The sequence below is a fragment of the Ambystoma mexicanum genome, chromosome 1p, assembly GCF_040938575.1.
Source record: "Ambystoma mexicanum isolate Mex_15411 chromosome 1p, UKY_AmexF1_1, whole genome shotgun sequence".
Classification (NCBI taxonomy): domain Eukaryota; kingdom Metazoa; phylum Chordata; class Amphibia; order Caudata; family Ambystomatidae; genus Ambystoma; species Ambystoma mexicanum.
The window spans coordinates 196,910,099-197,198,456 of record NC_090921.1 but is presented as its reverse complement, the minus strand read 5'-3'; the positions used below and the strand labels follow the sequence as shown (position 1 = coordinate 197,198,456).

At 45.2% G+C, this 288,358-nt stretch overlaps 2 protein-coding genes across 2 annotated transcripts in view; both read left to right on the top strand.

Moving 5' to 3' along the window:
- Positions 1–109,270, top strand: part of LOC138466255 (extracellular calcium-sensing receptor-like) — a 154,210-nt gene extending 44,940 nt beyond the window's left edge. The window contains exons 2-6 of the mRNA XM_069607228.1: positions 23,058–23,349; positions 51,440–52,270; positions 89,015–89,242; positions 89,519–89,642; positions 108,351–109,270. Of these exons, the coding sequence (XP_069463329.1) occupies positions 23,058–23,349; positions 51,440–52,270; positions 89,015–89,242; positions 89,519–89,642; positions 108,351–109,270 (2,395 nt within the window). The remainder of the gene's footprint in view (positions 1–23,057; positions 23,350–51,439; positions 52,271–89,014; positions 89,243–89,518; positions 89,643–108,350) is intronic.
- Positions 109,271–138,447: 29,177 nt separating this feature from the next.
- Positions 138,448–276,440, top strand: LOC138466089 (extracellular calcium-sensing receptor-like). The gene is made up of 10 exons (XM_069607227.1): positions 138,448–138,623; positions 153,406–153,697; positions 206,610–207,440; positions 212,808–213,035; positions 244,717–244,840; positions 244,920–245,844; positions 274,190–274,235; positions 274,410–274,437; positions 274,527–274,549; positions 276,213–276,440. The coding sequence occupies exons 1-10, from the start codon at positions 138,448–138,450 to the stop codon at positions 276,438–276,440; spliced, it is 2,901 nt and encodes a 966-aa protein (XP_069463328.1).
- The last annotated feature ends 11,918 nt before the right edge of the window (positions 276,441–288,358 follow it).

Sequence of the window (288,358 nt, the reverse complement as noted above, 5' to 3'; positions counted from 1 at the left end):
CGACCTAACGAGATGCGATACCTTGGCAGCGCTGCACGATCCGATCCTTGGACGATAGTCGTGTGGTCTGACACGGCATCTTGACGAGGGTCATTTTGAGGCGGGCAGATTTGTCGAAACCACCAAACACAAGGTAAAATTCGTTAGGTAAGTTCTTTGGTAAACCGTACGGTCCTCCTTAGGTTTGGTCAGGTGTAGTCGTGACCCGGCTCTTAATTTAACCCTAACAATTTGAATTTGGCGTATTGTATCTGCAGACACAATTACTGACCAGGTAACACCAATTTTTTGTGAAATGGCTGGGAAATTGTCTAGCTGCTTTAGGGCTCTGTTCCGCATGTGTATTGGGATATCTTTCTCTTCCTGACCTAGCTACCAAAATCAGCAACATTTTCATTTTTACTGATAGGACAATCAACCAACCACCCATGATTAGCACCAGGACAGCCAAACCCACTATTGAGCGTTCCCCCCAGGTTCCCCAATTAAATCTTTCCACTTCTATTATCCCCAGATTACTAACTGTAATATTGTTTTTTCTCAGATTCATTTTTATAACATGTTTTTCTTTGTGATTCAATAAAAACTCCACATCCGGATCTATTGGAAAAGTGTCCCTTTGAAAAAAATTGATATTTTCTACTTGGCTTTCCCAAATATCGTTTGTTACATGAAACAATGTTAACCCTCCAATTGACACAATTGTATCCTTTGGAACCTGTAAATAAAAAAACATTATATTTCACCTGTTTAACCACGTATGTTCCATGGTTCAAATGTACTACTGTCATGTTCTTTAAGCAGGTGCTGACCAACCATTTACCTCTGACCATCTTAGCCTGTGCCAGTTCTTCACTCCCCATATTGCTAATAATCACCTCACATCCTTCTGATATACTTGGGTCAGATTTCAAACCACAAATAGCATCTGTGGCATCAGGAACAAACGGCTTACCTGGACACATATAATTTTGTTCTTTAAATTTAACACATGTTTCCAAATTTGGTATTAAATAAACTTCAGGCTCCCATGACTGAAATGCCACCACTTCTGGAGTCTTAATCTTAATAAATTTGTCCTCTTGCCAAAATCCCACGTTGTGTACACACTTCGTTTGATAAATAAGTTCAGGAGCTACATATGGTATGCATAGTAGAAATCCAATTTCCAACCTTTCCAGGTCCACATATAATGGCATCGCATTACCCATTTCAAATGCAATTTTTACCTGTACCACATCAATTTCCCTCCTGGTCAATCTTTCTATCATTTGATGAACAATATCCTGTGAAACAAAATACAAGGGGATATGTCCTTGAATCAATTGTGAAACTGCAGTTTGAACTTCTCTCATATAATTCGTTAATAGTCTATCAACAGGACTCATTATGTTCAATATTTAATTTAAAGTTCTGTCATGCTTAATAATTAGCTTAGTCGCCCGTTGCATCACATCCGCTTGTTCATTTAGAATGATTGCAGTTTCATTTATGAATCTTACTTGTTCATCCAGTCCCCCTCTAATTCCATCTAATGTCTTTTGTATTATTTCTAGGTCAATACTCAGTTGTTGCGCTTTAGTACTCAGTGTTCCTACCAAAATAGCATTGGCTGTTGATATTGTGGTACCTATTATGGCTCCAACTATAGACATTACCAATGATATCACGAGCATCACCGCACCTCTCTTTCCTCTCCTCTTCTTAATGCCTGCTGAATTCACAAATGTTTTCTCCAATTGCATCAATATATCTCTTATTGACTGCTTAGCGTCCTCTTTTCTTATTTCCAGCCACTCTTTAGTCTGTTCAATTTTAATTCCGGTATTGTTCAAATGTTTTTCAATCAAAATCTCAGGATTCAATGGTATGTAGATATTTTGGAAAATCATCCTTCTATCACTCATGATGAATCCTGGTGCCTCTTCCACCGCGATACCAGATGCTGGTCCAGGTTCAATGACAACGTGTGCTTCTGAATTCTTGAAGATCCCCCCAAATATCATCATCATTAAACATATTGTTGGTGTCATCTTCAATGCTGATCGCTTTGCAGCCTTGGTCTTCGCCCCCCCTCGGGGCTTTCCCGGAATCCATCCACGTGGGCTCCAGGACTCCATCGTCTCCCGTGACCTCCGGTATAAATAGTTAATGTTCTAAACCAAAATAGAAAAGAAACAGATTAAGTATATAGCACAATACTAACTTCACCCTTTTGCCAAAAATAAAAAAAAAACATATTTTTTTTTTCTGAAATTAAACACAGGTTAAAAAGAAAATAAGCATACATGAAACAACATTTTAAATTCAATGCATTTTCATTCTGCATACCAATCCCATAAGCTTCCATTATATATTTTATTTATTTATTTATTTATTTATTTATGTATTTATTTATTTATTTATTTATCTATTTATTTTTTTACACTTTATATATATTTACATATATTACAGTGTTTATGTGCCATTATAATAATCAACTTTTTAACTTCTCTGTCACTGCCTCCTGACTGTACACATTTATTTTATCTTTTTGTGTTCAAGGGACTTTCTGTTGTATTGTGTGCATCAGTGGGCAGCAGCCCCAGGGCTTTCTGTTTCTACATGCTCAAGCTGCCTGATCTCGTGTCTGGGATGGCATGGCTTGATCTGATTTACATGGACAAACTGCTCTATCGCCGTTTCAGCTTCATTCTTCAAAATTTTATAAACTACAGGAGAGATCTTATCTATAATTCGAAATGCCCCTGCCAGGCTGCTAGAAATTTAGAATTTTTCTGTTTACTTTTTCCAAAATGAAACTTGTACACCTGATCCCCTACACTGTATTCTCTCACTGATGTTCTTTTATCATAGTATGTCTTAGCACTGTCAGCAGCCCTTTCCAGATTTCTCTGAACAAAAGCAAATGCATGTTGCAAATGCTTCCTCAGTTCATCAATGTACTCATGAACTGTGGATGCACTCACAAGTGTCTGCTCATGCGTTCTGTATAGCAGGTGTTGTGGTAACACCATTTTCCTACCTGTTAGGACTTCATGTGGACTAATACCTGTTGCTTTGGCAGGAGTTGATCTGATTGCCATAAAAACCAACGGTAAACGTAAATCCCAGCTGGAACTTGCTTCTGCCACAAATTTCTTTAATATGTCCACAACAGACCTATTGATCCGTTCAACTCCACCTGAAGAGGCTCCCCGATATGCGATATGTAGTTTCCTTTTCACACCCAGTATTTGCCATACCTTACTCATTAGAGTACTTGTGAAATGACTTTCTCTGTCTGACTCAATTCTTTGTGGCAACCCAAACCTTGAGAACACATGGTTCACCAGCAATGTGGCTGCTGTTTGCGCACTACAATCTGGTGCAGGAATACATTCAATCCACTTCGACATCAAACATATCACACTCAAAATGTAACGGTTTCCTTTGCTCGACCTTTTTAAAGGGCCTACATAATCTATTTGCAAATCTGACCTTGGAAGAGTTAGGCCTCTTTTCATCAATGGGGCTCTATGCATTGGTGAAGCAGGTTTAAATTGGGCGCATACTAGACATCCTCTAGTATATAATTCCACATCTTGGGACATATGTGGCCAGTAAGCATAATCTTTTAGTATTTCCAATGTTTTTTGTGAACCTCTGTGGCCTGCAGTTATTGCATCATGTGCATGTTGTAGCATTAGCCTTCTGAATGAAAGGGTTACCACCCACTGTATCTGTCCTGTTATGGACTCTCTAATCATGAGTCCATCATGTAATCTAATTCGTGTTTTGTTCTTTAATAACACCCTCAACTCTTCTTTTCCCACACAATCATTTTCTGTGAAAGGGTTTTGTTCAGGATCTATCAAATGATTATAATAGATTCCCAAAATTCGAACATTCTTTTGTGCCTCAATCAAATCTTGGTCTGGCGTGTCATGGCCCCATTGTACCACTGGTTGATCTACCTCCTTTGGTGCTTTAGAACGTGTCACTGCATCAATTTGTATTTCACCCAGTAAATCATCAATAGGTAGCAATTCTCCAATCACAGCCCCAATTTTAGCCAGGTGGTCTGCCTTATCATTTCCCTCCTTATCCTCTCCTGGTGTTTTTAAATGCCCACGAATTTTTCTCCAGTATATTGTCAAATCATTTTCTGACACCAATTTGGCTATGGCTTGTATCATTTTTCCATGTTTCAGTGGCTTTTTGTTGTATGTAACCATGCCTCTCGCTTTCCAGCCAGGTAAATACTCAACAAAGCTATTTCGTGCATAGTCAGAATCAGTCACCAGGAAAATTTCACTGAATTTATTATCAATTGCAGTAGCAATTGCTTTATAAATGGCCGCCAATTCCGCCATTTGACTGCTTCTAGCTCCAATCCTCATCCCTACACTGGGGACGCCTTCACATTTCAACCAGACATTCCCTATTCCTGACACTAATTGTTTATTACTGTCATTTTCAATGTGAAAAGCACAACCATCCACATATGCAGTTGGCAGATCCTTGCATGTTTTTTCATCAAAAGCTTTGTGTGGTGATTGTTCAAATTCCTGCAAACTAGGTTCCACTTCCATTTCGTTTGATACTTGTTCAGCTGCACAGTCATGTAAGTCAGCTAACCCTTGAGCAATTGGGCTCTTTTTATTTTGTCCATATCTCACTTCTACAGGAAAACCTTGTAATGCCAGCGTCCATGAAGTGATTCTGGACTGCGCTAGATTACCTGACCTAATTCCTTTACTCTCTAAAAACTGCAAAGGTTGATGATTTGTTTCAATAATCACCTTTTCTCCCTGAACAATAGGGCGGATATGTTGTAGCGCCCACACAGTGGTTAATAGGGCCTTTTCACATTCATTGAATTTCATTTCAACTTGGGAAAATGCTTTACTTGCATATGCAATGGTTTTGTGATTCACATCATGTTTTTGTGATAACACTGCTGACATACAATGTTCAGAGAACCCTATTTCTACAAAGAAATCCCTACCCTTTATGGGATATGCTAAACATGGTGCCTTTACAAGACATTCCTTCAGTTTAGCCACTGCCTCAGACTGCTCTTTTTCCCATTTCCAGGGTGTATTCAGTTTAAGCAGTTTAGTCAATGGTTGAGTAATTTCAGCATAGTTTTCAATGAACTTTCTGTTATAGCCTGTCATCCCTAATAAACTTTTTACCTCTTTCACATTTTTAGGGATCTTTAGTTTTTGTATGGCCTCTATTTTCTTCTTTTGTGGATTTAGCCCATGTTCAGTCACTTCATGGCCTAGAAAGTTCACTTTTTTCTTGCACCATTGTGCTTTTTGTAAAGACACTTTGGCGCCTGCTTTCTGCAATTGGCCAAGCACATGTCTTATTTCATCAAAATGGCTTTTCAGGCTTTCATTTCTTATCAGGACATCATCCACATAAACTTTGGTTCCTCTTTCCGCTGCATCTGGCATGGCCTTTCTCAAAAATATGCCAAATTCACTCCCACTATTGATGTACCCGAACGGAGCTCTAAGCCAGGCGTATTGAGTCCTGTCAAATGTAAAGGAAAATAAATTCTGTATCTCCTCTGCCAATGGCACGCACCAATATCCAGAGGTGAGATCTAATGTGGTAAACACTTTTGAACCATGTACCTGAGATAGGCCCTGATCAATGAATGGCAGTGGCCATCTGGATACTGGCACTCTTTTATTTAACTCCCTCAAGTCTGCACATAGCCGCCATTGACCATTTGGCTTTAACACACCTAAAATAGGTGTATTGGATGTGCTATGAATGGGCCTGATGATTCCCCGAGCTTCCAAATTCTTTATAATCTCTGCTAATGATTCTAAACATGCCAGCGCTAGTCTATACTGGCGTACAAATACTGGACTTCTGCTACACCCTTCTGGTAGTGTGGCCACATATAAATCAGTTAAACCGCAATCATAAGCATCTTTTGCAAATACATCCTTAATCTCCATAAATATCTCCCTCAGATTGTTTCTATCCTCATCGCTGTTGCATGCATCCGCTAAGGAGATCTGCTCTTCTACCATTTTGGAAAATTCTGGAAAATCTTCTGGTAAGGGAATCTCGGCGCTTTCCTCTAACTGTTTGGCTGTGTCTTTTTGTAAAACTGCCACTTTTAAATATTTTGGCATATCAGCTTCCACTTCAATGGGCTGATTTTCTGTTTCATTTTCATTTAAATTAAATGTTATGCAATCCTCTTGATGGCAGCACACTGTCTCATTTGAATCATAAGGATACACAGAATTAGTTTTAAATATTCCTTTGGGCTGAGAGTCCAGGTGTCAACTCACCCTTGGCATCTACATACTTTTCAGGGATATTTCCAATCACCATGTTATTTAAATCTGCCGTATAATGTTATTTTTGTATGGCCATTCCTAATGGGAAGTTTTCCTCTAAATGAATATCCTGACAACCTTTATTATTTACCATAATTTTTACAGGCCCTTCACCAATATCTACCAATGGAATGTATTCATAATCCAGGCCTTGCTGTTTTATGGATTCATTCAGGCATACAAATGCATCAGAGACTTTCATCTGCTGTCCATTTTTGCATTTCAGTGTTATTGCAAACTGTTTTGTAAATGCAGGAATAATAGTATCTTTCCTCATTTGTAATTCGATTGCATAAGGAACCAGTTGTGCACAATGATAAGCCCTTCTTTTGTCTTCAAATTCAGGTGCCGGCCCACCTAGGCGTGACCATATTTTTTGATTAAGGAAATCTAACACCATACACATTCTGTGCATGATGTCATTGCCCATGTAAAAGTCATTTTGTGCTCCACTCACTATCCATACATTATGGTAAATTGTTTTCTGCCCAATGCTAATTTTAAGCATGCATCTGCCTGCAATTCGGTTTTCAAAGTCTGGACTGTCCAACCCAGAAACATATTGGTTTTTAATCCTAAATTTCGGGATGTCCCGCCTCTCCATTATTTTTTGCAACAATTTCTCATTAATGAAGCTCCTCTCCTGTTCAAGCGCTAAAGTGGCTTTTATTGTTTTAAAACAGTCATTTATACCAACATGAACCCATGGTTGCTCATCTTCCATGTGTATTTCAGCAAGAGTGGTAATGTGTTTTTCTGAATCTGTTTTAGGAGCAATATTCTGTTTGATTGTTTTCTCTTTTAAATAAAAACGTAATGTGTGCTCATCTATGGCAGTCTGCCAATTTTTCCTTGGGTCCAAGTATATTTGTACAGTTAGTCTTTCATTGTCGCTCTGCATTTTGTCTTGACACATTAATATAACAGTGACACTAGGTATGCAACTATTCTGGAGATATACCTCCACAGGATCATTTGTTTTGGCAACGGTGTGACATTCATTTATGTTGCTGTTTTGTGATTTTAGTTTCTTAGGTCTCAATGGTTTCTTGGTTAAGGACCACAGCACTCCATTCCCCCCATCTATGAGAGGAGACAATCTTTTCAGGCAATCTGTCCCCATCAGAAATGGAATTTCATAAATAGATGTGATCAATACCTCTTGTTTCATTCTGTGCTTTCCTATTTTTATGTCAACCTCAGTTACACCTATGATGGGCACCTCCTCCCCATTAAAGTTATGCACTGGACCTTGATTTTCCTTCACTGTGATCTGATTCTGTGGGGGTCTCCCTTCATTGATACTCTTTACCAGCTCCTTGGACATAATTGTGGCCTGTGCGCCAGTGTCAATCATAGCAAATGTTTGGCATTTTTCTTCTACAGTGATGGGTGCATAATATCTGTCCTCAACTTCCTCTAATACACATAAAAAGTGTGAATTCTTACTGATTTCAGGGCTCACCTTTCTCAGGCCTTTTTCACTTTTGGCTAAGCACATTGGTAAATGGAAAGACATTTTTCCCTCCTTTTTACCCATTTCTGCGCGAGAGACTTTATTCATTTCTCCATGATCAGAGGTTTTTTGGAGTGTGGCCACTGTTCGCCCATCCATCTGGGTATCATCAGGGACCACATTACAACCTTCCAACTGAACATGTGTAACAACTTCATTTAGTAATTTGTCATTATTTAATTCTGTGCATTTGTGATCATTTAGTGTGGTACCAGCCCTTTCAGCCGCTTCAAAAATACTTGGCTCAAAGAATTCTTCAGGTGATTGATTCATACCCTCCTTTTGAGTATTCCCTTTTTCTGTCTGTGTTTGTTCACCATTTTGACTGTCCAGGGATGGAGCTATAGCATCCCCACTTACTCCCTGTTCACTAGTATTACCCATGCATGAGTAATTTTTCTTAAATCTGTCCCTTTGTTCTTTTGGAATTTCAGGTGTTTCTTTTTCATTTGCACAAACCTTCAATGTTTGATTTAGCTCTAGGTTAAACCGTACCTCTTTTTTAGAAGTGTTTGCGCGTTCTGTCACATGTTCATTCACTGGCGTTTCCACTTTTAAATCATTAGACATCTCAGAGTCATTATGCGAAATTACATCAGGGCAATCTGTCTTTTTGGCACCGCAGGTATCATGAGTACTTAGTCACTTTTCAGACGCCCCCCGGTCATTGCTATGGCCATCAGCCCCCTCCTTGGATGGCTGTTTTTGCGCTGTATAGAGCTTTCCTATTTGCTCAGCTAACATTTTCACTTGGGCCTCAAGGCACTGGAACCTTTCCATCTCTCTAGAATCCTCTTTCTGTGGCGTAGGTCGATATTGGTTGTTTTTCCCCCTGATTGGATCTATTCTGATACCTCTCAGGTGATTGATGTCTGTTGGGATGGTTTCTGAACTCTTGATTCATTTGTGGAGGGGAGCGGGGTGCACCCATCCTTTGATTATAGTCCCCTGGTGGGGAATCATTGTACTTACGTGGATTGTAGTTCATGTTCTGCCTCATGTCCTGTCTCTCAGATTGTGGGTACTGGCCCCTATGTTGATTCCCATTATCAGTAAACCGATCCACATATCGGGGTCTATCCTGATTACCATATATCATGGTGTTGGGATCAAATCTGCTCTGTGTCCCCAATGTCTGGTAAGGACCATCATTTCTTTGATCTTGATTTTGTCTCTGGTTATTGCTCACACCTGACATATCAGGCCGATATCCTGCCCGGGGTCTGTCCCCTAAATACCTAGGGCTGATGTAGCTCTCCCTATTACTAGGATCATGTGATTGGAACATTGTGACAGGAAAGGGCAATCTTTGTTGATTACCCCTTTGTTCAGGTGTCACATTATTTTTACCTGGGCTTTGAGCAGACTCAAGGGACATTTTGGCTGACCTGATTTCCATTACTGTGGCTGAGGGTTCTTTAGATTTAGGTCTAGTATCTTTCATTTTATCACTTTCTCTACTCTGACAATAGAGTACCTCATATAGTTTTGTGCTTTGATGTACAATCTATTCAAGGTACTTATCACGGTCAAATTCACGGACCAATTGGGATATGATGTCTTTCTGTAGCCCATAGAAGTATGCAGTTTTAAACTCATTGGAATTTGTGTCAAAAGATACATCAAAGCGAGAAAATGCTCTTTTTAAGTCCTGTAAAAATTGGCGAGGGGATGTATTAGGCCCAGCAGTGATTGTGTAAGTGACTTTCTTTGCCTCCTGCAATGACTGAAAAGGAGAAAAATGACACCTAATTTCTTTTTCAAACTCCACCCATGTCATATTCTGCTGTTCATTTAATCCCCTTATGATGCTGGCCGTCGGGGCATCTAAAGTTAAATGAAAATATTGTCTGTACTGTTCCTTAGGTATCTGGAGTGCTTTAAAAATGTCATGAACCGCTTCTAAGTGATCCTCAATGCAGCATTCACCTCCCTTTCTAAATGGTTTGATCAGGGCTTTAATGGATTTCATTATTTTTATGGGGCTACTTGTTGCAATGCATGGAATTGCACTACTTTGTGATCCAATCCTGGTTTCAGGTGTATGGGATTGGTGGCTGCCCCCAATGGGAGTATCAAATCCCCCAAGGGCGCTGCAACCAAGTTCAGTCACCGGCCCAGTCACTGGAGCACTAGCTCTTTGGGCAGAACTAGAATTCACCTCCACTCCATTCAATGTAGTACCCTGCCGCCTCTCCTGGGACCTGGGAATGCACATTTGTTGTTCTAAGTCTTTGCACTTTTTAAGGAGCCTGCGTGCTTCATTTTGCAGATAGTTGTTTTCATCACTCATTTTATTTATTACTGTAGTGATAAACAGTACCCGCACCTCCCTGGGATCCAGCCCTTTGTGCAAAGTAAATCACTCCTAATTACCTTCCCACACAAATAAGGTTTAAGAAGCACGATGAACTCAGTCTGGAAAAAAGCCAATCACACAGAATATGATGCTTGCATTTATTATCTACAATGACTAATGAAAACTAAGCAGCAATTTATAATAATGTGGAAATAGAGAGTGCAAGCTATATAATGCCAATTATCAATCACAGATGAATATGCAATTATTTGGTCTTACGCTCCTAATGAAATGTAGATGAAGATACGATCTGATCACATCCAGGACCCTCGCCGCTATCTGGTGCCCGGCACTCCTCAGCAGAGGAGGGGAGGACTGGCCAAGCCCCCACAGTCCTACACCAGAGCAGGGATGTGATGTTAGGAGCCTCGGCCCTGATAGCGCACAGCTGGTCGTCCAGGCACTGTCCTTGATACGCACGTCTTTCCAACAGTCCAGGATGAGTCCCCCCTCCCTGGTCCAAGTATAGTTCTCTTATTAGGAGCTGCACGTCAATCATCATGACGTGTCAGCTCTTCGAGAAGCTTCTAGGCTCTTCCCTCCTGGCAGTAAACATGTTTTTTGCTTGGAAAGTTACAAGACTGGAAACAGCCAGTCTTGGCTCCCAGGCTTCGGGCACTGTTTCTTTGCATTCTTGTCTTATCAGTGCACCTGACTTGCAGAGCGAAGACGGGCAAAGCAATGCCTGGCTCCCACGAACTGCATGGAGCCTCTTGCTAAAGCACGATGTTTTATGTCTTCAAAAAAGGCCTTTGCAATTAACCCCTTGCAAGCATGCAGGCTCACCCAGTTTGAGAGTCCTGGTTGATGTCAGCATTTTCCTCCACGCTTCGAATAGGCTCTAATACACACAAGATAGCTCAGTGGGTTAGTGCAAATGCAGGTTACTGCAAGCGCCTAGCAGCTTATCACTACATTCCACCCCTTTCGAAGTGAGGCCTGAAAATGCTGACTCAGTTCCATGATCTGGAAGCATGCACAGTGTGCTGTAGGCCAATTAAGCGTTTCTCTAGCGCAGACATTCTAGTATAAAGGAAAGACATTCTGCGCAAGAGTCCAATGAAGACGATAAGTATGAATATTAGGGAAATCAGCAACCACAGCAATGGGTGCAGTATTATATTAAGCAGTTTAGTGGAGGAGGGAGACCATCCAGTGAATATATCCCACCAGTGGTGAGTAGTAACAGATTGCAGATGGTCAGCAGTTTTGATTAATTGGTTTCTGTCTATTATTAGCTTGTACTCTGCAGAAATAACTGAGGTAGCTAGCGTCTGGAAATCTTTCCAAGCAGTTTGAGCAAATTGTCTAATAGCTTGAAGCCGGGCAGTAATCACTCCATAGGATAGAGTCCAGTTAAGCAAATGCGTGAGCTCAGCATGCAGAGTAGTGTGAGACCACTGGGTTAGAGAATATAGGGTATGAGTAACAATGTCTAGGATAGTCACAACTTGATCTACACAAAATACTTGAGGATTCCCTAATAACCTATAATTGTTAATAAGCAAGGAATGATTAGTAACTACGCAAGCTGTATGCTGATCTATCTGAAAGATGTCAGTCCCATTTATGTGGTATTGCATCCAGGTGCACTCCCCTGCTACGGGATGTATACATGGGTCCGGAACCCTCCCAGTTAGGGGACACACCCACCCCTGATCCCAGGGCATGCAGGTGTGACTGTGGATGGTGTAGTTTTGGCTGTCTAACCATTCCCCTCGTATTTGCGGAACCCACCAGGAATCATTGATTTTCATAGGCAGTACTATAAAAGGGCACCATATTTCTAGAGCATAAGCGGTCCTACTCACTTGCATTAACGCATGGCAGGTGTTATTCATGCAATCAAAAGCAAGCGGCTTAATCCATATGTCTGCTGGTAACTGTAGCTCTGTGTGCCAGTGGGTTGAAGATAGTCGCCCCCATTCGGAGCGGAAAGCTAACACCTGCTGATTTAGCAAAGTTTGCCATAAAATACATCGTGTGTCTTTAGCAGTTTTGTTGACCTGTCCTATGGCAGAGAAAATGTCTTCATAGCTGAAATTCTGCCACTTCCAATGGTTGCCAATACTTGTAGCAGTGTTGCGCAGGGTAGGACTTATCAATGGGCCCCACTGAGCCAGAAGTTTTATAGCGCCGCTGGCATCAGAACCCATAGTGGCTAACTTGTTGCGCACAGTTTCTATGTCAAAAGCATTTAAAGCCCCCGTTCCCACTCCCGCTGCACCCGCAATCAAGGAATCTAAACCCCTAGCTACGCGCAATTTGGTGATGGGCCATAGAAATTGACTCCATTTATAGCAGCTTGGTAGTACTAAGGAGACATTGCCCCGTGACAAGTCTATGTCTAAGTGTACCTCTGAAATAATGGAAGCGTGCATCACATGTCTGCAATTTAAATGTTGTCTTACTATTGGAAAATCTAGCAGTTTTACCAACTCCTCTTTGTGAGATTTGAAAAACACCATCCTCCAAGTGGGATGCCTACCAAGTACAATATTGGTTTTTGATACAAACACCATACTACCATCTGGTATAGGCTGTTTCAACGTACAATTATATGAAGAACATGTGGCTAAGTTATAGTCCAGAAAATCTTGGCGAGTACACTCGTTGCAGTTCTTGGGACAAAAGAAACATGAAACATCAAACAAATTATTTGATCCATTCACTGAAACTTCTGGACCTAAAATCTCGTAGGCGCCAGTCATATGAGTTAGTGATAAAAGGTGTCCAACAATGTGCCAATCTAGAACTCTTGCAGTTCCATGTGGATACTCATTTGTAACACTTTTCTCACAGGTTACGGTGCGGTTGTAGTTATCACGCAGGACTGGAGCATCAGGTGTAGTGCATGCGATTCTCAGAGTCCATGTAGTGTCTTGCAATAACCCACTCTTTACAGAGAAAGCGTTGGTTTGGCAGGCCAGGAGCACCCACAGCAAGGCAAGTCCCATCCCCTTCATACTGCTCTACGTTCGTGGTGTGAGCCTAGTAGCGGGAATATAAACAGGCACATCAGAATTATGCAAAAGTACAACATAAGTACTTCCAACACCTTGACTTAACACTTCCCCAGCCTCAGGCTTTTTGTTAGGATGGTGCACCCACACCTTTTTTCCTGTGCTACCGAAGCCTCCTTCCCCCCTCAATGTAGTGTCTGGAGATTGCTTGCTTTCTACTACTAGGGGGACAACTGCTTGTTCACAAATCAATTGTGCAATTCGGTCATATTTGGTTAATGGTACTGCAGATGCACCAGCATTATGTAAAAGTACCGAAACAGTCCCTCTATAATCAGGATCAATCACACCTCCTAATATGTCAATGCCTTGTTTTGCCAGGCTGGATCGTGCAGCAATGCGTCCATAAGTGCCAGCCGGCAATTTGATGCCAATACCCAGCGAGATGGATTTGGTTTGCCCCGCCGGTATAACACCATCTTCACAGGTAGATAGATCAAGTCCAATGCTGCCTGCAGTGGCTTGTACAGGCAGCTTAGCTTCTTTGTCAGTTTTCCACACAACAAGAGTCTTTGTAGATTCCACTTTCTCACTTGTCAGTCTCACAAAGGGTGTCTGGCGATTTCCCAGTGGACGATTGTTCAGTTCAAACAGTGCATGTGCCAGATGTTTGGACCACCCCTTGAGAGTGTGAGTCTTAGTCAGCTTCTTTATTTGTTGCTTGAGCAGCCCATTGCTACGTTCCACCAGAGCAGAGGATTCTGGGTATCGGCTGATGTGCAGTGTCCACTTTATGCCTTGCTCTAGTGCCCAGTCTTGCACATTGTGTCCAGCAAAATGGCTGCCTTGGTCTGATTGGATTTCATCCGGGATGCCATAGTGTCTGATGAGGTATTCCATGCCTTGCAAGGTAGCCCTTTGATCTGCATGGGCGGCTGGATAAGCTAATAACAGTCCAGAGTATGTGTCTACCATGGTCAACACATAATGCTTTCCATTCTCGGGCGGTAAAGGGCCAATGTAGTCAACTTGCCATACGCTAGCAGCTCTTTCACCTCTTCTCAAAGGGCCTTGTGGCTTCCTCTCCAGAGGGTAGTGCTTCACTTCACTGCACACGGAACATTGGGAGGCAGCTTGTCTGGCTTGATCCATGGTAATGGGCAATTGTCTCTTTTTTGCCCATTGATAAGTTCCTGTTTGCCCTAGATGCCCTGAGGTTTGGTGTGCCCAATCCGCCATCCCTTGCAGCACCTCAGCTTCTTGCGGTGTTGTCACTGGGCGAATCTTTGCCATTTGATCCACTTCATTGTTGAACAGGGCAGCCAGTGAGGTGTCAGGGGGCATGTGTGCATCGACATGCCCAATGCAGATTTTGCACCTCTCACCTTTGCACCACATCTCTTCCCAGATGTCTGGCCCTCCCCAGATCGGCGTGTTCTTGATTTGCCAACCATCTCTTCTCCATGCCGGTGCCCAATGTGTCAGGCCTTGATATGTGGCCCAACTGTCTGTGTATATGTATGCAGTCTCTGTTTCCTTCACCTGTTCAATCACGGAGGCCACTGCTTGCAGTTCAGCATACTGACTTGATCCTCCCACACCTTCTCTCATTAGCAGTGTTTCTCGATGGGGCTGGAATGCGACAGCTTGCCAGTGTCTTTGCCCTTTATCATACTTTGCCGTGCCGTCCGTGAACCATGCAGACTTTTGTTCTTCTTCTGTCAATGTATCATAGGCTGGTGCGACTTTGAAGGGAGATTCTGGCAACGCCACATGGGTGTTTGGTTCAGGCATCGCATCCAGATCTACTGCCTCCAGCATTTGTTCTTGCAGTCTGGAAACCCCTGTGCGGCCAGCTTTCGCACGTTGCTGTAAATACCATTTCCATTTGACATGAGTGGCGTCTTGTGCTCTGCCACTTTTCCCATTTGCAGCAGTGTCACGCACCCAGCCCATGATTGGAATTTCTGTGCAAATTGTCACCGGTTGCTCGCCTGTGATTCTTTCAGTTTCAACTAGAGCCCAGTACACTGCAGCAACTTGTTTCTCAAGAGGAGTGTATCTTGTCATAGGATCTGTGAGTTTCCTTGACCAGAACCCCTGTGGCACTCTTTTATGTCCTTGCTTTTGCCACAAGCTCCACACAGCCACGTCATTGTAGACAAGAATTTCCAATTCAAAAGGATCAGTTTTTGTCAGGGGCCCCAGCGTGATGTAATTTTGCAATGCATCTTTAGCCTGTTGGAAGGAAGTCTGTTGCTCTAGGCCCCATGTAAAGTCATGTTTCTTTCTGGTGACTTTGTAAATGGGTTTCAGTATCAGGCTTAAATGAGGTATGTGATTTCTCCAAAACCCCATTAACCCAATGAATCTTTGTGCCTCTTTTTTATCTGCTGGTGGAGCCATCTGCTGAACCATATCAATTACCGGGTCGGGAATTTTCTTAACTGACCCAGACCAGATTGCACCTAGAAATTTCACCTCTTGAGCAGGCCCCTGTACCTTTTTGGGATTTATGGCCCACCCCCGATTTTGCATGTGTGTGATCAACTTTTCAGCAGCATTTTCTACATGTTCTTTCTCAACACTAGTCAGCATGATGTCATCAATGTAATGAGCAATAAATACATTATCCAATTGCACCATCTTTAAGTCTCTGGCAATCAATCCATGACACAGAGTGGGACTATGCACATACCCCTGGGGCAATTTAGTAAAGGTAAATTGTCTGTCTCCCCAAGTGATAGCAAATTGGTCTTGTGATTCAGTGTCAATATCAATGGAGAAAAATGCATTGGCCAGGTCAAGGACCACATGCCATTCACCCACTTCTCTCGTAAGGTTTTCAATCAGGGTAATGATGTCTGGCACCGCCGTAGCTAAGGGCGGCACCTTCTTGTTCAAAATGCGGTAATCAATTGTCAGACGCCATGCCCCATCCGGGCGGCGGACAGGCCAGATCGGCGAGTTGAATGGACTGACTGCCGGCCTCATTATGCCAGCTTTCACCAATGACTCAATAGTTTCACCAATCTCTTTATGTCCTCCTGGCAACCGGTACTGTTTCACACACACTGGGTCAGCAGGAGGAGGTAAATGCAAGGGGGACCATTTGGCATGCCCAACCACAACAGGGTTAACAACTCTCACATGGATTTTCCGATTGCCAAAAACAAATTCGCCTAAATCTGTAGTCACACTTTTGCCCAACAACACATCCATGCCAAGGATGTACTCTGGTATATCTGCAATCAAAACATTTGCTGTGAAAGGCAATCCCTCACCGATTGACATTTTTACATTAAAGGCTTTTGCAACAGTTTCTGCTCCCCCATAACCATTGACCAAAACTCTGGGACCAGACAATTTACTGGGATTGCCATTCAGAATGGTTACCTCAGCTCCTGTGTCTAATAGAGCCAAAACATGTTTTACTTTCTCATCCAAGTACAAGGTAAGTGGCACAAAAGGGCGTCTGTCTCTGGGGCTAGTTCTCTTTATTAACCGTACCTCAAAGACAGAGCCAGCCCTTCAATCAAAAATGGGGTCTGGGACCTCCCACTTGTTCTTTGCCAAATCAGGGTAACCCTTTGCTCGCACTTTGGGCTTTAACACCTCCTCTTCAGAGGGTGCAGAGGGCTTAGTTTTTTCCCGTCCCTGTCTTTTAATTTTTTTCCATTTCTCAAGCAGCTCAGATGTGGGTTTACCATCTATCTCATCTCTTGGAATTCCTGCCTTTAGCAGGTCCACCCACATTTGTTTGCGTGTGATCTCAACAGTATCAGCTTTCTCTTTATACTTTACATTTTTACCACGCTTTTTTTCTGAATCATTGTTTGCAGCCACTAGACGTGCTGCTTTGCGTACATCCAGCCCTTCTAGTTGCCCTAACAGAAGTGCCACTTCACCAATGGCTTTGCCCTGCGCTGGACCCAGCAATGAAAGCAATGCGCCCTTCATGTGACTCGGTGCATTTCTTAACAAACGTGCGCGCATGCCAGCTGTAAACAACTCCATGTCAGGCCCTGCAAAATTTGCACTGTACAGTGCACACTGCAAACCCATCTCTCTAAGCTGGTTTGTTGCTTCAGTTAGTGACTGCCAACAGCCCCAACTCTCTTCCATATCCATTGGACTCCCATACAGATTCATTAGGGCAGTCTGAAGCCAATTAAACAAGGAATGAGAACCTTGCTGTCCGAGCGCACCGCGCACTATCTGTCCCAACATCACATTAGTAGTGAGTGAACCCATCTTTAACAGTTCCTCTGGGGTTAAGAAGATACTATCGGCACCCGTGTCCCAGATGCGAAGGAACCAAGTCAAAAGTGCTTCACCTAGCTTCTGTCTAAATAACTTAGCAATCTCTAAAAGCTCTGTCTGTGTATAATCACGGACAATCCTTGTATTTTGAATATTTGCACCGCCAGCTTGGCCCTTTGATTTGTTAGTGATTAATGGCCGTGCTGGATAAACACATTTCTCTGGAACACATTCCAGCTCTTCTCCATCAGACCAATTTAATTCAGCAAGTCTAATCTCAACAGACTCATTCCAGTCATGTGCTTGCTCAGTTTCACTATCACTGACTTCACCCGACCATAAATTTGGGTCCCAGTTATCTTTCCTAATTAGCGCGCGAATCCTTATCTTTGATGGATTGCCCCGCTGCTGTCTGCGCTTGTGCGTGGCTACACGCACAGCTAAAGAGGCACACCTGTCCTCCATCTGATCAGCCCGTTTAACGGACGATTCAAGGGTCTCTCTCATAATAATTTGTTGCTCTTGGAGCAGGGATATCTCGTCTGTTAATTTACTAATTTTAGCATCTTTAAGCAATTCATTCTCATGCACCTTTCTGAGCGCCTGCAGGAATAACCAGCCTATATTTCCTGCTGCCTTGAGCTCCTTTCTGCATTTCTCAAGCGGTAAACTCTCCAAGCACTTACTAATTACCGCCGGGGAAACATCATTTTCAAGCATGTCCCATGCCATCGGTGCCGAGTACCGATGCAAAATATCTGCCACACCCGACCAAGCATTTGATGCCGGCCATCCTGGAATGTGACAGAGTGCACTATCTTCCCCATTGCATTCATCTTTTGTATTTCTTTTCCAGAAGGGCATCGTGCTCGAAAACCCAAACTCACAGCGCCAAATGTAGTGATAAACAGTACCCGCACCTCCCTGGGATCCAGCCCTTTGTGCAAAGTAAATCACTCCTAATTACCTTCCCACACAAATAAGGTTTAAGAAGCACGATGAACTCAGTCTGGAAAAAAGCCAATCACACAGAATATGATGCTTGCATTTATTATCTACAATGACTAATGAAAACTAAGCAGCAATTTATAATAATGTGGAAATAGAGAGTGCAAGCTATATAATGCCAATTATCAATCACAGATGAATATGCAATTATTTGGTCTTACGCTCCTAATGAAATGTAGATGAAGATACGATCTGATCACATCCAGGACCCTCGCCGCTATCTGGTGCCCGGCACTCCTCAGCAGAGGAGGGGAGGACTGGCCAAGCCCCCACAGTCCTACACCAGAGCAGGGATGTGATGTTAGGAGCCTCGGCCCTGATAGCGCACAGCTGGTCGTCCAGGCACTGTCCTTGATACGCACGTCTTTCCAACAGTCCAGGATGAGTCCCCCCTCCCTGGTCCAAGTATAGTTCTCTTATTAGGAGCTGCACGTCAATCATCATGACGTGTCAGCTCTTCGAGAAGCTTCTAGGCTCTTCCCTCCTGGCAGTAAACATGTTTTTTGCTTGGAAAGTTACAAGACTGGAAACAGCCAGTCTTGGCTCCCAGGCTTCGGGCACTGTTTCTTTGCATTCTTGTCTTATCAGTGCACCTGACTTGCAGAGCGAAGACGGGCAAAGCAATGCCTGGCTCCCACGAACTGCATGGAGCCTCTTGCTAAAGCACGATGTTTTATGTCTTCAAAAAAGGCCTTTGCAATTAACCCCTTGCAAGCATGCAGGCTCACCCAGTTTGAGAGTCCTGGTTGATGTCAGCATTTTCCTCCACGCTTCGAATAGGCTCTAATACACACAAGATAGCTCAGTGGGTTAGTGCAAATGCAGGTTACTGCAAGCGCCTAGCAGCTTATCACTACAATTACCTCCTGCATGTCGCACATTTGCATTTGGCATTCATTGAATTCTTTGTTTCTCTTGTCTTTTTCTTGAATCATTTTAACCATTTCTTGCTCTGCACCTTGGAGATCACTTTCTTTTTCAAAATGTTCTTTTTGTAAAATCTGCATTTCTGAAACAATCTCACATTTATCCTGTGTAATGTGGTCCACTAAGGCTTTTAAGTATACCAATTCTTGCTCACTATCCTCAAATTGTTTCTTGCTTTTGGACAACTGAGCATCAAAATCTCTGCATTTTAATTGCATGTCTTTCTGGCATACATCCAATTCTGCTCTTAACATTTCCTGATTTTTACTTGCCCCATCTAATTCAGTCTTTAACCTGTTAATTAGCTCGGTATCATTTTCCTGCATTCGCAGGGACCTATTCAAAATAAACCATATTTTGGTGCATAGCCGTATTAAACAGTCTTTCTCTGCACTTTTATCGGCTGCACTCAATAATCTTGTAAGGCAGACCTGAATTATGCTGCCTTCTGCAAAAATATTGTCTAGTTTTTCTTTCTGCACCTCACCCTGAATGCGGTTATGCCATTCTAAGGTACTGTTCGACGACCACGTCCCATGTGCAAACAACTTTGCCTCTAAATATTGCACTAGGTCTGAGAATGTGGTTTCCCTTTGTGACATTCTGAAATTCGTTTTTAGTAACACACTGCTGTTATGAAATGGGTTCCCTTTAATGTACAGATGGCAGTGTGAGACACACTTGCCACGCCCAGTAGGTGCTCTGTGATCATTTTCCCGGCCTTCAACGCACCATAAGTATGTTGGGTATTTTGTGTAGATTTGGGGCCTGGCAGTATTTTCTTACTGCCGAAAATAATTTATCAACAATCACTCCTTGTATCAGATTGAGTTATGTATAATAATAATACAGTGGATATGCATTATTTCAGTACACAGACATGCGTGGTTGGTATGCGTGGTTGGTGGTATTTTTGCTGAGCATAATTCCTTTGTTTTATTTGTGGCCCCAATATCCAGACCCCCTTATTTTTGTTTAGATTTTTCGTGTAATCACTAGAGAGACCTCAGGCTTGCATTTCAGGAACACCACATTTTCATTTTTAGTGTGCCACCATGGGCAATTCTCACTGAATTATCTACAACAATGAGCTACATGTGGTATTTTTCACTAACTTATATACGGTAGTGAACTCTGTCCCAGGCCTCCCTTTCTGCCAACTCATAGACCTCCGGCAGACTACAACACACACAGTTAGTTATAATTGCTCATACTGAATGACATTGTGCGCACACCTGCAGCCAAATCTTATTTTTAGCTATCTTAAAAATGACAATTGCACTGTCTAAACATCTCCCCACATCATCAGCACTGTATTGGTAAATGCACAAAGGAAAGAGAAAATAAAACACACCACCCGTCTGCTTTCAGATATTTTTGTGTATTATAAAAGTTTTATTTAAACACGATCTCACTCTTTTACAGAAATAAATGAAATAGCACTGTAACAGAATTATTTGTGATACACTGAGAAGAGAGTGGCGGGGAACAAGAATTCAATTTGCAACATTAAACATGTGGGTAAAGCACAGGAATCTCCTTTCCCACACTGACAGAATATTTTCGCACACACTCAGCCCCCACACTTCAGCAAGATAATTACCAGGCTTATTCAGCATGTAACTTCTTTGGCTGGTCGCCTTCTGGAGGGGTTCACCCAGCAAGCACAAGCATTTGCTGTCACTCAAACTGGGACTTGTTGACTGGAAATCCCAGTCTCTGCAACCAAATTGAATCTGCTTTAGGAATCAGGCATCCCCAGCTATCAACCCAGTCCTTCTTCGAGCTGTGTCAAGATGTCTCTCCCCAGCTTCTTCCTCGAGATTATACAAGAAAACTCTGGTTACCTCCTACCAAAGGATCCTAACCAATAAAATTCTATCATGCCCTAACCACCCTCTGCACACAATGGCTTGGCTTATACAGTTGCAACTGTAACCAAACTGATTTCCTGCTTATTCGAGGTCTTTGCTTCCTGCAGTTACTGTGGACAGAGCGCAGATAGAAGCAAAAAAAAAAAATCTGAATGTGCGTTTAAATGACTTTCAGAGCCTGTCATTTTCCATTCATTTTGCACTGGAGAACACATTATGTTATTAATGAGTTAGCGTGTTAGTTTTTTGTTAATGAGGTTAGTTCATTAATCCTCAAATGTGTCTCCTGCAACAGAGGAATTTCAGGTAAAAATAGTGCGCATTTTGAATGTACAAATGTGTGCTTTTAACTGTGAAAAAAAAAATGATTTGCATTTTATATGTAAAAATCGTTTTTGACTGAATAACCTGCCCTCACTTATATGTCCATGTTACACTGGCAACACATAGCTTGAAACAATTGCATCATAGCAATGCACCAAACCCATGCAGTGGTACTGCATAAAAAAAAAAAAAACCTGCTACACATTGATCCTGTGCAGTAGTGCTGTACTCTGTGCTGTACTCTGTGTTGTAACACGCTAAATAACCTTACAGGCCAATGTGAGATAACATGCACACTAGGCACCAGTCTCTGCATGCAGACTTGTAGCGCCCATTCCTCTTGGGTGAAAGACACATCTTTGCAACACTTTCAAGAACAATGAATAAACAGTGTGGCGGATGGGTGGGCAAACTGTTCTTATGGGAGCTCGAGCATGACTGGAGATTTCTGTGACCTTGTGGATTTGGGCCTGGTGTATGTAGTGCCCCATTTGCCACGCAAGCCTTCTATTCTACCTAGGATTATTAGTATCAATGCAAAATATTGATGCCAACTGCACCTTGGACCACACCATGTAGCAAAACTGTGATTGATTTTATTAGGTAATTGGTTATATTGACATGTGGTCCTGCTGGCCGGGGAGACACCCCACTCACTTTCCCCCCTGACTCCTGGCTCCTCACAGTGCCTCAAATGCATCTCGCCTTACTTTAAAGCACCTGGGGGGCTGGACTGCCCCCTTCACAGCATTAGCATCCCTAAAGAAAGGATACTCAGTGGGCGTTACAGATTGTGATGGTTTCAAGCGTCAGCCATCATACCTTTGAGAGCATTGGAACAATATACCCACTTTTAACGACTCAAAATGCTAGTGTGGAAAAACTGATGATGGTTGAGCTTCTGAAATTGGTGACAGCAGTAGCTCATCTTTTTGTTGTGCAATATGGAAAAGTATAGTTTTACCAGTTTCAGCAACTTTAATTGCAAGCATTTTAAGTCCCCCGGTGTCCCACCGTTATTACCGGGATATTACTGGTGGAGGAGATGCTGGTAACTCCCCATTATATGGAGTCCCATAGGACTCTATGGGTTCGGGATTCCACAATCACAGGCACCGGTAATACCATTGCTGGTGATTGCGACAAATGTCTGCCGGTTGTTCACAGCCCCTACCAGCAGACTTGGATTTTGCCTGTTCGGATAGGTGTCAATACATTTTGTTACCAGAACTTTATTTCCAGACCGCCAATACTCATAATGAGAACTATGTTGTAGGAAACTCCTCTCCTCCCAGTTATTTCAGCATCAGTAAGTCATATGAAATCCGGTATTTTCTGCCTTTTTTGCCTTGGACTATCTACTAAGATTCCTCATGTGCCCACACATTTGTAATATTTGCTGACAGAACACGTAGACTATATGTTCCTTATCAGCCACGTCAACTGGTGATCTTTCAGTGTACATTGCAGGTTAATTCTGGAAAATTACCAGTGGCTCCAGGCCATGATGTTTGCAATGGACGAGATCAATGGGAACCCAGACCTCCTACCCAACATCACCCTGGGTGTACAAATCTATGACTCATGCCGCATGCCTCAGCGGGCACTAGAAGGAACTCTTTGGCTACTCAGCGGACACCAGAAGCCTGTTCTGAACTATGATTGCTGGAGCACTCGCCCACCTGCAGCCATCATTGGAGACTCTACATCAACACGTGCAATACTCATGGCACACATTTTGGGCCTGTACAGATATCCCCAGGTAAGAAAATCTAAAAGTCATTGAAAAGCAATTGAGAGTCAGGAGTTCAGAGCGAATTGTACCGGCTGAATGGGTGTGTGAAATACATTTTTGCTAGAATTCACAGTTTGGCGGTTTTCAAAATTGATTAATTATGTTTTTCACACACCCTAAAAAACTTGAGGAAACATGATTTGCACAATATTTCACCAACAAAACAATTTACAGAAAAAGTTGATCTCAAATGAGTTTTGACAGTAACTAAATGTAAAACTCATAATTCTTTACTTGGAATTGTACTTTTATTGGAAAACTCCAGAAAATGTTTGTAATATAATACTTGAGTTTTCAATTCTTCTAGAAAAATTCGGCAGATACATTTCGCTGCAGATTTGATCTCTGTTCCACTTGCAACACCTATCATTACGAGTGTGGAGGTCCGGAATATGGGTGCCGTTCGCACCGTACCGGCACGCATTTCTGGACAAATACATTACAAACCTGTGGGTGGGGGCTGAAGCGCCCGGCAGGTCAGACCTGCCGGGCACCACAGCACCCACCCGCAGGGTTTTCACGGAAGCACAGACACTGATAGCAACGTGCTGGTGCTTCCGTCTCCCCACTCCTATGGAGTCCTATGGGGCACCATGGGAATGGGGATTAACATTTACTATCGTCTGACCTCCTGAACCACCAGGACTTGTAATGTCCTGGTGGCACCGGGATGTCAGGCGCCAGTTAAGTGTTGTGAGTCCAGCAGCAACCTGCTGGAAGCACTGGCAGGGTTACCGCTAGACCCGTAATTAGGCCCTTTTACTCTGATTGTGCGCTCAGAAAACCTCAAAACCTATGTAGAATTCTGCAAAACGGTGAAAGTGTTTTCTTCGAAATTGGCCAAAAGAACGTTTGCACTACTTTGTATGTTTCTAGCCAGCAGGCAGCTTACTCTGTTACCTCGAACTGAGCGTCCTGTGCTTTGTACATGTGAATGAATCTTGTATAGTTGTGCCCTCAAAGTGCCCCTTCTATTTCTGAAGGAAGTCTGCACCGCTTTTTAATGTAAGATGCCTGTTCTGTCTTTCACTGATACTTTCACTGGTGCACAATATATTGCACCTGTTGTAGGGCACACATTTGAGCTACAGTCAGGCATTTCTTTTATGATATTTGTGTAATGTGTATTTTATTAGCACATTACCTGAAATAGAACACACAGTCAGTCGATTTGTATTTCCCAAAACTTAATTTGTTTTGGGAAAGGTTGCTGATGAAATCCACTTCCTGCCATCCAGTGGGATGACTGGGTTCAGAATACCTCACCAAGCCGGTGGATGAGGGGCCAGCATTTGGTATGGGGATCCTCTGGTTGCCAGTTCTGATTTCATGTTGTATGGCATGGCACAATCACATGTGGCATGAATTCCTATTCTCCGGTGTGGATCAGACAGAAAACCCCCAAAGCAACAAGATCCTCCCCATGGCATGCACCAGCCACAGAAGATTTCACTCATAGACTCTGGAACTGTGTTATTCTGGAGTGCTCACATGGGTGTATTTGGTGCTATCCCTTTAAGTGGGGGAGTCCCTGAACCTGAGAAGACCAAGCATCATGGTAGGAATAGTGTGCATATCAGGAACAGTAAACATGTGTTTCAGGGTACATAACATTCACACAGAGACAGCACAAATGAAGAAAATGCAACTCTAAAATGGCGGTCATGTTTTTTAAAGGATTGGTCTGCAATTAGAGATCCTCATTAAGACCAGGTAAATCTGTAAACATCATCCAATCACAAACCCTCTCCCATTTATCTTCACAGAACAGAACCTCTCAGATTGACCAGCGAAATGGAAGTGTGCACAGGGCTTTATAAATGTGAAATCCCAGCCAGGCAGTGTGGGTTGGCTGCAAGAGTTTGGAGGAGGTTGGAAAACAAAGAGGGAGTTTGGAGGAAATATAATAATGTTGAGTGGGTTCGAAAAAGAGGAAGGAGTGCGTAGGAGGCGGTGAGAAAAGTGGTTGAGTTAAAATTCAACAGAGTAGGAGCTTGTTTGGATTCATCAGGAGGACATTGATATGATATGATATGATATCATATCATATGATATAATTAATTGATAAGGTATTACCCAATTTGACCATGGCTGATTTGATCGTGGTCGATTTAATCACATTTTTGGGTGACCATTTGTGCCCCAAATATATGTGGGGGTGGGGTTAGGGTAATACTTAATATGGGGGAGCTAGAGGGGGGTGCAGGGATCTCTCCCACATATATTTGAGGCAAAAACTAGCAAAAAGGAAAAAAGAATGTGATCAATTCCACCACAACCCACACAGATCCATTTATAACGTGCCTGTACACAAGTGTTTCTAGGTTTGACAAGACAAGGGAGGGAAGAGGGAGGACAAGACAAACGATTTTACTAGGCCTTGTGTCATTCAGATCGTTTAAGTGTGAGAATGAGGAGTGCAAAGGGAAAGGGGGAGAGAGCAAAGGAGAGGGAAGGGGAAACAGGGCAACATTGCTCTGAGTAAGTGCAACCAAGGCAGCGCGGGTCTGGGTAAGTTCCAGGAGGCAAGGGATTGTAGATGTTACAGTTACAGACCCTAATTGCATGGTACTCCTGGAGGCAGTGCAGGGGAGACTAATCAAGAAAGAGCCTAGTACCCAGTGAGACTCTAAGAGTAGCCAAGCAACCAGTCGGTGCAGCAGACAGGTAGGTCATGAAGGTCAGCAGGGTAGGGAGAGAGAGAAAGCAGAGGAGAAAAGGAAAGCTTTGACCTGCTTCCGGAACTTCAGGTGGTCCAGCTCAAGTTTGAGAGGGGCAGGTAGGCCAATCCAGAGTGAGGTACCTGTGGAGGAGAGAGATCTATCCACCGCCCGCCCCATTCTCTACCTGGAGAAGCATCAGACCCTTAGCAAGTTAGGGGTATCTGAGCAATGGACTCGAGAAGGAAGGTATTTAGGAAGAGAGTGTTGGATGTAGTGGGGGCCCTGGCCTCAGAAAGCCTTATGAACAATACAAAGGGTCTTGAACTTGATCCTTGCAGCCAGATGGAGTCAGTGGAATGATTTCAGGGCTGGAGAGATACAGTCCCTGGGCCTTAGGCCAAGGATAAGGCTTGGATTCCTGTTCTGGATTTGCTGCAGAGGACGGAGTGTAGCAGAAGGCAGATGGAGAAAGAGGCTGTTGTGGTAGTCCAGCCTAGAGAGAACAAGGGCTCTGGAGACAGTGAGCTTCTGGGGAAAGGTGAAGAAGGGGAGAGTACCATTGAGGAGGTGGAGTTGGTAGTGGGACTTCTTGGCGACCTCTGAGATGTGAGGAGAGAAGGAGAGAGTGGAGTCGAAGATGACACCAAGGTTTTTCGCATCGCAGGAATGCAAGGGTAGAGCTCTGAAGCCAGACTGATGGTCATGGAGACAACCAATAGATTCGATGTGGAGAGTAAGCTGGCAGATGGCCAGCTTTTCCAGGAGTTTGCCCAAGAAAGGGGTGATAGAGATCAGGCAATAGTAATCCAAACAGGTAGGACCGGCAGATGGCTTTTTGAGGAGGATGTGCACAAGAGAGTGCTTGCAGAGGGGAAAGTTCCAGTGGCGAAAGATTGATTACAAAAATCAGGCAAGGCTGGAGCGAGGGTGTCAATATGGTTCTTGATGGTACTGGAGGAGAAGGGAAGCACCTGTTTGGATGAAACTTTCATAGATCGGACTTTTCTAGTCACGTGTTATCAGAGATAAAGAGGAGAAAGGAGGAGAGGAGGGAGAGTTGGTCAAATTGGGGCAGAGAGAGGAAGATGGAGAGGAAATAGAGGACAGGATATCCAGAGTTTTAGAGGAGATGTTAGAGGCAAGGGCAATACAGAGTGCCTCGGAGGGAACCGGAGAGGTAGAGACTGGAGTGGGACTGGCAAGTACCTTGCATAATTTAAAGAGTTTGACCGTGTTGTTAGAGGCCGCAGCGATGCACGCTTGAATTTGGGCTCCCTTCTTGGACAGAACAGAGCGTCTGTATTGCCTTTGGAGCAGGCGGCAGGCCAGTTGTCAGAGGCCTGCACAAAGTCATCCACTTCCTCTCAGGACGTTTCAGGACGGCAAGGTCGGAGTCATACCAAGATTTGTGATTGGAGGTAGGCTTCAGCCAGATTCTCATGACAGGGGCAAGGGTATCCAGAGTGTTGGAGATAGATTTCTGCAGATTATAGAGGCATGTGTCAGAGTATGAGTCAGCTGCAGGAATAGGAGGAGCAAAGGAAGTACAGGAAAAGGTATCCACTGACACACACTTCATGGGCTGAATGGCCGCAAAGGTAGGTGGCAGTGCTGGGGTAGGCTTTGCCTTAGTGCTGAGGTAGGCTTTTCCTGAGGGATAGAGAGTTTCAGGTGAGAGGAAAGTAGAACGTGGTCAGTCCAAGAGGGAGGAATGGTGAGAGGGTTAGAGAGGGGTATGTCCGTGGAGATGAGTACAGTATATCCAGCAGAGTGTGTCAGACCAGAGGGCAGAATGGAAAGAGAGAGTGTGTCGGAGAGGTTGCGGAAAAGCCCAGTGGCCTGTAGATAGTGGCCACAGTCATAGAGATATGTAAGGTAATATGGCAGTAATTTTAAAAGTAGCCAGTAAAATAAGTGCAGATGGCAGTGATTTCAACAGAAACAGATAAAATGGGTGCAGATGGGAACAGCAGATTAGTGATTACAGGACAGCCCTTTCAGTGGGGTTAGTGTAAATGAGAGTCAAATGGAGATAGCGAATTATGTAGTGCAGGTACAATGCCACATTGAGTCATTATGGCAGTGAACTAGGAATTCAATGGTAAAACAAAATGATTGCAAAAAAGGCAGCAGATTCAAAATGCACTAAGCACATTGCTATCTGTGAAGTCTTGCATTTAAACAAACTAACCCAGATTAATCAACTAACTATTCCCTATGCCCAGTAATTAAGTAGTGTTCCCTTTTAACAATGAAATGCAAAGACTCAGATGGAAAATTCTGCATTTCGTTTTGTTAAAATAAACGTGCTGCAGAAATGAATCGGCTGTTTTTTTTTATATTCAGAAGAGTTAATTGTTCTTGCAGGAAATAAGTTGATTCATGTTCTCATGGGTGATTGGACAGAGAGCTCAACATTCTAGAAGTTGCTGGGGTGAAGGGACAAGTCAGAAAAAAGGCAGGTTTTTAGTTTTGAATGGCAGGCAGTTGGCATAAATACAGGGAGCAGAAAACAGTGGGGGCTCTTCTTGCTGCTGACTGCCGAAAGAAAGGGAGAGAGTGCAGAGGCTATTCTAACCTGGCATTGAAGACTTCCAGGAATCAAAGTGCGTTTTCGGGGGTCTGAAGTGGCTGTGCGCAGCTTGCAACTCTTCATCGCAGATAAACAGGAGTGAGAGAGGGACCATACAGATAAAGGCACAGAAACTTCAGAATCCCATGTAAGTGGCGGTAAAATTGAGGAGAGCGCTGACTGAGAGAGAATTATCTCTGTGGTCAGATAGACAGAAATAGACCATTAGCTTCAACGGAATCATTTTTGGTTTTCTTTCGCACACTGTGAACTAATGGAAAGTAGAAAATTGTTGTGCAATGCATGCTTATATTTTGTCTCTTAGATAACCACGGCAGTGTCGATGCTTTGGTAAGACTCAGTACATGTATTCTTATGAAATTAAATATTCTTGTTTCCTTCTTGTAAATGACATGTTTTCAAAACAATCATACAAAATAGTGAAAACTCAGTTGGTGCAATGATTTCTTTATGTCTCTGGTGATTATTCTTTAGATCAGGGGAGATAATTAGGAAGCTCAAGAGTGCTTACACCAAGGTGGTTAAAAATATTTTCCGCCAGTGGTAGAATAAGAAATGAAATGAGGGAATGGTAAAAGTAAGTCATAAAGCCTGTGTATTTGTGTGAGTGTGTTCAGCTGTGCATGCTTGGAGCCAGACAAAACTGTTCAACATGATAGGTTGATGTTGTATATAAGTCATCAGCACAATATACAGTAATATTTGGTGCCTCTAAATGCATAAGGTCTCGTTATATGCTTACAGTCAAGTCTAAATAGAGAATAATTACAAAGGGGGAAGGTTTGTCAAATCGTATAGGGCTGTGCTATGAATATGCTAAATTTACCGCCAATTTAGCACAACACTAAAATACTGCCAAGTTAGATAATAGCTCTATGACAAAAACCCCTTACAGATACCAGGAGAGATAGAGAACCTGCAGACCAGACATTTCAAAGGAGTAGTAGGCCTGCGTAGGAATAACATAAGCAGGGAGACACTCAGGGAATATCAGAGCTACTCCATCTCTGTGGCGGTTGGTTCTGGGCTTGGAGAGGATGTTGTAGCCATCAGGGCGGACATTGTCAACACTTGTGACAGAGCTGGCTGTGAACCATGTCTTGGTGACAGCAAGCACTTCCTCTTTGAGGAGGTGACAGATGCCAGAGGAGTGATTGACAGAAGGGCGAGAAATAAGAGTAGTGACATGGAGCAGGTTGCCACATTTGAAACACTTCTGGATTGGGGGTGCAGGTTTGAGGTGCACCCTGCAGAAGTGGATGGGGGGCCCGCAAGTGGGCAGGGGTGGAAGAGAGAGGTGTTAGTAGGAATAGCAGGAAAAGGAAGGAAAAGGAAGTTGATAAAACACGGGAGGCATCGATCATATAGGAAGCGATTGGGCTGAGGGCCCTGGAACAAGATGGTACCGTTCAGATAGACATTAACGATGCCCTTGGAGGAGTAGAAGGAGGACAAAAGGGCCTCCCTCCGAGAGCCACCATTAATGGTAGAGGAAGAGATAGGAGAGAGAGCCGAGACCATATGAAGAGTCTATAGGTCTGGTGATGGAACACCAAAGAGGATGTCGGTGAGAGTCTGTCTGCAAGAAGCACTGATGTAGGTATCAGCGATGCGGAGGCCTCAGTTGGAGACCAAGATGTCCCTCTTGAACATATTCCTTCCAGACTTAGCGAGAGGGATAAGATAGGAGGTAGAGTAGCAGTAAGAGAAGATGGGGAGAAATGGAAAGCACCATAGAGGGTGCGAGGAGAGGAGGGAGTGAAACAAGAAAGGAGATGCACAGCCCACATGCCCAACAAAGGAAGCACAAGGGGGGGTTAAACTGGGGGTCATAGCAAGGGATCTTATAGGTGTCACTCATCAGTACACCAGTAACTACAACAGTGCAACAGAAATAACAGTATAAGGGACCTAGACATAGGAGAGAGCCTATTGGGGCACAGATTCACAGATCAACAGTGACACAGTAGAAGGGGATGTAGAAATGGGAGAAAGCCTAAGGGGGCACAGATTCACAGTGCAAGCAGTAGGTGGAGAATATGAGAAGGTGGACAAAGAAGACCCTCATGAGTAGGAAAGGAGATAGAATCAGGAGATGAAAGGAAACATTTACCAGGACGGGGTAGTAAGAGATCAGGAGGAGAGGGTTGGGGGGTTTGTGCTCCCTCCCAAGGTGGTAGCAGCAAGGCCGTAGACAGTCATAAGGGGAAATTCTTGGCCTATGGCAGGTGATATAGGTAATCAAGATCACTGTAGGATGTGGAATGAATATATGGAATAAATGTGAAGTGGAAAATGATCAGAGCAAGAGTCACATGGTGCAGCGAGTAGGAGTAAATACCCTAAGGGAAGGATGACCATGGTGTGACCTCCACAGAGGAAACATTCTGTTGCCTTATTTGTAAAATTGGAAGACGTGGAAAGATACTCCAAAGGATCCCAGGAGAAAATAGCTCAGTGTTGAGGGAATGCTCAAAATAGAGTGGTGAAAAGGTTGGAAGAACCCCTTAAGACTGACTTGGGAATAGAGGGGAAAATCTTTGGAGAAAAGGGCACTGAAGAGTGTGCACAGCCCGCTAACCCCAGTCAGAAGATATCTGATAGTACGGGGAGATTGATTTCATTTCCCTGATTTATGTTACAGTTTCTTACTTATTGCATTGGTCATCATGTGGTAAAACCCCAAACAATGAAAACTCATTCAATGTTTGCTGCTGTCTTGGTCTGTGTTTTTTTTCCCCTCTCAACATCATGACAGGGTATAAATATAACATGTAAATCTGAGCAGACCAGACTAAAGTGTTTTATTTTCACCCTTTCATTAAATGAACTGTAAATGCCTCCTGCCATTGTCGTCCAAGTGCCACTTGGATTTTGCTGATGCAAAAACCAAGTGCTATTCCATTAGGCCGTCTCCACCCACATGAAAATTCAATGCGGGTGATGCTACAGGTGGTTCAATCACATTCTGAAAATAGCACAGGACATCATCTACTGGTGGAAACCATTTATCTGCTAGAAAATGACGATGGACTGCCCCATCCCATTTAAATGAGCATCAATGTAATTCCCAGTATGTAAAAACCTTCTATCCTTTGCTATACCAGAGGCCTGTGCGCTCAAACCAGAAAGTCATGATTTGTTATGCCCCATCTTACTCCCTATTATAGATGGAAATTCCTAACCACTGGGAATTTCTCTGTGAACATTTCTTGAGTAGATTTGGTTTGTGTCATAAAACTGTCAAGTCCCGCCTGCAAGAAAACAAAAGCGACCCCAGACAGCCGTCTGCCTCTCTCTGGGCATCATCAGGGGGTTGCACTTTAAGTCCATATACACATAACGTTCGGAACTCATGCTTGGGGCAACACCTGCCACGTAGGGAGATACAGAACAAAGAAAACAACATGAATGGGCACGCCAACACGTATTGCTTTTATAGGCCAGATAGTAAAACCAATCCTGTAAGGAAAAAGGCTTGGTGCACCTCTTGCAAGGATAGCAAGATGTATTTCTTGTATAGAAAGGAAAGAGAGTGTCAGTGGGGGCATATAATCCCGACTGCCATGTAGCGCACTGGTTAGTTCACAGCAAAAAAACACATTATAAAGGACAATGGACCTCATTACAAGTATGCTGCCAAAAAAAAATCGTAATTACTAGCATGCCAGTGCTTCCGTGTGAATAAACGGTTGCTTCCGTGTCAGCGTGCATGCATATTCTGGCATGTCGAAATGGTTTCACCGGCAAGCCTGTAATACCACCAAACCCCCCCCCCCCAAAAAAAACACACCAGCACCCTCGTTGACAGTGACTCCGAATCCGGCTGCATGCTACCGGGCTCACCAGCACCGTTGTTACCGGTGCCGTTATTACTGTGACCGGAAATAACGTGATCGCCGGAACAGACAATGGACCAGCGGCCATTAACAAAACACAATCCATTGTAATCCTCTGTGCACAGGACAGACACATTCCGAGCACAGATAATCAACAGGAGACATGTCTGCAAGGGTACCTGTAGCACAGAGGCACTAGCCGCGGTTCAGCAAGGCTGAATTAAACATGCTGGCTGGCATCCTAGCCGAGCATGCTGATGAAGTTTGCCGCAGTGACCTACGGCGGCAGGCACAAATGCGCAAGAAGGAAATCTGGGAGGAGGTGGCCCAGAAGGTCACGGCAGTCGGGACAACACCCCGAACAGTCCGGTACTGCCACAGAAGGTGGGATGACCTTCAGCTGAGGGTGCAAAACCTCGTGACAGCACTGCGCACTCAGAGAAAGGGCACGGAAGGCAGCCCTGCATCTCTCATCCACCTGCAGCCATGGGAGGAGACATGCAGCAGAGTACTGCACCTGAAGGCCATTGAGGGAGTAGGTGCAGCAGAGGCTGGAGGTGTGACATCGGATGAGGCTGGTGAGTACCCGTATGCCCAATATCAGATCACACACCTTGTACCCTGTATACAATTGAGTGGGCAAACTTTTGAAGTATGTTGTGCCCAATGCCAATACAGCCCTGCTGGCGCCCTCCACCCCCCTTCAACCTGGTTTAACACATCTGCATAGACCTTGCATCCAAAACACATTCATACACCACTCACAAATCACACAGGCCCCATGTATCGCCCTCACAAGATGCACATGTTGCCACTCAAACACACATCCCTTGACAAAGCACAACCTTTGTTGTCACTGCTGTGCTAGCACATGCCCAAAGTTACGTCAGTGTCAAGCACCTCCACCACCAGCAAATGACCAGCCGCACACATCAATGATACATTTGGGCCACTCTTCCCATCCACCATGGCCCATTCTGCAAAATCATCACCAACGCAGTAAGTGCCATAGGCAGCAGTCCCATGTGTAACACATCCATGTCACAACCAGCCATAACACCATATCATACAGCTTGTGTGGCACACCCATAACACCCACACCGGGAAACAACAGTACACTATGCAACAGCCACTGCACGCTCCATGTTTGCACACCACACGTGCATCCACACAACATCCCCGACACAGGCATGTGTGCACCTGGAGATATGTGTTTTTGTAAAATGACACTTTTTTAGAGTGTACAGTGTGTTACAATCGTGTGGTGTCTGTTTAATTGTAATGTGTGTTGAACTGTTGTTGTAAATTATCCCAATAGGTTTGTGTTATACCCACCATGTGGGTGAAATCTTGGGTCTTGTTGTTTTAGAATTTTTTTAGAAGTGTTTTCGTTTACTTTGCAAATGAATTAAAATTGTGAAATTTATATGAGGTTAGTGTGTCCCAACTCCATTTTGTCAGGACTAATGGTGATAGGATACTACATAGCACCACATCAAGATAGATGAGGAAGTCACTAGATTAGATCATATGAACTTCTTTTCCTTTTTTGCATAAAACACATGGTCTGCCTCTGACCGTGGAGTGAGGTGTTACACAAGTTTTTTTTGCCTTTGTTAAAACAGATGTGTGCACCATGCCATGGCCACCACCATGTGCATGACACAGCATTTCCATCTGAAAGTACTAGCACTTATGTCTGTCTCACGAATCCACACCCATCACTGATGCCCTGCCTTTCTGACCCCCATAGGCACATCATCTGCCAATGAGGCTGAACAGCCTAGTACATCGTGGACCACCAGGCCACGCCACCGATGTACCACCACCATGTCACCAAGACTCAACACCATTCTCTGGCAGATGTGAGATGGCATCAACTCCTGCACCCCAGACACCCCACAACCAGGAGGCACCTGCACCCCAGCCACCCCCGCCAACCAGGAGCACCTGCACCCCAGCCACCCCCCAACCAGGATGCACCTGCACCCCAGCTACCCCCCAAAACAGGAGGCACCTGCACCCCAGCAACCCCCCAATTAGGAGGCACCTGCACTCCAGCCACCCCCCAACCAGGAGCCAACTGCACCCCTTCCGCAAGGGGGTCAACAAGGGGGTCCATATGAGATGGGGATGACAGTGGAGTAGGAAGCGTGGATACAGACCACAGTTATGAGGAGGCTGTGGACTTCAATCCCGTGGGCCTAATGAGCCCCCAACCCCCACCCCAATGCAATGTCAGGGACATGGAAGGGCATCTCGCAAGAATGGAACAAAAGCAGAAATCCCTGGCTTCAATGGTCCAACAGCGCCTGCATGAGGCCCAACTTATGCGGGAGGTACTTCAGGCCAGCTCAAGAAGGAACGCCTGGTCACACGTGTGAGGGAGGGGAACAGTGTAATGTCATCCCTGGTTGAGTCAATTTCCATGTTGGTGCAGGCCCTCATGGACCAAAGGCACCTGACCATGCCACTGCCTCTCTCCACAAGTTCCACAACAGGCAGTTCACAACAGAGCAGCCCAAGGTGTTGCTCTGAGCGGCTGTCTTGGCCTGCAGAAGGCCGCACCCCTGAGCCTAAAAGGGACAGGAAATAGGGCATTGTTTGGATGGTTGTGGGAAGGGACAGTTGGGGTGGGGGTGTGGGTATAGTTGGGGAGGGAGTGTGGGGATGGACAGTAGGATAGGGGTGTGGGTATAGTTGGCAAGGGGTTGTGGGGTGGGACAGTTGGTGTGGGTGGTTGGTATAGTTGGGGATGGGGTGTGGGGAGGGACAGTTGGGGTGGGGGTGTGGGTATAGTTGGGTAGGGGTTGTGGGGAGGGACAGTTGGGTGAGGGTGCAGGTATAGTTGGGGAGGGGGTGTGGGGAGAGATAGTTGGGTGGGATCCTAGAGTGATTTAAGGCTTTTCAAACATGTACATAATTTGTTATCTCACACCATATTTGGTGTTGCAAAAGGAATCATGACTGGACATTGATCTTTCAGTGTGAGTGCATTTATTCATGTACAGTGCCCAGTGCCCAGTGAGCTAGATGTCCTCTGCCATGTATGTGTGTGTAACAGGTGCTCAGAAGTAGTGGTGTATGAGGTCTTCACATGTGACAAGTCCATCCACGCCATCACAGCGCTGTGCAATAGGCAGCTCATCGTCACTGTCGTCCTCAGCATCTGGTGGGTGACTGTCCATGTCGGGGGTAGGGGGATGTTGCGCCTGATGCACTTGCTGTGCAACATGGCACAGGCAAGCACAATTTTCCCAACCTTCTCAGGGCTGTACAATAGTGCTCCACCCGATCTGCTGATGCAGCAGAACTTGGCCTTCAACAAGTCCAATGTCTGTTCTATGGTGCAGCGAGTACGTACATGGGCATGGTTGTATGCCTGCTCGTGGATGTTGTGGGGTTGCCTGACAGGGGTCATTAACCATTGCATCAGGGGATACCCAGCATCACCTGCACAGGGGCAATAGAAAGTGTACATGAGTGTGTGTATTTGTGCTTGTTTTTAAATATATGCGTGCATTTTATGATCCCCAAACTCCCTCCGTTCTGCTGGGTGTTAAATGGAATGTTAGCACTTTAATATCATCTGCCTCGATGTGTATGCGGGGAGACCGGAGTCTTTCCTTTTTTTCTGCACTTCTTGTGGTCACATGGACTGCTCCTGTCGATATTTATGTGAAACCCTCCCCCGCAGCGCAGTGGGCACGCCTTTTGTGTGCCAAAGGGCACTAACGGCAAGCCTTTCTGTGCCCGTCCGGGACCATGCACGGTGGCAGGGCCAGAAACTCTGCCCCTCCGCCTGCGAGCCTGCTATGACCTTGGGCAAGCGGAATGTTATTATCGCGCTAGCCCCTGCAGCAACTTCCTGGCCAACTGGCTTTGGACTTGAGTCTTTTACTACTACATCTACAGAGGTGACTAAGTTGGGTGACCTGAACTGCCTTCTATGCAATGCAAGATCTCTGGTCGCGCATGTGGCAGACTGCTACAATCTACTTTCTGATTTTAAACCTGCCTGTCTGCTGTTTAGTGAAACTTGGCTCACTCCCTCGTCTGGACCAGCCGTAGCAGCCACGCTGCCTGCGCGATATGATATTTTCAGTACTCATCAGATAGCTAGCCATCCTGGTGGTGACATTGCTTTTATATACAAGTCTTCTTTTGTTTCTATGACACTACCTTTACCTCCTCTTTGTAGGTTGGAGGCAATTCTGGTGCGCATGTCTATTTCCACCTCTAACACTATTTATTTTCTTTTAGTTTATCGCCCCCTGGGCTATGATGCTAGATTTGTGGATTATTTTACGGATCTGGTGGCATCTCTCCAGCTTCAATATGGGGACATGATTATTGCTGGGGATTTTAACCTGAAGTGTAATGAGTCCTTAGATAAAATGGCCAATACATGTATTACTGCAATGGAAGTTCTTCTCCTAATGCAGTTTATTACTGCTCCAACCCATATTCTGGGTAACCAGCTTAATTTAGTTTTTGGACAACACAAATCCTTAACTGTCTATGCTCCTATTTGCATTACTTGGTCAGATCACCTTGCTGTATCCTTTAAATTGACTGGTATTGCCTATTCCTCTATTCCTAATAAACCCATAGTTAAGAGGCATAACTGGCATCTGTTGGATACCTCTACGATAGCTGCACGAATTAACTCTAGTTGCAGTGGTTTTCCCTTTGTGGATCTGGATATTCTATCTCAAGGTTTTACTACCACGGCTGATTCACTTGCTCCTTTACTAGAGATCCAAGCTTGTACACAGCCATCTCAACCATGGTTTGGTGAAGATTTAAAAGTTCTCCGCCTTAAATTTGCTGCCTCTCTGTCTATGGCCCCTCAGATTGTGTCAAGCAGGCCACTACCAACTGAAGATTCTTAGGAAGGTCTTCCAATTCATTCCTGTTCATCTATGAGCTCCAGTGGTCTCTGCTTCAGTCTCCAGTAAGATCAACGACTGCAACTCTCTATATCTGGCTCATCCAGATTACCTGCTATGGAGTCTGCAGGTTCTTCAGATCTTGTACGCTCGCCTCGCCACCGGCACCCTTTTCTGTGAGCATATTTCTCCTGTCTTGTGATCTCTTCATTGGCTGCCGGTGACCAAGCGTGTTCATTTTAAATCTTTGTGCCTTGTACATCAGGCATTTTATGGTATCGTTCTGGAGTACCTGCAGCAAAGGTTTCAGCCTTGTGTCCCCACCCGAGCCTTACAATCAGCTGGCTGTTTTATTTTGCCTATGCCCAGGGTCCATCGTACGAGAACTGGCGGCTGCTCTTTTTCGATTCAAGCTGTTCCCTTTTGGAATGCTTTCCCATAACTTTGCATATGGTTTTGGCACATTTGCAACTTAGGAAGGCTCTAAAAATCATGCTGTTTTACGTTCCCTGTGTCTTTCTTTTTCTTTTCCAATTGATTTGTTGGTTCAGCATTAGCAACAAGTTGCTTCCGGGTGTTAGTTGCGCTACGCCTTTCGCAGTGTGTAAATGTAATGTTCATTTCATGTTTGCACAGGCTGTGTAGTGTTCATTTGAGGAGCCAAGCATGCACAAGCAGACATTATTTTGGCTAGCATATGTCAATTTTCGGGTACCAGAACAACACTTTGTTGTTATGCATGTGGGGTGTGTGTTGTGCAGTGGTATTCACATGGGCCATTCACAGACAACATGACCTCTGACCCTTTTTGTACAACTGACACACATGGAATGGATCTAAATGTCATTAATGAGTTACAGAAGAATTCCAGCTATATGGCCATGTATGACGGTACATTTTGTATTTCTATGAGATGCATGTGTGATTGTGTGAATGTGACAGGCAGTGTACCTGTCCAATTTGTGTGCAGCCAAAAGGTGTTTTGTGGGTGGGTGCTTCTGTATTCTCTGGCTGTCCATCATGAGTTGTGGTTTTGCTTGACTGTGTTTGTGCTTGTCATTGTCACTATGGTGTTGTGCATTCTGGTACATGTAGTTATTTAGTTTTTTGCTGTACTGGATAGATGTGGTTATGTATGCACTGGGTATTTTTCATACATGTAGACACGCCTGTCAGGACTTGCACTCTGGCATGCTACTACTGTGTTGTACCTTGAGTAACACCTACACTCTTACACATTTCATGCACTCCCAACACTCAGTGGGGTCATGTCCACTTCAATGTTTGAGATGTACTTGTTTTGCAGTTATTGGTAATGATGTTCCTAGATCTTGTTCTTGATCTGTCTTCCCCTTTTGCAGCCATATCTGGCCTCTGTGCACTTACATGGTGGTTTTGTAATTGTTTCAGGAAATGGCTTTGGGAGTAATGATGGATTGAAGCATGCTGTGTGCACATCCACTAGTCATGGCTGACATACTGGGCCATTATACAACACTGCACATGGCCTTGTAGTTAGACTCACCCAGCAGCCAGGTATGCTATGCTGTTTACTGCCCCCCACCCCCCAATTCACACTGCACATGCCCTTGTAGTTCAACTCACCCAGCAGCCAGGTACGCTGTCGTGCCATGTGCCAAGGTAGCGTGGAGTTCCGCAGCACCATGCAGTTGTGTGTTGAGCCGGGATATCTGGCACAGCAATGGCTGATGAGGTGGTGGGCATCACACACCATATGCACGTTCCGTGAACGAAAGAGCTTCCTGTTGCGGTACACTGCCTCCACTGCGTGCCTGGCCACCAGTTCCCCATGTGTGCAATCCAAGGCACCAATGATGTTAGGCATGCCTGCAAGGGCATGGAACTCTATTTTTGTGACATTTACGTGGTCAGCAGTCCTGGGTAGGCTGACGTGGTCCCGTACATGAAACAGGAGTGCATCAATCACCTGGAATAGCACATAGGAAAGACAGGGTTGCAAAATACCATGCAGCTCACCAACAGTGTGCTTGTATGTGCCTGTGGCTAGAAAGTGTAGCACAGACATTACCTTCAGCAAGGGCAGGATGGCTGTGTGGATATTGAAGATGCTGACCTGGTCGTCATGGATCAGGTCCACTAGTGAGGTGATGGTGTCCCTGTCTAGCCAGTACAGGGTGTGGATCTGCCCTGGGCTAAGGTTGAATGGTGTGGCCATTAAGCAGGGGATTGGTGGCTGCCTGCGGGCTGCTACCTGCTGGACATTGGGGATTTGCTGGGCCATGATAGCGCTCCTTCTCCTCAAGCTCCTCTGCTGCATCCTCTGCCTCATTGTTGCTTCAATTAATAGCTCTGCAGGCATGGCCGCCAGCTCCAGTACTGCTACAGCTACTGCTAACATTGTGATTTTGGAAGGGGTGTGGGGTGTGGGAGTGGTCCCTTTGTGCTGTGGCACAGCCCATTGTGCTGATTCTGTGCACCTGTGGCATGTTTCTACACACCAGAATCCATTTACCGCCTGATCCGCGAGACCAGTGTTTCCGGCATTGTTTTCACATTGTTACCAGCATGTTCATGCCGGTGATTGCGTGCCCATGCACCTCGGAATGTGCACTTACTGGCAACATGCCGGTATCTCAGGAACAGCTGCTGCGTGTCTCCACAGATACCAGGAATGGCGTTGCCCGGTGCGGTGGGTCACTTGCGATGCCAGAGTTACCGGCATCGAAGTTGGACTACGGGAGTCCATAAAAAGTGCCGGTAAGGATATACCAGCAACGCTATTTCCGAACCGGCATACTTGTAATGAGGCTCAATATCTTCACTCAAGATGTAAATAATATACAGTGTTCATTCCCCACCCTCTCTGACTATCCCACATGTACATACCATCTGTTCCCTATAAGACCTCGGCTGATTGGCTGCATTTACTCTATGCCACTCCCCTTTTGGATCCTGTGACTAGGAGTGGCGTGACAAGTGAGAATGTTTTCCTCCCAATGGACACCTCATGTGATGTGCACCTGGTTGTTGAACCTGAGCTCAGTGGATACTCTCAAGGTCAACTTGGCCCTCTGAAAAGGCACATGGGGGAATCCGGTGTGCCTCCTACATGAGCTAGCAGAAGGGAGAGTTAGAAGCGATAACCAAATAGACCCACCCCTGGTCACGTGCAGAGCATGGACCAGGTTAATTGACCAGCCTAGAAACACTGTGATGTATGACCCAAATAGGCCTATATGGGATACACCCTACCTACCGCCAACACAATATGTAAACTTGGCAGCACTCTGATGCGACAAGGGCATATACCAGTTGAGGGATTTATTCGACAAACGTAATTTTATAAGCTGGGAAGATATCAAAGCAACCGTAGGTGATACCCCATTGCAGAAGCTGCAGTACCTCTGATTACGTTTGGCAATAGCAACAGTGTGGGATGGTTTCCCGGAGGTACCCCTTGCACACCCAAGCTTGGGGTATATACTCACACATAGCGGAACAAGGAAGTCAGCCTCGGTACTATATAAGATCACATTATGCACTAGGGAAGTTAAGTCGCCGGATGCTAAAAAAGAATAGGAGGAATATTTGGGAATGTCCCTCACTGACACGCACTGGACACAAATATGCAGGCTAACAAAACAGATATTCTGTAATTCAAGAACCTGCCCAATTCATTACAAAGTAATAAACAGAGCACACCTCACCCCAGCCCGACTCAAGAATATGTAAACTACAGTAACCTGGAGGTGCCCAAGATGTGGCATCGAAGAGGCAGGAATATTTCATATGCTGTGGTCCTGCAGAATGATTAGTGAATATTGGACAGATGTGTGCACAGCTTTGGAAGAAATGCTAGGTCAACCAATAGACTGTAGGCTTTGTGAACAAGATGAATCCAATTAAGCACAAACTGTTAAATATTGACCTATTCCTAGCTAAACAGGGGTTACTACTGCATTGGAAAAGTAAAGACCCTCCTGTGAGGGAGCAATGGATGGGAGCTATGACTTGGGCTAAGGATAATGAAGAGGTATATGTCATGATGCCTGCCCCCGGAAGACCACGACCATATCCAGCAGCCCCGGAAGCAGGCATCATGCCACTTGGAGCATGCCCAAAAGCCCCAGTTAGGGGCTGTTTGGGTGCAGTCCTGGCGCCTATGGCGCCAGGCTCATAAAGATAAAGTCAGTCCTGGCGCCATGGGCGCCAGGCTCATTATTGATAACTTACCTGAAGCAGACCATGCTGCATACTCACCTGAGGCAGACCATGCTGCATGAAGACACAAGCCAAATGAGGCTTAGGAGGAACTATTTTACTGAAGGGACTATTTTGTTACTTGGGTGGGGCTGTGGAAGAATACTTACCTGGATCTTCTTCCAAGGCTATTTAAACCACACGTGCTTCGCGTTATTCTGCTTGCTGCAGCGTAACGCTCACCGTGTTTTCAGTAGCTCCAGTCTCCACCACGCCCGCTTCAGTCCTGGGACTCCTGAAACAAGAAGAAAAGAAGGATAAAGGTTAGAACAGGAGTTTTAACTTTAATCCTTACCTGAATCCTGATCCATTTCGCCACGGAGCTGAAAGACAGAAGTCTTTGAAGCATCCCTTCGCATTCCTACGGCGCCACGCTGAACTCGGTACTTGGCGGTACTTCAGCATTCCATCACGCTCTCTCCATCTCGCGGCCGCCCTCCAACACCTAAGGAGACAAAGACAGCAAGGTGAGCAAGGGGAATCTCTAAGGCTATACAAGCTACCCCCAAGGACTTACCTGATTTACCACGGGGGGTACTCACCTCATCTCGGGTCAGCGCAGTCAACTCTGCTTCATCGCCGTACCCCGGCCCCTAAGGGGAAAACCACAATAGACTTACCTGAATCTTACTAATTGCCATTTGGAAATCTTCGAGTGGATTAATCGGCAACCTGCAAGGAATCGGACAGAGTGAAGATCAGACATTTGAACTCTTATGAACAATTGGACTTTAGAGTCAATACTGGAACTCACCAATTCCTCTACGCCAGTGAAGTAACTGGTCATCAACGCGCCCCTGCGGTCGACGCAGGATGGAGAGCTCATCCTTCCAAACCATCAGGTGAGACTAAGGAAGGGACCTCAAGAGTGATCTGTGGGAAGACAACGGGAGCGGGGAAGGTGGGTTGACACTCAATTCCACGGGTGGTTAATTCCTCTTCTCCTTTGCAGAAGAATATTCCTGCGAGCCAGACAAACTAGGCTGAGCGGGCCAGTCCAGTCAGTCAGTTCGGCGCTACACGTCATGCTGGTGGAAACAACAGCGGCCCAGTTCCGGTCGACGCCCCCGTGGGAACCAGGTGAGCGTAACAGAACGCAAAGCCTACCCACAAATACCCACATGGGCGTCATGGAGACCTCGGAAACTGATCAGTTGGCCCAATTATTAGGGGAATTAAGGGCCGAAGTGCATTCCGCCCGCCAAGAAACCAATGCCCTCAGGAGGGAACTGATAGTGTCAAAAGAACAAACTCATGAGTTGGCCAGACAACTATTACAGAGCAAGGCTGGACAAACACCTCTACCAGGACTTGGGGCAAGTCCAGCTCCTGTACCATCGAGTAACCCGGTGCAGATAAATTTACCTGGAGCTGTTCCTTTGGCTCTGCCTGAACGCTTTGCCGGAGACCCAAAAGGGTTTGCAACATTCATGAATCAATGCCGCTTGCACTTTTTATGTAGACCTGGAGCTTTCCCAAATGATCAGGCCAAGGTAGCCTTTGTACTGTCATATCTCAGCGGCAGTGCGGCGGATTGGTCCATTCCACTAGTTAACCAGGATGACCCGATTCTTCGAGATTTCCAGGGTTTTCGAACAAGCATGGAAAGACTATTCGCCCGACACTCCCGAGGACAGTCTTTGGACAATGAACTTTTATCCCTACGTCAAGGTAACCAGGATCTTTTATCTTAAATTGCAACTTTCAATAGATTAGTAGTGGAAACCGAATGGCCTGAAGCCAAGTGAATCACATTATTCCATCGAGGACTTCGGGGAGAACTCAAAGATGTTTTGGCCCAAATCGTGAACCCGCCTCAAGACTGTGCTGAATATATAGATCTAGTGGTCCAGCTCGATCACAGACTTCAAACCAGGAAGGCTGACCGAACCAAGTTTGAGAACAGGGTGTTGGTTAAAACCCACGTAAGCTCCAAGGGGGTAGATGTCTCAGAACCTATGCAAATCGGGGGGGTTAAAGGACCCTTAACCCAGAAGGAAAGAGATAGTAGACGTCAACTGCAATTATGTTTATATTGTGGAACTACTGGTCATTTTCTTCAGAACTGCCTTGTAAAACCACCCAAGAAAGTTATAGGAGCAGCAGACGAAAACCATGTGAAATCTGACTCGGGAAACGACCATGCCCGGCAAGCGTAGAGGTCCGCTTGCCGAGCTTAAAGAAGGACACTCTGACCTCGCATTTCACCATACCCATGGTCCTTGTAGATCCAGAGCAGCCATCACGCATGCACGCGGTAAAGGCGTACGTAGACAGTGGAGCCATAGGAAATTACTTGGACTGGGAATTGGCTACCAGAATGAATCTATCTCTCACCCGCAAGACCACGGCCGATGTTGTCACCACTGTAGATGGAACGGAAATTGCCTCTGGACCCGTAACTCATTCCACTGCAGAGATGACATTGCTGAGTCAAGATGGGCATCGAGAGGCTATGGTGTTTGACTTAATCAAGGCCCCACAGTTTCAGCTGATACTGGGGATACCTTGGTTGGAAAAACATAATCCCTGTATTGATTGGCGAGAGAAGAGACTAACCTTCCCAAAATGTGCTCACACCTGCTACCCAAGGAAAACTCAAAACTCAGTCCTGGCCCCAGTAATTCCAGTAGCCATACAATTACCTGTTGAATACCAACACTTTCAGGATGTCTTCCAAAAGGAACAGGCAAACACCTTACCACCTCACAGATCGTATGATTGTCAAATAGATCTTGTACCTGGAGCACAACCACCTTGCAGCAGAATCTATGCCCTTACGGAACCCGAAAATCTCCATTTGCGCCAGTACCTAGACCAGTACCTTGCTAATGGCTTCATTCGCCCGTCCAAGTCCCCTGCATCTTCAGCTTTGTTCTTCGTACCGAAAAAGGAAGGCGACCTTAGAACATGTATAGACTGCCGCGCACTGAATCAGATAACCATCAAGAATCGATACCCACTGCCTTTGATCCCAGAACTACTAGACCAGGTGAAGGACGCTTGTATATACACGAAACTAGAGCTTCGGGGGGCATATCATCTGGTACGTGTCAAAGAGGGTGACGAATGGAAGACTGCTTTTCGCACCAAGTACGGACTATTTGAGTACCAGGTGATGCCCTTCGGACTATGCAATGCACCAGCAGCCTTCCAGTTCTTCATGAACGATGTCCTCCGATAGCTTATTGACGTTTGTGTGGTCGTTTACATCGACGACATCTTAGTATACTCTTTATCAGAATCTGAGCATGTAAAACACGTCCGAGCAGTCCTAGAGAAGTTACGCCAGCATAAATTATATGCTAAACTGGAAAAGTGCATCTTCCACACTACGGAAGTGGAATTCCTTGGATTTATTCTGACCCCGAGAGGAATCCGGATGGATACACGAAAAGTGGATGCCATTCTTAATTGGCCTTCGCCAAGTTCAATCAAAGGAGTTCAAAGCATGCTTGGCTTTGCCAATTTCTACCGCAGGTTTATCCCAGACTTCTCGCACATTGTACATCCCATTACGACGCTATTGCAAAAAAACAGACGCTTTGTGTGGACAGAGGAAGCCGAGAACGCCTTCCAAGAGTTAAAAGCTAAATTCACATCTGCTCCCATATTAAGACACCCGCGCCCCGAGCTTCCCTACATAGTGGAAACAGATGCATCCAGTTCAGCCATGGGAGCAGTCCTTTCCCAAAAGGATCCCGAAACTAACCAGCTTCACCCAGTGGCATTTTGGTCAAGAAAATTTTCAGCCCCCGAATTAAACTATGCCATAACCGACAAGGAGCTGCTGGCCACCAAGTCCGCCTTCAAGGCTTGGCGGCACTATCTACTGGGTGCCAGACATACCATCACGGTCATCACCGATCACCGCAACTTACAATACCTAAAGACAGCCAAAGCCCAATCTTCGCGCCAACTCCGTTGGGCATTGTTCTTCGCCTAGTTTCATTTTGTAATAACCTATCGACCAGGTTGTAAGAATGGTAATGCAGAAGCCTTGTACCGGATTGGAATGGGAGAAGCAGAAATAACTTTAGAACCCATACCCATAATTCCGGAACAGAGAATCCTTGGCCTGACATCCATACAGACACTGGAGGACATTCAAAACAAGATCCACCAACTCTTTGATTCCGTTGCCCTACAGGACTGGGCAAAGAAAGGTCCAGAGTACTCTGTCATCGATGATTTACCTTATTACCAAGGCCGGCTATTTTTACAGCAAAAAGAACATTCAGGAACTTGTCATTTCCCATTACCATGACACCTTAATAGAAGGGCATCCGGGTGTTGCAAAAACCGAAGCTAAAATTAGGAAGCAATTTTGGTGGCCCACCTGGCGAAAGGATGTCAAGTCATTTGTCATGTCTTGTGGCATTTGCGCACAAAATAAAGGGCAAAAGAAAAAACCTGATGGATTATTGCAACCATTAGACATACCACCTACCCCTTGGCATACCTTGTCATTAGACTTTATCACGGATTTACCCCCGTACCAAGGTTATAATACCATTCTAGTTATTGTCGATCTTTTTTCTAAAATGGCCCACTTCATTCCTTTAAAAGGGATACCTTCAGCATCAGTCCTGGCCAAGGAATTCCTTGAAAATGTTGTCCGCCTGCATGGCTTTCCTTCGGTGTTAATTTCAGATCGGGGCAGTCAATTCATTTCACATTTTTGGAGGAAATGCTGCCAACTGGCACAAATTGATGTTAGGCTTTCGACCAGTCACCACCCACAGACCGACGGTCAAACGGATGAGGACAAACCAGACTCTTGAACAGTACCTCCGTTGTATGCTACATCAGTCTGAGGGGAATTGGAAAGACATTCTGTGGATCGCAGAGTATGCGTACAATAATTCCGTACACTCAGGAACTGGACAAAGTCCTTTTTTTACCATTTATGGGCACCATCCTCGAACCTCGGATTTGGACTCACCCCAGCATTTAGAGATGCCCGCAGTGGACCATCTCCACGCTGTTATTACACAAGCCTTTAAAGAAGCAACCATCCATTTCCAAAAGGCTAAGGAAAAATACAAAAAGGATGCGGATGAGCACAGAAGTGAAGCTCCTCAATACCAAATAGGGGACCAAGTATGGTTAGCCACTAAGCACTTACCACTCAAGGGGACTCGGACCTTTAACCCCAGGTATTTGGGACCTTTTTCTGTCAAGGCAATTATTAACCCAGTGGCCGTCAAGTTGGACCTACCTGCTCATATGCGAATCCATCCCGTCTTCCACGTGTCTCTTTTGAAGCCAGTGCAACCAGGAACTAGGCTAACCACTCCACCTGAACCTATCCTCATAGACAGGGAGCCTGAGTTCGAAGTCAAGAATATTTTGGACTCGAAAAGAGTGAGATCAAAACTCTTTTACCTAATTGACTGGAAAGGTTATGGTCCGCAGGAAAGGTCTTGGGAACCTAGTGACCACGTGCATGCACCTCGTTTAGTGAAGAGGTTCCATCGGGAATTTCCAGACAAACCACGGCCAAGGGGGAGAACGACTTTAGGAGGGGCCTTGAGGGGGAGTGCTGTCATGATGCCTGCCCCCGGAAGACCAGACCAGGCCCAGCAGCCCCGGAAGCAGGCATCATGCCACTTGGAGCATGCCGAAAAGCCCCAGTTACGGGCTGTTTGGGTGCAGTCCTGGCGCCTATGGCGCCAGGCTCATAAAGATAAAGTCAGTCCTGGCGCCATGGGCGCCAGGCTCATTATTGATAACTTACCTGAAGCAGACCATGCTGCATACTCACCTGAGGCAGACCATGCTGCATGAAGACTCAAGCCAAATGAGGCTTAGGAGGAACTATTTAACTGAAGGGACTATTTTGTTACTTGGGTCGGGCTGTGGAAGAATACTTACCTGGATCTTCTTCCAAGGCTATTTAAACCACGCCCGGACAGCCACACGTGCTTCGCGTTATTCTGCTTGCTGCAGCGTAATGCTCACCGTGTTTTCAGCAGCTCCAATCTTCAGCCACGCCCGCTTCAGTCCTGGGACTCCTGAAACAAGAAGAAAAGAAGGATAAAGGTTAGAACAGGAGTTTTAACGTTAATCCTTACCTGAATCCTGATCCATTTCGCCACGGAGCTGAAAGACAGAAGTCTTTGAAGCATCGCTTCGCATTCCTACGGCGCCGCGCTGAACTCACCTGCTTGGCGGTACTTCAGCATTCCATCACGCTCTCTCCATCTCGCGGCCGCCCTCCGACACCTAAGGAGACAAAGACAGCAAGGTGAGCAAGGGGACTCTCTAAGGCTATACAAGCTACCCCCAAGGATTTACCTGATTTACCACGGGGGGTACTCACCTCATCTCGGGTCGGCGCAGTCAACTCTGCTTCATCGCCGTACCCCAGCCCCTAAGGAGAAAACCACAATAGACTTACCTGAATCTTACCAATTGCCATTTGGAAATCTTGGAGTGGATTAATCGGCAACCTGCAAGGAATCGGACAGAGTGAAGATCAGACATTTGAACTCTTATGAACAATTGGACTTTAGAGTCAATAGTGGAACTCACCAATTCCTCTACGCCAGTGAAGTAACTGGTCATCAACGCGCCCCTGCGGTCGACGCAGGATGGAGAGCTCATCCTTCCAAACCATCAGGTGAGAGTAAGGAGGGGACATCAAGAGTGATCTGTGGGAAGACAACGGGAGTGGGGAAGGTGGGTTGACACTCAATTCCACGGGTGGTTAATTCCTCTTCTCCTTTGCAGTCCAGTCAGTCATCTCGGCACTACACGTCACGCTGGTGGAAACAACAGCGGCCCAGTTCCGGTCGACGCCCCCGTGGGAACCAGGTGAGCGTAACAGTATACCCCGGCCTGCTACAGTGGGCAAGACGACCAAAAGACATCGGGGGCAATTTCAGGCAATACCTATTTGACAAGAGTGTAAGTGAGAATGATCAAGAAGGAACGATATGAAGTATTTATGATACATGTGAAATGCACACGCTATTGTACAACTGTATCATTAGGTAATGTAACCATATGCGGCATCATTTGGAATATCTGTGCAAATTAAAATAAAAGTTTACAAAAAAAAGATCTGGGCCCTCTGAAATGAGAGGTGCTTCTTCTCATTCCAGACACGCAGGTACCCTTGCCATGCCTCCCCGACACAGACCTAGATTTGTTAACATCTATCTGTGCACTTCATAGTATAAATCACTGAACAATAAATACGCTCTGTTTGGTTCAGTTTAGTTTAGTTTAGTTTAGTTTATTTATTTGTACAGCGCACCGAACCCTGGGGTAACTGGGTGCCGAAAACTTGAAAGGTTGTACAGGCATAGATCAAAAATTACATCAGGCAGGAACAGAAATAATAACAATAACTGAGTTTTCAGCTGGGCAGCAACAGCAACAATAAGTGTAAATTGACCAAGGTTACATAGCGGTCAGTAGTAGACAGGGTAAGCTACAATATCGAGTTGCTTGTGTTACAACCGGATATACATGAAAATGAACAGGCACAGTATTTAGGTGCTAGTTTTAGTCAAGTGTTAGCGTCTCTTGCCGAGGATCCCGTTTTTTACTTTAGCTCTAAAGGCCCAGAATGCCGGTTCCATTCTAAGGCTGAGGGGTATGGCATTTCACTGTTTGGTGGCTAGGACATGTAAACTCGCTCCATCAGCTCTTTTTAGATTGAATCTTGGGATGGTTAGGCAGTGCGAGTACAAGGCACTGGTGGGCCTGGCTGATTGGTGTTTGATGAATCTTTCTGCCAGGTACTTGGGGGCAGAGTTTGATAGTCATTTGTGGGTAATGACAAGTGTACGAAGGGAGATTCTGTCCTATACTGGGAGCCAGTGAATATCTTGTCTGAAGCTGGTTATGTAGGTAGATCTAGGGATGCTTAGTGCAAGTATTAAGGCATTGTTTTGAAGGACCTGGAGTTTGTTGAGGTTTCGTTCATAGAAGCCTAGGAAAAGGGTATTGCAATAGTCAATCGTGGACAACACTAGCGCCCTGGCTATCGTGATGCAGCTGTTAGGCGAGTGGAAAGCTTTACAGGCATTAATTAGCTTGTTGGTATAGGCAGTCGTATATGCAATGGCATTCACCTTCTTCTTGAGGGAAAGGATAGAGTCTAGGTAGACCCCCAAAGTTTTGATTTCTTCAGCCACTTTGATTAGATTTCCATCAATAATGATGGATGCATAGCGTTGGTCTAATTTATTTAGGCATATTTGAGATACGACAAGCGAGAGCTCCGTTTTCTCGTCATTGAGGCATAAGCTATGGTCTGCCATTCAAGCCTGGATCTCCAAGTATATGTCATTGATCAATTGGGAGTCATCTTCATAGCACCCTGACAGCATAATGAGAACCTGGATGTCATCAGCGTAGTTCGTATATGTGACACCCAAGTTATCAAGATGGTCGAAGAGGAGCTTAGTGAAGACGTTGTAAAGTGTTGGCGAGACGGACGAGCCTTGTGGAACACCGCAATAGATGGGAATTTGGTCAGCTGAGGAAGAGGGTGCAAAGACCCTAGTAGTGCGATTGGATAGGAAAGATTGTATCCAGATGGAAGCGTTGCTAGAGAAGGCAGCTGCTGTGGACAGGAGATCAGTGAGGATCTGGTGATCGACAAGGTCAAAAGCTGCAAAGAGGTCTAGCAGCAGGAGCATAGCCAGCTTTCCATTGTCCTTAGCCTCGTCCATTTGGATTTTAAGGTCCAAGAGGGCGGTTTCTGTTCCATGTCTTGGCCTAAAACCTGATTCTCTGAGGCCCAAAAGGTTATTGTCCTCCAATTGTTTCTGGATTTGTAGATAGGCCACTCTATCTAGAATCTTTAGGATGTAGGATGTAGGGAACGGTGGAGTGTTAGGATCTATTTTTTTTTTTTTTTAAGAGGGACATGACCCACGCTGTTCCCTGGCTCATCTCCGTCACGGCAATGGCCATCATGGAAAGGGAGAAGGTACTACATTTAGTTCCCTTCTCCCTAATCCAGGACAGCCATCTTGCATTGTAGTTGGTTTCAGGTTGCTAAACAATAAACATGCTGTTTCACAGCTTGGAAAAAAAATGTGTAGCATCCCGGTACAACATGTCAGGATGCTAATAGCAATAAACTCCTCCAGGTGGGGGCTGGCAACTTGGCCCTGGGGCATTATCTGGCCTGGAAAAGCCCCTGCCCATCAGGGTTTATTAGAGACAGATAACATTATATAGTTTCAGAGAAATATTTTGGTATGCAGAATCACTACATTAACATGCATTGTGCGTCACAGGCCACAGTACCTTGCCCCTTCTGCCTGTCAAGGGATTCTGAGACCCCCTTTGCAACTTAGACATTAATAATAATAATAATACTTTTAATGTGATATAGATTGAAGAATTCAAACTTTACACATATTGCTTATACATAATCAGAAAAAGAAAAGTTTTTAAAAATATGCAATTTATACAATTATGTAAGTATAAAAGGAAAAGGAAAAAAAATAAAGTATATCTAAATACATATAACTTTACAATATCCAAAAACTTCCTAATTAAAAACTTTATAATAAAACTTAGACATTAAGGAAGAGTGCTGTGCCACCAGAGCTGCTAATTTGTCTACCTATGCCCACCAGCGATCCCAAACTCTAGCTTAATGCTTTCCTTTTCAGTGAAATTGCGGTCTATGCCTATACCCATTTTCAGTTATTAATGTTGTTCTTGTATCAAATTACATGGTAGCCTATGCATGTGTTTGTGTATGTGTGTGCATGGATGTGCATGCAGGTTGCAGATCGACCTGACTACCTTTGCAATTTTTATAAACATTTATACATTTTTCTTTTTTACTCTAAGATCAGTTATTCTGCATCAAGCCCACTTCTCAGTGACAAGAACCAGTTCCCCTCCTTTTTGCGCACCATTACCAGTGACGACTTTCAGTCCCGTGGTCTGGCCCAGCTGGTGATACACTTTGGTTGGACCTGGGTAGGCCTCCTGGCTGAGGACAATGACTATGGTCAACAAGGTATACAAATCCTGCACGAAGAACTGGTCAAATCTGGGGCCTGTGTTGCCTTCTCAGAGACCATCATCACAAACAGAGCTGACAAGAATGCTTTTGCTATTGCCCAGGTGATCAAAAAGTCAACAGCAAATGCCATTGTCATCTTCTCCACTGACTATAACCTCATCTTTGTGTTGGACGAACTGATAAGGCAGAATGTAACTGGCAAGATCTTGATTGCTAGTGAAGGATGGTCAACATCTACCCTCCTATCCAGAGAAAAGTATTTAGAAATCCTTACTGGTACCATTGGCTTGGAAAGCCACAGTGGAGATATGCCTGGCTTTGAGGGCTACCTAACCAGTTTTCAACCATCAAATTATCCGGACTATATTTTTATTAATGAGTTTTGGGAAGTAACATTTGGATGCAAGTGGCTGGATCCCAAAATGTCACCCAGTTTGCTAGACAACAAGACGGCACCATGCACCGGCCAGGAACATCGTGAAAGTCAAAGTTCTAAAAAGAAAGAGTTCACCAGTGTCAGATTCACGTCCAATATCTACAGTGCCATTTATGCTGTTGCGTTAGCATTACATGATTTGATTTCTTGTCGTCCTGGAGGAGGACCCTTCTATATGGGGACCTGTGCAGACACCATGGATTTCAAACCATGGCAGGTGAGACCACGAAGTTTTGTTATGTCCATTGATGTACTGATTTTCGCACATGATACATGCCCTCATTGGAAGTTTGGTGTTGTCGTAAAAGAATGAATTCCATCAACAACATTTTGTTTTACTGGTGGTGATTACCGCCAGTTTTAACACACAGCCAAATCGCATGCTTGACCTTTGAGTAGAGCATTTACACAAATTTGTAGGAGGTAAATCCTCAAATTTAATGCCAAAAAGTGGCAGTCTTACAGTGGGCAGCATGCCCACTCATGGTAAGTGTACTTAATCCCTAATGCAGTCCAATGGGCTCCAGAATGGGGATTCATGCTGCCATTCAAACACTTGTAACCCCGTAGTTACTCTGGACCGAGTGGGGAAACAGTAGCTGGGTGGGGTGGTATTTCTACAAAATTACTGCAGGAACCCACCTAACTCAGAATGAGGCCATATGAGGCCCATATGATCTTCCATATTAATGACTATTGGGTGTCTACCTAATGGTGTCCCCTTCCGTGATGGACCTTCACATTAAGCTTACGGTATGGTGAAGCGGTTAGAATGTTGGTAGCTGTCAGTTGGGGAAGCACTTCCAAAAAGGATTTGAAAGAAGATGTGCTTACCTTTCATGCCTAAATTAAGAGTTTACACAGGTTGCACATTTAAATACTAGAATCTTAACATTTTTGATGTACATGACTTCTGTGACAAGAAATTGATGTACATATTTGTGGGGGTATCAAGTCAGAATCAGCGTATTTAGACCTTCTGTACAAACATATCTCAGGATAGAGGATTCTGTTTGGCGGCATTATGACCTGTGTAAACCTATTATGGTATTGGAATATCCGGTACCAACTACACAACAGCAATACTTTAAATGACATATTTAGAAAATAAATTACATACACATCTCTGAGAGATGTCCAACTGGAAAAAACCTGTCCTTCATCAAATTTGACAAATTCTGAAAAGGATATTTGAAACAGACTGTTGAGGAATGATTTCGATTCCTGGCTCCCAATTAACATGCATGTTTTTATTTTTATGAGCTTAAACAAGGCCAAAGGGGATGTGAGTGACACAATGCAGGATGCAAACCCGACGTTCTAAGTGTGGCTTGCCTGCTTGGGCAAACATATTATGCGATTATTTGCAAATCTTGTGTCTGGTTTGCCCTCTCTTCCACTCTTCAACTTGTCTAGAAAAGCGGTATTTTCTCCAGAACTGCTCTCATGATATAATATGATATGATAAGGCGTTTATAACGCTCCTGTACACAAGTGTTTCTAGTCGCCACAAGACAAGGAATGGAAGACATAGGGAGGGCAAGACAAACAATCCTAGTAGGCCTTGCATCATTCAGATTGTGAAATCCTGAACTGTGGATAGACAGTCAAGAATGAGAGAGTGAGGAGAGGAGGCGGAGGGAAGCCTGAAAGAGAGCTGAGTGTCATCCCCATAGTGCTGAAAGAGAAGGCGGAGATCAGGTGCGCCAAAGGGGCCAGATAGACATTGAAGAGCCAGGCTGAGAGTATAGAGCCCTGGGGGATACCACATGTGGAGAGAGAGGTGGTGGAGAGAAAGGACCCAAGTTGGAACTGGGAGGGACGGTCAGGAGAAAGGAGGTCACTCACGCCTGATGTGTGATGCCCAGGTTCACACGGAATCAGTTGATCAGGTTGGCATGATTTACTCTACCAAAAGCAGAGGAAAGATCAAGGAGGATGAGAGCAGAGGGAGAGCTGGAGTCGAGGTAAGAGAGCAGATCTCACGGATGTTCAGGAGAGCAGTTGCATGCCTCTGGATGCTCTGAAGCAAGACTGATAGTCATGGTCATGCTGAGACACAGGCTTGGATATGGACCCTCTTCTTGGAGAGAGTCTGTACTGCCTTTGGAGCAGGCGGCAGGCCAGTTTGTCAGATGATGAAACCAAAGCCATCCACTTCCTCGCAGCAACTCATTGTAACGCTCACCTGATTCCCGTAGAGGCGCCGGTCTTACCGTATCTTCAAAGGTGATGTGTAACACACGGCTGGCTCTTTGGGCTGGACCTCTGTGCAATGTATGTCTGACTCGAAGGGTAAGATGTCTTAGGTAAGTGAACGCCGTGCTCTCCATCTGCCTCGGGGCAGGGTGCTGTAACCAGTTTCTTCACTGGATAAGGGGAGCAGGCCTCTTGACTTCAGAGGACTGCTGTCTGTCGTTTACTGCACGAACGGTAAGTTTCGAGTAATTCTAATGTCTTTAAAAGTCTTTAGTAATGATGTCTCTTGTTTTGCAGGGTTCCGGCGATGGCGGATGACGGGCTGAAGTGAGTTGAAGATGGAGCCCGTGTGATGAATAGAAGCGCCAGGAAGCACATAAGTAAGCGCTTGTTGCCTGCTTCACGATGCGCTCTAACTGTCTTTTTATTTTGCAGGTACAAGTTCGGAGCGGCTGCAGGGTGCCGGAATACCCACTGGGTTAGATGTGGAAAGGAGTAATGGCACGTGAGTATTAAAGTTCCCCAATGTCTTTAAACACACCTTGTTTTGTCTTTCAGATGCGGGATGCAGCGCCGAAGGCCTCCGGAGCGTGCGAAGAGTTGGTAAGCTTTTGTCTTTCAGATGCCGGAATGCAGTGCGAAGACCTCAGGAGCGCACGAAGAGTAGGTAAGCCTTTGTCTTTCGGATGCCGGAATGCAGCGCGAGGCGTTGGTGACAGCCAATGGACCAGGTAAGTGAAGCGCTGTCACTGAAGACCGTAATGCTAACCTGTTCTTTCTTGTCTTTATAGGTGTTGCTGAAGACTGGATTCAGGATGGTAAGCCTTTTTCCTTAGGCCCAGGATCAGATGCAGAAGACACGATGAGCGTTCTGCTGCAGAGAATGCAGCATAACACAAAACAAGATTCATCCATCGGGTGTGGTTTAAATAGCCTCCTGTAGTGCTTAGGTGTCTCCTTCCACAGCCACGCCTAGGTAAGAAAAGAGTTCCTGCTTTCCAGAAGAGTTCCAGTGTTCTGAATCTAGGGAGTGGCTCCTGCCCCACCCAACAGGAAAAGTAGTTCCAAACAGAAGAGGATCAGAGGCTCAGCTGGCAGGCAAGTAAGCAGTATGGTCTGCTGCAGGTAAGTCCACCCAAGCATTATGAGCCCGGCGCTTCCAGCGCTGGGACTGGGCATATTTATGAGCCTGGTGCCACTGGCGTCAGGACTGGGTCCAAAAGGTCCCAATTGGGACTGGTTGGCACTCGGAACCTGGGTTATGGATCTGCTTCCAAGGGAGTTGGGAAAACCCTGACCTTTTGGAAGCAGAGATCATGACACTCATCACTTGCGATTCTGGGTGGCAAAGTCATAGTCGTATCAAGAGTTGCACTTGAAGGTAGGCTTCAGACGGATTATCATGACAAAGATATCTAGACTGTTGGAGATAGACGTATGCAGGTTAGAGAGGACTGTTTCAGAGTAGGAAGAGTAGAGAAAGTAGAGGCAAAGGGCTTGCTCTGCGGAGGCATTGTGCGCATCCTTCTCAAGATCAGACTTAAGGCCAGATCATTTATAGATTCTTGATGACAACATAAGATGCTGATGTTATACCGAGCTTCTGGGACAACATTTTGGTGCCTTGTAAATGTGCTTTCAGACAGATTTAAATTGATACTAAGTAATCTACAATGCCCGTAATGCAAAGCAGACGTCAGATATACATGGGACCATGTTTCACTTTGAATATAAAACAAAAAAGAGAAAACAGATGTTTGGTGCTCTGAATCATAGGCATATGGGAAAGCATTTGACTGCATTCAAACTTGGGACATAAAGAATCATTGTTGTAGTAAAAGATGTCCAAAGGAATGGTGGGGTTATTGCTAGTGATATCATTTTTTGAGAAAAAAAGGTTAAAGGAAATGTATTCAGCCTTCAGAAGATAACAGATTTTGAATGTGGTAAAGTCGAACATCAATTGAGAGGAAGATGGTGGGTACATGTTACAAAGAGGAAGTTTATTCAGTATTCTGAAACCTCCTTTGACATTGTCACAACTCATAAGAATCTTGTTACACTTTCTGAGTATGATGGTACAAGCTTTCAGTGGGCCAGAGACAGTTACCAGACTGTTACTCTGTCTTAACATACCCTGTTCCTGTTTACCTTGACATAAAGTACAACCTAAATAGGGACAAGTAACTGTAGCCTGCCAATGCAAACTGTCATGTTGGTGTCAGGAAAGATTTTTCTTTTGCATCTGTTTATGGAACCCCCAACATGTATCCATGGTTTGAACCAGGTTGTTTTGATTCTGTAGGTAAATAAAGGCTTTTAACTTTCCTTCCTTCCTTAACTCATCTCTCTGGGGGCACTGACCAGCCCATATGGTTACCAGTGCAGAGGGACATTGTCCTCTTTGAGAAGAGTGCTGCAGGGGTACGATGTATCCCTTCTTTTCAATTGTAAGACTTTTTGTTCGATTTTTGGATCTGTCCAGGACAAGCTTTTGGCAGCAGACATTTTTCTACAATGTGTTTTGATTGTATAGTTACCGCATCATGTCATTTTAGGTACCATATACTTGAAATGGCCAGGCCACGTACTTTTTGACCTGTGCATTGGACACCTTCTCCTTTAGCCTTCTTCCTGTTTCCTTTGGTCAGGAATTGCCATATATTGTAAGCCCTTTCCTGGACTCTGGATTGAGGTTCCTGGGCAAACTGGTGATGTCTGCATCCAGGCCAGATGTGGATGTTGCATCAGATTTGTCACAATCCACATTTCAGCCAGTGCATGTCTGTTGCTGGACAGATGTGGTGATAAGAGGTTGTTGTCCAGGGTTGAAATACATGGTTCATGCTCTAGTATGAATTTGAGATAAAAGAAGCAGTCCAGCAGCCATTTCTCAGATCGTCATTTGGAGCAAAGATTGCTATACAGAGGAGCAGAAAACCAGCATTGTGGTGACTCCCAACCAAGCCTTGCCTCTCTGCATTGATCTCAAGATCTTAAGATCATTGGTTCCTCAACCACCTGGACTTGGGGGAAAAACCATTCAGAGACACCTACACAAAGATCCTGCCCTGAGAAGCCTTTGGAGGTTGATTTGAATTGATTTAGATTTTGGATATTTCTAACGCGCACCAAACAGAGTAAACTATATACAGGCGAAGGTGTCCTAGAAGCAGCCAGTGTGCGACCAGCTTTTTTCAATGCGACTACCATGCATTTGTTGCCATACCGAGTTGCACCTTGGAACTCTGTAGGTCATCAACTGTGGCCTTAAGCCTGTTTCCCTACAGATGCTACACTCCTACATGGACAAGGTTACTGCTGGGGCCATATCGTTTTCATCACCAAATGTGTGCCTGCCACCTCCTGGCAGATGTGACCTTCACTGTTACCAGTCATGACTTTGTCCTGATGGTCTCCTATCATCAAGGGAACTGTTGTGGCTCTATAGCCAGACAGAGTCCTGATTCCAACAACTTCCTAAACTAGACCAATGAAAGAAGTAAGTGGGCCAATAATTCAGAGAATCAGAGTAAGGGGTGGGAGCCTGCAAACATGCTTCCACTCCTTCTTACGCTATAGGGAATGTATGAGTGTAAAATCTACTCCCGAATGCTTCCTTACCTGGTCATCATTGGCAGAGTTTTGATCAAAGACCCCATGTGGTGTGGGATTGTTAGAGTACCCCCACACTGCTTTACTTACCTTTAAACCGTATTTAGTGCTTTTGAAACATTGGTTTAATGACTCATCAGGCCCGTCTGTTGTCATCATCATCATAATTAGTTTATTCGGATATAGAAAACATCCATCAAACAGACATATGACATAGCATAAAGACATAAACAAAATGTCCCGGGAGGATAGCTCAGCGGCAATGTGCTTGCCTTGTAAACTAGACGACACGAAGCAACACAGGTTCGATCCCTGGGTCCGCGCTTAGAAACCTCTGGGTATTAAGCATGTTATAAATATGCAACTAAGACATATTCCGGAAACAGTGCCTTGAGGCACCCAGGCTATGTGAGCTCTTTAAAAATACAAAAAACAATAAAATAAAAAAATACATACTGAATAAGTTACTCAACTAAACATATTCATAAAACTCGAGAAGTAAACATTAAAACCATACACTGACCAGTTTATAGAATAGAGCATCCTATCCCTGTTAAAACAACTTTGTTCTATACATAGCAGCCTTCAGGTAGGACAAAAGGGCCCATGCCATCAGTTCAGTTCCTGCCATCAGAAGGAACATCATCGCCGGTCTGTACTGTTGTAAATCCATACTTTGTAAAATCTACAATATTGTCTGTTTTCTAATCTCCCGATAGCCTGGGCAAAATAGAATAAAGTGACTCAGATTTTCTTTGGGAGCTCCATACACAGGGCAACTAGGGTCATCTGGATATCCAGGCCAGATCACAGTATTTCCCCTCAACAATAAGCAATCAAATCTTGCCCTAGTGATAAGCCAACTGCGATGCTTTTTCCCATCCCGGACAAGATACGGTTGTAAATTGGGAAACCCGCTTATGAGACTGTGGTAACTATCAGCATGGGTCACCCGTACAACCAAGGCACGTTTTGTGTCAATCCCTCGGGTCGCTGCCTCCTTAAATGTTCTTACTTCTTGCAGCAAGAACACTGCATCAGGAGGAAACTGAGCAGGAACATCACACAGGCACAAAAGATCTTTTACCATCCTCAGCCAGGGTATTTTGGCCCATCTGTCCGTGTTCAGCGCGTTTATTAAAATAAAATGGCATAGAGTTGTGTTTCCCAAAGTCTCAACCATAGCTTACTCGGGGCAGCCCCCCAATCATCCTCCCAAAAAGTTATCCCAAGTTCCCTATGGACCAAGGCACTGGTCTAAGAACCTGGGACCCCCAGAAGATTTTTGAAGAACCAGTTTTCCTTACCCTGTAAATCACCAGGCATGCAATAGCCCGAAAATGCTCCTGCATATTAAGTAGCTGCCTTAATTTGCGAAGGTATAAACCTTGAGAGCTGATTGCATGTGCTGTCCTTTACAACTTACTAAAAAGCAAGATACCCCCCCCCCCAAATATAGGCTCATTTTCAGGGACTGCTTTTTCACATGAGCACTGCCCGATAAGGTCTCTGAAAATCTTACCCCCAAATAATCATATGCGGCTACCCTAGGAATAACTTCCCCACAACAAACTATGGGTCGCATCTTGATGAGCTTTCTTTCCCCATTACAGCCCATCACTGCAGATTTAACAGTATTGATCTTGAGACCCAATCCAGCCATGAAGGAAGCAGAAGCATCAACCAAGATTTGTAGGGCCCTTGGGGTTCTGGCCATGAGCAACATATCATTGGCATATGCTAATACCGGAAAAGGCCTGCTCCCAGACTCAGAAAGTCTGCACCAGTGTTCAACAGGGCCTGCAGTAAGCCATTTATGTACATTGTAAAAAGTATGGGGGAAAGCACACACCCATGCTGAACCCCCAGCCCTACATTATAATACTTAGTACACCTTACCCCAGGTCCAAATCGGACATTGGCTCATTTATCAGTATGTATCTCCTGCAATACCCCCAAGATAGCCTCAGGACAACCCATGGACTCAAGCACAGCCCATCATTTCGACCAATCGACTTTGTCGAAGGCTGTGCTTAAGTCCATAAAGGCGAGATAGACCACCTTGCTCCTGCAAAAAACATGATTGGACACCAGGAGGCACAAATTCAATGCTTGTTCCATTGTTCCTAAACCAAGGAGAAAACCAAACTGAATATCAGTCAAGATCGCCCCTTCTGTGAGCCTGCTCTCAATGTGTCCCAGCAAAACCCAACCAAAAATTTTGAATGATGTGTCCAAAAGAGATATAGGACGATGTGATGTGGGCATGGTTATGTCTCGCTTTTTGAAAATGGGGAAAATTGTCCAAAACTTCCAAGAAGGTGGGTAATGAAATGTCCTGAACTCATACAAGCGTTAAAGGCCAGGGTCAACACTAGAGCCCATAGGTCACTTTCATCCAAGAAGAGGTCAGCCGGAATAGCATCCAGACCTGGGGATTGATTACGTGACTGTGCCCCAATTGCCTTAGCAACCTCTTCCACAGAAAAACATAGTGTTACACCCTGTGCTCCATCTCCTTTTTGGGCTAAACCAGACCCAAAAAGTGTCCCAAAATAGGATACCCAGTCGTTGTCCCCTACAGGGGTGCCCCTCTGACCCTGCTTGTCTTTAACAACTGGATGTCCCTTTACAAATTAATTCTCAGAAGGCTTTAGCATCATTCAGCCTATTGGCCTCCAAGAATGCTTCCCATGCCTGGGCTTCCAACACCGTTTTCCTTCGCTCAACCGTCCTAAGATATTCAGAACGAGCTTGAATGATGTTACATCTGTCCATCATTGGGCATTTTAAGGCATTTAGAAGTGCCAATTTTGCCGACCTACAGTCCCGATCAAACCAGCCCCTCTTCCCACAACTCCCTTTTTGTTTCGGTACCACCAAAAAGCCACCGGTTAGAGCCTCCAAAATAGCCATAAAGAGACCCACCACTTCCCGGGGATCAGCTGAGTTCTCAAGAATTCCCATTATTTCAACATTTAGCCTAGTCAGAATTATCAGGTGCATGCCAGAACCCTGAATTTCCCCCCACTTAATTCTCCTAAGGAACACAGCATCCATTTCTACTTGACATGTTGTACAATTGCTCCCTGCAGCCTACGACATTATTCCCTTGACCGCATGTCATCTCACCCTTCGATTTATAAATCTGCTTTGGCAGCCACATCGCTAGCTCTAGCTCATACAATTCAAATGGAACCTCTGGATTCTCATTTCTGGAACACAGACATGTTATGTTCTTACTGTGTACCGCCCTCCTCGTGTTCACTCCCCTGCTTACACCCAATTTCCCGAATTGATAGAAAATTTGCACTTGCAGTTCCCTCATCTATTGATTATTGGCGATTTCATCCATAAATTCAATTCCCCTAGCACCCTAGCAGCTACTCAATTTTTTGATATTATCAGTGACTATGGCTTTGAGCAATTGGTAGACAGCACCATGCATGTCCTCGGTAATATGTTGGATCTAGTCTTTTCTGCAAAAGTCAGCAACCACTGCATTTCCACCTTTCCCAATTCTCTATCTGGTCTGACCACCTGGTGGTCACATTCCGTGTTCCTACCGAGACTTGCTCTAACCCTCCTGATTCAAGGAACATTTTAAAACGCAGTTGGGATAGGGTTACCAAGGAAGCCATAATTAAAAATATTCAGGGTAGATGTAATACTGCTAACTACGTGGACTTCCCATTCCTAAACCAGACATTTACATCTGTGGCTGACTCTTTGGCCCCAATTAAACTATGTAGGGCCGCTGGTCGACCCTCTGCTCTGAACCCTGGTACAATGAGAATCTGAAAGTATTGCATCTAAATAACACCCGACAGAGAGCAAATGGCAGAGGTTTTATTTGGCGGCAGACATGGCCTGCTTTTCACAAAGTACTAAAATATATCGCCAGGCGATTCGCCTCGCTAGAGCCACTTTCTATACCCAAAAAGTGGTGAGTGCCTTGAATCAGCCCAAGCAACTCTTCACTTTGGATAATTCATTCTCTGTTAAAACTGATATGTGGGCTGGTATAATTCCCACTCAATCTCTCTGTGAAAGTCTCTCTGACTTTTTTTGTAACAAAAGTCAAACATGAAATAATATTTGCATGACTAACTTGGATATAGATTGTCTTCACCAGATGACGTCTCTGGTACCACCTACCAAGCTGTGGTCCATCTTCTCCTCTTTTCCTGTGAGGACATTCTAAGAGCCACTAGACGGCTCAATTCTGCATCACCTTTAGAAGTAACTCCTTTGATGAACCTCCAGGATATCATGTCACAAGATGTTCCTTGGATTTGTGGGGCAGTTAATCTCTCTTGCTCACAAGGAGTTATTCCGGTAGAACTGAAACAATCTTTTGTTATCCCACTTTTTGAAAAATCCCTCACTAGACCCCACTATACTTGTTAATTTGTGCCCTATTTCACTTCTCCCATTCTGTATGAAACTGCTAGAATCTTTTATCTCCCCTCTGCTCAACTCTTTTCTGGAACGTTCTAAATTTCTTGATCCTTTTCAGTATGGATTCCGTCCTGGTCGAGGCACGGAAAGTGTACTTGTCTCAGTACTGGATGATCTTACCCATCTCGGGTGGGGTGGCAGCCCTGATTCTTTTCGACCGGTCAGCGGCCTTGGATCATGCTGTATTGCTTAAGCACCATGGTTTACATCCCTCTTGACGGACAGAGCCATACACTAGCTCTATCTTCTTTTTCCTATCTCCCTACTTTGCTGTCCTGCGGGTTCCCCATGGATCTGCTTTGTCTCTGTCCCTTTTTAACATCTACATTCAGCCTCTTGTTTCGCTCATCCACTCCCACGGCTTCCATTGTAACTCCTGTGCTGATGACACTCAAATCATCGTTCGACTGAACTTGGCCCAGTCGGACACAGCATCTGAGCTTAGGGGTTGCCTGGCAGCAGTAGGTAAATGGATGGGTAGCAACTGGTTGAAAATTAATCTAGACACACTTTATAAAAACCTAAATCAATCCATCAATTCAATCAATCAACATGTTCTTGACTGTTGGCTTTGCCAATATTTGCTTGGTGACTATAATGACTTTGATTCAGTGCAACAGGTACTTACCTAGGACTTTGGCTCTTTCTGAGACATGAGGCATATTAGCTAGGTGGAAAGAACTTAAGTCATAAGGGCATTATACCTATATGACAAGCTGTGGATTGTAATAGCTTTGTATTGGGTCTTCATTCAATATACTGCCTATATTACTGGTTTTGCATTGCTGAAATATGTTAATCAAACAAAACAATCCTTGTATCCAGGGGATGATTCCCTTCCCATAAACTGTTTCAGGTAGAATACTGAAAATAATCAAGTTTAAACAATAGTTGTTTAAGAGTGGTAGACATTTCTCCTTCACAAAACACATCCTTAAGATGTTGAAACCAGTTCCATGTAATAATGTCCCAGCAAAAATGTCTCTTGACAAAAAGTTGCAGTTTTTTGCAGAGACTTTATTACATTGAACATGCAGGGGACAACCTCGCAACCCCCAATTATTATTATTATTATTATTTTTTTAAAAAGGGGAGCTGGGGACATCCGCCATGTTTTCATCAGTATCAGGTAATAATGTCCCCATGCATAATGTCCCCATACATAATGTCAACTTATATATAATGTTGCTAATGGCTTTTCCCGTTGACATTATGTATGGGGACATTATTACCTGATACTGACGAAAACAAGGCTTTTTCCAAACAATGGTGTTTTAAGGATGGCAAAGTATCTCTGGGCAAATAAAACAAATGATGTGTTAACACTTTCTAAGGGTGGATGAGAACATTGTGTTTTCCATATATTGGCTCCCTAAGAATAATAGTAAAGTCTCAATTGATCACCAACTTCTTAAGAATGACAAATCGTACCGTAATGATGGTTTTTATAAGAATGGGAATAAAGTGTATCTTCTACTGAGCAATTTATTAAATAAAGTCTCCTGGTATACTCTCCTGCCAGGAACCCTTTTTCACAACGTCTTTTCTCTTCTCAAACTCTAGATGGGTTTCCTGCCAGGAATCCCCCTCTGGGCTCTGGGCTTAGTGGAGCTTTGGTATACTCTCCTGCCAGGTATCTTTCCTGCAAAGGCTCACTGCCTGATACAGATCTTTTGCTAGGTTTTCTAACAATCTTTCACTTCTATTTCTCTTTAAGTAATGTGTATTCCTTCACTGTTTATATTCTATTGGCTCCAGGTAACACTTGTTCCCACTTCCCCCATATTGGCATCCCTTATATGGAAAATTGCTGAAGTGCTGATTGTTATCTTTATTGTTAGCATTCATTAGCTTATGGCAATACTTTTTTCAATCTTCCCTATATTGACTTATCTTGTATGAAGATTTATACAAATTGTGTCTTTCAATTGATTCATTATAGTCCATTTGCATATGACAACATTTAATCCAGCTTTATCCGTATCAACATCTCATATATGGAGACTGTGTGAATTCAGTTTTGCGATATCACATGTTTGATATTTAAAGTACGTTCCCAATTGTTTGCACACCTGTCGGTAGGTCCCTGGGCTCCCAATACTCTCGGGCAGACTCACCAGTGTTTGCTGGCATGTCTGAACCATGGCTTATTGCTGCAGCAATGTTCCCCGCTTTGTGCACCCTCTCGCGGTTCTCCTGTCGGCTTCTCCATCATGTGCCAGTGGACCTTCTGCTTTTCACCATGACCACATCCTCAACAGCCTCCCCACTGCTGCCGGCTTGTCAACAGTTCTTTGGTTGCTTTGCTTCTCCTGGTATCTTGCCCTCCTGGTGGGAAGCGCCTGCTTTCCTCCACAGAGTTTGCTCGTGTGTGTCTGCCTTCGGTTCTATTTCCATCTCCTTTCTCCTTCACTGCTCTCATGAAAAGGCACACCATTTTTAAATATCCTAAACAGTTGATGGTCATTACAACAACTAGTCTGCACAGTGGTATTTGTTCTGCTCCACATTAACTCCTTTCTCCTCTCCTGTGTCCCAGTACTGAAGGATTTATGGGAGTTGGAGTCCAGGGGAGTTTTGGACCTTTTAAAGCTATTTTATGATCACATCAAAACCAACATTACCAGGAGATTTTAAGTGAGCATTATGTACATATGAAGTGTGAATGGTATCCTGACGAGGGTCTTTAGAAAGAAGGGGTGTTATGGTTTTACCACTGGAAGGATTGGTATAATGACAACATGCCATCAGGAATGTAGGTATTATAGAGTCATCTTCAAAATGAATGGAAGAATGCCACGTCCCTCCCAGTGGGGTCATCACATCTCCCCAACAGCCATCTCTGCCCATGTGATCCTCCCTCACAACACAGGATCAGGTAGCAGGGTCAGGATCAGGTAGCAGGGTCTGGATCAGATAGCAGCTGCCATCCCCTGACTACATGAGAGGAGACTTTAGGCTGGGGTTCAGTGATGACTCCACAGGATTCATCACAATATTCAGAACAATATAACCCTATCCCAATATATAAAACTCTGCCCATGCACCCTGTCCTGGAATGCAGCTCCACTGGTGCACTCCTAGACTAACAACAAGGCCTGATAGTGCAACCTTATTCTGAAAAATACTACATCCCCACCATACGATCTCCACCCTGCATTGAAACCCCTCATGAAACTTCCACCCACACCTTCACCTATCAGGAAATGGAGCCCTACAAAGTGAGAACAACTCTGCCCCAATATAGAGGGCTATCAATGCACCTCTATTCTCAATGGCCAATGTAAAACACCTCTTTCCTGGACTGCATTTATAAACTGTGATCTTCCCCTAAGCTCTACCAGTGCACCCTAATCATAAGCTTCACTTCCCCCCACACACACAGATGCCCATACACCTTTTAAGGTCAAGAGGTCAGTGCTTTCCTTTAATATTTCTGTTGCATTAATATAGGTGACCCTTTCCTGAAGACAATGACCTGCTCTGTACTTCCTGCAGTGTAATACAGAATGACCAGGGATTAGATCCCTAACTGGATGGAACAAAAAAAAAAAAAAAAAAAAACTGAAAATCCCTGAATCCATAGACATCCATCCATGTGCAAGACCATTTAAGCAGCAACCAAAAAAAGTATCATAGTGTAACAACCAACAAGTCAAAGAAGAGGTAGAGTTTCGACATCACTTCCTTCCTGCCAAGATGGTGATTTTATTCTGCCAGCCCATCATCATGCTCCAAAGAAGTGAGTTTAGCGAATTATAAAATAGTAATCTTCCCAGTCACCTATGTATAGGCAGCACTATAAATTAAAGCAAGTGCCTTAGAATGGTTAGGAAACCTGCAATGGTAAAGGTTTGATCAAAGTCACCCTCGCACATTTTAGTCTTCACCACAAACCCGCACAACAGCCTTAACAATCAACTCACTGAATACTGATGTGAGAATGCCCTTGATGGATATTACCGCTGTGATCATACCAGTGCATGCCAACGCCACGCCCAATTTACACACTGCTGAATATTTTGCTAAGTCTTGTCCCCATCATGTTCATTTCTGCTGTGTCATAAACCCAACCTGGTGGGTCTCCTTTTCAGGGAACATTTACCTCTGTAGAACAATACGCATGCAAGCATAGAATGCTATGGTGAAAAGTTGATGGGGGAATGACCCGTTGCGCACCCAAAATGCAAAATAAACAGACAAGGGCAACTGAAAAACTCGCACAACTAAATGTCTGAAAACATCAAGTTCTCCCACCCACTCCAGAACCCTGCTGTCCGCAATGAGGAATTGACTACGAACCTAGCGGACTGGAGGACAGGAAGGAATAGGGCAGAGGCGGGTTTAGCACTCGGATGACGGACAAAGAGCAGAGCGAGCTTGCCCTGCTATCTCCTGGTCTGATACCTTCCCAATCTATTCACACCAGCCACAACACACACCTTCTTCCCTCTTTGATGGCTGTCAGGCACATTGGAATAACAAAGAGCAGTCTTCGCCCTTGCTCACAGGGCCTGGCTAAACATTTGTCAGGGCTCGTGGGGGCTCATTTCAATATGATTGGGCACCCTCCACTTTAATACAGTTGGTGTGGGGGGGGTGGACACAGACTGTGGCACCCTTGGGTTACTTAAATAACAATGTATACAATGGAGTGCACATTATATTGCAGGCAAGCAGTGGAGATAAAACACCAAACAGCTAATGAAAAGTTAGAAATTGCTCTGTCAGCACGGTGCTAACGCAGATGAAACCAGAGTAAAAGAGGTGATAACAGTGCTGGATGCTGGGTGCTATCAAATCCAGTTTGTGTAACCTGTTGCAAAGCGCACATTTAAAGTCTTCATTTAAGGTGATAGCAGCTAGCAAAGGGCAGCCTGTAACATGCATACAAGGCAAAGGGCACATTTGATAATAATATAAATAATAAATATATGCTGTGTAATAGGAAAAATAGGGGGCTTTGCTTCCCCCCTTCCCTCGAGGCTCTTGAACACATACATAGAACAACAAAATGGCAACACTTTGGGAATGTTATGGGCATACAGGGTGTTAGGGAGAATTCTCTGTTTAGGCTGAATTTCCTAACCTAGTGAGTCCCCCAGCAGCTTTGCTGGATTTCTGGAGATTGTTTTTTCCATCCTGCCAAGAGTGAGACGCTTTTCTCCCACTCTTGGACATGTATGTGTGTGTAATTCCTTTTGAAATGTCAATGTGTTCGATGGGCTATGGGGTCTTTTACTCCATAGGGTCTCATATGTTTTTCTATGTGTGTTACACCGCACCCTACGTGCCGTAACACTGGGGCATCCTAGCGGACAGCCACCATAGACTCCATACCCGGGGACTGACTACTGTCTCCCCGGGCATGTAAAGTCCATTGGCTTTACTAGACCTAAATTTACTAACAGGACTAGTACAAACCATCTTATTGTGGACTTACTAGTAGGGGTAATTCGATTACTCCTAGACCTGTTACTCGAGGGGGCACTGTCCCGTCCCCCCTCGTCGAGTTTTGGCTGGTGGCAGTGGAAACTACTTGTTATGTTCAACCCCGAGCATAACCCTATGGGATTCGTCCCATTGTTGGAGATTGATAGTTTTTTTCGTTAATCTCTAACGTACCACCAATCTACTTATCGTAAATAAGTTTATCGGATGGTATTTTCTGCCAGAACTCGGTTTGTAAAATGGCGTCTGTGTTCGTCTCTGTGACTCCTAAACCAAAGGTTGAGCCCTTTGTTTCACTTTTGGCGGGCCTCTGTACAGAGACCCTCCAAAGTGGTGCCATTCTGTCTGGGTTACCTCAGGGGTGTGGGAGGGGGTTTAGGCACCCTGGACCGAGTTGCCTTGCCAACTCAGGTCGCACTCTGGAGTGATTGGCCCAAGTGGTGAGCGTTCCCGCTCACCACATAGCATGTGTTGATTGACAGCTAGGCTGAATGAATGGGGGTTTTCTGCATAAAAGCAGGGCTTTTGGGACTGGATCTTCAGAAGTCGCCACAGGACCTAAGAATCCGACAAGGGTAACGCTGAGCCGACCTGCACGACGACACCTCCGGTGGAGCCCTGCGGAACCGACTCACCACTTCCCGACGACAGAGGAGATCTCCCTGCCGGAGAGTCTCTTCCCCTGGCTGGTGGGAACAACCAGTCCCCTTTGCTTTTTATTCGCCTCAGGACGCAGTGGTCGAATTGCCCGTGCAGAGCACCCCAGCAACCGGATAGCCACTACCTCTGAACCGCGACCAAAAGGTGGTGCCTTGTGATGGAGCACTCCGCGGCTGGTCTCTTCCCTGGTGGTGCACCGGACTTCATTTTCTTCGACGACGAGATCATCTCTACTCTTGGCAAAGGACCGCCGTGCATCCACCACCAGGAACAACTGCCCCCGCCGGAGCTGCCCTCCACAACAAGGTGCCGTGTCCGCCTGGCTTCCCTTTCGATCGGTTCGAGTGAGGTGTCTTAATCCTCTCCGTTCCGTTAGGTCGCCTCCAAGCTTTTCTCATCCTTTGTTCTGAACTGGAGACTTTTTGGGACATCGCGCCTTGCCTCTCTCCGAGTGGGCCTGGCCTCTGAACTTTACGATCTATTGTGATTCTTGCCTTCTTGCCTTGCATTTTATCCGCGTAGGATTGAACTGTGTTGATTTCATGACCTGCCTATCTTTTTCTCTCCCGTCCTAACTAATATTCGAGTGTCATCTGGGTTGAGGTATACACCTCTGTCTGAAAATAAGTGATACCGGTAGAACCTAGAGTTGTCGAAATATTGCTAGGGGGATTGATCGTTTTCGACTTCGTAGAGTAATTGTGTTTGATTTGTTTGCCGTGATTTGCCTTAGTGTTTTTCATAGATGTTCTGTTATAAATAAATGCCTTAATATCTTTACACTAAGCCTTGTTGCGTGTTTGCTTGTCTTGCTGTGAAGAATTGCCCTATTTTGTATACTCCACATTGTTGGGTGTCCTGACCCACGTTTAAGCTATCATTTTGATTGCATTTCTGAGAACTGTGTGTTTTCCTTCCATTTCCTTGCATTGCATAAAGAGGGGGGGAGTGAATAGCCAGAGAAAAGTGATTACATTGTTTGGTTGAAATCATATTGAGTATTTTCTGTACTGCATTCATTGAATATTGCATCCACCTGAGCTTACATAAAGCATTCTGTACCACCTTCTTCTTTTGTTCCTATTCACCTGTGTGCTACCTTATCCATTTCATGTCAACTCCTTATTGATTATAGAGAAGCGTGTTAGTGCCAGATTCTCCGTTGTTAATCTTTATCATATCAGATTAAGTGTGATATTCAATTATTAATTTATTATAAAGTGTGATATATATATATCTATTGTTTAAATTATCAAATAAACCTTTTAACTTGCAAAACAGAACTACTTCTTGGCTCAGTGGGGTCAGGAGGATTCCAAGAGAGGGGTGTTATATAGGGGTAGTCATCCAGAACGCATGAACTGGACATAAAGATATATCAATAAGGGTTTCCATTCAGTATCCCAGACTAGGCATTGACTTAGCTGTAGTGTTGAATTGAATCCTCTTACAAACTGGGGGCTCGTCCGGGATGTTTGGGTTAGAATACCACTTGTGCAGCTTAATACAGTGTGCTAACTGACTGGATACATACATCCGGTCGGATCACCACGCTGCATTACGCTGTGAAGCATTCCTCAAAAGGGACACTCCAAGAAAAGTTCTGTTCTGCAAAAATAAAATACTAACTTCTGTAAGTCAGGACAGAGACCAATCTCTAGAATGACGACCTTGGTAGATATGAAAATAGCCAGAGAGCACTTCTTACATAAACTATTTGTGAGAGGTGAATGGGCTGAGCAGGGCCAGGATGCCTGGTTGCAGGCCATCACGCGACAGGTCACTGAAACAGGGTCAGACTATGGAGAGATCAGGGTCCATTACATGTGGCCCTGAGTGAACTATATATGGCTCCTAAAGCCAAAGAGGAACACAATAAGATTGCCAGGATAGCAGCATACCTGTACCTATATATGGGAGACATGCAGGATAGATGTGCTGAAAGCCAAAATCTGGCAAATAGACAACAGGTGCTGTTAGAGAAGGTCCAATCTGACCTGGTCTCTTCTGAGCAGAGGCTGCAGGGGAGCCAGGAGTCAGAAAATGACAGCAGGCAGTACATCATTAAAATAAAAGAGGATATGGGCATCCTACAACAGGAAAAGACAGCCAGGATACCAGATTTCTGGCCCTGCAGAAGGAGCACCAAGACAGTTTGGACTCCTTACTGCAGAACCAGAAAAAGTTAGAGCAACAGATCAATTTCAACAGGGCATGCGCGGAGCAGGTAGTCACCCTGCAAAGCCAGCTAGATAGAGAGAAAGAGGAGAGCAATAAACTGATTCTGAAAGACCTGGATACCCAGGCAGAGTTTGATCAGGAGCGCCAGAAAGCTGGTGCCTTCCAAAGGCAGAGGGACGACCTGGCGGCACAAATGCAGGCTCTTAGTCAGGAAAGAGACGCCATAGGCCAGGAAGTCTGCCATTTAAAAAGGAAAATGGAAGAAAATCACCTGCCCCTCCAGGGGCTGGGTGACCTCCAAAAAGAAAACCAGAACTTGTTAGAGCACACCAGGAGGGTGGAGGATGCTCTAGCAAGAAAGGAGCAGGCCAATAGGGACACAGCTCAGGAGGTAAACCTCCTGCAGCAAAGACTGGCACAGTTCTCCAGGACCAACCAGGAAGCACAGAGGGAAAATGAGGCTCTCTGCCAGCACAATGAGAGGCTCCAGCAACAGGTAGCGATGCAGGAGAGACTGATAGAGTCCAGTAAGGCCTTAACTGAGGAACTGAAGGCACAAATGCAGGCTCTTGCATTGCAACAGGGAGCAGGGGCGGATAGAGATGAGGTTCGCTGGGAAATGGAAACTCCGGAGCATAACCTCAGGAGCCCTAGTACCAGAGGCCCTCATACCTCTCAGTCCCTGGACTCTGCCACCCCCATGTCCCCTGGCGCACGTGAGCACAGGACCACAGGGATGGCAGATTACTATCCAGCCAGAAGCATGGGGCTCATAGGCCAGTACCACCCAGGAATGGAGGGGTGGGCATCCGGGTATGGGCACCCAAGTACAGTACAGTTCAGTGGGGAACCCCAGGAGAGTAGGCCCATTAAGGGCATCCTGAAAACCTCTGCCCAGTTAGGTCAGTGGAGGGGGTACCCATCAAATCCTGGCAGCAAGGAGGAATCTGAAGACTCCTCTGAACTGCGCAGGACACAAGAGACCAGGTCCCCACATTCTGCCAGCCATTCCCAGGCTCGCAGAATCCGGGAAAACCTGGAAGAACAGACGGGAACCTCTGGGAGCAGTGCCTCCGAGTCCGAGGACGAATGGACAAGGGTTACCCGAACCAAAAAGGCCAATAAGGCAAAAAGGGCCTTGCTTAAGGACCCCTTAAAGCAGATTAAGGCGATCAGGAGCGTCATCACGCCTTACCATAAGAACGCTAAGTATTCTGTTTGGGAGCACTTAGAGTTGTTTGAACAAATGATGGAGACTTTCCATTTGAAGGACAGCCAAAGCTGTATTCAATATGTAAAGTGGACCTTCTCCCCGGAATACTCCAGTTTCTTTGCGGGGCTGGAGGACCAAAATCATTTAAGATGGTCCACCTATAAGGCGGCCATCCTGAAACATTTTTCCATTCATAGAAATCCTCAAGAGGCTCGCAAGGCAGCCTACAATTTACAATGTGGGGAGGATCAGGCCCCACAAGAATTTGTGCAGGAACTGAAACGTGCTTTTGCACAGACCACAAGAAGGGTGCGCACGGATAGCAGAGAATTTATTAATACGTTTTTCCATGCCTTGCCCAAATATATCATGACCCAGCTCGTGAGGGATTTTCACGAGAAAAGATCTTTAGACTGGGTCATTGAACAGGCTACCCGGATCTATGAGGTGCAGAAACCGGTAGATAGCAAAAGTAATGCCCAGAAAAACCCCAAAGCCAACAGCACCCCTGCTGCTGCCAAGGTGGCAGAGGTAAAGGTCACCCCCGTTTTGGATTTGGAGATGGGGGGGCCTAAAAACCTACCTGCACCTAATAATGCTAGGCCCAGAAGGTCCTCGGGCCAGTCAAAGACAGGAAGCCAGGGAGGCAGCCCCAATGGGGTCCCTCGCTCTCCTGACTATGTAAGTCCCCGTTACAAGGGAAATCGACCCATCCTGGGTTATGTGTGGACTCCTCCAGCCCAAGGGGGGGGATCCAGCCAAGCACCTAACCCAGGGAACTTCCCTCCAAACTTCCCACAGGAGGGCAGAAATTTACCAAACCCTGGGCAGAACTTTTTCCCCAGATATCCACCCGACTTTCAGCCCCAAAACCATCCATCCTTCTTTCCCCAATTCCCTGAGCCCAGACCACTGAATCCGGGAGAGGGGAGGCCAAGGGTGGAGGGGTACCCAAATCTTCCCAACCAGGGGTACTACCAGAGGAGGGATAGCTACCCTTCCCAGTTAGAGCGCCAGGTTCAAAACATGGCGCGGGATCTGGGTCACATACTGAGGGCTCAGCAGAACCCTCAGATCGGCATGCCGGCGCAGAACGCACCCAACTCTGGACCTGGTGCTCCAGAACAATGACGTGGGCAGCACCCCGATAACTCACCGGTTCCCAGGGAGGAGGCACAAAGGGAAGGGGGGTGTAAAGCCTTGGAGGAAGCTTCCTTCCTCACTTGTAAACAGCCCCTGGAAACCCAGGAACCGGAAACAAAATCTCTTGCCCCTGAAAGTCTGCCTCCTAAGGAGCAGAGGGGGGGTAGGAGAAACAAAAGACCCAAACAGACTCAGTTTGAGGAGGAGGTACAGATCTTCCAATTTGAGGGATAGGGATCCTCAGGGGATCCTGGGAAAAGGGTCTTCTCCTTCAGAGAGGGGGGAACTCCTCCCAAAGAAAAATGGGTCCCTAGGGATGCAAATCCAGACTGGGGAGATGTGGAGACTGAGCTACCGCCGCCCACCATCTCATCCCAGAACCAACAGCAAGAAAATCCCCTGGTTCAAACCCATCCTGGTGACTGCCTCCAAAAAGTGGGGGGCGGCCCAGAACCGGAGCCAGGGGAACCCACAATGGCTCTGATCTCCAGTTGCCAAATTTTTCTTTCAGATTCCCAAGGCTCTCCACAGAATTCTGCCCAAATCTCTTCGCTAGCGATGTCCAAAACCAGAAAATTAGCCCACCAGTTGTCCAAAAATGTACATTACCTGTGCCCCCTTGAGGAGAAGGAGGGAAGATACTATGCCCCGGTACAAGTACAGGGGCAGGGTACAATTTTGGCACTGGTGGACACTGGATCTCAAGCTACCCTTCTGTCCAGAAGGGCCTTTGACGAACTGAATGCAGGAAGGGGAGAGAATTACCAAATTCCTCTCAGCTCTCTTCCTGGACAACTCCAGAACTTTGACGGGAAGGAAATTCCCGTCGAGGGGACGGCAGATTTGGACATTAAAATTGGGCGACATAAGTTGAAACACCCGGTCATAGTTGTGACCCCAGAGGGCACCCCTTGTTTACTAGGGAATGACCTCCTGAGAAGGTTGTCACCCCTAATAGATTGTGTAAACAAGGTCCTCTGGACCCAGACTAGCCGACCAATAAAATTAAAACAGAGTGTCAACCATGTTAGTTTAAAAGGCACCTGCCACATGGTTGAACAAAAATCTGACCAAGTAGAATTTCACTTCCAGAACAACCAGATTCCAGACGTGACAGTAATAGCAGTAGAACAACAGACTGGTGATGGGGGGTCCTCTCTATTTCTGAAAATCAACCTTCCTTCCAGTCTAAAGTGGTATTCCACGCTGGAAGGAAACACTCTGAAATTCTATACTAATCCACAATCAGAAACTGCCACTCCTATAGTCCAGAAAGATGTGAAATCAGCTCAGAGCCTGGCTGATATTCAGCAAATTGGAGAGCAGTTGTTCATCCCTGTCCAGTTAAATGATGGGAAGGACTCTGTTCTCGCTCGAGTGTGTGTGAACAACGGTAAGAGCTTCATCAGCGAAGCCATGTTCCGCCAACTCCCAAAAGATCCAGCCATTCCCACATTCAAACTGATAGACAAATGGGAAATGGACCTGGAAGCACCTACTTCCAAACATCTCCTGCCAAGCAGGTGTATGCTGAAAATCTCCATTGGCAACAAGAGCATAGTCCACAATTGTTGGGTCGTGCGAGACGTCCCTGCCGCCTTTTACTTAGGCAGTGACATTCTCAATCGCTTTGCCATTAGTTTGGACCTAATAAACTTCAAAGCTTGGTCCCGTTTAGCGGATAATCCCATGGGCTTTGATGATCCAGAAAAAGCATTTAGGTCAGCTCAATTGCTACCGTATGCAGTTGAAATTCAGGTTAAAGAGGAAGTCACCATCCCAGAAAGGACCCGACAATTCTCCCTGGAAGTGAGAGTTAAAAGGGGACAAGAATTGAAAAACCCTGATGCTTACATACATCTAAATGCTTCTCTCCAAGAGCAAGGGTTAGGGGTAAACCCAACACCATTAGTCAACATAGAACATGACACCATTCCAATAGAGGTGGATAACAGCGACTTAAAGAGTATTACTCTAGCCGCAGGCACCATTATTGGAATGGCGGTTGATGACCGACATTTCTCCATTGATCTTGGAAATGAACTGTTAGGACCAATCCCCAAGGACTGTTTTGACAGTGACAGTGAAGACAATACAACACGAGACAGGATTTTTACCCGGCATGGGGGGAACTTCCTGGTGTACACTTCCTGCCCCTATGGTAAGGAAGATGTGACTTGTGACTTCAGGAGGGATGAGGTGATTTTCCAGGTCCATGAGGGCTGCCTTTCCCACCTGAAGCCTCCAGTCCAAATCAGCACTCTGACCAGGGACTTCTCCACCCAGCTGGAGGAGGCCGCGGAGATAGCCAAACCAGAAGTCTTTCCAGGCTTCAGGCAGATGGTGGAAGAGAGAGTCAACCTAGCGGATGCCTGTGTGACTCTGGAACAAAAGCAAAAGTTGAAACAAGTTTTCTTGGATTTCCAAGATCTCTTTGCGGTAGACTCATATGACTGTGGTCGCACTGACATCCACACAACAACAATCCCCACGGACCCTGGCATGACTCCTGTGTTTGTGAAGCAATATTGCTTGCCTCTCGCATCAATGGAGTCCCTTACTGAAATAATTAAGAACCTTGAGTCCCGGGGAATAATCCGTCCAGTCCACAGCACCTTCAATAATCCGGTGCTGGGAATATTGAAGCCGAACGGCCAGTGGAGACTCTGCGCCGACCTCAGGGAGCTCAACAAACGGTTCCATACTTCCCGATGGCCTCTTCCCTACATTGACCAAGGGCTGGCCCAGATTCAGGGGTCACAGGTATTCACTGCCATAGACCTGACCAATGGATACTGGACTGTGCCTGTCAGTAGGGAGGACCAATACAAGCTGGCTTTTACCTTTGGGGGCCAGCAATACACATGGACCCGGACTCCCTTCGGATACCTCAACTCCGGCAATGAATTCAACATTTTCCTACATAAGGCCATGCCCGACCTGGGTGCAAGGGGTAACCTGGCTTATGTAGATGATGTCCTCATCAAAAGTTCATCTGTGGAGGAACACATAGCAGAGATCCGTTATGTTCTGACACAGTTGAGGGCCGCCGGAGCAAAACTTTCCTTTCAGAAAGCACAGTGGTGTAGAACCCGTGTTAATTTCTTGGGGCATGAGATTACTCCTCAGGGTCTCTGTCCCCAGGAAAAGAAAGTGGAAGCACTTCAGAAACTGAAAGAACCCACAACTCTGCGAGAACTAAGGAGCCTCCTTGGACTGACTAATTACAGCAGAAAGTTAATTGAGGGCTACGCAGAGATCACTAGACCCCTGATTCATCTCCTGAAGGGGGGGGTCAAGTGGGAATGGGGTCCAGAACAAGCCGAGGCAGTAAGACAACTCAAGAGAAGCCTCTCACAAGCTCCTTGCCTAGCTTACCCTGTCAGAAACAAGGAGTTCTTCCTGGAGACAGGGTTCTCTAATACGTGCTTGACGGCAGTATTATACCAAAAGCATGACAAGGTCAATAAAGTAATCTCCTATGCGAGCAAAACTTTATCCTCTGTGGAGGAAAAATTCAACGATTGTGAGAAGGCACTCCTGGCAACGGTGTGGGCATTAAAGAATTACCGCCCGTTTTTCCAGGGGGAACACATCATAGTGGAGACTCCACACCAGCCTCTGCAATATCTCCAAAGTGACAGAATCCGGGCCGGAAATGTGAGTAATTCCCGAATTACTTCCTGGATTCTGTCAATGCAAGGCTTTCCTGTGGAAGTCAGATATGGCCAAAACAAGAAGAGTCCCCTCGCGCAAGGTCTGGCTGACTTGCATGATTGTGCCAGAGAAAACTGTCTCGAGGACGAGAGTCTAAAAATAAAGGACAACACGGAGGCATACCTTAATTCCCCACACAAAGTCTTTGAAGAGGACAAGTGTGAGGGAATGCCCACTGTCTATGTGGATGGATGCTCTTACCATGTTGACAACAACGGGGAGAAAGAACTGGTGGCCGGCGTAGGGAATGCATGGGTGAATGAGTTCCCAGAACCCTCCGCTGGATACAAAATTGGTCCCCGAAGTAGTCAGGTGGCAGAATTGATGGCTGTGCATCAGGCCATCCTCACTGCTGTCCAGCATCAACTCCACGAACTGGTCATAATCACAGATTCGGATTATGTACGGAACGGGTTCGTGGAGCACCTGCTTAATTGGAAAACCAGAGGCATGTTATGTGCTAACAACAAACCCTTGAAACATGGGAAGTTGATCCAAAACATTGATGATCTGGTCACCTCGAATGAGATGACCATCTATTGGAAAAAGATCAAGGGTCATTCCAAAGTAGAGGGACCAGACAAAACTGGAAATGACTTAGCTGATCAGCTGGCCAAAACCGGGGCCATCCAAGGGGATCTAATTGAGATTGAGTCCCTGTTGGGGGAAATCCAGGTCACTGCCATCACTAGGTCCCAGACAAATGCTCACAACGACCTTTCAATTGCACAATGGAGTAAGGAGACCCCTGATGCTGATTTGATTACCGCTCAGAAGGGGGATCCAATAATTGGTAAATTTTACCAGCACCTTGAGGACCCTGAGAACTTTCCCCTGACGGATACCGATTACATTGGGAAAGAGGACCTAAGAGTGTTGATGAAATGTCCAAAAACGTTCCGAATCCAAGACGGTTTGCTGGTAAGGAAATCCAAAGCTGGCCACGATCAGTGGGTGGTTCCTACCTCATTCCGAAGCCTGATGTTAAGTCACGCCCATGATGCGGCCACTGCCGGTCATAGGGGGTTTCACACAACACTGGAAATCTTAAGAGAGGTTGCATACTGGCCACACATGGGACAGGACCTCGACCAATATTTGAAGGGTTGTCTTGTGTGTGCACAATTTCAGCCGACATCCCTCACACACCGGGCGCCTTCACAAAAGAGGGGGATGACACTTCCATGGTCAGATTTACAAATCGACTTTGTAGGCCCTGTGATTCGCTCGGCTAGGGGGAATAAGTACATGTTGACTGTGACATGCTTGTTTACCAAGTGGGTGGAATGTCTCCCAGCCCCAAATTGCAAGGCAGAAACTGCAGCTGCCTTGATGATTAACCACATCTTTTCCCGTTTTGGTCTACCTCAAAGGATTGAGTCAGACAGAGGCAGCCACTTCACCAGTGAAGTAATGACAAAGATGTGGGAGATACTGGGGGTCAAGAGAAAGCTGCATATTGCTTATAGACCAGCTTCTTCTGGGGCAGTAGAGAGGTATAACCGAACCATTGTGAGCAAATTAAAGAAGTTTGTGGCAGATTCTGGGCCGAGTTGGGATATCCGATTACCTCTGGTCCTAATGGCCATCAGATCTACCCCTTCATCTGCAACCAAAATGTCACCATTTGAGTTGATGACTGGGCGCAAGATGGTGCTTCCCCAGCATTTGCTCATACAGGACCCAAGAGCAGACACTGATAAATGCCTCCACAACTCATGAGTATGTGGAGAATTTAAGGAAACACCTTCAACATGCTTTTGCTTACGCTCAGCGGAATCTAGAAAGATCGGCTGATAGCATGAAGACCCATTATGACCTGAAAACTTCCAGGAAGGAATATCAGGTGGGAGACCGGGTCTATCTATACAACTTCCAAAGGAACCAGGCCAAGCAGCGCAAATTTTTGCCTACATGGAAGGGACCCTTTGAGATCATCGACAAGATCTCCCCGGTGGCCTACAAAATCCACATCCCCAAAGGTCCTTTGGCAGCGGGGGAAGACAAGTGGGTACACATAAACCAGTTGAAGTGTTGCCATCCCAGGCACGCTCTGCAAAAACTGGAGGAATCCTCTGGAATCCTAGCGGGTACTGTCTCAGACTAATTCTGTTCCAACCATAAAACATACCACATCTATTCTCTAAAATATTGTGATTTGCATGAAACTGTCTCTTAGTTATACTGTTTTTTTTTTCAAAAAAGAATGTAATGGTTCGTTATGATGAAATGCATATGCAGCCCCACTATCTCAACAGTGGTGGAAAAACGTCTATGAGTAGGTATTGCCGCTCTTCCTTTATCGTCCTAGGAGAAAGAAAACCTGGAGACGGGCCAAGGAGGGCGATCCGGAGACCGGGAACGAAGATCCAATGGGCCCAGTGGACCGCCCAATATTCCCATCAGGACCGGCGAGGAGAACCGATCGATCAGTACCGGATGGAGAAGAAGATGCTGAACTGTGCCATCTACAGAGTAGGAAGAAGATTATGCGGACAGACCGGTGCGTGGGTCAAAACCCTTGGGCACGCGACTCCCCATCGACTCAAATTCAAAGTGCAGTCGCGTGGGGGGGCTTGTTGGGTGTCCTGACCCACGTTTAAGCTATCATGCCACAACATTTGGTGCTGTGGGCTTAGAAAGTTCAAGATGGCGGAAAACCCACATGTGCGCCGAAATCCAGGAAAGCTGCGCAGTTTGTGTGCACACCAAAATGGTTGCCTCACTTGCCACCCACCAGTGCGAGAATGAAAGGCCGGGTTGCCATGAGGGAAATGGGTTGCCAAAGGAAAAACAGTAGCGCTGGTTAGCTTCAAAGCGCTTTAAAATCACCATTGGACTACCCGCACAGTAGTCTGAAACCATTGGGAATGGCAATGCTGATTGCCAAATGCAAACCCATAACTGTGAAGAATTCATTTTCTTAAATCCCAAAAATGGGTGCAGTACCAGTACTCACCACTATCCAAAAGCCGGCAGTTTAAAACCACCCTGTGTTTCTCTGAAGGCAGGCTCAAAATGTCTATTTTAAACATTGCAACACATCTAAAAACTCACTGGACACCAGCAGACATTTGGTAGAATGGAGTGTTGTGTGCCTACAAAATCTGGGAAATGAAGAGCCCAAAACAATGCTTATAACAAAACTGCTATGGAGTCAGCAGTTTAAGTTGCACTGGATTTAAAGACACTAAAATCGAAAATGTTTAGATTAAATGAGTGACCTATGTTTGGTGTCACATGCCTTTGTAACTGTTGAAATGTCATAGTTTTAAACTTAGAATCAGCATTCTAGCTGCATGTGTAAAATTGCAAGTTAATTTAAAAAAGCAACAAAAAACATGACAGTTAGCTGAAAGTCTGGCTTAAGGAACTTGATTTTGCTTGACAGCTACCCCCATCAGGAGTGAAACTTGAGTCACAGCTGTGTTCCCAGGCCAATCTGCCTTTTGCTGGCCACACTAAGGATATGCCATCTCTCTGATAATTGAATTAAGGGGAGCCCCACAGAATACAGGAGCTCTGAACAAAGCCTGTCTTGACTCAGGCAAAGGTTTTATTACAGCGGTCGTAAAATGTAGCTTCCTCTTGGCAGAAGCTGGGAGGGGCACTGCCTGTGAGAGCAAGCTGGCTTTGCAGAACTGGAAAAACCAGAAATTCAACCTTGTGCTGAGGGTAAACCACACCCCTTTGGAGCCAGAACATAACTCTAAAAAGATGAATAACTCATAGAGCGGACATGTGAAAATTTTATAAATGATACCATAATTCTTGTGATTTTTCTGCCCACAGTTTAAGAGGTTTTTAGAACCGGTGGTATGTTCAGGGGGGTGTTAGCGGAAAAGTGGATATTACTCTAAATGTATGCATGTTAAAAATCTGAAACTTCATCAGCTAATGTCCATACTCCCTGCGCACATGTATGTAAAGTTGGGTCAATGTCAGAAATTGAAAAATCAGTTAAAAAGTCAATTATGTGCCATTTCTGAATGCAAGCTCTTAGAAACAGCAGATTTGGACAGAGACATGGCTAAATTCAGCCACACCATGTATATGTAATTTCAAACAACTGTGTAACTCTGAAATATGTATTTTGATCATATATAGATTTGGGTGCACAGATGACAGGGGAGGTTTTTCAAGAGATCATAAATGGCTGACATCACTCTGACACAACTTAGTTCCCCAATCAGGGGAGGAATGAAAGCTGGACCAATGACAAGCGAGAGGGGCAAGTTTAGTTATGACCAACACACACACCCACTTGCAGAACATATAAATGGACCACTGAAACTTAGGTAGAGACTTTCAAATCCATCTGCCGCTGGAAGCTCTGCCGGAAAAATCCATACTTTACCTCCATCAAACCTCCAGAGAGCCAAACTAGAGACTTCAATCTATCCAGAACTAGAGACCCAGACCAGAGAACCAGAGAGAGCTGACCCAGATCACTGTGAAGTGCAGAGACCAGAGGCGAGTTTAAAACCTGACCAGATCCATGGCGAGGCCCATTTCACTCAAGAATATAGTGTGAGTACCTAGAAAACTGTGCAGAACCAATCTCCTAGTTAGAATAATATAATTCAATCTAGCCTAATCTAAGTAGAACTGTCTCCTAACTGTCACCTGTCATTTGCATAGCTGTCACCTGTCATTTCTAGTAAAATCTGTCACTTGTCATTTTGAGCTTTTAAAATTTCAAATCTGAAAAACAACCTTCACAAAATCGCTCATATCTCCGTGACAGTTTGTGATAGAGACTTGCAGTAACTTTCCCCTGAAGGCTGAGAATCGTGGCTTTTCTACGAATCTAGAACCGCATTCCTACCCCCTAGAGTGTTTCCGCAATCGCGGAACACGCATCCGCGAATTTTGCCGCGATTTGCAAATTTCTCCACGTGTAAAAAGACAGCGGTTTTGCTTTTCCTTGCCAAAAACTTCGTTTACCTGCTAGTTACTACTAAAGCATTGTTAAGGTGATCCTGAATTCATAGAGAGTAGCTATCACTCACCCTGAACCTCTGAAAGGGAATTAAAAGCATTTTAGCATATTTTTTTTAATTCATTGCCAGCACATATCAAAGCAATTTGGGCCTGTGTTTTCAAACTTCGGTAGTCTAAGCTTGCTGGGGTGAACTGAACCACATTTGATTGCATTTCTGAGAACTGTGTGTTTTCCTTCCATTTCCTTGCATTGCATAAAGAGGGGGGGAGTGAATAGCCAGAGAAAAGTGATTACATTGTTTGGTTGAAATCATATTGAATATTTTCTGTACTGCATTCATTGAATATTGCATCCACCTGAGCTTACATAAAGCATTCTGTACCACCTTCTTCTTTTGTTCCTATTCACCTGTGTGCTACCTTATCCATTTCATGTCAACTCCTTATTGATTATAGAGAAGCGTGTTAGTGCCAGATTCTCCGTTGTTAATCTTTATCATATCAGATTAAGTGTGATATTCAATTATTAATTTATTATAAAGTGTGATATATATATATCTATTGTTTAAATTATCAAATAAACCTTTTAACTTGCAAAACAGAACTACTTCTTGGCTCAGTGGGGTCAGGAGGATTCCAAGAGAGGGGTGTTATATAGGGGTAGTCATCCAGAACGCATGAACTGGACATAAAGATATATCAATAAGGGTTTCCATTCAGTATCCCAGACTAGGCATTGACTTAGCTGTAGTGTTGAATTGAATCCTCTTACAACATACTGCTCAACTTTTCTTGAGAGAAGTCTGACTGCTCAGCCACAGCTACCACGTGAATCTGTGTGGTGCAGACTGCTACCAAGTGGGTTCACCACCAACGCCTGTAGTCCTAAATCTTTTGCAGTGGTCCCAGAGGGAACTGCACAGGTTTCCGCCTAACACAGGGCTCTGTTATGATGTCTACCGGACCTGTCTAGCAAAATATATGCAGAACCCTAAATTGCACGATGTGGATTGACATGATCAGAAGCGACATTACTGTAACTATCATTACAAGCAGTGGCATGAGTCTTCAGAGAATAACACAATAGATGAGTAAACCATGAGGGTTTTTCTTCATAGGAAAAATGGCAAACAAAAAATCTTTTAGCGACACCAAATTTCAGTTGATCAAGCACTGTGAGATTTATTGATTTGCCCCAGATCACACATTCCGTTAAAGTGTTGAAATCAGTACTTGGACCTGGGCTATGATTTAAGCACTCAACTACATATCTTCCCAGAGACAGGTCACAAATATTTTTTAAGGTTGGGTTTCCAAAAATGGAAACATTTGTTTTTCTATCAATGCCTTGAAAAGTACACAAATCACATAGCAAACCTGATATTATATACGTATAGAAATAGGTCAAGCAAAAAGACATGCAAACCTTTGTTTTCATCACCCTGAATGCACAATTGCACTAGCAGCCTACAAAGGAATGTGTAACTAAAAACAATATCATTTGGTTTTAAAAAGGAATTCAATATAAGGTCATCTGCTTTAGCACAGCATGCTGCATCATACTCCCTTCCCATTTACTATCACCCACCAATTCACCTTCTAAGCGACACCAGTCCTTGGCCAGGTGCCCCTGTGTCTGGGTCATCAACTCTAATCAGTTTATTTAAATGAGGTTGACACAAATCTGAACCTGGGGTGCTGGCTGAGTAGTGGGAAAGGAATGTTGCTTCACTGCACTTTTAACTATCACACAAAAAGTGTCAGCTGAGAAGACTTTGGACCTCTGATCCTGCTTCAAAGAGAAAAGGCTGGCCTTATATGTGTCCCATGCTGGCTGTGTGTGAGACACGGGACACAGCCCATGAAACTGGGAGAGTCCTGCAAAATACGGGATGGTTGGCCACCCTAAAGACACACCCAGGCCTGTTCCCCGACCTTGGGTTTCATCTGGGCTTGTTTAGCTGCCACTTGGTATAAGATGAACATAGAGAACTTGAACAAAGGGTATTTTCATAAAAGCATGTGGATCGTTTTGGCCCATTTCAATACAACAAGTTTATTGTAGAATAAGTGCCACCATTTCATGCAGCACCAATCACTAAATTTCTCACACAACAATTTCAAAGCAGGTCGTGTCTAGGGCAGAATAAGCATAGATTAGTCTAAGGATTGAGTAGATGACCAAAGGTAAAAGAAAGACTACAAATACAAGTGCTCACATCATTGCAAGAGACAAGGGGCCTGAAGCTGAGCTTGTTATAACAAGTGTGTGGAAGGTCCACATGCTGCCCTCCAGTTTCCAGCACCATCATTCCGAGGTGGGTGGAAATATTGGAGGGGAGATGTTGTGCTTTCAAGCAGCAAAAGCTGCTAAAATCACACGTTTTGGGGGAAACGTGCCAGCATTTCTATAAAGACTGGCACTTTTCTAATTTAAGAAAGTTTTCTTAAACTTTCATTAAACTAGAAAAGTGGTGCTGTAGTATAAGAAATGATATGTTTATAAAGGGGGAAAGTATGCAGTGGAGTTTAACAGCACCTCAAACTCCTTTTATTAACCGGCTAAACTAGTGCTCTTGGGAGCAGAATGCCCTCCATATGGCTGCCCTGCATTCCTGATGGTTGCTAGGGCTGTTGCCAAGTTATAAATCAGGCTCATGCAGAAAGCCGAGGTTTTCTTGAATGTGTACCACATTTTTTCCCTGTCAGAATATGGTGCAGTTAAGAAATGTGCTGTTCCGGTATGGAACAACACATTTCTATTTTTACACGGACCTCTGAATCAGGCCCAGGGTAAAGAAATGAAGACTTATAATTAAATCACTCACATGCCTATCTCTAAATGAAACCAAAAGAGAGACATATCATTGGAGACATTATTCATCGAGATTCCAAACCATAACAGCACAAAAGAAATTAGAGTTATTCCATATGAGTATAGGAAGCAGAGTAAACTGATAGAAAAAAAGTAACCCAGCAGTAACACTCCAGCATCCTCAATAGAGACAAGCGTAGCTATCGCCCTCAGGAGGTAGCAGCAAGTGTTCACAGCATCCATTCAACCAAAAGAAGAATGGTTATAGGTCTAAAGGTAAAAACTGCTGACAATTTGACTTCTTCCATGATTATAAAACTCAAGAATACGCAATGTGGAATTAAGTAAACTAAAACTCTGTCATGCATTTAAGGACTGTTGAGAAATATACCCAGAGCACTCTCACTCTGTGCAGGGATATGGAGTTCCCTGATTTGTGTTTGCTAACGCATGGGGAACTCGCTCACGATTATAACTTCTTTTTTATATGGGACCCTTGGCTAGGGAGATACCATACTTAATCTCACATTAGTAATTATGTTCATCAAATAAACAAATCACACTGAAAATAGAGCAGGAAAAAGGCTTTCATAAACATGTACCTTTATATGCACACGTGAAAACTCAAGCACACAACGAGGCATTTACATGCACAAGGTATGAGAAAACATAAGGAAAACATTAGCCTGGATGTGCCTTTTGTAATGATAAAAGCCCACACGTTTTCTATCGGTATGCCCTGAAGCACTTTCTGAACATTCAGCAAACCATTGAAAATGCAGAGAAAGCAGTTACTTTCACATTGAAAATGTGCAAAAGAAACAGAAATAAACATTTGCCTTGGGAGAGAATAACATTGTTTGTAAGGCAACACAATCACAGATCCCCCTCTAATATCTTGCCCAGGTAAAGAACTGGCTCACCAACTCAATTTGTCCCCCGTTGTCAGCACAGCAACCACAAGATTTACCTTCACATTCTTAGAGAATTGAAAACATAATATACAATTTCAAGTTTTACCATTGGGAAAGAAAACAACTCTATCCTCTGCGTGTTATACACCCCCACCCCCACCCGAGGCAATGATATCACTTTTATTCAAGCTGAACTATTTGTACAACATCACCTGGAAGAAGACATGCATTTGTTTTATATGTAACCCTGGAAGTAAAGATGACAGCTTTGAGCGCTTCTGCAGAATACCATTTTCTCATGAATCTATCTTGTCGCACTGGAGTACACAACTGATTTTCGGTAACTACGAACAAATGTGATCGTGTCCCCTTGTATTTGTTTTATCGTGATTTGGCACTTCTCTCATCAAGCAAGGGGTTATCCTAATTAATTGTTTGAATCCTTCTTCTTGTTTTAAACTCATACTCATCAAGAGACCTGTGAAGTGGGTATTCAGCCTGCACAAGGAATGACGTAGGACTCACGTGCATGATCTCTCCCACTCCCAGCCAATCTCTCACACTCCAGGCTGCCTGCTGAAACCCAGCAAGGTCCACCCCTCCTTCTGCTGTTGCCAGGGTCAGCAAGCCTGCCAACTCCCGGAACAGTGCAGCAAGCACTCAATTTGGTTGATTTGTATTTCCTCTCTGCTCTCACCAGCTCCTCTACACCATTGTTTTCTGGCTAACCCCTTTCTTTCCTCCACCACTGGCTTATAAGCTTTTCTCTCTTCACCTCTCCCTTGCCTATATCTTCCTGCAGAATCTTTACCGTTTTTACCCTCATTCCTGCATACATTGTGATGTACTGAATAATGTTTCTAGACAAATACCGCCCATCTTTAGTCCCTCTTTAGCCCACACCCAGTATCTTTCCAGTTCTTATGACCCCCTTCCTTGTACAGCACTCTTCTCCAGCCTGGATGAAATATGCTACATAGCATCATGACATCCTCTGTGTTTTTTCCTGTTCGAACAAAGAAGCTGTCTTTGCAAGAATACATTCTGCTACCTCATTGCGCTCTAAACCCCACATCCACCAGGCACACTGCAGTTCAGCTTTCAATGTTTGCATTTATTGTCAAAGTAAACATTCTGGTGTGAATGCCCCTGCACCCACAGCCTGCAGTGTGGACTATGGCCTAAGCAACCCCAGTCTAATTACTAATAATTAATATTATTAGTCTTGTTAAGATTAGTCATTAGTAATGTTAGGGTTTAAACATGTTAGTTGGTAGCACCCTACACTGTGCTAAGCTAAATCCCAAATCACCCTTTCTTTATTTCACCCTCAATGTGTGACATCATTACTAAGTCACACACTTAACATGTGCTGCAGCATTGACACATTACAACATTACCCATACCGAAGTAAGTGGTGCTGCTAAAATTAGTGCACAGTATCAATTTGTGCACTAAATATACCTACCAGACCAACTTCCAGCAAAAGGTATTTGTTTAAGAAGAAATAAACTTATTTTCATTTGTCTTTAATTTTGTGCATAAAAATACTGGTTTGCCAGCAGAGTATGATGGATGGACGGCAAGTATCATTCATTTTATTTTTTTTATTTTTTTTATTTTTTTATTTGTACCGCGCCGCAGCCCGCAGGCTTCAGGGCAAGAACACAGAGACACAGGCATACATAAGGAGAGACAGGACAGAAGATTCAATTTTTTAAATACGCCGGTCATTTACTTGAATAGGAGTATTTTCAGCTTCTTTCTGAAGATTTGGTAGTTTGACTCTAATCTTATAGTACGGGGGAGCCCATTCCATTTTGCAGATGCTTTTGCAGCAAACGAGCATCCAAGACCATTTGCTTTTTTGATGTGTGGAATTCCACCAGACCTTGCGTTTCTGATCTGAAGGACCGACCAGGTTTATATAGAGTTATCTGTTCTTTCAGATAGTCTGGGTCCCTACCGTATAGGCATTGATGGGCAATAGTCATTGACTTGAAAGCAATGCGGTCTTCTAAGGCTAACCAGTGAAGTGACTTTCTGTCCTCTGAGATATGCTCTCTTCTTGTTTTCATTTTAATGGTTTTAACCGCGTTACTTTGGATAGTCTGGCATTGCGCAATGCAGCCCTTGTTGGCTCCAATCAGTAGGGCATTACCGTAGTCCAGCCTGGAGAGGATTGTGGCCTAAGCAATAGTGGCAACGTTTTTTTCACTCAAAACTGGTCTAATGTATTTGAGCAGCCTTTGGTAGTATTGGCAATTTTTCTTCAAGTAAACCACTTTGTTTTAAGTTTGTCTAGAATTTTAACTTGCATGAAAGACATTTCTGAAGCAAGTATGAATTGAATATGATGTAATGTTGATATTGTATTTTGTATATGCTGTAGTTTTATTTGTTCATGTGTCTGTTTTATAAACCATAACACAAGTAAAACAATCTCAAATAGAGAAACTTTAATATCTGCACACGACGAAAGCCAGAAGCAGTAAATGAATTCTAATGATAAAAATGTTACAATTGAATGTTAAACGACTGACAGCATCTATCCATGTGTATACATAGGCCTGATTTACAAGTGGTTTCTTATGGGAAAACCCCATTCAAAGAGAATGCTCTGTAAATCAGGCCCTATGCGTTCATTACACCCAACTATAACACAAAACAACGTTTTGGCTTTGTTTTCAGATAATCCCAAGTAAAAACAACATAGTGAAACAAACATAACATAGTGACAAAACAACATAACAACATAGTGAAACAAATACCATAATGCATCATGTTTTCACAAAAATGACGATGAGACAAAGTAAAATACAATTTATTGTACAGGTTAGTTTAAAAGAAATTGAGGGGGCATGTGTTTGTTCTTACAAAATAAGTATCTGTATTTTGTGTACAACACTTTTGAGCGCTTTATAATGAAATCTAAGTCACTGCAAGTTGTTTTAAAGGTAGAGCATTAATTACTAATAGATGAATAAATACAGAAATACATGTTTGTTTGTTTGTGGCAATGAACTAATCAAACTGGGAAACCCCCATGGCGACCCTGGGCTAAAATGACATTTGGGGGGTAGCTTGAAAAGAAATGGGCCAAGTGAAGGACAAAGGCCAGCCCCATTTGCTTCAAACGGCTATGTTGATTAAGAAACGTTTAAGACTTTTATCTTTGCAACAGGACTTCGCAGGAACGTAAAAAGTTAACAGTGTAAATGAAATTTTGTGTATTTTAATTTAAGACGTTTTAGCCTTCGCTGCCATATTGGGAACAGAAATATTCACAAGAGATGTGGACATCACTATGACGAGACAGAGACACAGTGATGCAGGAAAAAAGAAGGGCCATGTTTATTTTAGTGCTCAAAGCTGTATCCGCCGACCATGACTTTCACAGCTTCTTTTAAAATCTGACAGTCCTTTTCTGAGTTTAGCTTAAAGGGATCATACATGTCCCTAAGCACTGGATACTACTAAGGAGAGTTCACAAACATGGCAAAGTAAAACTGGACATTTAGGAACACATGGAAACTCATAGACAGGATACAAAAGTAGTTGGACTGCTTCGCAAATGTGATGTTACCAGCATGTACAATATAAAGTAATTCAACCATGTTCATTATCTGTCTGTCTTGCCTCTTCCAGCTTCTTCACTATCTTAAGAGTGTTCATTCACAAACTGAAGTGGAGGCAGAGGCCTTTTTTGATAGGGATGGCAACCCGCCTGCACGGTATGATATCGTAAACTGGCAGCTGAGTCCACAGGGCACTGTCAGGCAAGTGAAAGTGGGAACGTATGAAGCCAGCGCTGCCAGAGGGAAACACTGGGTGATCAACACCAGCACCATACAATGGACAACCGGGAAGACACAGGTAGGGGTGTGTCCTTTCAAGAGGGAATGTTGTACTAATCTTGTCACGTCTACACATATACACCTTTAATCAATATGTAATCATTTAACGCATACCCCCAAACAAGTGCATCATGGTACAGTGACTGCTTCTGTGAATTCTGTACCATGTCATGATATGATTTGATATGATGTAGCATTTATAACACGCCTGTACACAAGTGTTTCATGGCTGCAGAAAATATAAACATTTTTAGAAACATGCTTGAATCTAATCTTGTTTCATCACTGTGTCCAGGTACCCACCTCTGTGTGCAGTTCCAGTTGCCCTTCTGGATTCAGAAAAGCTGCAAAACAAGGTGAAGCGATTTGTTGCTTTCAGTGTGTCCAATGTCCTCCTGGGGAGGTCTCCAACTATTCAGGTGAGTGGTGTTGCAGTGGTATTGGGTGAATCTATCAAAGAGTAACCAATAAGGTGATGTTCTCCAAGGCAAATTTGATGTGAACCATCAATACATGTGTGTCAACTTAAATTCCTGGATCGGCCACACATTATGCAGGGAATTAAAGCCTATTGTGAACAGTAATAACATGGTTTTGCAGCTTTGTAAGGAGTCAGTGAAGATCAGCTTGTTAAATGACCTAAAATCACACAACACAGATAATGCTATCCGAGTTCGGTTCTGAATCATTGATTTTAACATCTGCGAATAATACCGGGGAATGGCGACTAGGATACGATTTAGCGTTAGACCAATGAACACAATAGGACATTCATTTATGGAAAACAGTGCATATGACTTGTACTATGAATCAACATCAAAAACATGGTCTGTACTGAATTTTAAATATTTGCTGGAATCTTTGCCCTACTGACTCCCTTATTGGACCACATTTCTATATTAGAAATGAAAAGAAAAAATGAATGATCAGCTTTCCAACTTTTGCATAGTTTGTTCCCATACAAGTTAAAAAGTATTAACCACACCTTTGTTCCATGCGTAATGTAATTTAGCAATTCATGTCACAGTACTAAATTGGTTATTCAAGGGCGGTTTCTCTTCATGGTATAATTGAAAAAGTCAATAAACCTTGCCCATGGATTTAGTGAAAACGCAAATAAATGGAATGTCCTTGAAGAAAGTTCTTAGCCCTAAATAATTATGCATGTGTAATAAAGTGGCCTCTGGAATGTCACTATATTTATGTTTTTTACAAATACAACCTGCTTTCACAGATTTGAATTAAAAAACAACAGGCAACCAGTTGTTATCTCTTTATATTAAATGGAAACTGACAAAATAATGCATCTCCCTACTGCGTGCATATTAACATGATAGCTAAGTCTCTCCAAGCTGGGAGTAATTTGAAAGTACTCTCATAGTCTTTATTGTTTGAGACAGAAATGATGACCATTTCATTAAGGAAACCAGTGACTAACAAGTAGATGTGTGAGAAACCAGAGAGTGGACCCACTAGTCCCCATGGATCTGTCATCCAGGTGGCCAGGAAACAGCCATTGCTTTCGGATCCAGTTCCTGGGGGTGGACCAGTGCGGGAGGATCACCTGGGTGAGGGATTTTTGGGGAGTGGGACACCAGATGGTGAGACGCTATATGCCCTTCCCTGTAACACCTTTAACCCATCCTACCAGGTACTATATTTAGGAACGCTACCCCCGCCATTTCACAACACAACAATTTCTCATGGACAACCCACTATGAGAGAAAACTGAATAACCCCTGAGCAGTATATCTGACGTGTCCCAATACAATAGTCAGACGAGGTCTGTAGGGTATTTTGTGGAGATTTGGGGCCTGACGGTATTTTCTTACCGCCGAAATATAACTTAGCAACAATCACTCCTTGTATTCAGATTGGGCCATGTACAACAATAATACAGTGAACATGCATTATTTCAGCACCCAGGCATGCATATTTGGTATGCGTGGGTGGTAGGCGCGGTTGGTGGTATTTTGGTGAGCATAATTCCCTTGTTTTATTTGTGGCCCCAATGTCCAAAATCCCTTATCTTTGCTTAGATTTTTCGTGTAATCACTAGAGAGACCTCAGACCTACATTTTAGGAAAACCACATTTTTCAGTGATAGTGTGCCACCATGGGCGATCTCACTGACTTATTTACGACAGAGAGCTATATATGGTAATCTTGTGGTAATTTCCACTACCTTATATACGGTAGGGAGCTATGTTCTGAGAGTCTCTCTTCCCGTTGGCTCATGTACCTCCAACGAGCTATGCTACAATCACTCACAACTGTTCATACTGAATCTGACATGCACACATCTGTCTTAAAATGACCATTGCACTGTTTAAAAATCTCCCCCACTTCATCGGCATTGTAATGGTAAATATTAAATACACCACCCGTCTGTTTTCAAATATTTTTCTGTATTATAAAAGTTGCATTTAAACACGACCTCACTCTTTACAGAAATAAATAAAATGGTACAGTAAAAGCATTGTCTATGACACACTGCAAAGAGCGTGGCGGAGAACAGAACTCAAATTGCAACATTAGCATTTGATTAAGGCATGCACAGGAATCCTACACTGACTGCATATTACCGTACACACTCAGCTCCCACACTTCTCATTACCTTATCTTTTTAGTTGTTCTCTTTGGCTGTTCTCTTTGTGAATGTGGCTCCCTTGGATTAACTCCAGCAAAAAGGAACGCTTGCCTTCTCAAACCGGGTTCATTGCCTTGAATTCTCAGCTTTTTCAGATAGGAACGCCTCAGCCAGTGGAAAGGTCCTTCTTTCAGCTCTCCCCAATCTCGACTGCCAAATCTTGACTGTAGCAGGATGCAGGGATCTGCATTCAGTTAGGAGTCCCACAGCCAGGTCTTCTCCCCAGTAGTGCAGGAAAATGTCTGCCTGTCTTTTTCCCCGATACTGCCCACTAAAACTTTCATCTCAGCCCTCTGTATGACGTGTCCCAATGAAATCCATCATCTCTCATCCTCCTACTCTCAACAATAGCTTCGCTTATACATTTGCAATTGTTGCAAATCTGACTTCCTTCTTCCTGCAGTTACTGTGCACAAAAACACGGAGAAGCAGACAAAGAAGAGAAGAAAAAAAAATCTGCACACACATTTAAATGGCTTTCAGAGTATGCCTAATTCTGCAGTGGAGAACACATTTTATTAGTGGGTTATGTTAAATAAGGTTTTATTAGTCAGGTTAATGGTTAATAGGTTAGCTGTTAATTTTCAAATGTGTCTCTCGCACCATAGGCATTTCAGGTGAAAATAGTGTGCATTTTTAAATGAGCACGTGTGCTTTTAACTGTAAAAATAGATTTGCATCTTATATGTTAAAATCGTTTTTTACTGAATAACCTGTCTTTCCTTGTTAATCTGGTAACCCATATAGCAATGCACCGCACCCTTGTGGTGGTGCTGCGAAAAAAATTGCTACCTGTGCAGTAGTGCTGTACTCTGTGCTGTTTGCTACCTGTGTAGTAGTTCTGTACTCTGTGCTGTTTGCTATCTGTGCAGTAGTGCTGTACTCTGTACTGTAACACGCCAAATATCCTTACATATACCCTCCTTTTGTTTTTAGAACTTGGCTATAATCCAAGCCAATTCCTAAAAACAACTTGTTCTTTTTTTTTTTTTTTACAATATAGCAATCCAACAAAATGAATATTCATGTGCATCAATGAAAATTTGCAATCAATATTTCATCTGAGTCCATCAGTCCATAAAATGTTCCACATTTGCCTTCTCAGTGGAAGTAGCATTACTTTAAGTTTAAATTTTCCAAGTCAATTAAAAACAACGAAATAAAACAACTAACTAAAACAAATAATTAATATAACAAATTAAAATAAATAATTAAAATAATAAATACGTGGAACTTCATATGCCGCAACTTCTGTTTTGTCTCTTTTGGTATGTCCCGACCAGCGATGTTATTCGGTTCATTCGAGTATTCTTTCATCTTGGCAATCTTGAATCCACAGCAGTCATCTCTTTTGGCATTCCGGTTATTTTGTCTTCACCTCCACCTGGAGGCAGGCATCTTTTGGTCTTCATCCAGGGGACTCCAGGACTCCATCGTCTCTCCCGTGGGCTCTGATCTCGAAACCTCCGACCAAATAATGTTAATTGTCTAAATCAAAATAGAAAATAAACAAATTAAGTACATAGCATAATACTAACTTCATCCTTTTGCCAAAAATAAAACATGCTTGGTAAAAATATTTTATTTTATTTTTTTTCTAAAATTAAACACAAGTTAAAAGAAAACAAGCAGATATTCAATATTTAACACACTTTCTCTCTGCACACCAACCATGAGCTTCCATTATATGTGCATTTATTTATTTATTTATTTATTTATTTATTTATTTATTTATTTATTTATTTATTTATTTATATTATATATTTTTACATATATTACAGTGTTTATGTGCCATCATAACAATCAACTTTTTTTTTTTAACTTCTTTGTCACTGCCTCCTGACTACATCCACTTATTTTCTCCTTTTTTTTTTTAAGGGACTTTATCTGTCTCTACATGCTCAAGCTGCCTGATCTCATGTCTGGGATGGCATGGTTTGATTTGATTTACATGGACAAACTGCTCTATTGCTGTTTCACCTTCATTTTTCAAAATTTTATACACTACAGGAGAGACCTTATCTATAATCCGAAATGGCCCCTGCCAGGCTGCTAGAAATTTAGAATTTTTCTGTTTACTTTTTCCAAAATGAAACTTGTACACCTGATCCCCTACACTGTATTCCTTTGCTGATGTCTTTTTATCATAATATGACTTTGCACTGTCAGCAGCTCTTTCCAGATTTCTCTGCACAAAAGCAAATGCATGTTGCAAATGCCTCCTCAGTTCATCAATATATTCATGAACTGTGGATGCACTCACTAGAGTTTGCTCATGTGTTCTGTATAGTAGGTGTTGTGGTAACACCATTTTCCTACCTGTTAAGACCTCATGGGGGCTAACACCTGTTGCTTTGGCAGGAGTCGACCTGATTGCCATCAGAACCAATGGTAAACGTAAATCCCAGCTGGAACCTGCTTCTGCCACAAATTTCTTTAAAATATCCACAACAGACCTATTGCTTCTTTCAACTGTACCTGAAGACGCCGCCCGATATGCGATATGTAGTTTCCTTTTCACACCTAGTATTTGCCATACCTTACTCATTAGAGCACTTGTGAAATGACTTCCTCTGTCTGACTCAATTCTTTGTGGCAACCCAAACCTTGAGAACACATGGTTCACCAGCAATGTGGCTGCTGTTTGCGCACTACAATCTGGTGCAGGAATGCACTCAATCCACTTCGACATCAAACATACCACACTCAAAATATAACGGTGTCCCCTGCTCGACCTTTTTAAAGGACCTACATAGTCTATTTGCAAATCTGACCATGGGAGAGTTAGGCCTCTTTTCATCAATGGTGCTCTATGCATTGGTGAAGCAGGTTTAAATTAGGCGCATACTAGACATCCTCTAGTATATAATTCCACATCTTGGGACATATGTGGCCAGTAAGCATAATCGTTTAGTATTTCTAATGTTTTTTGTGAACCTCTATGGCCTGCAGTTATGGCATCATGTGCATGGTGTAGCATTAGTCCTCTGAATGAAAGGGGTACTACCCACTGTATTTTCCCTGTTATGGACTCTCTAATCATGAGTCCATCCTGTAATCTAATTCGTGTTTTGTTCTTTAATAACACCCTCAACTCTTCTTTTCCCATACAATATTTTTCTGTTAAAGGATTTTGTTCAGGATCTATCAAATGATTATAATAGATTCCCAAAATTTGATCATTCTTTTGTGCCTCAATCAAATCTTGGTCTGGCGTGTCATGACTCCACTGCACCACCGGTTGATCTATCTCCTTTGGTGCTTTAGAACGTGTCACTGCATCAATTTGTATTTCACCCATTAAATAATCAATATGTAGCAATTCTCCCATCACAGCCCCAATCTTAGCCAGATGGTCTGCCTTATCATTTCCCTCCTTATCCTCTCCTGGTGTTTTTAAATGCCCACGAATTTTTCTCCAGTATATTGTTAAATTATTTTCTGACACCAATTTGTCTATGGCTTGTATCATTTTTCCATGTTTAAGTGGCTTTTTGTTGTATGTAACCATGCCTCTTGCTTTCCAACCAGGCAAATACTCCACAAAGCTATTCCGTGCATAGTCAGAATCAGTCACCAGGACAATTTCACTGAACTTTTTATCAACTGCAGTAGCAATTGCTTTATAGATGGCTGCCAATTCCGCCACCTGACTGCTCCTATCCCCAATCCTCATCCCTATACTGGGGACGCCTTCACATTTCAACCAGACATTTCCTATTCCTGCCACTAATTGTTTATTACTGTCATTTTCAATGTGAAAAGCACAACCATCCACATATACAGTTGGCAAATCCTTGCATGTTTTTTCATCAAAAGTTTTGTGTGATGATTGTTCAAATTCCTGCAAACTAGTTTCCACTTCCATTTCATTTGGTATTTGTTCAGCTGCACAGTCATGTAAGTCAGCTAACCCTTGAGCAATTGGGCTCTTTTTATTTTGTCCATATCTCACTTCTACGGAAAACCTTGTAATGCCAGCGTCCATGAAGTGATTCTGGATTGCGCTAGATTGCCTGATCTAATCCTTTTACTCTCTAAAAATTGCAAAGGTTGATGATTTGTTTCAATAATCACCTTTTCTCCCTGAACAATGGGGCGGAAATGTTGTAGCGCCCACACAGTGGTTAATAGGGCCTTTTCACATTCATTAAATTTCATTTCAACTTGGGAAAATGCCTTACTTGCATATGCAATGGTTTTGTGATTCAAATCGTGTTTTTGTGATAATACTGCTGACATACAATGTTCAGAAAAACCTATTTCTATAAAGAAATCCCTGTCCTTTATGGGGTAGGCTAAACATGGTGCCTTTACAAGACATTCCTTCAATCTAGCCACTGCATCAGACTGCTCTCTTTCCCATCTCCAGGGAGTATTTAGTTTAAGCAGTTTAGTCAATGGTTGGGTGATCTCTGCATAATTCTCAATGAACTTTCTGTTATAGCCTGTCATCCCTAATAAACATTTTACTCCTTTCACATTTTTAGGATCTTTTAATCTTTGTATGGCCTCTATTTTCTTCCTTTGTGGATTTAGCCCATGTTCAGTCACTTCATGCCCTAGAAAGTTCACTTTTTTCTTGCACCATTGTGCTTTTTGCAAAGATACTTTGGCGCCTGCTTTCTGCAATTGGCCAAGTACATGTCTTATTTCATCAAAATGGCTTCTCAGGCTTTCATTTTTTATCAGGACATCATCCACATAAACTATTGTCCCTCTTTCCGCTGCATCCGGCATGGCCTTTCTCAAAAATATGCCAAATTCACTCCCACTATTGATGTACCCGAACGGAGCTCTAAGCCAGGCATATTGAGTCCTGTCAAATGTAAAGGAAAATAAGTGTTGTATCTCCTCTGCCAATGGCACACACCAATATCCAGAGGTGAGATCTAATGTGGTAAATACCTTTGAACCATGTATCTGAGCTAGGCCCTGATCAATGAATGGTAGTGGCCATCTAGATACTGGTACTCTTTTATTTAACTCTCTTAAGTCTGCACACAGCCGCCATTGACCATTTGGCTTTAACACACCTAAAATAGGCGTATTGGATGTGCTATGAATGGGCCTGATTATTCCCCGTGATTCCAAATTTTTAATAATCTCTGCCAATGATTCTAAACATGCCAGCGGTAGTCTATACTGGCGTACAAACACTGGATTTCTGCTACAACCTTCTGGTAGTGTGGCCACATGTAAATCAGTTAAACCACAATCATAAGCATCTTTTGCAAATACATCCTTAAACTCCATAAATATTTCCCTCAGATTGTTTCGATCCTCATCGCTGTCACATGCATCCGCTAAGGAGATCTGCTCTTCTACCATTCTGGAAAATTCTGGAAACTCTTCTGGTAAAGGAATCTCAGCGCTTTCCTCTAACTGTGTGGCTGTATCTTTTTGTAGAGCTGCCACTTTTAAATATTTTGGCATATCAGCTTCCACTTCAATGGGCTGATTTCCTGTTTCATTTTCATTTAAATTAAATATTATGCAATCCTCTTGATGGCAACACACTGTCTCATTTGAATCATAAGGATACACAGAATGAATTTTAAATATTCCTTTGGGCTGAGAGTCCAGGTGTTCTGGCAACTCGCCCTTGGCATCTACATATTTTTCAGGAATATTCCCAATCACCATGTTATTTAAATCTGCCATATAATGTGACTTTTGTATGGCCATTCCTAATGGGGAGTTTTCCTCTAAATGAATATCCTGATAACCTTTATTATTTACCATGATTTTTACAGATCCCTCACCAATGTCTACCAATGGAATGTATTCATAATCCAGGCCTTGCTGTTTTATGGATTCATTCAGGCATACAAATGCATCAGAGCCTTTCATCTGCTGTCCATTTTTGCATTTCAGTGTTATTGCAAACTGTTTTGTAAATGCAGGAATAATAGTATTTTTCCTCATTTGTAATTCGACTGCATAAGGAGCCAGTTGTGCACAATGATAAGCCCTTCTTTTGTCTTCAAATTCAGGTGCCCGACCACCTAGGCGTGACCATATTTTTTGATTAAGGAAATCTAACACCATACACATTCTGTGCATGATGTCATTGCCCATGTAAAATTCATTTTGTGCTCCACTCACTATCCATACATTATGGTAAATTGTTTTCTGCCCAATGCTAATTTTAAGCATGCATCTGCCTGCAATTCGGTTTTCAAAGTCTGGACTGTCCAACCCAGAAACATATTGGTTTTTAATCCTAAATTTCGGGATTTCTTCCCTCTCCATAATTGTTTGCAACAATTTCTCATTAATGAAACTCCTTTCATGTTCAAGTGCTAAAGTGGCTTTTATTGTTTTAAGATAATCATTTATACCAACATGAACCCATGGTTGCTCATCTTCCATGTGTATTTCTGCCAGAGTGGTAATGTGTTTTTCTGAATCTGTTTTAGGAGCAATATTCTGTTTGCATGTTTTCTCTTTTAAATAGAAACGTAATGTGTGCTCATCTATGGCAGTCTGCCAATCTTTCCTTGGGTCCAAGTATATTTGTACAGGTAGTTTATCATTGTCGCTCTGCATTTTGTCTTGACACATTAATATAACAGTGACACTAGGTATGCAGCTATTCTGGAGATATACCTCCACAGCACCATTTGTTTTGGCAACGGTGTGACATTCATTTATATTGTTGTTTTGTGATTTTAGTTTCTTAGGCCTCAATGGTTTTTTGGTTAAGGACCACAGCACTCCATTCACCCCATCTATGAGAGGAGACAATCTTTTCAGGCAATCTGTCCCCATCAGAAATGGAATTTCACAAATAGATGTGATCAATACCTCTTGTTTCATTCTGTGCTTTCCTATTTTTATGTCAACCTCAGTTACACCTATGATGGGCATCTCCTCCCCATTAAAGTTATGCACTGGGCCTTGATTTGCCTTCACTGTGATCTGACTCTGTGGATGCCTCCCTTCATTGATACTCTTTACCAGCTCCTTGGACATAATTGTGGCCTGTGCGCCAGTGTCAATCATAGCGAAGGTGTGGCATTTTTCTTCTACAGTGATGGGTGCATAATATCTGTCCTCAACTTCCTCTAATTCACATAAGAAATGTGAATTCTTACTGATTTCAGGGCTCACCTTTCTCAGGTCTTTTTGACTTTTGGCTAAGCACATTGGTAAATGAAAAGACATTTTTCCCTCCTTTTTACCCATTTCTGTGCGAGATATTTTATTCATTTCTCCATGTTCAGAGGTTTTTTGGAGTGTGGCCACTGTTCGCCCATCCATCTGGGTAACATCAGAGACCACATTACAACCTTCCAACTGAACATTTGTAACAACATCATTCAGCAATTTGTCATTTTTTAATTCTGTGCATTTGTGATCATTTAGTGTAATACCAGCCCTTTCAGCCTCTTCAAAAATACGTGGCTCAAAGAATTCTTCAGGTGATTGACTTGTATCCTCCTTGTGAGTATTTCCTTTTTCTGTCTGTGTTTGGTCATTGTTTTGCTTGCCCAGGGAAGGAGCTATGGCATCCCCACTTACTCCCTGTTCACTGGTATTCCCCATGCATGAGTCATTTTTCTTAAATCTGTTCCTTTGTTCTTTTGGAATTCCTAATGTTTCTTTTTCATTTGTGCAAATCTTTACTGTTTTATTTAGCTCTAAGTTAAACCGTACCTCTTTTTTAGAAGTATTTGCACTTTCTATCACAATTTCATTTACTGGTACTTTCATTTTTAATCCATTAGGCATCTCAGAGTCGTTATGCAAAATTATATCAGAGCAATCTGTCATTTTGGCATTGCAGTTATCATGAGTACTTAGTCACTTTTCGGAAGCCCCCCGGTCATTGCTATGGCCATCAGCCCCCTCTTTGGAAGGTTGTTTTTGCGCTGTATAGAGCTTTCCTATTTGCTCAGCTAACATTTTCACTTGGGCCTCAAGGCACTGGAACCTTTCCATCTCTCTAGGATCCTCTTTCTGTGGCCTAGGTCGATATTGGTTGTTTTCCCCCTGATTGGATCTATTCTGATACCTCTCAGGTGATTGATGTCGGTTGGGATGGTTTCTGAACTCTTGATTCATTTGTGGAGGGGAGCGGGTTGCACCCATCCTTTGATTATAGTCCCCTGGTGGGGAATCATTGTACTGGCGTGGACTGTAGTTCACGTTTTGCCTCATGTCCTGTCTCTCAGATTGTGGGTACTGGCCCCTATGTTGATTTCCATTATCAGTAAATCGATCCACATATCGGGGCCTATCCTGATTACCATATATCATGGTGCTGGGATCAAATCTGCTCTGTGTCCCCAATGACTGGTAGGGACCATCATTTCTTTGATCTTGATTTTGTCTCTGGTTATTGTTCATACCTGCCATATCAGGCCGATATCCTACCCGGGGTCTATCCCCTAAATATCTAGGGCTGATGTAGCTCTCTCTATTACTAGGATCATGTGTTTGGAACATTGGTACAGGAAATGGCGATCTTTGTTGATTACCCCTTTGTTCAGGGGTCACATTATTTTTACCTTGGCTTTGAGCAGACTCAAGGGACATTTTGGCTGACCTGATTTCCATTACTGTGGCTGAGGGTTCTTTAGATTTAGGCCTGGTATCTTTCATTTTATCACTTTCTTTACCCTGACAATAGAGTCCCTCATATAGCTTTGTGCTTTGATGTACAATCCATTCAAGGGACTTGTCACGGTCAAATTCACGGACCAATTGGGATATGATGTCTTTCTGTAGCCCATAGAAGTATGCAGTTTTAAACTCATTGGAATTTGAGTCAAAAGATACATCAAAGCGAGAGAATGCTCTTTTTAAGTCTTGTAAAAATTGGCGAGGGGATGTATTAGGTCCAGCAGTAATTGTGTACGCGACTTTCTTTGCCTCCTGCAATGACTGAAAAGGAGAAAAATGACGCCTAATTTCTTTTTCAAACTCCAGCCATGTCATATTCTGCTGTTCATTTAATCCCCTTATGATGCTGGCCGTCGGGGCATCTAAAGTTAAATGAAAATATTGTCTGTACTGTTCCCTAGGTATCTGGAGTGCTTTAAAAATGTCATGCACCGCTTCTAAGTGATCCTCAATGCAGCATTCACCTCCCTTTTTAAATGGTTTGATCAGGGCTTTAATGGATTTCATTATTTTTATGGGGCTACTTGTTGCAATACATGGAATTGCACTATTTTGTGAGTCAATCCTGTTTTCAGGTGTATGAGATTGGTGACTGCCCCCAATGGGAGTATCAAATCCCCCAAGGGCGCTGCAACCAAGTTCAGTCACCGGCCCAGTCACTGGGGCACTAGCTCTTTGGGCAGAGCTAGAATTCACCTCCACTCCATTGAATGTGGTACCCTGCCGCCTCTCCTGGGACCTGGGAATGCACATTTGCTGTTCTAAGTCCTTACACTTTTTAAGGAGTCTGTTGGCTTCATCATGCAAATAATTATTTTCATCACTCATTTTATTAATCACCTCCTGCATTTCGCACATTTGCATTTGGCATTCATTGAACTCTTTATTTCTCTTGTCTCTTTCTTGGATCATTTTAATCATTTCTTGTTCTGCACTCTGGAAATCACCTTCTTTTTCACAATGTTCTTTTTGTAAAATCTGCATTTCTGAAACAACCTCATCTTTATCCTGCCTAATGTGATCCACTAAGGCTTTTAAGTGTGCCAGTTCTTGCTCACTATCCTCAAATTCTTTCTTGCTTTTGGATAACTGAGTATCAAAGTCTCTGCATTTTAATTGCATGTCTTTTTGGCATACATCCAATTCTGCTCTCAACATTTCCTGATTTTTACTTGCCCCTTCTAATTCAGTCTTTAACCTGTTAATTAGCTGAGTATCATTTTCTTGCATTCGCAGGGACTTGTTTAAAATAAACCATATTTTGCCGCATAGCCGTATTAAACAGTCTTTCTCTGCACTTTTATCGGCTGCATTCAATAATCTTGTAAGGCAGACCTGAATTATGCTGCCTTCTGCAAAAATACTGTCTAGTTTTTCTTTCTGCACCTCACCCTGAATGCGGTTACTCCATTCTAACGTGCTATTCGAAGACCAATTCCCATGTGCAAATAACTTTGCCTCTAAATATTGCACTAGATCTGAGAATGTGGTTTCCCTTTGTGACATTCTGAAATTCGTTTTTAGTGGCACACTGCTATTATAAAATGGGTTCCCTTTAATGTGCAAATGGCAGTGTGAGACACGCTTGCCACGCCCAGTAGGTACTCTATGATCACTTTCCCGGCCTGCAACGCACCATAAATATGTAGGGTATTTTGTGGAGATTTGGGGCCTGACGGTATTTTCTTACCGCCGAAATATAACTTAGCAACAATCACTCCTTGTATTCAGATTGGGCCATGTACAACAATAATACAGTGAACATGCATTATTTCAGCACCCAGGCATGCATATTTGGTATGCGTGGGTGGTAGGCGCGGTTGGTGGTATTTTGGTGAGCATAATTCCCTTGTTTTATTTGTGGCCCCAATGTCCAAAATCCCTTATCTTTGCTTAGATTTTTCGTGTAATCACTAGAGAGACCTCAGACCTACATTTTAGGAAAACCACATTTTTCAGTGATAGTGTGCCACCATGGGCGATCTCACTGACTTATTTACGACAGAGAGCTATATATGGTAATCTTGTGGTAATTTCCACTACCTTATATACGGTCGGGAGCTATGTTCTGAGAGTCTCTCTTCCCGTTGGCTCATGTACCTCCAACGAGCTATGCTACAATCACTCACAACTGTTCATACTGAATCTGACATGCACACATCTGTCTTAAAATGACCATTGCACTGTTTAAAAATCTCCCCCACTTCATCGGCATTGTAATGGTAAATATTAAATACACCACCCGTCTGTTTTCAAATATTTTTCTGTATTATAAAAGTTGCATTTAAACACGACCTCACTCTTTACAGAAATAAATAAAATGGTACAGTAAAAGCATTGTCTATGACACACTGCAAAGAGCGTGGCGGAGAACAGAACTCAAATTGCAACATTAGCATTTGATTAAGGCATGCGCAGGAATCCTACACTGACTGCATATTACCGTACACACTCAGCTCCCACACTTCTCATTACCTTATCTTTTTAGTTGTTCTCTTTGGCTGTTCTCTTTGTGAATGTGGCTCCCTTGGATTAACTCCAGCAAAAAGGAACGCTTGCCTTCTCAAACCGGGTTCATTGCCTGGAATTCTCAGCTTTTTCAGATAGGAACGCCTCAGCCAGTGGAAAGGTCCTTCTTTCAGCTCTCCCCAATCTCGACTGCCAAATCTTGACTGTAGCAGGATGCAGGGATCTGCATTCAGTCAGGAGTCCCACAGCCAGGTCTTCTCCCCAGTAGTGCAGGAAAATGTCTGCCTGTCTTTTTCCCCGATACTGCCCACTAAAACTTTCATCTCAGCCCTCTGTATGACGTGTCCCAATGAAATCCATCATCTCTCATCCTCCTACTCTCAACAATAGCTTCGCTTATACATTTGCAATTGTTGCAAATCTGACTTCCTTCTTCCTGCAGTTACTGTGCACAAAAACACGGAGAAGCAGACAAAGAAGAGAAGAAAAAAAAATCTGCACACACATTTAAATGGCTTTCAGAGTATGCCTAATTCTGCAGTGGAGAACACATTTTATTAGTGGGTTATGTTAAATAAGGTTTTATTAGTCAGGTTAATGGTTAATAGGTTAGCTGTTAATTTTCAAATGTGTCTCTCGCACCATAGGCATTTCAGGTGAAAATAGTGTGCATTTTTAAATGAGCACGTGTGCTTTTAACTGTAAACCTAGATTTGCATCTTATATGTTAAAATCGTTTTTTACTGAATAGCCTGTCTTTCCTTGTTAATCTGGTAACCCATATGGCAATGCACCGCACCCTTGTGGTGGTGCTGCGAAAAAAATTGCTACCTGTGCAGTAGTGCTGTACTCTGTGCTGTTTGCTACCTGTGTAGTAGTTCTGTAATCTGTGCTGTTTGCTATCTGTGCAGTAGTGCTGTACTCTGTACTGTAACACGCCAAATATCCTTACAGGTCAGGGTTTACTGACCATCACACACACCTGACGTCCATTAAGCTTCCCCACATGGATAAAAGGCAGAGCACGACAGCACACTCGGAGCGAGGCAAAGCACACGAGGAAACAGCAGTTTTCGAGACAGCAGCTGAACGAGAGAGGAAAAATGATAAAACAGAAGTGGATCGCAAGGAGGGAAGTTCCCTTGACCTTTTCAACAATGAACTGTTACTTTGCAGAAAACTCAAGAATGGAATGTGTAAGACCAGGGAACCAGGCTGAAGAATCCTGCCTTGTTTGTCAGAGATTCCTGGGCCCTCCCACGTCAATAATCAAGGCAGGGAGAATCACCAGCTGCCTTGGTACCGTCTGTGGCTCCAAGAACAAAGCAGGGTCAGTGAAATCAACATAGCTGGTAAGTTGGGGAGACTGATACAGGACGGGTATGTGTTGAAGCCAAGGTTGCAAACAGCAACACTGTATGGTGAAGGCTGGGGCGAGCGCTGGAATGAACATTGTTAAAATGCATGTGATAAGAGACGCAAGTAAAGTTGAACTGCTGATGAGTGATTGAAATTTGAAAACAATATACAATACCTTTGACAGAGTGGTCTGGCAGCACATAGGTGCTCAATGAAAGGTATCTGTAAGGTATCCAGCTGAGAAGTGGCAAAAGTAGATAAATTTGGTCCAAGTCATCAGAGTGAGACCAATTGAAAGTGAACAAATAAATTTGAATCAAAGTGGTCCTGCAATGGGTCAAACAAAAATCCCACGCACAGTCGAAAGTCTTCGATTTTTTATGAAGTAGAGAACATTTGGAAAAGTAGATAAAATTGGTCTGAGCCTTGTGGAGATAAACCAATTGAAGGTTTTGTGTTAAAGTGGGTCTGAGCCCGACAGAGGGGGACCCGGGCTGAACAGTAAATCGCCTGAGAGTATATGTGAAATCCTGAGAAGAAAGGATATTTGATGTTTGTCGTGTTGTATCTGAAATAAGAGACATTGGAAGGCAAAGAGACTTTGGCACAGAAGGCCCTGATGTTGGAGCCTTGATCTGCATCCTCGTGCTAGAAAAGCCATAGAGTGTGCTAAGCTTGAGTCTGCCGCCTCGTCCTGAGCTGAAAACATGGGGAAGGGAAGCCAATGGCTTGGATATCCCAACATATCATTTCTTGAACACTTTTCTTTTTGAATAACATTGTTTTCCACACTGTTTGTATTCAGAAGTAAGGATTGGCAATAGGTGTATTAGTATAGGCCATTTTATTTTGACAGACTCGACTTGGACTATGTCATTATTATTTCAAGGTCTTAGCTTGCTCCCATCTTTAGATTTAGGATTAGATAGGCGTTTTTCAAACCCAATTGAAGTTCAATAAACATGCTTGAACTGTGATCACTTGTGTCGGTCTTACTGTTTGATACCATGCCTTCCTTACATCATGTAACTCCTACATTTTTGCAGCAATCAGTAGCACTACCCAGGAAAAGATTTTTTGATGTCCCCATATGCCTAAATCATCTAGTCAACCTAGACAGGTCTCCGTCTTGCTTTAATGTATGCTGCTTCCACCATGATAAAACCTGGGAATTCTAAATGTGTAACAGTATTCCAAAGATTTCAACTATTTCAGTGCATACTTGTTATTCCTTACTTACTCCTTTTATGCCACAATTGTACCGCTCTCTGACATCCTTAACTAAGCTTGGTGAACCTATTTGACAGAGTTCCAAGTCAATCAGATTTTGGCTCATTTGGTCTGGTCAAATGATCCTGAATGTCTTTCAGGGTCCCTGAAAAATGACTCATGAGAACTTGGGATAACATTCCATTTATAGGAAATTAGCTGTTAGAATTTATGACCAGTCTTGCAAGGCAGAAGCAGTAGGTTGCCAGGAGGTGCCTGTATGAAAACTATGCAAACAGAAACATTTTCTAATTAAACTTGTTATACATTACTCTGTTAAAACAGAGTTTCTCAAATCTGTGTGGGTTGAGGGAAACTACTAGCTGGGTTGAGAAAAAGATGGAATTGTTTGGGGGCAGGAGATTACATTCAATGGCTATAAGGGAGTGTTGCTACTTTGTGAAGGACGAGGCAACATTTTAATTGTGAGAATTTGTGACATGCCAGGATAGGAGTTACACAGAAATATTCTTAGATTTGTTTGGAAATAGATGATTAGATTTAGGGACTGTGACTGGGAGTGCCACAATATTTTGGTATACAAGACAACATATTATTTGAAAGAATTGTTTGGCACCAAGAGTTTATATTCAGTGGTTGAAACAGGGTGTGCTGACTTTTTTGTGAGGATTGTATAAAATATTAGTTGTGATATTTTGTGATGAGACAACATACTAGTTATGAAGAAAATATATTACCATTGTGTGATGGCTTGATTTTTTATTCAATGGCTGTATAGTAGTGTGGCATGGTTGTATGACAGATGAGACAACAAATAGTTGCAACGATACATTCAGAAATGGTTTGGAGGTTGGCGGTTTTAACTGAGAGGCCGATTCTGAGCTCCTGATAAAAAGAGTGTGGCAATACAACATTCTTTCCTCCAGGTTCCAGCACCACCATTCTGAAGTGGGTGAAAATATTGCAGGGGAGATTCCGTACTCCCCATCAGCAAAAGCTGTTAAAATCTGTCATTCTGGGGAAACCGTGTGCTTCAGTGGCATTGAGAGCATTTTTTAAAAGACTGCCACTTTTCTAATTTAAGAAAGTTTTCCTAAACTTTCATTAAACTAGAAAAGTGGTGCTGCAGTCTAAATGCTATGTTTATATAGGGAAAAAGTGAGAAGTGGATTGTAACGGCACCTCACTGGTGCCGTTACAATCTCCATTGATGTGCCGTTACAATCTCCATTGATTCATGTGCTAAACCATTGCTACTGGGAGGATAATCCCCTCCATGTGGCCGCCCTGCATTGCTGGTGGTTGCCAGGGCTGTTGTCAAGACATAAATCACGCTCAGGCAAACGGCGAGACTTTCATATCCCTGCACCACATTAATTTCCTGTCAGAATATGGTGCATTTAAGAAATGTGTTGTTCTGGCTTGGAATAACACATTTCTCATTTTACACGGACCTCTGAATCATGCCCACAGTGTGCCAACTTTTTCGTGTTGGACAATACTAAAATGACCAGTACAATTCTTAGAATACATTCAGTTATTGTAACTGAGTGTGTACAATTTTGACTACAGGGGAAACAATGGCACAAACCCGCCAACTGCACTGTGCACATGAAAACTATGTTCCTATGCGGAAGGTTGGGATCAACCCGGGCACCTCCTCTTTACATCCGGAGTAAAGCACACAGTGCGAGTGCCCAACCGGGCAGGTGGTAAGTCAGGCACGTCTTCCTGAAACGCACTTTTATGTTCTCTGTGTGTAAGTGTTGCCACAAACATGACTATTATTTTGGGTTCTCCTTTTAAGGAGAACAGGAAACAATAACACTGTTCGGTGCTCCCTGTGACAAGAGAACAATGCAGTGCTGAAGAATTGTTGGGGTTCCCCCCTTTGAATGAGAGCTGCACACATGAACATGTTTTGGCATTTCATGACAGCAGGTAACAAGTGAGTTCCATCTGGCCATAAAAGTTTGCCCATTGATTCCGAGCTGGATTGTCTTCCAGACTCGTTGTCTTACTCATTCTGCTGTGGTATCCGGCCGAATTACCACCACATTGTAAGTCGACGGATCAACCATTTCCTGCTGCCGTCTGAGACCAGGATGAAGGCAAGGGAGGTCTTGGTAGATTGATTGATTATTTATAACGCACTTAATACCCAGAGGGTTCCAAGCGCAGGCCCAGCGATAAAACCTGTGCTGCTCCAGGTCATCTTGCGTCCAAGCGAAGCGCGTTTCCCCTGAGCTACGCTCCAGAGACCTCCCTGAGGTTGTGAGCCGTGCGGAAGAGTTGTTCGGGGCAAACAAATATCTGTGCACTAACACACGCAAACTTGTTGCAATTGTTCCTAAACTGTGATAAAAGACATTTATCGAAACCAACCCTACTTATCAGATAGTTCATGCAACACATTGAGCTTTCAGACTTTCTTGTGATACAATATAGTGTTCAGCATCTAATGCTTAAACGTTGTGTTTGTTTTATTCATGCAATGTTGGAAAAAGGGTTGGACTATTTTGAAAGAGCCAATTCGTTTCAAGTCATCTATTGAAGCAGCCAATAGATTACATACAAACAATTGGCTCGGTATTCTGCCTTTTATGGTATTTAGTCAGCAAATGGAAATACAAGTATGCCAATGATTTGTTTACACACCATTTCAGATGGTATGGATGTCTTCATGCATGCTTCTCCCGTGCCTATCCGTAAGCAGTGACAGACTGCTTTTGATTTTTAAAACATGAGGCCAATCTCTGCGTAATGTATGATAATGCTGTCTTTACAGATTCGGTGGAGTGCTTCAGGTGCCAGTGGGATCAGTGGCCCAATGACAAGCAAGATCGATGCATTCCAAAGACTATTGAGTACCTCACCTATTCAGAGCCATTAGGAGCTACGTTGTCAACAGCCAGCATTGTTTCCTCCATGATGCCTGCCGCCATATTGGCGCTTTTCATCCATTACAGAGATACCCCTATTGTCAAAGCCAACAACTCCTCACTGAGCTTCCTCCTGCTATTGTCACTCATATTGTGCTTGCTTTGTTCTTTGTTTTTTATTGGCTATCCCACGCAAGAGAAATGCCTCTTACGCCAGGCTGCCTTTGGCACCACCTTTGCTCTAAGTGTCTCGTGCATCTTGTCCAAAACCATCCTGGTGGTCATTGCCTTCAATGCCATTAAACCGAACAGTAAATTAAGGAAATGGCTTGGCCCTCAACTCTCCTACACGATCATCATTGTCTGTACACTTATTCAGGTTCTTCTCTGTGTTCTTTGGTTACATTTCGCCCCTCCTTACTCAGAGTACAACACCCACATTCATCTTGAGAAGATAATAGTGGAATGTAACGAGGGGTCCCCAGTTGTTTTCTGGTGCATGCTGGGATATCTAGGACTGATGGCTATAATTAGTTTTGTTGTGGCCTTCCTGGCTCGAAAACTGCCCGACAGATTCAACGAAACCAAGTTCATCACCTTCAGCATGCTGGCCTTCCTCAGTGTCTGGCTTTCCTTTATTCCAGCCTACCTCAGCACCAAGGGCAAGTACATGGTGGCCATGGAGATCTTTGCCATCTTCTCTTCTAGTTCTTCCCTTGTTCACTGTATATTTCTACCTAAATGTTATATCATTCTCTTTAGATCTGGAAATTACTCAAAGGATTATCGTATTGGCAAGGGCGCAGGCCATGCAAATACATTTTAAAGAGACATACAGCCTTTGTTATTTTTTTAACATATTCTTTCATCACCAATGTGTCTCGTGTAGCTGGACATGCAGGAATGGTAGGCACTAGTGGCTAGTGGGGTGATGTTTTACAGAGAAGCATTTTCAATTAACTGTACAGTAATACACAGTGGTGTATCTCAATCTTTCTGATGTGGAATTGAAATCCCTTTTTCAAAAGAATTACTCACGATGAACGACAGGGAAAATCGACTACGACAGAGAAAATCGACTATGACAGAAAAAAACGACTATGAAAGTTCATTTTTCATTAAAAAAACTATTTTCTTGAAGCGTGAAATGATCATATTTCAGGATCACATGGGGGCAAATTAAAAGGAAGTCCAATCAGATTGTACACAGCATTTGCAATGCTAGCAATATGTCGTCAATAGTAGACCATCTGCCTTGCCTGAAATGCATCGACTGCCAGTGATGCTGTGCAATCCCCCTTGCCACATCCTTTTGGCTGCACCTTTAATATTCAACCTTCTTAATGTATCATTGTTTTTGAATGTTTTTACTGCATGCCATGGCTGCCTACTACTCCATCGTGTTGCGCTACATAAAACTCAATACAGGCAGACAGCCATGTTTCATAGTGCAGAAGTACTTCTTGGGCTTTTGCTTCACTTTCCCAAATCTTAGGCTTCTTGCTGCTAGAGTGTACAAAGCTCTATGAGGACAATTTTTAGTTTCAGAAACAGAATAGAATGTGTCACAACTTATACAAATAGGGGTCTTCTTATGCTGCAGACTAGTAACAGAATGGATGAGGTTAGAGAAGGCCACAAACTCAATATGACTATTCTTGACTGCTGAAGATAGTAGGTCTTTTGAGAACATGAGCCACATCCAGTCTCATGAAGCACTTCTGAGGCAAATGTAAAACATGTATTTGCTCGGTAGGAATAAATGTATTATACTAGCAAAAAGTACCCTTTCTCTGAACGGGTCCTGTGGACAGACATGACAACACTCATCAATTGCTGAAAATCAATGATCCTGTAGGTTGCTGTTCTGATTGGCTTACCACTTGATGTGCTTTGCGCTCTGAAGTAAACTGCACTCAGAATGGGCATGTGTGGTTGGCTGACATACAGCAGAGCAGATGTTTGGGAGAGGCAAGAGTTGGGGTGCTGCTGCATACTGGTAACTACTTTTCTCTCTCCCCACCTGTTGCCTCACTCTGGCATGATGTAATTCGTTGCAGTGCATTACGGTGCAAATGTCCCAGAAACCGTTAATTCTAGTGTTGATGACCGGTCCTTCTACAACCACATTGATGTTTTGCAGTTTCAGAAAACTGTCTCATATGTGAAGGTGCTGAAATCCAGGGAAAGGAGTGGGGTGTCCAAGTGTCATGTATCCGTTAATGTCCGGAGGGTCCTAAATATGCAAAATTGTTTGCAGATTGGTGAAACAGTGTGGAATTGTATAAGGAACAACACTTAAACAACCACAAGCCCACAAACAAATTTAGAGTATTGCTGGAATCCAGGGAAAGGGGTGAGATATCCAAATGTGTAGTTAGTAACGTCTGGAGGTTCATAAGAGGTAACTATGCAAAAGTTGTTGCAGATTGGTGAAATGGTATGGAATTGTATTACAAACAATGCTTTGTAAAAGCCACAAACCCACAAACACATTTTGAGTTTTGTTGCAATGCGAGTGAAAGTGGTGGGGTGTCCAAATGTTTGGTAGCCAGTAACGTCTGGAGGGGCCTAACATGTTAGTATGCAAAATTCAGTGCAGATTGTTGAAGCAGTGTGGAAGTGTGTAGGGAACAATGCTTCCCCAAGCCACAAACCCACAAACACATGTTGACTTTTGCTGAAATCCAGGGAACGGGGTGGGGTTTCCAAATGTCATGTAGCCATATTGTCTGCTGGGTTCTAACTGGTAACAAGGCAACATTTAGTACAGCTTGGTGAAACAGTGTGGAATTGTATAGGGAACAACGCTTTGCCAAGGCACAAACTGAGCCACAAAACCACAAATGTTTACTTTTATAAAGATAGATATAGATAGATAGTATATTCATTGGCCAAAGCGCAGTATGTGTGTATACTCCATTTTGAGGAAAGTAGCTCGCTTATCTGTATTTTTTGCAATTAGAGCCTATTGGGATCAGTTTGGGATTTTGGCCCAATGCTCTTTTTAATCATAGTTGATTAACTTGTCTGGCCACTCGTGGCAGTATGCTGCAAAATTGTATATCTGCTTTAACATTAATAATCTGTCAAGCTCTCACTATCATTTTTGTTGGTATAAATAAAAGAGAGAAACATTGTCTACATCACAGTTCTTGGGTGTCAAGTCTGGCAGCTCAATGCAGAGGTTGTTGGGGAGACAGTGTTATTATGCAACAAATAGGAAGGTGGTATCAAGAGGACTGCCAATCTTCACAATGAAAGACATTGCAATCCCCCATCTCAAGCTTATCACAGAATGAAAATGCCATTTTGAAGCTGCATTATCTCCTTGAATGAATCGAAGGTGACAAGAAAGGGGCAAACAGATTGTTCAAACATCACCCTCAATCGTTCTTTCTAGATAAATCTTTGAGCAGTTGTCAAATGTCCACCTGCAATTTCAGCTTATAAGGCTATGAAAGAAGCAACAAAGCAGCCTTTTTTGCAATTAGACATTTTAGTTTTATCTGAACTTGGGATATCAGTTACTTGAGTTTTTTCAAATCGTGGCCATGCCACTGCAGGTTTAGGTAGACCTTAGTTTCCAGATTTCTGTAACACTGTTTTCTTTGTTCTCTTTTTACAGGAGGACATCAATGTCCAAGTCACATCACAGTCCTTGATGACATTAATTATTGAAGTTGAAATATACTCTCCATGCATTCATATATTTGAAAAGGATTGGAAAGTAGTGTGGGAGCCCCTCTGGGTCAAATACCCTGTTCTATGGGATTTATTCCACTCAGGAGGGTCTACAACCATGTTTTAGCTCACTGCACCTTTCATAGAGGAGAAATATCCATTTGCTTATCAGTCTTTGGCCCACCCACAAGGGCAGACCAGCACCAAAATGCTAGGCAATTCTACTCACCAGACATGTGTTTCAGCCTTGTTGGTCAGGGAGGGCAAGCCGATCCTTTCTAAGGTACAGTGAGCAAGAGGTGCACGTCTCGATTACCCTTGGTTACTTAGGGTGCAACCCCAAGTTTTACAAAATGCGAAATATCCATTTGCTTATCAGTCTTTGCCCCACCCACAAGGGCAGGCCAGCACCGAAATGCTAGGCAATTCTAATCTGAACAAGAGTCCCATCAGCAACACCAGACATAGGTTTCCACCTTGTTGGTCCTCCTCAGGGAGGGGAAGCCGGTCCTTTCTAAGGTACAGTGAGCAAGGGGTGCACGTCTGGATTACCCTTGGTTACTTAGGGTGCAACCCCAAGTTTTACAAAATGTAAAATTATTTTGGAGCCCCTCTACTGAGAATGAACATTTGTCAAATACCCTGTTCTATGGCATTTCTTCCACTCAGGGGGGCCTGCAACCATGTTTTAGCTCACTGCACCCTTCACAGAGGAGAAATGTCCAAACCCTAATGGAAGTACTTTAAGAACATACAACAAGGTTAACATCAAGATATATAGCAGATTTTACATTTTCATATTCTGACTGTCATTGAACAAAACCATCTGCCCTAAATATGTCAGTGAACAAAAACAAGTGGCGTAGATATGTGATATATGTAGATATGTGATGTCTACAGTGATGTCTTCAATGACATTTGCAAATTCATCTATCATGTCTTGGGTGTTAGTCTTAGCAGTGCACAGTGTACGTCTTTTTAACAATGTTTTGAATTGCATAGGTATTTATTAGTGCAACCTAACCATAAGGTACCTTTAACAAAGTTTTTTCGCTGAAATTCATAGGTGTTTATGAATGCACCCTTAATTTGCTACAAGTTCCTTATATTATACTTACTGCCAATGCAGCAGCTGTGGGGTCCGCGGAGAGTGTGATAGTCCGCGGACAGAAGGTAGCATTCACAAAGCCTAGAAGCACAGGGGACATCAGAAATTGTTCTACCCTTCAACCAACTAACAGATATACATGAAACAACAGTACTTATATTTACTGCATGCAAAAATAGCTTTTTGTTCAAATGATTTCTTCAAAATGTCCACATTCTCTCTTATTTATAACACTATATAATGGAATGCACAAGCATAAACCATAACAGTACACCTAATATTATCAGTACAGTGCAACCGTTCATAGAGACTCACAAAGCGCTCATTCAAAAGCAATCTCTCACTGAAGAGTAAGTACACTGTATTTCTTTCTTTATTATTACCATTCATTATTTAGAGATTTCGTATAAGCAAATATTACTATTTTTTAATATTAACAGAAATGGCAAACACACTTGAGTGGTTGGAAGAAAACCTTCCAACAGAATAAATAAGTGATGATAACATCTCTAATGTTAAACAATACATGGTTTAATATAAAGAAGTAATTTCTACAGACCTCAGTGAAAGAATATCTTTTTTCTCATAGTACATAGTTTACATTAAGAAACAACACCCCCATTTAATTATGGAGAATCCCAAGAATCATAAAGAGGAGTCCTATCCCCTACTCTACATAATTAAATTGTGATGTTGTCTGCAAAACTGGATAAACTAAGTAATGACTTTAATGAACTTTTAAATCATGTTAAAAATCATGTTATTAAAAATGTTGATTATCATTGTCTTTCTTGCACCTGTCCCCCTTTTCCTCAGCAATCATCCCCATCAAATTCCCAACATTTAATGTAAGATGCTTTGATGAAACGTCACTCCCTTCTTCCCCTGATCATCATTGTCCAGAAATTCCATATTCTCCTATTTGTTTCCATTCCGATACCAAATCTCTTTCATAAATAAATACATTTTTTATACTATAAATATCTTGTATATTGTTCTGTCTTATTATTTTTTTTAAACCCCAATTAATTGTCCACGGACAGTACGACTGTTCAGGGTTTCTGCACTCAAAATGGATGTGCCCGCAGACAGCCCGCGGTGTCCGGAAATGTCTGGTTTCGCATGGCACACTTTTAATTAGTCTGTAGACAGTGTGTCTGTTCTACAGACACTTACTTGCATGTGCCCTTCGTCTCCCGCCAGATGGGCGTCCGTGGATGGCCGTCATCATCGCCGATGTCCCCAGAGGTTATCATGTGACTGCATCTGTGCAGAGTGACGGCTTAAAAGAAGATGGTGTCTGTGCTCCATGGACAGATTAAAACTACTTTTTCCACCAGTCTAGGGTGTTTCAAGTTGAAATGTTCCCCGACCAGAGGTGATAGACCCATTCTTAGTTGATCTGGCAACTTTTGACAACTTTGCAAGGTCTATTTTCAACTCGGCTGTCTGCGGTCAGGCGCGTTGTCCGTGGACGGCTCATCGGAAGGGACCCACCCATTACTTCCAGTCATTCTCAAGCTTGCTCTCCAGGAGAGAGCATCAGGAGAGACATCTGCTTTGCAAAGCTAATGTATGTCCATTAATGGCATCTGTAATGGCTTTTGATCCTCCTCAGCCACCCCCCTCCACCACCACCTGGAGGGCCTGGAAAGAGGAACAGGTTTGATGATTCAGAAGAGAATGAGGAGGAAGATGAAGATGAGGAAGTGTCTACCTCAAGCCCCCAGATTGAGTCCTGGGTGTGGTGGTTTGATGCACTGTTGTACTCAGTCACGGAAAACAAGGGCTCTACCCCTACGGGATCACTTGCATGAATCGCCACACCATATCCAACTACCTAGGTGCTGTGAAAAAGGTGGTACATTTTTCAGGGAGAAACAGGTTGTCGGCCTCTTCCCCATCTTCATCAGCCTATCCTGTCACCACGCAAACTACTTCTGTGGGGCAGAGGATCTCAGCGGCTACCTCACAGGCCATACAAATAGCTGGTGACCCTTAGATTTCGAGGGTCACAGTACTATGTATGTACTGCGATGCGCCAATCTGCAAGGGGGTGTATTGCTTTCTAGGCCGCAGAGCACAAGAAACACTGCCCCCACTTTAAATTTAAAGGCCTGTCCAACATCTTCCACTTTCAAACTGTCCCTCTGTCTCTGTGGTTGGTGCACCTTCGCTTCCACCCCTCCCTTCCTTCCCTTCTCTCCCCCACCTTACCTTGCCACTCCTGAAAAAAACTGAAAAAGCCAAAAAAATACAAAATCAAAAAACGGTTCCTTTAGGAGCAACCTTTCACATTTAAAAGAGAGAACTGGGAAAAAAAAACTCACAGGCCCTTTTCAGCCTGCATAGTCCATAGACAGTACAGTAGTCTGCAGATACAAGAAGAATTCCAAGCATGGAGTGGTAAAATGAAGATTATTTTAACTGCTTTTTGTTAAAAAATGGTGGCTCTTTAAATAACCGATTTTTTGTCTTTTTGACTTTTTTACAATTTGTTTAGTTCTTTTATGTACTAAACTAACAAACATTCTACAAAATGTAATTCTTTTTTAAAAAAAGTGCTTCTTATTATTTGATTCCATATTTTATGTGTTTACAGAAGCTGTATCAATGCATTTTGAACGTTTTCAAGAACATTCTTATTGCCTACATCAGTTAGAAGAACAAGTTAATTACCGATTGGTAACGTTCTTTCAACTGGATGTTCCACGAACACATTCCACATTTTTGACATGTAATGTCCCCAGCTGTGCACTTCGGAAACTTTTTCGGCAGAGGGCGTCCTCGTCGGGTCCATGCCCCTTGAGGGCCTCCATTGAGGATGACATCACAGGATGTTATAAATAAGACGCACAGCGCCATAGCCTCAGTTTAAGTTTTTTCCCCCACAACGTGTGACACTAGTCTGATGCCTGCTGCACTGCATTTAGCCTTGCGGAAACGGAAGGTGGAATCGCATAGGAAATTTTCCGGAGGGGCAGGCCTGGAGGGCGTTGTGGAATGCGTTGGAGGAACATCCAGTCGAAAGAACATTAACAGTTGGTAAGTAACATGTTCTTCGAATGGATTGTGTCCTCCAACGCATTCCACATCTTTGACAGACTCCCAGAGCAGTACCAGTAAATGGAGGAGGGAAAAGAATTTAGAAAACCCAATTAGATTGCGGAATAAAGAACCGCCTTCCCAAAGGCCATATCCTAACCATGGATTGTATCCAGGGAACAATGTTTTACAAATGTATGGATTGAAGCCCAAGTAGCGGCATCACAAATATTCCTAATAAGAACAATCCGCTGGAGGGTGGTGGAAGTAGCCATGCCCCTAGTGGAATGAGCTCTCAACCCTTCAGGAGGGTCTTTACCCGCCAAACGGTAACACTCCATAATGGTAAGCATAATCCACCTGGACAAGGTAAACAGCTTGGCCCAATCGGTGTCCAGCATATCCTACAAAGAGTTGATTGTCCTCTCTGACCCTGGACATCTTAGAAATGTAAACGTTAAGAGCTCTCCTAGGATCGAACCGATGGAGATGCTCCTCTTCCTTACCAGGATGAGGAGGAGGGTAGAAAGATGGAAGAACAACCTTCTGACTCAAATGATATTCAGAGACTACCTTAGGTAGAAAAGAAGGACGTACTCGCAGTACAAAACAGTAAAGGGTGGCTTAGCTGAAAGTGCCTGCAAGTCACTCACTCTGCAAGCGGAAGTAACCGCAACCAAGAACACAGTCTTGAAGTACAGTAACCTCAAAGGACAAGAGTGCAAGGGTTCAAATGGAGCACCCATAAGAAATCTCAAAACCAAATTCAAATCCCAAACCGGCACCTGGAAAGGGGACGGCGGGAATACATTAGTCAGTCCTTTAAGAAACTGAGAAATCAAAGGAATCTTAAAGTAAGAGCATTCTTCAGACGAGCGCTTAAAGATAGACAGCGCCGCCAGGTAACCTTTAATGGTACCCACTTGAAGGCCAAAAAAGCAAAAAAGACAAAACCATAGGAATGGAGCACTGAAAAGGATCAACATTGTGATCCCTGCACCAGTCGCAGAACTTACGCCAATGCCAACGGTACAGGGATTTTGTTGCAGGCCGCCTGACCGAAAGCAACACCTCCATCACGTCATCCGGGAGGTCCCAATCCTTATACCTTAACCTTTCAGATACCAAGCATGAAGGTTGAGAGTCTTGACCTCTGGATGGAGAACCTGACCCCCCATCACGCGAGAGCAGATCCTCTCGTTGGGGAAGACGGCGTGGAGGGCAGATGGACATTTCCAGAAGGTCCGGGTACCACGCTCTCCTGGCCCAATCCGAAACAATGAGGATCATGTGGGAACCGAACCTCTGTAACCTCCGCAAGACTTGAGGAATGACGGGGATTGGAGGAAACACGTACAGCAGTGGGAATGACCAATCCACCACAAACGCATCTCCTAAGACTCCTCTTTGAGGAAATTCCCTTGAGCAGAACCTCTCGCACTTCCAGTTGACACTGGTGGCAAAGAGATCCACTTGCGGGGTTCCTCAAAGGGCAAAGATCTCCTGAAGGACTTCCTGAGCAAACTCCCACTTGTGAGAGACTATGCTCTGCCTGCTCAGAGCGTCCGCCACTGCATTTCCGTCGCTGGCTAGAGGAACTGCCGAGATCGACATTTCCTGCTCGATGGCCCAGAACCACAGCTGCATTGCCTCTCTGCACAACGGGAGTGACCGTGCCCCACTTTTTTGTTGAGGTAATGCATGGCCACTGTGTTGTCTGTCATGACCAGGACACTCTTTCCCCGAACCGAGGGCAGAAAAGCCTTCAGGGCTAGCCTGATGGCTCTTAGCTCTAACAGAATGATGTGGAGTCTGGACTCCAACAGAGACCAACGACCGCTGGCGGTCATGTTGTTGGCATGAGCACCCCATCCTGCGAGGGAAGCGTCCGGCCACGGTTGCCAAAATGGTTCCCTCTTCATCAGGTTCCCTTCGTTCACCCACCACAGAAGGTCCTGGAAGACCGAGCGTCGGATCGGAACAGGATCCGTCATCTTGCCAGAGAAATGCGACCACTGCATCTTTTCTCATCCACAGCCTGGCCTCATGCACCAGAAAAATGCAGGAAGCCATGAGGCCGAGCAACATTAAGAACTCGAAAGCCGGGAGACTGTGGACATGTTGAAACTTGTAAACCATCTGCACAATGTATGAGACCTTACCTTGGGAAGTGAACACTTCCCCAAGGACGTGTCCAACACAGCCCCGATGTATTGGAGCTGTTGGGAAGGTGTCAGGTGCGACTTATTTAAATTCAGGGAGAAGCCCAGCCTGTGGAGGGGGTGGCAGGTGACACCAAGATGATCCAAAGCTAGCTCGGGAGAGCGTGCCCGGATCAGCCAGTCATCCAGGTAGGGGTAGACCTGAATCCCCCCTCGCCTGAGGTATGCTGCCACCACCACCATGTGCTTGGTGAAGACCCTCAGGGCGGAGGTCAATCCGAACGGCATGACCCGAAACTGAAAGTGCCAGTCACCAGCCGCAAACCTCAGGCACTTCCTGTGGACAGGATGGATCGGCACATGGAAGTATGTATCTCTGAGGTCAAGGGACACCAACCAATCCAATCCTGAAGTTGAAGGGCCTGGAGGACTTGAGAAAGAGTGACCATCTTGAACTTGTCTTTCCTGAGAAGTTTGTTCAACTGGCACAAGTCAATGATGGGTCTCAATCCCTCATATTTCTTTGGGATCAAAAAATAAGGGGAATACCAACTCTTGTTCCGCTCCGCTACAGGCACCGGTTCTATGGCACCTTTCTCCAGCAGGGACAAGATTTTCTGCGCAAGGAGCAGACCCTGACTCTTCAAAGCGTGTTTCCCTGGTGGATTGTCGTGAGGCCGCTGAAGGAAGGGAAGGCAGTAGCCATGGGCTATGGTATCCAGAAACCACACATCTGAAGTAATGGTGCGCCCATTCTTTGAGATGCTGAGACAGTCTGGACATGGCCTCAGACTGTTTAGAAGCGGCTGCGGCAGTGCCTGAAGGCAAAGAGACTGCTGCCTGAGCGGCTTTGGCATCACAATTTCCCCGACCACCACGGGTACTTTTTCACTGGCAGCCCCTCTCGTTCTTCCAAAGGAGGAGCAGAAACAAAAGGAACCTACTTTCCACTGCTGTTCCCTAGGATGAAAAGGCTGAGGTTGATGCACTGTGGCGCTTAGAGACTTTGCCACATCTTTTGAGGTCTGCAACCTCTCAAAGCTCTTGTTAGCCTTGCTGCCAAATAAACAGGCACCATCAAAGGGCATGTTCAGAAGAAGGGCCTACATATCCGGAGCAAACCCGCGTATAACGGTGCTCGCAGCCATGGACCGGCTCACACTGTCAGCTGTATCCAAACCCGACTGAAGGGTCTCACACATGGCATCCTTGCCATCCTGCACAATAGCAAGGAAACCATCCCTTTCTTCCCCCTCGGGAATGCACTCAGTCGCTAAAGCAACACAATTCCACAGAGTGTGTATGAACTTTGCCAAGGCACACATAGAGTTGGCTGATTTCAAGGCCATGCTCCCGGCAGAAAATACCTTCCGGGCCCAACCGTCGAATCGCTTGTCATCCCTATCCGAAGGAATGGTAGGGTACGTCGCCTGCCTTGAGGTGGCCGTAGCCGCCTGAAACACCAAACTCTCAGGAGTGGGGTGAGTAGACAAATAGCTGGGGTCGCTAACGGAAGGGCGGTATTTCTTTGTAAGATTTTTATTCACAGCCGGAAGAGATTCCGGGGACTGCCAAGCAGCTGCCACCAGTTTCTGCAAAGTAGAATGAAATGGCAAAACAGGGTCAGAGGACGGACCTTGATCCAAGATGTCCATCAGATCATCTTGCACAAAGTCTTCTGGGGGACAAGACCAACCCATATACTCCGAGACTCGTGCCATGAGTCTCCTATAAGAAGACCTTACATGAACCCCAGGCTCAGGTCTACCAAGCTCCACTTCCGGGGAAGTGTCCAGTCCACTTGCATCATGGAGGGGCTGCCTCAACTCCTCCAACTGACTGTCCCCAGAAAAAATTGGAGAATCATTAAGGTCACCAGGTTCCTCAACCTCAGACCTTTCGTCCTCTTCAAAAATATCATCCAGAGGGAGTTGAAACCCAGGTCTGGGGACAGAAGAGGGCCTGGAGGCCAAAACCGGGCACACCAACTTTGATGTAGCCTTCCTCGGAGGATCCACGATGTCTGGGTACTCTAATGGCAAATTTTGAGAAATAATTTGAAGGCTTCGACGTCGAGAGCGTTGACAACCTCGATGTCGAGAGCACCGAAGGCTTTGGCGTCAACGTCGACACTGAAGCCGACGGTGGCGTCGGCTGATACGACGGCAAGGGTCGATGTCTGAATCGGACAGACACGGCGCCGAATGAGTCAACACCGGCTCTGAGCCCTCAATAGGTTGCAGCAGTTCACTGGGGACGAGGACCGAGACCTAGAGACATGTCTTTTGCAACCTTTCGAAACCTTCTCTGCACAGGACCTCGACGGCACCCGATGTGTGTCACGTCGTGAACCCGAGCCCGAAGGCGTGCGAGCCACAGACCGAGACCGATCCAGGCCGGCTTTGTCAGAAAGCAAGACCGGACCTGTGTCCTGCAATTGAAAAATCGCCATCATAGATTTTTTAACGCTGCCCATTCCTCCGGAGTCGAGGACTTCATAGGGCACGTAACATTCCTCCCAGCACCATCCTCCGGGGAGGATGGGGAAGGCGACCGGTGACGGCGCTTCCGTGAGTTCAGGGACAAGTGGCGGGAACCACTACGGGACCGAGATCCCCGGGATTCCTTCCAACGCGGAGAGTCGCCTCTCGAGTCATCGGTGGAAACCCCTTAAGACTTTACTTGGAAGTCTGGGACTGAACAGGCTTCGAGCCCCTACCTATCTAGAGCTTCCCCTTCCGCAAGGCCTTTGCAGTCAGCGACTGGCATTTCGAGCAGTCGTCGTTGTTGTGTGACTCGCTGAGGAACCACAAACAAATGCTGTGAGGGTCGGTGAGAGACATTTTAGACTTGCAGTCCCGGCAGGTCTTGAAACAGGACTGAGGAGTCAGAGGGGTCGAAGAGAAAGACATCTTCAATGAAGAAAACACAAAAGACGCGCCGAGTCTCACGCAGTTAACACGTTCGCGGAAAAACAGAACTGAGGCTACGAGCGCTGTGCTTCTTATTTATAACATCCTGTGATGTCGTCCTCGATGGAAGCCCTCGCCATTGATGCAGGACTCCATTGATGCAGGACTCCCTCTGCCGAAAAAGTTTCCGAAGTGCACAGCTGTGGACATTACATGTGAAAGATGTGGAATGCGTTGGAGGACAATATTACATTTTATATTTTCATTATGAAAAGAGGTCATGCCAACATCTCACAAAAAGGCACATGCAACTTTTTTCACATTGTACCTTACTTTCTCAATTTGTGGACGAAATAAATTTTAACGCATCCTTTTTTGTCTCCAGTTCTATCAACTTTGCAAATGTACCCTAGATCGTCCACTGATTGACATTGGCAGCACAGTCTTTCAAGAAGATAAGGGTTACGTAGCACTTTCATGTCTCTGTACACTCAATGGTCTAGTCCTAGTTAACTATGATTAAAAAAAAGTCAACACTGACATTACTTGCATCATAGAATACAACAGGCTATATGCAGTGTATACCCCTAATCTACATTTGTACAGTCTAACTAAAAGAATAAAGCATTTAAAAAGAAAACGAAACAAACAGAACCTATAACAGATCTCATAATGATACCGCTAAAGAACAATGAACAACTGCTTCTCCATCAAATAATATAACCACAAACCTGTCTACTACAAACTCAACCCCATGTCCATCAGAAGACAAAGAGACAAATATCTCTACTCTCAAAAATCTGCAGGCCCTTCAAACTATGTAGAGACACAACTTGCTGGTCCGTTTAAATTCTGCAACACAACTGGAGTAAATTGCTATGCAAATGTAACAATCAATCTTCCCTTCCAATTGCCACCCATTGTTCACAACTTTTACTTAAACAGGACAGACCAGTTATTTTTGTAAATGCTCATCCTTTATAGAAATGCCCAAATAATCCTGACATCACTTACAGTGTCTCAGGGATAAGTCATGAATTGCACTAATGTGCAGTAATTGTAAAATTTACCATAAACACTGTTAAGTATTTCAATCAGGCGATACACCCTGGTCTCAGCCTAGTATGCTGCGCACAACTGAAATGCTTATTTTGTTATATATAGGTTCAATATTTGAGAGATACACCACTCATATCACACCCCCGTTTCAAATACCCCTGGTCACTATGGACCAGGAACCAGGCTGGTAGGGAAAGGTAATATTTATATATTCATTTAGAAATTCAAAAAATCACACACTTTTTAATATATGGGGCAGCAATCACCAATGGGGTGATAATAACAAATAGGTTTGTGAACAATGCATTTAAATTAACCCTTTAGCAACACAGATAGAAAACACCAGAGAATGGAGATACTTTTGAATTTTGGGAAAGATAGCACCCAAGTTAGGATTTCCCCCTGCAATATTCCACAACCCAGAAATAATCAATTCTAAATAGACATAAGGAAGCAGCCGTTAATCAGGAATGGGGAATAATAAACAGAATTCGAATCCAACCTTCCCTCCCCAAACAAGACAGAAAAACGGATTTGAACCCTTGCAATGTTTGTTAAAGTGACACTCGGAAATGGCTGAATAAAACAATGAATGTATGTAAAAATCCTTAACTAAGTACAATTCTCTACGGGAGCAACACTGGAAAGTTACAAGCAATCATAAGCAATAGATGGAGCAAAAGCATACAATTTGAAAATGAATGGAAGGTTTAAAATAATTGATAGTAAAAATAACACGTGTAAAGCTTTGCAAAAATGTTCATTCCCACCTAAAATTAACCAAACAGTTTTTAATAAAAACGGGTGAAATATTGTAACGGTTCACCATATTGTAATGGTTGTATGGTTTTGTGGGTTGGGGGGTAGCTATGGATCCTAGGTATCAGATGAACGTGAAATGAGGTCTCTAGCTGTTAGATTGAGTGAATTATGCAGGATCTAGCGAGGTGTGTTTTCGGAAAATAAAGGTGCGAAAAAGGAACAGAAATCCATTTTTACAAGGATGGTTATAATTTACACTAGGGCATTCACTCTAAGCTACCAGCTTGAGAAACAGTAAGCTCTGGAGTTTATCCACGGAATCAACCCCAGCACCTCCGTGCCCGCCTTGGCGGACCCAGTCCGGTTACCCGAGGGAGGATTAAGGGTTTAGGATTTCACAAGACAAAATTATTAAAGATATTGGTGCTAGCACAAGGAATCAAAGCATGGTGTCAAGAATGATTGTGATAATATTACAGTTATCAGGATGAGTCTTGGAAGACTTAGCAATTGGGATGGACCAGAGCAAGGCAAGGTTTACTATGTTTCTATGGTTCCTATTGATACAAACAGTCCACTTTTGGTTTGGATGTTGGACAGTCAGCCCTCTGGATCACCACACGGACATGGTCTAACACAGGGCAGCCGGACAAACTCAGCGGGGCAGAGTCAGCTGGGCAGGGACTGGATACCAAATGATAGTTCTTCTGGACTGGCAGTTCTGTTTACTGGATACTATAGGGCATCAGGATAGCAGGATAGCAGGATAGTAGGATAGCAGTGAGTGGCAGCAAGCCAGGTAAATTCAGGATGATTCCCCAAAACACCACAGCTTCCAATGGTTATGGGGATTATTTTTGAATTGAGGCCTAGCTGAAGCAGAATCAGCAATTACTTGGCCTTGTGGTTGGGATCTGGAGTTTAGATGGATAGATTGAAGATGAAGACAGAAACAGACAGGAACAGGACGCCGGCGTAGGAATCAGGAATCAGTGTCTGTCTGTGTGTTAGTGAGGAGCCCTTATTTATAATGGCAGATGACATCATTGCAGTATATGACAGGGGCATGGTTCACTATCCATGCCCCTACAATAGGATTGGGCAAGGGCATAATCTCTGCCTTGCTCACAATTGGTTGGATATCATAAAAGTGATGTCATGTTTATGAGGTGAATTTTACTGTATCTAGAAACTCCCACATTTCCTTTGTAGGAAATCCGATTAATGCAGTTGCCACCTCTTAGTAAATCAGATACGTAGGTTACATATTTTGTGCAGCACAGATTGGTGCAAACCTCCAGTCTGTGCGACCTTGCTTCACCTTTCTGACACCTTTTGGTAATTTTACACATTAAAGATTTGGCCCACAATTCCCAGATTTTATACAAATATGCAAATTGTCCCCAGGGATGTGTGTACAAAATATATTTGCAACATGGATGCTTTTCTGGTAATACAACATATATCACCGTTTCTGTCCAGAGTGTGTCACAACGTTCTACCAAGTTTTCAAACACAGCAAACAATTCCACTTTACGCTGTAAAAATTTCACCTTTTTACCAATTTTGACAGCTGAGATATAAGTCTTTTTAAGGTCCTTTCTACAATAGTCTTAAGACAAATGAGAGTCATTGTCTGTCATTTTTTTCTTCCCAGCTAACACCAACTGGCAGTTTCTTTGAAGCAGGATGAGGGCCTCTCTCTTTATTGAAGGTTTTATTGCCATTCACACTTGACAGGGGAGAGTCCCAGGACTGCTATTGTCCTAGCCTGGAGCAAAGACGAATCTCTGATGAGCATGTGAAAACCCGTTGTCCTGGTCCATTCAAAGTCTTTTAAGCTGGCAATTAGTGCTTTCCTGTGCCAGGAGTTTATAGTGTGCATCTCTTCCTGAAGGAAATTACAGGGCTGTAACTTGAAGAGCAGTTTTTTTTTATAGCTTCCCAACTTAGCCCATGAGTTTTAGCCTTCATTCTCTCATTTTAAATCTTGATTTAGACAACATCTGTGGAATCAAAACAGCTCATAGGTGTACTTTTACCAGCAGAAAATCCTTTATATTGCTAAGTAAGCAGGCCTTCAACCAACAATTTACTTTTAAATAGGCCAATTTTTCTTCAATCAGCAAAAGCACATTTTACCACACGTGTTAACAACTAACAACATTTCTTTCTTTTTAAATTTGACTTGGCAGTTTCTGCCTTTGCAAACACTACCTTTGCACCCAAAGTCATTTTCCTGGAAGCATGAGTTTTTTCAGCACAATGATACGTGACACTAACTAGGCGCAGATAGTTAGAAGTTCTTTGAAGACAGCTGATGTTTGATACATTGTAGAATAATATGCGTGCTTTTCTGTGCTAGTGAAAGCAGAGTCCTTGGTTGATTTTTCAAAGTTGCTTTTTGACTGGAGCTGTCAATCAAATGAGGCCTGGTTCCTCTGAGACATAATGAATGATCCTGGACATGGCAGGGCTTTTTCAATCACAGTAGTATGAGTAGTTTCATGAGAAATTGATGAATTTAGCACCAAGCAGCACTTTAAAGGTTGAACATGGTGTCATTGTTAAATGGGAATTTTAAGATTTCCAGCAAGGCAATGCTGCCTCTTTCACTTAATTTGTATTTTATTGCAGAGCACACTGGCACACTCCTGTGGTGTGTACTTTGTTCCTCCCTGCCTGAAATGTGTGTGGCAGGATGATGCAGCCATTATGTTGGTGGTTGTAAAAACGCAATTTTGAGATCTTGGCGCACACAGGAGTTAGCGCAGCCATTTTGCTGTTTCTTGCACCAATGCAGCAAGTGATAAGGGAAGGCACATCTGAGTGGGTCAATATATCCCACAACACACAGGAATATCCACAAGAATTCCTAATGTACCTACTACAAGTACTCAAAACCAAAACCATCCCTATATCTACTTCCAGATTTCATACATGTGGAAACATACATGCACTCTCTGCAACCATGTTTCACAAGAGCACATCCCTAATGAACAATGTGTACATGTATCCATACCAAATTTTGAATCCTTTCCATTTCACCAGCTGCTGCAGAATGCAAATCGTGGCATTTTGTTCCCTTTTTGCAATTCAATCATTCCAGTATACAAATGAACTCACATCTCTTGGCAAGAAAACATTCAAAACAGTAAGCATAATATGCCACACTGGTGCCTCAACCACTTCAGGGCACTATACTGCATATGTAAAAAAAAAGTTGTTGATTTGAATGTAACGACACCTCTGTTACTGCAAAACCAGCAAATGTAACGAATGTCTACTTAATATTTCTTCAACCCAAATTTACTCACTAAACTGTATCACAATGAACAGTAAGAATGCACCAACAGGTATAGAACTACTTCAAACATTCCCTTCATTGCAATACACTTCAAATATGTCATCACAATTCTTGTTACTACAAAACATCTATAATGTAGTTAAAATATGCCAACAGTATCTAATTACTTTAAACATTCCCTTAATTACAATACACTTCAAATAAACATACTATCACACTTATACTCACATAATTATAATCGTTTTTTTTTAGACCAATTGTTTATTTGAGCTCTCGGAAGCTGTTGTGACCATGTCAAATATTCCTCCATGCCACAAGGACAAGAATCTGCTCGCTAAACTGGACTTCAATTCAAACTAAGTGGCAGTGGATGTTAAAAATACATTTTGATGGCTTATTCTGGATAGCCTCTTTCTGGCCCTCTTCTCTTGGCCCTCTCCCCGTGCCTGCCCCAAGGTTAAAAATCATAGTGATTGCGTCATCTGATCTCTCGATGACGGCCCACGTTGCCTCGGTATGTCAACAGGGCCATTTTCAGCTTAAAATCTTGAAGAAAGTGCTTCATTTGATTCCAGCAGCCCTCGCCCTCCTGTAGTGGCAGCTATGATCCTTAGCAGGTTGGACTATTGCAACTCTTTGTACCTGGGACAACCCAAGGGGCTGATTGGCAGGCTACAAGGTCTTCAGAACTTGCCAGCTAGACTAGCAACAGGTACCCCCTACGGATCCCATATCACCCCTGTGCTACGCTCTCTTCACTGGCTACCCGTGGCACAATGTATTCTGTTTAAGTCCCTCTGCATCGTTCATCGGGCTGTCCATGGTATAGGCAGAGAGTACCTATCCACCAAATTTGAGCGATATGTCCCCAACCGCCCTCCCCAATCAGCCTCCTCTGATTTGCTGTGCATCTCCATCTATCGCCTGTCCCGAATGGGTGGTCGTGCTCTTTCGGTCTCAGCAGCATTGCTGTGGAACAACCTTCCGACCGCCATCAAACATCTGCCTAATCATCTGGCTTTTCGAAAGGCCCTTAAGACCCATCTTTATTTAACTATTGCCTTTGGCTCTGTTCGGGTTCTCCGGACTTGTGTGGTCTTTACCTCTCCAGCGACAAGATACCTTCTGGTGAACGTGTGCTATACAAATAACCATAAAATAACAATACTTACATATTATGTGCACTGGGCTTTAGCAGTAGTAGCTGCCATTACAAAAGTTAACTATACTCACTCATATGTATGAAACAATCAACCCCCCTCCCCCTATCTATTAGATCAACTCAGTCCTTTGGGTTGATTGACTGGGAAGGGAGAACTGAATATTCGAGTGAGTTACAATGTGACAAGGGATGAGGGTGGTATCCCCCCAAAGTCAGATTATAATTTTGAATACTTATATATTCTACTAATTTCTTAATATGAACTATGAATGACACTGCAATTGTATTCTCAAAATCAAGTTTTGAAACCTTAATCTTAATTTTTCAAGTAATAAACATGCAACCAACACCTTACTTGAATACTGCAAGTGAATTGCCTGTCTCCAAGGACCTCACTGTGTTCTGCAGGATTCAAACATGAATCTGAGTTGACACGTTTTCGAAATCAGCATTTTATTTTCTTATAATTTTTCAGTTACTTTTGATTCTGCAAGTGTATTTTTATTTATGTGAAGAACAGGCATGTCAATTTCGACCCAAAATGGCTTGCAAAAACACATTTGGAGATAGTGAAAGCATTTCCATGAAGGGTGTCTATACAATAGCAAAAAGACAAAAGCAAGTAGAGAACCAGTTTATGATGGTGTAAAAAAGGAGTACATATACCGGGGACAAAAGAAAACAAACAGAACACAAATATATATAGGAAAACCAGTGGCTTACAAAGGTAACCTTGGCATAAGGGGCAAGTGCTTCAAACTAAATAGTCGTACTAATTAAACATACAACATTACATGATTTAGCATCACTGGAGGCAGTGGTGGAGTCAGGGTGGGATCAGGTAGTAAAAAGAGTAGAAGCATAAGCAGGAACAAGCAGGGTGTGGGTCGGTGAGGTTGAGTGCAGAGGAGGATCAAAAGGAATTCAATTGTGAGTAAACTGACATAAAATCAGATAGGAAGCAAGTCCATTGACAAGATTGTAGACAAGGAGAAGGATCTTGAAAAGAGAGCAGTTGTGCATGGAGATCCAACCAGCATGTTGTCAGTAGGTAGAAGTGGAGGATCTGGGTAGGTTGTACAGAGTGTGGGTAGCAAATTTGAAGCCTTTTTCTTCAGGTTGGAAGGAGAAAAGTAGACGGTCAAAGAGTAGGCTTGAGCAGTAGCCCAGTTTGCTGAGCACAAGAGTGTATATTAGAGTTTTTGTGAGGGGTTAGTAAGAAAAAGCCAAGTTTTGGGGGGCAGGGAGGATTGCTCAGGGGCAACGTGCTTGTCTTGGAAGCAAGACAACACTCAGCAACCCAGGTTTAAATCCTGGACCCATGCTTGGAGACTGGTCTCTGGTATTGAGCATGTTATAAAAGATTCATGATTTAATTTACTTTGTTTTCTGAATTTTGAGGAGGTTAATATGAGCAGCAGTGGCAGTGGTAGCAGTGCATTGCTGTAGTCATAAGTCACTATCAAAGAGGATCCAAACATTTCGAGCCTTAGGTGAGGGAGGAAGAAGGTCCAGCCGGAAAGCGATAGGAGAGGGAAGGGTAAGTATTGCATTGGATGCTAGGAGAAAAATGAAGCCTGTTTTTGAAGAGTCCAGCGTGAGGCAGCGGAGAGCCATCCAGTGACGAATTGCAGTGAGATAGTTCATCATTTTTTCTGATTGGGGTGAAGGAAGGAAAGGAGACAAATATTTGTGTGCCATCAGCAAAAAGGTGATAGTGAAAGCAAAAGAATGAGGTAAATATTCCAAGGGCAGGGATATAGACGGGGGCAAGCTTAGGTCCACGGACTGATCCTTGGAAATGCCAACGGGGAGCTGGGTGGGTTTAGCAGATTGCAGGTTCCAAGGGATTCAAAAGTATTGACCTTCCAGTTTGGAGATGATCCTGGCAAGAGCAGATTTGCCAAACCCAAGGACATGGAAGTGAGGATGAGAGAGGAGTGGTCGACAGTGTCAAAATGATCAGACAGCTCCAAAAGGGTGAGTATCGAAGAGAGTTTGGAGTGGTGAGCATTAGAGAGAAAGTTGGAGACATGCATGAGGACACCCTAGATGGATTTTTTACTACAGAAGCCAGATTAAACTAGATTGTCAAGGCCATTATCCTCAAGATACCTAGTGATCCAGTCGAAGACCACCCGCTCAAGGAATTTTGAATAATGGAGAGGGAGAGAAATCGGGCAATATTTTGCTAGGATGTTTGGGTCTGCAGAGGATGTCTTCAATATTGGTAAGACAGATTTTAAGGAGGCAGGAAAGTGTCTAGTAGAGAGAGAGGTTAAAGAGCTCAGAGAGATGAAAGGCAAGTGATTGGGAAGAGAATGGGTAAACAGGAAGGCAAGATGGACTGGTACTGAGAACGATGGGTGCTATTTCAATGGGAGTGGTAGGAGAGAAGTAGTCAAGTGTAGAAGCAGCAGGTGAGAGAGGTGGTGAACAGAAGTTGAGTTGGGGAGGCTAAAGAGGAGGAATGTAACAGTGCCACACATTTTAGAGATGTTAGAGGAAATATAGTAAGCAAAGTAATTGCAGAAAAGAAGGAAGCAATGGATATTGGATTGGGAGGTGTGTGCAAAGATTGGGGGTAGATGAAAGTTTGTGTGGGTAATTATGAACAAAGGAGATTAGGTTTGTGAAGTAGGAGGGTTTATTTGGCAGAGTGCAGTGTAAAGGTTAATGTGTGATTGGGGGGTCAGTGGAGAGTTTGGAGGAGGAGAGCTAATAGGAGAGAAAAACAAGATCAAGACAGTACCCACCAGAGTAGGTAGGCTGTTCATGGAGGGTGTAGAGGTAGTGGTCAGTTAGGAGGGATTTAAGTTCAAGGCCGGTGTCTGGAGGAGGGGTTGGGAAGGTTAAAGTTTCTCAGCATGACATTTGTGATGTCGGCAGGAAGTGACTCTAGACAAAGGGTCAGATCAGGGAAGAATGAGTTGAGATGACCAGAGTGTCGATAGAGATTCAGAACATTGAGAGGAGTTGGACAGCGACATATTCAAAAGAGGAAGAGTTAATGTCAGAGGTGTGTAGAAGGGAAGTGTTGAGGGACTTATTGATGGGGAACCTCACACTGCAGTCCTTCCTGGCAGGTCTTGGAGAGTGGGAGAATAACGCAGAGTGAGTATGAAGCGCTATTGTGGGAGATCCAGGTTTCTGTGATAGTAGGAAGTGAAGGTTGAGGTTGATTAGAGTCGTAGTGGTCAGTGATGAAGGACAACGTGTTGCAGAGGGATTGTGCATTCCAGAGGCCAAGAGAAAGAGTTATAGGAGGAGGGGGAGAGGAGCAGGTGTGTGCGCTAGGAGAGGTGGATAGCTGAGGTTTGAGATCTTAGGAGAACTGGAATGTCTTTTTTGAGGGTTGCAGGGGGGATAGAGGAAGATGAGGAGGCCAGAGACTGATGCAGAAATTACACCAAGTTGAGGCTAACAGCTATGAGAGAAGGGAAGGAGAACAGTGAGTAGAAGGAGAAATTGAGCGAACACAAGATGCATGTAGAAGGGTAGAAGAAATAGTCAAGTGAAGACAATGAGGAAAGAGTACAGCCCAGGAGGGGCGAGGGTAGGTTGGAGCACAGAAAGGGAAGGTGTACATTGTGAGTTGCTCTAGAATGGGACTAGAGGTAGTCAACAGCAGTTATGGACCCATCACAGCAATGTTCCTTGATCCTGTGAGGTAACAGAAGGTACTCAGGGAATGGATATGCAACCGATGAAGGATCCCTATGTGAGGAAGCAGAAGCCAGGTAAAAGGTGAGCTTGGTGAAGTCCTGGTTTGAACAGGGTTTCTGGCCCTAGGCCCTTTCAAGGCCCCAACATGCCCTCCTCTGGTTTGCTGTGAATACCCATCTATCGCCTGTCCAAATGGGTGGCCGTGCTTTTTCGGTCTCAGAAGCATTGCTGTGGAACAACCTTCCGACCGCCATCAAACTGATGCCTAATCATCTGGCATTTTGGAAGGCCCTTAAGACCCATCTTTATTTAACTATTGCCTTTGGCTCTGTTCGGGTTATCCTGATTGTTGTGCTCTTTACCTCTCCAGTGCCAAGATACCTTCGGGTGAACATGTGCTATACAAATAACCATAACATTACAAAACATATATCTGCCATACAGCGAGAATCTCATTGCTACCTTTTCCCCTTAGCTGCAGACACCCATGCTGGACACCCAGGGGAGACTGAATACGGGAGTCAGTGTGTCACATGTTCCTCTGGGGGCCAGTCACAGTACTCCAGATGACTTTCCATTTGCAGGCAGAGTCCTGGATGTTGTAGGCCCAGGGAGACTTTCTTGTAGGTAGGGGCCTAAAATGGTGGACAAGGTCCTCTGGAGGAGCAGGATTTGGCCAAGCAACAAAACTGTGCAAAACTGCTGCTCAGACTTGAAGTTGTGACTGCGATGGCGGCATGTCATTGTCTGCATCACAATTTCTAGCAAAGCAGTTAGCATTGCACTCATACAAACTATAGCCTGCATTTGGTAAGACATGCTTAAACTATTTGTTTTTCTTTCCAAATCCACTAATTCTATGGTCTACGCTGGTATGTCAGTCGCACCTCTTCATCACTGTAGTTCCAACGCAGTCAAGCAGACAAGCTGCTATGGGAACTGCAGCATGGAGAATCATGACGATACAGCTGATTTTGCAGTCTTTACAGAGAGATCTTGCACAACCCCATTGTTGTTGGAGCCAAGATAAACTCTTTTTGAGAGCGTGTTTGTACTGAAAAAGGACTTTCCCAGAGACACGGTTGCATGGCGAGGTGTACAATGACTCCTGAATGATTTAATGTATTGCATTTGCACTCATTTTCTTTCCACAGAGAAAATGGGGATTCGCTGCATTGCTGCAGAAACCCCAGGAAAGGAGATTGTATAACTAGTCTCTGCATACATTCAAGCATTCAATCAGAGATGTTGGGATCCACATTTGTGTGAGCAAACACAAGCAAAATCCCACTGATCCATAGATCTCGAGTCTGGTTCTCCTGAAGCAGCAGAAAGATGCTGAGGCTGATAATGGGTCGAACTGTTTGGAAGGAGAAGTGACTTAGTAGCTCAGTTGGTAACTGGTGTACTGTGACTGGCTCCCAGAGGGACATGTGACACACTGGGCCTCATTACGAGTCTGGCGGTAACCTGACGGTTTTTCTGGCTCGGTTACCGCCGGACTTGTATTACCATTCCGCCTCCCTGATTCCTGGAATTACCAGGGCATTACAACCCCGGTGACCCGGGAATTCCGGAGGCGGAATTCGGTAAATCCCCATTCCCATTGAGTCCCAGAGGACTCAATGGGAATGGGGACCATGGAAAAACCGCAACCATCTCGTTATGGTGCAGGTCAGACCTGGCGGGAATGACACCTCTGCCTGCAGGACTCCGAATCACCCGGTATGGAAATAACGGTGGCAGCGGGTTTACCGCCACCGTTATTTCCATACCGGGTGACTCGTAATGAGGCCCACTGACTCCCTTATTCAGTCTCCCCTGGTTGTCCAGCATGGGTGTCTGCAAAAGATCTGAGTTTGCATACAGGCTTCCTAACTCGACCAAACTGTGTTACCTTGAGCACATTACTTTGCCTCCTTGGAATACTAAAACACCTGCCACTCGCAGAATAACACACTGTATCAAAATACATACAACTGAGAATCAAGCCTTTCTTTTCCCTGTGACACAAAATAGTCAAATCATACTTGCACAAAAGATCTATCTTTGATAAATATAAAATGGGTTAGCCAATTTATGGATGTGTTATTGGTAGATTAAACAAGAGGGTTATCAACAACGCATAATTATAACGTTAATCATTGCAGTGCCACAGAGCAAACGACATCTTAAATACATAACTACTGTCACCATCTGATACATAATTGAGCATGTATTTCCTTGAAGCAATTTGGTCCTTCGTCTTAATTTATCTTTCCTCATTAGTTCTGAAATAATCTGAGTGCATTTAGCCTGCATTTAGCCTGCGCTGCTCTGCCTCCCCTCTCACGGGAATTAGGTTTCACATAAAAGAGTCCAACCCGCGCCAGCCTGTCCGTTCATTCGGGAGGATAGCTCAGGGGCAAGGTGCTCGCCTTGGAAGCAAGACGAAACGGAGCAAAACAGGTTCCATCCCCGGGTCCGCGCTTAGAAATATCTGGGTATTAAGGGCGTTATAAATAACATATCATTCACCCGTTTATTGGGCTGGGTTCAGTGAGGCTCCCGGATCAGACTTTGGCCTCACTCAGCGGCTCAAGAAATGGTTGTGTCAAATATGCATAGAAACAGTAGTCATCAGTGGGCCATGAACCCATAGAAATACTAAATGAGACAGGACTACAGAGTGGGCTGATTCCAAAAAGGCACTCAGAGGGTGGGGACCTCCTAGTCTCCTGGAGCCAAAGAGAAACAGTGATGGAAAAGGCAGCAGAGTGTCCTGGACCCGAGGGCGATGGCTGCGTGGGTGCTTCTATTGCCATTTGACTTGCATCCCCAGAGAGAAGGTGGAAGTCAGGGAAATATCCTGATGTATAGCCCAAGGAGACGAATACGGTGAGTCCTTAGTGCCTACATCTCATCTGACTCCATGAATGGGGTGATGTATACCAAGGCGGCGCACCAGCCCTGTCGGTAATGGCCCTCCACCTAAGTTAAGGTCTTGAGCGAAGCGAGGATCTCTTAAAGCGCCCGATCTCTTAAAGCGCCCACCGCTGAGGTGTATATCGCCATTAGCAGCCGTACAGTTCTCTGCACGGGTGCTAATGGTGTGTATTTGACTGTGATGTCATCAACATTGAAAACTGACTTGGGAAACAACGGTGCACCGTCGGGCTGCGCTCCATGGTAAGGTTGGATGCAACGAGGTGAATATGGCGGGAAGGGAAGAAGGAGATGGGAAGCAAAAGGGGCGCTGGCTAGCAGCACACATGCGGCTCGGAACGCAGGGGGTCAATTAAGAGCTGAATATCTGAGGTGAAGGCTTCCCCTCTGTACTTTATGCAAAAGATAAACAATGAACCCGCTGCTGGATAGTCGGTCTAGAGTTACAGTATCCCAGCCTGGCCGCCATATAAATCATTTACTAGTGTCACCCATGAGGGGCAGGAAGGCAACAGCCTCGCTATGACCCGACCATGTAGGTCCGCAGGGTTATTTTCATTGGTATTGTGTCCAATATGGGAGATGCGGGTCAATGCGGGGCTATTGATCGCATATACTGGGAGGGCAATGGCCATGGGGCTGGCGCCCAATTTCTGTGCCATTTACATAAGAAACTAAAATGCAATCAGAGTGCTGTATCGCATTCCTTCCCAGCATCCAACTCTGCTGTTAAGAGTTAGAAGAGAAATGCGTTCAGGCATCTGTGCAAAGACATGGAGTACTTTATGCCATAGATTTTTTGGGAGGGGCTTCCGTTTGTGTATTCCATAGCATTAATGCTTACACCTGGAAGGGGTGGCCAATCATTCTCTCCCTCTACAGAGTGCTTTAAACGCCAGGCATGTATTACTAGACCGTACACATCTCCTACATGTGTGCAATAGCGACTGCTTGCAAAGACCCTGATGCAAAAAGCACTTTGTGGTGTCGCACCATGAAGTGCGTTGTGCATCAATGCAGCATTGAGTACCCATTTCGGTTGGGTGATATTGTATGTAAATATGTGCTCTGTAAAGCGCTTTGGATTAAGGCGCTACATGAATAACACATCATTATCATTATCAAGGTTAGGGCTTTCAATATGATGCAGTCTTTGACTAGCAGCCAGTGCAATTTTCACAGATCTGAAGAAATGTGGGTTTGCCAGAATGAGTTAGTGTTTTGTAAACTTTAGAGAGTTTAGAGGCAGGGCCCCTCCAAAAAAGTACATTACAATAATCGAGCTTTGAACAATAATATCATGGGCAATAGTGGCACAATTAACTTTGCTCAGGAAAGACTTTAGCTTAAATTCATTATTTATATATTTATTTTATTTTTAATTTAGAGGAACTCACAATAGTGATGACTTGTAGGGACATGTTGGTCCAATTTAGAAATGAGCAAAGAAGGGTCAGAGTGTTTGAGGCATTTATAATCTAGACAAGCTAATTTGAGCTGGATTTGTTCTCCTATCTTTTTTCTATTGTAATTCTTTGCAAACAGCTGAAATGAGGTCGTATTTCTGTAGGCCCTCCACAAACCTTTCTCTCCTATTCAGGGTTTTCAGCAGTTGTCCAATCAGAATTCCCTCAAGAGCAGAATAGAGGACATTTAGCATAATAAATAAATAATAATCATAATTTGGCATTTATATAGCGCTATGAACCCTCAGGTATCTGAGCGCTGCTTATTATTACCCACGGTGTGTGATGCTCATTTATCGACCTCGGAAGGATGAAAGGCTGGGTTTGGCCTTGCCGGGATTCGAACCTGCATTAGCAAGCTCTGCACGGGTGTCAAAGTTAAGCAGAATTAGCATCTGGACGATTGCACAGAGCAATGCCAGTGGTTATGATTCATTTCAACAGTGTATTAGTCTTCAGTTTTGAAAATGTTACCTCGAGTGGAGTGGGTATACCCAGAGCTGTGTTCTAAACCTGTTATGGCAAAGACCCAAGCTACACCTCACTGACTACACCCAACAAGGATGAAACATGCCTGACGTTGCATGTGGTTTTATGCAGAAAGTATGTGATCTATCAGTTCCAATTTTCAATTGGCTGTACTCGGCTGTAATGGAATTTCAGGCTGACATCAGATGATCTGGAAGATTGCCAAGAGCTATGCCAAGGGCTATGATTTATTCAAAACCTTCCAACCAACATTCTTAATGGAATGGAATGCTGGGATAGGTAGGCAGTAAACAGTACACAGACAGCGTAAGAGACTGAGCAAAGGGCCAAACTGAATGGCACATCCACATATCTTGTGTTCTGGCTTCCAAGAAAGATCTGATCCAGCTCTGGGTAGTCAGACACCGGGGTCATTTGCTCTAGGGTATTATGCAGTTAATAGACTGTGATACAAGTATCAAATTCTACAGCTAGTTCCTGCATGGCCAGTAAATCCCAGTCCACTTTTTTAACCATTGCCTGGGCACCCCCTTAGAAGCACAACAAATCCTCCACATCCCATGCCTAGGATGAAACCAGGTCTGCATGAAGCTGGTTCCTAACTGCTTTTTCCTTAAGTTTGGTTACAATGGGCAAGTTACTGAGGGAGTGCCAGAGAGCGCTGATGGGTGCGAGGGACGTGTGCAGGATAGAGAGTCTCACGTTAGCTGCTCTGCCGTGTGATCGAAGGACTTCAAGACTCTTCAGTGACACGTATCGGAACGCTTGCTCAATACTAGCCCCGCCCCCAGCCTGCCGGCGCCTCTCAAAGACACACAGGCGCAGATGGAGAAGGAGGGGAAGAATACATTTACTATTGTGGGATCAAAAGATTCAAAGAATCTGGAGAACAAAACCAAAAAGATTAATACCACTTTAGACTTAAAGATTTCAAGAGCATCTTCTGGTAAATACCTCCATAATATCGCCCTACAACATCTCAAGGAGGCTACCAAAGAGGGGGTAGCCGCAGCGAGTAGGAATTCAAAGGGGAATATAAGTAACAGTAACCATTTTGAACGCTTCTTTCTTTTCTCATGAACATTATCCCACACTACTTTGTAATTTTGTTGTAAGGATTGGCAATAGTTTTTTTTTTAGTAGAGGGCCTTTGTATGTGACAAGACGCCACTGGGACTGTCTTATTATTATTTGATGATCGTAGCTTGCTCCCATCTTAGATTTAGGTTTAGATTAGGTGTCTTTCTCACCCATTCTAAAGTTTAATAAACACCCTTGGACTGGATTGATTGACTTTATTCACCCCAGCTCGATGCCAGCTCACCACTTGCATCAACATGACTCGCTGCACCCAAATTTGACCCGAACAACACACACACAACTGCTCGAAGCTTGCTTCAATACTTTCGAAATGCCAAAACTGCAACAAGGTTTTCTTGACTGCTAAGTGCCCCCTTGGTCCATTTGTATGGCCTAGGGACTTTTTAGGCCATCCCTTTTGCACCCTTTTACTTGCCTTTTGCCCCTGATTCTCTTGCACCAGTGGCCGGCAATAGAGCCTTGATTCCGGGCAATTCGACTCCAATAATTGCACCAACCGACTTGTGTAAATGTCATTTTGCAAAGCTTTATTAGGGAATGTGTCTGCGCTTCCAAATGGTTCAGTCCTTTTTCAATGTATCTTACATTCGACAGGTACTCGTAAAACCTGCAAACAGTGCAGAGAAGGACACATCTACTTTATTTAACTAAAAATGACATTTCTAAATATATTCACTAGCTATAAGGTGCTAAGCATAGCTGCTAGTGTGCAGGAAGGTCAGTATGGGAAAAATGTCATGACACAAAGATCCATGTAAGATGTAAAATAATGAAGTGACTTGACCTCATAAACTGAGTCTATTTTGATTAAGGGGTTAGAGGATCTGACACAGGGCAGGCTCTATATGTGTGATTGAAATGTGATTATCTTTGAATCTCATTAGCACTTACCTTGTGAGTACCCTTAATATTTGTAATATTTATGTACTGTCACATATTTTTTTCTTGATAGTGCTGAATTGGGGACCCCAGCCTGACAGCAGCATAGAAAAGATCAGAGCAAACTCTGTAAACATGGCTGATAAAAGGTGGAGTTAAGATTGTCCAGTGCAGTGCCAAAATCAACAGTTCCCTTCTACTGGCATGTCTTTCAGGAAAATCCTCCAAGCCCGACTGTGCCGGACGCTCATTGCAAGACTGGCAATCTGCATACTCATGACGGGCTCTGAAGAATGGGACAACCTGCCTGGGTGCCAGCCACATAAAGCCTTGGCGTCTGGCTTCACCCAAGACGGAGATGTCCTGATCGGTGGCATCTTCCCTGTCCATGATGCCAGTGTCTACCGTGCATTGACATTCACAGAGGAACCCGTGGCGACCACATGTCAGAAGTGAGCAATCTGGCCATTATAAGCAAATAATGATATCTGTGCTTTCTATATGTGTATGTGATATTCAAATATTTTACAAATAACCAAAGTGGTATTGAGAGCCATTATGAGTGTGCCGGTGCAGTAATAATGTCCCGCTATTACCACATACTGGCACGTTACCGTGCCGGCACACTGTACGATATACCTCCAGCTCTACGCAGTATGTCTGCCACCCTATCAGCAAAAAACTGGTGGTATTAGCAACCTGGTAATAACAGTACCGGCAATACAGGCAAATCCCCCCATACAGTCAGCCACTTGGAATCTGTCTGTACTTCCAGCAGACCAAGTTGCGAAAATGGTATTAAAGTTTTCTGGTATCCCGCTGGTAATACCGATACCGGCGGAATAGCAGGAAACATGTAATGAGGCCCTATACCTGCTACTGGCCTTGAATTGCCTGTGGAGTGATACGTAGATGTATCACCTCATTCTGCCACACTTTGTGCCACAGTGTCCCACTGATGGACACACTGCATTGGACCCTGAAACAGTGTCACAGAGTAAGAAGTATTTTTCACACTGTGTGTATATGGTACTGTAGTGAGAAATTATATTTTTTCTGCAGTGATGTTATTCTTGACAATCATGCTTGTGGCAATGGAATGCAGTTCAGTTTTATTGGATTGAATGATATTTTGGAGGGTCACAACAAGGACATCGGTCTACGTTTCAGAAAAGTAGTTCCATCCCAGTCATTGTGACGGATCAATAAGAGCCGTAGATGAATACATTATTTATCTTAGCTATTGTGCCTTCTGGCACCGCGCTTCCATACACATACATGCTATCGTAGGAAGGTATTGCCTTACAACATATCTGTGACATTGCATTGCAATATTATTAGTCAGACTTCTTTAACAAACACCACATTCTCATAACGAATGCAATCCAACCCCAAAAAAATAGAAATGTCTTAACCTTTGACCTAATGGACACATGGGAGAAAGGTTGCACACAAGAAGGAATATTGTTGTTACTACAGCAAATGGAACTCGCGTGGACATTTGCCTTTGCTACTAATCTCGCTAGTAAAACCTTTAACTCAAACTCTACTTCAATCTATAAGTGGATACAGTGCTCCATATAAGACTTTGAGGTGGGAACATTTTACTCCCTATTTTTAAACTTTGAGAGTATATGTGATTTTAAGAGAGTAAAAATGACGTTTCTCCTTTGTAAGAGAGTAAAATGTATGCAACACCCTGCCGATGTGTGCAAAAGTGTATGGATATCATTACTAGGCAATAGCTTTCTGCATTGTGACAGAATACACCTTTAATTATTTCTCTAAGGTCTGGCCATTTGATCTCTTTTGTATGTATTTAAGTGTTGAAAACACAAAAACCTAGCCTATTGCACAGTAAAGTCAGCATGAATTTTATTGTGCTTTTTGAGGTTCGATAGCAAAATTGTCTTTTGATGTTTAATGAAAGTCCTCATTTCCTCGAGCTATTACTACCTGATGGTATGCCAATGTTATGATACAACAGTGCAGAGAGGCAAGCAATCCATGCTGAATTCTTTACCTAATGTCATGCTCAAATGGTTTTTTAAATAGCACTTTTGGCAAAGCGCTGTACATAGAACAATTTATAACAATTATCACCAAACCGAAGTGGGTACTCCTTTATCGACCTGGAAAAGGATGAAAGGCTGAGTTGACCTTGCCGGGATTCGAATCTACATCATACAGATCACACACAGATTGCCGCAACAAGTGATCAACTGGCTGAGCTATCTTATTGGCTAACATCCTTCAGAGGTCGGTAAACTCAGTATCGATGAGGTATAATTATCACAGTGCCTAGATGTTGGATGAACCATGTATGAAGCGCTACATAAAGTTAAATACCTATCTGAATTATCACAGGGACAGGTTTTGCTGAGTTTCTATTTCAATTACAAATGTAACTTTCATTTGTTTTTGTTTTTTTTAACAGTGCTTGCACTTCCTGAAAAGTCAGGTTTTGGATGTTTTAATTGTAGTCTTGAAGATTTGAGAGGCTAGAACACCTGTGATTGGTGTAATTATGCTCTCCCTTGAGCAATGACTCTCTGCTGCCACTGGCCATTTACAATGGTACCATTGACCGCAAGATTGAATGGATGTAAACTAAACTGTGCATAGTCATCATTTTACACACTGTTTTTATAATTAGAGTGTACATTTAATTATAATTGTAGAAATGATCTGCCTCTGCATGATTATGCACACACCGGAATTTTGTCATACTGGTTTGCTTTCACTACAAAATATAAATTCTCAATTGCATCTTAGTTTTCCATCTTATTAATTACACAATCCTAAATTGCTAGGAAAATAAATATGCACAGTGCTTCTGTTTGCTCCACACACACACCACAGTAGAAGCTGAATGGAAAGAAACCATTATTTTTTATCACAGTGTGCAGTTTCAGAGAAGGCTTCAGAGAAATACATTCTGTTTCACAGACCTTTATCCATGGGTTGAATTACATCCATGTAGATAAAAATCAAAAGAAGCGTTCTGGTTGCTGTCAAGTAACCTGACCTTTGCACTGCTCTCTGATCTAAACTTGTATGTAAATGTACACAGGAAAATAATAAAGCTGTTGTATTAACAAGATTTTCATGCGTAAAAAGGCATTGTACGCACCTTTTCTGGAGGCCTGATTGGATCACACTGTTCATTTTTCCAAAGAGTTGAATGTCTGGAGAAAGGTTAGAATGGAATGGCACTGAGTACAAAGGCATGGTCCGGGAGCTGGAGGAGCATTTCATAGACCAGGGACATCGATCTAGGCAATGATTTAGATGCCTGGAGTGATGGACATCAACACTTTCATTAATAAAATCTATTTTAAAAGAAAGTCACTCTCCAAGATTTCAGAGAAGTACATTTCAAAAACAGCAAACCTTTCCTTGTGCCATTTCTGTTCTTATAGGAGCAAAGAGAAATTATTTTAGAGATGATGCTCCTTCAGCCTCCATGTCAGGCTCTGTTCAGAATGACCTGTCAAAGTCCATGCACCAGCTTTCTTCATTATCTATCCAGATCGTATCAATAAAGGCACACGTTTCTTGAGGGAAGTGAGTGTTATCCTTGATTATAAGCCATCACTCAAGATGTAGTGCTTGCAATTAAGGGCTCATTACCAGAATTATATTGTTAGCAAATGTCATGGGCAGTTGTTAGAGCTCCAAGACCATGCAGACTATAGTACTTAGTATCACCTATGCCTTCAGTATTTAGAACTTAGACTGGATACCGCAAGGTCCAGGATGATATTTTGCTGACAGGCAATAAAGGACCTGGAAAGATTCTTATCATTCTCAAACTAATTGAGCATTTGATCACAAATCGTATGTGTCCATGTTTCTCCATCCATCAATTAGTGATTCATGTCCTTCCCCTCCCAACGGCCTCAGAGAATCACATGGGTGCTGTAACATCTGCTATTACTACCCAGCTATCATGTGTCACACAGGTTCCTCAACTCATGCAAGTCCATTCCAATAGTAATGTGAACTCCTCGATTCACTCTAGTAAAGGATTTGCCATTTTATTATCAATCATACTGTGAAGACAACCAGCTATGTCTGCATGTCACCATAGAACCTGGGATTTTCAATTCTTTGACTCAATCTCAAGCGTGTAGACAAAAACAATGGATGCTTTTGGAACGGAAATGCAGAACAGCTCTCACAGTGTCCCCCCAGTTTTAATGACCCTGGTATGACACATGGACTACGACATTTGCACTTAGCAGTCATTGTTTGCTTCCATTATATAAATTTGCATTTCTTTGTATTAGTATTTATAGTGTTTTTGCAAACCGCTGTACATAAGGAGATAAAACATTACAATTTATGAAATGAACAGTCATAACTATCCAATAATCAACAAGTAGAAAGAGAGAAGATGTGTTCTTTTGTTGAGGAACAAAAAATAGATATAGAAGCCGAGGACCTAATGAAGAATAGGTTTAGGTTCCTTTGTTTGCGGGCAAGTTGAGCAAAAGAATGAAATAGAGATTGAGCACAAGATGTACAAATAACAGTAAAAATAATTGAGACTGAGAACTAGGAGTACTGGATAGACAGTAAAGGGAGATAACAGAGGAAATATAAGGTAGAGTAATTTGAAGACAAATAGATGGATGGAAAAGTAGACAAATGAATGATTTTTAGATAGAGTAAGAAGGAGCAAGTTGGTAGGTAGGGAGATCAAGAGAAAGTGCAGAACAACAGTCAAGATGAGACAGAAGGGAGATGAAACGAGATGTTCAGTAACATAAAAAAATAAATGGACACACTTTATGTACATTATATAAATGGGAGAGACAGGGCCGAGACATGTTGGTAATGTGAGAAGTAAAGGAAACTGAAGAGTAAAAACAATATCTAGATTATAGGCAGACTTAGAAAGACGATGTTGGGAAACAGTAAAAGAGAGAGATCATTAGGAGAACAAGTAGAGATTGCAGACGCCTAACAAATTAGATCAGTTTTGGATTGATTATCATGAAAGATTGTGCAGCCATAAAGACTAAATAACAGAGGGACATGCAGAGAGAGAGAAGAGTAAAATTAATAGAAAAAATAAAGACAATGGGAGTGAAATCTGTCAGTCATCAGTGTAAGAGTGATAGAAAAGATGAAAAGAAGAAATTGTAGAAAGATAACTTCTGTACTATTAGGTAGGTTCAAACTTAAGCTTTATTCCAGTTTACTTAAAGCTGTTACAATAGAAACACCACTGTGTCCCATCACCCAGGCAGGCTAAACCCCAACTGACACTGGGCTGAACCTTAACATACACTCACACACCAACATTCCACATAAGCACTCCAACATTCTCTCAGCTCGTGCATACTCTGACAATCACTATACAACATATCTCCTTCCCTTACAACAAACACACACACACACAACTGCACATTACAACACATCTCCCTTTCATATTAATAAACAACATACACATTTTCACACCAACATTGCACCTTTGGAGAGGGTGTTCTACTCTGTAAAACGTGACCGCTTTTATCAACCGGGCAACTACAATTACCACCACTGATAGATGGTGGTAGGCACGACCACACCATCACAACTTTTTCCCGACAGGACCCCCCCTTTTCCACTAAGGAACACTCCCTCTACTAATGGATGGCAACTTGCACGACCTCACCATCACACTTGTTAGAGGTGTGACCTCTCACTCCACATTTGGTAAGCTTCTGCTCCCACTACTGATAGATGGTTGCATTGCAGGCATGACCTCACCATGACTACTTTTTCCAGGCATGACCCTCTTTTTCCACTAGGGAACACTCCCTCTTCTAATGGATGGCAACAGGCGCGACCTCACCATCACACTTGTTCGAGACGTTTCCTCTCACTCTAAATTTGGGAAACTACTTCTCCCACTACTGATAGATGGTTACCGGCATGACTTTACCATCACAACTTTTTCAAGTCATGACCTCACCATCACAACTTTTTAGAGTCATGACCTCACCATCACAACTTTTTTTCCCAGGCATGACCCCCTTTAACCACAAGTGAATATTCCCTCTTCTAAAGGATGGCAATCTCAGCTCATCCTGTATTCCTTTTTTGGGTAGGCAGAACCTCCACGTTTCCTTATGCGGAAGGCACGACCTCCACATTACTTTTTATGGGTACACGCCCTTTCATATTTGCTCATGTACTTACACTAATCCCTTTTTACCTTTGGTACAGTCACTCATTCTCATAGTGTACTTCTAACATATTTTCCACCGATAACTTACATGTTCAAATTATCAAAATTTTGATTTATTTTGCTAAAACCAAACACAACATGGATAGTGTAAAGTTCCAAAATTGCTAAAAGTCTTTGTTGTTTCTTACAACATAGCCCTGCACATCCTCAAAATTGTTATTACTAACTCACTCAGGCTTACTATTTTCTCCTCACATCAAATTATACTCAAAGTGTCCACGGAAGTGCATAGTATCCTGAAAATCCTTAATAGGTTACACTTTACTCACTAACATCTTTGCAATTCCATAAATGCACAAACAACACGTGCCACTCATGCTCAAACAGTTCTACCTCCGTATACACTGTTTGATCTCACACTGTTCATTTAGCCTTATAGCACATATTAACACCAATAATGCTTTCTCTTGTTTTTGATGAGGCAATACTACAATATAAAGGATACTTTCTTTCCCCATGTCTTGGCACATCTACAATGCTCTCTGCAATTGGGGATCTTCGCTTCAAACATGACGGGTCTGCATTCACTCGACCATGGCCCTGCTGACCCTCGCAGACTTGCCGTAGTCCTGCATTCACTCTACAAGAGTCCTGCTGACGCCCGCATACTTGCTGGACCTCCGCATCCCATTTCGGCATGCAGCCGCAGACAAATAATTATTTTACTCATGCATAGGTGCCAAAAATAGTTGGTACATTCTTTTAAATTACGATTGTCTCTGCTTCTGTAGTTCTCTTGCTTTAAGCACTGCACCACTGTTTGCCTTTTTCTTCCTGGTTCCGAAGCATAGTGTGGCTCGCAGATGATGGTCCTTTCCTTATGACACTGCGTTTACGTCAGCTTATCCAGTATTACGGCGCTGCTCACTTCCATTAAATTCGCACCGCAATATTCTGTGACTCTGTAATGGCAACAACGGCCATTTGCGCAGGCACTGTAGTTACGTTCCATACATCGCTGTTGGGGGGGGCTGGTCCGGGTCACCGGGCAGCCCCCATACTCATGTCGGGGTCCCCCCACGGGACACACTGGTGCGGCGATTACGCCGCAGGCTCATGGGTGGGGGTCACCTCACCCGCTCTGGATCACCGGAGGTCCACACGTGGCCGGGGGCTCCGGCGCACAGCGGCCCCGGCTCTGGGGGCACTCAGGCCGGGGCCATCTCACTGGCCATGGTCACATGGCATGGGGATCACCCCTGGATGGCGTTGCCCGACAGGAGCGTGCCATCCGGACGGCGTTGCCTGGCAGGGGCACTGTCCTCGAGCTGGGCCCCGTGCTTGGGCCCAGCGAACACGGTGCAGCACCAGCATGGTGCTCCCCAAAGAACGACACCGGAGCCTCAGGATGAAGTGACTAACGAGCCAGAAGCGGCTCGCATCTTTTATAATGTTGGTCACATGGCTACTGCCCCGTGACCCCTTACAACATCCTGGGAGCTATAATGCTCCAAGGAGGGGTCACCATGCAACACCTCTCCATTTTTTTTAATAACAACAAAACGAACTGACAACACTACACCCTACTGCTCCCAGGAGCACTCTACTAATATACCCTTTATTAACCTGGGTGAGTGGTTCTACTATAACACAAATAACTCTAGTAGCTACTGGCACCACATTACATTTCCCCCGGCAGGGTCATTTTGAGCACAGAATCTTCACGGGGGCATCGGTGACAGTGTCAGCCATCTTAATGATGCATCAGGCCAGGTTGAGTCCTCCCTGGTGTTTGCTACGGAGAGCCCCACCAGAGTCACATAAAGAGAGACCATCAAAGCCGCGCCTGGGAAGGCCCAGGGGCCACATCGGCCAAGTCCATAGTCTGGAGCGCCTGTGATGATCCACTGGCACCTTGGCAACAGGCCCGTCGTTCTGCTTCATCTCCCCCATGGGCAGTTTCAGAGTCCAAAAGGGGGGGGGGGTACCAGCATAACCGCACCAGGTAATTCACACACACTCCCTTCCCTTTCACCCGGGGCAGTCTGCATCCCATTGGCTGGTCTTGAGTTGAGGGCGCACAAGCTCTCCCTTGGGGAGCCGCTACCCTGTGGCTGGGCGATCACTGCAGCCTCTTCTGGGTGGGATGTGCGGCCCTCTCCGCCTGTTGGGCATGTGGACCTTCCACGCTCGTCCCTCTTGGTGGGCTTAGCGGAGTCGCCCTTCACGCCCTGCGCCCTCCTTTGTTGATCGCTGGGGTACAGGCCGGTGCTCCATGGGCCACACCGGGTGCAGGCCCTCACATCTGCCCCTTCCTGCCTTGGGGAAGACAGGATACACTGGCGTTCCCGGGTTCGTCACCCCCTCTCCTTGTCTTGGGGCTGGGACACTCCAGGCCCCCTTGCGGGATGCTGATGGGCTGGGGGAAGTGGCCCATGTGGCTGGAAAGAAGCAGCCAGTTTTGTTGCTTCCCGTGGGCCGCAGGCCTCACTGTCCTTTTTTTCATTATTTTTTTTCAGCCGCGGGCCAAGATGGTGATGGGCTCGCCTCCCGTTGGGGGCCGCCTCAGCTGTTGGGTGGCCCCTACACCACTTCTGTGTCACGGCCGACACCGCTCTTCTGTCAGGGCCGGCAGCCCCTCGTTTCACTCCTCCTACTCTGCGGCGGGCAACGCCAGCACTTGTTGCGGCCAGGTCGCAGGGGAGGGGCAGCTCACCTCATTGTGTGGCCGCAGCCACCACATCTGCTCTACCCGCTCCTCAGAGCGAGCGCTTCCTTGTCCTTGCGGGCCCAGGTGGTGTTGGGCCCGCCTCACTTCTTTTCCTGCGGCGTCCATCGCCGCAACCTATGGGTGGGGTAGGGGCAGCCCAGCTCTCCATTGCGGTGGATGCTGCTCCCTTTCCTCTGGGGTGGGGGCCACAGATCCCCCCTCCATCGCGGGCAATGACCCGCATCCTCCTCCAGGCAGTGGGGGAGGGGCAGCAGCTCACGCGGCCAACCACTGCCATCATGGTGCGGCGACGCCGCAGGTTCTCCCTCACACGGGGCGGGCAACTCCTTTGCGGGCCCAGTTGGAGTTGGGCCCGCATCACTTCCTCATGCGGCGATGTTAGCCGCTCCTCCCCTCCGCGGTCGCGGGTGGGGGAGGGGCAATGCGTCCTCGATGTGGCCGACGCCGCGGGGACTCTCGTCCCCGCGGCGAGAAACAGCATCCTCGCCCCCGCTGGTGGCGGTGGTGGCAGACTCACCCCTTCTTTCATGGCCGACGCTGCCCATGTGTCTCTCCCCTCCCTTGCTGTGGCATAGTCCGCATCCAAAGCGGGGGAGGGGCGCAGCAACCCACACGGCCGATGCCGCGGACTCCACCCGTCTCAGTCAGCGGACGGGCAAGCAGCTCGAAATCCTCGTTTCCTCTTGCGGGCCCAGTTGGAGTTGGGCCCGCCACGCCATTTCTCCTACGCAGGCCCGGAAGTAGATGGGCCAGCCACACCAAGACTTTTCCGGGACACACAGGGCCCGTTCCTCGTCGCCATTGTTGGGGGGGGGCTGCTCCGAGTCACCGGGCAGCCCCCATACTCATCTCGGGGTCACCCGACGGGACACACCGGTGCGGCGATCATGCCGCGGACTCATGGGTTGGGGTCACCTCACCCGCAACGGATCACTGGAGCTCCACACGTGGCCACACAGCGGCCCCGGCTCTGGGAGCACCCAGGCTGGGTCCATCTCACTGGCCATGATCAAATGGCGTGGGGGTCTCCCCTGGATGGCGTTGCCCTGCAGGGGCGCCATCCAGACTGCGTTGCCCGGCTGGGGCACCGTCCTCGATCTGGGCCCGTCCTTGGTGCTCCCCAAAGAACGACATCGGAGCCTCAGGTTGGAGTGACTGACGAGCCGGAAGCGGCTCGCTTCTTTTATTATGTTGGTCAAGTGGCTACTGCCACGTGACCCCTTACAACATCCTGGGAGCTACCATGCTCCCAGGAGGGGTCACCATGCAACAATCGCCATCACCAGCTGCTCCCAGTGTGACTTCATCAGTCTCCAAACTGCATCGGAGCATAGCAAATCTCCTGCTCCCAACCTTCACCCAATTGGAAAATCATTTTCCATTCACGCCATCTGTATCAGTCACCATAGGCTTACACGTTACTTCTAACATAACGTACTTCTTAACTGAACCATCTTTAGTACATACATTTCCTGGCATTGTTGTTACTGGCTTGATTAAACACCTTAATCAACTGTCAACCTCCTTTCAATTTGCTTTGGGTAACATCAGAGTTTCACTCATAGGACCTTCCCTACCAGGAATCTTACAGTTCACTTGAAAACACTACTCCAGAGCCAAACTTCCTTTCTTTTTCTCTTAGGCACTGAGCTCGGGGCTTGTTTCCTTTCAATCTAGCCTGCCCCTGTTTTCAGCGCAAGGACTTATCTTCCCTCTGCTGGGTACTGCGCTGGGGCATTTTCTTCATTTCACTTCTCCATTAATTACTGCTCCTTACTCTGCTTCCAAAACATTTTACCTTGGAGTTTCCTTACAATTAGGGGCTCTGACCTTACCCTCTCTGCCCTGGGTGATGGGGCGTACTTTTTTCTCCTTCAGGGGTAGTGGTTCCTCTTCTTTTATGCTGCTCCACCCTCAGCAGACCGTTACCTCTTCTTTCTCTGCAGCCGGTTCTTAGTTGCAGTTTCCTCATCGCCAATGTATAAAGGTAACCTCTGTACTCTAAGGTAGGTTAAAAACTTAAGCTTTATTCAAGTTTACTTAAAGCTGTTACAATAGGAACACCACTGGGTCCCATCACCCAGGCAGGCTTAACCCCAACTGACACTGGGCGGAACCTTAACATACACTCACACACCAACATTCCACATAAGGACTCCAACATTCTCTCAGCTCATGCATACTCTGACAAGCACTATACAAAAGAAATAATAGCAGAAACAGGAATGATATAGGGAGTGAAGAGCAGAAGGTTGAGAACAGAGACATGAGGGACATTGTGATTAAGAGGAAGTGCAGACAAGATACCAGACCATAAAACAGAATAGGTATAATGGTCAAGATAGGAAGACACATATTTGTTGACAGAACCAGAGAAACCCAAGGTAGAAAGAGTGAAAGAAAGACTTGAGTAAGCAACATTATCAAAAACGTCTGAGAGTATATAAGGACTACCACTGCAACTCTCTTAATAAAATATCGGACAGCCATAGTGAGTGTTGCAATCAAATGGCCATTGGACTACAACGATACCCTGTATACAATGTTTCATCATGCCCCCAGCTGCACAACTGAAAATGCAATGCTGCACCATCTTGTTTGCTTGCTGTGATATGTCCACCAGCACCAACCATACCATAAATACTGAATGTTGGACAAAGATTTGCTTTTCATTTAAATGCATTTTCCAACTTTCTTCCCCTGGACATGCCTAATTAACCAATAAACCCTGACGGGCGGGGGCTTTACAGAGTCAGGTAATGCTCTGGACTGAGTTACAGGCCAGAGCGAAGTGAGGGCTGTAATGTGAGACATGGACATTAATAGAACCTATATGTCCCCCAATTGGAGGATTTTCTTGCTATTAGCATCTCGGCATGTTTACCAGGTTGCTAATAGTTATTTTCTCTAAATGATAATGAAGGGAGGGTCCCAAGAATGCCCCTCTTTACCCCCAGATTCATGACGAAATGAAGAGCCAGAAACCCTTGCAGCCACCCATCCTATTTCTGATGAATCTCAAGTGCACCAATTATTGACAAGTACACTGGAAGGTACCCTCGCAGCCAGCCATACAGAACAAATCCAATATATGTCTTCACAGGTATAGGAGAAGAAACAGAGATTATGGACGGAAAAACCTATATGGTCAGTCTCGACTAAGCACTAAGACGACACGATGCTGACATCATTAGTGATACCACAAAGTAGCAGTATTAGACATGAAGCATATTCTCAGCCCTGCACCACATTACACAGACACACACCTTGCATACACGAAGAACATGCTTACAGAGTTCTATAGCTAGAGGACAGTTATATACATACTGTCAATGTTTTTTCATTGGCCAAATGCAGTAACGCAGAACCGCAAGGCACAAGAGACCCTGAGCAAGTTTGCAGATGCTTAAACGCAAACCACCCGATGGAACTACAGGGATACAGATAGAACATGATTGGACGATGTGTGACTAACATAAAGAGTACTAAGAATAACATGTAGAAATCATATTATACATCTAAATAAAATTAAAGAAGGCCCAAAAGCCACAGAGTCCTAGCTGAGGAGAGCTGATTCAGGCTGCACAGAGCACGAAACAGGCTCACAGGCAAGGTCAGAGATTCACGGACACATTCCAATCGTCAGATGACAAGGGGACCAGCTGCAGAGAAACTGAATAAATCCTCACAAATGCAAGCTAAAGAGCCCGATTTTGTGGTCCCTAAGCACGTGGTACAGCCAGACGAGACAATGGACGTTCATCTGTGGTGGGGATGCAGAGCCGATCCCAGCAAGTCAGACACAGACAGCAAAAAGTATTGCAACGCAAGGAGGGCAAATGTGGTACACACACATTACCATACAGGCACATATTTGTACACATCACCTTGAAGAGGTGCACAGCGGGCTGAGAATCGAATCGAGTCCCAGGCCTGGGGAGATCAGCCCTAACCAATCACAGCTTAGAAAGTCAGTGGTGGATGGCAAAGGGTGTGAACCAATGGTAAGGCCATTACTCTGCAACATTGTAATAGATCGTTTTTGGGGACGGGACAGGCCAGCCACCTGACATGCAAGGACCAGTAGAATAACCTCCATAGGGATCCTCTATAGGTAATAATGCTCTCAATCCCCAGATATGATAGGTTTTTTGGGGAAGACTCGAGATGATGACGCCTCGCATTTGCAAAACTGGACTGCACACCATGGAGAGCTGAGACGTACCAGATAATTATCATTGTCTTGTATTGATCGCTGTTGGTTTTATTTGCAATAAACCGCAGTTGTAACTTGCCGTTGGCTGAGTCTCCGTTTGTTCTAGGGAGGTAGTTGGGCCCTCAAGGTCAGGCGGACCCCAGCCATCCTCTGTCATACCTGTGAGAACTACCCAACAATAAACACCATGGTGGCCATTTCTCAATTTAAACAATAAACTACAAAATAAGACGGCCTCTATTGTTAAGGGAGAAGAAAGCTACATGTACTCCCTTTTCTCTTTCCATGGCAGCCCTTGCCACTGCAGTGTGGATGCAGAGGAGGGACTAGGCAGGGTTTCTGGGGCACGGTTTTGGTGTTTGGGAGTGGGTGGAGAAGGTGGAAATTGGGAGTGGGCGTGTACAAGTACTTAACTGCTTCCCGGTGGGGAAAATGTATGGGTTCCATGTCATTTCATTGCGGGATGTTTTTCTGCTGGGTTTTTTACCGCGGTTTTTTTAACAAAAAAAAAACATCTAATTTTTTTTACATTATTTTTGGGGGGTTGCCCCCCAAACCTCCCCATTTTGTAAAAACTTTGAAGGATTTCCCCGAAAAATGTTTGCGTTAAAACACCCTGCGAAAAAACATCCCGCGATGAAAGGACGTCGTACCAATGTATGCCTCCTGCTGCTTAGTGGACTTCGAATACAGGCTTTACAATGGAACAAAGCTGATTTTCCAAGCTACCGGATTGCCGGGAGTCCGCCTGGCCCTCCTTAATTATCTGGGAGGTGCCCACCACTACAGGCTGCTAATGAGCTTTAAATGGAAATTGACATTCTTGCTATTTAGAGAGATATGAAAATACTTGTGCCGGTTAGAGATTGTGGGGTCGTGATTATCCCATACCATACGAAATGTGATATGCATATTAATGTAATTCAGGAGAGCTGGGATCACTGTGTCTTGATGGATATCTTTGGAAGAGTCCGATTTTCAGGCCATGTCTGGTTATGTGGTGAGTCCGTTTCTGATGAAGTGTGATTAGGGTTGCACTTGATGGTTTATCTGTGATTAAAGAGAAAGTTCTTCCTTCTTTCATAGTTTTGCGTTTTTGACGGATGTAGGGAAACCCGGGGCTGAAGATGTTATAGGATAATAGGAGTTTAGGATTTCAGGACCTACTCCATGATGGCCTTTGTAGGGAATTCAGGCTCCAATATAAAGGATTATTTCGGCACCAGTTAAACATTAAAGAATAACAGGGGCGTGGCAACATCGCAATTGTGTCTGTGTTGGTTGGAAGGGCCCCAGTCTTGAAATAGTATTAGTACCCGGCGTGGGTCAATCAGAAGGTAACAAACATTCAGATTCGCCCTCGCCGAGGCTTTACCCGACCGGGAATCCCTCGGCTGGGATTCCTTGCCTTTGTTCCTGGCGGGGGGTGTGGCAGCCCCTCAGCCAATGAGGAGGCTCGGAACACGGCAATCCCCGCTCCGAGCCTCCACACGGCTGTAGGCTGCCATCCAGCCCCGCCGGGGATTCAGGTAACTTATTTTCTTTCTTCCTCCTCCCTCCCCTGCAAACAATCCCCTCCCCACCCTCCCAACCCCACTTACCTTCTTATTTCTCTTTTTCGGAAGCGAACGCGCTGGGAACAGTTCCCAGCACGTCTGCTCCCGATGGATGACATGGAACGGGAAAACTGAGTCTGTTTTCCCTTCCCCGGCAGCATTTTTTGTAACTTTTTACAGTCTTGCGAGCAGGGGTACTGATAGCAATAAGCCCCTCACCGCAGGGGCATTACTGAGTCAGGTAATGCCCCTGGGCTTCGCTCGGGCCTATAGCTACGGGCCCCGGGGCATTACCTGACTTGGTAATTCCCCCGCGGCTCAGGGCTTATTGCTTAAATATCATGTTCCCCATAGACTGTGATGACATTAGGAAAGTTGTATGAGATAAACAGTGGTGATACAAAGTGATGAAAGATGGAGCCTGCAGCCTTCTACTGAAAACTTCACATGCAGAGTACTTGCAATGGATGCTCTAGGGTTAATAGAGGTGAATCAGGAAACTGTTTTGGGTTTAAACTTTTCTGATTGAAATATTCTTCAATGTTTCCAGGTTTGTTTCTGATTATTACCAGTGGCTCCAAGCCATGGTGTTCACCATTGAAGAGATTAACAGGAGCACTGACCTCTTGCCCAACATCACCCTGGGCTTCAGCATCTATGACTGCTGCATGATGACGCAACACACACTCAAGGGAACCCTCTGGATGTTGACGGGACAAGAGCAACCAATTCCAAACTATGAGTGCTGGAGGAATCGGCCACCTGCTGCCATTGTAGGTGATGCAATATCGTCAAGTTCAATCGTCATGGCACGTATCCTAGGTCTGTACAGATATCCCCAGGTAAGACACAGTGACAATCAGTTCATTTACATCACTAACTGGTCGTGCATTCCGAGTAAATTATGTGCCTCAGTGAGAGAGATCCAGTGCTTCTTAGTACAATGTGGGCTGCCTCTGCCTCAGACAGAAAGCAAAATTTGGATCAAGGTAACAGTTAATGTTTCATTGCCTCCAGTGTCCTGCCCAATGGAAAGATTCACACGCATTTACGCATTGAAACTGCTAAGTGTTCGTGGAACAGAGATTAGCACCCACAAATCGGCATCCCCAGGAGCTGTGGGTTCAATACCCCATCAATTATGTTTGCAATTAGAAACATTAATAAGCGTATAATGCAAGCATTTTAACTCATTGAATTTTATTAATTTGACTCAGCTCTTCCTTATAGTGTTTGGTCTCATGCAGTCTGTCGATGTGTCTTTCTAAAGCATCATGGAGTGTATGGCTGTGGATCATGTCATGGCTGATGGATTAACAGAGAGCTCAGGATTTGGAGAGGTTAGTTATAAAAAAATTATAGTTTTATAACAAAAATATACCAAGGACTTTAAGTGGACTGGGTATTTGATTGCTGGGTAAGCAATGAAACATAAAATGAACAATTCCAGTCAGGCTGAGGACTGTAGTCCATCAGTCCACATCTTTTATCCCTTGGTCTGCACCTCCCTGGGCTCAAATGAGGTTTCACAGCCTGTGGGGTTTCACACATCCTTTACACTTCTTTCGTGTCTTTGTTGAGTCAATGCACCTTTGATGCTTGGTTAAAGTATGTGTCTCCTAGGAGGATTTATCCTCCTTCCAGGGCTATATGGAATAATCTTCGGTCTTTTCTCCTCTGAACATTTACAACTTGGCCCCACAAGAACCCACACACACCCCCACACCCTTAATTACCTTGTTTCCCTGCAACGCCTGTTCCCTCACTTCCGTGATCGGGACCCGGCGCCGCAGGGTCTTTTTTTAAAGGCTTTTTGGGATGGCTCGGAGGAAACCCTTGCAACCCCCACTCACAATACAGTGAGCTTGGGTGGGGGCACCCCAGCAGGCCCTAGCACCGAATGAGTGATTTGGTCAAACTTTTCGGCCACTCGGAATTTTCAACCAAATCCTGCATTCGGGCTTTTAAGCTCGGTCATTTTGGTCAGTTCCCTGATCAAATGCCCAACACCTGGGAGAAGCAACGGCAGAATTTGCAAGGCCTGGATAAGGTGAGGCTCAGGCATAACAGCGACCTCACTGAACTCTGCCGCATTCGCCATATGCACTGGACTGACATGTAAATGGCTTGGATATGTTATCATCTCTTGACCTCTCTACCCCTGCCCCATCTCATAGCTAGTAGTTTTTCCATTCATGTGTTCTTAATGCCACAGTTCTTAGGGCTTCTGGTCCTTCCCTTCTGTTCCCCTGACTTATGCTTCACCTTTTCCCAATCTTCTAACATTTGTTCTTCCTTCCACTGAGTTTTGCACAGTATTTTTTATGCTTGAATTCTTTCCTCCTTCTACTTCCCTTCTTCTGTCCTCTTCACCATGGTTCTACACGTCACTTCCAGCCTGCTCCTATTATAGTGCTATTAGTCTGTTTCCATCCTCATCATCTTCTGTTTCTTTGTCTCCCGCATTCTCCCGCATTCTTATTTCCTCTATACTCCTTTTCTCCCAACCCCTTCCTTAGTTGATGTTCTTTGTCTTTGGCATCCGTGCCTCCTTACTCTCTTCTCTCTGACGTCTATTTTGTTCTGAGTTTGTCTCTCTTCTCCTCTCTTCTCTATACATCACTATCAAACTATTTTCACCTGCCACCTGCACCGCCTCTTACTTTCTCCCTCACCAACACAATCTGGTTTACTTCCCTTCCTCTAACTCTCTTTCTTCAGCCTCCTTTGTCGGTTTCTGCTCTTCCACACATGTTTCTATCCTTCCTTCTCTGCATTGGCACTGTTTTAATTCAGCAAATCCCCTCAATCAGAGTAAAATGCTGGTGGATCCGTTCCCAGCGTCTGCACACACCGGACCATACTAATATGTGGAGCCCAAAACGAGGTGCATGGAGATTGGCTCTTGAGGTTCTAAGTATTTTTTTAGTCTGTGTGTCTCAATGTGGCTCTGAAGGCCAAACCCTTATAAGGTTGCCACCATATTGTTGCCTACATTGTTGTTGTGTTATCCATCACCTGCCACTCTCCGAGCACTGCTGGCTCCTGACTCCAGTGTCTCTTGACACCAAGAGTGCTACTTCCTCCTGGCACAGGGACGAGAATCCCGCATATCAAATCACTGTTCAAGTATTCAAAGCTGCAGTGCTCCACACTCTCTGAATCCTTCACTGGCCCGCCTGCCCTTGCTTGCAAGTTGCTGATGGTGGTGTGCCTGTGTCCCACAACTACTGGGAACACATCCTTACGACATACATCCTATTGGGAAGTCACACACCTTTCCGATGTGCAGCCTCACCCCCCTCGGATTTTGGTGGGTTTTGAGGGATTGAGACTGAAGACACGGACTTTGTAAGGGGGCATTGCATGTTAGAGTTAGGGTGGCTGGTGAGCACCGTGCAGTAGCAGGATTCAGCAGTATAAGGGATTAAACCTTTTCACTATCAAAAGCATTGGTCTCAGGAGGCCCATTAGTAGGGAGAAGGTCTCTCATTTCCTTTTCCTGCCCTCTCCACCTGGCATCGGTGGTCTGGCCTACAGGGAACGTTGGAAATTTCCCAGTAGGCATCACTTTTGTAGGTACCCTAGTTCTCTGCTTTGCTTATCCCTGCCAACCATTGGAAGTGCTATACATGTTATAGTTCAGTTTTATGTACATTCAAGTACTTTCCATAGCTTTGTAAGGACAAATGTGGTTTACAATTCACTATTTTTTAGGTGTTGCCCTTCCATTGGGGCCTGGCTTCCATGATGGCGAATGTGGATGCTCCATCTCCCTGTGTACACACCCTTCCCATAATGTCCACCCCCCCTGACAAGCCGCGCCCCCTATCTCACAGTGCCTGTGTATGTGGTGTGGAAGTCCTCTGTGGCTGCAGATAGTCAGGGGGTTTGGGGAGTCCTCAGTGTCTCTCCCTCAGGCCCTAATCATGAAGTAGGAAGCATCACCTGTGCCACATACACACATCAGTGTCATCATCCAGCCCAAAACATGTTGTAAGGATCTACTAGTGGGGTGGGGTATAATTTCACCACTGAATACGCTGTTTCATTTGTAGGTCATTTTTCCAGTTCTGGCATAACGTCATGTCATAATGAATAACACATAGATGGCAGCATTATACAGTCTGTACTCAAAACCTGGCAGGCATTTGGGGAATAGCACAGTTAGCTAAAGGGACCCAGCCGAGTCTTGAGAGTGCAATCTTAACTCTGAATCGAAGATGTTTAAATACGCCCTGGGTTCAATCCCTCTCTGATCTCCAATAGCCGCTCCGATAGGACAGCGAATAGAGCGTTTGCTTCTATGCAGAGTCTGCTGACGCAGGTTCGAACCACTGCAGGGCCAAACACAGCCTTTCATGAGCACCACACACCGTGGGTAATAATAAGCAGCGTTCAGTTGCCTGAGGGATTGTAGCACTATATACATGGTAAATTATTAGTATTGCTTCCTTGATGATTGCTGAGGTAGCTGCGTAGGAGAGGCAAAAGAACAGCACCTGCGGAAGCTACTGAAAGGGGGCACTGTAGAATCAAACAACTCTCTTTAGGAAAAGTTGACTTTTCTGGGTCTAAAATGTACTTCTCTCTATACTGTAAGTCTCCTGCATTTGCATTTCAAATCCCTGTTTTGTTTTGTTTCTGCCCCCCACAAGGGAAGGGCTGTTTGCCACAACCAAAAATAGATGCGTATTGAGGGAGAGTCTTATGAGCAATATGTCTAAAAAACAATAATTCCCATTTTCTTAATCAGTCACTTTGAATTGTATGTGAATGTAGAGTGACAATTCTTGTTTGCATTAATAAAATAAGATAACACAAATTGTTCTCGAGCACCTGAGGAAGCCTTCAAACATTCCTTGGTTAAGATGTAGAATTATATGTTAAGATTAATTATTTTGTTTCAACCGTAAGACATTTGTATGGAATTGTAGATCATAACAATTCACATAAAAGCATAAACAATAGTGAAGATACTTGAACACAGCTTCCATGACTCCTCTCTTTTTCAAATTTTGAGGGATTGCCATGCGTGCATGTGAAAGCCCTGTCTTTTTAATTTGTAATAAATAAAATGATGCATGTAATTCCGTTTCTGAAAGGTGTGGGGGCCGACCCCTGATAACCTCAGCCCGAACGGGATCCACCACCTGAGGAACGAGTGCGTGTTGTGTACGTAATCCACGTTTATTGTACAAACATCCAGGCAGCAGTACGATGCTACTGTCTCATCGAACCATATCAATTGATACATTTTTATACATTTTAGCAACAGTTAAGACACTCCCAGATATTGCATTACAAACCACCCCACAAACGTGATTGGACAACACATTTAAAAAGAAGTTATATCTTTTCCCAAATCATTCTTTCTCATTGATCATCAACAATCTTTACAATCATCTTTTGATAGCTTTTGAAGTCTGCCTTTGCTGGGGATTGGCCGTGGTAGGTTGTGACATCATAGCAACATAAAACATTCACATACAACATAATTCATTACTTAGTAACATCTGGCCTAGAGTCCTTTAACCTTAAGTGTGATTGCACATGGTCTGCTCGGGTATCTAGCAATACGAGGAAGGGTTTGAGCAAATAGGTTCTCTTTGAAATACCGACTGCAATCTCATTCACCCTTGCCTCCTGGCTCCTCTTAAGACATTCTAATTTATGCGACCAACACTCCAGCACGTACAGCTTGTAGTTTCGCCCTGAGAAAACTTTGAACACTGGACACCCTGGCCTCAGGCCTCATCCTTATTGCCGTCCCAAACAAATGGTCAAACCGCTCTGCGCGACATCAATACAATGGGCAAGATTAAATCTATTCCTTGAGGAACTGTTAAGCCATAAACCTGTTTTCTGTTCGATGGCAGACCTTCTACTGGATGACTCATTCTTCCTCCATCAACTCCAAAGCCAGCAAAATCAGAATCTCCCAGCTACCTAAAATTCATCATGCAACTTCTGACTGCAAAGTATGAATAAACTCACAAAGCCCAACTACATGCAGATTTATAAATAAATACTCCTTAGTAAAACTCCCTGAATATTATTCCTTCTTTATCACAGAATTTCAGGACAGGCCCCCCCTCCTCATGCACATTGAAACCCTCTCAGTTTCCATGTACATTAGAGCACCCCGTGTGTAGATTGTGTTCATGTTACATTTGCGGTTTTAACATTGGGCTTCATCACGAGTTGCGCGGTAGTCCTTAAAAGCGGCCTTAATGGTATTAGCACATGGAATACCGCTCTGCTCAATCATAACCCAGAAAAATTTCCGCCGGACCCATAAGGGACCGGCATTAATACAGTCAGCATTATCACAGCCAGAGTTATTACAGCCGGCGGTAATACTTCTGTCGAAAAGAAGCGTTATTACAGACCTATCACAACTCCATTCCCAGCGTATTACCACCCAAAAACCAGCCATAAAACAGCTGGACTTAGGAATTACCCTCAGCCTCCAGCTGCAGGTAAATGAACCCAGGTGCCAGGGATAAAGCCACAAGTTCATATCATGTACACCGGAGGGCCACATAAGACCCACCCATGCCCCTAACACACTTTCCAACACCATGCTGCCATTCTCTGCTCGGAGCTTTGACATGCAGTTTAACATGATGCGCCTGGAGCTACAGATGCTGGACAACAGGGCAGGTCACAGTGAGCACAGAGGATGAGGAGTAGGAGACCAGACCGAGCAAGAGTATACCCAAGCCCAGGGTCAGGCTATCGCCCTGGCCCCTCAGTGACACCTAGTTAGTACCGGCTGAATCGGGGGCGACCATCACTGAGCTGCTGGCCACAATAGAAAATGACATTTGTTGCAGGATTGCCATCCTCACAGCCGTGCCCCCACTGATCAAGCTGGTGGCAGTCTTGCAGTTCCTGGGGATTGGCACCTTCCAGCACCCTGTGGCCATGATGCGTGGAATGGCCCAGTCAACATTCAGTGCAGTGCTGGATGCCCTGCTGTGATATGTCAACCTGCACATGGCACTGCCCACCACCCAGGCCCAGGTGAATTACCTCAAGGCACGCTTCTATGCCATCACACAAGTCCCCAATGTTGCTGCAGCCATCGACTGCATTCATGTTGCATTGGGTATGCCCCGATCCCATGAGGCAGTCTTCCGGAACCGCAAGAACTATCACTCAATGAATGTGCAGATGACACTTGGGCCACACCTAATCATCAGCCACTGCGGTGCCCGTTACCCTGGATCCACCTACAACTCCATGATGCTACTCAACAGCACACTGCACAGGAGACAACAGACCTAGATAGTGGGTGAGTGCAAACCCTGCTATAAATGCATGTTTAAGCACAAGTAAAAAAGGGGGGTATAACCACAGTAAGCATTGCATGCCAATATGAGGCACTGTCAGCACCTCTGCAGCACTTGCACCATTTACGGAATGTACCTTTAATGTACTGCAGTGCAGGTCCACAGCCCATCACCCAACAGCGAGTCCACCCAGGGAATGTGTGAAATGAATACCGAGGAGTAAACATGTACATCAACATCACAGAGAGAGTAACCCATTAGTGCATAAAAACATGTATCCACTGTTAAACAAAATTGTTGGTGTAATGAACATTTATCATCATATATTGATACTGGCACATCAAAAGACAAATACCTACTTCCCCTGATCAGCCAGTCATAACAGTAGCCCTATCCTGTTGGACTACATGCATCACTGTTCCAACCATATCCATGGAGCGGTGCAGGTTTAACCCTGGGAACAAGGCTCCTGGTGTCCTTTGCACACTAATAGAAGGGAATGTTACTGTAACTTATTACAAGTCAAAAATGTTAGTTCATGCCTATTTATAATGATTAAAAGTGACCCATGCACTCCCTTACCTGTACTGCTGTGTCCACCTGTGCAACAGCAGCCATCCCATGTGCAGTTAACCATCAACCGCCACAAGACAGCCACCTCAATAACACAGGGTGCATGTACAGGACACATTATGCATTGTATGAATTAGTAAGGACGTACACCGATCACACGTACACATTGCATGGCCCTGTTGCTCACAGGAATGCCCACGGTTACATAATGGCTAAATATTCTGAATCTGCCGACCCATGCATGGTACAAATGCCTAATGTTGTCATTCCACCCCATGCCAATGACCAAAGATGCCTGCAGCTCACCTGGCTGATGAGCCTTGTGCGTGACCCAAGAACACGACAAGACCACGCATAGAACCATGCCCACAGCCGGACATGCATCTGCATCAAGCATACTTTTGGACTATTGAAGGCACGAATCAGGTGCCTGAATCACACTAAGGGGGCCGTCATGTATGTACCGGACAAAGTTGGGAAAATTGTCTTGACATGTGAAATGCTGCAAATTTGCCTCAGGCAGAATGTGCCTCTATCCCCGGCGCAGAGAGACAACCCTCAGGGGATGATGATGACGATGACCATGGGGCCAGAGCCAGGGCTGATACACAGAAGGATGTGGTGAGGGAGTGGAGGCTGGCCCAACAGGCACTGATCGATAATTTATTTTAGCATGATAACCGGACCCAGAACACGACATGCACGTTTTGAATAAAGAGCACTAGTACACAATCATGATTGTCCCTGCATTTTCTCAGATTTGAACAACAGGCTTTAATGCATGTGAAAATAACCCCATCCTCCCCCCCACCAACCAACAACTCCCCAGTACACAGGCCCCCCTCCCCAAACCCACAACCAACACCCCAGCACACAGTATCCCCTCCCCTCAGCCAACCATGTGTCCATGTGATGGCCCCTCAGGCGGACAGTGCACAGTCCATTGACGCACTATGTGGCCACTTCCCATGTGCACTGGATTCGAGGAGAGCGCTGTAGCAGCCTGCACTATGACCTCCACTGTGGGGTTCCTTGTTTAGGCTCCACGATGGGGATGGTGGATGTAGATGGGATGGATGCAGGAATTCGAATTTGCTGCCAGAGGATTTTATTTGTTTCCCGCATTTCTTATGCAAATGCAGAGATCCCTTACCCTCTGCCCAAACCACGTGAGGGATGCTTTGCATGCCTCCACCACCATCCTTTTGCAGGCATTGTCCCTGGCTGTGGTCTTCGTTGCATACCTGATGGCACGGCTGATGGCCTTCACGTGCCTATTGTGTCCTCTGGCAAGGACCTCAGTTCTTAGCTGATGTGTCTCTATCACGTCCAGTTCCGCCATCACAGCAGCCATGGGACCAGTAGGGGGTGTTATGGTGGGGCTGAAATGCCTTGGGGGGGCTGTGCTGCCTGGAGGGGCTGTACTGCCTGGGGAGGTGCTGTACCGCCTGGGGGTTGGGGGGACTGTCCTGCCTGGTGTGGGTGCCTGATGATGAGGCATATAAGTGTTTGGCCTCATCAGCCACCTGGGTGTAGGCACAACCGTGGCATGCCCAGCACTGGGGTCTTGGGCTTTGCGCCTCCACACTTTCATGGTTTGTTGGTGGGATGCTCATTTCCCTCATATGCATGTCTTCAGGTTTTGGGGTCCCCAGCAGCCTGCTGGTCATTGCTGCTTGCTCCTCCTGGGTGGTTGATATTGGGGCCGCTTCAACGGCCTCCTCCTGGTCAGCCCTGGAGGGTTGGGCTGTTGGTTTTTCTCGTGGCCCTGGAGGGTTGTGCCCTTGGTGGTGGCGATACACTGCTGAAGTATGGAGTGGTGGGGTGGGTCTTCGGCCTTAGAGTGCCCTGTCGGCACCTTAGCGGGGTGCTGGTGGAGGGATGGGTGGGCGCTCGATGGGATGGCACCACTTCCTCATCCTCCCTGGAATCCTCAGGTGATACCTGCGTGCCTGTAGGGGACATAGGAGATGGCATTAGGTCACATTTCATCAAGTGTTTTGCCATGCATAACAGTACTTACAGGGGGGGATGCACTGGGAAGTTGGACTCATGCACATGGCCTGACCTGCTTGTATTTTGCAGTGCGTTAGTATATATGAAGACTGGTGCGGGAGGAGGGACACACTTGGGGATGTGGCTTCCCGGTGGTGGCATGGCAGGGGTATATTGCTGGCATAGGCAAAGCTTGCCTGGTAAGCATCTGGTTTACATGGCCAGAAGGTAATGGTGCACTGCTGTACCCACACCATGGCTGTGTGTTGCATGTCACTTGGATGTGTCCCTTGGCTGCCCTCCCCACAGCTCAGGCTCAAATGGGCGGCCTAGGTGCACTGGCACATGGGTGCTATTGTGTGTGTCTGTGGTGGCTCACACACACTGCACCCAGTCAAAATGACCGGCTCATGGATATTCACACTGGGGGATGGTGTGGTGGGATATTCACATTACATTTGGTATTGGGGGGGGGGGGTGACTCAACTTCAGCCTCCTTGGTGGCAGCGTCTACCTCCGCTCCTCCTACTCCCTCTATCCCTGCCATGTCTATGATGCTGCTGCACCGCTCCTCCCATGGCATGAGCTCCGGTGGTGGTGATCCATCTGTGGTTGCCATGCAGTCTCATAGTGCCCTAACACCTCCTCTACAAGGACGTTGAGCTCAGGCTCCATAAAGTTTGGTTTACTGAACCGATCCTGGGCTAACTTGCCCCTTGCACACTCCTGTGATATTTCTTGTGTTTAGTTGCTCAGGATGGCTGCCAGGGGCTCCGATTTTTATTGGATTGTGATTTACAAAATGGCTATTGTGGTAATTCCCATTCCGGTGGCAACGCATTTCGTGCAAGCCATTACCACACGCTATTACTGCATGCTATTATAGCGCAAATTTGGCTGCCAGCAACGCTAGGGCTATTTATGCTGTGGTTTCCGGCGTTAGCACGCTTCGGGCGATATTTGGGTCGAGTGGTATTGGCGTTAATGTGGGGGATGTGTGCGCGTGTCCGCTGACTCATGATAAAGTGGTTTCTGCGTGACTACTCCCGATGTTAACACTAATACCACTTGACTGTAATTATTCCCAGATAACGCCCAACTCATGATGAGACCCATTCTATCTTTCTACTCACCTGTATCAGGGAAGTAATTTCACCAAAATACCGTGGATAGCAAAAGTGACATCACATGACCCTTGACCTCTGATGATGTCATAGGACGTGATGCTATTTGACCCCACCGCCAAGTGACATCACTGGACTTAATGGCAACCCTTGATAAAATAGGAAGCAGCATCAGATTAATTTCCCCTCAGTACACTAAGAATAATATGGTTATGATCACTATAATATGAAATACATTTCATTCAAGAAAGGATCACCATGAGTAGTGTTACTATCAGTGTGTATATGCCCATATTACGAAATTACTGTGAATGCAAGCAGAAGTACAACACAACGACCTGGACTATTGTACATCCCTCAGGCTAAACTGTTAACAGACAGAGCATATTGAAGAGCCTAAACACCAAAGCGCAGACATCCATTGCCTGCCAAGTGTCTGGCCACAGGTGGGAAACAGCAACTGACCAACACAAGTCCAACCAGAAGTCAATCAGAGGCTATACCACCTAATACTTTTACTCATTAACAACCCAAACAGGGATTTTCTTGTCAATAGTGCACTTTGAACCATTGCACAGCAACCCACTCCCGCCAGTCACCCAGAGCTTTAATATCTCCCAACCATTTTCACCACAGGGACCCCACCAGCCACTGCAAGCCGCTAAAGGATCCTCTGTCAACAGCTTCAAATGTCTGGCACCCACGCCCGCCCTCCAAAACCTTACACTCAAATGTGTTGCTCCACCACCTTCATGTTTACACAGTGCCACCCTACAGCAACTTAATCTATAGCATTCTCCAACAACATCAACCTCTGGCAAACTAGCAATGTAAGTCTCCAGTAACCTCCATCAGCACCCAACAGTGTGAGTCACAATTACCCTCCTCAAACATTGTATTTATGCATTCCACTTTCTTACAACACATTACGTCTCAAACACTCTCTCCCAACATCTGTAAGTCACTAGTACAGCATCTTAATGTCTCCAGTACCAGTCTCCATAAAATTGATCCTCAAGCACACACCCCATACGCAGAGCTGTGCCAATGGTTATGAATGATTTGAAACCTTCCAGCTATCACCTTTCTGTTTTGCTTATTTGGTAAGTAATTGCAGGAATTTATTTGTTTTAAAATGTGAACAGTAGCTCCATGACATCACACCTAGAAAAGGCTTATTTTATTATTAAGGTACAGAAAAAAACATGGCAGAGCAGCCCAGAACACAGTGACATTGCCAGCTCATTACAGATAGTCATGCGATTTCACTCTTTTATGCAGAATTTTGTTCTGAAATGAATCCACAGAAAACCAGACATGCAGATCGTAGTACATTGTTTGCCAGAGAAGGTGACCTCCAGGCAGGCTTCAATATTGACTGAATGGTAAGGTAAGAAATTTACTGCTATCAAAGGTGATTAAAAGCTTAGAAACATACCTCAACCCCCACAGGCCTTGATTCTACTGCATATCCTTGTATGTTTAGCCCCGCTATTATGCAGCTACCCCCCACCACTCCTGTTCTGTTATGTTTAATCATATTGCCAAGAAAGCACAACACACAGCAGCTGTCTGCACATACCAGGCTAACAGTAGGAATGGCTCTCTCTGGTTCAAGGGATCTCTGCCAGGTCCCTTGCCTGGCAGTCTAGACAGTGCTCACACAGGGCTTGTGAATGGCAGAAAAGCTTCATTTTGAATTTTCTTTGAAAGGCATCTTGGTTAACTTCATGTGAGCGGCACTATGAGATATCGTGCAGTGACATCATTGCAGTAAGAAGGATGGAAAGGCTAAAAGGTGTCTATAAGCGGGTGCAGGGAGTACACATCCTTGTTAAATTAAACTAGTACACGTAAACAGTTAAAAATAACACTGACAAATTATAAACATAATCTACAGAATGAATGATCGATCATGGATTTAATGATAAAACGGAGAAACACACAGTCTGACCTTTAAGCTCCTGACTCTGCACGAAGGACCCCAACAACAGTGGCTAATCCCCAGCCCGCAAATTATTTTCGGCTCCTTTTGCACGGTATGCAGTCTTTACAACCAAAATGTTATGAAGAATGAACGTGCATCGAACTTTTTATAACGAAACATTTTATGAAGAATGCACTTCGGGGTAAGGTAAAGGGTTAAATATTGTGAGAAAACGGTTGGGGTGTTGGTTTTTCTCGTGGCCCTGGAGGGTTGTGCCCTTGGTGGTGGCGATACACTGCTGAAGTATGGAGTGGTGGGGTGGGTCTTCGGCCTTAGAGTGCCCTGTCGGCACCTTAGCGGGGTGCTGGTGGAGGGATGGGTGGGCGCTCGATGGGATGGCACCACTTCCTCATCCTCCCTGGAATCCTCAGGTGATACCTGCGTGCCTGTAGGGGACATAGGAGATGGCATTAGGTCACATTTCATCAAGTGTTTTGCCATGCATAACAGTACTTACAGGGGGGGATGCACTGGGAAGTTGGACTCATGCACATGGCCTGACCTGCTTGTATTTTGCAGTGCGTTAGTATATATGAAGACTGGTGCGGGAGGAGGGACACACTTGGGGATGTGGCTTCCCGGTGGTGGCATGGCAGGGGTATATTGCTGGCATAGGCAAAGCTTGCCTGGTAAGCATCTGGTTTACATGGCCAGAAGGTAATGGTGCACTGCTGTACCCACACCATGGCTGTGTGTTGCATGTCACTTGGATGTGTCCATTGGCTGCCCTCCCCACAGCTCAGGCTCAAATGGGCGGCCTAGGTGCACTGGCACATGGGTGCTATTGTGTGTGTCTGTGGTGGCTCACACACACTGCACCCAGTCAAAATGACCGGCTCATGGATATTCACACTGGGGGATGGTGTGGTGGGATATTCACATTACATTTGGTATTGGGGGGGGGGGGGTGACTCAACTTCAGCCTCCTTGGTGGCAGCGTCTACCTCCGCTCCTCCTACTCCCTCTATCCCTGCCATGTCTATGATGCTGCTGCACCGCTCCTCCCATGGCATGAGCTCCGGTGGTGGTGATCCATCTGTGGTTGCCATGCAGTCTCATAGTGCCCTAACACCTCCTCTACAAGGACGTTGAGCTCAGGCTCCATAAAGTTTGGTTTACTGAACCGATCCTGGGCTAACTTGCCCCTTGCACACTCCTGTGATATTTCTTGTGTTTAGTTGCTCAGGATGGCTGCCAGGGGCTCCGATTTTTATTGGATTGTGATTTACAAAATGGCTATTGTGGTAATTCCCATTCCGGTGGCAACGCATTTCGTGCAAGCCATTACCACACGCTATTACTGCATGCTATTATAGCGCAAATTTGGCTGCCAGCAACGCTAGGGCTATTTATGCTGTGGTTTCCGGCGTTAGCACGCTTCGGGCGATATTTGGGTCGAGTGGTATTGGCGTTAATGTGGGGGATGTGTGCGCGTGTCCGCTGACTCATGATAAAGTGGTTTCTGCGTGACTACTCCCGATGTTAACACTAATACCACTTGACTGTAATTATTCCCAGATAACGCCCAACTCATGATGAGACCCATTCTATCTTTCTACTCACCTGTATCAGGGAAGTAATTTCACCAAAATACCGTGGATAGCAAAAGTGACATCGCATGACCCTTGACCTCTGATGATGTCATAGGACGTGATGCTATTTGACCCCACCGCCAAGTGACATCACTGGACTTAATGGCAACCCTTGATAAAATAGGAAGCAGCATCAGATTAATTTCCCCTCAGTACACTAAGAATAATATGGTTATGATCACTATAATATGAAATACATTTCATTCAAGAAAGGATCACCATGAGTAGTGTTACTATCAGTGTGTATATGCCCATATTACGAAATTACTGTGAATGCAAGCAGAAGTACAACACAACGACCTGGACTATTGTACATCCCTCAGGCTAAACTGTTAACAGACAGAGCATATTGAAGAGCCTAAACACCAAAGCGCAGACATCCATTGCCTGCCAAGTGTCTGGCCACAGGTGGGAAACAGCAACTGACCAACACAAGTCCAACCAGAAGTCAATCAGAGGCTATACCACCTAATACTTTTACTCATTAACAACCCAAACAGGGATTTTCTTGTCAATAGTGCACTTTGAACCATTGCACAGCAACCCACTCCCGCCAGTCACCCAGAGCTTTAATATCTCCCAACCATTTTCACCACAGGGACCCCACCAGCCACTGCAAGCCGCTAAAGGATCCTCTGTCAACAGCTTCAAATGTCTGGCACCCACGCCCGCCCTCCAAAACCTTACACTCAAATGTGTTGCTCCACCACCTTCATGTTTACACAGTGCCACCCTACAGCAACTTAATCTATAGCATTCTCCAACAACATCAACCTCTGGCAAACTAGCAATGTAAGTCTCCAGTAACCTCCATCAGCACCCAACAGTGTGAGTCACAATTACCCTCCTCAAACATTGTATTTATGCATTCCACTTTCTTACAACACATTACGTCTCAAACACTCTCTCCCAACATCTGTAAGTCACTAGTACAGCATCTTAATGTCTCCAGTACCAGTCTCCATAAAATTGATCCTCAAGCACACACCCCATACGCAGAGCTGTGCCAATGGTTATGAATGATTTGAAACCTTCCAGCTATCACCTTTCTGTTTTGCTTATTTGGTAAGTAATTGCAGGAATTTATTTGTTTTAAAATGTGAACAGTAGCTCCATGACATCACACCTAGAAAAGGCTTATTTTATTATTAAGGTACAGAAAAAAACATGGCAGAGCAGCCCAGAACACAGTGACATTGCCAGCTCATTACAGATAGTCATGCGATTTCACTCTTTTATGCAGAATTTTGTTCTGAAATGAATCCACAGAAAACCAGACATGCAGATCGTAGTACATTGTTTGCCAGAGAAGGTGACCTCCAGGCAGGCTTCAATATTGACTGAATGGTAAGGTAAGAAATTTACTGCTATCAAAGGTGATTAAAAGCTTAGAAACATACCTCAACCCCCACAGGCCTTGATTCTACTGCATATCCTTGTATGTTTAGCCCCGCTATTATGCAGCTACCCCCCACCACTCCTGTTCTGTTATGTTTAATCATATTGCCAAGAAAGCACAACACACAGCAGCTGTCTGCACATACCAGGCTAACAGTAGGAATGGCTCTCTCTGGTTCAAGGGATCTCTGCCAGGTCCCTTGCCTGGCAGTCTAGACAGTGCTCACACAGGGCTTGTGAATGGCAGAAAAGCTTCATTTTGAATTTTCTTTGAAAGGCATCTTGGTTAACTTCATGTGAGCGGCACTATGAGATATCGTGCAGTGACATCATTGCAGTAAGAAGGATGGAAAGGCTAAAAGGTGTCTATAAGCGGGTGCAGGGAGTACACATCCTTGTTAAATTAAACTAGTACACGTAAACAGTTAAAAATAACACTGACAAATTATAAACATAATCTACAGAATGAATGATCGATCATGGATTTAATGATAAAACGGAGAAACACACAGTCTGACCTTTAAGCTCCTGACTCTGCACGAAGGACCCCAACAACAGTGGCTAATCCCCAGCCCGCAAATTATTTTCGGCTCCTTTTGCACGGTATGCAGTCTTTACAACCAAAATGTTATGAAGAATGAACGTGCATCGAACTTTTTATAACGAAACATTTTATGAAGAATGCACTTCGGGGTAAGGTAAAGGGTTAAATATTGTGAGAAAACGGTTGGGGTGTTGGTTTTTCTCGTGGCCCTGGAGGGTTGTGCCCTTGGTGGTGGCGATACACTGCTGAAGTATGGAGTGGTGGGGTGGGTCTTCGGCCTTAGAGTGCCCTGTCGGCACCTTAGCGGGGTGCTGGTGGAGGGATGGGTGGGCGCTCGATGGGATGGCACCACTTCCTCATCCTCCCTGGAATCCTCAGGTGATACCTGCGTGCCTGTAGGGGACATAGGAGATGGCATTAGGTCACATTTCATCAAGTGTTTTGCCATGCATAACAGTACTTACAGGGGGGGATGCACTGGGAAGTTGGACTCATGCACATGGCCTGACCTGCTTGTATTTTGCAGTGCGTTAGTATATATGAAGACTGGTGCGGGAGGAGGGACACACTTGGGGATGTGGCTTCCCGGTGGTGGCATGGCAGGGGTATATTGCTGGCATAGGCAAAGCTTGCCTGGTAAGCATCTGGTTTACATGGCCAGAAGGTAATGGTGCACTGCTGTACCCACACCATGGCTGTGTGTTGCATGTCACTTGGATGTGTCCCTTGGCTGCCCTCCCCACAGCTCAGGCTCAAATGGGCGGCCTAGGTGCACTGGCACATGGGTGCTATTGTGTGTGTCTGTGGTGGCTCACACACACTGCACCCAGTCAAAATGACCGGCTCATGGATATTCACACTGGGGGATGGTGTGGTGGGATATTCACATTACATTTGGTATTGGGGGGGGGGGGTGACTCAACTTCAGCCTCCTTGGTGGCAGCGTCTACCTCCGCTCCTCCTACTCCCTCTATCCCTGCCATGTCTATGATGCTGCTGCACCGCTCCTCCCATGGCATGAGCTCCGGTGGTGGTGATCCATCTGTGGTTGCCATGCAGTCTCATAGTGCCCTAACACCTCCTCTACAAGGACGTTGAGCTCAGGCTCCATAAAGTTTGGTTTACTGAACCGATCCTGGGCTAACTTGCCCCTTGCACACTCCTGTGATATTTCTTGTGTTTAGTTGCTCAGGATGGCTGCCAGGGGCTCCGATTTTTATTGGATTGTGATTTACAAAATGGCTATTGTGGTAATTCCCATTCCGGTGGCAACGCATTTCGTGCAAGCCATTACCACACGCTATTACTGCATGCTATTATAGCGCAAATTTGGCTGCCAGCAACGCTAGGGCTATTTATGCTGTGGTTTCCGGCGTTAGCACGCTTCGGGCGATATTTGGGTCGAGTGGTATTGGCGTTAATGTGGGGGATGTGTGCGCGTGTCCGCTGACTCATGATAAAGTGGTTTCTGCGTGACTACTCCCGATGTTAACACTAATACCACTTGACTGTAATTATTCCCAGATAACGCCCAACTCATGATGAGACCCATTCTATCTTTCTACTCACCTGTATCAGGGAAGTAATTTCACCAAAATACCGTGGATAGCAAAAGTGACATCGCATGACCCTTGACCTCTGATGATGTCATAGGACGTGATGCTATTTGACCCCACCGCCAAGTGACATCACTGGACTTAATGGCAACCCTTGATAAAATAGGAAGCAGCATCAGATTAATTTCCCCTCAGTACACTAAGAATAATATGGTTATGATCACTATAATATGAAATACATTTCATTCAAGAAAGGATCACCATGAGTAGTGTTACTATCAGTGTGTATATGCCCATATTACGAAATTACTGTGAATGCAAGCAGAAGTACAACACAACGACCTGGACTATTGTACATCCCTCAGGCTAAACTGTTAACAGACAGAGCATATTGAAGAGCCTAAACACCAAAGCGCAGACATCCATTGCCTGCCAAGTGTCTGGCCACAGGTGGGAAACAGCAACTGACCAACACAAGTCCAACCAGAAGTCAATCAGAGGCTATACCACCTAATACTTTTACTCATTAACAACCCAAACAGGGATTTTCTTGTCAATAGTGCACTTTGAACCATTGCACAGCAACCCACTCCCGCCAGTCACCCAGAGCTTTAATATCTCCCAACCATTTTCACCACAGGGACCCCACCAGCCACTGCAAGCCGCTAAAGGATCCTCTGTCAACAGCTTCAAATGTCTGGCACCCACGCCCGCCCTCCAAAACCTTACACTCAAATGTGTTGCTCCACCACCTTCATGTTTACACAGTGCCACCCTACAGCAACTTAATCTATAGCATTCTCCAACAACATCAACCTCTGGCAAACTAGCAATGTAAGTCTCCAGTAACCTCCATCAGCACCCAACAGTGTGAGTCACAATTACCCTCCTCAAACATTGTATTTATGCATTCCACTTTCTTACAACACATTACGTCTCAAACACTCTCTCCCAACATCTGTAAGTCACTAGTACAGCATCTTAATGTCTCCAGTACCAGTCTCCATAAAATTGATCCTCAAGCACACACCCCATACGCAGAGCTGTGCCAATGGTTATGAATGATTTGAAACCTTCCAGCTATCACCTTTCTGTTTTGCTTATTTGGTAAGTAATTGCAGGAATTTATTTGTTTTAAAATGTGAACAGTAGCTCCATGACATCACACCTAGAAAAGGCTTATTTTATTATTAAGGTACAGAAAAAAACATGGCAGAGCAGCCCAGAACACAGTGACATTGCCAGCTCATTACAGATAGTCATGCGATTTCACTCTTTTATGCAGAATTTTGTTCTGAAATGAATCCACAGAAAACCAGACATGCAGATCGTAGTACATTGTTTGCCAGAGAAGGTGACCTCCAGGCAGGCTTCAATATTGACTGAATGGTAAGGTAAGAAATTTACTGCTATCAAAGGTGATTAAAAGCTTAGAAACATACCTCAACCCCCACAGGCCTTGATTCTACTGCATATCCTTGTATGTTTAGCCCCGCTATTATGCAGCTACCCCCCACCACTCCTGTTCTGTTATGTTTAATCATATTGCCAAGAAAGCACAACACACAGCAGCTGTCTGCACATACCAGGCTAACAGTAGGAATGGCTCTCTCTGGTTCAAGGGATCTCTGCCAGGTCCCTTGCCTGGCAGTCTAGACAGTGCTCACACAGGGCTTGTGAATGGCAGAAAAGCTTCATTTTGAATTTTCTTTGAAAGGCATCTTGGTTAACTTCATGTGAGCGGCACTATGAGATATCGTGCAGTGACATCATTGCAGTAAGAAGGATGGAAAGGCTAAAAGGTGTCTATAAGCGGGTGCAGGGAGTACACATCCTTGTTAAATTAAACTAGTACACGTAAACAGTTAAAAATAACACTGACACATTATAAACATAATCTACAGAATGAATGATCGATCATGGATTTAATGATAAAACGGAGAAACACACAGTCTGACCTTTAAGCTCCTGACTCTGCACGAAGGACCCCAACAACAGTGGCTAATCCCCAGCCCGCAAATTATTTTCGGCTCCTTTTGCACGGTATGCAGTCTTTACAACCAAAATGTTATGAAGAATGAACGTGCATCGAACTTTTTATAACGAAACATTTTATGAAGAATGCACTTCGGGGTAAGGTAAAGGGTTAAATATTGTGAGAAAACGGTTGGGGTGGGTTTTTAGGTGTGGGAAAGGAGGGTTTGTGCCCGCCACCCCAACAAAAAAAAAATGATTATATTTTTAGTTATAAAAGTTCTGTTATTATAAGTGTATTCTTCATAAAAAGTTTTGTTATAAAGACATGAAACCATTTGCACGCCCGAAGGCCCTGCAGCACGAGCCACCATGAGCTGTAGAGGACAGCAGGTCGACAGAGCCTATAGGTAGGCATACACATTGTCGGGCTCAAAGTCTTCTCACAGCAATGTTATGCATCAGTATACCTCCATTCACCTCCCAGCATGGCTCCATACCCCGGCTGCCTGAGCTATTTTAGTTAGAGGGGCAGTAATCTGGGGCTGCAAATTGAAACCTACATACACGCACAGAGAGCCTGCAATATTATCAGGGTAATTCATAGAAATTCGCACAAAAATGGCGCACGCGGCTGGCGCACAGTGTCCCCGTGCGATACACTGCGCCAGCCGCGTGCGAAAAAATCCTTTCCATCGGACAGCGTATTCATGGATTTCAGCCTCCGAAACCAGCCGTGGCGCAGAGTGGCGCAGCGACCATGCAGCAGCGCCAGTTACGCCCCAAGAAGGCCCTCGCGCAAGGAAAAGCCTTCAAAATCCCCAAATCATCGCAAAGGGGTGCGCTAACCCTGGACCAGTCCACAGGGCTGCCAAACAGCAAACGCCAAGCGGGGAACGTGTATTTCAGTGGTTCGTGGGAAGTTCCACACGCGATTGTCCTGGGTACGTGTATTCCAGGGGTGCGTGGGAAGTATCACACGCAAAAACAGCAGGGTACGTGTATTCCAGGGGTGCGCGGGAAGTATCACACGCAAAAGCAACAGGGTACGTGTATTTCAGGGGTGCGCGGAAAGTATCACACGCGATTCCATCAGGGTACGTGTATTCCAGGGGTGCGTGGGAAGTATGACACGCAAAAGCAGCAGGGTACGTGTATTCCAGGGGTGCGGGGGAAGTATCACACGCAAAAGCAGCAGGGTACGTGTCTTTTAAGGGGTGCGCAGGAAGTATCACACGCGATTCCATCAGGGTACATGTATTCCAGGGGTACGCGGGGAGCACCACACGTGAATTGCATGTGTGGGTCCTCCCAGGTGTTCCCTCTACACCCTCCACGGCCCCTGCAGGTGGCCCACACCACAGGGGCCTACCCTGCACATGTCCCGCAGGCACCCCATCCACCATGGCCATGCCCCCCAGCCAACCCACATGTCACCTTGCACTACTGCCCACCAACGCATGTCCCCCTGCACCCCCAGCCACCAGGGGCACCCTCTACCAGGCCCCCACTCATGTCTCCCACCACCCCCCAGCATCCAGGGGCACCCTCCACCAGGCCCCCACTCATGTCCCCTATCACCCCCACCCCCCAGCAGTGCAGGGGCAGCCTCCACCAGGCCCCCACCCATGTCTCCCACCACCCCCACCCCCCAGCATCCAGGGGCAGACTTCACCAGGCCCCCACTCATGTCTCCCACCACCCCCACCCCCCAGCCTCCAGGGGCACCCTCCACCAGGCCCCCACTCATGTCTCCCACCACCCCCACACCCCAGCATCCAGGGGCACCCTTCACCAGGCCCCCACTCATGTCTCCCACCACCCCCACCCCCCAGCCACCAGGGGCCGCCTCCACCAGGCCCCCACTCATGTCTCCCACCACCCCCACCCCCCAGCATCCAGGGGCACTCTCCACCAGGCCCCCACTCATGTCTACCACCACCCCCACCCCCCAGCCTCCAGGGGCACCCTCCACCAGGCCCCCACTCATGTCTCCCACCACCCCCACACCCCAGCATCCAGGGGCACCCTTCACCAGGCCCCCACTCATGTCTCCCACCACCCCCACCCCCCAGCCACCAGGGGCCGCCTCCACCAGGCCCCCAGTCATGTCTCCCACCACCCCCACCCCCCAGCAGTGCAGGGGCGCCCTCCACCAGGCCCCCACTCATGTCTACCACCACCCCCACCCCCCAGCCACCAGGGGCACCCTCCACCAGGCACCCACTCATGTCTACCATCACCCCCACCCCCCAGCCAACAGGGGCACCCTCCACCAGGCCCCCCACTCATGTCCAACTCATGTCCCCCACCACCCCCACCCCCAGCCACCAGGGGCACCCTCCACCAGGCCCCCACACATGTCTCCCACCACTCCACCCCCCAGCCACCAGGGGCACCCTCCACCAGGCCCCCACTCATGTCTACCTTCACCCCCACCCCCCAGCAGTGCAGGGGCACCCTCTACCAGGCCCCCACTCATGTCCAACTCATGTCTCCCACCACCCCCACAGCCAAGTCACCAGGGGCACCCTCCTCCAGGCTCCCACTCATGTCCCCCAGCCAACATGTCACCACAATCTAGATCCCTGGCCCTTATGGTCAGCCTCCAAATGCCAAACACCCACCTGAGTATTGCATCCACCCACTTAGAAATGGCAAAAACATGATAGAACCCCAATTGCAAGTTTGGAAATGAACACATGTCCCTCACATACACCCAATGGGTGTCAGTGAATGTCAAAACTCATATCATGATATGCATGAAACCAATGAGATGATACTACACATTGAAGTCTGAAGAAAAAATATGTATTAAACGCAACATAAATTGAATCAAAAATAAACAAACAATAATGGATTTTTTTTTTAAAACCCAGCAGGTACGTGAAATAATGCAAAACCACAAATCATAATGCAAACGAAAGGTGTCCAAAGTCACAGTCCACAAAAGTAAATCCAATGGAAAATTAAAATCGAAAACCATTGCTCCATGGTGAAATCATTAAAAAAAATGAAAATCCAAAAGTCAACTATATACAGATGAACAATCCAGGGTCCATGATCCCAAGCGAAGAAATGAAACCTATCGAATAACACTACCTAAAAAAAAAAATATATACAAAAATGTGGCCCATTGTACAAAAGGTCCAAAAAAAATGCTAAACCAAAGGAAACCTAACACTAACTACAGAACTATTTACAAGGGCAGCGGGCTAGTCCGACGGCTCACTTCGGGATGTTCCGGGCCAGGGCATCATCAAACTCCTGCTCAATGTTTTGGAGGCACTCCTCCTCCATGGCCCCGAGGGTCCGCAGGGCCGTCCACATGTTCCCCCCAAACTCCCTGCAGATTGCCTCGAGGCACTCGGCCACCTCAGGGCCCTCCGCATGGAGTTCTCTGCCCTGACTATCGGGAGCCGTGCCTCTTCCACCCGCTGCCGCTCCGCATCTATGGCGTGGCCTAACCGCTGCCACATGGAAGACACTTCCCGCCCTGGGTCCTTCTGCCCTCCGGCAGATGCCTGCCCCTCCGATGTCGAAGGCCCCGAGCCATCATGGCTCCCACCACGTTGCTGCTGCTGCTGCGCCTCTTCCCGTGCACTGCTTCGTGCAGTCGTTGATGTGGCCACTGATGGGTGGGAAGATGGCACAGAGGACGACTGGCGCATAGGGGGTTCAGTTGAGGAGGGGGTCTGAGCAAGCCCCATCAAACGGAGGAATCCGGCCTGGGTGACCTGTCCCAGTAGGCCGACGCGGTCAACGAGCCATTTGAGATGACGTGCAGTCTCCTCATGAAAAGACTGCAGGTCACCTCGCATGGCCCGTTGACGCAACGCCACACCAGTCAGGACAGGCTCAACCCGGGCCCGGATAGCCACGTCCGCAGGCAGAGGAAGGCCAGTTGTCGTGAGCTCATCCCCTGTCTGAAAACGGGTCTGGACGTAGGCATCCCTGCTGGTGCAAGATGATGCAGTGACAGGATCAGGGACAGGATTGCACACAGGCACCTCCGCGGCGACCTGTGCTGCCTCCTGTCCCTGGTCCTGCACTGCACCACTAGCACCAGTGGAATCCCCACCTCCATACCCCGTCTCTGTTGCTTGCACAGCCTCCTCCTCCACCAAACCCCCCACCAACCTGGATGACTCCGTGCCATCTTCCCCCGTTGGGCCCTGTGGGGTCCTAGCTGCCCCTTCTGCTGCCGAGGAGTCCAACTCCAACCTCCACCTCTTCGACCTCCCCCCGGCAGCTGCGGCCTGGGACGCGGCACCGGACTCCTCACCCCCCGACGAGATCACAACCTGGGAGGGGAGCCGGGCCTTGCGTCTCCGGCTGGCGGTGCGATCCCCGCCGCTGTGCTCCACAGCACCTTCTCCGCCCTCTTCATCAGTTGACGCTGCAGACAGGGAGAAATAAAACACAGGCATCAGGGCACTGTAAAATGGACACATACACACATGACAGTTGCACATGAGTAGCTTTGGCAAACCTCAGACATGGCATCACAATTGGCAACACACATGTCATTTCTACATGCACACATGAGCCATACCACAGCCACATTGCAACTGCCAGCACCATCCATACACATACAACAGCATGAGCAGGCAAAGGTGAGCCAGACATCACATGCAACACAGGGAGTGCACTACACATGCACGCACACCACCACACTTGCATGCATGTGTACACCTCAGCCAACAGTCGCAGTGTTCCGATGGGCATCCATGTCACATCTGGCAATCATGTTGCATCACTGTTGCCCCCTTGTCAAATACACACACATGCATATGTACACAGTGCTGATACATGCAGCTGAAAATAACATACATGCGTGACATCACGAACATGCCTACTTGCATACGCATTCATCCAAACATGTGTGCCCACACAACTGCATTTGGCATGTAAGCCTACACACACAAGCACCATCCATGTCTCACACGTGACAGCGCTCGCATGTGTTAGCCTCACGGTCCTGTACACCCCCACCCATACTCGGGCCCATACAAACAGATGTGCAACCGGCACACTACTGGCACATCACCACACGCACAGCTTACAGTCATGATGCATGTACACTTACCGCTCGACTCCAGACGGGTCTGCCTCTCAAGGACCTGGACGTGGAGCGCTGCGTTCCAGGACCCTCATCTGATCTTCCGACAAGTGACCACGGCGCCCCTTAGCATCCGCTGCCTTCAAGAGGTGCCGGGCCTTGTTCAGGGTCCTGGACCTGATGTCCTCACAGCGCTTCTTGACATGTTGGAAGTCGCGGACTGCCACCCCCTCCACGTTGATGGCAGTCACGATGTCCGTCCAGATCCGAGTCCGTCCTTCCTTGTCGGCGCGCAACCTTCCTTTCCTGGGCCTGTTTCCTCAAACAGCGTTCCCTTCTACTGTTGTCCTGTCTCCTCAGACAGTGTACAATTCTGGCGGGGGTGTTGCCAACGTGCACACGCGCATATTTTTCACGCTTTTGTTCCTGGCAGACGGTGAGTCGCGCACGTATTTAACATCTGTGCTTGCCCTGTGTGTCGCGTACACCTTCAGAGGTCATTCTAGGCTGCGTGTGACACGCATACGTTCATTCTTGTGTTTCTGGGTGCCACAGCATAGTGCAGGTTTATTTTTCCATGCACGTGGTCTAGGAGGGGTTGCGTGCACCTTACTTCCCTTTTTTGGGGTGCCTGTGCATTGCGTGACCCGTCATCTTTCCCCAGGGGTGACATACAGCCTTGTTAGAGCACTAGGGTACCATTACCATCTGGTACCCAACCCCTTTGACCCCCAATTGCCCAGGACAATAGTTCACATCGACTCCCATGCGCACAATAACATCAGTGCCATGGCTGGGAGGTGAACAAGCCGTAAGGGTGGCAAAGGTGGCCGAGGCCCAAGTGGTGGCCGTGGTGGATCCGGTAGGGGACGTGGCCGTGACTTGCAGGGTGCACCTAGCCCCCTTGTGTGGAGGAGCAGTCAGGGACACCCATTCCCCGCCCCCCCCGGTTGAGGTTAACGTGGCTGACACCATCCATGCTCAGCCCTTGTTGGACCAGCCCACTGTGGAACCAGACCTGGCACAGGGTGACTCCATGGCTGACTTGCAGGTCAGCAGGTCTAGGCCACGTGCGCCGGTGGATGTTGGTGTCATCAGGCCACGTGGATCAGGGGCAGCTAGGTCATCTGCTGCCCCGCGTAGGCAGGCTGGGGAGGCTGCAGGGGCAGCTGCGGCTCCATCCACCCCACCTCTCACACACCCAGCCAGGACAGTGTCGGTCTAAGTCCATCATGCTGACATTCCCCCTGACACCATCACACTTGAGCTAATGCCTGCACCAAATCCCATGCTGAGTGTGCAATCCCACACTCCTAGTACAGAGTCCACCGGGGCTCCTGCCCCTAGTGTCCAGAGCGGCGTAGGACACTCAGGATCCCCACCACCTTCCAAGCGGAAGAGGAAGAGTGCTCGTCCAGTAGACGCTGATGCCCCAGACACGGCTACACAGTCCGGACCGTCAAGGAAGCCCAGCTTCAATGAGGCCGAACTGAATGTACTTGTAGAGTATGTGTCCGCACATGACCGCGAAATGGTGATTGTTGCAGGATCCAAGACCACACCTGCACAACGTCAGGCACACTGGCAGACCACTGCGAACATCATAAGTGCCCTTGGAATCGTGAGGCGCACAGCTACTGAATGCTACAAGCGCTGGAATGACCTGAAGCGCAGGGCAAAGATTAAGCTGGCCTCAAGTCATGCCGCAACTCTAGTGACTGGAGGTGGGTCTCCAGCAGAGGACATAGAACTCACTCCACATGAGCAGGTTGCTGGGACCTACGTCACGGAGGAACAGATCCAAGGCGTGGGAGAACTGGCAGATTACGAGGCATTGTCCGGTGAGTGTACATGCATGTGTGTGTCATCCATGTGCATGGTGTGTGTGGGAGGGCTTCTGTTTGTGTGCCAGGTGAGGGTGTGTGTGCCTGAGTGGTTTGGGTCACCCATGCGCCTCATCCTATACATTCTGCGCACCAGCATTTGGGTATAGCAGCATTCCTTCTGCCAACATCAGACATCCAGCCCAACACCACGCCAGTTGCCCTTGGAGTGTCATCGTGCCACTACATTGTTGCTTATTTACCTCTGTTTATTCAGGCAGATTGTTTGGATACCACCACTTTTACTCGGGATTTCTCAGTCCTATTGTCACATGTCTGACATGACTATGGTACAGAGGACTGGCTTTGTTTCCTGGACATGATTTGTTTAGACATGTCCCTGTGCTATAGGACCATTTTGGACTGGCAGCTCCAGGTTAAACATTTGAACCATTTCAATGGAAAAATCAATTTCATGAGCAAACTGGACTGAATGAACAATTGGTGCCCTCCTCTCCCTCTTCACTTCATGGCTAGGGTACATGCCATCTGTGTGATGGCATGTGTATTTGACATGCCAATCACTGGCCAATGTGTGATGCCACTGCTAGGCAGCATGCAGCAAATGTGTTAATCTTCCATCTTTGTGTCATCAATGTGTGCCATCTGCCTACCCTTCACACGCAGTGACGGTGCATGTGTGAGAGGGTTTTAGTCATGTGGGACATGTGTGAATCAAGTACTGTTTCTGTAGCCTCTCAGCCCTAATTGTGTGCCATAGTGCTAATGCCTGTTTCCATTTGTTTTCTTTTATGTCTTTGCAGGGGATGATGCACTTGATACTGCTGGGGTTGTGGAGATGGTGCAGACCCAGGAGGGGTCTGAGGGCCGACCGACCACCGGTGAGGGACGTGGTGTGGTGGTGGGTGAGAACCCACAACTGCTGCAGGTCATGCTCTCAAGGGGTGTCTCTGGCTGCACCTCCCCCGAGCTGTATTCAGGTGTCGATTCGGATGATGAGACCTATGTGCCGTCGCAGGTGAGTGTCCCTGGGAGGGATTCTGTTCTGTCTGACCCACCTGCACCAGGGTTAGAACCCTCAATGGGGATGTCAGTGTTGGCAGGTACACCTTTGGTGGTTACGGATGCAGGGTCACTCTCTGCGACATCTGATCCTGTTCCTGGGCCAGCAGATCAGAGGGGGAATGCAGTTCTGCAGCCTCAGGCAGTGCCGGCACAGCAAGGCGCAGTTCGCCTTGCCCCAGACAGGTGTGGTGCCCGCCGACATGGTGGCCGTCAGCCACCTGGCAATACCGCATGGGAGCAATCCATATACGGTATGGCAACCCAGCAGGCAGCATCATCAGAGATGATGGCTCAGGCCATGGATAGGGTGGCCACTTCCATTGTCCCCCCCGAAAGGCTGATGCAGCGACTACAGCAGGCAACAGACTCCATCTGCCAGTCACACAGGGAGGACATGTTGGCATCCGACAGGGACAGGCGGGCGGCACTGGCGACTCTGCAGGAAGCCATTTCCATAGAGTCCCAGGGCCACAGGGAAGCCCTGAGGGTGGAACTCCTTAACCTCAGGACGACTCTTGTTGAGCTTGAGGCTTCAACAAAAAGAAGGACAGAACAGCAGCTGGAGCGTCTCACATGTACGCTCTCAGCTGAGATGCAGGCAACTAGGGCGGAGGTCCGGGCATCCTGTGAGTTGTTGCATGGGGACCTCCGCACAATTATCCTCCAGAACAAGACCTACCACACCCGCATGCTTGCAGCCATGGAGTAACAGACTAGGGCTTTGTGTGGGCTGCCTCCCATAGTGCCACCACCTCCTGATGCAGCTGCAGAGGGTGAGGAGAGCAACAGCAGTGATACTCCCACAATAGGGTAGCCGTGTAGGCCATGAGCCCATGGAGGTGTTTTTTTTCCGCAAGATCCACACAGGTGGGTTTTGGTGTGCACCCTGTCCTCGGACCTCCTGGGTGGCCTCCCCCACCACCCCCGGGCCCATTAAGGGCCATTTATTTTTTTAATTTTTTTTTGGGACAGTGTGTTGCCTTGTGTGGCTCCCGTGGGCATACGCTGCATTGTGGCTGGGCACATGCAGGCTTGTCATGAATTTGGTTCAGATGCGTGGGTTTTGGTGACACACACCCCTCCTGCTTCCCGTTTGCATGGGCTTGCAAAGGGTGTGCCCAAGTGACATTGACGTACATGGTGACATTGGACTCCCATTCGATGTGTGGGCAGTCTGTAGTCAATACTGTGTATACATTCATAGTGCATATTGTTGTTGTATTGTACACTGCATGGTGTATTGATATGTGCCTCTGCATCCATCTCATCCTCCTAATTTGCAGGTCCATATCTCACGTCTTCACAAGGCGGTCCACCTTGGAACTGGAGTCCATGTTGTAAGCAGTGCACCTACACTCTTGCGTGGCGCTAACACTGTATACTTGGAAGTGTTCGGAGTGCTGGCATCATCAGGTAGAGAGGCTAGCAAATGTTTAAGTCTGTAATGTCATGTTTAACGTAGGTTGGAGGCTGTGTAGGTGATTGGTATTCTTGGTAAATATTTGGTAATGTGTGTTGTAGGTCCTGCATTACTGTGAGCATTTCATGTGTGGCCATGTTTCCATTAGGGACACTGTAGCTGGTGACACTTGGGGCATGTTGTGGGGATTCATTTGTTTCCTCTCACATTGCATGACATGCCATGGTGTGTTGTGTGGCCGTGCCGGGGAGGGGTTGGGTGACATGGCACTGTTTTCATGTAGTATTTTGCAAGTGGGTATTCATTTCTGCAGCATGGAAGTGTGTCTTTTGATGACACTGCATTGGTGGTGTTTGTGTAGGTAGGGATGCACACATTGTGACACTTCCACATGAACAATCTCAGGCTGTTATGGTTCTGACTGTTGACTGTCCCTTTGTTCGTCATAATTGTCAGGTCGAGTCATCATTGCTTATCAGATGGTATGTGCCAGGGCTGGGTGCACTCCACAGGGGTGTGTTTTTTATGTGAAGTAATTAGCCACCAGCTGCGTTACGGGCTGCCTCACCCCGTGCCCTCGCCCCTCCCATGCGCAGCGGGAGTGCATGTGGTTGGGGATGTGGGGGCACCACCATGTCCACAGCCAGGCCCCGGCGTGTTGCAACATTGTGCAGGACACATGCTGCCACTATGATCCTGCACACTACTGGGGGCGTATATAACAGCTGCCCGCCAGAACGGTCAAAGGAGCGAAAGCGTGACTTGAGCACTCCGAATGTGCGCTCCACTATGCCCCGGGTTGCAATATGGGCTGTGTTGTATCTTACCTCTGGAGGCGTGATGGGTTCCGAATTGGCGTCATCATGTGGGTGCTCAGAGGGTAGGCACTGTCCCCTGGTGACGAGGTGATGGGTATCATTAGTGGGGTAGTGACATAACTCTGCATCTGACATACATGCATGTGCAGTGGCATTCATACTCACCAAGCAGCCTTGTATCGCCATGCCGCCCAGCTTCTACGTCCCGGCTTAGGGTATACATTCGGTAAATGAAGCTGTCGTGGGTGGACCCTGGATAGTTGGCATATACTGAGGTGATGATTCCCTTGGCATTACATACTACCTGCACGTTGATGGAATGCCAGTGCTTGCGGTTCCTATAGATGTGCTCAGATGCCCTGGGTGGAGATAGTGCCACATGGGTGCAGTCAATGGCACCTAGCACTTTTGGGAATTGTGCCACACCGTAGAAATCGAGGGTGGCAGCCTGCCTTTCTGCAGGTGTCCTGGGCAGGTATATGTGCCTACGGACTGATGGGCGTGCAGTGATGATGTTCAAGACCTGGTGTAGGCAGCGTGACTGCGTGGCCTGTGACACCCCACCCACTATGTGACTTGTCAGCTGAAATGATCCTGTGGCCAAGAAGTGCAGTACATTGAGGACGTTCTCCAGGGGGCTGAGTGTTTGGGAGCACAGGGTGGGTGATGTGAGGTCATCCTCCCACTCACTGACCAGGTCCAGTATTATGTGTGGTGGAAACCTGTACCTCCCATACACCTGGTCATCAGGCATCCCAAAAAGGCTGGTTCTGGGAGTGAAAATTCGGGCCCTCACTATCCTACTCCTCCTCCTTTGGTAACCCACGGCCACTGCTGCTAGGAACGGTATATTCATCCTGGCATCTGAGCTTGTTTGTTGTTTGCGCGCACTTTTATTCTGCGCGGGTCGACGTACGCCTGCTTCATGCTGGCGTACGTGTTTCAGGATTGGACCATTTATTTTTCGCTGCGTCGTAGGAGAACGTGTGAATCTTCCCGCACACCCCAGGAATACATGTAGCACGCTCTCCCAGGCCCAGTCGCAAGTAAATATTCCCACCCACCCCTGGAATACACGTACCCCACTCTCACAGGCCCAGTCGCGTGTGGAAGTTCACGCGCACCCCGAAATACACGTACCCAGGGCAATCGCGTGTGGAACTTCCCGCGAACCCCGTAAAACATGTAGCCCGCTGGTATTGCCTGTGGAAGTTCACACGGACCCATAATACACGTACCCTGATGGTATCGCATGGGAGACTACCCGCGCACCCCAGGAATACACGTACCCAGGCAAATCGCATGGCTGGGGGTGGGGGTGATAGGGGACATGAGTGGGGGCCTGGTGGAGGGTGCCCCTGGTGGCTAGGGTGTGGGGGTAGTGGGAGACATGAGTGGGGGCCTGGTGGAGGGTGCCCCTGGTGGCTGGGTGGGGTGATGGTAGACATGAGTGGGGCCCTGGTGGAGGCTGCCCCTGCACTGCTGGGGGGTGGGGGTGATATGGGACATGAGTGGGGGCCTGGTGGAGGGTACCCCTGGTGGCTGGGGGGTGGGGGTGGTGGTAGACATGAGTGGGGGCCTGGTGGAGGCTGCCCCTGCACTGCTGGGGGGTGGGGGTGATAGGGCACAAGAGTGGGGGCCTGGTGGAGGGTGCCCCTGGTGGCTGGGAGGTGGGGGTGGTGGTAGACATGAGTTGAACATGAGTGGGGGCCTGGTGGAGGGTGCCCCTGGATGCTGGGGGGTGGGGGTGGTGGGAGACATGAGTTGGACATGAGTGGGGGCCTGGTGGAGGGTGCCCCTGGATGCTGGGGGGTGGGGGTGGTGGGAGACATGAGTGGGGGCCTGGCTGAGGCAGCCCCTGCACTGCTGGGGGGTGGGGGTGGTGGGAGACATGAGTTGGACACGAGTGGGGACCTGGTGGAGGGTGCCCCTGGATGCTGGGGGGTGAGGGTGGTGGGAGACATGAGTGGGGGCCTGGTGGAGGCTGCCCCTGCACTGCTGTGGGGTGGGGGTGGTGGGAGACATGAGTGGGGGCCTGGTGGAGGGTGCCCCTGGATGCTGGGGGGTGGGGGTGGTGGGAGACATGAGTGGGGGCCTGGTGGAGGCTGCCCATGCACTGCTGGGGGGTGGGGGTGGGGGTGATGGTAGACATGAGTGGGGGCCTGGTGGAGTGTGCCCCTGCACTGCTGGGGGGTGGGGGTGGTGGGAGACATGAGTGGGGGCCTGGTGTAGGGTGCCCCTGGTGGCAGGGAGGTGGGGGTGGTGGTAGACATGAGTGGGGGCCTGGTGGAGGCTGCCCCTGCACTGCTGGGGGGTGGGGTGGTGGGAGACATGAGTGGGGGCCTGGTGGAGGGTGCCCCTGGTGGCTGGGGGGTGGGAGTGATGGTAGACATGAGTAGGGGCCTGGTGGAGGCTGCCCCTGCACTGCTGGGGGGTGGGGGTGATAGGGGACATGAGTGGGGGCCTGGTGGATGGTGCCCCTGGTGGCTGGGGGGTGTGGTGGTGGTAGCCATGAGTGGGGGCCTGGTGGAGGCTGCCCCTGCACTGCTGGGGGGTGGGGGTGATAGGGGACATGAGTGGGGGCCTGGTAGAGGGTGCCCCTGGTGGCTGGGGGGTGGGGGTTTTGGTAGACATGAGTTGGACATGAGTGGGGGCCTGGTGGAGGGTGCCCCTGGATGCTGGGGGGGTTGGGGGTGGTGGGAGACATGAGTTGGACATGAGTGGGGGCCTGGTGGAGGGTGCCCCTGGTGGCTGGGGGGTGGGGGTGGTGGTAGACATGAGTGGGGGCCTTGTGGAGGCAGCCCCCGGCACTGCTGGGGGGTGGAGGTGGTGGGAGACATGAGTGGGGGCCTGGTGGAGGGTGCCCCTGGTGGCTGGGGGGTGGGGGTGATGGTAGACATGAGTGGGGGCCTGGTGGAGGCTGCCCCTGCACTGCTGGGGGGTGGGGGTGATAGGGGACATGAGTGGGGGCCTGTTGGAGGGTGCCCCTGGTGGCTGGGGGGTGGGGGTGGTGGTAGACATGAGTGGGGGCCTGGTGGAGGCTGCCCCTGCACTGCTGGGGGGTGGGGGTGATAGGGGACATGAGTGGGGGCCTGGTGGAGGGTGCCTCTGGTGGCTGGGGGGTGGGGGTGGTGGTAGACATGAGTTGGACATGAGTGGGGGCCTGGTGGAGGGTGCCCCTGGATGCTGGGGGGTGGGGGTGGTGGGAGACATGAGTTGGACATGAGTGGGGCCTGGTGGAGGGTGCCTCTGCACTGCTGGGGGGTGGGAGTGGTGGGAGACATGAGTTGGACATGAGTGGGGGTCTGGTGGAGGGTGCCCTTGGATGCTGGGGTGTGGGGGTGGTGGGAGACATGAGTGGGGGCCTGGTGGAGGCTGCCCCTGCACTACTGTGGAGTTGGGTGATAGGGGACATGAGTGGGGGCCTGGTGGAGGGTGACGCTGGTGGCTGGGGGGTGGGGGTGGTGGTAGACATGAGTGGGGGCCTGGTGGAGGCTGCCTCTGCACTGCTGGGGGGTGGGAGTGGTGGGAGACATGAGTTGGACATGAGTGGGGGTCTGGTGGAGGGTGCCCTTGGATGCTGGGGTGTGGGGGTGGTGGGAGACATGAGTGGGGGCCTGGTGGAGGCTGCCCCTGCACTACTGTGGAGTTGGGTGATAGGGGACATGAGTGGGGGCCTGGTGGAGGGTGACGCTGGTGGCTGGGGGGTGGGGGTGGTGGTAGACATGAGTGGGGGCCTGGTGGAGGCTGCCCCTGCACTGCTGGGGGGTGGGGATGATAGGGGACATGAGTGGGGGCCTGGTGGAGGGTGCCCCCGGTGGCTGGGGGGTGAGGGTTGTGGTAGACATGAGTTGGACATGAGTGGGGGCCTGGTGGAGGCTGCCCCTGTACTGCTGGGGGGTGGGGGTGGTGGAAGACATGAGTTGGACATGAGTGGGGGCCTGGTGGAGGCTGCCCCTGCACTGCTGAGGGGTGGGGGTGGTGGGAGACATGACTTGGACATGAGTGGGGGCCTGGTGGAGGGTGCCCCTGGATTCTGGGGGGTGGGGGTGGTGGGAGACATGAGTGGGGGCCTGGTGGAGGCTTCCCCTGCACTGCTGGGGGGTGGGGGTGGTGGGAGACATGAGTAGGGGCCTGGTGGAGGGTGCCCCTGGATGCTGAGGGGTGGGGGTGGTGGGAGACATGAGTGGGGGCCGGTGGAGGCTGCCCCTGCACTGCTGGGGGGTGGGGGGGATGATAGACATCAGTGGGGGCCTGGTGGAGGGTGCCCCTGCACTGCTGGGGGGTGGGGGCGGTGGGAGACATGAGTGGGGGCCTGGTGGAGGGTGCCCCTGGTGGCTGGGGGGTGTGGGTGGTGGTAGACATAAGAGGGGTCCTGGTGGAGGCTGCCCATGCACTGCTGGGGGTGGTGGGAGACATGAGTGGGGGCCTGCTGGAGGGTGCCCCTGGTGGCTGGGGGGTGGGGGTGATGGTAGATATGAGTGGGGGCCTGGTGGAGGTTGCCCCTGCACTGCTGGGGGGTGGGGGTGATAGGGGACATGAGTGGCGGCCTGGTGGAGGGCGCCCCTGGTGGCTGGGGGTGGTGGTAGACATGAGTGGGGGCCTGGTGGAGGCTGCCCCTGCACTGCTGGGGGGTGGGGGTGATAGGGGACATGAGTGGGGGCCTGGTGGAGGGCGCCCCTGGTGGCTGGGGGGTGGGGTGGTGGGAGACATGAGTGGGGGCCTGGTGGAGGTGGCCCTGCACTGCTGGGGGGTGGGGTGCTGGGAGACATGAGTGGGGGCCTGGTTTGAGGGTGCCCCTGGTGCCTGGGGGGTGGGGGTGGTGATAGACATGAGTGGGGGCCTGGTGGAGGGTGCCCCTGGTGGCTGGGGGGTGGGGGTGGTGGGAGACATGAGTTGGACATGAGTGGGGCCCTGGTGGAGGGTGCCCCTGGTGGCTGGGGGGTGGGGGTGGTGGTAGACATGAGTGGGGGCCTGGTGGAGGCTGCCCCTGCACTGCTGGGGGTGGGGGTGGTGGGAGACATGAGTGGGGGCCTGGTAGAGGGTGCCCCTGGATGCTGGGGGGTGGGGGTTTTGGGAGACATGAGTGGGGGCCTGGTGGAGGCTGCCCCTGCACTGCTGGGGGGTGGGGGTGGTGGGAGACATGAGTGGGGGCCTGGTGGAGGGGGCCCCTGGATGTTGGGGGATGGGGGTGGTGGTAGACATGTGTGGGGGCCTGGTGGTGGGTGCCCCTGGATGCTGGGGGGTGGGGGTGCTGGGAGGCATGTGTTGGTGATCAGTAGTGCTGGGACATGAGCAGGGGTGCAGGGTAGTCCCCTGTGGTGTGGGCTGCCTGCAGGGGCCATGGAGGGTGTAGAGTGAACACCTGGGAGGACCCACACGGCCAAATCACGTGTAGCATTCCCCGGCACCACCGAAATACACGTACCCTACTGAAATCGCTTGTGAATCTTCCCGCGCACCTCAGAATACACGTACCCAGGAAAATCACGTGTGGAAATTCACGCGCATCCCGAAGTACACGTACCCAGGCCAATCGCGTGTGGAACTTCCTGCGCACCCCGAAGTACACGTACCCAGGCCAATCGCGTGTGGAACTTCCCTTGACAGCATTACGGTTTGTTTTGGTAACTTACGTAATATTTTTCTGCAATTGGCTTTCCAGTAATTACTTAATCTATCTGCCTACAGAACTGTATCTGGCATTGTCCTACTCTAAATGTGGAGTTCTTATTGCTGCAACCTAAGGTACTTATTTTTGTAATACTTTACAGTCCTCTAAAATCATGTTTCTTTTTCTTCTTTTTTTGTTTGTCTGTCAACGGACTACTACGAATGAAATTGGTTAATTTGTGGTAACTTAATTTCTACTTTTTTACTCTTCCTACATGTGATGTACATGTGTTATATTTTTTGTGGTTGCATCGCGCCCTGGACTGCTTGCTCACAACTTGTGCCTATGTTCTTTATGTAACAATTCTTTGCACAAAACAATCATGTGTATGTTTTATTTTTAACTTTACCCAATTGTATGGAAATGATGTACTATGCAATTTAAGCCTCTGATGAAAAGCTGTACACAGCTTGAAACACGTCTCAGGCTTCTCTTCGCACAAACAATAAAGGCTTTTCTTTGCACAAACAACTAATTATAATTTCTTGGCGCAGTGAGACTGGGAACATCTTTGTTTTTCTTCAACTATTCCTGTGGATGTGGATTGGCAGTACACCCACACCGCCCAGATACCCGCAGCCTTGCTGTTTATTTTCTTAATCACTGTATAAGCGCTGTGGACTCGTGACTTTATCTGCCATAACTTTGTTCTTGACACGTACCCAGGCCAATCGCGTGTGGAACTTCCCGCGCACCCCGAAACACACTTAGCCAGGCTAATCGTGTGTGGAACTTCCCGCGCACCCCGTAGTACACGTACCCAGGCTAATCGTGTGTGGAAATTCCCGCGCACCCCGAAGTACACGTACCCAGGCCAATCGCGTGTGGAACTTCCCGCGCACCCCGAAACACACGTACCCAGGCTAATCGCGTGTGGAACTTCCCGCGCACCCAGGAACACACGCACACACTATTTTTCACACAGCGGGTGTCCGTGTTTGTCGGTACCCCTTTGCACCTCATTTGTCCTAGAGGGACACTGTATGGACCATTCATCATGGCTGTATATGGGTGCCTTTTGTTAGCGCACATTTTGGCGCACATTTTTTTCTGTCGCAGGGGCGCTACCGCCTGCTTTCTTGTGGCGTACTTGTTTGGCCCTGTGCGCGACTTTGACCGTGCGCTGGTTTGCCCTATTCCATTCCATGAGTACGGGTTGTAGGCGAGCGTGTGGGTGTTCCGCGCACTTGCCTCCTGTACTTCCCCCGTGACACCCATATTTTCAGATGTTTTTCTCGTGTACGGACTTCCATGAATCGATGTGCGCTGGTTTCCCTGCGATTTTCGCACTTTTACTGCGAATCGCACGTTTTGGCACCTCTGCGCGGGAATTTTCGGCGCACATTAATTCCATGAATCGACCCTCAATCTGTTGTAAGCCCGCTCCTGGCCACCCAGGGGTAGCAGCCGACACAAACACAGACCGATCGCAAGCTGAGAGTGTCGTACACGCGAAGCAAAAAGAAAAATGGAAGGAATGCAGACGATGTAACATGGGTTTAAATCCTCCGTCTTATGGTCAGGCTCTAGCACTCCAATCGAATTCAGAGCAGACACATTGTAACGCTATCCTCCTGAAATGCCCAGCTCCCGTAGCCCATCAAGCCACTGCTGGGGGGTGGAGGTGGTGGGAGACATGAGTGGGGGCCTGGTGGAGGGTGCCCCTGGTGGCTGGGGGGTGGGGGTGATGGTAGACATGAGTGGGGGCCTGGTGGAGGCTGCCCCTGCACTGCTGGGGGGTGGGGGTGATAGGGGACATGAGTGGGGGCCTGTTGGAGGGTGCCCCTGGTGGCTGGGGGGTGGGGGTGGTGGTAGACATGAGTGGGGGCCTGGTGGAGGCTGCCCCTGCACTGCTGGGGGGTGGGGGTGATAGGGGACATGAGTGGGGGCCTGGTGGAGGGTGCCTCTGGTGGCTGGGGGGTGGGGGTGGTGGTAGACATGAGTTGGACATGAGTGGGGGCCTGGTGGAGGGTGCCCCTGGATGCTGGGGGGTGGGGGTGGTGGGAGACATGAGTTGGACATGAGTGGGGCCTGGTGGAGGGTGCCTCTGCACTGCTGGGGGGTGGGAGTGGTGGGAGACATGAGTTGGACATGAGTGGGGGTCTGGTGGAGGGTGCCCTTGGATGCTGGGGTGTGGGGGTGGTGGGAGACATGAGTGGGGGCCTGGTGGAGGCTGCCCCTGCACTACTGTGGAGTTGGGTGATAGGGGACATGAGTGGGGGCCTGGTGGAGGGTGACGCTGGTGGCTGGGGGGTGGGGGTGGTGGTAGACATGAGTGGGGGCCTGGTGGAGGCTGCCTCTGCACTGCTGGGGGGTGGGAGTGGTGGGAGACATGAGTTGGACATGAGTGGGGGTCTGGTGGAGGGTGCCCTTGGATGCTGGGGTGTGGGGGTGGTGGGAGACATGAGTGGGGGCCTGGTGGAGGCTGCCCATGCACTACTGTGGAGTTGGGTGATAGGGGACATGAGTGGGGGCCTGGTGGAGGGTGACGCTGGTGGCTGGGGGGTGGGGGTGGTGGTAGACATGAGTGGGGGCCTGGTGGAGGCTGCCCCTGCACTGCTGGGGGGTGGGGATGATAGGGGACATGAGTGGGGGCCTGGTGGAGGGTGCCCCCGGTGGCTGGGGGGTGAGGGTTGTGGTAGACATGAGTTGGACATGAGTGGGGGCCTGGTGGAGGCTGCCCCTGTACTGCTGGGGGGTGGGGGTGGTGGAAGACATGAGTTGGACATGAGTGGGGGCCTGGTGGAGGCTGCCCCTGCACTGCTGAGGGGTGGGGGTGGTGGGAGACATGACTTGGACATGAGTGGGGGCCTGGTGGAGGGTGCCCCTGGATTCTGGGGGGTGGGGGTGGTGGGAGACATGAGTGGGGGCCTGGTGGAGGCTTCCCCTGCACTGCTGGGGGGTGGGGGTGGTGGGAGACATGAGTAGGGGCCTGGTGGAGGGTGCCCCTGGATGCTGAGGGGTGGGGGTGGTGGGAGACATGAGTGGGGGCCGGTGGAGGCTGCCCCTGCACTGCTGGGGGGTGGGGGGGATGATAGACATCAGTGGGGGCCTGGTGGAGGGTGCCCCTGCACTGCTGGGGGGTGGGGGCGGTGGGAGACATGAGTGGGGGCCTGGTGGAGGGTGCCCCTGGTGGCTGGGGGGTGTGGGTGGTGGTAGACATAAGAGGGGTCCTGGTGGAGGCTGCCCATGCACTGCTGGGGGTGGTGGGAGACATGAGTGGGGGCCTGCTGGAGGGTGCCCCTGGTGGCTGGGGGGTGGGGGTGATGGTAGATATGAGTGGGGGCCTGGTGGAGGTTGCCCCTGCACTGCTGGGGGGTGGGGGTGATAGGGGACATGAGTGGCGGCCTGGTGGAGGGCGCCCCTGGTGGCTGGGGGTGGTGGTAGACATGAGTGGGGGCCTGGTGGAGGCTGCCCCTGCACTGCTGGGGGGTGGGGGTGATAGGGGACATGAGTGGGGGCCTGGTGGAGGGCGCCCCTGGTGGCTGGGGGGTGGGGTGGTGGGAGACATGAGTGGGGGCCTGGTGGAGGTGGCCCTGCACTGCTGGGGGGTGGGGTGCTGGGAGACATGAGTGGGGGCCTGGTTTGAGGGTGCCCCTGGTGCCTGGGGGGTGGGGGTGGTGATAGACATGAGTGGGGGCCTGGTGGAGGGTGCCCCTGGTGGCTGGGGGGTGGGGGTGGTGGGAGACATGAGTTGGACATGAGTGGGGCCCTGGTGGAGGGTGCCCCTGGTGGCTGGGGGGTGGGGGTGGTGGTAGACATGAGTGGGGGCCTGGTGGAGGCTGCCCCTGCACTGCTGGGGGTGGGGGTGGTGGGAGACATGAGTGGGGGCCTGGTAGAGGGTGCCCCTGGATGCTGGGGGGTGGGGGTTTTGGGAGACATGAGTGGGGGCCTGGTGGAGGCTGCCCCTGCACTGCTGGGGGGTGGGGGTGGTGGGAGACATGAGTGGGGGCCTGGTGGAGGGGGCCCCTGGATGTTGGGGGATGGGGGTGGTGGTAGACATGTGTGGGGGCCTGGTGGTGGGTGCCCCTGGATGCTGGGGGGTGGGGGTGCTGGGAGGCATGTGTTGGTGATCAGTAGTGCTGGGACATGAGCAGGGGTGCAGGGTAGTCCCCTGTGGTGTGGGCTGCCTGCAGGGGCCATGGAGGGTGTAGAGTGAACACCTGGGAGGACCCACACGGCCAAATCACGTGTAGCATTCCCCGGCACCACCGAAATACACGTACCCTACTGAAATCGCTTGTGAATCTTCCCGCGCACCTCAGAATACACGTACCCAGGCCAATCGCGTGTGGAACTTCTCGCGCACCCGAAGTACACGTACCCAGGACAATCACGTGTGGAAATTCACGCGCATCCCGAAGTACACGTACCCAGGCCAATCGCGTGTGGAACTTCCTGCGCACCCCGAAGTACACGTACCCAGGCCAATCGCGTGTGGAACTTCCCTTGACAGCATTACGGTTTGTTTTGGTAACTTACGTAATATTTTTCTGCAATTGGCTTTCCAGTAATTACTTAATCTATCTGCCTACAGAACTGTATCTGGCATTGTCCTACTCTAAATGTGGAGTTCTTATTGCTGCAACCTAAGGTACTTATTTTTGTAATACTTTACAGTCCTCTAAAATCATGTTTCTTTTTCTTCTTTTTTTGTTTGTCTGTCAACGGACTACTACGAATGAAATTGGTTAATTTGTGGTAACTTAATTTCTACTTTTTTACTCTTCCTACATGTGATGTACATGTGTTATATTTTTTGTGGTTGCATCGCGCCCTGGACTGCTTGCTCACAACTTGTGCCTATGTTCTTTATGTAACAATTCTTTGCACAAAACAATCATGTGTATGTTTTATTTTTAACTTTACCCAATTGTATGGAAATGATGTACTATGCAATTTAAGCCTCTGATGAAAAGCTGTACACAGCTTGAAACACGTCTCAGGCTTCTCTTCGCACAAACAATAAAGGCTTTTCTTTGCACAAACAACTAATTATAATTTCTTGGCGCAGTGAGACTGGGAACATCTTTGTTTTTCTTCAACTATTCCTGTGGATGTGGATTGGCAGTACACCCACACCGCCCAGATACCCGCAGCCTTGCTGTTTATTTTCTTAATCACTGTATAAGCGCTGTGGACTCGTGACTTTATCTGCCATAACTTTGTTCTTGACACGTACCCAGGCCAATCGCGTGTGGAACTTCCCGCGCACCCCGAAACACACTTAGCCAGGCTAATCGTGTGTGGAACTTCCCGCGCACCCCGTAGTACACGTACCCAGGCTAATCGTGTGTGGAAATTCCCGCGCACCCCGAAGTACACGTACCCAGGCCAATCGCGTGTGGAACTTCCCGCGCACCCCGAAACACACGTACCCAGGCTAATCGCGTGTGGAACTTCCCGCGCACCCAGGAACACACGCACACACTATTTTTCACACAGCGGGTGTCCGTGTTTGTCGGTACCCCTTTGCACCTCATTTGTCCTAGAGGGACACTGTATGGACCATTCATCATGGCTGTATATGGGTGCCTTTTGTTAGCGCACATTTTGGCGCACATTTTTTTCTGTCGCAGGGGCGCTACCGCCTGCTTTCTTGTGGCGTACTTGTTTGGCCCTGTGCGCGACTTTGACCGTGCGCTGGTTTGCCCTATTCCATTCCATGAGTACGGGTTGTAGGCGAGCGTGTGGGTGTTCCGCGCACTTGCCTCCTGTACTTCCCCCGTGACACCCATATTTTCAGATGTTTTTCTCGTGTACGGACTTCCATGAATCGATGTGCGCTGGTTTCCCTGCGATTTTCGCACTTTTACTGCGAATCGCACGTTTTGGCACCTCTGCGCGGGAATTTTCGGCGCACATTAATTCCATGAATCGACCCTCAATCTGTTGTAAGCCCGCTCCTGGCCACCCAGGGGTAGCAGCCGACACAAACACAGACCGATCGCAAGCTGAGAGTGTCGTACACGCGAAGCAAAAAGAAAAATGGAAGGAATGCAGACGATGTAACATGGGTTTAAATCCTCCGTCTTATGGTCAGGCTCTAGCACTCCAATCGAATTCAGAGCAGACACATTGTAACGCTATCCTCCTGAAATGCCCAGCTCCCGTAGCCCATCAAGCCACCAGCCTCAGATAAGAAGCCGGGAATTGCTCAGAGGACCGTGCAGGCATGTAGTAGGCTGGCTGAATTCAAGCTTAACGACCTTCAATTACCAAATGCCAACTGTACAGCACAGAATTGTTATTGGGTACTTTATTAGTGATGTGATGTACACATCTATGTACTGTTCATCGTGTTTTTATTGGATGGACAATTTTCCACTGGCCTTATACATTATTTGCTGGATGGAAACCCCTTTGTGTACTTTTTCGGACCTCGTACGCGAAATATTGTAACATGCCATCATTTCCGTTTAAGACATGTATATCCTTTGGCGTGTTATCCAATTTCTTCTGGATTCTTTCGTGGGCTGTAAAACACATCCTTTGGAAATATGACTTTAAAATATTGCTGTGGAACACTACACCAACTGAAGGTCCTTTGGAGGCTGGGTTGACTGGGTGAAAGGATGGTTATAGCGTATAGGCTTTTGTTAATAATTCTCTTGTTTACATTATAGACAATTATGTATGTACCCAAGTAAACTCTTTGCTTCAATCAGGGGTCTCAATGAATCCAACCATATGTGCTGACTATGGGCCTCATTCCGAGGTTTGCGGTAAGGGGTTAACGGCGCCGGTAAGGGTGCCGCTGCCGTTAACCCCTTACCGCCGCATTACAAGGTCCTTTAGCGGGGGCCGCTATGGACGGCTGCTATTACCAGGCGCCATTAGCGGGAGCCGCTAAAGGACCAGGGAGCTAACAACGGTTTTTGATTCTGAAAGGGATGTTTACAGTGTGTTAAACTCAAGCACTCAGTTATACACTCACATCTGACCACCTGTCAAGAAGTTTGCAAGTGCAGTTTGTGGTGAATTCAGAGAAAAGTACTTTTGGTTCTTTGGGAGTATTTACAACTGCTGGCAGAAGTCTAATGCAGTTCAGAAAAAGTGTAAAGTTTGTTTGGGAGAACGTTTTAGCAAGTGTGACAGATTGGGAGAGAGAGAGAGAGAGAGAGAGAAGGTTTCCGTCTAAGTGAGTAGGCAGAGATGGAGGTTGCACAGACACATGCTATGGTCGGAATACTATAGGCGGAGGAAGGAGAGATATTGTAAACATATACAGGGTTAAATACAGAAACTTCACTCTCTCTGTCTTAAAAAGCTTCCAAACTGCACAACTTTGTTGATTTTAATGTTGCTTTGAGGAAAAGGGCTGCTTGGGTGGAAAGGAAAGTTGGGACTTGTGAGGAGAAGGGTGCAGGTGTCCCAACTGCCCGGGATGATGAGTACTGGATGTGAAGTTGGGCGGTTGCGCTGAAGAAGGTCACTGCAGGGTCAGGGCTGCGCGCGCTCACTTCACTGATCGCTTCGCATTTCATTTTCCTGATTTGCATTTGTCTTCTTTGCTTCAGGAAATCAGGAGTGAGGAGTGAGATTTCAAAATATGTCCACCCTGTGACCTTTCTATGCTTTGAAGGTGGCTCCTTTTTTAAAGTTGAAGCTTCCGGGTTATAAAACAAGAATCGTTTTTAAAAAAGTGTTTAATACTGGGGTCGCAGGGCTTCTGTAGATGTAATGGCCAGGGCCGCAGGAGTCACAGTTGTGACCCCTAAATGATATCCCTCTGTAAATCGAATATGTATATATCAGTTTTATTTTTAAAAAACACACTAAAAGTAACATATAACATTCATAATTAACTACATAGGATACATCTGAGATTTCAACATCGTGCTCAGTTCACTGCCACCCCTAGTCATCAATATGGTGCATGCAATATGAAGCCCACGTGACCGTGGGGGCTCTCCCTGACCACCCCAAAAAAGGGAAGTCTCCTATTCAGCCCCCCATGTCAAAAGGTTCCATTCCAAAATTATAGTAACCAACCTTCTGACAAGATAGGGCCAACTCTGTAGTGGCAAAGAGCAGGTGCAAAAGTCACCTGTGTATCTCTAACAGATGCTGGGACAAAAAGTCACTGCAGGCAGAGGTAGAATTTCAACTATCTGCAACTCTGTAGACAATTTGAATACGTGTATGACTTAGATTATGCATTTACATGCGAAAGCAGTTAGTGAACCACTATTGCCTTAAACAGGCATTAGGTGCTTGGGAGCCTGACAATGGATATGAACAAACAATACTGGATCATATTTGTTCAGACTTCAGGTGAACCTAGGTAGGTGTGACCAGAATTTTAGCCCGAAAATCAAGAAACTTTGCATGGGTATTTTTTTTTTTTCGATCTGTACTAGTTTCGTGCTGCAACATGTAGGGGAACTCCACAACAACCAGACATAGAAAAAACAACCTGCTAGGGAAAAAGCTAGTGCACCCTATTTCGAGAAGAACAAGAGCTTTATTTTGTATACAAAAAGGAAATGGCGACAGGGTATTATTATAAGTCCACTGCCACAGAGCTCTCTCTCCTCATCAAAATGGAGTTCACATTATAAACACAAATATCGTCATTCATGGTGATGCTTTCAATATACAGTATTAATCCCCCACCCTCATTGACTACCAACTATTTACATGCTAATGGTTACATACGGACCCTTTGCTGATAGGTCGTCTCGTCTTCTCCTCCAACTTCTCCACACGTGGGTAGCGAGATCTTCACCTCGAAGTATGCAAGGTAATTGATTAAGCTTAAAAGACACCACTCTACCTTCGCTCCAAATCACGTGATGAACCTGAACTCAGTAGATAACTTCGAGGTGAACCTGGTCCTTGCAAACAAGGCAACTTTTTTCTCATCCCAGACACGTAGGCGCCCCCATCATGCCTCTCCATCGCAGTCTACTAATTTGGCATCACAATTTGCTTTCCCTGCTACAAATCACGGACTTTGTTGTGCTCTACTCCCCCCTGTATCAGTTACCTCTTCCGGAAAATAGTGGCCTATTTCCACTAATCCATTCAATTCATGAAGGATTTAAGAGCACTATTCCTATACATCTGGTAGTTCAAATAGAATGATCATTCTTCTGGGGGGCGCTAGCGCTCTAAATCCCAGCTCAGGACCTTGGCCCCCGCTCCCATGAGTATAGCCTTCGTACTGGGCTGCAGCCAGTCCCATTCAACTTTTGACATTCCTACCTAATTGTTCAAGGGACTAACTTGATACATTTATATGTGGTCGTATGTGTGTCTTCCTTGCCGCGCCTGGGAATTGGAATGCTATAATCAAGTGAGAGATGAGGCCTCTTTGTTCTGTGTTTCAAACATAGGCTGGGAAGATTCAGGCCTACTCTTAAATGCAGCACGAATTCATGTAGTAAATATCGCACACATTCAATGTATTCTAAGCGACTCTGCCGAGAAGAAATGGTTAGTCTTATCCTATATAAACTCCTGAAATATATGAGTCTCCCACCAACTGCTTCCACCCATAAGATCCCCCATCCCTCTACACCACTCTGTATATTCTCTGTGTTCTAATATATTCTAATATTTTTTCCACAACCTGAATCGTTTGGGAGGGGTGGGGATCTGAACATGCATCCCAATAGACATGAGAAACGTTGTGCAGTGTTTCCTTTTGTGATGGGTTTGCGCAGCAACACAAGACATTTGGGCCTCATCACGAGCCTGGCGGTATGCAGGGTCTATTTTTGCTGAGTAGAAATGGCGTTACCTCTGGATCTATGGCGCGATATCACTGCATCTCAAGTATGCACGTACGCACCCTTGGCCCTGGCGGTAACACTAATTGTGCCTGTCGGAAACCGTGCCGGAAAGTGGCTTACCGCCCAAAAACCCAGTGCAATTAGCGCTACCACCGACAGTGCTATCAGTGCCAGCGGGAGACACATCACCGCCTGAACGGGAATCACAATCCATCAAAAAACACAGCCCCCGGAAGCCATCCACACTCCCCAAGTAGCAGAAATGTATCAGGACAGGGTCATGGCAAGACAGCTCATGATCTGCTGTGAAAGCCAAAATATACAGATGGTGAGCTTGTTGTGCTGGTCGATGAGGTTGTGGCCCACCATGATGAGCTTTATGGTGCAAGGCAGTACAAAACCTCCTCCCAGCGGCCCACCAAAATCTGGCAGCCGGTGAGCCGGAAGGTTTATGAAGTTGGCTGCATCCCGTGGGACAATGAAGACTGCTGGAAAAGATGGAATGACCTGCATGTACGGGTCCCAGTACAGGCAGGACACCATGCCCACAGGCGAGGGCACACCGCCGGAATTACCACTAACGCTGTGGGAGGAAAAGTGCAGCTCGGTGCTCAACATGAAGGGAATCAAGGGTGTTGGAGGTGCTGTTCCCGGCAGCCAGGAGGCAGAAGGTGAGGCAACCCTCCCCCAATATGTGCATGCAACAACAGCAGCCTTACACAGTATCCCACAGTGGAATGACCCATGAGGCGGGCTGAGTGTGGGAGCCACTACAGGCACGTACCGCAGCACACATGTGCCAGTGCACCAAGGCCACCCCTGTGACTCAGAGCAGTGGCAAGGGTAACCAATGGACAAATCCCAGCACCATGTACAACACACCCATAGCGGGAGCACAGCAGTGACCCTTAGGGATCTGACAGCGACAAGTAGCACGCCACCCCCACAATCATAACGTGGGTTGGCAACGTTGAGGCATCAGGAGCAAGCCCAGCAACAGCTATCCCAGCAAGGTACCCTTGCCATGCACCATGGCAAAATGCGAACCCCCTATGTGGTCCCACCACTTTGTGCACCTGTTCCCAATCCAATAGCAAACACAACCAGACCAGGCCCATGCCTCAGCCCAACTGCCCATAACCACGATTATCACCATGTATTCACTGTTGTGCATGCCAATACACATGGGAGAATGTGTCCTAACGCCATCCCCTATGTCCCATACAGGCACACAAGGTTTGCCAGAGGTGTTGGAGGATGAGGATGTAGGCAACCCCTCTAGAAGTGCGCCCTCCCGTGGAACCCCGCAAAGGGGCCTACATGTGACCCATAGGTGCAAGAACCATTCCACCAAACCCCACCTCACCATGGAAATGCCTACTCCCTCAGGCCATCTGACCAGGCGCACACCAGTTGCCCCAGACATCTTCTCTGCCGAAGTTGACACCGCCAGAGAGGACACACAACTGCTGTCCATGTCACTGGAGAAACAAACACCTGTGTGAGTGACCAAGCAACAGTGCCCCCAACCCCAGGCCGCAGCCCCGAACAGGGCACAGACACCCCCTCCAATGGCTCCCCTGTCAACCTATCCAGGCAACGTACCTCCTCATCATTGCTGCCAAATGTCACATTGGGCACGCTCATGCAGAGGCTGGATGAGATGGAAACAGGACAAAAGCAGTTGGAGGCCATCGCCATCGTACACTCTCACTATACGCAGGCCATCCGTGACATAATCCATGGTGCCACAAGGAGGATGGCACGTGACAATGCCAGCACACAGAGTGTAGTCACTGCATGCACAACATCACTGATGGGGTTTGCCCAAAGGGTGCATGAGATGTGTGATGGTTTCACAGCCCTTGCTGGGCAAATCTGAGAAAGCAATTCCCTCCAACGGCAACAGCTGCAGGGGGCATCAGTAATTCTTTCCACTTTAACAACGCCAACTGAGTTGTCGCACCAGAGCACCCCTAGGCAGCAGTTCCTGCACCATCTGCACACACGATCACCGGATGATGGGAGTCGGGAGAAGAGGGCAAGGCCATCATTGATGGCATGACTAATGTTGGCTGGATTGGCCATGCAATGGACACGCTGGAGGGTGTGGGTAGTCGGGATTGTGTGCTGGGGTGTTGGTGGAGAGCAGGGAGGTGGGGATTGTTGATAAAATAAGTTACATACAAATCTGTTGAACTTCATTTCATGTTTGCATTCCTGTGCACTTTATTCAGACTGTGATGGTAGTGGACTCAGTCAGGTCATTGTACTAGAAGTAATTGGGCCTAATTATGAGTTTGGAGGTAGCCATGCCGTTTTTACCAGCATGGCTACCCCCAAACTTGGCACCGGGTCCCAAAAAATGGGAATTACCAGCCCATTCCGACCTTTGAACTCCCATGGTGACCGTTGCTACGATCCTGTTCTGTTAGCGGGTGCTGCTCTGCACGTCTGGTCTGACCATGCGTACAGAGCGGCCCCGCGATCAGAACTCGGAATGTTGCGGCGAGGTAACAACGGCACCGGTAGCACTACAGGCACTGCTGTTGCCTTACTGCAACACTCATACTGTGGCCCATTGTCTTTTAGTGCCTGTCGGGTCTGTCTCCCTTCACTCATGTCATCACTGTGAGTGTCTTCTCTGGCTCCTGCCACATTGTAAGCAATATTCAATCAACACTACAGCTAAATTCATGCCTAGTCTGGGATGCTGAGGAAAACCCTTATTGATGTATTTATATGTCCAGTTCAGTACTCTGGATGACAACCCTTGTATAACACCCCCCTCTTAGAATCCCCCTGGCCCCACTGAGCCAAGAAGTAGGTTTGTTTTGCAAATTAAAAGGTTTATTTGAAAAATTAACAAGATATATATCCCACTTTTATAATAAATTAATAATTGATATCACACTTATGGATATAATGTTGATCAACAATGGGTAATCTGGCCCTAGCACACTTCTTTTCAATCAATGAGGAGTTAGTATAGGATGGATAAGGTAGCAAAAATACTTTTATGGTTTCAAGGGAAAAGCAATGAGGAATAAAATGCAGTACAGAAATACTTGATATGATTTTAGCAAAAGATAAGATAATCGCTTTTTCTCTGGCAATTCACCCCCACGCCCCTATGCAATGTAAGAAATGGGAGGAGATGGAAAGAGGAGCACACAGTTCTCAGGAATGCAATCAAATACAATACGAAATTCAGTTCCCCCCCAGCAAGCTTAGAGGAAACAGGTAGAAGTTTGAAACACAGGCCCAAAATGCTTTGAATGTGATGACAATGAAGTGAGAAATGTGCTAAAAATGCTTTTAATTCCCTCTAGAGGTTCAGGGTGGGTGATATCTAGTTTATATTAGTTCAGGCTCACTTTAGCAATGCTCTATGTGTAACCAGCAGGTTAAAATTAATTTTAGCAAAGGAAAGCAAGAAGCTGCTGATTTTTACACATGGCTGAAATTGTGCAAAATGTCAAATCACAGCAAATTTAGTTGCGTGCGTCGAGCGCGATTACGGAGGCACTATAAGGAGTAGGAAGTCGGTTTTAGGCTCGTTGGAAAGCTCAGAATCTTAGCTTTAAGATGATAGTTAACACTCGCTCCTAGCACAAACGGTTCCGGAGATATGGTAGGTAGTTTTTCGGAGTTGAAATTTAAAAGCGCAAAATGACAGATGACAGTTTTCAGTTTTAAGGATGACAGAATGACATGATTCTAGGAGGCAGTTCTAATAGGCTAAAATAGTTTGGATTAGATTATTTTAAACTAAGAAATTGGCTTTGCACAGTGAGTACTCACACTATATTTTTGAAATAAGCCGTCAAGTTCTGGTCAGGTTGGACAGGACTTCTGGCGGGTGGTTCTGAACAGCGGTCTGGTCTCTGGTTGTGCTCTCAGCACTGCACAGTTCTGGTCTCTCTGGATCTCTGGTCTCTGGAGGTTGATGGATTTGAAGTCTGGAGTCTCCCGGCAAAGCGTCCCGCAAGAAAGTGGAAAGTAAATGTCCTGTCTGGCTTCCAGTAGCTCTTTTTATGTCTTTAGAAAATGGGTGTGTGCGTTGGTCATAACTAAACCTGCCCCTCTCTACTTGTCATTGGCCCAATTCTCCCCTCTCCCATGATTGGGGGAAGGAAATGGATTGTCATCATGATGAGGTCTGTTTATGGGTTAGAGGATCCTCCCCATGTCAATTTGCCCACAAATCTATATTTGATTCAAATACATATTTCCCAGATATACAATTTTTTGAAATTACATGTACACATTATATATTCCTTATGGTCCATGCTTGTCCGCCTCTGATCTTCCTGGGGGCTTGCATTAAAAAATGACAACATTTTGTGCTTTTTGACTGGTTTACCAATATCGGACATTTACCAAAAATTACACAAATGTGAGCAAGGAGTATGGACATTAATTGATGAAGTGTCAGATTTTTACCATGCAGACCTTTGGAGTAAGACCCTATTTTCCGCTAGCAACCCCCCAGAATACACCACAGGGTCCTAACACCTCTTAAAACGTGCACAGAAAAATCACAAGAATAAGGATATTACTTATATAATTCTGACAAGTCCGTGCTATGAATTATCCATCTTTTTAACTTATGCCCTGGTCAAAAAGGGGTGTGGCTTCCCACATCACATGGTGGAATAACTGGTTTATCCACTTCCCCCAAGCTCAGCTGGCTCTCACAGGCACTTCTCCTCCCACTTCTCCCAAGAGGAAGCCACTTTACGCCCCCCCCCCAATATAACATTTGCCTGAGTCCAGGACAAGGCTTTGTTCAACCTCCTGCAGGTACCCCTCCCCTAATCTAATCAGAGAGGTTTCATATCCTTTTGGTGGGGAAGCAGGAGGCAGCCAGGCCTGGGAATGCAGTTTGATCAAGTTTCAACTCCTGTCGGGGGTTGCTGTCAGGCAGAATTCAGCTAAATGTCACTTTAGTTCCCAGTTTAAATCAAACTTACAATTTTTACATATACATTAAATAATTACTTCCTTCAAGTCATTTCAGAATATAGTTTTACATTGTATCCACCTCTTCGCAAGTCTTTCCTTGGCCTGGTTTGGGTTCCTCTGTTCAGTTTTACACAAAAGTCTGGTGTTTCTAAAACACCGGCTTTCTGATAGTGGTGAGCACCGGGATTGCATCCATTTTTGACATTAAGAAAATGAATTCCCCAAAGTTCTGGGTTGCATTTGGCAATCAGCATTGCCATTCCCAATGGTTTCAGGCTACTGTGTGTGTAGCCCAATGGTGGTTTTAGGCAGTGCCCTCCTGTGCTCACAACATAGGCAACAATGGGTGGCAGCCTATTCTTCATGTTTTCCCTGTGCACTCTCTGGGGAGTTCTGGCCATCATGATGTTTTCCATGCCAGTACTGCACAGTTTTATGGTAGGGCTTGGCTGCATGGGTAAAAACATCCCACAAGCTGCTCATCATCTGTATCTTCTTCTGGGTGTGGCCTGTTCGCGTTGGGGGGTAGTGGTACATTCCTCCTCAGATAATGTTGTGCAGCATTGCACACACCAATATTATTTACCCAACTTTGTCAGGGGCATACATCAGGGCTGCACCAGAATTGAGGAGTCTTGAGGTGCCTTTTGCTGAAGGTGCGCTCGATGCATATGCTGGTACGACGGAGTGCATGGTTGCAGGGGGTCTCCTGCGGTGTATGTGGGTCATGCACAGGGTCATCAGCCACGCCAGATGCAGATAGCCAGAGTCACCTGCATGGTGTGAAATACAGACATCAGTTAATTGTCTCATGCATGGGTCTGCTGTCTCAATGTATCTGGGCATTGTTAGACATGAGCATTCATGTGTACATCCTGCGCATGCAATGTTTATGTGTGATTGGTCTGCAGCCTTGCTTAATGATGCCATGCATTGCTTGTCCCATAAATACACCCTGTGTCATTGTGGTGGGTGTTCTGTGGCATGTCCCAGGTGACTACACATGGGCCTGATGGCTGTGACATGGGTGGGCATACTGTGTGGTGCTAAGTGGATCTGCACTGTGCCACATTCAAGATGCATTGTGGTTCATGCTGTCTGATGTGGAATTGGGATGGCAGCAGTGTCCGTCAGCATGTGTGTGCTCAGGTGTGTCCAATGTGTGCTTGCTCCCTTGGATGCCCCCCTTCGTGGTGCAGGCGCTGCCCAGGTACTGACAGTGCATACTCTTGACATGCAATGCTTCCTTTCAGAGTTGCTATCCCCTCACCCCTTATTCATCTTGTGCTACCCTGTGCATATGTGGCATGGTTTGTACTCACCCACTATCCAGGTCTGTTGTCCTCTGTGCCTCTCCATGTATCCTGGCAGTGTGCTGTTTCGTACGACCATAGAGTTGTTGGTGGAACCTGGTATCGGGCACAGCAGTGGGTAATGACGAGTTCAGGGCCACAAGTCCCATGAACATTGAGGGAGTGGTAGTGCTTCCGGTTACTGTATAAGGCCTCATGGGCCTGGGGTGCCACCAACACAACTGGGGTGCAGTCGATGGCTGCTATCACATTAAGCAGTTGTGCAGGGTCATAAAACCGTGCCTTCATGTCATTGACCTAGGCCTGGGTGGTGGGTAGTGCAATGTGTTGGATGGAATGGCGCAGGAGGCCTTCCAGCACCTGGCCCAGAACTGTGTTGAATGTTGACTGTCCCATGCATCATGTTGAAATCAGTGTTTGGGGATTGGGTGTGTCTTTCATAGCCCTCTGGTGAGTATTGTGTACACCTGTGGCTTCATTCCTGGCATCTGGGTTAATTTACCTCCAGCCAGTGTATCGCGCTAATACCACTGTACATGTATTTGGGATATGGCTGTAATTGGGCTTTGTGTTGTCAGTGCTCTTAGCACCGGCTGTATTTGCACCAGCTGTAATGGCGCTGGCTGTAATAGCGCTGGTTCCTTTTGGCTCTCGTGGTATTTGAGCCGACTCATATTCTGGCGGAGTGCTATTGACAGCGTTAATACCATTTCCACCGGATTTAAGGGCTACCGCCCAACTCGTGATGGGGCCCTTTGTGCAGGTATTTTATCAACACGTGCTTGGTTCGCAACACAAGACACTTCATGCAGGTATTTTTTTGATTCAATCTTAGTTTCATGCAGCGGCACGAGAAACATCGGACAGGTCTTTTTTTAATAGCCGTAGGTTCTGAGCAGTGGCACAAAAAAATGTATCCGCGTTTCCACAATCTGTGCTAGTTTCGTGTAGCGACACGAGAAACTTCATGCAGCTTTTTTTTATATTCCGAGTAGGTTCGCACAGCGGCACAAGAAACTTCACACAGGTCTTTTGAAACATGCTAGGTTTGTGCGGCGGCATGAGAAACTGCTTGTTTTTTGTTCGGTTCATGGAAGGTTGACACAGTGGTAAAAGAAACTTTGCTCCACTGATTTTGACTCATGCTAGGTTCGCTAGCTTCGCTCAGTTGCACGAGAAACTTTGTGCTGCTCTTTTCGATTCATACTAGGCTCATGCAGCAGCACAAGAAACTTTGTTCCACTCTTTTTGATTTGTGCTAAGTTCATGCCTAAATTCATGCGGCAGTACAAGAATATTTGCACGGCTCGTTTCGGGTTGCAATACAACAAAAGACACTGTGTGCCGTACTTTTTCACTTCCGTGGCTGATAGAATGGAATTTCAGAATTTTGACCAGCCCTAAATCTATGATCACAGGTAGGAGGCTGCTGAATAACTGGAATGCAAATTGAAGTTAGGAGTAGGCCGTTTCACAGGACAAATGTTACCTGCCTCCTCCTGTCGTTGCACCCTGCCACACAAATTACGTAATGGCAGGAGAAACTATAACCTACCAATGAAATAATCGACATAGATCCCTTGGGCTAGTGCTGGTTGGAATAGCACTGCGGCTGCAGAGATGCATCTATAAAAAAAAAGAGCGCTCTTGTTGTTTGGTTGAGTGAATGTAATTGTTACTGTTTTGTGGTGTGTGAGTGAGTGTTGATATTTACATAGTGCATTCTTGTGGACATAGCTTTGACTGTAAAAAGGTTTTGCAAATCATACACAGACATTTTGATTACAGCTGTATATATTTTTCTTTAAGATCAGTTATTCTGCCTCAAGTCCACTTCTTAGTGACCGAATTCAGTTCCCATCCTTCCTCCGGACTATCCCCAGCGATGACTTCCAATCCCGTGGCCTGGTCCAGTTACTTATGCACTTTGGTTGGACCTGGGTGGGTCTATTGGCCGAGGACAGTGACTATGGTCAGCAGGGTGCACACATTCTTCAGGAAGAGCTTCATGCTGCTGGGGCTTGTGTTGCTTTCTTCGAGACAATCCTCACAAACAGAGCTGAAAAGAACACTTTTCATATTGCCCAGGTAGTCAAAGATTCAACTGCCAGTGTCGTTGTCATCTTCTCCACAGATTATGTCATGGTCTCACTTCTGGAGGAGCTTGTGAGGCAAAGAGTAACAGGGAAAACTTGGATATCCAGTGATGGATGGTCAACATCTAATGTGCTTTCAATTGAAAAATATTCAGAAATCCTTATAGGAACTATTGGGTTTGATATCAACAGTGGAGATGTCCCGGGCTTAGAGGAGTACCTCTCCAACATTAACGCTATAAAATCTCCAGAGTACATCTATATCAGAGAGTTCTGGGAGGTCACCTTTGGTTGCAAGTGGTTGGATGTAGAGGAAACGCTAATTATGCTGGAAAATACTACAAGTTTCTGCACTGGGGCCGAGAAGTTGGAGAGTATTCATAACGTTGACAATGATTTCACGACCTTCAGGATCATCTTCAACATATACAAAGCAGTACGCGCCATAGCCATGGCATTACATGACATGAAATCCTGCAAGCCTGGAGAGGGACCTTTCAGCAATGGGATCTGTGCAGACACCTTGAATTTCCAGCCCTGGCAGGTAAGACTGAAGGTTTTTTTGATATTCTGAATAGTGTAATGTCATAATTTTCAATTTTATGGAGGTTTCATGTCATTTAATTTTCTCAACTTCTTTCAAAGATTGCCTTACATTTTTCAAATCTAAAATTGGTTTTGTTTAAAACAATGTGTATCGAGGTGGATGGATCAGAGTTGAGAAGAAAGATCATTAAATTTTGTGTGACTGATCATGGACATTGCCCACAAGAATATATCAGCAACAATTAAGTAGTGACTAATAATTATAATTTTTTGCCAAAACCCTGTACACTGGGTTTTTGCCAGCAGACATGTTCTATGCAGTTATGGACTCTGAGAATCTGATTCACGCCATCAGTGACCTTGACTGCTTTAGGAGCCATTGAGGTGGACGCACTAGGACCTTCTCTGTCTTATCCTTGTTAGGTAAGAATTAGTGCAGTCCAATTGATGTGGGACTACACAAGACTTATATCTTGGTATTAGGTAACACACCTTTTGATATAGGCCTGTACTACACAAATTGGTAGTGTGACTGATCTGCCAGGCTTATCTTAAGAGGGGTGGTGTGAGCTGTCGAGCTGTACAATGAAATCAGTCAATACAAGTATCCAATTAAATACGTACACACTTAACATTATATAATACATGTTTTATTTATTTATACACAAAGATATTTAAAGCATTCTTTAAAAAGAAGTTATTAGCTGTACCATTAATCTCAAGTTAGGATTCAATAAAAAAGTGAACAATGAAGCAGGTGAGTAATACATTCATATGGTACACATGTTCCAGCACCCAGATGTGACGTCATTTGAGGACAGTATATCATTTGTATAGTATCACCTTTGCAATATTGGGTTTTCATTGCAGGAGAGGTTAGGGTTAGAACAGAACAGACTGAAAGGTATTAAGAACAGTTAGATTCTCCCAAAGGGATGCAGGCAGTCAATTATCCCAGCATTAAAGTGTTCAACATTAAAGCCTGTAAGGGAACAAGCACTACCAAAGCCAATAGGTTCAGAAGGAGAACTTTAGGGAGCCAGGACAGCCAAGATCAATGGAAAATGTAAAAGTTCTGGTGCTCTTTGTCTTAGGAATACGTTCTTAAATAGTCTGTGTTCAAAAGAGAAATCACAGCAACTCAAGAGGAGTCCCATTTGGCAAGAACAAGCTGTAAGGCCTATGCAGGTAAGTTGAGGTCAACTTAGTGTAGGCTTCAATCGCACTCCCAAAGATAGGGAGCACCCCAAATGGCAAAAGGATAAAATACCCCAAGTCCCACAGTACCTTTGAAATGAAGAAAGTGTTCCAGCTTGTTGCCTTCATGATGCAATGCAGCAGACCCTTGTTTCTGGTCCTTGGATGTGGTGATGAAAGGGAGGACGTCTGGCGGACTCCTGCAGCCGCACTTGAGAGAGACTCGGAAATTCCATCAATTCAGTGGCTCTTTATGATTTTGGCATCTTTTCTCAGTGCCAAAGAAGAACAAAAAGCTCTGGTTAGGATTTCCTTGATACCTCGGTCCTGCACTCTGCTGATGCAGATGTATTGCTTCTGTAGGTTCCTCTTGATGCCCACAAAGATCTGTACAGATTCACACTACAGAGGACAATGCACTCACTAGTGGTTGAGGTACCCCACGTATTGGGATTCTGCAGCCTTGTAAAGTCACAGCAAGGCGAGGGTTGCACCAAAATAGAGTTTGTCCTGGGGCTAGTAGTTCACATCAGTATAAAGGAGGAAGTCTTCCTTTACGGGTATTCCCTGTTGATTTGAAAAACGGGGTCAGCACAGCTGCAGGGCTTCACTGGGCACTTTGCGGTCCTTCCTTAGCAACAGAGTCTTCTCTCCTACCGCTTCCTCACCAACTTCCCGGGTAACCTGCGGAGTACCACAGGTATCTTGTGTCTCCCCTACTCTCTACAATGTGTTCATCAAGCCTCTTTCTGACATACTTGACAATCTGGGTATCATCTACACCAATTATGCAGATGATACCCAGATGCTCATACCTATCACTGGCGACCACATTGTAGACAGTAAGACACCTAATGACATCTATAGTACTATTCAACTCTGGATGGCGAAGCACAGTCTTTGTCTAAATGATGAAAAGACTGAGCTACTCCTCCTTGGCTCTCACACCAAACTGAAGAAACGAGTGCCCCTGTTCTCATAATTTAATATTGGTGGAAAAATCATGAAAGTAGCAAAGGGTGTATAAACATTAGGAATTTACATTGACTCTGCCCTTACTTTTACCAGACAAACCAATGCCCTAGCCTCTTCGACAGCACTGACTTGTAAGCTTATCCCAGCCTGCCGACCTTACCTGACACAGACAAACTGCACCTCAATAGCAAGAGCACTAGTCTTATCTAAACTTGACTATTCCAATGCATTATATTTGTGCACATCTCAGCAAAATATTAACAAAATGCAAATAATGCAAAATAATACCATTGGAGCGGCGTGTAACATTCCTAGAAAGCATCACATCACACATAGCAGACAAGCTATAGAGTGGCTTAATATCAAGCAAAGGATACATTTGAAGGCACTCTCCTCACACATAAATGCCTTTACAACCAGGCACCAACCAACATAGTGGACACCTTCTCACGACATAACCCCATGCGATCAAACAACAACGGGCAGGCAGAGTCAGCTTCCCAGGCCTTGTGTCTAAGAAATGGAACAATCTACCCATTCACATTAGAGAGGAACCCTCATTCGCACAATTTTGCTTAAAGGTAAAAACTTGGTTCCATCTACAAGACAACATCCAGTCTAGTCAGTCAAATGAACTCACCGTACTCCTCTACTCATCCTACCAACATTGTATATATCTGCCTTCTCTCTTTAGATGCATACCTCTTTGTACATTGTCTACATAACTTGCATTTGTAATGACTACTCCACTGCACTGATTGATTTACGTATGTACGATTATCCTCCAAAACTCAGAGAGTTTGGGGATTCCTGCAATCTCATGTCATTTCATTACAATGTGAACAGTTGAATATATCTATAAAGACCTTTATCTATGTAACCTGTAACTTCTTTAGTCACCTGTATATCCTATTTGTGTGTAACTTGTAAGATTAGCACCCAGCTGCCTCAGGGCTTGGTTGCGCTGTCCTCCAGGATAAACAGCCGGCAAATTGGCACTGGTTTCACTCAGGCCCACCTAGAGACAAAGGACAGCAACATTTTCAGGACCCTCCCTCAATTCCTGCCTTTCCCGACAAACTGGAGCTTGGGAGGGCTTCAGGGCTGAAGCCCACCAAAGGCAAACTACACAAAGGACTCAAAACTGATGCAAAGAACAGAGTAAAAGACAGAAGAAATGAACTAACAAGAAATAGTGAAAAAAGAAGACAGGGGCCATTTGGGGAAAATGGTTAACCTTGGGTACAGCACTGCAGCTGAGGTATCAGCCTGCGGATAGATGTCACTAGGTAGTGAAAAAGAAACCACTGCCACCAGCCATTCAAGTGAGTTAGTGTAACAAAATGGAGAATGGGCGAAACGTATTACTATGTAACCCCCAGTCCTCCGCATACGGTGGTGTGTGCTGGACCCGTAAAGGTAAGTAAGACAGGGATCATCTTACTATTCTTGGGAACTGTAGTTTACCCAAGAAAATGTAGTTAAACATTAAGAGAAGTCTGAGGGACTTTTCAGTGGTACTGCATAAAAGATGTTGTTTGTCACAATGCAAAAGGAGATGCCTATGTAGTTTACCAGACTGAGTAAAACAGTAAGGAACATACACATGTTTTTTTTAATTAGAGAAGAGTGTGGGAGCCCCTCCACTCAGTAGGGTCTACAACCCTGTTTTAGCTCACTTCACTCTAATGTGATGAACTGCTTAAGTGGGTCGGACCAGACTGATATGCAAATGCATATTTCACCCCTGTGAAAGGTACAGTGTGTCAAAACAAGATTGTAGGTCCTCCCGAGTGGGCAACTTCCCACAGAAAATGTTATTTGTCTGGGGTCGTTCTCGGTAGAGGGAATCCCGGACCTTCTTTTAGATTTTCACCATTTTCACCATAAGTTGCCCAGGGTAATCCATACATGCGCCCCTTTCTCATTGTGCTTAGAGAAGCACAATTTCAACACACTGATGAGGCCCGATTAGGCCGTAACATGTGTTTGGGGTTGCTGTTGGTACTCTTGTTCAAAGGACACTTGCCTAGCATTTCAGTGCTTGACTGCCACAAGTGGGTGGGACCAGACTGATATTCAAGTGGATATTTCTCGGCTGTGAATGGTACAGTGAGCTAAAACGTGGTTGTGGACCCTCCTGAGTGGACACCTTCCCATAGAACAGGTTATTGGGCGATGTTCGTTCTCGGTAGAGGGGCTCCCAAACCTTCTTTTGTCATTTTTTGTTAGTCTCAGTCAATTCACATTTGGATGTCACAACCCATGAATCTGATACCACTATGGCATCGTACGAGGGTTTTGATTCAACTTCTTTAAAGAAGATGAGTCTCTCTCTTGCTTGAGTCTCTGTGCTATGTAGAATGTTTTAATAAACCAAGTGAACTTTTGAAAAATAATATGTAATACCACAATTTAAAACAATCATAAAAAGAGGAAGCAATTAAGGGTTCTTGAAGGATTCAATCACATTGAAGAAGTAGAACCTGAGCTATCGAGGACTCTGGTACTGTACTTTACAGCTTTCTATCAGTAATATCGGCGCTAACCATTTTAAGATCTAGATTGGGCTTTTTTGCTCTGCAAAACTGTAGACTCTTGCAAGGTATTCACATTAGTCATAATCCACACAAACACCTCATTAGCTTAAATCACATGTAAATGACTCTCTTATGCATTCTTTGTGAATATTCTAAAAAAAAACATACTTGAATTTATTATGAGGTGAGTGGATAAAACCAGCCTAATTTTATGCTATGTTATCTTATGTTATGTTAATCTACCTTTATAATGTGCCAAATCAACAGTGTAGTAGTATCAGAGAACCAAGGTTAGTCAGTGGAGTGGGGTGCTGTGCCCAAGCAGGAATATCCAGACCCATCCTCTTCCTAAACATCCTTCTGTCTTGAGGGTTTCAAGAAACACCATGGGACTGTGTAAGATGTTAAGTAGTTCTTGCTGTTCTTTGAAAACGTCTGTGGTCATTTTGGCTAGAGAGACAAATTTACCTCAACGAGGGTGAGTAATTGTTGAGTAATGGGCGTGCAGATGGCCATGATAGGCCACTTCCCAACCTCACCCGACATACCTTTCATGAAGATGACTTCTCTAGAGCATACCTCCACCTGCAGTGATAGTAATTAAATGATCATGAGTCTCAAATGATTGACAAACATTTTATCTACACCTCCAGCTTCTACACTACATAAAGAATGTGTGCTTGTCAGGAAAAGGAATAGCAGAGAAATTCTTTGATGGGCATGGTGAGCCCCCAGCACGGTACGACATTGTAAACTGGCAGCGGAGTCCCCAGGGCATTGTGTGGCACAGGAAGGTGGGGGAATATGAAGGCAGTGACCCTGCAGGGCAGAAATTGCTATTCAATGGCAATGAAATCCTGTGGACATCTGGAAGCTCTCAGGTAAGTTACTGCTGCTTCCAGGTAATTGCCTGCCTGTTCAAAATACTTCTATCTTAAGACTTGCATCAGTAACTGATTGCATAGAAACACACATGATGTAGTCCAAGTTATCCGCCATCAATATACTTGAGAGAAATGCACCTGTAAATCGTTTCTGCATCTATTGTTTGCATATTTCAGGCCATTCTGAAAAAACACTGCTCTTTGGGAGAGTTCAGCCAAGCACAATTACCACATTAGTGATAGAGATTCGCAGGGCATGTGTGACTCTTACCATTGCTCATCTTATATCCATCATAGAAACTTACAAAGTTTTGTGAATAAATAGACCAATGGGAGGTAAGGATATTTTATGGCCTACCACGTACTCAACCTATAAGATTGTATGCCAGAGCAGAAGTGCAGTGCTCAGTGTACCGATTTGTCTACGACACATGAAAGATAACAGGTTGTACTCTTCAACTAATAAATCACCTGCAGCATAGTCTCTTTGAACCTGCTACATCGACTCACGTTTGTGCATCACTACTCTGGCATGGACTGTGTTAGAATTATGGACCATGCAACAAGGCCAATATGTCAAGTGTGCCAAATTCTTTAGTAAGCAAGCAATCATATCTAGGCAAACAATGAAACAAAGTACTCCTACTCATGGCCCATCACATCCAGAATTCCTACTTTGGCACACTCATATAGAATAGTAAACGAAATCCTCCATGTGCACTTCAATCCTATTGCCTGCACATACTGCTCACTCCTTAGGCAGGGTCGAAGCTGAGAAAGCCCTTCACTTACTCTTTGTAGTTTGGGTTTAGTGTCCCCAATGATTCCCCCATCATCACATAGGAGGGACATCTCATCCCAATTTCGACCCCAATGAAGAATGAGGGTTTTTAGAACCTGTCTGTAACTGAAGCTAAAGGGGTTTAAGGCTTTTTGGACACACTGGGATAGAACTGTGGGGAGAAAAGACCAGAGGGTCTGGCCCAGGCCATACTGACTGTCTGAAACCCGTTTTTGTTTGCCAGATGGGCAAACGTCACAACACATGAACAAATTCAAGTAAGGTTTGACATGCGCTCAGGGTGATCTATATACCAAAGAATGTGAAATGAGAGTCTGGGTTCTTCATATCCTAAGCAGCTCTTTCTCTGTACTTCAATAGGCATGATTTCCAGAGCCCTTGCCAACTCACTTAGGGTAATGATTGGCATCCCCAGTCAGCCGCCTCGACTCCTTTGCCATTTCCCAATCCCAATGCAATGTTTCAGGTTGTGCGAGAGATAGAGGGACAGGCACAGGGGGAGGGGGAGAGAGCGGGACAGAGGGAGAGAGAGAGAGAGGTTGTCATTGGCAACATGAGAAAATTAAAATGCAACCTGTCTGCAGAGGACAATGGTTTGAGTTTGGGAAGCAGGTTATTGTGTGCCTTGTATGACTTTGCATACCTTGCTATGCTGCGAACGCCATTTTAGTGTCTTGCTGTTCCATGTAATGCCTTGCTATATATATCTTCACGCCTATTAGTATTTGTTCCTTGATTAGAACTAGTGATTTATTATCTGGTTTGATACCTAATCTGTGTCCTACTTACCTTCTCAGCCTCTCACCATAACTGACATCACATCAGCACTTAACATTACAGAACTTAACAATCTACACCAAAAACAGTGGCCAGAACTCCCGCTAAGCCCTGCGCCTCCATTGGATAAACTGATTGTGGTTGCCACTCACACCCACACCCTAACAAGACTGTAGCCAATAGATCACCCAACACAATATGAATGCTCAAACTTACCTAATCAAATATTCAACATGGTGGTCTTTCTCAGCGTATACCTCTTGCCATGAAGCATAGGATAGCGTGCCAATGGTGCCTAGAAGCTTACCTAGACAAACCCAACCAACTCTCTTTTAGGTCCCAAATTTACTAAAAATGCATTAAATGTAGAGGGCATCTGATGTGTTTCAGGTAATGAATCTAGTATCATTTTCAACATTAAACTCTCACTACAACCACACATAGGGCCTCATTACGACCCAGGCCTAAACCATGGCGCTATTAGCGCCATGGTTGACACCAGTAATTTATCGATTCCGCCCTGGTGAATGGTGGAATTACCGCCACATTCCAAGGTTGGCGGGGCGGTAATTCCCCATTCACCATTGGCCATTCCCCATTCCCATTTTTGCCCCATAGGGCTCAATGGAAATGGGGAAGGCGGTAGTTACAGTACCGCAAATTACGGCACCGTAATTACCTCCAAGGTCCCTTTGCGAGTCCAATCCTTAACGGCTGGTAAAACCAGCCGTTAAGGTAGGGAACCGCAAAGGGACCTCGTAATTAGGTGGTAAGGGGTTAACGGCGCCACCACCTTTTACGGCACCGTTAACCCCTTACCGCCTGGGTCGTAATGAGGCCCATAGACTTGCTAGCCCAAAAACCCCAATTTCAGCTCCACATCGTTAGGAGACTTGTCCCCCACTTGGAAAAGACACAGCAAATTAATTAATGTGACCAGAGCCATTGCCCTCTCTTTTCTAGACTTTTATATTTAGGACTAATTGAAAACCAACTAAGCCAACTGCAACTTACTCAAAGCAGGTAGACGCAATTTCGAAAGCAATCCTTGGACCATCTTTCTCACCAGACCTGAAAAATCTTTATTAGCTTCCTATTGCAAAGAGAATAAGAGATAAAGAGAATAGAAAACAAAATCAACGGTATCACTTTCCAATTCCTCCATAACATTTACTCTAAATACCTGAAGTCTTACATAAAGTAACCAGTACAAGTACAAACAAGGACATGATTGCTAAGGTCATTACAGGTTAAACTAACTACATACGGGTTAAAAAAACTGAAACAAGAAGGTACATCCATCGCAGTCAAGGTCAGAAATTCTGAACCAATCACTCGACAACCCTGAAAATAGAATGCACTATTAATCAGCCCAATCTCCAGCCAAAGGCCAGTAGAGACTCCTCTGGGAACAACAATCAGGAAGGAAATGACTTATCCCAGCCACACCAGGGACAAAATAAGAGAGACCAACCACTGATGGACTAGGCGAGCAGGTGACGAGAGCATGGGTCATCCCTTCTAGTTTTTGGCTTCACTTTCTGTCTGTAACTTCATTTCCATCGACCATCTTGGATTGGTGACCTCACTTCCTGTGGGCATGTTGGGTTGGTGGCATCACCCGGTCAAGTGGCACAGCGAGTAGAGCGCTTGCTTTGACATCCGTGCAGAGCCTGCTAACACAGGTTCGAATCCCGGCAGGGCCAAACTCAGCCTTTCATCCTTCCGAGGTCCATAAATGAGCACCACACACCGTGGGTAATAATAAGCAGCACTCAGATACCTGAGGGCTCGTAGCGCTATATAAATGCCAAATTATTATTATTATCACTTCAAGCGGGCACCTTGAATCAGCCCAATCTCCAGCTAAAAGTGTTCAGGTGACAAGAGAGTGTGTCATCACTTCGGAACTCCCTAGGGACATCCAGCCCGGCACATCCCAGTTAAGGGAGGCACAGTGAAGAGTGAAGACCACCTTTTTGCTTCTTGGTCTACAATCCTTTGTTTTGCTGTGTCATGCTCTTTGTCTGTAAGTATCTATGATTGCTTATTCTCAGCTTCACCCTCACCATGCACTTTTCATGCTATCTCTTCCCTTAGCTTCTACTTCTCTCTTCACTCTCCTTCGCTCAAAACCATCTCAACTCTCAAGCAATCCGTGTCATCTCTTTTCCTCGCCACCTCTCTTCTCACTCCCCTACACTTGCTATTCGTAAAAACCTACTTGAACCCTAACTTCCATTATACTTCCTCTACCTGTAGCTACACCCAGCATGTCTCTACTTCTCAGACTCAACGTCGCTATTTTTCCATTTCACCGTCTTTCCATTCCTCTTTGGAAGGCACAGTCTGTCTCCAATACCACCCCCATTACCTCTGACTTCTTCCCTTCTCATGTTTGGTTTCCTGACCTTATTACACTTCTCAATAATCATTTCCCCCTATGGAATACATATTAACTCTCTCTACCGACCACCTAGTCCGGTAGGTCAATTCTTTGACCACATCTCTCAACTAATCTCCCAAAAATGGACTCTCTCCCTCCCAATAACCTCCTCATTGTCATTGTTCACTTCAACCTCTTCTCTCCTTGTGCTGCTCTATTCCTTGACTTTAGTGCTTTTCTTATTAACACTCACTTCCTTCTGTTCACACTCATCCATTCAAATAGAAACTCCCTTGATCTTCTTCGCATTGCCTGTTAACTCTCTGCCTCTGTTATCTCCACTGCTCCTTCTCCCTCCAAACACTCTACCATCTTGGCCTCAATCGCCACTCCTGCTTCTTCCTCACTCTGTCTCTACTACATCTTTTACTAAGAGCAGGGTCCCTCCTCCAAACTCCTGACTACCTTTGACCTACACCACTAACTTCACTCCTACACTGAACACATCTGTCCATCCACTGCAGAAGTCTTCACTAACTTTAACACTGCTTTTTATGACCCGTTCTTATCTCACTACCCTCCTACTACACTCACTCTGAAATCCACGGCCCTGGATTACGTCTTCCATCCTCACTCAGAAAACAACAATGCAGAAAAAGCTTTGCTTTTGGCACAGGTCTAGACACCCCACCGATCTCCAACACTATCTCACTGCTCTTTACAACTACTCCTCTACTCTTGACTCTGTCAAATGCCACTTCTATCTCTCTCTCATTTCGTCTCAATCCTCCCAACCTAGGCACCTCCAATAATTGCTCAACTCAATTATTTCACCTCCTAAACCCACCTCCATCTACTCTTCTCTTTTTGCAAATGGTCTTGCTCTCTACTTTGCTTCTAAAATGTATACCATTCACAATGCCCTCGCTACTTACCTTCTATCCCCTCGTTCTGCTCACTTTTCTCCACCACTCCTACCCTCCTCTCCTGCTACTCTGTCCTCCTTTGCCCCACCAACCATTATGAGATTCTTGCCCTACTCCTCAAGGCTAACCCTTCACATGTCCCCACTAACTCACTGTCCCTGCACATTGTGAGTCACATAGTTTGCAGCCTTCCTTCACATCTCATTTCCCTGTTCAACTTTTCTCTTGACAATGCCACTTTTCCCTCACCTATAAGACAGATTTTGTCATTAATCTCCTTTAGAAACCTGGTCTAGATCCTAAATGTCCTGCCAAAATTCGGCACGACTCTCTTCTAACACATTATTCCAAAATCCTAGAGCGAGTATCATTTAATCGACTCAATGAGTTCCTTGATACTCAAAACCTTGGGGACCCTCTTCAATCTGGCTTCTGACCTCTGCATTTTACAGAGACAGCTCTCCTGAATGTTATCAACTTCGTCTCTTCCGCTCGTCATGGAAACCTTTATTAGTTAGGGCTATTAGGTGGCACTGAAAGCTCTACCTTTGAGCTGAAACTATTGTCATTAAAATAAGAGCTTTAACATAAGAGCTTCACACATGGGCTTTGAATGAGGGTCTGTAATGCTTTTCCAATGGAGATGCCATTTTTAGGAGGGATGTACAGTTGCTATATACAGTTGTTAGGTTATTGAATCCATCCCCTTCCCTGCCTTCCCTGCCCGTAGCCATGCTAATCCCAATGGCTAATTCCACCCATCCCCACGTCTCAGAACTTTTGAGCTCCTCCATGGAGGGGGCCATCTTGGATGAACGTCTTCGGATTGGAAAGATTCCATGCATCTTCCATATAAAATGATAGAATGAATCATGTGAGTATTATCTTTTTTTTATTAAAATAGCTAAAGTAATTTGCAATACTTTCGACAGCAGTAATTATTTCTGTCCTTTCTGGGTTTCATTTCCTTGTTTTTCTAAATGTAGTTTAGGGCTGCTGCTCATCCTTTTTAAGTCCGTTTTCAAATGTATTAATGTCTTACAATACAAAATAGGCAATGTTGTGACACATATCATGTAGTGCTCAAACCCTGATTGCCTCAATGATTACGTCTGTTAGCTGAAAAGAGTCATGCAGATGCTTACCCTGCATGACCCCGAAATTTGACTGTTTGTGCTCGGCTTCACACATACATTTTCTGGCTCGCCCCTCCTCTATTTCCTGATGCATTCCCTTTGCGTTGTTTTCCTTCTCTGCCACTTTTAAACCAACTGTAAAGTGTTCAAATAAGAAACTCTGTGTGTTTACGTAATTTTGCTTGCATTCAGGAATTCTAGCTCCCTGCTGCCAGGATGTTCCACATTGCCGACAGCGGGGTGTTAGAATTTCAAAGTGCGAGTAAAATCCCACAAACACAATGAGTGCAGTGCTCACGTAGCTCCCTCAATGTGGTGCATCCCGGCAGTGGGGAGCTAAACATCCGAAGTGCAAGCAAAATCCTGCAAACAGATTTTGGGCATTGTCCTTTGTGTTTTCGTGGAATTTTGCACAGAAATCACATTGTAAACTGAAATGACAAATATATAAATGCTTATCTGAACCAAAAATAGTATGTACAGAATGGAAGAATACAAGTATATGAATGCAAAATTATGTCAACCTAAAGAATTCTTCTGTACATTTTGCAGCTTTCAGTCAAGTCATAAAGACACACAAATACAAAACTGTGTGCAGTGCTATCTGTTAGTAAACATTATGTAAACATTATGGGTCTGATTTGAAAATAAAATGTCAATGTGGAAATCAATATCAATGCTTCCAGAATAAATTGCCTTCTTATCGCTTGGGAACTATCATTTAAACATTCCACCTGTTTGAAAAATGGTAAGCAAGCATTTCTGTTGGTTTAGGGCAATTCTGACATTGCTGGGTGGCTCCCATTTTCTCAGCAAGCGAATCTGTCGGTTAGGACAGCTTTTCACCTATTTTGAAGCACAAACACCACATAACAGAGATGCAAGGTGTAGCTGGTGAATACTGCGGGTAGGGCAGGGCAGCCCCCAGGACATGTTGCAAGTTACGCTTGATTTCGTGTGTATCATTGATTAGCCACCTCATTGATTGAAGCCTAATAGATCTTAAATGTTCATCTCCCCCCCCCATCCGGTGAGAAAGGTGCCCCCCCCACTCAGGTGAGTCTGAAAACCCGACAAAGACATGATGTTGAACTTTTGTGTCTTCACCTGAAGGCACAGACTTGCTTTATCCTCCAATTCCCTCAGCGAGACAGTAGAACAGAATGCTGGAAAGTATATCAATCACTCTGATATTCTCCCTAGAGTATCTCTCTTTGGCATCAAAGATAAGGCCTTCACTTGGTTAGCTACATACCTTGCCCCAAGATACGTTAAGGTGACCTGGAACAGCATGACCACTTCACTTAGCCCCCTAACTGTTTGAGTTCCCCACTGGTCTGTCCTTGGTCCACTTCTCTTCACTCTCTATAGTCCAGCTTTAAAACTGTCTCTCCACCATCAGATATTGGTTGGTGTATCACTTGCTCAACTCCACTAATACTGAAGGTCTCTACTTTCCTCACAAACAGGCTATCTCTCCCTCTCCCACTCTTCTTCTCTTCTAACCTGACAACCTTCCTTACTCTGTTTCCACTCGTAATCTTGGTCTCATCTTTGAACCATCACACAAGTTCTCTCTCTTCATTTCCAAATCTGTCACTGCAGCCAGACTCAACTTCCTCATTATCAGAAAGTTCTGTCATTTTCTTCTTTTCAATGCTGCAAAACAGCTTATCTCCTCCTTAGTCCTTTCTAGAGCTGACAACTGTGCAAGCCTCCTCTATGGTCTACCCAACTATACTCTTTCACCTCTGGATAACATCCTCAACTTCATGGTCCACACATGTTTCAACATTTCTCGCTTTACCTCTTTCTCCTCTGCCCATGGCTGGCTATCTATGAAACATAGGGCTAAGTACACGCTTGTTGTCATTATCTTCAAAACTGTCCATGGACTCCCCCCACCCTATCTCTCTGCTCATCTCATCACATCCTACTCGAGAGACGTTATGTGTGGGCAAATGGGGCACATGCCCCATGGTCCCACCCTTATGGAGGGCTCCCCTGCTGCCCAACTTGGGGGAGGGGGATGCGATGCTTGGGTTGGGGGGGGGGGGGCACTTAACAGTGTTTGGCCAAGTCACAAGACCAGAAAATGTTTTGCTTTTTTGTTTCTTTCTTTCATTTAGACAATGACAAGAAAATATACTTTGTGCATGCATGCCTGCAAGCACTTTTTTGTGCACTCTTATTAACTGCCCATTGATGGTAGCATGTGGAAAATGAGGCGAGTACCTGGGCATCTAATAGCAGCGCCTGGTCAATGCCTAGTGCCTATACACAAGCCATAGTTGTTGGCTTTACCAATGTTTGTTTTTATCAGAACTTCAGTGAAGGCCGCGCATAGTGCCTGTAAATCGAGTGGCTCATGGCAGAATGCATGACATTTTTATTGCACCAGTAGTATATTTACAACTCAAATGACGTCATTAGCTCTTAGAAGAGTGCTTTGAAAAAACACTGGCGGCACTTTGAGACCAACGTTTTATGATAAGACTTGATTAAAGCGAGCTGAAAGAATTTGCATGAGGAGGTGTTTTGGTGCAGACGGGCAGGAACTGGGAGGGAATAGCCACATGGATTAACGTGCCATTTCTGCATATCTGTACTGTAATGCAATCGTTTGGAGTATACATGGCTCTGACACCTAACAGCCCAAACTAATGAGATGACTCATTGCTCACCCGAGACTGCGCAGCCCCCACCACATGGCAACCTATCAGTATGCTGATTGGACACGTGCTGGCGCCAGAGCGGGGACGACAGCCACAAACTAGGAAGATATAAAAACAAGCATTGACAATGTCACCAGTTTGAGCTTTTGTTTAGGCATAGGAAAAGCCTTTGCCAGGCAGTGCCGCAGTGGTATTAACTGGCTATCGATGGTAGCAGGTGCAAAATGGTGCGAGTACCTGAGTGTCTAATAGCAGGGCCTGAAAATGCTAAAATGTATACAGATGGCAACACTGCTGGATTTGCCACTGCTTGTTTTTAACCGGCCTTCAGTGAAGGACATGCATAGTGCTTAAGACATATTTATGACACCAGCAGCATACGTATTACTCCAATTAAGTCATAAATAAAAACTCATAAAACTGCTTTGAGAAAACACTATCAGCTGCTTTGGGTGCAGAGTTTGATGGTGAGGCTTAATTAAAGGGAGCTAAAAGAGTTCCCATGAGGAGGTGTTTTGGCCGGGGAGGGGCACGAACTGGGTGAGAATTGCCATAGGGATTAGCATGACCATAGACAGTCAATTGGTGGGTAAATAACAAAACAACACTTGCAAGCTGTGAATCCCTCCTCATTTGCCTTTTCTCCCTATCTGAACTCTAATGCAATAGTTTTGGCTTATAGGTTGCGCTAAAACTCCACCTAGTAGCCCAAACTAAAAAAACACTAATGATGGTTGACATGGAGGTGGCGATAATTGATACCTGCAACAATTCTCAGTGTCACCTATCTATTGTTCTATGCAAAATGTGTAATGTCCTCTCATTTTGTAAGCACTCTTTTTCCAAAAATATATTGCTTTCCATTTGAGTTTTATAAATAAATAAGAGGATCAAAAGGAATGTGAAAATCCATGTCCATGAAGAGAAGCTATACCTCGGATATGCCTACAGGCATTACCCTAATATCTTTCTCTCTGATGAGTATCTAATTGAATCTCCTTGGAAGGAAGGCACGTGTATGGTTCTCAGGTAATAGCTAAATGTGGCAGTGGGTGTAAATGCTTGTCATAAGGTATACATGCAGTAGATTCAAGTAGATTCAAGTACAATCATTCTCTGCTCCATTGACATCCAGGTTAGGACCCATTGAGGGCTTACACAATGCTACCAATCTTGTGGCGCACCTCCCAACGGCTCTGAATGTAGCCGTGAATGCCCTTGCACCAATCAAAATTAATCAAAAGCTAAATGGTCAAGCCAGTCAACCCATAGGCACTTTAAACAATGTAGCGCTATATGGGATGGATGGGGATTCAGATTTTACTCTTACACCAATAATAAGACCGACTCAGGAAGTTGAAAAAAATAATAAATAGCTGTTTTAATTGCAATTGTCATGACACACGGAGTACAACAGACATCAACAGACTTTCGCTCAAGTCTCGCTCAAGTCTCTCTCGAGAACTCTCAAAGCATTTCATAAAAAAATTGCATTTATATAGTAAACATTTGTCATCACTGATGTCATACTACGTGGCCAAATAAGGAAACCTCTAGGTATACTTTCTATAGGGGACAGGTTTGTGATTGGGTCTCTAAGGTCATATGAGCAGCTATGCCCACCACTAGTGCAAGTCATCTTTACCATCATGAAATACACGTTTCATTGGCTTTCAAACAATAGGGCTCTTCACTATGTGGGCCTATATGATTGGTTGTCACACGTGTGCCCTTCTTGAATATTCCTCATCAGTGATGTCATCAATGACATTTGTGATGTCATCTTTGATGACCTGGGTATTAGTGTTAGCAGTGCACAGTGGTGCGGGCAGGTATGGTTGCTTAGCCTACCATAACTGTCAAATTTCAGGGTTTTTTCGATTGTACTTTGAACCATAATGTGACGTTTGTGAAGTTGTTTTTGTGAATTTCACAGGTTTTTACTAGTGCAACTTAACCATAACGACCCTCTAGCAAAGTTTTTTATAGTGAATTGTATGGGTTTTTAGTATGCCAACTTAACCATAACGTCCCTTTAACAAAGTTTTTTTTACTCAATTTTACAGGTTTCCAGTAGAGCAACTTAACCATACCGTCCCTTTTGCAAAGTTTTTTTCCTAAAGATGATCGGTTTACAGTAGTGCCACGTAACCATAATGTAAAGCAACTACTGACTTATTTAAACACCTTGCGGTGAATACCACTTGACAATATGCTGGTGTACAGCACGGTACCGTGTCCCCGAATCGATAAACACTCAACAGTAAGGGGGCTGATTCATGGAATTATGTGCACCGAAAAACAGGCTTTGTGCCCCATTCTGCTCGCAAATCCCCATTTGTGAAACAGGGATTTGCGGGCAGAATGGCGCACAAAGCCCGTTTTTCAGCGCACATAATTCCATGAATCAGCCCTAAGATATTTGTGTCGTCGACAATGTGGAAACAGATTTTATATTGATGTAGGAACATCCACCTGCAACATTTGCCTTGCACAGCGCAAACACGTATTGGTAGTTAGCAATTAACAATGTAGTACACATTGCATACTTTCAGCAAAAGTTTAAATTATCTGAAAATGACATCAGCTAAGGCAATCTCTCCTCCCCAAGAAAGAGCAGCAGTACTGTAATGCAGGAGCATGACAAACACTGCCCCAACCTTAGAAATACCAAAAATGCACATTATTTTTGCACCGGACACCCGCTCCCCCACATCACTGTGTGATGGGTCTTTCCTCATTTCCGGTCGCAAATGGCCTTAGTAGTTATTCTACCAAAAAAGAAAACCATCCGTTAACAAAGTAAATGTTGCGTTAAGAACCACCTTTCACAGTAAAGGACATAGACGCAATAATATTTGACAATAATAGTATAGATGTGCAAAGCATTAACGTATGCTATGGAAAAATATGATTTCTGGTTATAATCTGGCCCGCCGCGGGCCGGATTACAAAACAAAATCCTTTTTCAAGATGGCCACCATCGAAAGGAAAGGCGGTTGTTCCATACATGGACCCTCTTTGCTTTCCATGACAGCAAGGAAAAAGCAACAGTATGTACCGTGAACCTGTAAATAAACATACAGCGATGTATAACGTGGTACTTTACATTTCGAAACGATACACATGATTGTAAAAGAAAACAGTAACATTTTAGAATTTGGAAAGTACTTTTATTTAACAAACAACTGTCACAGATGAATGGATTAATTCCATTTCCAAATAATTTGTAGCAATGACTCTTAGGCCAACATTGAAAATGTTCATGGAGAGACACATGCAGTCAATTTCGCATACACAAAGTATGCGTTTCTGTTGAAGCACTCGATTTGTTTGCACAGGTATTTCCAACACGGCAGCATCACTGTTGCTTTACACCACCATAAATTATATGAAGTCACTCCTTGTCGGTAGTTCAGCGTAGGGACAGAGCGGCCTTGGCCTGTCATCCCATAACATTATAATGGACAGGCACCCGGTCACCAGCAGTTGCATCTGGTGTGGAAAGAAGCCGTCACTCGGCATCTGAAAGCCGTGGCACGCACAGTACGGCAAAATGTAGCTAGGCTGAAAACGTAAGACAATATCTGTGTCAATACCCAACCTTTAGGAAAAAATTCCAAAACTGTTACAAAGATTGTGGAAAATACTACACAAATGTAAGTGGACAAACATGACATTTTAAAGAAATATTAGAGCTCACCATGGGTACATATAATGACACCCTACAAACGCAGATAAGGGTTAGAAAAAGGAAAACTACACAGTGAGATGGTAATTCAGTTATGGAGGCAGCATGAATGGACAAGCAAGAAAAAATTACATGTCGAAATGTTACACAAGACCAAAAGAACGTGCAAACTGATACACAACGCTATGGGGGCAAGCATAACATTTCAAAGAAAAAGTTATTACGGTCACCAACGGTGACTCTAGTCTTACCCTGAAAACGCGAACAATATACACTCTCTCTTATTGGAGGAAAATTACAACTCCGCAAAAATATAATACTTCAGTTACATTGTCACAATTAGTGTACAGTCGTAAAAATTCAACTTACATCATCTTCACAGCCTCCATTATTTTTGCCAAAGTCAGACAGCAAACTGTTTGCCTCAAAGAATATTCATGAACTGATATTGCATGTTCCTTACAAGCGTTTTTAAACTATAACCTTATCAAACAGTATTTTTTTTTCCAAGCTTTGATTCCTTGCGCAGCTTTTAAAGTTTCCCTTTCGTTCAATATCAAAAAACACCAGCCCCTTATGAATTGACGTGGATGCGTGGGCCTACTGGGCTCGCAACCAAAAAAGCAAATCAACTGACCTTCACACAGAAGGCAAATACATTCTCACTTTGCAACAACATATCAGCATCCTATCATGAGAACCGCTACTCCCACACGGCGCGTAAACCACTGTTTCCATCAAACACTCCAGGTGGCCGCCTCAGATTTCAAACATAGGACGCCAGTCCGACTTCAATATTAATCTGAAAACACAACATGCAGTCAAGACTCTAGGCCCTGGCCAAAACCACCGCAGCATGTCACACCAATGGTGGCATACAAATGAATGGCACACCCATAGAAAGAAAATAATTTAATTACGGCATGTACTCAAGTTCAATGTTCGCTAACACCACACGTGTCCTTAGAACAGTTTCAAGTTCCCTGTGCACAGGACGGACTGAAATACAACCCTTATTAGACCCCTCATTTTCTGTACGTACAAACATCCCAAACAAGGCGGGCATAGAAAATACATCCTGAACACCTACTGCAAGAACAAATGTAGTTTTTCACCCATCTCTTACTGTCTGAACCTCCCCAAGCACTATGACACAGCAAAATAGTTTTCGAAATAGCATGTTGCTGCTGGTTGCTGCTCCGCTGTCGGCGGATCCAAGATGTCGGGCGCATCCAAACAATCTGACGCAGAACACGTCTCACTGCAGCCAATCGGCAGAGATGTCGCCTGTCCACAGTCATGACGCCAGCCCCTTAGACAATCGGTATCTTGCCCGCAGAGCGAACAGGGAAGTGTGACAGCGGAGCGGACATAGATATCACTATTTTCTTTGCTTTATGTTTTGGTCATTTTAAAAAAAAACACTGGACGGATTTACACCAAATTAACAAAAGCACGCTTTCGGGACCAAGCCGCCGCTCCTGCCGCAAATTTGGTGAAAACCCGTCCAGCAGTTTGGGCTGTAGGCGTGCGCAAAGTTTTTTCCCATTATGTCTATGGGAAAAAAAGACGTTTTGGGACCCCCCCCCCTTATAACTTTTCCCCCCTGGACCAAACCTCACCAAACTTTGCAAAAATTCACAGTGGGCCATATACTTTTTTTGCAAAGTTTGGTGAGGATTCGTCCAGGGGGAGCAAAGTTATAAGCCACCCAAAAAGTGCTCTTCCTATGGAAACAGCAACTTAACCATAACTACACGGCCACTACCGTGTACTCAGCCAGGATTCAAACCTGTGTCAGCAGGCCGTGCACAGATGTCAAAGTGAGCACTACATTCACTGTGCTATCAGACCGGCTATTGTTCTCAACAATATAGGGACCACTAAAACGGGGCTTGTGACACTTCCTTGTTGAGTTACGCACTGGGACTGGTACTCCCACAAATAATCTAGGTACAGGAAGTAGAACATAGCCTCATCAGTGACGTCAGTCAATCTATACCCTTCCCAATGGCAATCACTGTTCTCCATGGCCTGCCCTTGTCATCTGTTCGTTCAGGCATGGCCAATTCCCCTCTCACTGTGGCTGCATTCAACTCTAGAGGAATAGTCTGTCCCCCTCTTCATCCATAGGTATCTGTGGCCTGAACAAGAACTATCAGGTATTCTCATAATCTTTCCCACTAAGCTGGGTAGCCATGCCAGCAGGATGCATACCCCATAAAGGGCTCTAGAGGCATTTATTTGCCCTATAAACACCAATATGAATTCACCCACGTTCATATAATGTATCCCTGGATTCGAACACCCTAGGCCTTCATCGGTAAACAAAACCATCATATTAAACTTTGCCATTAGATCTCGTCCTAAAATATTAACCAGTGTCTGCCTACAATAATGGAACAAACGTGTCACACTCCCCTATAGAGACTGGTAATTCATCAGTAATAGGAACTCTGCTTGTAGCTCTAGAGAAACTTTGTGCATTCATGGCATTTCCTGACATTGGATATTTTCCCTCTTTTATACATGAACGAGTAGCCCCATTGTCTACTAGAAAAGAAAAAGTATTGCCTCTTATCGTCACATCAAACCTTGGTCGCCCTCTGAGTTGTCCTATTGTGGGTATATGCTTATCCCCGTACCTGTAAAAGGACTTCCTCCTACAACAGTGACACCCCCTACTCTAGGTGTCAATAACTGTCCTGTGTTTGCATTCTGCTGCATCTGCATGGCTGTGTGCTGTGACTGCCCTTGTAACAGATTCAATTTTGTCTTGGGAGGATAGCTCAGCAGCAACGTGCTTGCCTTGGAACCAAGACGACACGGAGCAACACGGGTTTGATTCCCAGGTCCACGCTTTCACACTCTGGGTATTAAGCATGTTACAAATAATCAATCATATCATATCATAATGGTGCTTACTGTGGCTGTATTTGCAAACCGATCCCTGTTTTGTGAGCTATATGCAGGAGGATACGCTGTCCCCCCTCTTGAGAATTGCCCTTCTGTACATACACTTGGCTTCCACATGTGCGTGTGAGGTGCCCTGTCATTCCACACGTCCAACATACAGGAAGAGCTCTTCTGACTAGCCTCCCTTGGTTAAATCCTCCTTGCACATTCTGATTATCATTCTGCATATTCTGAAACTTGTCTTGGTTATTCTGTAAACCACCCCTTCCTCTGTAGCCCATTCCTCTGCCTCGTGGCATAACCCCATTCCCTTCTTGATCTATTTGGCATTGATTATTTGCCTGTGATGCACCCACTGCTTGCTGCATGCCCAATCCTTCTCCGCTTGTCAGTACCGCCCCTTCTATGGCATACTTCGACAATTTCTTCAGAAATAACTTGGCTTCCTCAGGTTTTCTAGCATCTTCCTTCTTATTTTTCTCTTGTAACATCTGGCAGTGATGCGCTATAGTCAAAATGATCTCTGCCCATGGTTTTGCTTCCATTCCCAAAATTTTCTTGAGCTGTCTCTGTACCTGTTCTGGTAATCTCTGATGTAAAATGTGGTAAAATACTGCCACTGAGTTGCCCCACAGCTCCCTTGTTTGTAGAGTCCACCATTCCTGAATACTTTGAATATAAGCAAGAAGATCTTTGTCAACTTTCATCTTACTTGCCATAATTGCACCCATTTCTGATGTATCATGATACTGTACCATGAGTGCTCTCCAGACATCTTCTCTACAATTATTACATGGTGCTCCATTGTGTGCTGTGTTCTGTGCCTTGACACTTGAGTAACCTGCTCTCATTCAAATGTCATCAGCCCTTTCCCCAGGACTGGCTGCTAGGAGACCTTTAATGTCCCCTATTGCTAGAGTATTTCTTCCTATCATCTTTTCTAGCTCATAAATCAATCTCCCTGCTTCTGCTGTTAAACTGGGAAGTTTGCATCTTAAATTATCCTGATCCATTTTTGGCCAGGGAATATACTGCAGTCTGGCCCATCCTTGCTCCAATAAAGGAAACTGTGTGAACCCAAATCCATAATCGGCTCCCATTGTCTGCCTATCCATAGTGGGGACAATGGTTCCTGATCATCTTCTGCCTGGCAATGACCTCAGCCTGCTCACAACCTGTGGTGACTCTACCTTCTCAATATGCGATCGTCCTTTAGGTCGCTCTGGACATGCTTTATGTATCTGGCGTCCTATTTTAGGCTGCTCTAGATCAGAACAACTGACTTCCGTATCTCTCTGCAGACATCCCTTGGAACCGCATGCACTTCCTCCCTCCTCCCCACGGAAGGTTTCTCTCTCTTCATCTGACATATCTAGCCCCCAACTAGTATGGTTTCCATCCCCATTACCCTTATTTATAGTCAGCCTGTCTAAAGACAAAGCTCTATGCTCAAAACCGAACAGTTCCCTTTCCTTGCTTCGTGATTAGAGGACCAGGGTCTGTTCTCTCTTGCCTCAGCTTACCAATTTGCTACTTACCCTTGAGTCTTGAAAGGCCTTATCAGTCCTACCTCTGCTGCTCCCTATGTCAAAATTCTCCTCTTGGGTTACCCTAGACAGCCCTGACGTTGCTCCCTGTGATGGGAGGAACTCCTTTATATTCAACAATCAATATCATGTTCCTTTTGTCTTCTTTTTTGCTCTGTTTCTTCATCTAATTCCCTTTGCTTTCTCACAGTTGCCGTCTAACCCTGTCTTCTTCTTGTCTTTTCTCTTCCCTTCTTTCATTCGTTCTATGCTCTTCTTCTTCCCATTGTCTTTCTATTCTCTTATCGCATAATTTCTGCGCTTCTTCCTCTTCTCTCTTCTTTTCTTGCCTATCTCATTCTTCAATTGCTCGCTACCTATTGTCATCCTTCCTTTGCTCCTCTGCCCTTTCTTCCTTTCTTTGCTGTTCTTCCTGATAGATCTGTTCGCATCTCTGTTTATTCTTTCTCTTTTGCTCATCTTCTTTCAGTCTTTTCTCTCATTCCCTGTCCTTCTATCCTGTTTGTCTTGATCTTCCCTTTGCCTAACCTCCTCAATACTTTCCCCATCGAGCTTGAACAATATCTGTCCACCCATCCATTTGTTCTGTACGAGTGTTACCTCGTCAGTTTTATCCTTTTCCCCTTTCCATCTCTTAATCTCTCCTTCTATTTATGTTAATATATTTGGGTGTTCACTCTTCTCCTCATTGTCCTGTAAGATCTTAAAGATCTCCTCATTTCATTTAGTCTCTTCTGGACTATCGTCACTTCTGTAAGCAGATGGTTTATATATCAGATTACTATATCCTGTTGCTGCTTTTAGTTCATTTAACAGATACAATTTTACATCTTCTGTATTATCGCTGTTTACTTCAGGTGAGGTAAGGGGAGCAGAAGGCTCAACACCTTCCTCCCTACACTGATTAAGTATCCAATCCTCCTGGTATATTTTCCAGAGCTCTAATATAGCTAGCCTCTTCTCCAATTTCTTCCCTGTGTGTGCAGCGTGCAAGTATGTGGTCATGTGTTGCAAAAGCTCTTTTGACAGCGATCCTCCTTGTGGCCATGGCATGGACATCTTGTCTGCTATTCCCTTTACCCACTCACACTATACTGTTTAAGTTTAGGCATGTGTTTTGGCAGCATCTTGCACAGATGCATCAGTGGAGTAACATCCCCCATTGTGACAATAGTTACACAGATGCGTTTCAGAAAAACTACAAATATGAGTGCACTCCAAACTCTGCCGCTCAAAGCCTCTACTTCTCAATTATCTCAATCTACCTTTTCAGTCGGCGCTGACAATGACTACAAATTAGAATACAACTTTTTATCTCTTTTTTAACCTCACAGGTTACTCTTGTCGCTCTTAGACACCTCTTTTCAATTTACAAAATACACAAACAGACCGACTAATCTATTTTTCACATATACACCATGGTACTCTTTTTTTCTCCTAGCCCCTAAAATACCCCGATTGGAGTTTGAGTCATTCCCTATCATAAACCTGTTTCTGTGCCGCCTATTTACCCCCTTGGGGTTTTAAAATTACTCCTTCTAGAGCTGCCGTGAGGTAGGAAGCTGGGCTCAATAAAACGCTTCTCGTGTACACGCTCTTCGTGATATTCTAAACAACGCCCTTGTTCATTTTCTTCATTAGCACAATCCCATTCCCTTATTTTACCAGTCCCATCAATCTACTCACCATTCGCTCTTCCACTAAGGACCTTCGGTATCATCCCCCTACTCCATTCGACCACCGTCACCTTCAGGCCGCTAAGGACCTGTGGAAACCAGGAGGCATTTAATAAAAGAGGTACCCGTCCCACCTGTATCGATCTCCTTGTAAGTTTTCTATATCAGCCCCTCTCCACAGGAAACTGATCTTCTGGCTAGATGGCAGAGGGTGTCAGTTCATCCGAAACATTAGAAACCTACTGGTCGATGGGTCTGAACCATCCTCCCTCTGCACGTGAATCCGTAGGCCCTTTAAGCAAGGTAGCGCAATAGGGATGGATGGGGATGCAGATTTTACTCTTCCACCAATAATAAGACTGACTCAGGAAGTGGGCAAAAAAATTACTGTTTTAATTGCAATTGTCATAAAATAGGGAGTACAATGGAAATCAACAGACGTTTGCTCAAATCTCGAGAACTCTCAAAGCATGTACATTCATATAGTATAAATTCATCATCGCTGATGTCATACCACGTTGAAAAATAAGGAAACCTACTTGAGGCTGTGATAGGCTTAAGGGGAACATCTAAGTATACTTTCTATGAGGGACAGCTTTGTGATTGGGTCTCTAAGGCAAGGTGGACGCTATGCCCACTCCGAGTGCAAGTCGTCTTCGCTGTCACACATTTAATTGGTTTTCAAACTATAGGGTTCTTAGCTATGTGGCCCTCTATGATTGGTTGGCACGCTTCTACCCTTGTGGGTTGGACTTGACCATACATCTCCACCCAATTAGCCTATCTTCCATCATCACTCCTGCTGTCTGCCATTCAAATTGTCTTTGAAGTTGGCTATGTAAAGTATCAATGTGCCTGAGAATAGAAGGGAGTGTGAGCATGGTCTTATCTTCAAGTCTTGGTGTAGCTTGCCCAAAGTCTATTTTCATCTTGACCTTGTGACAGGAGACCGTGTTTGAGCTCTTCCTTTCGTATGTAACACTATTAAATGAATAAAACCTGGCAATTCTAGTGTTTTTCCATTAAACCTCAACAGGAGTTTTCCTCGCTTCTCACGTTCATTGTATCTTCTCGAATAGATAGCCAGTTTCTTGGCTGCCCCAATCCTTGACAACCTTTCTCGAATCTTCCCTCATCGTCAGCTGTTTTCTTCTACTGCGCCACACTTTCAGTCCTTCTGTTCATGTGGTCCTAGTTTGCTAAAACATGACGTGGAACGTCCAGATGATATATACATATATATTGGTGTCACCGCCTGCAGTCTATTCACTACATATAGCCAGCCTTTTGATTACTTAGTCTACTTGCGTTTCAGCATCTGTACAATTATAAAACGACTTTCATTTTCTTCAGCGCTTTCTACATGTACAATTGGCATTTCACACATAAATGTTGCTCAATTCTCCACCATCAGATTCTATAAAGTATATAGACTCCCTTCTTTAGCATCTCTTTTGGGCACCTCATTTCTGCTTCATGTGGCGTAACCAGTCTTCTCTGTCATTCATCTTCACACTTCTTCCGGAACCTCCTTCAAGAGATTGTCATTTCTCTGCGGGTACATCATATAGGGCTTTCTTAATGGATACCTTAATGGATACCTTGCCTCGAGGATTCTTCGTGGTATAGGGACCATTATTGGCATTATGCATATCGCAATTTCCGGTTTGCAACATATAGGAAGATTGTTGGCGGGACTTCCGGTAGTGGCATTCCATCATCAACGTTCGAAGTTTAAAGAGGGCCGCGGAAAGGGAATGGCGGAAGTTCCCATCTCCCCTTATGTTGCTCTCCTATAAGCAATCCATAAAGAGTCTTAAGATAGCTATCATAGAAGCAAAGACCACAAGTTTCAATAACAGAATCACACAGGCCAAATCCAGTTGAAGGGAGTTCTTTATGATTTTGAAAGAATTTGAAGGCAAAGTCCCCATGAACCCAGATCCTTATAAAGATGCTGCTAGGTGCCAAAGAATTCACAATGAATATGCCTCAAATATCACGAGGCACCAGCAAGCCATTCTAGAGAATCACTCCCATTATGGTCTCCTGTCCTCCACCGACAAGCGCAACCTCTCTGGCTATGTCTCACTCAGAGTTCAAATTTAGCCAACCCACCACATGCTTGGCCGATAGTTGGCCCTCCAGTATCTTTATAGCAGGCCTAGATACTCTGGCCCCATGGGAAATGAGACTAGTTAACCTTTCCTTTTCCAAAGGCCATATCTCTCTTCCTCTAAAGCAGTGGTCTTCAAACTTTTTTGGCCTGGGCCCCCCTGAGCAAAGTTTGGGTAAGCCGGGCCCCCCCAAAAGTGCCAGATGGGCAGTAGGTAGAAATCGCTATGAACCTTTGCGTGCCGTCACCGCACCCTACTCCCAGTACAGACCCTGGGCTCTCCCCATCCTACTCTCACTACTATCTCAGTGCTGTAGCCCATCCTGCTCGCACCACAGTCCCATAACACAAGCATACATACATCCATACACATTTAAATAACAAATAAATCGTCATAAATGTACCTTGAGTGATTGCTAAAATGCTCCGCTCCAGGTTTCTCTGCCCGTATGTGCAAGGAGGCGCAGGAGCTCCCCTCGCACATACATACATGCAGTGCCCCAGCCAGCATTTCCAATGAGCTATGCAAGGCTGGCAAAGCAAAACACCACCAGCGTTGCATGGCTCAGTGATCATGTGCGGCTGGGGAAATGAACTGTCAAAGGCAAACAGAGTTTCCCTTTGACAGTTCAGCCAGCCCAGGAGCACTCCTTCAGCTGGAAAAAGCAGCTGAGGGAGTGCTCAGTGTTTCACTAGGCTGGCTCTTCGGCTCCTCCATAATGCGTGAGTTGGCCAGTGGCTGGACGCCCCCTCATCCATTATGGATGAGCCAGCAGGCTTGGACTGGCCTATAGGGCAATAGGGCGATGACCGTACCAAAAATGCAAAATGCTAGTGTAGGCCAGTAAAAATGGGCCACTTTTTTTTAGCCAATGTGGGCCAGTTTGAGGAGTTACTTCACTATGCAGCTAATAGTTTTGACCATTGTTGCTGAATAAATATTCTTTAAATATCACCATTTGTTTACATTTGAACAAAAAACAACCCCTTGGGTACTATTCAAACAGCCTGTGACTAAACACTGAATATCCATTTGCAATTGCTGGCCATTTTTTCATTGGTGCCTAAGACCGTCTGACCATGTGAGCTGCCCCTTCCCATTAGCTCCAATCTAAAGAAAAAAAAAAAAAAGAAAAAAAAGTTGTTTTTTTTTACATTTCATACTGGGCTGTGTTGCCCCCCCCCTGGGATGTGGCCGCGCCCCTCTGGGGGGGCGCGCCCCACAGTTTGAAGACCTCTGCTCTAAAGGATGCCTGGATCACGCCACTGTTAAAGAAGAGTCATATCGACCCACTCACTGCCAAGAATGATCTCCCTGTAACAAATGTCTTAGAACATGGGGCATATTTTCAATTTCAGGAATACATTGTGAAAATAAAAACATATTGGGCCCACAGCAATCTGGCTTCAATGCCAGACACGGCACTGAGATGGCCGTGCTGGATCTCAAGTCCAATCTAATTGGTATTGTGAATAAAGGCCACCCAGCACTTCTGATGCTGCTGGATCTCTAAGACGCCTTTGACCTGGTCGACCACTCAATGTTGGTGGTTAGGCTGAAGGACTGGGCTACATGTTCCAGCCTAGCAGCACAGTGGGTTGCATCCTTCCTTTGGTCTCGTAATGCATGAGTGGCCGTTGATGATGCCAGCTCCTCTCCACCTGCCCTCACCTCTGGTGTCCCCCATGGCTCTCGCATTTCTCCCATTCTTTTCAACATTTACATCATGCCACTCTTGATGCTCCTCGATGACTTGGTTGTCCAATACACTAACTATGCTGATGATACCTATGTCGTCCTGGAGCTTTCAGGTTCGTACACACAGGACGCCGTGGCCATCATTTCCATCTACAATACCATCCAGGCCTGGATGTCACTGAATTCCCTTGAGTTGAACACAGACAAGACTGAGCTCTTGATTGTTGATTCAGGACACAAGGTAAAAAATCTGGCCTCTAACTACCAAAGCTTTACAATCGCCAATTACAAAATCACAGGAGCTAAGAGTGTGTGGACACTGGGCGTTGTGCTCGATGCAGAGCTCACAATGAAATACCAGGTTGCACGCACTCGGGCTTCTTGTGGTTATTTTACCAAACTGCTCAATCACATTCGCCGATTTATCTTCCTCAGCAATAGATCCTTTCTGGCCTCGGCCATGATAATCTCTCGTCTGGACTATTGTAACAGTCTGCTGCTTACCACCTCTAAGGCCAACATTATGTCCCTGCAAGTTATCCAGAATAGGCCAGTGCGTGTGATTCATGGCCTTACCACTCGCAATCATATTTCCACTGTGAGAAGGAACCTTCACTGGCTGCTGGTCATACAGCGCATTACCCACAAGCTGTTAACCATCACTCTTAAATGCAAGTACCTTAAGGCACCCTCATACCTCTCTGACTGCCTTGGGGCCAATAAACCCTCCCACACTCTGCCGATCACATGATCAATCGCTGCTCCTACAGCCTCGGTTCCAGTTGGGGAATTCAGTTGCACCAGCTTTGACATTATGGTCCCTGGGGCCTGGAAAGCCCTCCTGCCTGACTTGTGAAAGATCAAGGCCCTTCAAGTATTAAACAAAAAGACCAAGACTCATCTCTTCAATCTTGCACCAGGATAGTCGCTTATCTTCCCAGATCTGACCCCCCCATCGACCTGTCCTCTGACCCTTTATCTATGTCTCTTATGTTTTATTTGTGCGCCCTTTGGCCAGCGGGCGTGTGGCACGTTAGAAGAATTTAAATAAATAAATAAATGCATACATACATATAAAGGCCGTCTGAGGGGCTGCATAATCACAGACACTTAGTGCTGTACTTGATTTTTAAGTGGGTTTGTGGGCAGCACTGTTCTGAATGCCATGATCACTTATTGGAACTACTTATTGGAAAGTAGTTGGGAAATACACATCAGGAAGGTCTTTATTGCACATCCCAGCTTCTGATTTTGTAACCCTCGAATTAGCTGACCGGAAGGCTCGATTTCCCTGTGCTCGACTTTTATTTCTGAATTGTTGCAGCTTGGGAAGTTGCAATAATGGTAAAGGTCAAATGAATAGATTGGACTCAAATAAAAACACTGAATTATGTCATAGACGTTTGGGGGATTCACTGTAGGCTGTGAACTACAGTATAAATGCCCTCTTCACCAACTTAACTACTGCTCACGTCCCCTTCTAGGAAAACTGGCAAAGCCGTACACTTGTAATCCCACAACATGTCAATGTTCAGTCCCCGCAGATAATGAATGTTCTTTTCCTTATATTTTTGCCAACTATGCCAATGGGCCTCATTCCGACCCCGGCAGTAGAGTGATAACGGCGCCAGTAATGCTGCCGGCGCTGATGTCGCTCTACCGCCACATTACGAGTTCTGCTCGCAGGGCCGATCTTCACGCCTGGTCAGACAAGACATGCAGAGCGGCACCAGCTAGCAGAACAGGATGGTAGCAACGGTCCTGTTATGAATGGGTCCGTTGTTACCATGCTCCCATTCCCTTTGAGCCCTATGGGGGCTCAAATGGGAATGGGGACGTACCGGGTCAGGGTCCTGCGAATGGGAATTACCAGGCACGCAAATGTCGGAATGGCACGTTATTCCCATTTTGTGGGTCCCGGACCGGAGTTTCGGGGTAGCCATGCCAATAAAAACGGCATAGCTACCTCCAAACTCGTAATGAGGCCCAATGTGTTAAAACAACTACATCATATGTCAAGCAATATGGAATAGTGTTTAGCCTTTTGTTTTTTAAATGATCAGTCCACCAATGCAAAATAGTTACTAGTTTTGCATATTTGCGGCCTGTCTGTGTCATGTTTTCCTTCTTCTTACCTGAGCTAAGTAAGATAACTCAGCTTAGGAGTGGCATTCGGACCACAACATGGCAGCGGCTAGGAAGAAATGTCAATGGGCCTCATTACACGGACAGCGGTAACCATGGCGCTATTAGCGCCATGGTTGCCGCCGGTATTTTACCGATTCCGCCTTGGTGAATGGGGGAATTACCGCCCCACTCCAAGGTTGGCGGGGCGGTAATTCCCCATTCACCAAGGCCCTTCCCGATTCCCATTTGAGCCCCCATAGGGCTCAATGGGAATGGGGAAGGAGAAAATAACGGTACTGCTATCAGCGGTACCGTTATTTGCCCTGAAGTCCCTCAGCGGGTCCCTTCCTTAACGTGTGGTCTGGCCACACGTAGTTTGGTGCTAAGGGATTACCGGCACCGATGCCCTTACCGGTGCCGGTAATTCCTTAGCGCCATCCGTGTAATGAGGCCCAAGGTGTTTGTTTCCTAAGCGGGAACGCTAACATTGGACTGCACTGCATCCCTGTGTAATGCGAACCATATGCAACAGTATGGTACTAAAGATTTTAGGCAGGACCCCTGCACATGTGCTGGCACCCGCCATCATGGTGGACGGATCACAGGACCAACCCAAGTGCACGTGTGGTGACTCCGCGAGATTTAAACTAGACGAGTTTCAGCTTTGGGACAACAGAATATGCCATGGACGCTCCCACTCGGTGGTACAAGTTAGAGACTCACTACCTGGAGGCTGTTGTGACTCCTCCTGTGGTGCGCATGACTCTTGTCTGAACAGGGTCAAAGGGCTGCAAACGGACCTCTCCTACATACCTCCGGGGGCTCTCACTTGAAAGATCATGGGCTTTCATCGAGACTTCCAGAGTCACCAGGTCATGAGCTCTTACAATCATTACTATGTAGTGAGACCAGCGAGCCAGCTTGAGTAGTAGGATTTTTGGAAGAGCCATGAAATCTGGTGGGACATTGGGTGAAGGCCCTGGTTTTATAATGCAACATGCATGTGCTCGAGCCAGCAGGATGAACCAATCCTCGCTCACTGCAGGTCATCATTCTATGTAAAGTTAAAAGGCATTTTCCCAACTCACATGGTTTACACCTAACCAATCACAACTGCATATCTATTCCAGCTAAATGATGAGCCTTTCAATCCAATCAGAAACGAGGAAGGTGCTGTGTCTGATCACTTCAAATAGAAGTGTTTCGAAGACAGAGGGGGTTTATTACTGAATCCCTGGTTATTACTGAATCCCTGCAATGATACTCATACCTTCATTCGTTTTACTGATAAAGTATTAAAAACAGATGAGTGCCACCTTCTTCTCCAGAGCAGCCTTAATGAAGGGTTGCTAAATAATGTTGAAAAAGGACAGGTGGGTCTTTTACAAACCCTCTTTTTAATTGCAGAAATGTTAACAGTTTGAGTCCATAATAGCGGCGGGTTGTCACAGGACAGACACAGGGACTCATCATGAGTTGGGCATTATCCTGGCTGGGATACCGCACATCTTTATTTGCGTTAGTGCCCACCCGTCCAGTGGTAATAGCGCCGGATCACGGGTTGGGGACTAACCATTACTCCCCATTGGGTCCACTGGACCTGATGAGGAATTTTCAGGGCAATTACCATGTGGCCGGTGGTAATTGAGCCGAAAAGGGTCATTTTTATGGCGTGTTTTACCCCAGCTCTGAGCTGGAGTAAACACGCCAAACTTGAGATTGGGCAGACCCTTAAATGCACCGGCAGTACCGTTTCCGCCGCTTTTAAGGGCTACCGCCCAACTCGTGATCAGGGCGACGGTGTCATAAATAAATCAATGATAACTTCTGTAATTTTTCGAACATATTGTAAAATGGAAACGATTCGATAGTAATATATGTGTTTAAGTCTAGAAAAAGCTCCAGTGCAGACATGAAACTTGTGTAGATCTGTCTACCAGACTGGCAGCTGTGCGGCGGAATGGTGTATTTTCCAGTTGCAAGCAGTGCAATGGCTGGAGCTGGTAGGCTCTGGACCCAGTGTCATAATGATTCTGAAGATACAATGCTGTAATTGTTCCAACAGATTGTACAATGGAAATGATGAAATATATGTTTGTAAGTCTTGTGCCAGTACAGCAAAGAATCATCTGTAGGTCTGCCTATTTATTAAGCATAACCCTCCTAAAACTTAATTTTATTAGTGATCAGCGTGTAAGACAAAGAGGCTCATACTTATGGAGCTCTGCGGCGGCTCTGGAACAGTCTATGAACATAAATCAGCACCATTTATCTGCAGGCCCTTGGACGTTTGATAATCCATAGAGTTCCTGAGCGGTTTTAGCTTTCCATGCATTGGGTTCAGAGCTACTCAATAGAACTTCACATTTTCAGCCTGCCCCTAGGGGGAGGAGAGGCACTTAGGTGTTCACAGAGTTTAGAGCTACTCAATAGAACTTCACATTTTCAGGCTGCCCCTAGGGGGAGGAGAGGCACTTAGGTGTTCACAGTGTTTAGAGCTACTCAATAGAACTTCACATGTTAAGTCTGCCCCTAGGGGAAGGAGAGGCACTTAGGATTTCACTGGGGTCAGAGCTACTCCATAGAACTTCACATTTTAAGCCTGACCGTGAGGGAGGTAGTGGCACTTAGGATTTCACTGGGTTCAAGATACTCATAGAACTTCACATTTTAAGCCTGGCCGTGAGGGAGTTAGTGGCACTTAGGATTTCACTGGGTTCAGAGCTACTCCATAGGACTTCACATTTTAAGCCTGACCGTGAGGGAGGTAGTGGCACTTAGGATTTCACTGGGTTCAGAGCTACTCAATAGAACTTCTCATTTTAAGCCTGACCGTGAGGGAGGTAGTGGCACTTAGGATTTCACTGTGTTCAGAGCTACTCAATAGAACTTCACACTTTTGGCCTGGCCTTTAGAGCAGCAGTGGCACTTAGGATTTCAAAGTGTTCAGAGCTACTCAATAGAACTTCACACTTTTGGCCTGGCCGTGAGAGCAATAGTGGCACTTAGGATTTCACAGTGTTCAGAGCTACTCAATAGAACTTCACACTTTTGGCCTGGCTGTGAGAGCGGTAGTGGCACTTAGGATTTCACAGTGTTCAGAGCTACTCAATAGAACTGCACATTTTTGGCCTGGCCGTGAGAGTGGTAGCGGCACTTAGGATTTCACAGTGTTCAGAGCTACTCAATAGGAGTTCCCTATCTGGTTCTTACGTCACTGTTCAGGCAGTGGGTGGGTTTCCTAACTGTGGCGCCTGCATTCTGTTTCATGAAATAATTTCCACAGAGCTCATAAGGTGCTCTACCTTTTCTTTTCGCCATCTTCAAACACCACTCCTACTGCTGCCTCACACCTTTCAGAAGTGAAGGGACACGTTGTGCACAAACCTGTGAACCGTTTTAATCTTAGGAATGATGTATCTGAAAGGCAGCAATCTACCCCAGGGCAATCATAAAAGAAGTGAATCTCCGCCCTTCATGGGTGATGAAGAACTTCGTGATGGGTGCGGTCATGATGATCAGGGCATATACCACTTGCATGGTGTTACTAAACGTAAAATGTACCTACTCCTTGTGCCTGAAATAAAAGTTAATTCTGAATATCTCAGATGAGTGTGTACAAACCTTGTCTTTGAATAACTTTGTGAACTTAACAAGTGAGTTGGATTTAAGCCTTTAGTTCACAAAACATTTGGGCACGCACTAATGATATGATATGTGACTTATAACTGCTTATTACCCAGAGGTTTCTAAGCATGGACCGGGGGATCGAACCTGCGGTGCTCCGTGTTGTTTAGCCTCCTAGGCGAGCACGTTGCCCCTGAGCTATCCTCCCGAGAAAATAGTTAATTAGTCACAAAATTCAGGTCAGATGAGACGTACTGCACAACCCCATGTCATAGCATACTAGTGGCTACATTAATTAGAGAGGAGCAGCAATACCGGTGTGTTGGTGGTGGGGAGACGACTGTCTACCCCTCCATATTTACTTTCCTTGAAAACATATATTTCCCAGAATAATATATTCCTGCGCGTGTGATACACATTTACAACATTTAAACTCACCCGTTGGTTAAGTACAGAAAGGCAGAATCTCATTGGCTTCAAAAAGATGCCCTTTTTTTTTACCCCATTTGTGAATTAGCTCAAATCAGGGGATGTTTTGTTAATCTTAAATGGCCCCACGTATTAAACAAATGGAATGGCCTTTAATATACGAAACAATTATATTGTCCAGAATATGCACAAGGGTGTATGCATTGCATGTCAGGGTCATTCATTACCCTGTCCTGCTTTTCAGTGAGTGCCAATGGAATGAACTACTATATCTCCTGCATTCCTTTGTATCATGCATGAATATGATATGATATGATCGTTTATTTATCTAGAGCCTATACACAATGTGTTTCAAAGTGCTTCAAGGCAAGGGAGGGAACAAGGGAAAAAATAACAACATTCCTACAGGCCATAAACAGTAAGGATGTGAAATTAACTATTGTACTCGGCAAGAGCCAAGACATAGATAAGGAAGGGAGGGGGAGAGTGGGAAGGAAATGGAAACAGACAGGCGACTACCGTACTAGGCCTGACAACATTTCTGGTAGAGCCGGAGAAAAACAAAAGGTGAGGGAGAGGGGTGCAGAAAGGGAGGGGAGGAACAAAACAAGCGACTATCATACTAGGCCTGACAACATTTCAGATAGTGCTGGACGGGTGGTGGGGAGGAAAAAAACAGTAATGGGAGGGTGTAGGAAACAGACGAGGTTGCTATCATAGGTCCAGGGACAATTCTGATAGAGTAAGTGCATAGAAGCAAGTAAGGGGAGCAGAAGATGGGAACAGCATGATTCAGGGCCACCGTGAGTACAAGATGCAAAGGAAGTCCAGCATGAGAGTTGAGAAAGAGTGACGCACCTTGAATGAATGAAGGCCATAAAAGTCAAATCCAGCATGGGCCACAAGACAGTGATGGTGAAGGAAGGTACCAGGTGGGCGGGGCTTGCTAAGTGGTGAAAAAGAGCAGCAGGCAGGAAGGTACCAGGTGGACGGGGTTTAAGCCAGGTGACCTAGATCCACTTGCACCTGCTCCCCATCTGCAAAGGAAAAGAAGCTGGAGGGCTCCTTAAGTAGGGAAACAGAGTGGCAAGCAGGAAGGCAACAGGTGGGCGTGGCTTGCTAAGTGGTGAAAAAGTGTGGGAATCAGGAAGGCACCAGGTGGGCAGGGCTTGCTAAGTGGTGAAAAAGAGCGGGAAGCAGGAAGGCGCCAGGTAGGTGGGGCTTGCTAAGTGGTGAAAAAGAGCAGGAAGCAGGAAGGCACCAGGAAGGGAGGGCTTGTTAAGCGGTGAAAAAGAGCGGGAAGCAGGAAGGCACCAGGTGTGCGGGGCTTGCTAAGTGGTGAAAAAGAGCAGCAGGTAGGAAGGCACCAGGTGGGCGGGGCTTAGGCCAGGTGACCTAGATCCACTTGCACCTGCTTCCCATCTGCAAAGGAAAAGAAGCTGGAGGGCTCCTTATGTAGGGAAACAGAGTGGCAAGCAGGAAGGCACCAGGTGGGCGTGGCTTGCTAAGTGGTGAAAAAGTGCGGGAATCAGGAAGGCACCAGGTGGGCAGGGCTTGCTAAGTGGTGAAAAAGAGCGGGAAGCAGGAAGGCGCCAGGTGGGTGGGGCTTGCTAAGTGGTGAAAAAGAGCAGGAAGCAGGAAGGCACCAGGAAGGCAGGGCTTGCTAAGTGGTGAAAAAGAGCGGGAAGCAGGAAGGCACCAGGGGTGCGGGGCTTGCTAAGTGGTGAAAAAGAGCGGCAGGTAGGAAAGCACCAGGTGGGCGGGGCTTAGGCCAGGTGACCTAGATCCACTTGCACCTGCTCCCCATTTGCATGGAATTGCATGTTTTTTTTTTTTTCATGCCAGTGGTCCCAGCTAGAACATATTTTGTGCAGTTGTGTAGCCCCCTGAAATTCGCATGTCACCTTTGAGAATAATGTGAACTGGGCATTTCTAAAACTAACACTAATACAAACAAGTCCATCTTCAGCACTTTCTTTATTTGGGCTATCTTATAATTTACATGTCCCACGGTGTTTTAAGTCTTGATATGTCTTTGCTGTAAAACCAAACACCTGTAACTGTATTTAGTCATAGGAGTCGAGTTACGGGTGTATTAACTGTACAGTATTCATTGTTTATAGATATGATTCTATGTGCCAAAAATAGATTGGTTAATACAATTGACACTTGTTTCGCTCACTCCTGCACATTTTCAAGGCTTCAAGTTTGTGTTTGGGGCCTTTCAGCAAGACGTGTCTTGTTCTCAGTAACTCATGACAGAAAAGGAATGCCACAAACAAAGAAAACAAAAATATAGACCTTTGTTTAACAAAGACTATTGTACTTTCCAAAGACACTTTACATTAGACACAACATTCCATTTCTACTGTTTGTGAGTCTACAATTAAGTCCTTATAATCAAGTGGGACCAGACGGGGGTGCTTAAAATACTCCCTTCAGTATCGCTTCCGATCTCACCCTTTCAGCCAAGTGGGCATTTAAACTCCACCACCAGTATAACATCAAGTTTCCTATCAACAACCCATTGTCGTCTTCAGATCATGCTGGATTGTACCCATGAGCACAGATCAGTAACCTAGCACAAGTAACACTGACTGGCCCCGAGCGTATTCTCCCCCATCTCGTGTTCAGTCATAAACAAATCAGTAGTGGAACAAGCATGTGAGGAATGGCTTAATAAACGTTTGGTAAAATAAAGAAAACTACGGGACCTATAGGTGACATGATGTCATAAAGGCTGGGTGATCAGGCGTTGGTTCAAATAGGGTTCAAGTCTCCTTTATTGATTTATTAAAACAATATGCTCTCACGGTGTATACAAAAATGTGACTATTTTTGCACATTTAATAAAAATTGTTTACATATAAAAGTTATAGGTGTTGAGTTTTACAACAAAGAAACATAACAAATTAAAGCACTTTTGTATTTAACCTCGGTTCGTAACCAATTTTAGAATGAACATGCTGTAAATATGTATATGTGCAGGTATACATTAATTCAGGAAGTGTAGTTTTATGAACAAACGCTACCTATAATTTAAGATTTGGTTTAAGGATAGTTAATGAGAAAAATCCTCAGCAGTACACTGCTCTGTATTAATAAAATATTGAAACAACATGTTATCTGTCCATGTTACTGTCTCCAGGTACCGATTTCTGTCTGCAGTCCCAGCTGCCCCATTGGATTCAGGAAAGCTGCTATCAAGGGGAAGCCCACCTGCTGCTTCGAGTGTGTCCCATGTCCGCAGGGAGAGATTTCAAACCAAAGTGGTAAGTAGGTTAACAGCCCTGTCTTCCAATGAACAATACTGCAGATGCTGACCGGATGCTCACTGACTTTCTTTTTCAGATTCTGTTGCATGTATGAGGTGCCCATGGGACCAGTGGCCCAATGAGAAACAAGACCAATGCATATCGAAGACTCTGGAATTTCTATCCTATGAGCAGCCTTTGGGAACTACTTTAGCAGCCTCCAGCATTTTCTCTTGCATGATCCCTGTGGCCATCTTGGTCACCTTTGTTTACTACAAAAAAACTCCCATCGTGAGAGCAAACAACCGCTCCCTCAGCGACCTCCTGCTCTTGTCTCTTACACTGTGCTTTCTATCCTCACTGACTTTCATTGGATACCCCACACCAACAAAATGCCTTGTCCGTCAGGCTGCATTTGGCATTATATTTGCTCTGTGCATCTCTTGCATCCTGGCTAAAACCATCATGGTTGTCATCGCCTTCAATGCTACCAAACCTAATAGTAACCTAAGGAGATGGGTTGGACCCCAGTTATCATACATAGTTATCATTGTCTGTGTACTCATTCAGGTTGTACTTTGTATCTGTTGGTTGATTGTTTCTCCTCCTTTCTCAAAGTATAACACTGACACTCAGCCTGGAAAGATAATTGCTGAATGCAATGATGGATCCCCCATAGCATTCTGGTGCTTGCTGGGATATCTGGGCCTTCTGGCCTCTGTCAGTTTCTTGGTGGCCTTTCTAGCCAGAAAACTCCCAGATAGCTTCAATGAGGCCAAATATATCACCTTCAGCATGATCGCCTTCATCAGCGTATGGCTCTCATTTATTCCAGCTTATCTGAGCACCCGGGGCAAGTATATGGTGGCCATGGAGGTCTTTGCCATCTGGTCATCAAGTCTTGCCCTTGTTTGCTGTATATTTTTCCCCAAATGTTATGTTATAATGCTGAGACCTGACATGAACACAAAAGAGTATCTGATGGGCCGGGGAGAAAGTCAAAGCAAAAAAGTGAAACACATGTAGGTACTCGAATCAGTTACTTAGGACTTTGAGGTTACTGAGGATGTATTGGCTTATTAGTTCATGCAGTGTACTAAGTAGAACATACCTACTAGGAATTAGGAATTTGTGGAGAATGAGGGGCAGAGGGAATCATGAGGAAATATGAGGGTTACACTGCATTTAATATAATTATGCCCCTTCTACTATTCTCCTCCATCAACTGCATTCTTAATAAATGAGTCAGATCAATTAATGATATAATACCCAATGGCGTGACCCTCTGGAGGCCCACTCAGCACATGAAAAATCAGTGAACTTACTGTCGTGCAAGAACCCTAGTTCAAAATCATGCTCCAGATTGAAAAGAACAACATAATAAGAAAAATTGGAAGACTAAAAGCACCAACATCACCAAGCCTTAATGCTTTGATCAGTATAGTACTTACGAGTGACCCTGATACCTGGCTTAATATATAAAAAATCCTGTTTGCTAAGTTTATAAGATCTGGTAAAATTCCTCGATCCTAGCAAACAATGATTTTGATGCCTGTCTATAAAAAAGGGGACCATACAGAACCCAGAAACTATAGACTTTTGTCTATGTTCGACATCATGGGTAAGATGTTTGACTCATTTATTCTCTATGAACTTCAGAAATGATCCGAAACGTTGGGGTTATTAGACAGGTTACAAAAGGATTCAGAGCAGGGTCATATTCTGCCCATAATCTAAGGCTTATGTATTTATTTACGGAAAGAGCAAGAATACAAAACAACCCTGGATCGTCTGCATTCTTCGCCGACTTCCAATCAGCCATTGATTCAATTTGTAGAAAAACACTATAGCTGAAATTCGAAGCCTAAGGATGCCCTAATCATATATTGCATTTTTAAATTGTATTCAATGAGGTCAAGTTGGATGATAGAAGAACTTTGACATGCCCTATTGCAATAACAAAGGGGCCAGGCAGGGCTGTGTCTCTGCTCGTCAACTCATACTTGGCTGATATGCCAAAGAGTTTGCTTAAGGTGGCGGGTTGTCCCCCAAAGATAGAACCCCATCATTGCGTATGCCTATCAAACGCAGCTGACCTTGTAGTTTTTGACCACACTTTCTCTGGATTAGTAAGATCAGCCAGAGAGTTGCAGAAATATACTGAAGTAAATCACTTAATTATAAACAGGAATAAAACCCAGGTCATCCTGTTTGCTGGTGGGAAAATAAGGAGACCTAGACTATCAATTATGTGTGGCAAAATGGAATATGTCGACTGCGATCGATATCAGGAATGTAGAGGTGGAAGCTCAGTGGAATGCATTAGCTCCCACAGCAGAAAGGCATTACAGCTAATGGCACTTATAGCCATATTCACTGGGCAAACTGGAGGCTCCACCCTTGAGGGTACCATGCATCTATACAAGCAGTGCTTGAGTCCCACCAGCGTATATGAGTTGAAATGCCTCACTATTCTTGATACGACATAGTTTCAAACAATAGAAGGACGTATTTGGAAAAAAATATTGGGTCTCCCAGTTTGTAATTTATTAGAGATGCATCCATACACCATCATGATGTAGGTTAATTAGGAACTCGCCCCCCCCACTTTTCCAACATGAACACTTTCTCATGACAGATCACTGTGAGAGAAAATGGACTAACACCCGAGCCGTATACCTGAAATGTTCTGGTACAATGGTAAGGCAGAGTCAGGCAATTACTGATCATTACACACACCTGACTTCCATCACACTTCCCCACACAGGTAAAAGGCAGGGCATGGAAGCACACTCTGAGCAAGGCAAAGCACACAAGGAAGCAACAGTTCAAAGATATATTTATGTTTATATTTAAAATGTATAAGGCGCTACTAAGGCCCTACTGGGTGTCAAGGCGCTGACAGCGGACGAGATGGCAGGCTCAGATACTCAACCAATATCTTAGCATAGTGGAATATGGCATTTTAATACGGCAAGACCGAAGAGGGTTACAAAGAAGGAAGAGCACATTACCTTTTCAGAGAAAGACTGTTACTTTCATGAGCCTTCAGAAATAAGAAATGTAAGGCTTGGAATCAAAGCTGAAAAACCTACACTGTGTGTTGGAGGCACCTGGGGCTATCCCCCTTTGATAGCCAAGGAGGGGAGGACCGTTGGCCCCATGGTACTGTCCTTGGCTTCCACAACAAAGCAGCACCCATGAAGTCAGCTCAGCTGATAAATTGGGTAGACTTATAACAGATCAGTCTGTGTTGAAACCAAGGTTGCAAACAGCAACATTGTATAGCGAAAACTGAAGAGAACAGTGTGTGAAGCATATGTGACAAGCGATGCAAAAATAATTAAACAGCAGATGAGTGACTGAACCTTTGACGCCAAGACAGATACCATAAACAGAGTGGTCTGGCACCAAGTGGGTGCTCATTTGAAGGTCTCTGTTAGGTATCCAACTGAAAGGTGGTAATTGTAAAAAGTAATTTTGAAATCGAAGTGGTCCTGCAATGGTTCAAGTCAAACCCTGTGCACATTCGAAAGTCTTCGATACCTGATGCTAACTGAAATTGATCCGAACCTAGCTGAGGAAGACTAATTGTATTAAGAAGAGGATCTGAGCCCAGCTGAGAAGGATCCAAAGTGACAATCATTGTATTAAAGGGATCTCAGCCCAGAGTATTTGTAAGAGGAAAAGAACTTCTTGTTTGTTGTGCCGTATCAGGCTCTCTGTATGAAGAGACTTTGATAGGCAAAGAGACTTGGGCACAGAAGGCCCTGATGCTAATGATTAAACTGTATCCTCGTGCTAAAAAAGCCAGCGATTGTGCTATGCTCAAGTGTACCGCCTTGTCCCATGCCGAAAACGTTGCACAGGGAGGCCAATGGCCGAACATCCTGACATATCATTTTAGTGAGCACTTCTTTCTTTTTCATAAACCCTACCCCCACACTATTGTATTTAGAGGTAAGGACTGGCAATAGTTTTATTACTATAGGCCCTTTTATTTATTATACGATAGGACTGCATTATTATTTGATGGAAATAGCTTGCTCCCATCTGTAGATTTAGTATTAGATAGGTGTTTATCATACCCTTGTTGAAGTTTAATAAACACTGTTTAACTGTGGTCACTTGTGTCTGTGTTACTGTTGATACCATGCCTTCCTCACGGCAGTCTCAGAGTGGTCCTTCTAAATCAGTCAGTTTTATTTTTGATTAAAAAAATACATGTTCACTTAGGACCAAGCCATGTTTGACTTTCTTGCTATGTGTTCCTTGAAGAAGAGCTGTCTATCAATGTAGAATCCAATCGACTTGGCACAGGTAGCCAACCATGATGTGACACCTTGCAGTTCATAGCAGACAGCTAGGTCTTCGGTCTGAATGTCAGGGCATTCGGTGTTGTTGGTCAGCAGAAATAAATTGGTTTTGAGGGGTTGAGCTTTAATTAAGCACTGGACATCCACGAATGGATCAATGTAAGGCAGGACTTGAGCTTATGAATGTCTTCAGTGGAGGATGTCTTGAGGTAGAGCTGGAGGAGGGTTAACATTATTATTTTATTATTATTATTATTATTATTATTATTATTATTATTATTATGATGGTATTTATTGAGCGTGGATCTAGCTTCTAGAAGCAACAGAGCGCTTTACAGCAGTACAGATGCGTAACAACGCGCTTTTCAGAGGTAACAACAGAACAGATATACAGCGGGTGTAGGATACAGAGGGGCACAGAGGAGGGGTACAGATGTACACAATGGTGGGGAAGAGAGGGGCAGGCCGCGTCTAGCCAGTCAGATGACGCAGCGATGACATGATGGCCTAGGTGTTGAGGAGGCCATCTGTGTGGCCTTGAAGAATCAAAGTGGCTCCATATAAAGGGTGAATATCAAGAGGGAGAATAAATAGTCTTTATACAATTGTAATCCTTTGATTCACAATGTTGGTTAATGAGAGAGTCTCTGTGCTGAGTGTATGATTTGCAAAATAGCCAGAAGTTCTCCGGTTAATTTAACATCTTCTAGTCATTATAATTGATTATTTGTGAACATGAAGAGGTGTACTATTTGCCTATTTGAGGGCGTAAGACCATCGTGCTCCTAATAACTCCTCTCTTTTCTTCATGCTGTTTGCTATGTCAAAATAGGTTTCTCTACATTCTGATGAAATTACCTGGTAACATAATTCTTGTACATCTCTGGTCAAATGTTCCAATTCTCTTTAATAAGCCTTATATATGTCAGAGGTATAAGTTCCCCATTGTAAACAATGTCACCAGCTAATTTCTTCATAATATCATAATATATCTAGATGGTGTTTTGTATGCACCTCTAGCTTGGATAATATCAGTGAATAGCACTCTTGTAAAGTATAGTGAGTCTAATTTAGATATCTTAAACCAGTGTTTCATCACGATAAGTGAGATAGTGCTAACTGGCTGGGGCATTCCCAGATCCTAATGTATCTTTTCTATACAGATGGATCTTGGTGCTCCAATCATACACCCCATCTTCGAGGAGCATATAAGGCCATGGATTGCCAATTCAGCCATTTATTGAATTGGGTATTGTTTCTCCTGCACTCTAGAGAGTCTCTAAGACTGGCAAGTGTGCAGAGGGGTGGATTGGTTGGACAAAATATGAAGTCATTTGCCCAATGGTACAACAAGTCTGTTGTATTTTCCCAGAGAAACATTTACCCAGAGACTCAAACATTAAAGAAATAATGGTTTGTGTCCCTGGCATATGCAGACTGGTACGTGATAGCTGCAAGGACATGCTTTAACATGGAGGAGCTGCAGGCTTGAGAATAGCATGTGTTGCTAAATGTCTGGGTGCAAGGTATGGAGTATATTGTATCTAGTTTGTTGCTGTGAGAGGCAGATCTCGCTCTTCTAACTAACTGCTTGGGTTTGGTCATCTGCAATAGGATGCACATAGAATGTAACATGTTGTTGAAGTAGCCAATCAGGGTAGGCCAATTTCTGTTTTCATTAGTCTGTATTAGCAGCAGCCAATAGGATGTTTAGAATGTGCGCAAACCGTATGTCTAGAATGTATACAGATGCATTTGCATTTTGTTGCTTACACCTTTAAATACAATTGCCCAAAGTCGGCAGGTCATGGTTTTAATGTTTTCCAGTCCCACAGGACGGGTTGACTTCCCAGCCATCACTTTGCATATGCATGAAAACTGTGGTTTCTTGCAATTTGTTGGTTTCTTTATTGATTCCTGAAAATCGGTATGGGTTTACAGTGTGTCCAATGTTTTTAGTGATAATGAAAAATGTGGGTGTAACATTTTGAGGTGTAAGATTAAGGTGGATGAGGTAAAAAACAGATGTAATGTGTTTTTTTATAAGTGGAGTGTCATGGAGCGGATAAAATCAACAAGGTGTGGCCTTGTTACAGGTTAAATGACCTGTAACCAGTTAGTTTAAATATTATGGAAAATGCTACAGCCGTAAAGAGTACAATAGGTTGTGACACACAAGCAGGGCCTACAGGTAGAGAGCACATACATGCAACATACCCAGATAGGGTTACACAAAGTAGCATAGGCATGAACATAGGTAAAATTGGATGGTAGCAGACATGGGCAGGAAATAAACATATGGCAGCATGCAATACCCGAGACACAAAGAACATTAACCTGGCGGAGAGTGAAGCAGCGTACCATCATTTTAGACAGAACTGTGAAAGGCCTTTATTCTGAAATACTGAATCCTGACATTGAAACTGCTTTTTTTCGCACATTGCCACACAATATTCAGACAAATGTTTGTTTGTTTGTTTGTTTTATTATTTATAGTGGGTACCAGACCCGATAGTAACAGGGCGCAAAAAGATACAAGAATATTTTCAGCTTAGGTTACAATTCTGTACAGGTATATACAAAAAGGATAGAGTCAACAATTTCAGAAAGGTTGGGCGGTCAAAAAGAGGAGAGCAGTAGATATTATATACAGACAGAGGCCAACACTTGTAGCAGAATATTGTGGCAGACCTTAGGAAATATGTACAAGAAGGTAGGGTGAGCTATCAGGCAGTGAGTTATGAAGATGCAGCATTATATAGAGCCAATGATGGCACCTGTGTTTTAGCGATTGTTTTCTTTGATCCAGTTAATGATGTTGTGTCTGAATTGTAGGTATGTTTGGTCTATCTTGATGGTGGGGGGTAGGGAATTCCACAGCTGAGCAGCTTTGACAGGAAAGGTACATACTCCAGTTTTAGCAAGTTTAAACCTCGGACCGTCAAGGTGTTAGAGGTGGCCATTTTTGTTGGACGGTTGAAAGAATGTCTCTTAAATCTTTCTATCAGATAGCGTGGGGCAGCATTGTTTAAACACTTGTGTGTAAGTGAGGCCGTTATTAGTAGGATTTTGTTCTTGGTGGTGAGCCAGTTATTCATTCTCCTTGTCTCTGAGATGTGATCTTTTTTAGCTATACCCAGCGCTGCTCTAAGGGTATTATTTTGGAGAATCTGGATTTTATTAGTGGTATACTTGTTGGCACCCAGATATAGGGCATTGCAGTAATTCAATTTCGATAGAATTAGGGCTCTGGCCAAGGTGATGCAGCTGTGCGTGGACAGGAAGGGCTTAGCAGCTCTAATTAGCTTACATGTGTAAGCAGTGATGGAGGCCATGGAGTTGACCTGTTTGATGAAGGATAAGGTGGCGTCTAGATAGAAACCTAATGTTTTAACTTCTTTGGCGACTTTGATGGTGTTGCCATCTATATTAAAACTGGTGTATTTATGGCTGAGTATATTAAGGTTATTGGTAGTACCGAGGATTATGAGCTTGGTTTTGTCATCATTCAGGCATAGACAATGAGTGGCGATCCATGCCTGCATGATGAGGTACACTCTATTCACCAAGGCCAAATCCTTATCATAATCTCCCATCAACGGTATGATGATCTGGGTATCATCTGCATAGTTAGTGTAGGTAATACCAAGACCATCGAGATCATCAAAAAAGGGCTTAGTGAATATGTTGTACAAGGTAGGGGAGACACATGAGCCTTGTGGCACCCAACAGTTAATGGGGATGAGGTCGGCAGATACTGAAGGTGAAAAGACCTGCATGGTCCTATTATTCAGGAAGGATTTATCCAGCCTATTGCTTCTTGTGAGAAGTGAGCGGCCGAATCCAGGTGGTTACAGAGGACTTTATAGTCTACCAAATCGAACGCTGCTGAGTGGTCGAGTAATAGTAACAGGGCGGTTTTCCCATTGTCTCTAAGTGCGTCGATTTGGGCCTTGAGGTCAATCAGTGCTGTTTTGGTCCTGTGTTGGGGCCTGAAACTAGACCAATGGACTCCTAAGAGGTGGTTTTGTTCTAAATACTGCTGGATTTGGAGGTATGCTATCCTATCTAAGATTTTGAGCAGGAAAGGGACTGTGGTGATGGGTCTGTAGTTCGTGGGTATGGAGGGGTCTAGGGTCTGTTTACTGAGGAGTGGGAGTACCCAGGACTCCTTCAGTTTGCTTGGGATGCCACTGGTAGAAAAGGATGCGTTAATTAGCTTTGAGATGAAGGGTGATAGATGTCTAGCAGCATCTTTAATCATTTTGGCTGTGCATGGGTCTCCTTGTCAATTAGATGGTTTGAGGGTGAAGATGACTTTTTCAACCTCTGGGATAGATACCTTGGAGAAGCTGAAGAGATGTAGGGGTTTGTGTGAGGGCGTAGGTGTGCTAGATTGTGGGGTTGAGATGTGAAGGTTTTCTTTTTTTTTGGCGATCTTGTCTTGGAGGGATGCTATTTTGTCGGTTAGGGCTCTTTGAATGCTAGCGCACCAGTTTTTGTCCTTCACACAGGTATCTGGCACAGGGATAGGAGTTTCGAGTTCTTTGAGGATTAAGAAAAGTTATTTTATACTTGAGGTGGCTTGTGAAATTCTTGTGTTATAGGAGTCTTGTTTGGCTAGGAGTATTTCTTTCTTATAGTGGGAGGATATATTGCTAAGGTTGGACCTGTGATCATCCGACGGTTGCTGTCTCCATATTGCTTCCCTTCTTCTTTTTTCCAGTCTCAATGATTTGACGTATGGAGAGAACCAAGTATTCAGATTCATTTTGGATTTGCTCTTTCTTAATTTTAGAGGAGCAATGGAGTCTTGGGCTTTGGACATTATTTTGTTGTATTTGTCTACTAGTGTGGAGGGATCAGTGGACTCTGGTAGGGAGTTCAGGGTTGGTAGTATTAGAGGTACAAGTTTATCAGTGGTAATGATTTGTTTATTCCTAGTGGGGAATGGATGGGGCCGGTGGGTTGTTTTTAGTGATCATTGTTGTGGCTTCCAGAGACAATGCTAGCAGGTGGTGGTCTGTCCAAGATAGTGGGGTGATGGACACGATGGATGCGTTAAAGTTGTAGTCTGCCACCCAATCAAGAGTTCATCCTTTGTTGTGGTTAGGGAGAGTTGCTCTTTAACTGACGCCTAGTTCATTGATAGTGCTAGCGATTAGTGCTGCTTGGAGGACTTTAGGGTCTTTCTAGGTTAAAGTCACCTAGCAGAAGGATTTGTGAGCTATTCTTTAGGTTGTCGGAAATGATGGTGGTTAAATCCTCTTCAAAGAACTTGGCAGGGCTAGGGGGTCTGTATAATAAGTTAATAGTAAGAGATTGGGTGTCAGAGATTGGTAGTTAGCGACCAAGGATTCACAAGACTTGACATCTGGAGAAGGGGCCAGTCTCATAGCTAGGTTAGTTTTGGCTATTATAGCTATGCCTCCACCGCTTGCCTCGGTTCTGTCTGCTCTGAGTATTGTGTACCGATTATTGTGTAATCCTCTGGGACTGCTAGCATGAGGGCTGGGCCCGCTGCAGCATGAAGCCAAGACTGGTGATGGCAAGGAAGTCGAATTCTTCTGCATGTAAGAGGTCGGCTATCTCCGTGGCGTGTGCCACTAAGGAGTGGGCGTTTATTAGGGCACCTTTGAGGTGTGGGGCATTATTTCCTATTAGTGGTTTAAGGGGGCTTTGGTTATTTGTTGCACCCTCGAGAGGTACAATGCGTGGTTTGTTCCACTGGCAGTTCTTAGGTAGCAGATGAGTGGAATGGGTAGTGTATGAGATAGATTTGGTAGGTTCAGGTTGTGGACCTAGCTTTTTGATATTTGTATTGATTGATGACCTGGCAAGAGGTTCAAATAGTTCAGGTAACCTAGAGCGGAGTCTGTGGTTTCTGGTAGAGGAGCTGCATGGTCTGTAAATTATGGGCGTGTCCTGGATGTTAGCGATAGAGGTTAGTGGTTGAGCAGGACTTGAATTATTGGGTAGCAGTGGTATTGATGGGATGGATATGAGTGTTGGTCAATGACCTATCATAGTTTTATAAGGTGCAGATAGGGTGTGTGGGCTTGTGGTGCCGCTCATAGAAATCAGATATAAAATGGCCCTTAGTAGTACTGGATATATGCCTGTCACATACATGGTGATGCAGCGCCGTCTGCGGTAGTTGGCTATTTTGAGTTGCTAACAATAGTTTGTGGTAACTAGTGTGGATTAGTAGAGTAATTCAAATACTACCAATAGGGTACAGCAACACTGAATGGCATAGTGGGCTAGTTTGATGTGTTACCAATAGGGTAGAGAAGTACAGTTTATCAAGGTAGGCTAGAGAGCATTGCTATCCGTGGAAGGAGGAGCACAGTTAGGCATGGTAGGCTAGTTTGAGTTGTTACCAAGAGGGTAGAAAACACAGTTTTGCCTTGCAGGCTGCTTCAGGGATTCTACCAATTGGGTCCAAAATCAAGGTTAGGCAAAGTCGGCTAGTTCAAGTGATACCAACAGGGTGCAAACACAGTTTTACTTGGCAGACTAGTTCAAAATACTGTCATACCGATTGCTTGTAATAGTTAACTATAAGGCAATAGTATCACTGTCGCTGTTGTGCATCCACCTGTGATAGTGTTGCAGTCTATGTAGTCTTAATATAGAGTAACATACGGCCCTTGTAAGAAACACATTAGCAGGATGGAGCCACAAGCAGTCAGGTAAGGCTAACAGCAGCTGCCAATGACTAAGCACATACAGCATATATGGCTAGAGATATAGTTAGAATGTCAAGCGTTTAGATTAAACAGTGTAAATTCTCAAGCACAGTAACTTGCAAGTATACAGCGCCTTGAAAGCGGTGGATGGTCGCTTGTACAGGACAATGTGTGCAACTGTGGAACAGTGGGCTTCAGTTCAATAAAAAGCTAGGCAGTGTGCAGAATAACAAAATGCTCTAAGTTAAAGATACGCTGAGCAGCCTTGTCAATAAGTATTCTATACGGTAGTTACTATAATCAGGATAGTGTAGAGACAGATGATTGAGTCTAGGTGATAGTCAAGTGGATAGTTCAAAGCGGGTAAGCTGTCGCCAAATCAACTGAAGATGGGCGCGTTGACAAAATCATTGTGGCGAGAGACTCTGTGTGACATTGCAGCAGTAGTGTGCTTAACCGTCACCAGAATAGCTTGGGGAAATGTAATGCTTAGGGATAGCAGTTAGTGTTCAGTGTGTTAGTGTTAATGCTCAGGCATCAAGGCCGTTAAGAAAGGGATCCCCAACAGGGAATCAAAACCACTAGATTCCATTTCCTAGAAGTTCACAGCATGCAACTCTAAAGGTTAATTAGTTTCTATTGGTAGTAGTGAGAACATACAGGTAGCTTTTGATCTCCAGGTGCAAGGAGCTACTGTGTCAAGCAGCCTTTTAATACATAAATACATAGAGCATTGAATACGCATTAGAATAGCAGCAATCTCAATTAATATATGAAAAGGAGATCTGAGCAGTGGTCGTCTACCACGTGATCGGAACATTGACCATTTATTCCTGGCTTAACTAGACAGTGCATCTGCTATTTCTGTGGTTCAGTCAGGCACTGGGGCAGCACCAAGACCACAAGCAAATTGGCAGATGAAGGTATCAGGCCTGGGAATGGGAAGGGAGTAGACTTCTTCAAACTGAATCATAGCAGTCCGTCCATCTCTCCTTCCCAACCAAACATCCTAGCATCATATTAAATTGCCCAAGGTCGTATGAGCAAAATACTGATCAATTAGGATTGTGTCCGTCAGATTGGCCACTGTAGCATGTTGCCAACCAATAAGGTTATAGAATACTCATAAACACTTTTAGTAGGATGTCCATTAGGAGGAGCCATCAGTTAAAGAATATCCAATAGTAGTAGCCTTCACGTATAGGATGTATAGGTAATATATTCCACTAACCAATAAGGAAGATGTTTTCTTATCACTAACCATGATGCTATTTATGACGTATGTTGTACTTAAAAACCTGTGTTTTACATTATACCATTCGAGAATGCTTTTTGTATTTTTGGAGAAATTTTACTTCTTGAACTATTCTGAACAGAGGATCCCAAATTTCTATGCATTACCCAATATGCAAAAGGATGTGTCAAGACCCCTGAAAGACCAATTGTTTCCGGCTACAAATTGGTGGATGTTGTCTTCAACCTATTAGCAGAGAATCTCCAACATATATCAAGGACACAATGGCAACTATCAAACACTATGAAGGTCCTGAATTAAACAGTAGCTCTAGCCTTTTGGTCACCATTGACATCAAATCATTATACACAGATATCCAGCAGGACCAAGCTATTGACAAGATCGGGGAACATTTGGCCGATGGTTTCACACAACGACGTGTACCAGGAGATTGCATTACTGTCGTGATGAGCATAACGCTACGCAAGAACATGTTTAAATATGCAAACCAATTATTTCTGCAGATCACATGTTTGACAATTGGCACAGGATTTACGCCCAGTTTGGTGATAATGTTCATGTCATCATTTGATAAAGAATGTGTTCTCTCTGAGACCAATCAGTTTGGAACCTAGTTTGGGAATTGGTTCCATTACATCTGTCTTCATTTGGACAGGAAGCGAGGAGACACTGATTTTTCCTACTGGGTCAATTCATTTCATCAAACCATTAAGTTCACTATGGAGTTCAATCAACAACAAATCATTTTTTTTGGATCTGGTAATAAAGGCTGCAGGCACTCATTTGCTCTGCTCATTATACAAACAATTTCCTTTAAAAGGTCAAGAAATGTAAAGGACAAATTGGACCATTACAGGGCAATACCGGACACAGGACAGGGCAACCAGCTCCAACTGGGATTTGCATCCCCTCTGGGGCCACTTCTCATGCAGTAGCTCTAAGGTGTGCAGATTCACCAAAGGAATCCAATTGTTCAAGATTGAGGACAGACAATGGTAGTTAAGACTCCTTTCCAACTTTAAAACCACAAATGTAATGTATTGTATACAGTGTCTGTGTGGTCTTCGATATGTAGGCCAGACTTCAAAGGAAATCTGCATCAGAATTAATGAAATTGGTCTAGATTACGATGCAGGAACATCTATGCCCCCAGGGTTTCCCATTTTATTCAATACCAACATACTGAAGATGATATGTTAAATGCTAAATGTTAAATGTTAAAGGTATTTGTACTGCGCACCGTCACCAACGGAATTGGTCCCCAGGCGCTCTGGCGGATCTGCAAACGATAAGGTGATTTGGGTTAGTAAGATGAAGAGGGAGTAGGATAGTGAGAGGAGTGGTGTTCTGTTGGCAGCTTCAACTCGGTATACACCGGGTGCTGAGGTTTGGTGCAGGTATTGGATTGGTGTCAGTCCACGTGTGCTGCTGCTCCAGCTTATGTGTTGTTGCAGTGTTGTGAAGTGCGTGTGGCTTGTGGTGCGAGGGATGGTTGTGTGAGTTTTTGGGTGAGATAGGTATGCAGAGTTTGAGGTTATATTGGTTAGTGGGATACCTGACCTTTAGCATGCTAACATTCACAGTTTTGTCTAAGTGTGGCACTTGTTGGCCTTCACAATCCTGTCTAGATGCGGCGCCGGCTGGTGTTCACAGTTCTAAGTGTGGCACATGTTAACATTCAAGTTTCATCAAGGCGCGGGCATGCTTTCCTTCAATCAAAGTCCTATCTAGATGCGGCGCAGGCTAATGTTCAGACTTCTCTCTAAGTGTGGACATGCCAATATTCACAATTCCATCTACATGCGACGCAGGCTAATGTTCACAATTCCACCTATGTGCGACGCAGGCTAATGTTCAGGATTCTAAGTGTGGACATGCTCATATTTACAATTCCATCTACGTGTGGACATGCCAACATTTACAATTCCATCTAGATGCGACGCAGGCTAATGTTCACTATTCTATCTAAGTGTGGACATGCTAATATTTACAATTCCATCCAAGTGTTTGTAAGAGGATTCAATTCAACACTACAGCTAAGTCAATGCCTAGTCTGGGATACTGAATGGAAACCCTTATTGATATATCTTTATGTCCAGTTTATGCGTTCTGGATGACTACCCCTATATAACACCCCTCTCTTTGAATATCCCTGACCCCACTGAGCCAAGAAGTAGTTCTGTTTTGCAAGTTAAAAGGTTTATTTGATAATTTAAACAATAGATATATATATCACACTTTATAATAATTTAATAATAGAATATCACACCTAATCTGAGCAGTAATCAATAATGGATAGTCTGGCACTAGCACACTTCTTTATAATCAATGATGAGTGGTTATAGGATGGATAAGATAGCAACAATACTTTATGGTTTCAAATGGATGCAAGGTGGAATGAAAATGCAGTACAGAAAATACTCAATATGCGTTCAACAAAACAATGTAATCACTTTTCTCTGGCGATCCCCTCCCCCCTTTATGCAATGCAAGGAAATGGAAGGAAAGCACACAGTTCTCAGAAATGCAATCAAATGTAATTCAGTTCACCCCAGCAAGCTTACACTACAGAAGTTGGAAACACAGGCCCAAAATGCTTTTATATGTGCTGGCAATGAAGTGAGGAATATGCTGAAATGCTTTTAATTCCCTCTAGGAGGTTCAGGGTGAGTGAAATATACTTGGGATGAGTTCAGGCTCACTTTAGCAAGGATCTACTATTTTTACTATCGAATTTTTTGGCAACTGAAAGCAAGAAAACTGCTGTTTTCACACGTTGAGAAATTTGCAAACCGCGGCAAATTCGCGAGTGCGTTTTTCGCGATTGCGGCGAAAGTATCGGGGGTAGGAATGCGGTTCTAGGTTCGTAGAAAAGCCATGATTCCCAGCTTTCAGATGAAAGTTACTGCAAGTCTCTAAGACAAACGGTCACAGAGATATGAGCGATATGGTAAAGGTCGTTTTTCAGATTTGAAATTTTAAAGTTCAAAAAGACAAGTGACAGCTAGCAACTAGAAAATGACAGGTGACAGCTTTGCAAATGGCAGGTGACAGTTAGGAGGCAGTTCTACTTAGATTAAAATAGATTGAATTATATTATTTTAACTAAGAGATTGGTTCTGCACAGTCTTGCTAGGTACTCACACTATATTCTTGAATTAGAATGGGCCTCGCCACGGATCTGGTCAGGTTTTAGACTGGACTCTGGTCTGGTCTCGGCACTTCACAGTGATCTGGGTCAGCTCTCTGGTTCTGCTTACAGTGGTCTGGGTCAGCTCTGCTCTCTCTCTGGGTACAGCACTGCTTCTGGATCTTTCTGCACAGCTTTCTCTGGAGAGTGATGGATTTGAAGTCTGGATCTCTGGATGTGGTATGGTCCAGCAGAGCGCGTTGCAGCAACTGGAATTGAATGTCCCTATCTGTCCTGACTGTCTGCTTTTATGTGTTTTGAAAATGGGTGTGTGTGCAGCATCACTAAGCTCTACCCCTCTCCACATGTCATTGGCCACTTCATCCTCTTCCCCTTGATTGGGGGAATGAAATGAAGTGTCATCATGATGAGGTCTGTTTATGGTACAGAGAACCCACCCCTGTCAAATTACACACAATCTATATTTTGACCCAAAAGACATATTTGCACAGGTACACATTTGTTTAAAATTACATGCACCCATCACATATCACAGGAGGTATACCCTGTCCAAATCTGCTCTTCCTGGGAGCTTGCATTCAGAAATGGCGACATTTGCACTTTTTAACTGGTTTCGCAATATCGGACATTACCCCAAATTTATACACATGTGCGCAAGGAGTATGGACATTACTTGATGAAGTGTCAGATTTTTAACATGCATACATTTTAAGTAATACCCTCTTAACTGCTAGCTTGCCCCCAGATCATGCCACCAGTTCTAAAAACCTCTTAAAATGTGGGCAGAAAAATCACAAGAATTATGGTATCATTTAAATAATTATGACAAGTCCGTACTATGAGTTATTCATCTTTTTCTAAAACCATATTCTGGCTACAGGGGTGTGTCTTTTCAGGTCACATGGTACAGAAACCAGTCTTTCCACTTTCTTCAAGCTCAGCCTCTGTCTCCAGTTTCTCCCCCTCCCAGTTTCTGCCAAGAGGAAGCCATTTTTATTACCCCTGCAATAAACCATCTGCCTGGGCCCTGGAAGGCCCATTGTTCAAGAGGAAGCCATTTATGGCCCCCATAATAAAACATTTGCCTGAGTCAGGACAGGGCTTTGTTCAATTTCCTGCAGAGCCCAGGTAATTCAATCAGAGAAGTGTCATATCCATTTTGGTGGGAGCAGCAAACAGGCAGCTAGGCCTGGAAACACAGCTGTTGTGCAAGTCTCAACTCCTGTCGGGGGTAGCTGGTAGGCAGAATTCAGTTCCTTAAGCCAGGCCCCAGCTAATGTCACTTTTAGTTACCCAGTTTCCTGCATTCAAATAAAACTAACCATTTTACATATGCAAGTAGAATGCTGATTCTAAGTTTAACTATGACATTTAAACAATTGCAACCTATGTGACACTCAAAAGTAGGTCACTCATTTCTTTTAAACATTTAGATTTTTAGTGTCTTTCAGTCCAAATTTACTTAAACTGCTGAAATCCACAGCTCAGTCAGTCTTGTTATAAACCTTCAAGTCACTTCAGAATATAACTTTACATTGGATCCACCTCTCAGTAAGTCTTTCTTTGGCATGCTTTGGGTTCATCTATTCAGTTTTACACATATAAAAAAAAATCTGGTGCTGTTTTAAAACGCCGGCTTTCTGATAGTGGTGAGTACTGGTACTGCACCCATTTTTGGGATTTAAGAAAATGAATTCCCCACAATTCTAGGTTGCTTTTGGCAATCAGCATTGCCATTCCCAATGGTTTCAGACTACTGTGTGGGTAGTCCAATGGTGGTTTTAGCCAGTGCCCTTCTGTGCCCATAACATCGGCAAAAATGAGTGGCAGCCTATTCTTCATGCACTTCCCTGGGCATTTTCTGGGAAGCTCTGGCCATCATGATGTTTTCAATGCCAGTACTGCACAGTTTTTTAGGTAGGGCTTGGATGCATGGATAAAAACATCCCACATGTTGACATGCCAACATTTACAATTCCATCCAAGTGTGGACATGCTAATATTTCAATTATATCTAAGTGTGGACATGCCAAGATTCACAATTCCATCTAGATGCGACGCAGGCTAATATTCACAATTCTATCTAAGTGTGGACATGCTAATATTTACAATTCCATCTAAGTGTGGACATGCTAACATTTACAATTCCATCTAAGTGTGGACATGCTAATATTTCAATTCTATCTAAGTGTGGACATGCTAAGATTTCAATTCTATCTAAGTGTGGCCATGCTAACATTTACAATTCTATCTAAGTGTGGACATGCTAAGATTTCAATTGTATCTAAGTGTGGACATGCTAAAATTTACAATTCCATCTAAGTGTGGACATGCTAATGGTTGGGTGATATGCTTTGGTGGGTACTTGACACTGTGAATTATGCGTCAAACCCACAACGAAAACTCTTGCATAAGGAAGCATGGTGGATCCACCACCATAATTCTCTGCAAACAGGTCTCAACTGAGACATGCCCCCTGTGTGATAGGTGTTTTATCTTGCAGATAAACTCAGTAGTTCTCAGCCTGTAGGACTACTTACCTAAGATTTCTACAGAGAAAATTATCAAGACTACTCCAGACATGACAGTGTGAGTTTGATAAAGCTGTAGGTCTTTGCTCCTCGCATGTGCTGTTGTCTGACATTCTTGCATTCATCTCAACTTTATTTTGTCTGGAGCTCCCACACCTCAAATTCATGTCAACGTGGTGATCCACTGTGCACCACGTGGGGAGGTGCGAGGAATATTTACAAGTTTGTGACTCCAAATGCTGAGCATAACAGTGCAGCATTCATTGAGGAACACTGCACCAGGAAACCACAGGTTGTTGGTTACCACATTGATATACAAGAAACACTGTGTCAGTTAGCCACATTGGTATGAGAACCATAGAGTTTGAGCAACTCACACTAATGTTACCGATAAATAAGACCTGCCAAGATGGCGCTCTGCTTAGCAATGCACTTTGAGGTGGACTTGATAAGCATGCACGCCCTCCAACATAACATGCCCGCTTTGCAGTGTGTGATGCAGTACAGCATATATGCGCAAGCCAACTGCGCTTAGAGCAGACATCTAGATTTCACGATCGCTTGGTTGGACCGTAAAGCTTTGCGTTATGTGCATGGTTAGTAAGGGGAAGCCATAACAGCCCTATGAGCTTTCTCATATCTCATTTGATGTGGGAGGATTTTTTCATGAACACGCTTCCCCTCTATTGTGTCTCTGTTCTATAGATGTCGCTCCACTCCATGGCATTTGGGACATACACGCAAGCCGATAACCAATAAATTGTACATAGAGCTTACAGGACCGCCCTGCCGGGCTGCTAAAACTTTTGCTAACCCCTAGATATTGTCACAAATGGCGGACCGTAGTAGGCTGACTAGTTCCTTACAGCACATTCTAAGCATTTACATGAACATATCTTATATTCACCATTTTTATAGGAAGCTGCTCTTTCAGCATTGCTCTCCCTTGGGGTATTCATCTGCAATTATTTGTCCCCATGAAGAACCTGAACAAATGATATACTAGTGGTATGTCAACAATATTTGTGTTCTCCTCTAAACCATAGTGACCTTAAAGGAATAGTGCGCTCAAAAATATTAATGTCCCGAGCGTTCGGGTATGTGGTGTTAAGCGAACTGTGATTGATTGTAAAAACATTTCCTATGCACCTCACCTTAGTTTTCCTCACTTTTACACTTGCAACATCAACGAGTGGGGCGCGGCCATCTTGTGCCAATTTTATCCGTTGCTTCATCGCCCTAAACTCAAGTGTCCTCGCGGCACTAAATCATATCACCCGCCCCCGAAGCTGACATCACTATTCTTAACGATATTCTCCACCTATTGTCATGCTGTTAGTGGGCAGCGTAGCCAAATGCACCCAGTCATCACTTACGTATAAACTTCAGTTGACGCAGATCCCGGAATATCAACTCTCACATCCTCTCACAGCACAGCATGTCCCAATTCGGAATAGAAAACACTATTTTTAAAGGAAACACCAATACTCTGCCATTTATAATGTGTTTTTATTTTATTTTGTGTTCAAGCATCAAATCTTTATCATGAGGCACATAGTGTTCCTTTCGTTAGAAGAGGCGCATTCAACGCACCTTGAATCGCAAGGCTTCGGCATCAGCTTCTTCATAGACCACCGTAAACAATGACAGGTTGCTCCTTATCGCTGGTACTGCCAAAGCGCATATAGGTCCCAGGCAATCGTCATACATCAGCGAAATCGAAATCCATCCGTTTAGGTGTATCTGCCACTGCCGGCTAATGAAGCCATCATTCGGGATCTGGAAACAATGACATTCCCAGAAAGGAAGAATGTAGCTGTGTAGAAAATATAACAAAAAAATATTTCAGTAGCTGTTCTTTATTCAAATGTATCCACTTACCCTTTTCAATTCTGCACCGGGTGAAACCTAATAATGAACACAAACCAGAATCAATGGAAACACACAGAAAACATTGTGGAAAGTTGAGTCTATGATGTGCTTGAGAGGTTAGTGCTGTGGAGTATGTTTAGCTCAATGGGATGCGGAAGCTGACGGAAAAATTTAAAAAACACATAGACGGCATTGTAATGGAATATTAGCAACAAACTTGTGGTTGGTGGAACCTGGGGGACTCCAAACGTGGACCCCGTGCTCACTGTACTCAGATAGGCACAGCTCAACCACACTGATGAGGCACAACAAGGCTCAAACATGTGTATGGGGTTGCTGTAGTATCTCTAGTTCAGAAGGGAATTGTCATAGCATTTAGGTGCTGGACTGCCCATGTATAGGTTGTGTTTGCGTGTCGTCACAATATCCCTCAAACAAACAAACAACCCATAACAATGTAAGCAAGCAATACCGGTCAGAAAATAAAACCTTGACTCGTCTATAAACTCATCTTTAGTCAAACTTACATTATATTTGGTATTTCAATTCTCTTGGCATAACGCAGAGTGTTCGCTCAGATCAACACTTTTCATACAATGAAATTACATGTTCCTTTGTCCAGTTTCAAAATAGAGAAGCTTATCATTTTTGCGGGTATTACACAACTCCCGTTCTTCAATACATAGCGAATCCTCACTTTCTTCCGAACAACAATTGAACCTTATTTGGATCGTGTATGCTAAGTTTAGTTTTTGTGAAGGAAACCCACAAATCAAAAACATACTGTACAAGACGCGTCGGTGTGAACTCCCAACAAGCAACATCAAACGAGTTGACCTTCACCCAATGTGTGGGATTAGGCCGGCCGACCAACATCGCATTTGAAATATGTTAAAAAAATAAACAAATTGTTTGCTGGCATCCACCAATGCCGCGCCCTTACGTGAATACTTTTCTACTCATCTATAGTGATAGTGATTTATTTATTTTGGACAACAGTTCCAATTACAGTAAGTCAAACAGATAACGAGGAAACCGTTTTCAAAAAGGCCCAATGACATCTTCCTAATAGGCCCGAAAATCCATCTCTCTGTACAAATGCAGCTCTGCAATCCACAGTGCCTAGCTCAGCCCGTTCCCACCATGTCCTTCCCATTTCCACGTATGCAGGGGCCCTATTTTCATGGAGGAATGTTCTCTACGGATAATTTGAGACACTGACAAGTTATAAATCCAAGTGAACTTCTATCTCCACTGAACTTCCCGGTGTTCACTAAAAATCTACTCCCCGCCAGGCTTGACAACACCAGCTCAGACCCCGCAGTTCCTATCATGCTGATATCCATCTGACCCTCCCGTGCCCTGATTAGTCAAGGACCCACAAGAGCGGGGCGATAGCAGGAAGGGTGAAAACAATGAGTTACACTTTATGGCATCCTACAACAGGCACTTCTTGCAAGAAAAGAAAGAGGATTCATTTGAAAAAACAATTTGGATGCTATGGCCACCTATGTCGAGCTTCACATACACCAAGTAACCACAGACATGCATGTTGTCGTTCGAGATATAAATGAATGATTCATAAACCGGATTAAATGTGCATAGTTAAATACTTCTTAACACTTTTAATAGCTTTGAAATTCGAGTTTAATGGCACTCCATTGTTCATGTACAATGTACAATAATTGGGGAACATATCCCAACAGTTTTTAGTCAGCACATTAAGGACACTGCTGCAAATCATTTGTATCGGAAAGTCAACTGTTCAACGAGTTCCGCTTTAGGTGGACAGGGCTCATTTGCAAAGTTTTGTTGCAATGTATGTGTCCTAGGAATAAAATCAGGATTGATTCCATGAGTATGCATGGCGAACACGGTGAAAATTAGAACTTTCACAAAATTGAATTCCATTTCCTTGTATATTGGCTTGGCCACCCATTTTTTGATTCGTTTTGCAAAGGCCAAGGTGTAACGTGGCATCCCAAAATTTCCTGCAGTTCTCAAAAGTTTTCTCCCTATGTTCACGTTATGCGCTAAGACCGCTAGTAATATTCTAGCTTGCAAACCGTATACAGTGAAATGCAACCTTTTGGGTCTGTACTTTAGACACATATTGTGGAACACCTCCAAATCTCTGGTGTGACAGAATTCTGTGAGTGCCTTTAGGTCTATTAAAAGAGTTTTATGAAACACTCTCTTTTCAAGAGCTTTGTGTGGAGGTGAAGATGGAACCAACCACTTCTTATTGCATTCCTGCTCCTCCAATAAAGATCCATGTGTACATTCGTGAAAATGTTAATTTTCGGTGCATGAGTGAACAGTGTTGCTTCAATGAGCGCCATTTTTCAAAAACATTTTCCACAGACCCATGGCAAGTTGTGGAGCTCCACCAAAGATGGTTGCTGGAAGACTGAGACCACTGTAAAATATTTTCTGAACCCTTTTATTTACCAGCAGCAGTAATGTTTTTATTCACTGATTAGGCAATGTGCAATACATCAAATTGATGACAAATGTGTGGAAACTGCTCTCGCATTGCCTTGGCTATTGAAACATGTCTGTCAGTGGCTATGAGGTCTATTTGCATCCCCCCTCAATTGAAGATGTTTGACGGATTTTATGAAACCATGTTTCTCCATGGTCACAGAGGATTTACATTGGGACACCTGCACGATCTCCAACTCACAATTTTCCATGTCTTGAAAGTGGTATGTGCAGTACTTTGCTGAAAATCCGGGCTTTCACACTGTCCATCGCCAGCTAGCCTGAACCGTTTGCCAGAGAATGTGCTTTCAATTGACATTTGTTCGATTTTCTAGGCTTGACTAATAGCGGGGAATAATAATTCTCTTTGACAACTTACTAAAAGTAAAGCCACTGAAAGGTTAAGCTGCTGAACATAGTAGATTTCCAGCTGGCACTTTGTCGAGCATTGGTTGAGCCGACCATGAAACAGTATAATGGAGGTTGAGACAGGTGGCTTGGATTTTCAGGATAGTGCCTTGCAATACACATGTCACATTCACCAATGGCTCCCCCCATATTTTCCCCATCACTGGATGCACACATTTCAGCATCAGTATAGTCTCTACCAGGCAGCTGTCGAATAGAATTTATTTGTGCTCCTTTATTAGCCAATAATCCTGCATGAATGTGTTTTGTGACTCAACTGTGGTGGACAAATTGCCCAAACTGCCCACACTGAAGTTGAGATCTTTGGCAAGTTCCTCGGTCAATTGCATTGAAGCTTCAGTCTCTGTTAGTTCAGCTCGTGTTATTTGCACACAAATTGGAGAAACCGTCAACATTGAATGTTTATTGGGTGGAATTTCTTTGGCAGGTGTAGATTGTGTCAAGTGTTCCGTGATGAATTCCCATGATATGATATGATATGATATGGCATTTGTAACGCGCCTATACACAAGTGTTTCAAGGCGCGACGAGGCAGGGAGGGTGGAACAAGGGGAGACAGACAATGATCCTACTAGGCCAGGTGTCATTCAGATTGCGCAAGTGCATGGGTAGAGGGGAAGGGAAAAGTGCAAGGGGGAAGGAAGAGGGGAAAGTGCAGTACAGGGTTAGTAAAATACAAGATAAATAATAAGGGCCAGCTGGTGGCAAGTGCAAGATAAGTGCAGACAAGTGCTGGGAAGGGGGGTTGTAGGGATACAGAGACAGTCCCACAGTACAGGGGTTGCCAGGGAGGCAGTGCAGTGGAGAGTGACTGGGCTAAGGACCGAGATTGGTGAGTAGCCCAGTTGCCGATTCAGTGCAGTTTCAGTGATTTAGCAGGGGAGAGGGGGAGAGAAAGCAGAAGCAAAGAGGAAAGTTTTGAGGTGCTTCCGGAACCGGAGATGGTTCTCGTCAAGTTACAGGGAGGCAGGAAGGCTGTTCCAGAGGGAGGCCCCTGCTGCAGAGAGAGATCTCCCCCCAACTCGTTGCTTGGAGAAGCGGCTGACCCTGAGGGAGTTGGAGGCGGATGAGCGAAGAGCTCGAGAAGGAAGATATTTAGGAAGAGAGAGTTGAAGGTATGTTGGCCCCAGGCCCCAGAAGGCCTTGTGGACAACGCAGAGGGTTTTGAACTTAATCCTCACAGCCACAGGGGGCCAGTTTAGCAATTTCAGTCCTGGAGAGATACGGTCCCTGGGCTTGAGGCCAAGAACAAGTCTCGCACACCTTTTCTGGATGACTTGCAGAGGGCGGAGAGTAGAGGCAGGCAGATTTAGATAGAGGCTGTTACAGTAGTCCAGCTTCGAGAGAACCAGGGCTCTGGAGACAGTGAGCTTCTGGGGGAAGGAGAGGAAAGGAAGGATACCTCTTAGGAGGTGCAGCTGGTAGTGTGACTTGTTAGAAACATCAGAAATGTGAGGAGAGAAGGAGTGTGTGGAGTCGAAGATGACCCCAAGGTTTTTTGCCTTGCCGGTAGGAGCAGGAAGAGGGCCAACAAAGGTCAGCCAGAGAGCTGCAGGGAAGGAGGGAATGGGTGTGCCGATGTGTAGAATCTCAGTCTTACTGGCCTTAAGGCAGAGGTCATTGGCGGCAGACCATTCCTGGATAGCAGAAAGACAGTAAGAGAAGAGGGAAGGAGAATAGGAGGCTGAGGGTAGCCTGAAAATGAGCTGGGTATCATCTGCATAGCAGTGAAAGTTGGGGCAGAGAGCGGCGGTGCGGTGGCCAAGGAGTGCCAGATACTGGTTAAACAGCCAGGGAGAGAGATTAGATCCCTGGGGGACACCACAGGTAGAGAAAAAGATGTCAGAGAGGAAGGAGCCCAGTTGGACCTGGGAGGATCGATTGGAGAGGAAAGAGGTCAGCTATGCCAGGGCCTGACCAGTGATACCCAGGTTATCACAGAGACGGTTGAGCAGGATGGCATGGTTGACAGTATCAAAGGCAGCATGGGTCGGATGACCGAGAAGGAGGGTTGCAGTGATGAAGGTGGCTTTGCCTGAGGGGTAGGGAAGGTGAGGTGGGAGGATCAGAGAAAGTGATCACTCCAGGAGAGAGGAGTGGAGAGAAGGACAGAGAGGGGAAGGTCAGAAGAGATCAGAGCATCAAGAGTGTGCCCTGCAGAATGAGTTGGCCCAGACGGGAGAATAGAGAGTGAGAGAGTCGCAGAGGTTGCAAAAGAATCCAGAGGGGGGACAGGAGGCATCCAGGTGGATGTTGAAGTCTCCCAGAAAGAGGAGTTGCGTGGTTGAGGACAGGAGTGAGGAGGAGAGGTTCGCCCACTCGGAGAGGGAGGAGGACATTTGACCGGGTGGGCGATAGATAGTAACCACGGTAAGGGAATGGTAGGAGAGAGAGTCGGCAGACAAGGCATTCAAAAGAGGAGTAGGTCTGCGTAGGAGTACAGTGGCAGGAATCCACTCAGGGAAGATAAGGGCAACACCCCCCCAGCACGGTTAGGCCTGGTTACGGAGAGGATCTTGTAACCGTCAGGTAGGAGTGTGTCAAAGCTGGTGACAGAGCTGGCCGTAAACTAAGTCTCAGTGAGACCAAGGACATCAAGGTCCAGTTCCTCAAGAAGGCAACAGATATCAGAGGAATGTTTGATATCTGACGCCTTCTTGAGGAACTGGACCTTGATGTCCTTGGTCTCACTGAGACCTTGCATCGTCATTATATTTGGTTTATTCTTATCGATTTTTCACATTGTAGCAATGGTCCAAGAACACTTTGCTGTCTTAGCCAGTCACATTCAATTCAGTCTCAGGCCTTTAGTAATATATAGCGATTTATAATGTTTGTAGCACCTTGGAGTGTGTAGCGCTTCACTGAATGTGATGGCATTTTGTTGCCAGCAATAATGTGGCACACACATATAGCCAGTTTTATGTTGTCAGTATAACATGTGAATATGTGGCTGGAAGCATGCAAGGTACAGGATTTATAATGCAGCAAAAAAGCTCAATGTGAAGCTGCAAAGTGTAAAAGTGCACCACATTTCTTTTCTATTCTCTCGAATACCTCATGCATAGGAGACTGCATTATTTATACAACTGACTGATTTAATTAACACTTACTAATCACTAAAGTGAACTCATTAACATTATAATGTAGTTCCATGTACAAAATGAGGTGAAAATACATATTTTGAAATTTGTTTTTCAAACGTGCACTGGAGTTTTTTTCCTTCTCTTTCTGTGTTAGCAGCAAGCAGAAAGCCTGCATACCAGGAAATGATATTTTAAATAGTTGCTCCCTGATAAAGATCCTATTGTACAAAAGTGAAGGGTGATGCTGCCTTTCAACCTGATTGGAGCAGAGTGTCTGCAGATAGATTATGTAGGCAAAATGAGTAGGTGCAGAGCCCCGCTGAGGGGAAGACGGTCAGAAAGAAGTTAGTTTGGGATGACTGGGCTCTGAGACAGATGTGCTTGGTCTCACTCAGCGCTGGCTGGAGAACCCTCTGTTCTCACTGCGCATTGCAAACATCTAAGATTAACAGAAGTAGTTTGTTGGCTGGGGCTGCTCTTCTGAGGCGAGTGAAAGAAGGTCGTGTGGGGGAGAGAGCTACAAATCTTTCTGGTAAGCACACAGAGTTGAAGTGAGGTTACTGTGTACTGTTGTTTGACGATGGTCTGCTAAAAATATCATTTAGGGAGAGTAGCCAATAGAAATCCCCTGCATTTAATTCATCATGTTATAATGATACAAAGTGAATATTGCTATGTCTCAGTATTTTTTCCTCTTCTTTTGTTACAGATAATGATGCATGTACATGGTAAAATTCTATTGCCAATTGTATTTGTCTGCAATACAAATAATATATAAAACACAGATGGCGTATAGTTTTTTTTATTGCATTTGGAAATGCAATTATGACTCAGGGGAGAAGTATTCTTTTTGGTAATACATTTGTCATTTTGTCCATGCAGATAGAATAATAAACAAGAACAAGCAGTGATAAACAGGTCTGTGTGTGTATGTGTTCTCCTTGCATGTTGTTCGAGAGCACCTAATGTTGTATAGATTGCTGGAGGTCTATGATCCAGCAATGCCTATGGGCATAGATCACTGTTGTAGATAAACCCGTGATACCGGCCACAGGTTGTAGGTGGCACTCTATGTAAAAGTATTGGGTGTCCCTGGATGTAGGTCCAAGACTCTCTATAGATCACTAGGAGTATTATAATAGTAGGGAAGGTTTTGTATGATGGGGTTATAATGTAGGGAAGGAAAATTATGCTCACCACTAAGTAATCTACTACCACAAAATACCACCAGTAGTACATATTACAAGCTTCTCCAATATAATGTAAAAAGGTATGGTCACTAGAATGATGTGAGGCCAAACCCAATCTAAACACGAGGATAGGTATTACCAAGGTACCGCTCATCTTTTGGCGGTAAGAAAATACTGCCAAACCCCAAGTTTACACAAAATATCCAACAGCCATTGCACATAAGCATCTCGAGTCTGCTTATTGACTGGACCACGCTGCGCCTCAAATAGGAGTTGATCCATGGTGAAATCTGTTTGGCAAGCAGCATCTTTGGTTTTATTTGTTTTCTGTGTCTTTATACTTCTTTTCCTTCTGGGCCTCTAGGAGATGGATTGTAAAAACATGTCCAATATATAGCACACATACGGCAGATAGCACTTTAAATAATACAAAAACATGTTATGAAGAATACACCGGGCCAAAACACTTTGAGGAAAAGAAATTGTTTGTTAGTTACCCTTGTTATCTTGATTTTCTTGAAACCGTGCTCTTCTCTGTATTGACCACACCGGCAACCTGATCCACCTCCTCTGATCCATGTGCCTCCGCTTCTAATTCCACACTGTTTGTCCATTCCTTGAATAGAATATTCATTTAAAAAAAAAATGTCAATGGTATTGGAAATTAAAATCTTTCATCGCACATAGCGCTTACAATCATACCCTCGCAAACAGTGTACGTCATTTGGTCAAAATATACATTTCAAATTTCACCTGATTGATGGCAAGTGTACTTGACCAGAGGTCACCGTGCAAAACATACTGATCGTAATGTTGCCCTCAAACATTTTGCAATGTATTCTGCATTAGAGAGGAAATGTAACACTAGAACTGAAACCATAAAAGTTTGAAACAACATTAGACCTGACACCATAAAAGTTTGAAACACTGCCCGTTTATATGAATGTCACTGTCTAATAGCATCCTATGTATGATTTACTTTCTTTCATTCAAGGGAACTGTCATTACGCATACCTTATACTCTGGACCAGCTGCAAAGGACGATGTAATTGAAGTTGTAGTACCAGCATCCCCCTGTAACACAGTACTTGTTTTAGTACGGATGAAAACAGCGAAATGGAATAGAGACAATGGGATGCAGATAACGGTACATATAAAGAGAAACCCATAAATGACAAAAAGTGTAAACAACCGACAGGATACATAAACAATGTAATATTATTTTAAATTACAAGCATAATAATTTCTCGTCATTGAAAAGTGGATAAAAATTACCTGATAGGCACTTGAAGTTGTTGTTGACTCTGGAAAATAAATGGATGTAGAATCTTGCTCCTTCATTTTCACTGCATTGTCATGAAGTGGTTAAAAGAAAAATTAGATTTGCATTAGATATGTGAGAAGATCCAACTGTCGACAAGATGAACTTCTGTAAGTCTGTAGGGCTCACCATTGGTATACTAGACGTGCCGGTAGTTTTGTCACTTGTGAGGGTCTGTGCTTCCGTCAGTATGCTCACCTATAAAAATTGATATGTCAATCGACTGATTATGAAAAGATTATGCTTCTTTTGCAGAGCACCAGGCCATGTTTTCTATGGTCATATAACTTTATTCGAAACTCATTAAACCCGGGACAGATGTGTAGTAAAATGTGGTATAGTTATAAAGTAATACAATCTGGTAAATATGCAAACTTTAGTAAGAAACATTTACACCAAAAACACCAATACTTTTATGTAGTTATCGGTTCAGTACCACACCACCTACAGCTAATTCATCATCCGGGACGCACCTGAGGCAGCGTGTGTATCAATAGAGTTGGAATTGCATTTGGAACATTCTGGGTTGATGCTTTTTTGTGTACTTAGATTGATCGTACATATCCCGGGTAAAGTGCATGCAGCAGATGCGGAATCGATTGGACCTTACATCTCCCAAGACAGCCTGAAGGTCCAAGCGCTATCCCGGACCCCTCTCTGCTTGGTTATGTGCCAGACGTTGGGTAGCGCCTATAACAGGAGAATGGAGGGTTAAGATATTAGTTCTGTGATGGGTGGTCTCCCACCTCCCTCTGGTCCAAATCCCCTCCCTTGTGTGTTGAACTCTCCCTCCTGCGTCTCTGTTCAGGGGCACGTGGTTGGTGGGGGTGTTCCGTGGACCTAGTTGCTTCACTGGTCCGTGTGCCCTTATGTCGGGTCCAGACCAGCTGCGACTCCGACTATACTTGCTGTCTTCCAGGTGAGTTATAATGTCTTTTCCGTCTTTATTATGTTTCTTTCTTTCCCTCTGTTTTCTCTGTCTTCTCGGCGTCTTGCACCACTACGCTGTTCCCTAACAATGTCTCTTTTTATTTTCACAGGGATGGTTGCGATCTCTGTGTTGCTGCGCCGATGGCGAAGATCACAGTGAGCTATTGATGCGCGGAGCGCTGCGCTGTTTATTGCTGTTAATTGCTGACCTGTGCTCTCTTCACTTCTTTGTACAGGTTGCGGTGATGTTCCGGAGTGATGAGCGATCAAAGCGCTGCTTGCCCAGGTATGTACTTTGTTAATGCTGACCTTGTTCCTTCTCCCCTGCAGGTTGCGGTGAAACCCAGAGATGGGCGAGGTAAGAGAAGCACAGAGTGCTGCCGGGACTTGCTGCTTACCCAGGTAAGAATTGTTATTAATGCTGTTCTTGTTTCTTTACCTTTGCAGGTTGCGACGAACTCCGGAGTGAGGTAAGCGAAGCGCAGGATGGATTCAAGACCGGTTCCTTCACAGGTAAGAGTTCTTGCTCGCTATTTCTGTTCTTGTTCTTCCATGTTATTAATGGAATCCAGATCTAGGCTTCAGGATCGGGCTGCCAGAGAAGCAGATGAGCAGGAGCTGGACATGTAGACATGCAGGAGTGCAGAATAACACGAAGCGTGTTCTGCTGTTTGGGTGTGGTTTAAATAGCCCAGGTAAAGTAGTTCCAGGCCAAGTAGTTCCAGGCCCAGCCCCACCCAAAATACTAGACCGCATGGCTTGGTTCTAAAGAACTGAGCTATGTAATAGGCCTCCATGTTGGATTAAGGTCCAACACTGGTATTGCTTTATTCCTGATAATGAACCTGGTGCCAAAGGCGCCAGGACTGACTCCATGTATGTTTCTGATGTAGTTGTAAGGCCTTTGGGGCCAGTGTGAACGGCTTTAGTCCCACTGCTGCAAGGGTGCTCTTATACCTGAGAGGGTCAGGGGCATGGATCCTGGCACAAAACCTGTGTGTCGTTCTTGAATATACACTGAGATAACTTTCATACAGAATTCATTGATGTAACGCAAATCGTAACGTGTTACTCACCCATTCAATGTACTGTCATGCATCAAAAGGAAACATGCTTGTAGACATGGTCCGAGAAAGATGCAATTAACACTGATGAAATTTGCTATATAACGATATCAGAAAACTTGAAACATTAGACAATGGTAAAGTCACTGCGATGAATGAACATTACACTACTGGGTACATTTGGTCAAAATAGATAGACATTTCGAGATCAGAAAGAGATGAATATAGTGAAGTTAATAGGTGTTCTGCCCTTACCTTGACTCACAAACAATTAGATTCAGCAAGTAGGGGAATTAGTAGCAGGAGAACAGGTAGTACGATCAAGAGCTGCCTTCCAGTGCTCACAGATGTTCACAGGTAGGACGATCACAAGTTGACTTCCAGTGCTCACAGATGTTCTCAGGATAAATATCAAGGGGATTATAAAGAATTCGAAAAGTGGGTGTGTATGTGAATGTGTGACATGTTTCTGGCGCGGTCTGCTTCAGGGGAGCTTGAAGACACTGGGTCTGGGGAGGCCATGCGAACAATGGACCCTACGTGGAAGATACCTTTTATGTGTACATGGTGTTTGGAACCTCGGCCGTTCCCACCCTGCCAGCCCCCTTGGGAGGGCACGGCTAAAGGTGCGAACTGCCATTGAGAGTGGATAGGGCATGATTGGCCATGCTGAAGGGAGACACACTTATGTTGATTCCAGGGACTCAGTCTGCTTCAGGGTAGCCTGGAGACTCTGGATCTGCGGAGGCCATGCGCACAATGGACCCTACGTGGAAGATACCTTTTATGTGTACATGGTGTTTGGCACCTCGGCCGTTCCCACCCTGCCAACCCCCTTGGGAGGGCACGGCTAAAGGTGCGAGCTGCCATTGATAGTGGAGGGGGGATAGATTATTGCAGAGGAGGTGAGCGTAAAAGGGCACCAAGCATTGTTGCATGTCACTCATAGACAAGTGAGCGTGTCTTTGATTCACTGAAACATTGAAACAACTATTCATAAAAGCTTATTTGTATTTTATTTTGTTGCTGATGTTGATGGTACAAATATACTACAAATTGTATACTTCAGGTTGCAGCACAGTGTGGGGAAATCCCTGTACTGACCGCTGTCACTGGGGAAGTTGGCTTGTATGGCTCCATCGACACAGTCGGATATTACTCTTCGAACGCGGTATCCAAGCCTCCCATGAAGCCACCATGTAAACGAATGATAGGCCACCAGCCTGTACCACCTGTGGAAGAGAAACATACATACCGTATTGAAATTAACCCTTATAAGTGTACAAACTTTAATTGAAAATGCACCATGTATCCTATGGCTCTCGTGCTCTGAAACACATGTGAATGAGCGCAATATAAATAAAATATCATATCATATCATAGTTGCCCATACAAATGTTACTTCATGGATCAATCAACTTGGGCTTTAAAGTGTAGACACATTACAAAAGTGAACACCCATGCAATCCATAATGTTTGGGGCACAGAGAAATGTTGTTTCTTAGTTGTACTTGAAAGACACATAAGATGACCACTATGATTGTCCCAAAGTGTGAGAGATGTATTGAATTTCCAGACTACATTCATTTGGCAGTGATAGATCAAAGTTACGACAATATAGGAGACACATATGAAATGTTAGTGGCCTCAGTCGTCAAAGTGATATCACATCTAGAGTACACTTACTCGTTGCTCGGATTGCGAGGGCAAACTGTTTGCGAAGTTCGCGCATAAGCACCATCATAATCCTCAACACGGACCTTGTGAGGCAGGCTGCCCTGAAGTCATGCAGCTCGGTGTGGCATAGCGGTGGTGTGTCTTCTTCCGATATGTAGGCCAAGTATCCAGAGTTTTCTCTGCAGCAGCAGTTCTCCTCCTCGGTTTGCATGACTTTGTACCGATTGCAGGTACACCAGTTGGAAACGTCTTCCATGCGACTAGGCTCAGGCTCATGATCCGGTGATTCGTCCTCCCAACTGTCGTCCGATGCCTCATCGTTTCTGCATTTTTCTCTTTCAACCAATTCCCCCTCAGAATACTCTGACTCGTACTGGTAGGGTTGTATTGTTGCCATTATAGGACAAAATTAAAATCAATAGTAATGCTAGTACTAGTATCTGTTTGTACCGGCTACGAATAACGAAGATAGCTGAACAGAGCATACACGAGTCACAGGCTATCCAAAAAAAAGACAGTGATACGATTAAAGAAGCAACTCTGATGTTGTCTGATGAGAAGCGGTTTGTTTATACTTATTGAGGAAAGAGGTGTCCTGCCATTTCCACGGAGACATGTCATTAGCTGGGGCACAGAGAACGTTGACACGAGACGTGCATTCGTGTTGTAAAATTGTCCATACGCATCTAGTGATGCCAGCTTCAGGGCGAGTGATGTAATTTAGTGCCGCAGTGGCACTTCAACTTAGGGCGATCAATCCACGGATAACATTAGCACAAGATGGCCAAGCCCCGCTCGTTGATTTTGCTTGTGTAAAAGTGAGGAAAACTATAGTAAGGTGCACAGGAAATGTTTTTACGGTCGATCACAGTTCCCTTAACACCACATGCCCGAACGCTCGGGACAATAATAATTTTGAGCGCACTACTCCTTTAAGTAGACCACACCATGTAAGAATCTTTATTTATTTTCTCTTCTATAGGAATCACAGTGTATCCATACCGCAGTTGCAAATTCTTTCTATGATAATTTTATGAATATTTTAAATCAAAAGATAATAACCCTTTAGCAGGTTAAGAGTGAGTCTGTTGGCTTGGGGTGTCATCTCATCATTTGGGTAAAGAATGAGCCACTAGTTCATTTTATGTTGTTATAGTGACCTTCTAACTGTCTGGGGAGGGTCTCACACAGGGTGCATTCTTGGTGTTGGAATAAGATCTTAGACATAGGCAACAACCACAGTGATTTTATTTAGTCAATGAGCTAAGTGATTTTAATGTAGTATGTTTTGGACTTTAGGGGTTTTCTTTAGTCCTGAAGAAGGCAGAGTCAATTTATATATATCTGACAACATGTATAGCCTAGCTGAATCAGCAGTGGGAATTCTGCAAGACTGTGCGGTCATACTGAACATGACTGTAATATACGTAGACCTTGATTTTTTCAATGTGATCTTCTTTGTGCAATTGTGTGTTTAGCTAGTCAGTTAGGAAGATTGTGACACAATATTGTCGTTCCTTCTCCTAAATGGATTTTATTTTCCTGACTTGTTTCCATTGAATTGTTAGATGTATGTTTTACTTGTCCATAGTACTGTGTTAAGCACATTCATGCTGTTATACTGAGCAATTGTTTTTCGCTATATATGCTCATCATTTTCACAAAACAAAAAGGTTAAGAGATTACATTGTGCAATGATAAATGCTTGCAATATGCAAAGCAAAAAGTAATGAGAAGCCTGGCCAATATATGAATGTTGCCATCATTCCTATCTTTGAATATTCCAGCAGGATCTAGTAAAATGTTGCCCAGCACATTGGAAACACGAGCACCAATGAAACTTTTTGCATATATAGCAAGCAGCTGAGGGAGCGCTCCTCGGCTGGCTTTAACTGAACTGTCAAAGGGAAGTTCCCGTTGACAGTTCAGTAGTAACCCAGCACATGCTCAATGAGCCTTGCAAGGGTACTGCAGGCCTGAATGTTCGAGGGGGCGCTCTGGCACCTCGTCGCACAAACATAAAGGTGCATCATGATCAAAGTGACTGGCTCCACCGCACAAATGCAGCAGGAGCAAGGAAGCACTGCCTGCTTCCTGGCCCCTGTTGTATGCTTTGCAGTAGCTGGGGGCCTTCATCTAGAGTCTGAGAGGACCGGAATGTGGAGTGCGGCAGCAGGAAAGAAAGAAAAAGTAAATATGTGTGTGTTTGTGTGTGTGTGCACGCGTTTGTATTTTTAGAGTATGCATCAGAGAATATTGTTTTGTGTCTGCATGTTTATGTGAGGTTTTTGTGAGAGTGTATGAATGCTGTATGAGTGCAAGGGTGAATGTGAGTGAATGAAGAATGAATGATGCCAAATCAATACTGAGGTATGTATGTGTATGTTATTTTATGTTATTTTGCATTTGTATAGCGCCTTATGTATTGGTATGTTCTCAAGGCGCTGGTAGGTTGAACGCCCTCGGGAACCGCAGTTCAAGTCAGTTGAGAGAGAGAGAGTCATAAAGTGGGTGGGCGCACCAGGTATGTGTGCAGCTGGTGTGGTTGTTGCATGATAGCTGCTTCTTAGCGGTAGGTGTGGTGCATAGGAGATCGGTTGAATGTGTTCAGTCTGGGAGGTGGACATCCAGACTGAGTTCTGGCTGCGTTAGGCCTGAGGAGACGCCTAAGATAGCCGGTATGTGCTAGCTAGCTGTGTTTTATTAGGATGATGGGTAGTTTGATGAGTCATGTTAGTACGAGAACTGCTTTACCGAATGTGTCATAGTACTGCTGTGTTCTAGTTGAATGATGGTGTATAGGAGAGAGTAAACGTAGTAGTGTTAAATTGTGGTAATCAGTAAAGTGTATGCGACCAGGCACACTCAGTGATGTTGGGAATACCTTCTAAATTCACCTTTTAACACAGTGACCCTTTTAGGGCACACTTTCTAAATTCAACTTTAACACAGTGACGCTATTAGGGCACACTTTCTAAGTTCAACTTTAACACAGCAATGCTATTAGGGAGCGGATAATCTTTGGACCTTAATATGTGACTATATGATGTAACACAGTAGGGTTTTTGGGTAATAGTGGTAGGGCTTTCAGGCATGAAGTGATTGGTTCAGTCCCCACCATTGCCACACTTGTATTTTTGTTGGTGCTGGTTTATGGCAGGCTACTGGCTTCTTGCTTCTCTTGTGGATACATGCAGATACGATCTGGAGCCGTCTCGTTGGAGCCGTCCTTTTCCTCAGGGTCCTTAGCTGATGGGGCTGCCGGGCAGAGGGCTGCCCTATATAGGTCTTTAAAGGCCTGGTAAGACACAGGGGAGGCGAGTCACGAGGTGGGAGGTGGGAGGGAGACCAGGAAGAGGGTGTGGGGAGGAAAGGGGACACAAGGGGTGCTTCGGTGGGTCTGGGGGCCATTTTTGTGGGCAAATTGGGAAAGAGAAGCCCAATATGGGCATACTCACTGCACTGGATCCCTCGATGGACATGAGGAAAATGGGGCCTCAGCTCACCTGCACTTCAGGATGTTAAATGGGGTGCAGGTGGGTTTGCTAACGCACTAAACACTTGCAGAGTGAGGTTGGCGGCGAATGAGGGAGGGCTATAGGGAGGGAAGAAAGACACAGGGAAAAGCGGGCAGAGGAGGGGGAGAAAGACAAGCGCATGTGCGCAAAATACAAAAAAAAAGGAAGAAAAAAACGTACATCTGCAAGGCAGAGGGTGCAACAACGAGGTGGAAGGGGGACATGAGGAAAATTGGGCCTTAGCTCACCTGCACTGCAGGATGTTAAATGGGGTTCAGGTGGTTTTGCTAACGCACTAAACACTTGCAGAGCAAGGTCGGCGGCCAATGGGGGTGGGCTATACGGAGGGAAGAAAGACACAGGGAAAAGCGGGCAGAGGAGGGGGAGAAAGACATGCACAGGTGCGCAAAATACAAAAAAACGAGGAAGAAAAAATAAATGCAGAATGAATGAAGAATGAATTATGCTGTATGAATGCTGATCTGTGTGTGTGTTTGAATCTGAGAGTGAATAACAAATAAATGATGATGCCATATGAATGCTGATAAATGAGTGTGCATGTTGTGCTTACTTACAGATGATCTTCAGTACACCTAGTTCTACTATTCCTCTTCCCAGTACTTACTAGTGATGTAACATAACCTTACAGTCAATACTTGGATGAGGAAGAAGTAATGCTCAGAATACTTGCCAGTAATCTTCATTACCTCTAGCAATACTCTACCTCGTCCCAGTACTTACCTGTGAGGTAAGGTTAAACCACAAGTACTGGGATGAGGAAGAGGAGCATGGTAGTAATCTAACAGTGGATTTAGAATGAATACATGAATGATGCAGTATGAATGCTGATTCATGTGTGAATGGAGAGCGAATGAATGATGCATGAAGCCATAAGTATGCTAATGCATGTGTGTGAATTTGAGAATGAATAAAGAATGAATGCTGCCGGATGTATGCTGTTGGGTTTGTGTGAACGTGAGAATGAATAAAAAATGAAAGATGCTTTGTGAATACTGATGGGTATGTGTGAATAGAAAGTGAATGACGAATGAATGATGCTGTATGAATGTTGATGATTGTATGTGCATGTGAACATTAATGCAGAATGAATGATACCGTTTGAATGCTGATGCACGTGCAGGAATATATATATAGACAGCGTTTTCCTTGAATTTATTCAGCACTGATTCTAATGTGTTTCTTGTGGCTAAATTGCAAATTATGTCATAGCACAGACACAAACAGAAAAAAACAAAGCACAATTGATTTCTTATATTGGTTCACGTGAAGATTATCTCAAGGATCAGACATCATTGTAAATGGATCTGAACATTTCCTTAAAACAAATATTTTTAGAATTTTTGTTTCAATATTATTTTGTCAGGAAATTGGGGTAAACCATTTGCACTGTTGTATAAAGTTCGAAAAGTGACCAATTTAGACAGAAAACCAACGTATTCAGTGTAAAATCCTTATAATACACGAACAAAAGCATAAACATATTAATTCATTTGTGGATATGAATGATGGATGCGCAGGGACTATACCTATGGTGGAAGGCGCTATACAAATGACAAAATTAAATTCAATGAATTACTTACTGGTAATCTTCATTGCTCTTAGTCATGCTCTTTCTGGGCCCAGTACTTACTTGTGATGTAACCTTTCCTCATAAATAAGTACTGGGATGAGGACGGGAGATGTGCAGTTAACGTGAGAGTGAATGGATTATGAATGATGGTGTATACATTCTCATGGGTGTGTGAATGTGAGAGTGAATGAAGAATACATTCTGTATAAATGGCAATGCATGCATGTGAATAGGGAGTGAATGAAGAATTAATGATGCAGTACGAATGCTGATGCCTGTGTGTGAATATGAGAGAGAATGAACACTACATGATACTGATGCATGTGTGTGAATGTGACAGTGAATGAAGAATGAATGGTGACGTATAAATGCTGATGAGTGTGTGGGAATGTGAGAGGGAATAAATAAAGAATACCGTATGAATGCTGATGCATGAGTGTGAATTGAGAGTGAATGAAGAATGAATGCTGCAGTATAAATGTTGATATGCGTGTGTGAATGCAGAGGGAATGAAGGATGAATGGTATTGTATGAATGTTGCTGCGTGTTTTTGAATTTGAGAGTGAATGAAGAATGAATGATGCCAAAGAATGGTGATGAGGGTGTGTGTGTGTGTGTGTGAATGTGAGAACAAATAAAGAAAGAATGCTGTATGAATGCTGATGTGTGTGAATGTAGAGTGAATAAAGAATGAATGATGCCATGTAAATGTTGATGCATGTGTATCAGGTGTCTTCCAATGACAGATAACAACTGGAACACCAAAGTAACCCAAAAATGAGCTTACACTGAACAAGAAGTAACACTGTTTATTTCATCTGGCTATGCACAATTAAACAGCACAGTGGAAATGAACTGGTTGATAAGAGCTGACAAAAACGCCCATTGCTGCCAAATCTTTTATACAGTTACATGTTATTTGCATAGTCAGAAACAGTGCAAGCATTGTTACAAAGTATTAGACATCATACAAAGATGATTGGTGGGACTACGTCAGTCTCATATAGTTAGACATAGGTTGATAAAAAATTATTGGCGCACACCATCTCGAAACCTCTGTTCATTAACACCCATGAGACGCCACGCACCTTCCCGCTCCTTCCCAGGAATCACTTTTTATTGGCAATACATAATTGTGCTGACCTCCGGAACATTATTAATCTGCCATTTGTCAGCACACATGAGAAACACGAGACACCCTGAGGTTGTGGGAAAGGAGACATTGACACGGGAATCAACCACTAAGGTGCTTTGCATACATCTGCGAGAACACAAAACACTATTGCATCTCAGGGACACAAAAACGCATCTGCCAATTAGCTCCATCCCATCTCGTCCCCTCGTCATACATCCTTCTTCCCAGGCCCATCTGCCAAAGGCAATGTGAAACTGCTGGCTCAACTGTGAATTTGCTAGTCATAGCAGACATTTCTGTGTTTTAATTTTCCCCTTCCCAGCGAGCACCCGAGAGCCTGCCTCGCTGACCTTGTATGTATCTACTGATCCCCACCCCAGTGACTGTTATCTCCTGGGCACAGCCAGATTGCAACCTTTCTCCCGCTCAATGCTGTTGAGAGGCACTTGTGAAATGTATGCCTGCCTGCTAGGCAGGGCATGCCATTGTGTAACCAAAGTGGTTTACTTACCTGTGGTTTTCGATCCCACAGTGGCTGTTATGTGGTTCCCATTGCATTATACTACCATTTCGACTCCTTGCTTCTGCCCCGTGTCCCGCTTGTCCCCATGTGTCCCCCCTTGAGTGCACCCATTCCTGCCTTGCCCCAGACGTCTTGAGCGGCACATGCGCACTCGGCACATGTGCTAAAACTTGCAGCTATCAACAATATCCCTACCACATCTAGGGATACCTACTCAAATCATTCCCACAGCTGATAGGTGTGCCCCCCTTGACAGCGCTGAATCAGCACCTTCACTGCACATGTGTGTGTGAATGTGAGAGTGAATGAAGAATAAACACTGTATGAATGATTATTGATGAATGTGTGTGTGTGTGTGTGCGTGTGTGCGTTCCATCTGGGCAGCAGGTCTCATAGTGGGGTGAGTACGAGGGTGAGGTTAGGGGAGCAACCAGTAGGATTCTTGTTTTATTTGTGATGTGAATATATGTCCAAACTGAACACATCAAATTGATTTGTCCAGTTTAGACAAATGACCACAATGGCATGGCATTTTTTCACTAGGCATCAAGCGTCAAGGCAACGTAACGAGTGTTCCTCCATGATACTAGCTGTGGGATGTTTTTACCCATGCATCCGAGCCCTACCTCAAAAACTGTGCAGTACTGGCATTGAAAACATCATGATGGCCAGAGATTCCCAGAAAATGCCCAGGGAAGTGCATGAAGAATAGGCTGCCACCCATTTTGCTGATGTTATGGGCACAGAAGGGCACTGCCTAAAACCACCATTGGACTACCCACACAGTAGCCTAAAACCATTGGGAATGGCAATGCTGATTGCCAAAAGCAACCTAGAATTGTGGGGAATTCATTTTCTTAAATCCCCAAAATGGGTGCATTACCAGTACTCATCACTATCAGAAAGCCGGCGTTTTAAAACAACACCAGATTTTTTTTTTTTTTGTGTAAAACTGAATAAATGAACCCAAAGCAGGCCAAAGAAAGACTTATTGAGAGGTGGATACAATGTAAAGTTATATTCTGAAGTGACTTGAAGGTTTATAACAAGACTGGCTGAGCTGTGGATTTCAGGAGTTTAAGTAAATTTGGACTGAAAGACACTAAAAATCTAAATGTTTAAAAGAAATGAGTGACCTACTTTGAGTGTCACATAGGTTGCAATTGTTTAAATGTCATAGTTTTAAACTTAGAATCAGCATTCTAGCTGCATATGTAAAAATTGTTAGTTTTATTTGAATGCAGAAAACTAGGTAACTAAAAGTGACATTAGCTGGGGCCTGGCTTAAGGAACTGAATTCTGCCCACCAGCTACCCCCGACAGGAGTTGAGACTTGCACAACAGCTGTGTTCCCAGGCCTAGCTGCCTTTTGCTGTTCCCACCAGAAGGGATATGACACTTCTCTGATTGAATTACCAAGGGACTGCTAGAGACTAAACATAGGACCCAGACAGAGGGTTTATTGGGGGGAGGCCATAAATGGCTTCCTCTTGAACAATGGGCCTTCCAGGACCCAGGCAGATGCTTTATTGGGGGGACCGTAAAACAGCTTCCTCTTGGCAGAGGCTGGGAGGGGCAGGGTCTCTGAGCTTGGCAGAACTGGAAAAACCAGAAATTCAACCTTGTGCTGGGGGGAAACCACACCCCTTTGGGGCCAGAACATAACTCTGAAAAGATGGATCATTCATAGAGCAGACTTGTGAAAATTTTATAAATGATACCATAATTCTTGTGATTTTTCTGCCCACATTTTAAGAGGTTTTTAGAACCGGTGGTATGATCTGGGGGCAAGCTAGCAGTTAAGAGGGTATTACTTAAAATGTATGCATGTTAAAAATCTGACACTTCATCAATTAATGTCCATACTCCTTGCGCACATGTGTGTAAATTTGGGTTAATGTCCGATATTGCAAAACCAGTTAAAAAGTGCAAAATGTTGCCATTTCTCAATGCAAGCTCTCAGGAAGAGCAGATTTGGACAGGGTATACCTCCTGTGATATGTGATGGGTGCATGTAATTTTAAACAAATGTGTACCTGTGCAAATATGTCTTTTTGATCAAATATAGATTGTGTGCAATTTGACAGGAGAGTGTCCTTTCTGAAAGCCATTAAATGACATCATTCTGACACACAATCCTGCTCTCGAGTGAGAACGCAAAGAATTCTCCAACCTATCAGAACTCTGAAGGGGTTGGGCCTAGAAAGCTAGCCTCTCCACCCACTTTCAAAACACATAAAAGCAGACAGTCAGGACAGATAGGGACATTCTATTCCATCCGCTGCGGGACGCTCTGCCAGGAAAATCCATACTTTACCTCCATCAACCTCCAGAGAGCCAACATACAGACTTCAATCTATCCACCTTCAGAGACCAAGACCTTACTTCAGAATTTGTAGCAGAGAGGTCAACTACAAGCTAAATCCCTCGTTAGCAGGCCTCAAATCATTGCCATTATCACAGCCAGGCGAGCTGTTTGAATTCTTTGCAAGAACTCTTGCCATTTGCCAGAGAGCAGTGTTGTATCCAGAGAGAGACCAGCTGAACCGGAGACCGCTGTATCCGGACCCACAGACCTGATCAGAACCAGAGACCCAGACCAGACCAGCAGAGTAGAGCTGACCCCGACGCTGTGCGCAGAAACCGTCCGTGGCGAGGCCTATTTTAAAATATATTGTGAGTACCTAGCAGAACTGTGCAGAACCAATCTCTTAGTTAAAATAATATAATTCAATCTATTTTTATCTAACCAGTACTGTCTCCTAGAAGTTGTACCTTGTCATTTTGCAAAACTGTCACCTGTCATTTCTAGCTGCTAGCTGTAACTTGTCACTTTGAACTTTTAAAATTTCAAATCTGAAAAACGACCTTTACCATATCGCTCATATCTCCGTGACCGTTTGTCTTAGAGACTTGCAGTAACTTTCCTCTGAAAGCTGGGAATCTTGGCTTTTCATCGAACCTAGAACCACATTCCTACTCCCTATAGTTTTGCCGCAATTGCGAAAAACGCACTCGCGAAGTTGCCGCAATTTGCAAATTTCTCCACGTGTGAAAACAGCAGCTTCCTTGCTTTCATTTGCCAAAAATTCGTTTAACCTGCCAATCATTCCTATAACATTGCTAAAGTAAGCCTGAACTAATTTAAACCAACTAATCCTCAACCTGAACCTCCAGAGGGAATTAAAATCGTTTTAGCACATTTTCCAATATATTGCTATCACATTTTAAAGCATTTTGAGCCAGTGTAAAACTCATATCTATTCTCCTCTAAGCTTGCTGGGAAACTGGAACTCTGTATTACATTGTGATTGTATACCTGAACTGTGTGCTCTACCTTCCATCTCCTTACATTGTATAGCGGGGGGAATTGCCACAAAGGGAAAGTGATTACCTTGTCTTTTGTGAAACCATATCAGTTTATCTTCTATACTGCATTTCATTCATTCAACCTTGCATTTCCTTGAACCCTATAAAGCATTCTCTACCACATTATTCTTCTGTCCCTATTTACCAGTGTGCTACCTTATCCATTTCATGTCAACTCCTTAGTGATTATAAAGAAGTGTGCTAGTGCCAGATTCTCCGTTGTTAATCTTTATCATATCAGATTAAGTGTGATATTCAATTATTAAGTTATTATAAAGTGTGCTATATATATATATATACATATATATATATATATATATATTGTTTAAATTCTCAAATAAACCTTTTAACTTGCAAAACAGAACTACTTCTTGGCTCAGTGGGGTCAGGGGGATTCCAAGAGAGGGGTGTTATATAGGGGTAGTCATCCAGAACGCCTGAACTGGACATAAAGATATATCAATAAGGGTTTTCATTCAGTATTCTAGACTAGGCGTTGACTTAGCTGTAGTGTTGAATTGAATCCTCTTACAAATTGGGGGCTCGTAGCCGGGGATTCCGGATTAGATCTATCACTTGTGCAGATTAATACAGTGTGCCAGCTGACCAGATACACATATCCGGTCGGATCACCACGCTGTGTTACGCTGTAAAGCACTCCTCAAAGGAACGCTCTAAGGAAAAGGTATGTTTTGCAAAAATAAAATACAAACTTCTGTAAGTCAGGAAGGAACTCAAATTCCAGAATGACGACCTTGGTAGATATGAAAATAGCCAGAGAGCACTTCTTACATAAGCTATTTGTGAGAGGTGAGTGGACTCATCAGGACCAGACGGTCTGGTTGCAAGCAATCGCACCCCAGATCACGGAAACAGGGTCAGATACATGGAGAGACCAGGGTCCCTTACATGTGGCCCTGAGTGAACTATATATGTCCTCTAAGGCCAAGGATGAGCACAACAAGATTGCCAGGGTAGCGGCATATTTATATTTACATATGGGAGCCATGCAGGACAAATGTGCTGAAGGCCAAGATCTGGCGAGTAGGCAACTGCTGGCATTACAGAAGGCCCAATCTGATCTGGACTCTTCTGAGCAGAGGCTGCAGAGGAGCCAGGAGTCAGAAAATGATAGTAGGCAGTATATCATTAAAATAAAAGAGGACATGGATATACTGCAACAGGAAAAGACTGACCAGGATACTAGACTTCTGGCCCTGCAGAAGGAGCACCAAGACAGTTTGGACTCCTTACTGCAGAGCCAGAAAAAGCTGGAGCAACAATTAGACTTTAACAGGGCATGCACGGAGCAGGTAGCCACCCTGCAAAGTCATCTAGATAGAGTGAAGGCAGAGAGCAACAAGCTGATTTTGAAAGACCTGGATACCCAGGCAGAGTTTGA

What these genes read in the sequence shown, in the direction of transcription:
- LOC138466089 (XM_069607227.1), top strand. Translation starts at nt 138,448, where the DNA reads ATGACGGGCTCTGAAGAATGGGACAACCTGCCTGGGTGCCAGCCACAT. An exon ending in GTGGCGACCACATGTCAGAA is followed by an intron (nt 138,624 to 153,405) that starts GTGAGCAATCTG and finishes CAATGTTTCCAG; the next exon opens with GTTTGTTTCTGATTATTACC. An exon ending in GCGACGAACTCCGGAGTGAG is followed by an intron (nt 274,550 to 276,212) that starts GTAAGCGAAGCG and finishes TGTATACTTCAG; the next exon opens with GTTGCAGCACAGTGTGGGGA.